General features: G+C 39.5%; 1 protein-coding gene and 1 long non-coding RNA gene across 4 annotated transcripts; one reads left to right on the forward strand and one right to left on the reverse strand.

Moving 5' to 3' along the window:
• Positions 1-35,017: 35,017 nt before the first annotated feature.
• On the reverse strand, positions 35,018-69,708 carry LOC126087218 (uncharacterized). Its single transcript, XR_007519688.1, has 5 exons — positions 66,405-69,708; positions 44,702-44,875; positions 43,728-43,822; positions 43,390-43,478; positions 35,018-35,780 (listed from the first exon to the last, which is right to left on the reverse strand). It is a non-coding gene; the product is annotated as an uncharacterized LOC126087218 (long non-coding RNA).
• A 379-nt stretch (positions 69,709-70,087) lies between these two features.
• Positions 70,088-238,203, forward strand: SCAF8 (SR-related CTD associated factor 8). Of its 3 annotated transcripts, none has more exons than XM_049904397.1 (21): positions 70,088-70,247; positions 70,485-70,618; positions 100,215-100,298; positions 103,601-103,645; positions 111,862-112,023; positions 117,353-117,506; positions 118,378-118,508; positions 129,361-129,537; positions 130,613-130,692; positions 132,753-132,870; positions 138,194-138,325; positions 138,623-138,735; positions 139,708-139,901; positions 148,105-148,205; positions 151,962-152,075; positions 152,991-153,147; positions 153,848-153,984; positions 155,768-155,912; positions 158,294-158,362; positions 162,340-162,558; positions 163,598-173,464. In XM_049904397.1, the coding sequence occupies exons 1-21, from the start codon at positions 70,118-70,120 to the stop codon at positions 165,055-165,057; spliced, it is 4,056 nt and encodes a 1,351-aa protein (XP_049760354.1). In that variant the 5' UTR covers positions 70,088-70,117; the 3' UTR covers positions 165,058-173,464. The 3 variants fall into 3 exon arrangements, with proteins under 3 accessions (XP_049760354.1, XP_049760346.1, XP_049760348.1); XM_049904389.1 differs by lacking the exon at positions 70,088-70,247 and adding an exon at positions 237,113-238,203 and having other exon boundaries at positions 70,502-70,618; positions 163,598-165,071; XM_049904391.1 differs by lacking the exon at positions 70,088-70,247 and adding an exon at positions 76,746-76,809 and having other exon boundaries at positions 70,529-70,618; positions 163,598-165,064.
• Positions 238,204-246,182: the final 7,979 nt, after the last annotated feature.

Consider the following 246,182-nt stretch of genomic DNA (forward strand, 5'->3'; position numbering starts at 1 on the left):
ACAGCACATCTCAATTTGGACTAGATGAATTTCAAGTGTTCAATAGCCACCTGTGGTTACTGGCTATCATATTAGATAGAGAAGGTATGGATGCAAAATATACATATATGGAATATATATATGTACTCCAAATTTCTGGTCAAAGTGGGCTGATGAGTCCACGTACTAGCGTATGCCATCTAATCAAAACACACAACTATAATAAAATAGAAAATAAATGTGACTAGATGAATGCTTCCTCAACAAGACATTATGTCCAGTTCAACCCAAAAGTCAGCATCAACCATAACAGGAAAACACACACAAAAAAATTTCCATTATAAACAGGAAAAAGACCAGGATATCCTTTATCACCATTATTAGTTAACACAGTACTGGTAATACTAGACAGTACAATTAGACAAGAGGAAAACATAATAGCTGTAAAAATTAGAAAGGCAGATATAAAATAATCATTATTTTCAGATGACATGATTCTTGGCCCAGAAAAGCCAAGTGAATCAACTAAAAAGTTATTTAAAATATGAGAAGGCAATGGTTGTATCAAATTAGCGATTCCAAATCTCATCCCAGCGACTGAATGCATGACTGGTGAAGTCCCTGGGTAGGACTATTCCACGTGGCAGCCATATGCATCCAGTTGTGAGAGTTGGAAACAGTCCACTCATATAAGTCATCGGTCTACATGTATGAGCTAGGGCCACAGGAACATTCACTTCACCATGAGGTGCCGTTTGGAAGGAAGGGTGAAACTGTCCCCACACAAGCAGCAAATTGATGAAAACAGAGAGAGAGAGGAGGCAATCGGCTGACTATACATAAAAATTAATATGCAAAATTAAAGTTTCTCTATATACAGGTAAAAATCATTTAGAAGCTATAATCAAGAAATGATTCTGTATAAAACAACAAACAAAAAATACTTAGGAATTAAAGATGAAGAAAGTCTTAAAACACTACAAAAGACACACACACACACAAAAGATTGAAAACAGAAAGGCAAATGAGGTTTTTGATTAGGAAGATTCAGTATCACACACAAAAATTATAATTCTCTATTAGATTATTTAAAAATTTAAAGTAATCTTTTAAAAATCACCAAAGCCCACAGCTAACATCATACTCAATGGAGAAAGACTGAAAGTTGTTTCTCTTAGATCAGGAACAAGACAAGGATGTCTGCTATTCAACAGTGTACTGAAAGTTCTAGCCAGACCAATTAGTCAAGAAATAAATAAATAAATAAATGGCATTTAAATCAGAAAAATTATTTCTAATCTCAGACAACATGATCCTATATATAGAAAATCCCAAAGAACTCACACACACACACAAAAAAAAACTATTAGATCTAATAAATGAATTCAGCAAAGTTACAAGGCACAAGATTAACACACGAAAACCAGTTGTGTTTGTATACATAAGCAAGGGAAAAGCTGAAAAGGAAATTAAAACAACTCCATTTACAACAGCATCTAAATAATGAAATACCTAGGAATGAATTCAAACAGGCAGATAAAAGACTTGTACACTGAAAACTATAAAATTTTGCTGAAAGAAATTGAAGTTCTAAATAAGTGGAAACACATCTCATGTTCATGGATTGGAAGACTTAATATTGTTATTATGTCAATACTACCCAAAGGGATCAATAGATTCAACACAACCCCTATGAAAATTCCAACATCCTTTTTTAAAGAAATTGAAAGCAAATTTTCAAATTCATATGCAATTACAACGACTCCAAATAGCCAAAACAATCTTGAAAAAGAAGAACAAAGAAGGACTGAAACACTTACTGATGTCAAAACACAGTAGAAAGCTACTAGTATGCAAAACCAAACCTGTTGGTGTCGAGTTGAGACCAAGGGAATAGAACTAAGAATCCAGAAATAAGCTCAAACATCTATTAACCAATTTTCAACAAGAGTGCCAAGCCAATTCAATAGGGAAAGAATACTCTCTTCAACACTTGGTTCTGGGAAAACTGGATCTTCACATGCAAAATAATGAAGTTGGACCCATATCTTGCACCATATATGGAAATGAATTCAAAATTGATCAATGACCAAAATATAGAACTAAAACCATAAAGCTCTTAGAAGAAAGCATAGGGGTAAGGCTTCGAGACCTTCTTTTAGGCAATGTGAATTCTTAGATATGATACCAAAAGCACAAGCAACAAGAACAAAAAGAGATAAACTGGACTTTATCAAATTTAAAAACTTTTGTACATCAAAGGATTGTATCCAGAAAGTGAAGAGACAACCCACAGAGAGGAGAAAATATTTGATAACCATGTATCTGATAAGGGTTTAATATCCATAATATATAAAGAATTCCTATACCTTGACAACCAAAAGACAAACAATGCAATTTAAAAATGGACAATAGGCTTGAATAGACATTTCTCCATAGCAGATAAACAAATGGCCAATAAAAAAAGTACATAAAAAGATGCTCAACATCATTAGTTATCTGGGAGATGCAAATAAAAACCACTTCACAGACACTAGAATAGGTACTATTAAAAAACAGAAAATAGTAAGTATTGGAGAGGATGTAAAGAAATTGGTGCATTGGTGGTGGGGTGGTAAAATGGTGCGACTGGTCCTTTCTTTCTGAGGAACAGTTTGGTGCTTCCTCAAAAAGTTAAACATAGAATTACCATTTGACCAAGTGTTATGGATTGAATTGTGTCCTCCAAAAGTATCTGTCAACTTAGCTAGGCCATGAGTCTCAGTGTGGTGTGATTGTCCATCATTTTATGTGATTTCCCTATGTGTTGTAAATCCTATCACTATCATGAAATGAGATGGATTAGTGGCAGTTATATGATGAGATATACAAGACTGGATAGTGTCTTAAGCCAGTCTATGTGAGATACAGAAGAGAGAAGCAAGCAGAGAGACAGGGGAACTTCTTACCACCAAGAAAGCAGTGCCAGGAGCAGAGTGCGTCCTTTGGACCTGAGGCTCCTCAGCTGAAATGCTCCCAGACCAAGGGAAGATTGATGACAAGGACCTTCCTCCAGAGCCAACAGAGAGAAAAAACCTTTTCCTGGAGCCAGGACCCTGAATTCGGACTTCTAACCTACTGGACTCTGAAAGAATAAACTCCTCTTTGTTAAAGCCATCCACTTATGGCATTTCTGTTATAGCAGAACTAGATGACTAAGACACTTAGCAATCCCACTCCTAAGTATATACCAAAAGAATTGAAAGCAAGGACTGAAACAGATACCATATTTTTATGCAAATAACGTGCATGTTATTTATACTTTTCTTTGCCAACCTCGCCTTTCCCCATCCTGAGATATTTTCATAAGCACACTGTGCTAATTTTTTGCAGGTTGCTGTAAAAAATAATAAGCATAACTCACAAAAAATACCTCAAAGGGGGAGGGCGCATTTGGCAAAAAAAATATAACACGCACATCATTTGTGTAAAAATGCTGTACTTGCAGATCAGTGTCCATTGCAGCATTGTTCACAATAGCCCAAAGTGTCAGCCAAAAGCATAACTCACAAAAATATCTCAAAAGGGGAGGGCGCAGTCGGCAAAAAAATACAACATCCACATCATTTGTGTAAAAATACTGTACTTGGGCATTAGTGTTCATTGCAGCATTGTTCACGATAGCCAAAGCGTGGAAACAGCCCAAATGTCTATGAACGGATGAACGGATAAATAAAATAATATTCCGCTTACGTACAATGGAATATTATTCAGCCACAAGGAGAAATGAAGTTCAGACATATGCTATGACACGGATGAACCTCGAAGACATTACGCTGAGTGAAATAAGTCAGACACAAAAGGCCAAATACTGTATGATCCCACCTATATGACATATCTGTAATAGGCAAGTGAATAGAGACAGAAGTGTATTAGTGATTACCAGGGGCTGGAAAGAGAAGAACTGTGCTTCTGTCTGGGATGAAAAACTTCTGGACAGTGGTGGCGGTTGTACTAAATCATAAATATTCTTTAAAAAAAAAAAAACTACTGAATTGGAGACTTTAAAGTGGCTACAATGGTGAATTTTATGTTATGTAAATTCTATCTCAATTAAAAAATAAATTACCAAAGAATTTTTTTGCAACAAGAAAAGCTGATGCCAACATTCACATTAAAAAAAAAAAAAAAAAACTAATGAAATTCTGAAAAGAAAGATTGCGAGAAAGAGACAAAGAAACGGGGATGTACGAGCCCTACCAGGGATTTTAAATAAAGTATAAAGCTACAAACATTAAAGGAACGGCCAATTCAGCAACACTGGGAAGGCACAGTCACAGAGCAGTGCCTTATACTACAGCTTGTCAGACAAAATTAGATCAGAGCAAAATAAAGTATCACCTATAACAATTCTCCTGCAAGTGGTCCCACGAAAGATTGTCCTTAAAGATTGGGTCGTATTCGAGAGCAAGGACATGATTTTGGAAGTATTTGAGGTGACTCAAGGTTTGGAGTCCACATTTAAGAGAACAAGAATGGGAAAGCCAGGGGGAATCAGCTGCTCTCCTCCCTCTGGTGCCTGCAGGCCTCAGTCTGATGGAAGATGTGCAAAGTATGGGCCTTGACATTTATCTGGCTGCCTTTGTACGATAACATATGATCACAGAACATTTCCCAGGGTCTACCTCTGTTCCAGTAGTAAATCTATGTAAAGTGAAATTAATGTCAGGGGGAAAATGGAGTTGTGAAAGCTATTCTAACATTATCACTTACAAACTGTTGACTTTATGTTACTCACCTTACGTAGCTGGGTCTCAATTTCCTCATCTGTAAAACAAAGATAAATAATGCCTGCTACTTACTTCACAGAGTTGTTGTAAGAATCAAATTTGAAGTAAGGAGGTGCTTTGGAAATTTAAGACTATTTATTCCTATTTAGTTTATTGTCCAACAAGGCACTATCCATGCTTACTTTGTGTTTGAGTGTCAGTATTAATACAGCTCTAAGCCTGAAAGAGAGTCCCTCGGTGGTGAAAACATTTAACATGCTTGGCTGCTAACTGAAATGTTGGAGGTTTGAGTACACCCACAGGTGTCTTAAAAGAAAGCCCTGGTCATCTTCTTCCAAAAAGTCAGCAATTGAAACCCTTATGAAGTATACGGTTCTACTCTGACACACAGGGCATCTCTCAGGGCCAACTCCATGGCGTATGGGGTATGGGATATGGGGTATGGGGTGTGGTGTGGTGTGGTGTGGTGTGGTGTGGTGTGGTGTGGTGTGGTGTGGTGTGGTGTGGTGTGGTGTGGTGTGGTGTGGTGTGGTGTGGTGTGGTGTGGTGTGGTGTGGTGTGGTGTGGTGTGGTGTGGTGTGGTGTGCCCGAGATAAAGAAAATAAATATAACCATAGTCCTCAGTTTATTTCTTTAAAATGGAACGTCAAGGAATAGATCTTCTCTGGAGCAAACCATTCTCACATTCTTGAAGAATTGCCAGCTGTGGCTCTAAATGATTACCCAGGAAAAACCAGCTTCCATATTACTCTTTCTCTTCTATCGCCCTCTCATGGAAAATGCAGATTGTTTGTGTAAGAATGTATGTGAGATATCTTGAAACCATTCGTTTGTATAGACTACATATGTTTTTGACTCATCACCCAAAAGAGAGCTGCCTGACCAACATCAGAGTACAACATGAATGAGAGATAAACTTCTGTTCCATTAAGGTTCCCAGATTTCAGAATCTGATTTTACAACATAGACTATTCAGTTCTGCCTGATAGCTCTTCAATCGTATAAGTGGTGTCAGAGAGAGAAATTACAGAGTTCATGACCTTGGAGGCAGAGCAGTCCCATGTGATGGTCACGTGTAAAGTATGGCCACATCTACAGGTTGCTGATGTGGAGTGAGGATGAAGATAATTTTGATGACAAGCGATATATTGGCTTCCTGGGGCCATAACAAATTATCACAAACTGGGTAGCTTAAAATAACAGAAATTTATTCTCCCACAATTCTAGAGTCTAGAAGTTAAAATCAAGGTGTCAAAACGGCCATGCTCTCTCTGAAGACTCTAGGGGAGGATCCTTCCTTGTGTCTTCTAACTTCTGGTGGTTGCCAGCAGTCCTCAGTGTTCTTTGGCTTGTAAATATATCACTCCAATCTCTGCCTCCATCTTCACATGGCATCGTCTTTGGTGTGTCTGTGTCTTTACATAGTGTTCTCCTCTCTGTGTCAGTGTCCAAACGTCCCCCTTGTTATAAGAACAGCAGTCATTGGAATAGGGCCCACTCTAGTCTAATATGATCTCATTTTAACTTGATTACTTCTGTTGTTGTTGTTGCTAGGTGCCATTGAGTTGATTCTTACTCATAGCGACCCTATGCACAACAGGACGAAACACTTTCCAGGCTTGCACCATCCTTACAATTCTTGTTATGCTTGAGCCCACTGTCGTAGCCACTGGGTCAATTCATCTTGTTGTGGGGCTTCCTCTTTTTTACTGACCCTCTATTGTACCAAGAATGAGGTCCTTCTCCAGGGACTGGTCACTCCTGATAATATGTCCAAAGTATGTGAGACGTAGTCTTGCCATTCTTGCTTCTAAGGAGCATTCTGATTGTACTTCTTCCAAGACAGATTTGTTCATTCTTTTGGCAGTCCATGGTATATTCAATATTCTTGGCCAACACCACAACTCAAAGGCATCAACTCACTTTCTGTCTTCCTTATTCATCGTCCAGCTTTCACATGCGTATGAGGCAATTGAAAACACCATGGCTTGGGTCAGGTGCACCTTAGTCTTCAAGGTGACATCTTTGCTTTTTAACACTTTAAAGAGGTCTTTTGCAGCAGATTTACCCAATGCTGTGTGTCTTTTGGAAACCCTGGTGGTGTAGTGGTTAAGAGCTACGGCTGCTAACCAAATGGGTCAACAGTTCGAATCCCCCAGGCACTCCTTGGAAACTCTATGGGGCAGTTCTACTCTGACATATAGGGTCGCCGTGAGTTGGAATCAACCAAAGACAATGGGTTTGGTTTTGGCTTGAATGCGTCTTTTGATTTCTTGACTGCTGCTTCTGTGAGTATTGATTGTGGCTCCAAGTAAAATAAAATCCTTGACAACTTCAATCTCTTCTCCGTTTATCATGATTACTTCTACAAAGACCCTATTTCCAAATAAGATCATATTCTGAGGTTCCAGATGAGCGTGAGTTTGGGGGGAACACTATTCAACCCACTGCAGGGCGGAAGCTTTTTTCAATTGTATGTGAGACCTTTATTAAAGTTCTTTGGGAAAAAAAAAAAATTCTAGACAAATGATCATTATCACATAAGGAGTAGAGTTACATGTGGTAACTAGGGAGAAGGTAGAATTACAACGGGTAGATAAACACATTTGTGACTCAAGACATTTGGAAGGTTATCTATTTGTGATCCCTTACATTTTGGGAATGGTAGAACAATGAAAGTGCATTCAGCCCACATTTTCCACATGAAATATATTTAATATTGTGAGCTATCATCCCAAAGAGTGAATGAGACATACAGAAACGCACAGCCCCACTCACGTGGCTCAGAGGGACTGTCAGCAATAAATACATTAATTTATAATGAGGAACCATTGAAATATGAAAGGAAATGATGGTATGACAGGATTTCCTGTAAGGTGAATGAACAAAGTAATAAAACACAAGGTGCCTTTTAAATAACACTAGTAAATTTTACATAAATGCTTGACATGACCTTTTGTGCTTTTGAGCTATTTCAGTTGCAGTAACATCAGAAAAGGTGGCCAAAACCATTTACTATAAATTCAAAATGTTTTCCTATTAATGTTGTGGAAACTCTGGTAGTGTACTGGTTAGGAGCTACATCTGCTAACCAAAAGATCCACAGTTCAAATTCACCAGGAGCTTCTTGGAAACTCTATGGGGCAGTTCTACTCTGTCCTATAGGGTAGCTGTGAGTTGGAATCGACTCGACAGCAACGGATTTTATTAATGGGTTTCTCTCTCTAAAAATCAGTGCATACCTCATGTTCAGACACACTGAGAAATGCAATGTACGTACACAGAGGAAGACTATACCATCTATATGCCCCTGTTGGAAACCCTGGTGGCGTACTAGTTGAGTGCTACAGCTGTTAACCAAAACGTTGGCAGTTCGAATCCGCCAGGCACTCTTTGGAAACTCTGCAGAGCAGTTCTACTCTGTCCTATAGGGTCGCTATGAGTCGGAATCGACTCAACGGCAGTGAGTTTGTTTTTGGTATGCCCCTGTTATCTCACTTTCTTCATAAAATACAACATTAATAGACAACCAGCAATGACGTACAGTTTAGAGAAGAAAACGGCAGTCTTCATTAAACAATTATGAAATGTGATTCCCCAAATTAGCAGTGCTAAGTGATACAATTTGGAATGACTTCACCAAGATTTGTCCTAAGTAGTTAATGCCAAATACTTTTTCATTAACAGCTGAGAATTTTGCAATATTAAAGCATCATTCCATTATTTTACTATTAAAATCCATGGAGCCCTTAATTATATATATTTGAAATTTTACAAACCTAAATTATTTAACTGTTAGGAATAAGGACAAATAATATTATTCTATCGTGCAGTCTTAAAGGATTTTTTTTTGTTTCCTTTACATCACTTCAGTCACCTGATTGCTATCAAGGAAAGCAAGTTCCTTTAAAATTTTATTCTACTGAAAAATGCTCTCTTCCTGTACTTTACATAGAGGATGTACCATGATGAAGCATCAACCCAAATCTGTAAGTGACTGAAAGTGCGAGCATTTAGGAACTTGGGTCTTAATGAGGAACACACACCAGGATAACACAAAGAACTATTTTAAATACAGATGTCTGGGATCCATCCCCTGAGATTCTAATTCACCACAAATCTTATTGGTCATGTGCTTCTTTCAACAGTGGCTATCAGAACACTTGGGGCCCACTTCTATCAAGTGCATATGTTATGAATTGAATTGTGTCCCCCCAAAAGATATGCTGATGTCCTAACCCTTGGTACCTGTGAACATGACCTTGTTTGGAAATAGGGCTTTTGAAGGTGTTATAAGTTAAGTTAGCATGAGGTCATACTGTAGTAGGGTGGACCCTAATTTAATGACTGGAATCCTTATAAGAAGAAAAGAGATGTGCAGGGAAGGTGGCCATGAGAAGATGAAGGCAGAGACTGGAGTGATGCATCTCCAAGCCAAAGAAACATCAAGGGTTGCTAGAAACCACCAGAAGCTGGGAAAGGCAAGCAAGTATCCTCCCCTATATCCTTCAGAGACAGCATGGCCCTGCTAACACCTTGAATTCTAACCTCCAGAACCATGAAAGGACAAATCTCTGTGGTTTCAAGCTACTCAGTTTGTGGTACTGTTATACAAACCTAGAAAACTAATACAACACAGAAGCAGATGGTACAACGGGTGCCTCATACACTAACATCAGTCCTGGCTCCGTCTTTCTTTCCTTCCCACGTTTTCCATTTGCCTCATTTTTCTTACTTATTTTTAGCTTATCTTGCTAAATTTTGTCCATCGTTGTAATCCAAGTTAAATTCCTTTCACCATGTGGAGAATTTTAAGTGAGTGAGTGAATAATAATGGAACAAGGCAAATTCGTCAAGAGGAAATGTTACATTTTATATTACTGGTCTATCTGCTCTATGACCTTTCTCTCTCACTCCATAATCCCAGGACTCTGGTATTCTCTCCTCACCCCATCAGCCCCGTCCTCAGGAGAGTACCTGATATCCATCATTTAGACTCAGAGTAAACTTAACATGTTACCCTCTCAGAAGTATTTGCCTTATTTCAAATTGTAAAATAAGATGATTTATTCACTCTGAAATAAATGTCAGATATCAAGGAAATAGGAGAAGGTGAAGGAAGTAATCATGGGCAGTATCCTCCCAATACTGCTAAAATTATACAACCCACCCAGGAGTATTTCAGCTGAAGACATTCTAAAGGAAAATGTTATATTTACATAACAATTTTAATTTATCGGCTTTATTGTGACAGCCTTCTGTCAATCATGTGAGTAACCAAATTAGTACAGACACTGAAGAAAGAAGAAAAGAAATGATTGAGTGGAAAAAATTGTTTTGCATTTTTTATTGTAAAAATATATATAACACAGCATTTGCCAATTCAACATCTCTCAGGTGTAGAATTTAGTGATTCCAGTTACACTGGTCATGCTGTATAACCATCGCCCATGACTGTGTGATTGAAAGACGATCTGGAGGGAGGTAAATAGGCACAGCTCCGAAATAAGGAGATGGGGTGAAGAAGAGAGTCCTAAATATTAAGGAGTAAGGGTTAAATGAAAATATTTGGGTTGCTGTTGCTCAGGGATGAGAGTCTGAGGGTAGATTTGAAATCCTAGGCCATGACTACGAAGATGGCTATCAGGGCATTTACTGGTTGCTCTGCAGTTGAGAGAGAAGTTTGTTCTGCCCTCTTTGTTTGGACTCCCCTGTATGGACTCAGAATTTCAAGGTTGCTGTGATCTGTAGCTGTGGAAACAGATTTCACAGAGAATGTAAGAGCCAACTTAAAGCAGAAAGAGGTGTCTGTCTTCCCCCCAGAAAACCCAAAACCAAACCCACTGCTGTCGAGTTCAATTCCAACTCATAGCAACCCCATAGGATAGGTTTCCGAGGCTGCAATCTTTACGGAAGTAGACTACCACATCTTTCTTCCCTAGAGTGGCTGGTGGGTTTGAACCACCAATCTTTTGGTTAACGGCCGAGCTCTTAAATACTGCATCACCACAGTTCTTTGTCTTTCCGAGACGCCTCCAGAATTCAGCTGCCTCTGACAACAAGAGCACTCCCCAGACCAGTTCTCAGCCAGTCCAAGCACAGCTCCACTTCAACGGCATTTTCCATCTCAGCAGCCTCAGAGGAGGAGTCCAAATAAACCTAGAACTCTTCTGCCAGCTGTCAGTCACCATCAACTTTAAGTAAAAAGAAGAGCACAAAAATTCAGCTGTTGTTGGTATTGTTAGGTGCCGAGTCGGTTCCAACTCATAGCAACCCTATGCACAACAGAACGAAACACTGCCCAGTCCTGTACCATCCTCACAAGTGTTGCTATGCTTGAGGCCACTGTTGCAGCCGCTGTGTTAATCCATCTCATTAAGGGTCTTCCTCTTTTTCACTGACCCTCTACTTTACCCAGCATGATGTCCTTCTCCAGGGACTGATCCTTCTTGGTAACATGTCCAAAGTATGTCAGACGTAATCTTGCCATCCTTGCTTCTCAGAAGCATTCTGGTTGTACTTGTTCCAAGACAGATTTGTTTGTTCTTTTGGCAGTCCATAGTATATTCAATATTCTTCACCAGCACCACAATTCAAAGGAGTCAGTTCTTCTCTGGTTTTCCTTATTCATTGTCCAGCTTTCCCATGCATGGTGATTGAAAACACCATGTTTAGGTCAGGCGCACCCTAGCCCTCAAGGTGATGTCTTAGCTTTTTAACACCTTATACAGATCTTTTGCAGCCGATTTGCCCAGTGCAATGCGTCTTTTGATTCTTGACTGCTGCTTTCATGGGGGTTGATTGTGTGTCCAAGTAAAATGAAATCCTTGACAACCTCAATCTTTTCTCCGTTCATCATGAAGTTGCTCATTTGTCCAGTTGTGAGGATTTTTGTTTTCTTTATGTTGAGGTGTAATCCATACCGAAGGCTGTGGTCTTTGATCTTCATCAGCAAGTGTTTCAAGTTCTCTTCACTTTCAGCAAGCAAGGTTGTGTCATCTGCTTAACGCAGGTTGTTAATGGGTCTTCCTCCAATCCTGATGCCCCATTCTTCTTTATATAGTCCAGCTTCTTGGATTATCTGCTCAACATATAGATTGAATAGATATGGTGAAAGGATACAACCCTGACGCACACTTTTCCTGATTTTAAACCATGCAGTATCCCCTTGTATTGTCTGAACAACTGCCTCTTGATCCATGTACAGATTCCTCATGCGCACAATGTTATCCATAATTTGTTATGACCCACGCAGTCAAATGCCTTAGCATAGTCAATACAACACAGGTAAACATCTTTCTGTTATTCTCTGCTTTCAGCCAGGGTTCATCTGACATCAGCAATGATATCCCTGGTTCCACCATCCTCTTCTAAATCTGGCTTGAATTTCTGGCAGTTCCCTCTCGATATATTGCTTCAACTGCTTTTTAATGATTTTCAGCAAAATTTTACTTGCATGTGATATTAATGATATTGTTTGGTAATTTCCGTGTTCAGTTAGATCATCTTTCTTGGGAATAGGCATAAATATGGATCTCTTCCAGTTGGTTGGCAAGGTAGCTGTCTCCAAATTTCCTGGCATAAACGAATAAGCACTTAAAGCCTTAATTTTATTTATATAATGGAGCCCCGGTGGCACCGTGGTTAAGAGCTATGGCTGCTAACCAGAAGGTCGACAGTTGGAATCCACCAGCCACTCATTGGAAACCCTATGGGGCAGTTCTACTCTGTCCTATAGGTCTCTATAAGTCAGAATCAATTCAATGGCAACAGGTTTTTTGTTGTTGTTTGTTTGTTTATATGTTTATAGCTTTAATTTTCTTGTTTGCAAATCGTATAGCCCTGGTAATTTTTCAGTAACCAGTTACTATTGCTTCAACTTGAGCCATTCTACGTACCATGGAGGATATGAAAGAGAAAGAGAGAGATCAGTCCTTGCCCCCAAAGAAGGTACAATCTACCACACAGAAAAACTAACACATAGAGAAAGATTGAAGAACAATTCATGAGAAATGTTTAAGTAATCATTTTAAAGATATAAGGGCTTTCTGAGGACAGGAGAGTAAAATAAACTTTTCTGTAGACAAAGCTCCCTTTTTTACCAATTCAGATAATTTTCATATTAGCAAATAAGTTTAACTAAAACAACAAAAAAGAAATTAATTTTTCTGAACCTAATGACGAAATTGAATCTTAATTATGCATAACCATGTCTCTTTCTATACCCCCAATCCTTCCATCTTTTTATAAACTACCATTTGAGAAATTTCTGTCAATCACTATTCCAAGAAGTGTGAGGTAGTACTAGTTTTATCTCTGTTTTTCAGGTTAACTCACTTTCTCATCTCCATCCTACTAGTAAGAGACAGAGATGGTCCATGAGATTCTAAAGCCCATTCTCTTCCCCTAAGCTAAGCTGCTGCCTCCCTATTGCTCTGCTTGGCTGTAAATACAAACTCTTAACGTGACAGGATAGCGGTGGAAGGAAGTTATATGGAATCCATTGACGGAGGGTCCTGAAGAAACTGAATGAAATTCAGGGTAGACAAGGGATAAAGGATTCTAGACTGTGGGAAAAAAACTGAAAGGATGGGGAATGCGGGAGGTACATTTTAGAGGAGTGTCATGGATTGAATTGTGTCCCCCGCACCCAATATCTGTCAACTTTGCTAGGTCATGATTCCCTTGTATGATTGTGTGATTGTCTACCATTTTATCTTCTGGTGTGATTTCCCTATATATTGTAAATCCTGTCACTATGATGTAATAAGATGGATTAGTGACAGTCATATTGATAAGGCCTACAAGATTAGGTAGTGTCTTAAGCCAATCTCTTTTCAGATATGAAAGAGAGAAGTGAACAGAGACATGGGGACCTCATACCACCAAGAGTGCAGTGCTGGGAACAGAGTGCGTCCTTTGGACCTGAGGTTCCTGTGCTGAGATGCTCCCAGACCAAGGGGAGGCTGATGCATAACAAGGACCCTCCTCCAGAGCCAACAGAGAAAGAAGCCTTCCCCTGGAGCTCATTCCCTGAATTCGGACTTCTAGCCTACTGGATTGTGAGAGAATAAACTTCTCCTTGTTAAAGCCATGCACTTGTTGTATTTGTGTTATAGCAGCACTAGATGACCAAGACAGGGCGGAGAGTAGAGAGTGATAGGCCCACTGCACACATTTGTGCAGACTAAACATGCTCAACGGCAGGACAGCACCATTCACATTGTAGTCTATGTAAAAGGTGTCTTCTAGAGTTGTTCAGTGCACAACCCGTGCAGCAGTATGAGGCAGCTCTGGGAGTGATGCTGCCAATGTTGGAGTGAGACATCGTTGACAGTATTTAGAAGAAAAGGAGTGAGGTTCTTGTTTAAAAGAAAAGAACGGTGCTTAACAGAGATGGTGTCATACAAGGATGACTCAGTTGTGTACTTAGGTGTCTGACCTAAAACCAAAATTAGTAATATTTATGGAAGATGCCTATGTCCATGTTGTTGTTGGTTGCCGACGAGCTGATTCTGACTAATGGTGACCCCCTGTGTACAGAGTAGAACTGCGCCATAGAGTTCTCAAGGGTGTGATCTTTTGGGAGCAGATCACCAGTCCTGTTTTCTATGGTGCATCTGGATGGGTTCAAACTGCGAACCTTTTGGCCAGTAGTCAAGTGCTTAACCCATAAAATGTATATGAATTAATGACTTCAATACAATGAAACTGTTGTATAAATTTTTTTCCTTTAAAGTAACTTTTCCCCTTTGCAAATACTTCATTTTTTGGTTTATTCAAAAAATATTTTTCCTAAATAATAAAAATGAGAACTTTTGTAAGGAATGGAGGTAGAAGTGAAGATTTGGCCAAAGTCAATGAAAAAAGAGAGAGAGAGTGAACTTGCTAAGACACCTGCTTAAAAAGGGAATGAGATTTTGAAAAGATGCTGTGTGTGGTATAAAACCCAATTTTTTTTTTTAAATGAGGGTATTGTTCACAGGAATATTAAAGTGAAAATTTCATTATACTTCAAAGGGATTTATGGCCAAAAGAAACAGTGTGACTTTCACTTCAGCTTTAAAAAAAAAAAAAATCAAAAATAAGAGATACAGCAAACCTCAATTTCTGAAACAACGTATTGATGTCCTAAACTTGTTCTCAGACTCCTACACCCTTCAGTTATTTCCTGTGTGGGGGTGGGGGGTGGCATAAGCCTACCAGCTTTTTCCCCTGAAGATTTGGCATTTCGCAGACTAAATGGTTTATACTCCCAGAAGTTTTGAATTAAAGCATAATTCTAACCAAAAAAAAGGGGGTAAGATAGTGTAAGAGGAGATGGAGTGGGAGATATGGCAAATTAGAAGTTCTGGGAACATGACGACATTTCTGATTTTTTCAGAGAACAGGATGTTCTGGTAACATAAATGTCTACTATTGAGGCTTTAATCAGGATTCTGCAATAACGAATTGCTACTCAGGAGTCTGTGACCTAAGGTACTCACTAGGCAATCCTCCAACCTTTTTTGCCCTCCAGGTTTTCTAGGATGGGAATTAGACACCAGTCCACTCTGTCACCCAAACCCCAAGGGATACAAGCTGGACCCCACCATTTGGTCCAGGTAAAGCCCCTCATACTCCTTTTTGAGGTGATTAGTCAGGCAATCTCTGCCCAACCCCTTGGAATATGTGGGTGAGGTACACAGGAGAAGCAACCTTCTCTGAAAAAATCTTCCTAACAAAATGTTCTCTCCCTCTCCACTTAAATGAGATTATATTCTTGAAGTAGTAGTAGGTAGGGAGGAACTCAAGGATCCTTAAACCGGTTCTTGACTATTTCCTTTGTAATCTGCATGTGGAGCCAGGTCCACATCCTTTTGGTATATGTCTTATTGGTACCTCAGTCAAAATGAAGGCAAGAAGCACCCTATTTTCACATACTGTTACAAGTATGTTGCTTAAAGTCATAAAGATAAATAATCAGTGGTCACAGATGCAAATGCATACAATGGCAAAGCTGCTAAAGCAAATGAGTAAACAAGCCTGAGATGAGAAAGGTAGTGTGGCCCGCTTTGTCATTTTTAATTTTCCTAAGTTAGTATAAGAAACCCTGGTGGCGCAGTGGTTGAGAGCTACAGCTGCTAACCAAAAGGTCAGAGGTTTGAATCCACCAGGTGCTCCTTGGAAACCATATAGGACAGTTCTACTCTGTCCTCTAGGGTCACTGTGAGTTGGAGTCGACTGGATGGCAATGGGTAATGGTGGGTAATGTGAGTATGGGGAAATATTTTCTCAACTATAAGGAAAAAAGAAAAACAGAACATAGTGATAAATAGCAATTTTTTTTTAATAATTTTTACTGTGCTTTAAGTGAAAGTTTACAGATCAAGTTAGTCTTTCACACAAAAACCCATATACACCTTACTACACACTCCCAGTTACTCTCCCCCTAATGAGACAGCCTGCTCTCTCTCTCCACTCTATCTTTTCGTGTCCTTTTTGCCAGCTTCTAACCCCCTCCACCCTCTCATCTCCCCTCCAGGCAGGAGATGCCAACATAGTCTCAAGTGTCCACCGGATCCAAGAAGCTCACTCCTCACCAGCATCCCTCCCCAACCCATTGTCCAGTCCAATCCATGTCTGAAGAGGTGGCTTCGGGAATGGCTTCTGTCCTGGGCCAAAAGAAGGTCTGGGGGGCATGACCACCAGGGTCCTTCTAGTCTCAGATCATTAAGTCTGGTCTTATGAGAATTTGGGGTCTGCATCCCACTGCTCTGCTCCCTCAGGGATTCTCTGTTGTGTTCCCTGTCAGGGCAGTCATCGGTTGTAGCTGGGCACCATCTAGTTCTTCTGGTCTCAGGATGATGTAGTTTCTGGTTCATGTGGCCCTTTCTGTCTCTTGGGCTCGTAATCGCCTTGTGTCCTTGGTGCTCTTCATTCTCCTTTGATCCAGGTGGGTTGAGAACAATTAATGCATCTTAGATGGCTACTCGCTAGCGTTTAAGACCCCAGATGCCACTCTTCAAAGTGGGATGCAGAATGTTTTCTTAATAGATTTTATTATGCCAATTGACTTAGATGTCCCCTGAAACCATGGTCCCTAGACCCCTGCCCCTGCTACGCTGGCCTTCGAAGCATTCAGTTTATTCAGGAAACCTCTTTGCTTTTGGTTTAGTTCAATCGTGCTGACCTCCCCTGTATTGTGTGCTGTCTTTCCCTTCACCTAAAGTAGTTCTTATCTACTAATTAGTGAATGCCCCTTTCCCACCGTCCGTCCCTCCCCCGTCTTGTAACCACAAAAGAATGTTTTCTTCTCCATTTAAACTATTTCTCAAGTTCTTATAAAAGTGGTCTTATACAATATTTGTCCTTTTGCAACTGACTAATTTCACTCAGCATAATGCCTTCCAGGTTCCTCCATGTTATGAAATGTTTCACAGATTCCTCACTGTTCTTGATCGATGCGTAATATTCCATTGTGTGAATACATTCAGGGTAATTATGGATAGGTATGAATTTGGTGCTATCATTCTGATGTCTTTTTTGTGTGTGTTGACAGTTTCTTTTTCCCACTTGATTTTATGTGCTGAGTAGATTTTCTTTATATATTGTCCTTTCCTCATATTTGTTGTTGTTGATTTTGTTCCTGCTGAGTCTGTATTTTTCCCTTGTATTTTCTTTCTCTTTAGTTTATTTTGATGAGTAGGATAGTTTGTCTCCTTTGTGGTTACCTTATTATTTACCCCTATTTTTCTAAATTTAAACCTAACTTTTATTTCTTTGTATCACCGTTATCTTCCTCTCCATATGGAAGGGGTATGATTATATTTCTTAGTCCCTCTTTATTTTTTTAATGTTGTCTTCTTTTATATAATAACATCGGCATTACCCTGTGTTGGGCTTTTTTTTTTTTAAATCTTGCTTTTTTTTTTTTTTTTTTCCCCCTGTCTGGGTTGACTTCTGGTTGCTCTGCCCAGTGTTCTAGTCTTGGGTCGATACCTGATATTATTGATTTTCTAACCAAAGAACCCCCTTTAGTATTTCTTGTAGTTTTGGTTTGGTTTTTACAAATTCCCTCAACTTGTGTTTATCTGGAAATGTCTTAATTTCACCTTCATATTTAAGAGACAGTTTTGCTGGATATATGATTCTTGGCAGGCAATTTTTTTCCTTCAATGTTTTAAATATGTCATCCCATTGCCTTCTTGCCTGTATGGTTTCTGCTGAGTAGTCCGAGTTTATTCTTATTGGCTCTCCTTCGTAGGTGACTTTTCATTTATCCCTCACTGCTCTTATAATTCTCTCTTTATCTTTGGTGTTGGCAAGCTTGATTATGCCTTGGTGACTTTCTTTTAAGATCTACCTCATGTGGAGTTCGATGAGCATCTTGGATAGATATCTTCTCATCTTTCACGATATCAGGGAAGTTTTCTGCCAACAAATCTTCAACAATTTTCTCTGTATTTGCTGCTATCCCTCCCTGTTCTGGTACTCCAATCACTCGTAGGTTATTTCTCTTTATAGAGTCCCACATGATTCTTAAGGTTTCTTCATTTTTTTTAATTCTTTTATCTGATTTTTCTTCAAATATATTAGAGCCAAGTGATTTATCTTCATGTTCAGAAATTCTAGCTTCTACTTGCTCATTACTGCTCCTCTGACTTTCTATTATCTAATTCTGTAATTTTATTGTTAATCTTCTGAATTTCTGATTGCTGTATGTCTACGGATTTTTCAAGCTTATTAAACTTTTCATTATGTTCCTGAATAATCTTTTCTTCAGTTGCTTTATCTGTGTGTTCCTTGGCTTGTTCTGTGTATTGCCTCCTTTCCTTTCTGATGTCTTGAAGGGTTCTGTATATTAAACTTTTGTATTCTGCATCTGGTAATTCCAGGAATGCACTTTCATCTAGATCCCGGATTCTTTGTTTTGAGAACCTGTTGAGGTGATCATGGTCTGTTTCTTTATGAGACTTGATATTGACTGTTGTCTCTGAGCCATCTATAAGTTATCATATTAGTTTATGCTTGCTTACTGTGTCATAGCTGCTTGCTTTGTTTTGTTTTGGTATACCCCTATGGGTTGCTTGAGTGAGCTAGCTTGATTATTTTCACCTTTGGAGCTCTGGTGTCCTGTCCCCAGCTGGCTAGAGCTGTTATCAGGTATATCAGTCTAGGAGTCCATTCAGTTTTCTTGTATGAATTCGGCTCAGGTTTCCAGGTAGCTGATATCAAGTGTGTGGTACAGGCTCTGTCCTACAGTCTTAGAGGGACGGGGTGATTGGCATATATACCCATATCTGATTGCAGCAGGGGGTCATGCTCTGAACAAGGCAGGGGGCTGAGAACCGACCCCCAAATGTCTCTGAGGAAAATGGGTCTCTGTTCCCTAGAGCGTGCTGGTGGGTGGGCTCTGCAGAGGGACCATGGGTACCCAAAGATTTTGTTGTAAGGACTGGGAGGTACCAGTTATCCCTGGACCCCTGTCACGGGTGGCTGGGCAACCCAAGTGGAGCCACCAGTCCTTAGGTCCCTGATGTGGGTAGGTGAGGACCTTGTTTAAGAGGCAAAGCAATGTCAAATGTCAAACACCCACCTCTGCACCGCACAGCTGAAATGTTTGGAGTTTGCCAACAAGGGCCTATTCTCCCAAAATAGACCCACATAGGTCCATGCAGAAGGGAAAGATGCTCAAGGTCCACGGATGGTTTATGCCTGGACAGGAGCCGCTTCTGTCGTGAGCTCCCCAGTTAATGGAGTTAGCAAATTCTCTTTTCCCCCCAGTTGGAAATTTTTTTCTCCCCCAAGGCCAGGAGGATGGCTCCAGGTGCTCCCCAGGGTCTATCTCAGGCCCAGGGATTCCGCCGCTGAAGCCGGGTTGGGGGTGGGGGGGGCTCAGTAAAATATATGCTAGTACTTAGCTTTTGCCGAGAGCGCCCTTCTGCTCAGGTTCCGGAGGTGTGAGTGGGCTGTGTGGCTGCTTCTTCTCCCCGAGGAAACTGCGGCCGAATGCTAGTACCAGCCCGCTGCCACCGACGCCGCTCTGGGAATGGTGCCTGAGGGCTCGCCGCGATTCAGGTCCGGCAAATCCTCTCCGCTTCTGAATGGTCTCTTCCTTCCCCTGTCCCTCAGTTCATTGTCTAAGCTTGCCTTTGATGCTCAGGGCACCCAGCTTGTCACAAATATACTCATTTCGCTTGTTTTTTCGGGTCTTCATTGTAAAGAGGGCTCGCGGGAAACGTCTGTCTATTCCGCCATCTTGGCTCTGCCTCGATAAATAGCAATTTATACTCAGTCTCATCATGAAGTAATAAGGAGTGGTGAGGTCTGGGGAAAACTGGAAATCTGAATGACTGACCTAAACAGAGCAGTCACCACTCAGCTCAGGCCAACTGTTTCCATAGCGGAATACATACCTAGTTTTGAATATTTGATGATTTTTCAAGAGAAGCAGAAAAATCTGTATTTTTTCTGCTCATACTGCAGTCTTTATATTTGGCACAAGGCCAAAAATTTAGTAACTGGCAAAGACTAGATTTTAATCCCAGCTCTAACTCTAGAGCCTATGCTCTTAACTGCTAAGTTATATAGGTTTTCAGTATAAAATAACACATGAATGCAAAATCATAAAACTGTGAAATAGGCTGATGCTCAATATCAAATGCTTTTTCATCACGAAGGATACTCCATACTGAAAAGAGTTAAACGTCATTGACGAATTTTAATATTCTCAATATTTACACTCTTATCACCCCCCCCCCAAAAAAAAATTACCTAAATGCCATTCTTGGCTCTTATAAATTCAGTTGGAAAGAAAACACCTAAGGTTTGTTCGCTAGAGGTCACTCTCCTACCTAGTTTGTCTTGTTACAGCACATGATGGTAAAGTTTGCCAACAAAGCGGTGGGTGTGTTGATGTGTCCGGCAGATGGCACTAGACTCCCACGAATTACAAGGTTGCTGATCTCTAAACAAGCACATTTCACTTACAAAAGCATCTACGGAGGCAGGTTATGCTGAATTCATCATTTTAATAAATCTTAAAATAGAGCACAATTTGGCTGTCAAAATAGTCCACCCAAAAGAAGTTAAGTAGGTATCAATTTTATTATTACGTTCTTGGTATTCATCATAATTACTGTAATTGTTTTAAGTTTCAGGGCAATTAGGCTTATGTGTTACATTGATGTTGCTAAAAAGAGCTTTAACTTTTCATATATTCAAGCCACACCAGCTCAAGAAAGAGATTGTAGTAATAGTCAATTGCCCATTATTTTCGAGAAAGAAAGCACTCCAGTTATTAAAGGTAAAATTGTTGTTTTTATGTATTTTACAAAGGCAAAATGACCAATCTTATAAAAAAAAAAAAGTACAGGTACAAATTCTTAGAAAATACATTAAATTTCAACAACGATATTTTCTGGGTAACGGTATTGTGTATTCTTTCATTTTCTTATACTTATTAATGTATTTTCAGATTTTCTAGGAGAAGCACATATTTCTTATTAAAAAGAAAAAATTGCACGCATTTATAGGTTAAGACAGAGTGAGGTCATAGAGAAATCAGGGGACCTGTCTCCCCACAACTACCTTGTCCTCTAGGAAAACAAAATAAAATGTCTCCCTCAATGTAACAAAATAACCAAGGAAAAAATAAGAGATAATCACAGCAGGCAAAAGGTGGAAGCAGCCTAAAAGTCCATCAACAGATTAATGGATAAATAAAATGTGGTACATATACAGATGATGAAATGTTACGCCACGATAAAGAGAAAAAATCTTGATACATGCTACAGCATGGATGAACCCTGAAAATATTATGCCAAGTGGAGTCAATCACAAAGGGATAGATACTATATGAATCCACTTACGTGAAATGTATACAACAGAAAAGTGTCTAGAGACTAAAATTTATTGGTGGTTACCAGGAGCGGTGGGAGACGGGGAAAGGGGGACTCACAGCTTAGGGGACACTGAGCTTTTGTTAAGGATGATGGAAAAATTGGAAATCGATAATGAAGATGGTTGAACAATATGATGAACACAATGAATGTCACTAAGTTGTACACATAAAGAATATTTAAATGGCAAGAGATTTATTACATATATATTTACAGCAATAAAACATAGAGAAAGAGAGAGAGTCACGACAGAATGACAGCTCAGACTGGCTTTAAGATGGTTTTCTTTATGTTGTTGTTAGGTGCCATGGAGTCGGTTCCCACTCATAAAACTCATAGTGACCCCTATATACAAAAGAACGAAATACTGCCTGGTCCTGCACCATCCTCACAATCACTGTTATCCTTAAGCCCATTGTGGCACCACTGCGTAAGTCCATATCATCAAGGGTCTTCTTCCTTTTCACTGACCCTGTATTTTATCAAGTATGATGTCCTTCCCTGACAACATGTCCAAAGTATGTGAGACGTAGTCTCGCCACCCTTGCTTCTAAGGAGCACTCTGGTTGTACTTCTTCCAAGACAGATTTGTTCGTTCTTTTGGCAGTCCATGGTATATTTAATATTCTTGTCCAACACCACAATTCAAAGTTGTGAATTCTTCTTTGGTCTTCCTTATTTATCGTTCAGCTTACACATGCATAGGAAAACACCATGACTTGGGTCAGGTGCACCTTAGTCTTCAAGGAGATATCTTTGCTTTTCAAAACTTTAAAGAGATCTTTTGCAACACATTTGCCCAATCCAGTGCATCTTCCGCTTTCTTCACTGCTGCTTCCATGGGTCTTGAATGTGGATTCAAGTAAAATGAAATCCCTGACAATGTCAATCTTTTCTCCGATTATCATAATGTTGCTTATTGATCCAGTTGTGAGGATTTTTGTTTTCTTTATGTTGAGGTGTAATCCATACTGAAGGCTGTGGTCTTTGATCTTCCTCAGAAAGTGCTTCAAGTCCTCTTCACTTTCAGCAAGCAAGGTTGTATCATCTGCATAACGCAGGTTGTTAATGAGTCTTCCTCTAAACCTGATGCCCCGTTCTTCTTCATATAGTCCAGCTTCTCTGATTATTCGCTCAGTTTACGGATTGAATAGGTATGGTGAGAGGATACAACCCTGATACACACCTTTCCTGAATTTAAACCACGCAGTATCCCCTTATTCTGTCTGAACAACTGTCTCTTGATCTATGTAAAAGTTCCTCATGAGCACAATTAAGTGTTCTGGAATTCCCATTCTTTACAATGTTATCCATAATTTGTTATGATCCACACAGTCGAATGCCTTTGCATAGTCAATAAAACACAGGTAAACATCTTTCTGGTATTCTCTGCTTTCAGCCAGGATCCATCTGACATCAGCAATGATATCCCTGGTTCCATGTCCTCTTCCAAATCCAGTCTGAATTTCTGATAATTCCCTGTCGATATACTCCTTCAGCTGCGTTTCAATTATCTTCAGCAAAATTTTATTTGTACGTTCAATAAATTCCACATTCAGTGGGATCACCTTTCTTGGGAATAGGCATAAATACATATCTCTTCCAGTTGGCTAGCCAGTAGCTGTCTTCCAAATTTCTTGGCATAAATGAGTGAGTACTTCCAGCATTGCATCCATTTGTTGAAACATCTCAGTTGATATTCCGTGAACTCCTGGAGCCTTGTTTTTTGCTAGTGCCTTTAGTGCAGCTCGGACTTCTTCCTTCAGTACCATTGGTTCCTGCTCATATGGTTCCTCCTGAAACGGTTGAACGTTGACCAGTTCTTTCCGGTGTGGTGACTCAGTGCATTCCTTCCATCTTCTTTTGATGCTTCCTGAGTTATTTAATGTTTTTCCCTTAGAATCCTTCACTATAGCAACCTAAGGCTTGATTTTTTTCTTCAGTTCTTTCAGCTTCAGAAATGCAGAGCGTGTTCTTCCCTTTTGATTTTCCATCTCCAGGTCTTTGCACATTTCATTATAATACTTTGTCTTCTCGAGCCACCCTTTGAAATCCTCTGTTCAACTCTTTTATGTCATCATTGCTTCCTTTCATTTAGCTACCCGACATTCAAGAGCAAGTTTCAGAGTCTCTTTTGACATCCATTTTGGTCTTTCTTTTCTTTTTTGTCTTTTCAATGACCTCTTGCTTTCTTCACATATAATGTCCTTGATGTCATTCTACAACTCTTCTGGTCTTCAGTCATTAGTGTTCAAGGAGTCAAATCTATTCTTGAGACGGTCTCTAAATTCAAGTGAGATGGTCTCTAAATTCAAAGTACTCAAGGTTGTACTTTGGCTCTTGCGGACTTGCTCTGATTTTCTTCGGTTTCAACTTAAACTTGCATATGAGCATTTCCTGGTCTGTTCCACAGTTGGCCCCTGACCTTGTTCTGACTGATACTGAGCTTTTCCATCATCTCTTTCCACAGATGTAGTCAATCTGATTCCTGTGTATTCCATCTGGCAAGGTCCATGTGTATAGTTGCCATTTATGTTGGTGAAAAAAGGTATTTGCAATGAAGAAGTCGTTGGTCTTGCAAAATTCTATCATGCAATCTCCAGCACTGTTTCTATCACAAAGGCGATATTTTCCAACTACTGATCCTTCTTTGATTCCAATGTTCGCATTCCAATCGCCAGTAATTATCAATGCATCCTGATTGCATGTTCAATCAATTTGAGACTGCAGAAGTTGGTAAAAATCTTCAATTTCTTCATCTTTGGCCTTAGTGGTTGGTGCATAAATTTGAATAATAGCCGTATTAAGTGGTATTCCTTGTAGGCGTATGGATATTATCCTATGACTGACAGCACTGTACTTCAGGATAGATCTTGAAATGTTCTTTTTGAAGATAAACGCAACGCCATTCCTCTTCAAGTTGTCTTTCCCAGCATAGTAGACTACGTGATTGTCCAATTCAAAATGGCCAATACCAGTCCATTTCAGCTCACTAATGCCTAGGATATCAATTTTTATGCATTCTATTTCATTTTTGACAACTTCAAATTTTCCTAGATTCATGCTTTGTACATTCCAAGTTCTGATTATTAATGGATATCTGCAGCTGTTTCTTTTCATTTTGAGTCACGCCACAACAGCAAATGAAGGTTCAGAAAGCTTGACTCCATCCATGTCATTAAAGTTAACTCTACTTTGAGGAGGCAGCTCTTCCCCAGTCATCTTTTGAGTGCCTTCCAACCTGAGGGGCTCATCTTCCAGCACTATATCAGACAATGTTCTGCTGTTATTCATAAGGTTTTCACCAGGTAGTTCTTTTCAAAAGTAGACCACCGGGTCCTTCTTCCTAGTCTCTCTTAGTCTGGAAGCTCAGCCTAAACCCGTCCACCATGGGTGACCCTGCTGGTATCTGAATACCAGTGGCATAGCTTCCAACATCACAGTAACACACAAGTCCCCGCAGTATGACAAACTGACAGACACGTGGGGGGTTCTCTTCATAGTATTGACAAAAGACTACAGCTGCATCTAAAATCAGGGATACAAACAAGTGGACATGGCTTCCAATGCTTTTCAAGTCCTTCATACAGGTGCTTCCCAAGTTCAGTGGTAATATAGGTAGTCAACGCAGCCCAGGTAATACAGTCTGGAGAACCCAGAACACAGGTTCACAACTTTGCATACCATATTAGGCCTTAGAGGCCTTTCAGCTCCCAAGGATCAAACCCATTACCTTATAAGGAATTCATTGCTGCACCAGTTGCCTACTTCAGAGTTCTACTTCCTATGCTATCAGGATGTCTACAACAACCCGCACCTTACCTCAGGGACTTCACCTGATTTACCTGGGAAGCTGTCTCAATTTATCACTTCAGATGCAGACGCAATCTATATGAGACAGTCAAAGATGTTAATTGTCAACAACCCTCAGCCCATTGCCAATGAGTCAATTTCCACTCATAGCGAAACTATAGGGCAGGGTAGAACTGCCCCCACAGAGTTTCCAAGGCTGTAAAATTTCCAGAAGCAGACTGCCACATCTTTCTCCCACTGGGGGGGTTCAAACCGCCAACCTCTGGGTTAGCAGTTGAGCGCTTAGTCACTGTGCCACCAGGACTCCTTACAACTCTCAGAGCCTCATGTGTACTGTGCCATACTGCTGGTTTCATAAATAGGACATTCCAAGAGTAGAAGACTACCCTGTAACGATGAGTGTGAAGATAAACATCAATACTATCTTTAATTACTGTGACTCAGCTGAAATAATGAAAATTTATAGGACAAGTTATGAAGACACTATTTTGTCTCAAGTAGAACTTACCTATTTTATCAACACTATAGAAAGTGTCCCCCACTTGTCTGTCACTTTGTCATACCGTGGGGGCTTGCGTGTTGCTGTGATCCTGGAAGCTATGCCACCAGTATTCAGATAACAGCAGGGTCACCCACGGAGGACAGGTTTCAGCTGAGCTTCCAGACCAAGACAGACTAGGAAGAAGGACCTGGCAGTCTACTTCGGAAAACCATTAGCCAGTGAAAACCTTATGAATAGCAGCAGAACATTGTCTGATATAGTGCTGGAAGATGAGCCCCCCAGGTTGGAAGGCACTCAAAAGATGACTGGGGAAGAGCTGCCTCCTCAAAGTAGAGTTGACCTTTATGACTTGGATGGAGTAAAGCTTTCGGGACCTTCATTTGCTGATGTGGCATGACTCAAAATGAGAAGAAACAGCTGCAAACATCCATTAATAATTGGAACCTGGAATGTATGAAGTATGAATCTAGGAAAATTGGAAATCATCAAAAATGAAATAGAATGCATAAACATCGATATCCTAAGCATTAGAGAGCTGAAATGGACTGGTATTGGCCATTTTGAATTGGACAATCATATAGTCTACTATGCTGGGAATGACAACTCAAAGAGGAATGGTGTTGCATTCATCCTCAAAAAGAACTTTTCAAGATCTATCCTGAAGTACAGTGCTGTCAGTGATAGGATAATATCCATACGCCTACAGGGAAGACCAGTTAATATGACTATTATTCAAATTTACACACCAACCACTAGGGCCAAAGATGAAGAAATAGAAGATTTTTATCAGCTGCTACAGTCTGAAATTGATTGAACGTGCAATCAAGATGCATTGATAGTTACTGGCAATTGGAATGCGAAAGTTGGAAACAAAGAAGAAGGATCGGTAGTTGGAAAATATGGCCTTGGTGATAGAAACAATGCTGGAGATCGAATGATAGAATTTTGCAAAACCAACGACTTCTTCATTGCAAATAGCTTCTTTCACCAACATAAACAGCCACTATACACACGGACCTCGCCAGATGGAAGACACAGAAATCAAATTGATTACATCTGTGGGAAGAGACAATGGAAAAGCTCAATATCATCAGTCAGAACAAGGCCAGGGGCCGACTGTGGAACAGACCATCCAATTGCTCGTATGTAAGTTCAAGCTGAAACTGAAGAAAATCAGAGCAAGTCCACGAGAGCCAAAATATGACCTTGAATATATCCCACCTGAATTTAGAGAGCATCTCAAGGATAGATTTGACGCATTGAACACTAGTGAACGAAGACCAGACACGTTGTGGAATGACATCAAGGACATCATCCATGAAGAAAGCTAGAGGTCACTGAAAAGACAAGAAAGAAAGAAAAGACCAAGGTGGATGTCAGAGGAGACTCTGAAACTTGCTCTTGAGCTTCGAGCAGCTAAAGCAAAAGAAAGAATTGATGAAGTAAAAGAACTGAACAGAAGATTTCAAAGGGTGTCTCGAGAAGACAAAATAAAGTATTATAATGACATGTGCAAAGAGCTGGAGATGGAAAACCAAAAGGGAAGTACACGCTCCGCGTTTCTCAAGCTGAAAGAACTGAAGGAAAAATTCAAGCCTCGAGTTGCAATAGTGAAGGATTCCATGGGGAAAATATTAAATGACACAGGAAGCATCAAAAGAAGATGGAAGGAATACACTAAGTAATTACACCAAAAAGAATTAGTCAATATTCAACCATTTCAAGAGGTGGCATATGTTCAGGAACCGATGGTACTGAAGGAAGAAGTCCAAGCTGCTCTGAAGGCATTGGCGAAAAACAAGGCTCCAGGAATTGATGGAATAACAATTAAGATGTTTCAACAAACTGATGCAGCGCTGGAGGTGCTCACTCCTCTGTGCCAAGAAATATGAAAGACAGCTTCCTGGCCAACTAATTGGAAGAGATCCATATATATGCCTATTCCCAAGAAAGGTGATCCAACCGAATGTGGAAATTACAGAACGATATCATTAATATCACACACAAGCAAAATTTTGCTGAAGATCATTCAAAAACAGCTGCAGCAGTATATCGACAGGGAACTCCCAAAAATTCAGGCTGGTTTCCAAAGAGGACATGGAACCAGGGATATCATTGCTGATGTCAGATGGATCCTGGCTGAAAGCAGAGAATACCAGAAGGATGTTTATCTGTGTTTTATTGATTATGCAAAGGCATTTGACTGTGTGGATCATAACAAACTATAGATAACACTGCGAAGAATGGGAATTCCAGAACACTTAATTGTGCTCATGAGGAACCTTTACATAGATCAAGAGGCAGTTGTTCAGACAGAACAAGGGGATACTGATTGGTTTAAAGTCAGGAAAGGTGTGCAGCAGGGTTGTATTCTTTCACCATACCTATTTAATCTGTATGCTGAACAAATAACCCGAGAAGCTGGACTATGTGAAGAAGAACAGGGCATCAGGATTGGAGGAAGACTCATTAACAACCTGCGTTATGCAGATGACACAACCTTTCTTGCTGAAAGTGAAGAGGACTTGAAGCACTTACTAATGAAGATCAAAGACCACAGCCTTCAGCATGGATTACACCTCAACATAAAGAAAACAAAAATCCTCACAACTGGACCAATGAGCAACATCATGATAAATGGAGAAAAGATTGAAGTTGTCAAGGATTTCATTTTACTTGGATCCACAATCAACAGCCATGGAAGCAGCAGTCAAGGAATCAAAAGACGCATGGCATTGACAAATCTGCTGCAAAGGACTGCTTCAAAGTGTTGAAGAGCAAAGATGTCACCCTGAAGATTAAGGTGCGCCTGACCCAAGCCATGGTATTTTCAATCGCATCATATGCATGTGAAAGCTGGACAATGAATAAGGAAGACTGAAGAAGAGTTGACGCCTTTGAATTGTGGTGTTGGAGAAGAATATTGAATACACCATGGACTGCCAAAAGAACGAACAAATCTGTCTTGGAAGTACAACCAGAATGCTCCTTAGAAGCAAGGATGGCGAGACTGCATCTTACATACTTTGGACATGTTTTCAGGAGGGATCAGTCCCTGGAGAAGGACATCATGCTTGGCAGAGTACAGGGTCAGCGGAAAAGAGGAAGACCCTCGAGGAGGTGGATTGACACAGTGGGTGCAACAATGAGCTCAAGCATAACAACGATTGTAAGGATGTCACAGGACCAGGCAGTGTTTCGTTCTGTTGTGCATAGGGTCGCTATGAGTTGGAACCGACTCGATGGCACCTAACAACAACAACATAGAGAGTGTTGAGAAGACTTGCTTCCTTAGACAAGCCAAGCCATGGAGAACAACATCCACGTGCTTAAATGATAAAACGAAAGGGTGTTTCTACTTGTACTTTTACCAATTTTAGTTTAAAATATTAAGAGATATAAAAAAGCCCAAACCAAACCCATGGCCATCGAGTTGATTTCGACTCATAGTGACCCTATAGGGTTTCCAAGGCTGTAAATGTCTATGGAAGCAGACTGACACATGTTTCTCCCTTGGAGCTGCTGGTGGGTTTGAACTGCTGACCTTTTGGATAGCAGCTGACCTCTTTAAACACTGCACCACCAAGGCTCCTTATTAAGAGATATATTTATATCCTTATAACTTAAGATTTTAAAAAAGTCAGAGAGTTGAAAGCACTGAGGAAAGGTGTACTTTTTTAGACAGACTGGGATAGAGAATAGATCCTTTGTAGAGAAAAGGTTTAAAAGGACTGGAGAGCTCAATCAAGAGTCAGACACATTTCCAGCATGTGCCATGCACGTCTGTCGCAGTACCTTTGCACGGGACATTCCTTCTGTTTGAACTGCCCTCTCTGCCTCCATTCTGTCTATCAATCCTGCTCATCGTTTAATGTTAAGTACCAACAGTTCCTCCACTGCAAAATATCCTCCAACCTCCTCAACCACAGTCAGAATCAACAGCTCCTACCTCTCTCCCCTCAGCACTTTTTATGAACTGCCATTAAAGAGCTTATCATACTAAATGGAATCCCTGGTGGCGTAGTGGCTAAGTGCTACAGCTGCTAACCAAAAGGGTGGCAGTTTGAATCCACCAGGTGCTCCTTGGGAACTCAATGGGGCAGTTCTACTCTGTCCTATAGGGTCACTATGAGTCAGAGTCAACTCAAAGGCAACAGGTTTTATCACAGTAAATCATTGTCGGACACATAGCTTGAGGCAGTGTGTGCAGTGAATAGGAACATGGGCCCTAGCAGCAGACTCTGGCTTTGACTTTTGGCTCTCCCACATCCTACCTGTGGGGCCTTAGGTGTGCTATTAAACTTTAGCTTGCCTTATTTTCTCATCCATAAAATGGGGGTAACAATATATTCACCTCATCAGATTGTTGTAAGGATTAAGTAATACAGAATATGTAAAACATACAGAAGAATACCTGGCAGAAAGCCAACTAGTTGCCATCTAATTGACCCTGACTCGTGGCAATCCCACATGTGTCAGAGTAGAGCTGTGCTCCACAGGATTTTAATGGCTGATTTTTTCAGAAGCAGATCTAAAAAGCCAGGCCTTTCTTCCTAGGTGCTTCTAAAAAAAAATGAAATGCATTGCCATTGAGTCGATTCCAACTCACAGCAACTTTATAGGGCAAAGTAGAACTGCCCCACAGGGTATCCAAGGAGCGCCTGGTGGATTCAAACTGCCAACCTTTTGGTTAGCAGCTATAGCACTTAACCACTACGCCACCAGGGTTTCCTAGGTGTCTCTGGGTGGACTCAAACCTCCAACCTTTCAGTTAGCAGCTAATAGCATTAACTGTCTGTACTACCCAGGGTCTCTTTGGCATAAAGCAGCCCTCAATAAATGGTAGCTTTTATTAGCTCACCTGTTGTTCTTCACTGTATTTAGAACCACTTGGTGAGCTTTTAAAAAATACTGGTGCCCAGGTCCCCCACCCAAGTCCTGTTTTAAAAGATTCTGGAGGTGACGGCCCAGGTATTGGTATGTTCTAAGGCTTCCTAAGTAAGTCACCTGCTCTAGGGTTGGGGATCACCGCGTCAGATTATTACCTCTTTGACAGCAAGGATGACTCATCTTTGTAGCCCCTTGAGTTAATATCCCACACATGGAAGAATTCAACAAATGTTTGTTGAATTGAATTGATGATGTGAGAAAATCCAGGAAGAAGTAAAATCTCAGTATATCCTCAAAGGACCTCTTAAGAACTAGAGATGGTCTTATGCTATCTCCCAAGATTACACTCAGGTACTGAGAAAAAGGCTTATCATAGTAAACTAAGGACATTTGGGGAGTAAGGGGTGGGGGAAGAACATAGGCCAATTGCAAAATTTTTCATGGAGACTAAAAATTCCTATTAACAGAATGCCAATTATTGTAAGGTAAAATTAAACCCTCATTTCAAGGGATTGAGAAAATACTTGTGATATTTTGTTGAGGAAATATCTTCCACTTATTGAAGAGTACTGTGCAGTCTCAAAAAACTATTCCCCAGTCATTTCCTGATTTCCTGCAACAGAGCTGACATTGCTCTGAAGAAGTAAAATGCACTACACCATGATGCTTCTGTGGCTAAAACCTAACTAGCTTGAAAGGAAAATGCTGAACCACAAAAGATCAGTGAAGGATGAAGAACACGGTTTTTCAGAGTTGAAAACAAAGTAACCAGGAGTTTTCCCACAAGTATTTAGCGGCTGTTAGAACTCTGACAGATCATAGGAGAATTTTTACATTACTCCAGAGAGGCTAGGTGCTGTGCAAACTGAAACGATAAAGGTTTGGATTGCTGAAATTAGAAGCTATTCTTAGAGCCTCTTCTTTTTTTGTATGTCTGCTTTACAACGTTTATTTGCCAAAGATTTTACTTGCAATCAATCCAAAAGCATTTTTTAGGTACTCATATATTCAGAGTACTGTACTAGATTCTTTAGAGATTGGATTAGATACATGATACAAACTCTCAAGTGTTCTTAATTCCAATAATTGAACTACAAAATAGTTCAACTATTAACTCAGACCTTGAGTAGACTGAGGTAACGTTCATAGTGCTTTGTGCTTACGCAGCAATTCCTTTGGCTTAACACCAAGGGTATTTCAGTGTTTCTCAAATTAAATACCACTTATTGTTGTTGTTGTTGTTGGAAACCCTGGTGGCATAGTGGTTAAGTGCTACAGCTGCCAACCAAAAGGTTGGCAGTTTGAATCCACTAGGTGCTCCTTGGAAACTCTATGGGGCAGTTCTACTCTGTCCTATAGGGCCACTATAAGTTGGAATCAGCTTTACAGCAATGGGTTTGGTTTGGTTTTGGTATTGTTGTTAGGTGACATTAAGTCAAGTTTCAACTCATAGGGACCCTATGTGACAGAGGAGAACCATTCCATAAGGTTTTCTAGGCTGTAATCTTTATGGGAACAGATGACCAGGTCTTTCTCTTGCTGAGCTGCTAGGTGGGTTTAAACCACCATTTTAGTCAGCAGGTGAGTGCCTTAACCGTTGTACCACCAAGGCTCCATATACCACTTATTATAGGCCTAGAAATAGATTTTCAATAGGAACACAGAAGAGAGTGAAGATTTTTTCCTCTTACCTTAAAGCTCTACTAATAAAAACTGGCCATATATATGCCCACCAAATGATCTTAGTAAGCTAAATGAACTGTTTCAAAATGAATGAAGTAAAGAATTATCCCCAATAAACTGAAGTAGAACTGTCACATGATTATGGCTCTTGTCTGTAATGAAATAAAGGCCCAGGCTCTTCTACCGTCAACCCTAAGCCCTCTACCATCTCCCTACCCTATTACTATACATGTCTTGTTGCAAACTTCTACCATTCTTTTTACACAATCATTGACCAGAGGCAGAAGCTGAAACTTTCTTTTTTGAAAGTGAGAAGTATCAAGTGAAACTCTTGATGCTTTCACTCTTCAGTATCATGCCTGAGTGTAAGCTACTAGAATATATAAATCTAGAAAAGAGCCCACTCTTTTCTAGATAACATTTCTTCTTTCTTGTTTCCCCGCTCATTTTATGGTAACATACCCTTAAGTGTCTTCCCAAGAAATGGTGTACTGGAAGTAAATTTTTTTGCGTGTCAGAAAAAAGTCCTCATTCATCTCTCTTCCTTGACTAAAAGTTTAGGCTAGGATTAGAATTTTAAGTTAAAAATCATATAGCTAGTCTTTTCAACATGGAACAATTGCCATGCACAAAAAAAGATTAATTTTAGATCTTTATCTCACACTGGAAACCTTGGTGGCATAGTGGTTGAGTGCTATGGCTGCTAACCAAAACGCTGGCCGTTTGAATCCACCAGGCACTCCTTGGAAACTCTATGGGGAAGCTCTACTCTGTCCTACAGGGTTGCTAGGGGTCGGATTCGACTCAACAGCAATGGGTTTGGTTTTTTGGGGTATATCTCACATCATACACCAAAATTAACTCAAAGTGATCAAAAACCTAGATGTAAGAGCTATAATACCTCTAAAAGAACACACAAGAAAATCTTTATGATTTGGTTTAGGCAGAATTTTTAAATAAGGTAGCAAACAAAAGAAGACAATGATAAATTGGACTTCATTGCAATTGAAAACTTTTGTGCTTCAAAAGACATGATTAAGAAAATGAAAAAACAAGCCACCAACTAGGAGAACATATTTGTAAACCATCTGTCTGCTAAAAGACTAGTGATCATAATAAACACACACGCACACATAACTCAATAAGAAAAAAAAACTATTTTAAAAATGGACTAATTATTTGCTTAGACATTTTACCAAAGAGAATATATGAATGGCTAATAAACACATGAAAAAAAGCTCAACATCCTTGATGGCTGTTGTTGGGCACCATCAAGTATATTTCAACCCATAGTGACCCATTGTGATAGAGGAGAACTGCCCTATAGGGTTTTCTCAGCTTTAATCTTTATGGGAGCAGATCTGCAGGTCTTTCTCCCACAAAGCTACTGTGTTAGTTTGAACCATCTACCAAGTTAGCAGCCAAGGACTTAACCGTTGTGCCACCAGAGCCCCACTCTTAGTCATTAGGGAAATGCAGTTAAAACCACAAGGAGCTACTACTTCACATCCACTAGAATGACTATAACCAAAAAAGTACAATAATAAGTGTTAGTAGGGATGTAGAAAAACTAGAACTCCTATACATTGCTGGTAAGAATGTAAAATGGTAAAGCCACTTTGCAAAAGTTTGGCAATTTCTTAAAATATTAAACATAAACTTACTGTAAACCCAAAAAACCAAAACTATTGCCATCGAGTCAATTCTGACTCAGAGCGACCTGATAGAATAGAGTAGAACTGCCCCGTAGGGTTTCCAAGGAGCAGCTGGTGGATTCAAACTGCGAACCTTTGGTTAGCAGCTAAGCTCTTAACCACTGTGCCACCAAAGCTCTAAACTTACCATACAGCCCAGCAATTCCACTCTCGCTAAGTACCCAAGAGAAATGAAAACATACGTCCACGCAAAGACTGATTCCTGAATGTTCGCAGCAGCAGTATTCAACATAGCCAAAATTGGAAACAATCCAAATGTCTACCAACTGATGAATGGATAACAAAATACAATAAACTCATACAATGGAATACATTCCAGCAGTAAAAAGGACTGCTGCTGACACATGCTACAATATGGATAAACCTGAAACGTACTAAGGTAATACAAAAGACTACATATTGCGCACTTCCACTTCTGCGAAAGGTACAGAAAATGCAAACCTATGGAGAGAGAAGCAGATTAGTGGCTGCCTGGAGCTGGGGGTGGGAATAAGAATTGACTAGAAACGGTTATGAGGGATATTTTTGGGATGATAGAAATGTTCTAAAACTGGATTGTGGTGATAGCTTCGCAACTATGTAAATTTACTACAAATCATTAAATTGTTCACTTAACATTGGTGTGTTTTATGGTATGTAAATTGTACCAAAATAAAGCTGTTTTAAAAATCTTGTAGCCCCAGAATGTTTAATGTATCACTTAATGTTTTCCGGTGTTCAGTCTGATTCATATTCTTTCTGGGTAACTTGAATTGTTTGTTTTGTTTGATTTAATCTCTGGAATCTTTCCTCTACTTTTACTATAAAAAAATGTACAGTACTATTTTGTATTATTCAATATACTTATAAATGGTATCATCAAAATATATAACTTTGCAACCTACTTTTTTTGCTCCACATTGTGTTTTTGAGTTATCTGTGTGATATAGTAATTATAACCATCATACAATAATTTTTTATTTTTTTAATTATAAACCATGTTCCAAAGAATATTCTTGTTTGTGTTTCCTTAAGCAAGTGTAACAGTTTCTCCAAGGGACATGTCTATACGGATCTGCAACTTAACTAAATATTGACAGAATGTTCTCCAAACTCTTTGTTCCTGTTTACACTTCTATCAACAACGTATGATACTTCCCATTTCCTTATGCCCTACTTGCTATCTTTAGACTTTTCTATTTGGGAGGCAAAATACATTAGTGGAATGATATGAATGAAAATAATCCCTTTATCTTCAGGGTCCTGAAATTTTACAATGCCTTTAAATGCTGGCTTTTGCATTCGTTTTGTTGGGCCTTCAAGGGTCCCTTTAAACCTGTAGACGTGTCTTTCAATTCTGGGAAATTCTTTTCTAATGGCTCTTGACCATTTCCTCTTCTCTATTGTTTATAATCTCTCTCTCCAGGTCCATCTCGTATGGCTGTACAAGTTGTGAACAGCACAACCCACACAATCATAAATAGCTCACCTGCCTCTTGCTGGAATTCCTCTTAGATGAATATTGGATGCACTGAAATCGAACAGTTCATTGCATTGGGAAAATCTGCTGCAAAAAAAGTGTTAAAAAGCAAAGATGTCACTTTGAGGACACAGGTGTTTCTGACCCAAGCCATGATATTTTCAACTGCCTCAGATGCATGTGAAAGCCTGGCAACGAACAAAGAAGAATAAAGAATAATTGATACCTTTGAATTACGGTATTGGCGAAGAATATTGAATATACCATGGACTGCCAGAAGAACAAACAAATCTGTCTTGGAATAAATACAGCCAGAGTGCTCCCTAGAAGCCAGGATGGTGAGACTTCATTTCATGTACTTTGGACATGTTATCAGGAGGGACCAGACCCTGGAGAAGGACATTATGCTTGGTAGAGGTTCAGCAAAAAAAGAGGAAGAGCCTCAATGAGACGGATTGACACAGTGGCTGCAACAATGGGCTCAAACATAACGATTGTGAGGATGGTGCAGGACCTGGCAGTGTTTTGTTCTATTGTACACATTTCGGAACCAACTGAATGGCACCTAACGACAACAAGCTGGGAAGGGCTTTCAAACACATTTGAGAAAAACAGAGGGTCCAGAGCACAAGCTACATTTGGAAACTTACAAGTGGTTTAACGTTTCAGGAGCATGAAGTGTAACAAGATAATAATTCTAAGTTGGTCTCACAGCAGAATGCAAATTAGTGTGACATGGACCAGTACTGCCACAGAAGTTTTATAAACAAGGCTATAATCAAATGTGCAAAAGCACCTTGAAAATAGTACAGAAACCTAGGCATCTCCTTTTAAGTCAAACTCGCATTTCAGTTTCTTAAACTCTGGTTAGATCATCTCTCACCATCTTCAAACAAACTCCTTTGGTCAGGTCTCCTTCTTCTAGAAATGGAGTTTTCTCCTTCCCTTCTAAAATATGCTAAAACTAAAACCAACTTCTCATGTACCTACCTTTTTACCAGACATTCATGGGCATGTTTTTTTATAAAACTCTAAACAGCCATCTCTTTTACCATTTCCATCAGATCAATAGAATACAGAGTAGTTGAACAGATAACTTCATTCCATTGCAAGTTGAAAACTAGGAGTTATTCACACATTTCATCTTTGAATGCAAATTGAAGAGACATTTTAGTATTAAATCAGGGTCCCATCACTTAACTTAAAAAAAATCGGTTATGGAATTTAAGATTTTTTTGGCTCTAGTGTCATAGGCCTCATTTTTTTTTATTTCACGTTTCTGCCTTATTTACATATTCATGGAGGAATTTTTCTCCTGAATTTGTTCCAACATCATTGCTTAAATATAGAATCTCCTGGATGAGTAAGCACTTAACCAGGGTTTAACCTAAACAGCCCCACATGCCTTTTCACTTTTAACATTGAAGTTATGTAATTTATTATTCTATTTCCTTTCAAACCAAATAAAAAGGAGCACTTTAAACTAGAAAGTGTTTGTTTTTCATAAATACTTCTTATTAATAACCAGTGTTGTAATCATTTAAAAAAAAAAAGTCTTGCCTAGGCAAAATTTCTACCAGATAATCCATTTATTTAGCAGGAAAAAGCATCTGTTATCAGCATACTATTAGACATGGAGAAGCAAACAGAATAAGTATAGTCTCCATTCATCAAGAGCACATATTTTACTGAGGAGAAATACAGAGGCAACAGTCAAGTAACAATAGAAGGCTATCAATGATCAAATGCCAAAAGAGAATATGGTAAGTCAGTTTCCTCTACTTGCCTATCAAAAAAATCCCTGGAAGGGATTCCCAGACCCCCCCGCCGAGAGATTTATTGATTAGGTCTGGGGAGGAGCAATCTTAAGTCACAAGTGAGCCAGGTGGTGATTTTCATTAAGACAAAAGCAAAAGCCAATTGAGCTGGTGTGCTCAAGGACTGTGTCATGGAGAGAGTGAACAACTAGCTGAGTCTAATAGGAGAGAGAGGATTTAATTGGGTTGAGGAGGCTGAGAAGGTGGTGTGTATATTTGAAGAAAAGACTGCTAAATGATATGAACTAAAGCTTGGCATCAGGAGTACATTTTGAGTGTTTGGACTCAGTGGATGTTTGGCTGATGCAGGGGACCTCATTTTAGAAGCAGCAGGTGTTAAAAGGGAAATGAGACTTTATTCAGTTCATTTTTTTTTCTTTTTACTTTGTAAACAATGTCAAACCACAAGATGCAATGGTAATTGAGCTGAGGAAAGACAATGTGAAATCAGTTTTTTAGCAATACTAATCAACTGGTAGAATTTAGGATAGATAAATACACGGAGAAAGTCAGGAGACAAGCCCATTCCTTCATTCACTCACTTAGCAAGCGCTTACTGAGCACTCAAATGATGTTAAATGCCCCGGGCTAAGTAGGATGAATACAGAGCCGTAAGTACCAAAGGTCAGAAGATATGTAACACCAATTCTGTAAGTTGTATATGTCTCCTCTTTTTTGTTAGCTAACATTTCTTCTTGTGGCCTGACTTAATTTAGCACTCTTCTAATAGCTCTCAGTTCTGTATTTATGCTAATTTGCCTAGCTATTTGGAGTCACTTGGTTTGCAATTCAAATGTTCTATTAATTGTTAGAAAACTACTCTGTAAGTGAGATGAAAAACAATTTTTGTTGCATCTAAAATATACTTAAAAGATTCCGAGTGGAAAAAAAAAAAGATTAAAGCCGTATTGCAACTAGATTGACAGGTAGCCAGATCATAAAATAGAGAGTTCAGGCAGTTGGTTTAATGCTACAACAGAGAGGAATCAATCAGGATGCAAAACAGTGAATGTTGACAGAGATTTAAGCTTAGAGTATGGTGAATCACAACCTGATTGGAGCCTTGGTCCTTGACGTAGTGCTTGGTAGATGCCATACATTTCACTGCAGAGCTTTTGAACTCTGAGTAAGAGGATGTACACCCAGACGCGAAATTATTACTGGTGTTATTAGTTATAATGGGCATCGGTATCACACACTCCAACTGTAAGAACTAGAAAACTTCTCTATTTTCTTAAAATCAATTTAAATCTCTTTCTGAGAACCCCCTCCCACCAAATGATGAGAAATTCAATCTGAATTGTCATGAGTGCTTACATGTCAGAAAACAATAAAGTCATATATACAACAGAGGTTATAAACTGGTGTCTATCGGACTGGATTTAGCTCATTGATGTGTTTTATTGGCCCACAAAATATACATTATAAATAAATAGAATTTATTAACTACTAAAAAGTTTCTAGGTAGTTGCCAGAATTAATATGGGAGGCTTTCACGTTACACTTGTATTTTTGGCTTCTATTAAAAAATCAGATGGTCTGAGAATATTTGGTTTACATGAATTCTTGGTAACAATTGGCTGGAACCAAATAGCATCTGTCTTTTTTGGAAGGGATATTTTCTCCTAGCTTGCTGGAGTCCCCAACCTTGTTTCTGATCTTAAAATTAACTGCTTCAGTCATTTTGTTATTTTGTTTCAGTTTTGTGCCTGGCCCTTGTAGGCATTTGATTTTTGCCACCCTAGGTTGTGTGTGTGTGTGGTAAAATATGTACAACAACAATAACAAAATTACAATTTTAACCATTTTTAGTGTACAATTCAATTTCATTAATTACACTCATGTTGTACAATCATCACCACCAACTATTTACAAAACTTTTTCATTAGCTCAAACAGAAATTCAGTATTCATTGAGCAATAACCCTCCCCCCACCCCCGCTGCAGACCCTGGTAACCACTAATCGACCTGTGTCTCTATGCATTTTGCTATTCTAGCTATTTCATATAAGCGGGATCATGCAATATTTATTCTTTTGCAACTTACTTATTCCACTCAGCATGTTTTCAAGGTTCATCCATGTTGCAGCATGTACTAGGGCTTCATTTCTCTTTATGGTATAATATTCTATGGTGTATATCCCATATTTTGTTTATCTGCTCATCTGCTGATGGACAACTGGGTTGTTTTCAGCTTCTGGCTGCAGTGGACACTGGTGCTCAAGTATCTGTTTAGCTCACTGAGTGTTGACAGAACAATGTTGTGAAGAGTGCTAGATAACCCAATAGGCCAAGTAAGCATGTATTTAAGGTACTCTCAAAACAGATGCATCAAAACCTGGGAATTTTAAAATACGAGGATTTCTAACAATTTAGAGTTTTTTGTTTAACTAAATGGGGAGGGGTCACGCAGAGCACAACAATATTTTTTCAAAGCTAGGGTCTGTGAAGACCATTATTTGAGACTTGTCTTAGTTACCTAGTGCTGCTGTAACAGAAGTACCAATTCAGAGCACCAGCTCTAGGGGAAGGCTTTCTCTCTCTGTCAGATCTGGAGGAAGGGCCTTGTCTCTTCAGCTTCTATTTCCTGGTTCCTTGGCAATCTCCATGTGGCTTGGCATCCATTTTCCCCCATCTCTGGTTGCTCCCTTGCTTGTTTAATCTCTTTTATATCTCAAAAGAGATTGACTCAAGACACACCCTAGACTAATTCTATCTCATACATAACAAAGACAACCCATTCCCAAATGGGATTACAACCATAGGCATAGAGGTTAGAATTTACAACACATATTTTGGTGAGACACAATTCAATTCATAACAAGACTCAAGAAATCTTTTCCTACCCCAAATTATTAACTATGTCAAGATTCAGAAATTACAGTGTCTACAGTTGAAATTTTTTTTTTGTACAGTTGAAATTACTTGGAGTCCTTTGCCAGAGATCACAAATAAAATTAGTGAGTGAACTCACATTTTCTACGGTAAGAGTATAAAAATACTCAAGTGCTGATGAGGGAAGGGCTGTGCTTTTGTTGCTCCCAATTTTCCTTTTCATTAATTGGGGTCAAAGTGGAACGCATACGAAACACACAAGGCTACCCCAAATCCCTTTGATCTTAGTCCATTGTCATTATTTTTTCCTCATATTACAGTAAGACTTAGAGCTGATTTTATTTCATGGCTAGACAAGACAGACTCAAAGGCTCAATGAGTAGTGATAGGTGAAATAAGGTAAAATGCACAAAAACATAAAAATTAGAATTCATTATAAAACAAAGGAGATATTAAATTATTCTCAAAAGAAGATCAGATAATATTAAACAGTAATTTGAAAATTATCTGAATATCAGATTTATATTAGAATAAGAAGTCCCTCGGTGGCGCAAATGCTTAAGCACTCGACTAGTAGCCAAAAGATTGGTGGTTCAAACCTACCCAGAAGTACCTAGGGAGACAGATCCAGCAAACTGTTTCCAAAAGGTCACAGCCTTGAAAATCCTATTGAGCACAGTTTTACTCTGCACGCGTGGGGTCACCATGAGTCGGAATCAATTCTACAGCAACTAACAGCAACAAATATTAGAACGAGAAAACAATGGGGAAGGAAGGAGGGAAGCGAAAATAGCACATGTCCTAAAACTGTTTGCAAAAAATGAGAGGGATTAAAAAGATTTTGTTTCACTACTGATGCTGACCATTATAGAAGTATAGGATAAAGACTGCTTTTGAGAAAACAAATGGTCAACACAAATAAATTTCAAAACGTAGTTCAGTAATAGGAAAAAAAAAAAAAAAAAACCAAACCCAGTGCCGTCGAGTCGATTCCAACTCATAGCAACTCTATAGGACAGAGTAGAGCTACCCTACAGAGTTTCCAAGGAGCGCCTGGCGGATCTGAACTGCCGACCTGTTGGTTAGCAGCCGTAGCATTTAACCACTATGCCACCAAGGTTTCCAGTTCAATAACAGGTTCCAATAATAACTGTTACCAAAAATTGATTATGAGCCATTTGCCAAGCACTGTACAAAGCTCTTTACCAGCATTATCCCTTTTCAGCCCTTACGATTATTTTATGAAATAGGGAGTATCATTGTCCCATTTTTACAAATGAGGAAAATTCAGCTAAAAGAGTACGTGATGCATATCCAAGTTGATAACAACAAATCAGTTATAGAACAGGAATTAGAAACCAGACCTCCTTGATTCCAGAGCATGAAATGTTAATAATTATAGCCTCCCAAAACATTAGAGAAAGAGCAAAGAAAACACAGCTCCTACGTAAAATTGCAGGAAACAACAGGATGACAAAAGGAAGACAAATCATGTCTTTTAATCAATATCTTTGGGTAAAATTCCTGTGTTAAAAAAGATTGTTATATTAGACCCCGAGGCAAATTCTAACTGTATGATGATTATTAATAAAGACATGAAATGAAATGATGCAAAATGATTAAAACCAAAGGATAAGGAAAAAATGTTAGTCCAGTGCAAAGATAAGAGTTGGCATTATGTTAATACCTGACAACGTGCTCTCAAAGTAGAGGCATCAAAAAATGACAATAGAAATTAATCTAGTGTTAAATTATATTTATTTAATAAGTTACATTGTTAACTGTGGAGCCCTGGTGGCACAGTGGTTAAGAGCTCCAGCTGCTAACCAAAAGGTCAGCAGTTCGAATCCACCAGCCAATCCTTGGAAACTCTATGGGGCAGTTCTACCTTGTCTTATAGAGTTGCTATGAGTCAGGATCGGCTTGACGGCAATGGGTTTGGTTTGGTTTGGTATTATTAACTGTAGTCTTCAAATAAAAAAGAATTTTAAAAAATTTTACACCAATAAGGGCATATTTCATAAGAAATTAAACTTCCATGAACCTTTATGAATAGCACTGAACTAGAATATACACAGCAAAATGGTTAGAAATACCTGCAAAGACTGGCACATGCCACACATGGGGCAATTTAACAAATTCTCCCATCTCAACGTCTGACGGGTAAAAAACAACAAGGGTAAACCAAAGGAAAAAAAAACCACAGTTGTTGACTCTGACTCATGGCAACCTCATGTGTTAAAGGGGGTTTTAAAGAAGTATATAGATGAATTTAAAAGAGACAGTACTCTACAACACCTACTTTTAAACATCTTTGGATAACTTAAAAATCTTCTATATTAGGCCATAAAGAGACTCTCATTATATAGACCAGGCTTCCATTTCCAGAAAAGATGACAAACTAATGCAGGCCACTAGCTCATTTTCCCAAACCCAATCCAAAAGATGCCTGGGAAGGAAGAAGAATTATATGAATCTGAAAAACTAAAGGAAAAGTGTGAGGAATCCTTAGGGAGGAAGAAAGCAGTTGTGATACAGTTTGAGATAAAGCAGGCTGAGAGCCAGGGTCATGGAGGAGTGCAGAGAATAATTCCCGGGAGAGTTTGACTTGAACTCTTTTCTCTCTCTCCTCCCCATTGCCCTAGAACCTCACCTGCCCCATCATCACTTTTCAAGGCAAGGAAAGAGCAGAGGATGGCTGTACTGGCCAGGCAGGTTGGGTAAGATCACAGTGGGGTCCAGTAGCTGAGGGGAAAAGATCCAAAGCAGCGCTGGTCGACTTCTGGCCTTGAGCTTCCGCCTTTCCACCCTATCGGGAGCTAGTGCTCTCATACACTTATGGTGTACAGGATTATGATCCAGGGAGAAATGCCCTTGAAAAGCACAGTGTGCCTGGTTAGAGATTAAAGGAGAATTCCTGAGGACATGCTTTCATGAAGGTGAGAAGCGGAGGGAAGCGGGGCAGGAGGGGTAGTCAAGCATAGACTGTGGCACCAGGGACTCTCCAACCTGAGATATATTCACACACACACCCCTTAAACTTACCCAGAGGGACAGGAAGTAGCATTATGCTGCTTACTCATTACTTTGGACCACATTCGCAATCACAATTGCTGGTGTCCTCAGGACTGTATCTAAACACAAGGAGAGAGGAGCACAAGAACAATGAAAGAAAGATAACAACTACTTAGAGCAGAGTAAATAGAATATGTAGATCACTGTTTTAAAATAAGCCTATCTTCAAGAGAGAATGAAAGATTTTAGCAACGTGAAGCAAGAATAGTCTTAAAGAAGAACCAATTAGGAATATAGGATATGAAACATAACAGTTGAAATAAGGAACTTAACATGGAACATTGAGTCACAAAATGCTTTCCACTCACCTCACCTGGCCCAGGACTGAGGAGTTTCATGGGATGTAGGACTTTCAGGATGAAAAGAAGAAAGTCCTGGGCAAACTGGGACTTAGTCACCTTATCTAGAAGATAAGAAATCTTATTGAAGACACCAGGAAAAAATAAAAGTTAGAAACTTAAAAAAAAAAAAAATACCAGTTATGAAAGTTAGAAATAAAACTGTCAACACTCACGCACTCACGTAGTGGAGATCCAGAAGGAGGGAACATTTAGAGAAGTAATAACTGAGAAATTTTCCAGAATTAAAGAAAGTTAAAGATCTAAGATAGGAAGGGTTTTAAACTGTGAAACAGGATGACATGTTTATTTTAAGCACCAAAACAAAGAGAAAACTATAAAAGCATCCAGAATGAGAGCAAAACACCTACAAAGAATGACATCAGATTATTATCAAACTTCTCAAACTTTCCTTGGATACAGAAAAGATAATGGATAAATATTTTCAAAGTACTAAAAGACACACATTAATGAAGAATTTTGTATGCAATTAACTGCCATGGATATGTATGCAATAAAGATACACTCAGGTATACAAGGCCTCAGAAACTCTGTCACACAAAGATCTCTGAAAGCACTCTTGGAGGAAGTATTTCAGTAAATACAAGAGAAAAATACGAGACAATGCCATAAAATATATGGGAGGACTGTATTTTTACGCAAATTAGGTGTGCCTCCTGCCTTCATTTGCCAGCAGTGCCCTCCTCCCCCACCATTTCTCCACCCCAGAGGCCCCACCAAGTCAATCCTCTTCCACAAGTTGCTGTAAAAAAAAAAAAAAAAAAAAAATGAGCATAGCGCCATTAGAAAGTAGACAGTATGGCCAGCAAACAAACACAGAGGGCATGGGTTATTTGTGTAAAAATAAGTCACAAGTGAAAAATAACTTAGTAACAAAAATTCTGTGGCCTAAATGAGAGAGGAACAAAAAACTATATCCATACCAAAACCAAACCTTGTGCCGTTGAGTTGATTCCAGCTCATAACAACCCTACAGGAGAGAGAACTTCCACATAGTGTTTCCAAGGAGCTCCTGGCGGATTCGAACTGCCGACTCTTTGGTTAGCAGCCATAGCACTTAACCTCTACGCCATCAGGGTTTCCATATCCATGATAACCTAGAAGAAAATCAGAGCAAGTCCACGAGAGCCAAAATATGACCTTGATTATATCCCACCTGAATTTAGAGACCATCTGAAGAATAGATTTGACACACTGAATACTAGTGACCGAAGACCAGACGAGTTGTGGAATGACATCAAGGACATCATCCATAAAGAAAGCAAGAGGTCATTGAAAACACAAGAAAGAAAGAAAGAAAAGACCAAGATAGATGTCAGAGGAGACTCTGAAACTTGCTCTTGAAAGTCGAGCAGCTAAAGCAAAAGGAAGAATTGATGAAGTGAAAGAACTGAACAGAAGATTTCAAAGGGCGGCTCAAGAAGACAAAGTCAAGTATTATAATGACATGTGCAAAGAGCTGGAGGTGGAAAACCAAAAGGGAAGAACACGCTCAGCGTTTCTCAAGCTGAAAGAACTGAAGAAAAAATTCAAGCCCCGAGTTCCAATAGTGAAGGATTCCATGCGGGAAATATTAAATGACGCAGGAAGCATCAAAAGAAGATGGAAGGAATACACAGAATCATTATACCAAAAAGAATGTTGATATTCAACCATTTCAAGAGGTGGCATATGATCAGGAACCGATGGTACTGAAGGAAGAAGTCCAAGCTGCTCTGAAGGCATTGGCGAAAAACAAGGCTCCAGGAATTGATGGAATTTCAATTGAGGTGTTTCAACAAACAGATGAAGCGCTGGAGGTGCTCATTCGTCTATGCCAGAAAATATGGAAGACAGCTTCCTGGCCAACTGACTGGAAGACATCCATATTTATGCCCATTCCCAAGAAAGGTGATCCAACCGAATGCGGAAATTATAGAACAATATCATTAATAACACACGCAAGCAAAATTTTGCTGAAGATCATTCAAAAACGGCTGTAGCACTGTATCGACAGGGAACTCCCAGAAATTCAGGACGTGGAACCAGGAATATCATTGGTAATGTCAGATGGATCCTGGCTGAAGGCAGAGAATACCAGAAGGATATTTACCTGTGTTTTATTGACTATGCAAAGACATCTGACTGTGTAGATCATAACAAATTATGGATAACATTGTGAAGAATGGGAATTCCAGAACATTTAATTGTGTTCATGAGGAACCTTTACAGAGATCAAGAGGCAGTTGTTCAGACAGAACAAGGGGATGCTGATTGGTTTAAAGTCAGGAAAGGTGTGGGTCAGGATTGTATTCTTTCATCATACCTATTTAATCTGTACGATGAGCAAATAATACGAGGAGGTGGACTATACAAAGAAGAATGGAGCATCAGGATTGGAGGAAGACTCATTAATGAACTGTGTTATGAAGATGACACAACCTTGCTTGGTGAAAGTGAAAAGGACTTGAAGCACTTACTAATGAAGATCAAAGACCACAGCCTTCAGTATGGATTGCACCTCAACATAAAGAAAAGAAAAATCCTCACAACCGGACTAATGAGCAACATCATGATAAACGGAGAAAAGATTGAAATTGTCAAGGATTTCATTTTACTTGGATCCACAATCAACAGCCATGGAAGCAGCAGTCAAGAAATCAAAAGACGCATTGCATTGGGTAAATCTGCTGCAAAGGACCTCTTCAAAGTGCTGAAGAGCAAAGATGTCACCTTGAAGACTAAGGTGCGCCTGACCCAAGCCATGGTATTTGCAATCACATCATATGCATGTGAAAGCTGGACAATGAATAAGGAAGACCGAAGAAGAATTGATGCCTTTGAATTGTGGTGTTGGAGAATACTGAATATGCCAGGGACTGCCAAAAGAACGAACAGAGCTGTCTTGGAAGAAGTACAACCAGAATGCTCCTTAGAAGCAAGGATGGCAAGACTGCATCTTACATGTTGTCAGGAGGGATCAGGCCCTGGAGAAGGACTTCATGCTTGGCAGAGTACAGGGTCAGCGGAAAAGAGGAAGACCCTCGAGGAGGTGGATTGACACAGTGGCTGCAACAATGAGCTCAAGCATAACAATTGTAAGGATGGCTTAGGACTGGGCAGTGTTTCCTTCTGTTGTGCATAGGGTCGCTATGAGTCAGAACCAACTGGACGGCACCTAACAACAACAGTTCTAGATTATCAAAATAGTGACGGCAGGAGGTGGGGTGAGGTAGGAGGAATCGGGATGGTGAGAGAGATGAAAGCATGCCAGAGGACAGTGACGTTGGTAAGTTTAAAGAACTAATTAAGATAAATAAACAAGTATTGCTCTAAATAATTTAGTGGCATCCACTTGAAAAATAAAATTAGAATATCATAATATCTTTTGATCTGGCGTGCACACACACACACACAAACCAGATTGATTTACTGAAAGGCAGAAAAAGGAAATTAATAGAAAATATGAAATAAGATGGTAAAAGCCCTAATATGTTATTACATTTAATTAAATGCAAATGAGCCAAAAACACAAATTCAAAGATTCCTAAAGTTGGCTAAAAAAAGTAAAATACAACAAAGTGTCCACAAGAAAAAAGTATGCAGAAAATTTCAGAATAAAAGGATGGAAATAGATACATTAGACAATAATAAAATAAAATAAAGCCAGAAGACTAATTTCAATAAAACAAAATATATTTTCTCTTTGAATTCTATAGGAAAAGGGAGCATTAAGAGTAACAATATATGAAGTTACAATTTCTAATGCCTTCTAGAGGTATAAAGTGATAACTGGTAGAACTACAGAGATAAATGAATTGACAAATATAGTTGGAGATTTTAACAGACCCTCTCAGAAATTTATTAATAACCCATACAAAAAATAAAGATATAGATGGGTTTAAGTAACATGATTAATAAATTCAATTAAAAAGCTACATAATCAACAAACAAAATTACAGATTATTTTGAAGTCTACATGGAACTTGAATACAAATTTACCAGAAACATCCTCAGCATATTTTGCTTACATATCACTGCTCAGAACTTTGTCTAATAGCCACTCCTAGCTGCAAAAAGCTTGTAGACAAATATTTAGATTTACCAGCCTCTATTGGAACCCTGGTGGTACAATGGTTAAAGTCCACCAGCAGCTCCTTGGTAAATCCACCAGCAGCTCCTTGGTAAATCCTATGAGGTAGTTCTACTCTGTCCTGTGGGGTCTCTATGAGTCCAAATCCTCTTGATGGCAAGTTTTTCAGTTTTTGTTGGAGAGGCAGGCAAGGCAGAAGGACATTAGGATAGTCATGGTCAGCCAACCTTCAATGTCACCCACATCCTAGATATATCATTGTTCTCCCCTTATGCTTATGTCATAAAGAGTAACTGGATATAAAACTTCAAGTCTCAAATGTTCACACTCATACTTTTGAAGGCATTGCCTTTTAACATCCAATACATCTAAGAGAAGTTTTACACTAGTCTCTTACAAGTTCCTTTGTAGATGTCCAAATGTTTATTCTCTGGAAGGTTTTAGGATCTTATGTTTATACTTTTCTTCTGCAACTATATGTGAATGTGTCTGGGAGTAGATTGTTTTTACATTCATCCTACTCAGCGAGCCCTTTTGATCTGAAGATTTGAATCCTTTTTCAGGCCTAGAAATTTTTCTTCTATTATTTCTTTCACAATATTTTTTCATTTTCCCCATTTTCTCTCTGGGACTCTAATTAGTTGCATATGTTGGCTGTTCTGGTTAGTCTTTGTCTCCTGTTTTCTTTTTTTTTACAGTTTTGGGCTCTCTCTTTTTCTTCCATGTGTATGGCCTTTATACTCAAAATGTGTTCATGGACCAACAGCACTGACATCACCTGTGACTTTGTTAAAATGCATAACTTCAAGCTTCATCTGGAACCTAGTGAAGTAGAATCATTTTTCATCAAGATTCTTAGGTCATTCTCATACACATCAAGGTTTCGAGAGGTACTGTTAGATGTTTTTCAACTTTATCTTCCAGTACTACTGAAAATTTTTTGGTTGTGCCACTCATATTTTTAGTTCCTAGTAGCTCTTCCTTATAATTTTTGTTAAAAGTATTTTGTTTTATGTACATAATATTCTCTTGAGACTGTATTAGTTTTATTTTTCTTTAAACCTCTCTTCTGTTTCTTGAATTGTTTATTTCCTTGGATTATTTGTTTTTCTTGTATATTTTGCTTTAGTTCTTTCATGTTGCTAGTTTTTTTTATATACATACATTTGTTGATTCTTGATATTTCCTTCATATTTAAGAATAAAAGACTTGATGGATTATTTCATATGGCTAGTATAGGTTTCTCCTTCTACAACATAAGTATGGCTGCTTCCTGATAAGCGTCTATCCCTAAATGGGAAGTCTTTGTATCTTAGTAAGGAGTGCTGGTGGTACAGTGGTTAGACATCAGCTGTTAACCAGAAGGATGACAGTTTGAACCCACCGGCCGCACCACTGGAGAAAGATGTGGCCGTCTGCTCCCACAAAGATGATAGCCTTGGAAATGTATGGGGTAGTTCTACTCTGTCCTGTAGAGTCACTATGAGTTGGAGTGGACTCGAAGGCAACAGGTTTTATGGGTTGGAAGGGCCTGTTAACTGGTATGCTGTATTTTGTGATCAGCAATCAAGGAGCCAAACTCAGTATCCACATTAGAAATTCTGTGTCTTCAAACTGTTTATCTTCTTTCAGAATCAGCTTTTTTTATTCTTCCTTTTTCTTGATGCAGCCTCTCTTCCAGGTGAGGAAGGAGAGTCAGGAGTAGAGGAGCACAGCTGTTGTGTATTTTCAGCCCCACGTTTCACTCCCACTCTGTTTTGTTTGTATGCTCCGGCTGATCTCCCAAATATACTGCTACCCTATCGTTTTTTGTTTTTCTATCGTACTGATGGCTGATCTTCATCTCCCCCATCAGCACACTTCTGTGCAACTTTACCTTCTAGAATTTATTTTTGAAGTTTTATTGCATGCTGATAAATCCCTTATCTTCACTCCTACAGTGTTTATGTAACTTTGCACATTTCCATAACGCCATTTCAGTGAGGTCTCAGAACGGACGCAAGGCAAATGCATATGCTCAGTCCATTACACTGAACCAGAGGCATGTAAGGCATTTTTGCAGAGCAGTGGTTAAGCACTCAGCTGCTAACAGAAAAGTCAGCGGTCCGGACCCACCATCTGCTCTGTGGGAGGAATATGTGGCAGTCTGCTTGCCTAAAGATTACAGCCTTGGAAATCCTACGGGACAGCTCTACTCTGTCCTACAGGGTCCCTATGAGTTTTAATCAACTCCATGGCAATGAGTTTTTTGGGGGTTACATTTAAATTATAAAGGGGCGGTCTTTAAATACAGGCTTGATGCTATGACACCCACCATGGAGTCCGACTTAAAGGTGGTTTGTGAGAGAAATAGTATAGTATTTAGAAGAATGTATCAGCATTGTACGATGCTCTTATAGTCGAGATGATGTAATGTGAGTGAAGCTGTACTCAATGGGATAATCATGAAAGACTGAAACAGTGCTGTTTGATGTCAAGCTGGGTGAAGATTTCATAAGTGAACTACAGTCCTTAATTATTGTACTTTTTTGTAGCAACTGATACAACGACATTGAGAGCATGCTGATTAAATCCTTAGGTAAGGTGAAACTAGAAGGATAATATATTCGACAGAATTAGGATCAAAAAAGGTGGTAAGTTGGAAAAACGAGCTAAATTGAAGAAAAAAAGTGTTAAATATAGATAACCGTAAGGTCCCAAATGGATTGCGTTCACATGTTAACCTAAAGGTTGACAGTTCAAACCCACCCAGTGGTACTGCAAAAGAAAAGGCCTGGCAATCCGCTTTCGTTAAGATTACAGTCAAGAAAACCCTATGGAGCCGTTCTAATGCATGCGGTCACTATGAGTAGGAATTGACTGGACGGCAGAAAACAACAAAAAACAACAACAACCGAAACTGGCCCAAGAAACCACCAAACACAAGTACAGCATAAGAGCAGCAAATGTAGTATGACAGGGGTACTAAAATCAGCAAATGGGATTTTAAATTATCCAATCAGAAGTACAATAGAGGCCTTAATGGGCTTGGCCCTCGCTGAGTTAGTCAGACCTTTTCTGTAGGACTGTATTCAGTTCTGGGAGTCAACATTTAGGAAGAAAATTGCATTTGGAGCAGTGGATGAGAAGTTAAGCCAACACAGTGAGGCTCTGTAATACAGAACCCACAGAAATGGGTGAAATTTATACGGAAGCAAACTTTGGATCAGTTTGAGATAGAGTTTAATAGCAAACAGAGCTGAAATAAATTAGATTCCTTGAGATGTAGTGACTTCCCATCACAGATGCCACAAAAGCAGAAGCTGAACGATCACTTGCCAAAATTCACATAGCATGGCCTTATGCTTAGATTCTTCTCGGTTCTGATTTTATGAAATACGAGTAGAGGGAAAGAAAATACAGGTTTGATGCTTTATCAGGTTATAAGTCAAAAAGTATCACCTTAGTTTTTTTTGACAATTAATCAGTACTCTACAAATCATGGCCTCATTTTCAGCAATATTCTCTATGATATGTCCTGTAGCCTATCATTTTACTTCTGATGTCCCTTGCAGAGACAGAAAATAAAAAGATGACTAATTTTTGTTTTTTTTTTACAATAGTATTCAACAGCTGAAAGAAAAAAATTACTAGGGTTTATAATGTATGTAAAAGGGAAGTAGCTGAGAACAATAACACAAAGAACAAGAGGGCGGATAGAAGTGTACTATACTAGTGGTCTTACTTTATACATGAAATGATGTATTATTTGAAGGTAGACTATGACAAGTTGAAGAGGCATATTTTTCTTAATACACTTTATTTTTTAGAGCAGTTTTGGGTTTACAGATAAATTGCACAGAAAGTAGAGAGTTCCCACAGACCCTTTCTCCCCCTTATACACTGTTTCTGTTATTATTACCATCTCCCACTAGTGTGGTACATTTGTTACAATCGATGGACCAATAGTGATACATTATTATATAACTGAAGCCCATCATTTACATTAGGGTTCACTCTTTGTGTTATACAGTTTTGTGGGTTTTGACAAATATGTAATGCCATGTATTTATTACTACAGTATCATGCATACTAGTTTTACCAACCTTAAAATGTCCTGTACTTCACTTACTCATCCCTCCTCCCTTTCCTCTGAATTCTGGTAACCATTCATCTTCTTCTGTCTCTATAGTTTTGCCTTTTCCAGATTGTCATATGGTTGCAATCACATAGTTTGTAGCTTTTTCAGGCTGGCTTCTTTCACTGAGCAATATGCATTTAAGGTTCCTCATGTCTTCTTGTAACTTGATAGCTCATTTTTTAAAAATCTCTGAATAATATTCCACTGTATGGATGTATCACAGTTTGTTTATCCATTCCCTTACTGAAAGACATATTGGTTAGTTACAATTTTTGGCAGTTATGAATAAAGCTGCTATAAACATTTGTTTGCATGCTTTTGTAAGGGCAAGAAATCAAAGAGAGACATCATTACAGGTTCCGCAGCTATTAAAATGAAAAAATTATAGAACAATATCATTAATAGCACACACAAGCAAAATTCTGCTGAAGATCATTCAAAAATGGCTGCAGCAGTATATCAACAGGGAACTGCCAGAAATTCAGGCCGGTTTCAGATGAGGATGTGAACCAGGGATATCATTGCTGATGTCAGATGGATCCTGGCTGAAAGCAGAGAATACCAGAAGGATGTTTACCTGTGTTTTATTGACTATCCAAAGGCATTCGACTGTGTGGATCATAACAAACTATGGATAACACTGCGAAGAATGGGAATTCCAGAACACTTAATTGTGCTCATGAGGAACCTTTACATAGATCAAGAGGCAGTTGTTCAGACAGAACAAGGGGATACTGATTGGTTTAAAGTCAGGAAAGGTGTGGGTCAGGGTTGTATTCTTTCACCATACCTATTCAATCTGTATGCTGAGCAAATAATCCGAGAAGCTGGACTATATGAAGAAGAACTGGGCATCAGGATTGGAGGAAGACTCATTAGCAACCTGCATTATGCAGATGACACAACCTTGCTTGCTGAAAGTGAAGAGGGCTTGAAGCACTTCCTAACGAAGATCAAAGACCACAGCTTTCAGTATGGATTGCACCTCAACATAAAGAAAACAGAAATCCTCACAACTGGACCAATGAGCAATGTCATGATAAACAGAGAAAGGACTGAAGTTGACAAGCATTTCATTTTACTTGGATCCACAATCAACAGCCATGGAAGCAGCAGTCAAGAAATCAAAAGATGCATTGCGTTGGGTAAATCTGCTGCAAAGGACCTCTTTAAAGTGTTGAAGAGCAAAGATGTCACCTTGAAGACTAAGGTGCGCCTGACCCAAGCCATGGTATTTCCAATTGCATCATATGCATGTGAAAGCTGGACAGTGAATAAGGAAGACCGAAGAAGACTTGACACCTTTGAATTGTGGTGTTGGCAAAGAATATTGAATATACCAGGGACTGCCAGAAGAACGAACAGACCTGTCTTGGAAGAAGTATAACCAGAATACTCCTTAGAAGCAAGGATGGCGAGACTGCATCTTACATACTTTGGACATGTTGTCAGGAGGGATCAGTCCCTGGAGAAGGACATTATGCTTGGCAGAGTACAGGGTCAGCAGAAAAGAGGAAGGTCCTCAACGAGGTAGATTGACACAGTGACTGCAACAATGAGCTTAAGCATAACAACAATTTTAAGGATGGCTCAGGACCGGGCAGTGTTTCGTTCTGTTGTGCGTAGGGTTGCTATGATTTGGAACCGACTCGATGGCACCTAACAACAACAACAAGGGGATATTAAAACAAATTTGTGCCAGTAATTTTGACAATTTAGGTGAAACGTCAACTTCCTAGAAGAATCAAATTATAAAAACAGACACCAGAAACTTAAAAATCTGAACAGCCATATACATTAAAAGGAAATTGAATTTGTAATTAAAAACCTTCATACAAAAGTTGCTTTGCTGGTGAATTCTATGATATATTTAAGGAAGAAATAGTACCAATCTCACACAAGCTTTTTCAGAAAAGAGAGAAAGTTATATTTCCCAACTCATTTTAGGCCAACATTGCCTTGATGGGAAACCCTGGTGGCATGGTGGTGAAGTTCTATAGCTGCTAACCAAAAGGTCGCCAGTTTGATCCATCAGGCGTTCTTTGGAAACTCTATGGGGCCATTATACTTTCTGTCTTATAGGGTCCCTTTGAGTTGGAATTGACTCAAAGGCAATGGGTTTGGTTTTTTGATTATTGCCTTGATGTAAACCCAGCTGATGAAATTATAAGAAAACTATAGATCATTGTACCTCATGAAGATAGAAGCAAAATTTCTTTAAAAAAAAATTAGTAAACTAAATCTAGAAAAATATAAAAAGCGTAATACATGTGAACAAATGGGATTTATCCCAGGGGTGCAGAGTTGGCTTAACATTTGAAAACTAATCATTGTAATTAACTATGGTAACCACAAAAAGAAAAAAGACCCTCCATGTTGATTCTGACTCATAGTGACCCTATAGGACAGAGTAGAACTGCCCCACAAAGTTTCCAAGGAGCACCTGGTAGATGTGAACTGCTGATCTTTTCATTGGCAGCCATAGCACTTAACCACTATGCCAGCAGGGTTTCTACTATACTATACTAACAGAATGAAGGAAAGAAAAAAAAAAAAAAGATCACTTCAATAAATGCAGAATAAGCTTGTGACAAAACTTAACACCTATTCATGACAACAACTCAGTAAATTTTTAGTAGGCAGGAATCTCTTCAAGCTGGAAAAGGCTATCTAAGAACAGCTAACACCATACGAATAGTGTAACATCAAATATACTTAATGATGAAGTACTGAACACTTTTCCATAAGATTGAAAAAAAAAGTAAAAGATATCGGCTTTCTACTCAACATTGTAGTATAATTCTCAGCCAAGAGAGAAAAAGAAGTAGAAGGCATACAGATTTGAAAAGAACGATCTTATCTTACCCCCATATGTCATGATTGTGTACAAGAAAATTCTAAGAAACCTACAAAACAGCTCTAGAGATAAATGAATTTAGCATGATCACAGGATACAAGGTCAATATGCAAAAATAAACTACATTTCTCTACTTAGCAACAAACACTTAGAAAATTTAAAATACCATTTACAATAGCATCATAAACCATTAAGTAGTTAGAATTTAAGGATATTTGTTACTAGAAATTGACAGGCTGATTTCAAAGCTTTTATGAAAATAAAAAGAATCTGGAATACCGAGAACAATTTTAAACAAAATTTTGAGAACTTATACTACTTGAGGAACACTGGTGGCACAGTGGTTAAGAGCTATAGCTGCTAACCAAAAGGTTGGTGGTTCCAATACACCAGCCGCTCCTTGGAAACCTACGGGCAGTTCTTCTTTGTCCTATAGGGTCACTATGAGTCGGAATTGATTCGATGGCAATGGGTTTGTTGTTGTGTTTTCTTTTTCTTTTTTTAATACTTCCTGATTTCAAGAATTGTTATAAAGCTATAACAATCAGTCGGAATCAACTTGACGGCAGTGGGTCATAACAAGACAATACGGTATTGAAGTATGAATAGACCTATAGGTCGAGTTTGTTTGTTTGTTTTTAATAGATCAGTGGAGGAAACTATAAACCCAGAAATAAAGACAGACAGATAGGCAAATAGATATAGCTGCCATCGAATCGACTCTGACTCATGGTGACCTAAAGTACAACAGAACAAAATGTTGCCCAGTCCTGTGTCATCTTCACTATCACTGGCATGTTCAATTCCATCCTGTGACTATTGTGCCAATCCATCTCACCAAGGGTCTCCTTCGCCTTTGTTGGCCCTCTACTTCACCATACATGATGTCCTCCTCCAGGGATTGATCCCTTTGTCTTGCTTATCTAGCGCTGCTATAACAGAAATACCACAAGTGGATGGCTTTAACAAAGAGAAATTTATTCTCTCACAGTCTAGGAGGCTAGAAGTCTGAATTCAGGGTGCCAGGTCCAGGGGAAGGTTTTCTCTCTTTATCAGTTCTGGGGGACGGTCCTTGTCATCAATCCTCCCTGGTGGAGGAGCTTTCCAGTGCAGGAACCCCAGGTCCAAAAGATGCACACTCCTGGCTCTACTTTCTTGGTTGCAGAAGGTCCCCATAGCTCTCTGCTCGCTTCTCTCTTCTATATCTCAAAAGAAATTGGCTTAAAACAGAACCTAATATTGTAGATTGAGTCCTGCCTCATTAACAATAACTGCCTCTAATCCTACCTCATCAACATCATGGAGGTAGAATTTACAACACATAGAAAAACCACATCAGACTACAAAATGGTAGACAATCACACAATACTGGGAATCATGGACTACCTAAGTTGACAGATATTTTGGGGGGACACAGTTCAATCCATGACAGCTTCTTAATGACATGTCCAAAGCAAGCAGTCAGATAATGTTCTGGAGAGATCTGTAAGATTTTCACTGACTAGTTTTTGGAAGCAGATTCCCAGGCCTTTCTTCCTAACTTATTTAAGTCCGGAAGCTCCACTGAAACCTGTCCATTATGGGTAACCCTGCTGGTATTTGAAATACGGGTAGCATAGCGTCCAACATTAGTGGTTGCCAGGGATTAAGAGGGAGGGGAGGAGGGCTAAATAAGTGAAACTCAGGAAAGTTTTTAAATAAAAAAAAAGTCATTATTTATCCACATCCACTCTTTATTCCTTTGTGTTGTTGGTTGCTCATATTTTCTCTCATTTTCCTTCAGTTAAGAATTTCCTTGAACATTTCTTAAAGCTCAGATCTGCTGTGACATTCCCTCAGCCTTTGTTCATTTGAAAAAGCATTTATTTTGCCTTCATTTGTGAAAGATGTTTCTGATGAATTTATAATTCTATTTTGACAGTTTTTTCCTTTGGCACATTAAAAAATCCCATACTGTTTATTATCTTCTGGTTTGCATTGGTTCAGATGAGAGGTCAACAGTCATTACTGTCTTTGTTCCCCTGTAAGTAATGTGTCTTTCTTCCTTTGGCTGCTTTTAAAATTTTCTCTTCATCACTGGTTTTCAGCAATTTTATAATGTGCTTACTGAAATGTTTTTTCATTTATTCTGCTCGAAGCTCCTTGAACTTTTTTGTTGGTGCTTTTACCGTTTAACCAAATTTGGAAAAAATTTGAACATTATTTCTTCAAATATTTTCGGCTTCCCACCCCCAACTCCAATTACATGCATGTTAGAGAAAGCTTGATATTTTCCCACAGGTCACTGGAATTCTGTTTATTTTATTTTCATCTTTTTCTTTTCCCCTGTGCATAATTTCCACTGCTCGTCAAGTTCACTGATCTTTCCTTTAGCAGTGTCTAATCTTCTAGTCATGGAACCCTGGTAGCACAGTGGTTACGAGCTCAGGGTTTGGTTGGTTTTTTAATCTTCTAGTCACCACTTGTTTGTCAGTGGAGGCTTACGTGTTGCTCTGATGCTGAACAGGTCTCAGCAGAGCTTCCAGACTAACGCAGACTGGGAAAAAAGGCCTAGTGATCTGCTTCTGAAAATCAGCCAATGAAAACTCTATCGATCACAAAAGTCTGATCTCATCGTGCATGTGGTCGCCACGCGTCAGACCCAACAGCTAATAAGAACAACAATCTTCTAGTACACTGAAGTAGTATGTTTTAAAAAATCTTATTTTTAAGTAATTATTAATTAGCAGGAAATTGCAAAGATAGTACAGAGAGGTCCTGTGTACCCTTCACCCAGTTTCCCTAAGGTTACATCTTATAATTAGAGTTAAAAAAAAAAAAAACCATTGCCATCGAGTCAATTCCAACTCGTAGAGACTCTTTAGCACTAAGTAGAACTGCTCTGCAGAGTTTCCAAGGATCGCCTGGTGGATCCGAATTGCCGACCTTTTGGTTAGCAGCTGTAGCACTTAACCACTACATCACCAGGGTTTCCAAAATGTTACCAGATAGTTAGAGTTAGAGTATAATATCAAAATCAGGAGATCGGCATTGATACAATGTGTGGGTATAATTTTATGTCATCAGATCACATGTAACCACCACCACCACCTGTTCCCTTGATTTTTTATGTAAACTAGAATAGTTTTAGATTTACAGAAAAAATTGAGGATACAGAGTTCCTATATACCTTGTACCCAGTTTTCCCTATTATTACCATCTTACATTAGTGTTTTATATTTTTTACAATTGTTGAACCAATCTTAACACTGTATTATTAACTGAAGTCCATAGTTCATTCAGTTTTCCTTAGTCTTCACTTAATATCCTAGTTCTGTTCTAGGATTCCATCCAGGACACCAAATTACATTAAGTCATCATGTCTCCTTAGGTTTCTCTGGGCCATATCAGTTTCTCAGAGTTTCCTTGTTTTTGATGACCTTGATAGTTTTCAGGAGTACCTGGTCATGTATTTTTAATAGAACATTTCACTAATTGGGATTTGGCTGCTATTTTTCTCATGATTACATTGTTGTTGTTAGCTGCCATCAACTTACTTCTGACTCATAGCAACCCCACGTACAACAGAACAAAACACTGCCTGGTCTTGCACCTTGTTCACAATTATTGTTATGCTTGAGTTCATCGTTGCAGCCACTGTGTCAATCCATCTCGTTGAGTGTCTTCCTCTTTTTCACTGACCCTCTACTTGACCAAGGATGATATCCTTCTCCAGGGACAGATCCCTCCTGATAACGTTCCCAAAGTGCGTGAGACGAAGTCTCACCATCCTCACTTCCAAGGAGCACTCTCGCTGTATTTCTTCACAGACAGATTTGTTTGTTCTTTTGGCAGCCCATGGTATATTCAACATTCTTCGCCAACACCGTAATTCAAAGCCATCAAATCTTCCTCGGCCTTCCTTATTCAATTGTCCAGCCTTTGCATGCCCATGACTGAAAATATCATGGCCTGGGTCAGGCGCACCTTAGTCCTTAAAGCGACATCTTTGCTTTTTAACACTCTAAAGAGGTCTTTCACTGCAGATTTGCCCAACGAAATACGTCATTTGATTTCCTGACTGTTGGTTCTGTGGGCATTTATTATGGATCCAAGTGAAATGAAATCCTTGACAACATCAATCTTTTCTCCATTTAGCATAATGTTGCTTATTGGTCCAGTTGTGAGGACTTTTGTTTTATGTTGAGGTATAATCCACACTGAAGGCTGTAGTCTTTGATCTTTATCACTAAGTGCTTCAAGCCTTCTCCACTTTCAGGAAGCAAGGTTGTGTCATCTGCAATACCAGGTTGTCAATGAGTCTTCCACCAATTCTGATGCCACATTCTTCTTCATATAGTCCAGCTTCTTGGATTATCTGCAGAGTATACAGATTCAATAAATATGGTGAAAGGACGTAAAGCTGATGAACATCTTTCTTGATTTTAAACCACGTAGTATTCCCTTGATCTGTTTGAATAACTGCTCCTTGGTCTACGTACAGGTTCCACATGAGCACAATTAGGTGTTCTGGAATTTCCATTATTTGTGATTGTTATCTATAATTGGTTATGATCCACACAGTCAAATGCCTTCCCATAGTCAATCAAACACAGGTAAACATCTTTCTGGTATTCTCTGCTTTCAGCCAGGATCCATCTAATATCAGCAATGATATCCCTGGTTCCATGCCTTTTTCCGAATCCAGCTTGAATTTCTGGCAGTTCCTTGTCAATGTACAGCTACAACCACTTTTGAATGCTCTTCAGCAAAATTTTACTTGTGTGTGATATTAATGATATTGTTCAATAATTTCTTCATTCTGTTGGATCACCTTTCTTTGGGATGGGCACAAATATGGATCTCTTCCAATCAGTTGGCCAAGTATCTTCCCAATTTCTTGGTATAGACAAGTGGTCACCTCAGTGCTACATCCTTTTGTTGAAATATCTCAATTGGTATTTCGTCAATTTCTGTTTTTTTGCCAAGGCCTTCAATACAGCTCGGACTTCTTCCTTCAGTATCATTGGTTCTTGACTATATGCTACCTCCTAAAATGGTTGAAAGTCGACCAGTTCTTTTTGGTATAGTAAATCTGTGTATTACACTAGGGTTATGGATGTTCGGGATGAAGATCACAGAGATAAAGTGTCATTTTCATGATATCATATCAAGGGAATATATTATAAACATAGCTTATCTCTGTTGGTGTTAACTTTTGATTGCCTGGCAGATACAGTGTTTCTCAGGTTTTTCTACCATAAAGTTACTTTTTTCCCTCCTTTCCATACTGGACTCTTTGGAAGGAAGTCACTATCTGCAGGCCATACTTAACAAGTGAGGAGTTATGTTCCATTTCCTTCAGGGCAGAATATTTACATAAACTATTCCTAATTCTGCATGGGAGGTTTGTCTATCCTCCTCCAATTACTTATTCATTTGATACTTCATATCAGTACGGACTCATTTTATTGTATACTTCGGACTATAACGCAATACTATTTTATTTTCTTGCTCCAGTTGTTCCAGGTTTGGCCACCGGAAGCTCTTTCATTTGGCTCCTGTGTCCTTTTGACATAGTCTCATCACTGTGTAGGGGGAAAAAATGGAAGTGTTTAGCACGTCCTTACTTCTGACACTACGGGATACTCTGGGTTCATCTTACATATCCCATGCCCCAGACCTAGAACCAGCCATTTCTCCAAGGAGCTCTGGTTCCTTTTATTGGAAAATGGTATTAGGAACCAAGATCAAGGTGCTAAGTGTACTGGATGCCACTGAGGTGATATTCTATGTTTCTTTATCATACTGGTCAGGAGAATCTTAAAAGTTGGGGGAGATGGTGGGGTTATTTTTCTGCTTTGTTTTAACTGCATGTTCTTAACACATGACTGTGCTTAGCAGAATAATAGCCTCCTCCCCCCCAAAAAGAAGTCCATGTTCTAATTCCCAGAGCCTGTGAATATGTTATGTGGCAAAAGGGACTTTACAGATGTGATTAAGATAGGATCTTGAGATGTAAGCTTATACTGCCTTTCTGGGATTTGTTTCTTGAGAAGACAATGAATTATAATGAAATGTGCAAAGACTTGGAGTTAGAAAACCAAAAGGGAAAAACATGCTTGGCATTTCTCAAGCTGAAAGAACTGAAGAGAAAATCCAAGCCTCAAGCTGCAATATTAAAAGATTCTATGGGCACCGACTCGATGGCACTGGTACTGGGTATAGGCAAAAAAAAAAAAAAAAAAAAAAATGCATGTGAAAGCTGGACAATGAATAAGGAAGACCGAAGAAGAATTGATGCCTTTGAATTGTGGTGTTGGCGAAGAATATTGAATATACCATGGACTGCCAAAAGAACGAACAAATCTGTCTTGGAAGAAGTACAACCAGAATGCTCCTTAGAAGCAAGGATGGCGAGACTGCATCTTACATACTTTGGACATGTTATCAGGAGGGATCAGTCCCTGGAGGACATCATGCTTGGCAGAGTACAGGGACAGCAGAAAAGAGGAAGACCTTCAACAAGGTGGACTGACACATTGGCTGCAAAAATGAGTTCAACCATAACAACGATTGTAAGGATGTCTCAGGACCGGGCAGTGTTTCATTCTGTTGTGCATAGGGTCACTATGAGTCAGACCCCACTCGACAGCACCTAATAACAACAGCAACAACATGGGCAAAAATTGAATGATGCAGGAAACCTCAAAAGAAGATGGAAGGAACACACAGTCACTGGACCAAAAAGAAATAGTCAACGTTCAACCATTCAGGAGGTAGCATGTGGTCAAGAACCAATGGTATCGAATGAAGAAGTCCAAGCTTCACTGAAGGCATTGGAAAAAACAAGCCTCCAGGAATTGATGGAATACCAATTGAGATGTTTAACAAAGGGATGTAATGCTGGAAGTGCTCACTCATCTATGCCAAGCAATTGGGAAGACAGCTACCTGGCCAACAGACTGGAAGAGATCCATATTTGTGCCCATCCCAAAGAAAAGTGATCCAACAGAATGCAGAAATTATCGAACAATATTGTTAATATCACATACAAGTAAACTTTTGCTGAAGATCATTCAAAAGCAGTTGCAGCAGTACATCAACAGGGAACTGCCAGAAATTCAAGCCAGATTCAGAAGAGGATGTGGGATGAGGGCCATTACTGCTGATTTCAGATGGCTCCTGGCTGAAAGCAGAGAATACCAGAAAGATGTCTACCTGTGTTTTGTTGACTATGCAACGGTATTTGCCTGTGTGGATCATAACAAACTATGGATAACATTGCAAAGAACGGGAATTGAACAACACTTAATTGTACTTGTTGAGCTAGGGTCCACAATTGGCAACAAAAGAACATGCACCCATACTCTATCACTGCGTGGGAAACACTATTTCCACAGAGAAGGGACGCAGCGAAATCAGCTTCACTGGCGGGTACTGGTCTCCCATGGCCAGCAGGCTCATCAGGCATACGGCCAGTGCAGGACAGATGTTCTACATTCTCCCCTCTTGTGCTATAGTACGAGAGACCCCGTTCTCTCCACATTAGGAACAGAAATAGAAGTGGGATGGGCCAGTGCCACGTGGTGCCTGCACACATGCAGGAGACAGAGAAAATTACTGTGTGCCCAGAGCAGGGGAAAGCTTCTCTGATAAGAAGGAACTGGGAGAGAGAAGGCGACCCAATTCTCAGCCTCCTTATCAGAGAATGTTCTGGGCCTAAGGTCTTTACTTAATCAGCTTGCATGGGATGTACAGAGGCAGCCCATTCCCCCAACAGTGCTCATGCAGAACAGTCATTCGAACAGAACAAGGGGATACTATGTGGTTTAAAATTGGAAAAGGCATGTGTCAGGGTTGTATCCGATCTGTCTTGGAAGAAGTGAAGTCAGAATGCTCCTTAGAAGCAAGGATGGTGAGACTTTGTTTCACTTACTTTGGGCATGTTATCAGGAGGGACCAATCCCTGGAGAAGGGCATCACGCTTGATAAAGTAGAGGGTCAATGAAAATGAGGGAGACCCTCAACAAGATGAACTGACACAGTGGTTGCAACAATGGGCCCAAACATACCAACAATTGTGAGGATAGTGCAGGACTAGGCAGTGTTTTGCTCTGTTTTACGTAGCATCTCTGAGTCGGAACTAACCCCGTGACAGCTGTCAACAACCTCTGGGTGGGTCCAATGTGATTACAAGGGTCCTGGTAAGTGAAGGAGCAAGCAGCAGGTGTGATAACAAAGGTAGCATCTCAGTGATTTGATGAGAAGACTCAACCTGCCCTTGCTGGCTTTCAAATGGAAGAAGTGGGTCATGACTTAAGGAATGTGGACAGCCTAGACGCTGGAGAAAGACAAGAAAACATTCTCCCTTAAATCCTCCAACCAGATGAAATGCAGACCTGCCCACACCTTGATTTTAGAAAAGTGAGACCAATTTTGGACTCATAACCTCCAGAACTATAAGTTAATAAAATTTGTGTAGTTTTAAAACCACCGAGTGGGTGGTAATTTGTTACAGCAGTACTAGGAAACTAATACACTCATTTACCTTGAATTTTTATTCACAGGATTTCTTTAAGGCCTTAGATGAAGGTGCAGTTTTCCAAAGAGGATTTGTATTAATTCTCCTAGGGGACTGCCTATGGGGTGCTACATTACGGCTTTTAAGCCGCAAATCCACGTACAGGCTGGGTTGTGTTACATTTTCCTGCATTTTCCCCTTTATTACTCTGTTTAGACAAGGACAGTTTTCTCATAGTCTCCTGGGGTGGAGAGAGAGGAGTGTACTTTTGTTTTACTCCTACTCTGGGTTGTAACCAGGTGAGGTTTTAGCTTGATAAAGAGACTTTCTTATTAGGCTTCTCAACTTAGTGGACCCTAGGCTTTGACTAGGATCCCTGATGGCGCAGTGGTTAAAGTACTTGTCTGCTAACCAAAAGGTTGGTGGTTTGAACCCACCAGCCATGCCTCAGGAGAAAGATGGCAGTCTGCTTCTGTAAAGATTTACAGCCTTGGAAACCCTACGGGCAGTTCTATTCTGTCCTATAGGGTTGCCGTGAGGCAGAATGGACCCAATGGCAGTGGGTTTTGGCTTTGACTTCTGTCCTTTGTCCCAGTAGGCTGTCAAAGTCCAATTCTGTCTGGAGTGAAAAGTGCCCTTGAGGCAAAAAGTAACTTCAAGGCTCTGAGTACCTTTCTGGGTTCTGATTTTCTCTAGGTTTTGTCCTGCTTTCAAAACTTCAGATTTTTCTGTTTCTCTTTTAGTCTGCATTTGTAGCTGTTTTCAGGTACAGGGCTGATCTGAATAACCTAATCTACCATATCTCATACAACTTATTAAAATTATTGTATTCTAGGTTAATGGCAAGTTTTATGTAACGCATATCTTACCATCATAAAATTAAAAAGAAAACTTTGTATCCTGAATCTGTCAGTTCCAATACCTATACTTTTTTTTTGAGTTGTTTCAGTTTCTATTAAATAAGGTCAAGTGGCACAACACTGTCTTTTTAAAGTATTTTTTTCCGAGTATTGCATGAGTTTGTTCTTGTTGAAAAAAACCTGAGCTATACAGAAGTGTATATATAAATGAGAAGCTCCTCTTCAATACCCTCCCGCCCCCCAAATTTTTTAAAATTGTGCTTTAGGTGAAAGTTTACAGCTCAAGTTAATTTCTCATTCAAAAATTTATACGCATACTGCTTTGTGACATTAGTCGCAATCCCCACAATGTGACAGCACACTCCCCCTTTCCACCCCGGGTTCCCTGTGTCCATTTAGCCAGTTCCTGTCCCTCCCTGCCTTCTCATCTTACTTTTGAACAGGAGCTGCCCATTTGGTCTTGTGTATCTGATTGAACTAAGAAGCACACTCCTCACGTGTATTGTTTTTTTGTTTTATACTCCTGTCTAATCTTGGTCTGAAGAGTGGGCTTTAGGAATGGCTTCAGTTCTGGGCCAGTATCTATACTTTTTGCTAGTCTGATTCTCTTTTATTTCTGTTGGCTTCCACTCATGAAGTTTTGTTTGCCTGTTCATTTATTTGCCGGCTTAATTATATTTTCAATGGACCATTACCTGTGTCTGAAGGCTGGGTTTAAGTTGCTTCCCTCCCACTTACTTCCGTCTTCTGCCTGGAGGCCTGCCAAGCCAGCACCACTTTAAAATAATTTATTTGTTTGAGGTTTTTCTCATCACCCAGGTAGCATGAATTTGAACCACAAACTTAATATGAGGTCTGACTTGTGGTTACAAATTATCAGGGGAATTTTTTTCTCCCTCTTCAATTCAATCCCAATGTTGAAACAGGCTCATTTCCTTACTGTCCTGACTCCCCCTCTCCAACCTACAGACCAGTTTGGCCTTTTTTCCCCTTTTACACTTCAACCACTTCTATAATGCTGTTGTTCTTTGCTATTTTAGCTTTGTGCACAGGTGTCTTGTTAAGACTGTAACTTGGTCATCTCATGTCCCGTGTACGTATCTTGTGTGACTCTCAAAATCAAAGCTTAGTGGCACCAGGGACTGGCAGATGCTCCCAGAGTTTTGCCATTTTGGTACCTCCTTAGTTCTCTGGATTCCTGCTTCTACGGGTTTTGGACTGTGAGGACTGCTTTTACTTTGACAACTCAGAGATGTATTTAAAAATAAAATTAAAGTATTTTAACTAGTATTGTTAGTCATTACATAACTGGAGGAGTGTTTAGGGAATCTGGTTTATCTGCATTCTGCCAGAAATCCTATCATTTAAAAATATCAACTGTCATGATCCATCCTCAGAAAAACCTTCCCTGACCCTGCAGATAAGACTAGGTTCCAATCCACCATCATTTTCTGCTTCTGCGGCTGTTTCAACCTCTTTACTCAATTCTCTTTTATAATTCTTCTTGATTACAAATTCATTTCTTCCATACAAATGTTTTAGGTGAAATAAGTGAAAGCAACATGGCGAGGGTTCATGACTTTTTAAAAAATCTTTTGTACTGTTTTGTTAAAATCCATTGTTCTATCTTGCATACTAAATAGTTATTTTACTGTGACTTTTTTTTTGTTCAAAATATGGATTTTTAATACATAATACAAATGTTTCAGAAAAAGTTAACCACAAAACTTGGCATATATTTTAAAACTTTGGATAGGTCTCTAGTTTCTTCTTATTAAAAACAGAACAAAGCAATAAAATCCAGAGGTTTTTTAACTTTCTGGGTTCAAGGTACTCTTAGAATCACAGGAATTTTTTCATGGGTTGGTACCCTAGGCCAAAATAAATACCTAATAAAAACCAAACCAGTTGCCATCGAGTTGATTCTGACTCATAGCAACCCTATAGTACAGAGTAGGACAGAGTAGAACTGCCCCATAGAGTTTCCAAGGAGCTCCTGGTGGATTCAAACTGCTGACCCTTTGGTTGGCAGCCGTAGCACTTAACCACTACGCCACCAGGGTTTCCAAATACCTACTAGTTCCATTATTAAGTGGTTAGGTCCAAACTATGAGTATTTATGTCCTAATAAATTATTAAACATTTGAAAAAATAATACACATATATCAAAGAAAATAAATTTTTTTCCATTCCTAAATAACCACAATTACTTACCAGTAGGATGCGTGCATCTGTTGGGCACTGCACAACTTCTCAGACCTTGGAATCCAATCAGACAGCTCCGTCTTTATTTTCTGTTCCTCGTTGATTTTCACACAGTAATTCCGTTTTATTCCGACAACTGGCAGAAACACAGCTTCACAAAGATAGGACCTCGCTGAGAAGAATGCAGTGTGATCTGATGTTGAAACTGTGATTTCTCGAGCTAGTCGTTCTTGCAGTGGTCAGCATATCGGTATCGCTCTGTGGCACCCTCTGAGTTTACTGCTATGCCCCAGGATAGTTTGGTGCATAGTTTAGGAAACACAGCCATAACCTCTCATACCCTTTAACTACTATCTTATTCCTCTCTTTACAATAAACCTTTTGAAAAAGGTTGTTTTAACTCACTCCTCATACCACTGCAATGTGATTTGTGTCCCCACCACTCCGCTAAGGCTGTTCTCACCAGTCCCCAATGAAACCTATTTACTAAATCTAATGGAAACCCCTAGACCTTAAATCAGCCTATACATTTCAGTGACTGGCACCATCTTCCCCATCTCAGTCTTTCTTCAGAATCTGAGTTAGTGCTGGTAAGTTTCTTGGTGATGGCCACCAAATCCAAACGGGCTCAATCAATTTCCTTCCCATTGAACTGGGAAGGAGAGATTTCTAGTCAGGTCCTCTGGTGTCTAGAACTATAAAAGCAGGAGCGGTAGTCACATTCCACCACATAAAACAGAAAGGTGGATAAAGCAACATACAGAAAACTCAAGCAGGTGCAATGAGATTGCCTTTTAGGATTTCTACATTCTGGTTCAGGTCCCTTTCTTAGGCCCAGCAGCATTCCCAACCTTGGGTTACATGAGAAAAATCATATCTTGCTAGTGAATTCTTTTATGCTTAAATTAGCCCCAGTAGGTTTACTACACTGGGAATCAGAATCCTAACATACATAATAAACGTAAGGATCTGATGTTTTAATGTTGTGGAGGTATGTGTAGTCATACATTAACTTCGTACTTACACTGGCTTCCAGATTCCCCTTTTAGCATCCCTCTTTTTTTTTTACCCCTTCTTTGGAATTCCTGGGTGGCACAGATATGAATGTGGCTACTAACTGAAAGGTTGGCAGTTTGAATCCACTTAGAGGCACCTTGGAAGAAAAGCCTTGTGATCTATTTCCAAAAGATGACAGCTATTGACAACCCTGTGGAATACAGTCCTATTCTGCCACACATGGCATCACTATGTGTTGGAATTGATGATAACTGGCTTTCCCCCTCCTTTCCCCCAAATACCCTTTCTTTGCTTTTCCTGCTTCTCAGCTTGAGTATGCTTAGGCTGTCTTCTTTTTCTTCCATGATCAAAATATGTCCTTTGCTATCTTTCTGGCTGTGGAAGCTTTATTAAATCAAGTTATGTAACATGTTAACTGGTTTTACTCTTCAACTTGTATTGCATTTTAATCTCTCAGGCCTAAGTAATTCGGTCAACTTTCATCTAATGAGTGACTGAATAAATAATCTCTCACAGGCCTAAGCAGTGAATCTTGAATGTTGGAATCTGGCTTGAGTTGAACTGAATGGGGGATTTACTCAAGTCACAGCATGCCACTTTAGGGTGAGCAATTTGGAGAGGACTGAAGGATGATAACTCAGCTATGCAAAGGATGGGAGCAAGAGCACCCCAACTGAGGGAAGAGGCACATACAAAGATCCTCATGCTGGGAAACAGTGTTGTCAAAGAACAGAAAGGAGGCCAATGTGGTCAGACTAAAGTGAGGAAGGAGAAAAGTAGTGTTACCTAAGGTAGGCACAACCTTATAGACCTTGGTTGTTGTTGTTAAGTTACCCTTGAGTTGATTCTGACTCACGGTGCCCCATATGTAAGAGGTAATAACATCTGATAATTATAACATCTGAAGTGGAATAGCAAAGTATCAAAAAGGATTTACGCAAGAGAGGAAACCCTAGTGACTAGTGGTTAAGTGCTACAGCTGCTAACCAAAAGGCAGACAGTTTGAATCCACCAGGCGCTCTTTAGAAACTCTATGGGGCAGTTCTACCCTGTTCTATAGGGTCCCTTTTTGAATCCACCAGGCGCTCTTTAGAAACTCTACCGAGCAGTTCTACCCTGTTCTATAGGGTCCCTGTGAGTCGGAATTGACTCTACCACAACTCATTTGTTTGTCCATATTCAAGACAGTGATGTTATCTGATTCATGTCTATAAAATAATCCCTCTGGCTACCTTTAGAAAGACAAGCTATGGCACCAGTTAGGTGGCTACTATTGCAATAGTGTTGACAAGAGATAATAACGGCATCATAATGACGGGTGGCAATGGAGATGGAAAACTCCGTGATAGCAGCTGAGAGACTTTCAAGGTAGAAATTTAAGCTCTTACTAATGAAACAGTTATCCTTTTTACCTTCTAAGTCATCAGCTCTCACATTAAAAACTGTCCATGAAGTAAATTCCAAGACTCTAAACTGTTTACTTGGGTGGTACAAACAGTGAAGTGCTCGGCTACTACCCAAAAGGTCGGTAGTTTGAACCCACCTCAAGGTGCCTTGGAAGACAGGCTTGGTGATGTTTCTGAAAGGTCAGTCTTGAAAACCCCATGGAGCAGTTCTACCCTGCACACACGAGGTAGTGAGGATTCGGAATCCACTTGAAACCAACTAAGAAGTATGGTTCTGGCCTGGCTCTTACGGAAGCACCTTGACTCCATCAATCCCCCAGAGGAAAATTCTGACATAATTTTCCTCCCTCCCATCTGAGTGAACTTGGGATGCGTTATTGCTGAAAAACGAGTTTCAGCAAGTGGACAGCAGTGTCTGGGAGTCGATCTACCCCTACATTTTAATTTCAATAAACGTAGGCTCTTAAAATTGGTATTGTGAGTTCGCATTACAGAAGTGAGAGCAGGCGTTTTGCCAGTAGCCTCTCTTCTCACGTCTAGAAATGCTGTATCTGCCCTCTTACTCCATACAATCGAAATTCCTTTGGAATAAATCATTTTCCCTAAAAGAAGGCGTCCCTTTCCCTCACACAGCTCTCCTGCATCAGGGGACCCGTTCCCGCCCGCAGACACACGCCCTCATTGTCTGTGATCTCCCGGGGCGCTGCGCAGCGTTTCCTGCGCTCGAGCCGCTGCAGGCGCGCGGCCCTCGGCCCTGCCCCCACCGGATCCCGCGCTGTTGTTCCAACGTTTCCACCTTACACCACCTATTAAAACGTTTGGGCACACTGGTACGAAATTAAGTGGGTGACTAGAAACTTCTTTGGGCTAAGGTTTAGGCCACTGCCCTGTCACGTTCTGAAAAACACCGAAACCAAGCTCAAGCGAAGGAGCCAATCGACACGGAAACAACGGAGAGCAGGACCGGGTCGTTTCCTAAACTTCCCACGCTGTGGGACACTCAGTGTTTCCTCTGAGGCATTCCGGAGACGCCTCCTAGGACCAGACGAGGCGTTTCCGGCGCGTTCGCAGTTCGTCGGCCCGCAGCGCCGCGCACGGGCTCGCTTCCGCTGGCGCCGGAGGGCGCGCGACACCCACGGCCGGGGGAAGCGGGTTGTCGGGGCGCGACGCTCTGGCCCGCGTTCGCGTCGATGGTTTCCGCGCGGCCGCCGGGCCCGCGCGGTCCGGTCGCCAGGGGGCGCGCTGGCGGGCGCTGCCGAGCTCCGAGCTGCGCGGCCCGACTCGTGGCCGCCATATTGGATGCCGCAGCCGCTGCTGCCAGCTCTTCCTCCTGTGTCTTCGCCCTGCGCTGCTGGTTCCTGCGGCCCGAGTGGCGGGGAGGTGAAACAGGAGCCTGTTGGAGGAAGAGGAAGCAGGGGGTGGAGAGCGTAGGGACCGGGGTTAGAGGGTGGAGAACCGAGCCCGAGCAGGGAGGAGAAGAGAGGCGCCGCGGCCGAGCCCCTCCCCCGCCCGCCTGTCGCCGACCCGCCCCGGCAGCGCCTGTCCCCAGACCGGAGCTCTCCCCGCCCCAGCGGCCATGCCGGGCCCTCGCTGCCCCTGAGGGAGCCCTTCCCCGCCCGTCCCTCACTGCGTCCCCGGCCCGGGGTCGCAGCGCCCGCCCGTCGGCGCCCCTTCCCACGGCCACGCCGCCGCCCCCGCTGCGCTCTCCCCACCCAGTGTAGTGGCCGCCGCCTCTTCCGCCGCCGGGCTCGGGGCCTCCGCACCGACAACATGGAGGCCGTGAAGACCTTCAACAGCGAGGTTGGTATCGCAGGCGCCCGCTGCTGCCCACGCAGCCCCAGCTGGGAGCAGGCCAGCGCGAGGAGGGTGGGCGCGGGCGGCGGGCCTTCCCCAGGGTGGGGTGCTTGGCGGCCCCGGCGGCCGTGGGGGAGGGGTGCTGCTCTCCGGGGCCCTCCCCCGGGCCCGGGAGGAGGGGTGGGGAGGGCCGCCCGGCGCCCTATGGAGAGGCTGCGGCGGAGGGAGTGGAGGGAAGGCCCGGCCGGTCCTCCCCCGGAGACTCCCGCGGAGCTCCCCGGGCACGTCGCCCAGGCCCGGCCCGCCCACCTTTCCCTGGGCCCCCGAGATTTCAAGGGGACGCCCGGCTCGCTCGGCAGACCTTCCGGGGTCCTAAATGAGGCGGGCACGTACTGGGGACGGGGGTGGAGAAGAGGAGCTGCAGGGGTGGCGATCTGTGGCCACGTTACACGCAGTGTTTATGACTGAGATGGTGTTGGCCGGGGAACTTGCCAAGCAGGGACTAAGCGAGCTACGAGGATGCTGGTGGTAGGGAGGCGAGGTGGCTTCTTCTGAGATTTCTTCTCTGCCTGCTCCCCCCTCGTTCCATGCATCCCGGCGTAAAGACACATAGTAGGGAGAAGTCTGTGCCTCTCAGAAATCTAGAGAAAGGCGATGCTGGCGGGAATCATCTCCCACGGGCGCATTCGTACACGGATCAAATCCAAGCCTAGGTGTGGGGGAAACAAATCAGATGCCCAGTTTTCTGTAGTTGGATATACTAGTCTGAAGGAAGATGAGTTTCAAGAAACTCAATTTTTTTTTTAAAACTCCGACTTAAAGTGATCTTAATGCAAATATTAAGATGTAGTAAATAAGTACATGTTGCACAGCCAAAATGATTTACCCTTACCTGTAAGCCTGAGGTAAAAATTACTTAAATGCGGTATTAACTAAATTAGTAACAGTTTTATGAACTTTTGATGTGGACATGATACTTCATGCAAAGTAGGATGGTTAAGTCACATTGTAAATATTTACTTCCTGAAGTATCACACGGATTCCTATGATAATCCTAATAGAGGAATATTTTTTAAAGCCGTGTAAACAACTTTCTCTTATTTGTTTCTAATTTTTTTTTTTAAAACAATTAACACTTGGGAAGTTTAGCAAAGAGGCTAAAAGATAACATGTGCATTGGGTGCTCCATAATAGAGCAATGAGGACACAAGGTATAAAAACATGGCTTTGTAAAGGGTTATCTTTTTGAGCACTAAATTTTATTTGATTTTTTACAACTTCTTGATAAAAGATTAGAGCAGTAGATCTGGGAATCTTTCCATTTTACTCAGAAATTTATAGCTGATAATGTGGGGCAGTTATCTCTATTTATAAAATGTTTCCACTACACGGTACTGCAGTGCTTAAATTCGGGATACAAATGCTTTTAACTGCACTGTATTTTCCAATTGTTAATAGTTTCACAACTGTGCAGGAAGAAACAGCTTTGTGTTGCCTTTTTGTTTGTTATATACCAAGCACTAATATAAAATTATTGTTACAAGTTTTTAAGTTATTAAAAATATCCTTTTTCTGACTTCCATTGCATTTATTAGATTTAAGCCACACCCCTCCCCACTTTTTTTAATCAATGTGTCTTTGTCTAGGGGGTTCCCAGTATGTGTTCTCCCCCTCCCCCCACACCTTGGGCTGGTTTACAAACTGGAGCCCTCAGGCATTAGATGTAAACAGGTGGTTAGCACGCTATGGTTGGTGACCAGGCATAGTGGTAAAGAGTGTCACTCAGTTTTTCATTTTAGTACTGATAGTAACGATAAGGGCCTAATCTAATATTTACATGCCTAGCTAGGTGTTTCACCTCTGTTCTCATTTCATCTTCACAGAAACTTTACATTTGTGGTAATACTCCTTTTTTTAGTCTGTGCAGCACTCTCTCATTTGTCCCTAGGGATTTCAAAGAACTTTAAAATCTTTTAACTCTCTTGTTTATTAATGTGCTTTAACATCACCCATTTTAAAGTGGAGTTAGATTAAAATAGGAGTAGTAATGGTCACAGAATTGAGGAAGGGATATACATTTGATGAATATTCAAAAGAATATAAATTGTTTTTTGGTTTAAACACAAAACAGATAATCTTGTTAGGCTTTTTTGATTTTTGAACATAGTTTCTGTGACTTTGTAAAATACTTGATATTGTAAAAATTTTGTTGCAAGTAAGCATATAGTGGGAACTAGTTCACTGTGAATATTTTCATGTTAAGTTGTGTACTGCAAAGTGAAAAAGGAATCTGAGTTACAGGAGTAGGAGAAGACAATGTTTTAGAATGTTTACTTACAGTGAGTGACTTTTAAAGACATTTATCCTTGGGCTGAGCCCATCAGAACTCCTTTTAAAAAATTCAGAGTTATCTTTGAAGCATTGAAATGTCAAGAAGTTCTGTTGATTTGATTTATAAGGCATAAAAATTTCACTTTAAGCATTATCACTATATGATGTTTGTCAACAAGGTATTTTGATATTTCACATTGAAACATTTAAAATATAAATTGTTCAGCTTTCGTGGCTTGCTAATTCTTAGGTTTTTAAAAAGATTAGCCCCCCACTCCCATTTTTTAAAATTTAATAACGAACACTGGCTTGAAAAAGGAACATGCCAGAGATTTTTACGTTTAGAATATAGGTTCTTAAACTGGAAACCATGGGTGAGTTTTGGTCTGTGAAAATCTCCAACCCTGTGCAGGACATGAATGAGAGGTCATCCCCTTCCCCCAGTCCTGATTTCTCAAAGAAGTTCTGTGACCTTCCACTCCTAAGTTAAAAATTACTGTGTCAGAAGATCTTTTAGACGGTCAGGTATTGTGGTAAATTTCTCTTAAATCATCATGAATTAAATGAGATTGAGACTCAACTGATATTTAAATATGCCCACTATGCCAGTTTTCTGTGAAACTGTCAGTCTGATGAGTTAATCCCATGACCAGTATCTTCAGTCCTGAAATCATGAAGTTTTGTCCAGGTTGGAATATAAGACTCCCTAAGAATTTGCTTGAGCTGAGCAGTTAACTGTATAGAATTGTCTTTACAAAGTATTATCGTTGCTGGCGTTCAGCAGTTGAAGTGAGTTGCATCTCTATGCTCTGTACCTAAGAATGACCACTATATGGAGCTCATTCTGACAGATTTTTTTTTTTTTTTCCCCCTGTAAGAGTGAAAAAGGAGGATAGCAATGCATGACCCTTCCCTTAAGAAAAGTAAAGTTTGTAGAGAGGGCCTTGGTAATTCAGGAACTCCTAAAGTACTGTATGAAAAATATAAGAACCTGTTATGCATTATTTATGCTTAGACTATAAAGCAATTAGAGGATGTGAGCTTTACATGCATGTTAAATTCTTCTTCCTTGAATTTTTAAGGACTTTTTAGAAAACATAATCACTCTTTTCATACTTTAAAAAGTTAACAGTAAATCTTTAACATATTCAGATACCACTCAGTGATCAAAATTTTTAGATTCTTTGTGTAACTAGTTGCGTTACTGTAGGCCTCCCATTCCCAGCCTGGTCATTTCTCTGGTTGTTTTGAACAGGCCTAGTGGGAAGATGTAGGGCCAGTTATGTAGATATGAGATGTGTCAGAAAAATACTTTCAATTTAATTTTTTTGTTTACCTTGGTTTATAAATTCTGAGAGGATGGTAGTACCTTTAATCATCCTTAGGACACCTAAATCCTCACTGTTGTCTTTAGAACCCTTTGGTTAGTTAGATAGCTTACTCTTACCTGTACGAGGCTGCCGGCTTTCCTGAGTTAGGTTGATATCCAGTATATTTTCCTTGTTTTTCTTACCACAAGTGAAATCCCATTGCCCCCAATTCCAATTTTATATCCAGAGCGTGCATTTTGTCTAACTACAGGACGTATTATAATAAGCTTCCAAGCAATATCTTATGAGTAAGCAATATCTAGTAGTAAAGAGAAGAGAGGAAAGATAGAGTAGTAAAGGCATGTGACATTTGTTCTTAGTTTGATTGTTTTCTCTGTGTCTGTGGGTCAGGAAGGGAGTTTATGTAAAGCAGCTTTAAAGTGTCAGATTTTTCTTTCATTTTCATCCACCAGGGAATCTGCCTCTCTCTTTCTCTTCCTGTCTTCATTCTTCATTGGAGGTTCTGCCTAATTGTGTCAAACAGACAATCTTTTTTGTTTCTACCTTGTAAAAATCATTTAAAGATACAGTATGTTTAGAGTTACAAAGGAAGAAAGCCTTTGCCAGCCCCATGGTTTCAGTCAGAGGTTCTTAAGCTCAGTTGCTACTATCGATATTTCCGGCTGTGTAATCATTTGCTGCAGGAGTCTGTCCCGTGCATTGTAGAATGTTCAGCAGCATCCCTGGCCTCAACCCACTGGATGCCAGTAGCACCTTCCCCGATTGTGACAACCAAAAATGCCTCTGGATATTGCCACATGCCCCTGGGGGGGCATAGTTGACCCTGGTTGAGAACCACTGATTAGGTCCACTGTTAAACTGTCTTAAAACTCACTTTATTGTCTCTCCTAGTGATTACTACAATTTTAAGTAGTTAACAGTAGTATCTTCCACCAGACTATAAGCTCCATAAGGTTAAAAAAAACAAACCAAACCAAACACAGTGCCCTTGAGTAGATTCTGACTCGTAGCGACCCTATAAGGTTAAAAAAAAAAAAAGTTAGTGACCTTTAATTTTCATTGCTTCTTATCCTGGGTACATAGAAGAGTACCCTAACACATTAAAAAAAAAAGCAAAAACCCCAGACTAAACCCATTGTCTTTGAGTCGATTCTGACTCCTAGCAGCCCTATAGGACAGAGTAGAATTGCCCTGTAGGGTTTCCAAGGAGCGGCTGGTAGATGCAAATTGCAGACCTTTTGGTTAGCAAAATGAGCTCTTAACCACTTCACCACCAGGACTCCACCTTAACACATGGTATATGCTAAATAAAGATTTCTTGAAGGAATGAATGGATATACTAGGTAGCTGGATGACTTTGGCCTAGGTCATTAACATTTCTGTACATTTGGTTTTTCTTCTCTGTAAATGACTTAATCAGAATTATATTTTGGTTCCCTGGTAGTTGGAAGATTCTAGGACAAATTTTAATACAAAGTTAAATTTTAGAGGATTAAGTATGTATAAGTATTATCTTGAAGGCCAGTTTATGGCTCTCTAATAAAAAAAATTTTTTTTTAAGGGTATAGGAAATTAGATGGAAAGTTTTTAATCAAAACTGGTGTGTTTTTTATTTTTACTTCTGAGTGCGTGGGAGGCAGGTGGTGGGTTATTCCATTGAAGGCTCCAGTTAGGTTGAGTCCATTCTGAGTTTTATGTTGTATAGTTAACGCTCTCTGCTATTTTCAAATCCTTTTTTTTTTGCTTTATTGTTTTACAGTTTATAACTTATACAAGGATAACTGAGATTGATGATAATGATTTTTGGGACTCTGCAAGATTTGACAGTGTTTTAGTCTTAATCATTCAAGGTTAAATATATATATATAATTGGCAAGATTGAAATCCATGTGATATAACTTAACCATTTTATTCTAAACTGGCATTACATTTGTTATAGTAATTTTGATTTAAAATTTGGAGGACTTCTGTATTTATCCTCAGCCTCCCAAATAGTTATTTTTTTATGATCACTTGCTCCTTTTTTTAGAAAGGATAGAGTTGGCCCTGGTGGCACAATGGAAAAGCGCTCGGCTGCTAACCAAAAGAGCAGCAATTCTAACCCACCAGTGGCTTCTTGGGAGAAAAAGCCTGGCAGTCTGCTCCTGTGAAGATTACAGCCTAGGAAGCTCTATGGGACAGTTCTACTCTGTTCTATGTAGGGTCTCTGTCAGTTGGAATTGACTCGATGGCACACAACAACATAATTGGCTTAGAATTAGTAGCATTACTACTGTTTGTATGTGCAACTTCGGAAAATAATCTTTTTCTAGGGCCAGTTTTGCTGTTATTGGACAACTTCTAATTCCTAATGGTATGAGAGAATGTAATCAACCATGACCTTGAACACATGCTGAGCTCCTGAACTCATAAGTGAGCTCTCTTTATCTGGTTTTGTTTTCTCAACATCTTTCTCTACTCCTCTCTCTCAGGATTGTGCCTTCTACTCCTGCTTGTACAGACTGCTTTTCCAGCAGCATGGACACAAGAAGCATAGTAAGATGATTATAACCCACATAAGGCAGGCCTTTTGGAAAATGTTAGGTTAGAATTGGTACAGAAATGATGCATTGATGATATGTGCAGTGCGCGGGAAGCAGAATAGAGCTTGTCACTTGGAATGTATGAGTAATCTTAATGAGAACACGTAGGGAATAAGTTGAATTTCTTCACAAAAAATGGGTTAAGTGAAAAGGAAAGTTATTACATTTAACAGTAATGATAAACCATGTATATACTCTTGTTATATTTACTTGCTTTCTACGTTATATAATTGTATTTTTTATCAAAGAAATATAACTACCTATTTAATATGAGTTAATTGCAAACCTCTTAATGATGGTTGGAAATAAAATAATCTTATGTTTTGAGAAAGGTCTTCAAACTATTAAGATGACGAATTGTTGGCAAATGTGTAGGAATGGAGAAACAAAAGAAGACTAAATCAAAATGTTGATTTTCTAATTATAGAGGAGCTGATTGTGGTAGAGATACTGTTAGTTATGAGAACTAAATGGCGATGAAAAATGTTTCTATAGCCTGTAATTTCTTATCTGAATAAATTCTATCTCAAGTTTGATGGTAAAGTTAACTAATTTGCTCTTTCTGATTTTGGTTTTATTTATTTTGTCCAATTCTGTTTTATGTAAGAGTTTCTGACCCAACCGTGTTTTAAACTTAGAGAAGAGTATGTAAATATATTACCGTACCTACTCTGGGTCAGGAAGTATTTTAAGGACTTGGACATTACCACATCTGTCAGAATGAGAATAGATTTGTTCATGTTGTTTTAAAGAAGTTATGACTTTTAAGTTAACGTATGCCAGATTCATTTATAAAATGATGATGCAGCTTAATAGAATTTGTATAGGTTGATTTGATGGCATGGGATTTTATTCTTTTCATTCATTTAACCAGTACTTAATGAATGCTTATCATGTGCCAAGCAGTTTTCTGTCTGCTGGGATGTAGTGGTAAACCAGACGAGCAAAGAACGTATCTTCTCAGCGCTTATGTTCTTGTGATGCTTTTTCTTTTGCTACATCGGTTTTGTGTGTTGTGAACTTGCCACAGAGCCAGCAAGGCTAGGCAGGCATACCCGACTCTGGGTTGCTGCTTTGCAGGGACTGGGGTCATTGCACCACTTCTTCATAGGCTCAGCCCTGTCTGGCCAATTCTGAGCATTTTGCCTCAATGTCCAGATTGTTTGTCTGTTACTCAAAATAGAGACTGAGCAGATAGATTTATTAAACAAGAATATGATTGTATTTTTCCAACAACGGGAAAATAAGACTAGCTACATTAAGTTTTATATTGTACTAAATTGTCTATCACATTAAAAAAATCTGTTTGATATTTGAAATCATAACAATATTGTAAAATACAGTTTTAAGGAAGTTTTCTTTAGCTTATGAGGTATAATTAGTTTCTGCATGCAAATGATAAAAGACTTTTGTTGAGAGATGATGAAAGCTTTATGATTTTCGAAGAATTCATGTGTAATTTGAAATAAGTACTTCTGTTTTCAAAACATTTTCTTGATGTACATGAAAAAAATTGGTGTATCTCTTTCTTCTAACACTGATTTTCTGAGCTTATCGCTCATTTGAGTAGCTTTAGCATGAAGGATGGAACAGTTAGGTTCATATACTTTAGTGTGTGGAACTTGGGAAATGATGATATAAAGTAACTCCATATAGCAGTACTGGGTCATAGTTTCTCAGCAGTTGACCAAGTATTAGATAATGGTTTTCTTTAATATAGTAATGTTTTTGATACCATCCATAAAGTTTTATGGTTTAAAAAAACAAAACAAAACACATAGGTGTTTGAATTTATTGAGATATTTGAAGCATATGGATAAAATCCTGTGGAGTAAAGGAATTTTTTTTCTGAATATTTTCCCCTTCAGATGAACTGTTGAATAAATCAAAATTTTCACAAACCAGAATATCCAGGATAGCAAATATCTACTCTAGTTTCTATAGCAGCTGCTTCCTATGATGGAAAAATGCCTGGTTTATCTATGTTGGAAATAATTATATTTACCAAACATCTGTTAAAAGTGAGCCACTTTGTAGTAGTGTTTTATACGCTGTCCGTTTTTTCCCCAGCCAACGTACTGTTTCAGTTGATAGGTGCTTTCCCCATTTCACAAGTGAGGGCGTTGAGGCCGTTGAGTTGAGGGCGTTGAGGTGCACTGTTGTGATTTTCCCGAGGAAATGGAGCTTTTTAAGTATTCGAGCAGGGAGGGGCTATAAGGGCCTAGGCCTCTCGATCCCTGGTGCAGATGTTTTATTACCCTTCTCTCAAGTTTTCGTTATTGTTTTTTACTGTCATAATGCCCAAAGATAAATTTTTTTTTAATTCATTTCAACTTTTTAATTTTACAACTTCAGATTTACAGAAAAGTGTAAGAATAACAAAGAATTCTTGTGTATACTTCATCTGGACGCTACAGCCTCATGATAACCACATGTGCTTTCTTATTCTCACTCCACTACCCATACACACACAAACTTTTTGAGGGTGAGTTGTGATCATCCTGTCTGTTACCCCTGGCAAATTATGTGCGTTTTCTAAAACAAGGATATTTTCTAGCACATTTATAGTACAATTATCAAAATCAGAAAATTAACATTGATATCATATTGTTGCCTACAGACCTATTCAAATTTCACCCATCATACCAGTAATGTCCTTCATAGAAAGAGTAAATTCCACGTCACACCTTGTATTTCACTTTTCTGTTTAGTCTCCTTTAATCTAGAACAATTTGTTAGTCTTTCCATGTCCTTCGTGACCTTCGATGATGTTTGATGATAACAAGCCAGTTTTTAGAATTCCCTCAATATAGACGTGTCTGCCATCCTTCATGGTTAGGTTCAGGTTATGCATTTTTGACAGGAATATCCCAGAAGTGATGCACCTGACGTCCATTTAGCCCATTAATGGGGATATTAATTTTATTAACCCTTTATCTGCAGGGTTTCTCCACTGTAAAGTTACTCCACTGTAAATTTTTCCCTTTAATTAGCAGGTATCTTTGGGGGACATATTTTGAAACTGTAAATACTTTGTTCTCATCAAACTTTTACTTACTCATGTGTTCTAGCATCCATTGATGTTCTTGCCTGAATCAAATGATGATTTTCTAATTCTGTCATTTTTATCAGTTGGCATTCTGCCGTAAGAAAAAAACTTTTTTTCATATATATGTATATGTGTATGTATATGGAGGAAACCCAGGTGGCGTAGTGGTTAAGTGCTGCAGCTGCTAACCAAAGGGTCGGCAGTTTGAATCTGCCAGGCGCTCCTTGGAAACTCTATGGGGCAGTTCTATTCTGTCCTGCAGGGTCGCTGTGAGCTGGAATTGACTCGACAGCACTGGGTTTGGGTTTTTTTGGTTTTATGTATATGGATTCTTTTTTAATCATTGAGTTATTTTTATGCTCAGATTGTCTCAGCCTGGCTCCTGTGTTCTTTTGTTACATGTCCATCCTTTTTTGAGTGTTCCTTACTTTTTGGCATAATAAGGCATTCCCTTCCTAGCCCCGAATCGGCCATTTCTCCAAGGAGCCCTAGTTGCGTTTAGTGGACAGTGGTATTTAGAAACCAGCGTCTGGATGCTAGTTGTGTGTCTTGCTGCTTGGGGTGTCATTGCTTCTAAGCTGTCAGCAGAGCTAGAAAATACATGTATGTGTGATCATGCATGTGTATATGTCTGTCTACCCACCTAAAAAGCCAGGAACTCATTGTGATAGCTCCAATTCCAATCCAACACTGTAGGTTCATATTGGCCGTTCCATTTTCCAAATCTGTAGTTCTTTTCTCTGACAGCAAGAAAGTTGGCTTCTCTTATCGACAATATATTTCTTATTTGCTCAATCCTAAAATACACGGAAAGTAGTTTCAGAATTGCTAACCGTGTTTGAAAAACAAACCTGCTCACTAGAGTTTAGTATTTGTTTTTAGCTTTGTTTAGTCTGAATACATAAAAAATACCGTGTTCATATATTACTTGGTTAGTTTTTTCCCCCTTTGCTTAGTTTTTCTCACCCTTAATGTGGTTATAAGGAGCCCTGGTGGTGTAGTGGTTAAGCACTTGGCTGCCACCTGAAAGGTTGGTGGTTTGATCCCGCCAGTGGCTCTGCATGAGAAGAGACCTGGTAATCTGCTCCATAGAGAATACAGCTTAGAAAACCCTATGGAGCAGTTCTGCTCTTGTATAGGGTCGCCATGAGTTGGAATTGAGTCAGTGGTACACAACAATAACAATGTGGTTGTGCTATTTATTTGAAATAAAATTTGGATTCACTTTCTTTTATTTACATTCCATTTTTGGGTTCCCCCCCATTCTTGTTTTTTTTTTTTTCTTTCTTTCTTTTTAGTATGTAAACATTAAAGGATAATTCACCGTAATCCTCCTTTACTTAGGTTCAGGGTCATAACATTACACTTATGCTCTGATTAAAAAATATATATTTACTTATGTTCTTCAGCTCAAATAACATTCCAAAATTCAGAGGCTTAGATGTGGAGAAGGTCTTACGGTGAAAGATCTATTTCCAATAAACACCACAGGTTCAGTTCATAGTTGAGAGAAAGTATGTATTCAGGAAACGAACTTTCTCTTGTGAGTGGACTCTCCAGAGCAGGATCCTCAAACTTTTTCTGTAGAGAGCCCAACGGCAAATATTTTTGGCTTTGTGGGCCATTTAAGCTCTCTCACATATTCTTTGTCTTTTAAAATATAAAAACCATCCTTAGTTTGAGGATCCGTGTAAAGACAGGTGATGGGCCATAGTTCGCTGATTCTTGCTGCAAACTCTGAAACCTGTCAGTTTGAATGGGAGCATTCTACTTGTAAATCATAGTTATAACTGAGCAGAAGAATAGACTATATAGAAACACTATAAAGCTTGTTTTAACATAAGAAAAGAAAATGTAAAACAACCTGAAATGCTTCCCAGTGAAAACACTCAAAAAATTTTGAGCACCTACCTTGTACAGGCATTATTTTAGGCTCTAGAGAGTCGACGGCGTACAAAACAGACCTCTTTTCCACTCCCCACACCCCCCCCCCAAAAGTCTCTTCTCTCATGGAATTTACATTAGTTTTGTGTGGTGGTGTGTTTTGGTTGCATATTTCTTATTTTTCTTGACTTAGTGACATTTTATCTAGTCAAAGCTGTTTTCGTATTAATTGCAGAGTGCATTCCTGCTGGAAAACTTGATTAAAAAAATGCAGTGAAAGGGACCACATTTTTAAAAGTTTGGCCAATTCCTTCCCATTTCTCTTTTTAATGACATGATTATTTTAATTTGAAAATCATTTGCGATCATGTTTTCAATTCTGGATTAAAATACTGATGTGTAACTACACCAGCTCACTAAATGAAAACAATAAAATAAAACCTTGCTAATTAGGACAAAGAACCAAGACTTACTATAGTGATAAGTACGTATGTATTAGAGAATCTTTTTTAAAAAATTACTAAAGTTAGTAATTCAGTTAACCTTTTTTTTTTTTTAAGGCTTTAATGAATAAGTGAGAGTGAGATGACCTTTTGTAAGCAGTATTTAAAGTTGAGGAACACTACAAAAGTAGTTGCTTAAATGGTTTTCTTGAAGCAGTGAGAAAGGCTCCTGAAAGTGCTGATATTCCTTTACTTAGTAAAAGCCCCAGCCCGTCACCATTGAGTTTACTCCGACTCAGAGCAACCCTGTAGGACGGACGAGAGCTGCCCTGTAGCGTCTCCGAGGCTGTAATATGCATGGGAGCAGACTGCCGCGTCTTTCCTTGCTCAGAGCGGCTGATGGGTTTGAACTGTCAGCCTTTCAGTCAGCAGTGGAGCACTTAGGCAGCGCACCACCAGGGCTCAGTTAAAAGCCCAGGAGCTGTTAGTTGGCAAGTTATCCATCTTGCCCCGGGGTTGATACCAACACCTATGAATAGCAATAGACAAAATGACTTCTGCTATGATACGCGGCTGTTGCCTAAGTGACTTCTACCTTAGTAGTTTTTCTGTGTGTGTTTAATAAATCAGTAACTGGTTTCGTAAGGATTATTAACAACTTTGGTTTTTTTTTTTTTTTAAGCACAAAAATAGTTTTTATAGCAATTCCTCTTAATGGTCAGAATTTTCCAAAATCAAGTTTCCATTCCAAAAGATAACACAGAACCTCTGTTGTAGGGCTATTTCTGTCTTGGTGGCAATTATAAAAGTGAGATGTGACCAACTGAGTTGGATGGTAGGTGATGTCCTTCCTAAAGGGTTGGCCAGAGGCTGCAATAGCATGACTTGTACAAAATTTCTCAATTAGTACTTTGATTCATTTGCTTCTTAAGCTATAGCAATTAGTGATTCCAAATAATCCTGAGTACTCCCCTTTATTTTCTAATCCTTCAAAATTGTCAGTTTTTTCATGGTTTTAATTACCATGCAGTTTGAAAATTGCAAGAATATGATAATAGATTGTGAAAGTTTTAATGTAGTAATAGCACCTAGTAGTTGGAAAGAATGCAAAAAATTATTAGTTTGAACTTTGTTATTTATGCTTATTTGCGTTTTATCAGGCATCCTCTGGAGAGTAGCAGCCTTAATTAGATACCTGCATCTCTCAGAGGATTTCTATTCTAATGCATGGAGGGGTGGGGGGTGAATTACTATAAACACTGAAAAGGTAATGTGATGAGTATTATGATACGAAGAGTGTTGATGTACACAGTGTGTACACTATACAGTGTACACTGTAAGGTATACCAGATGAGAGGAGGATACATTGTATGCAAAGGGTAAGGAGCATTTTCAAGGCGATAGCATCTTTGGGTAGTGGTTGGGGTTGGGAGGAGTGATTGGCAAATTAGCCAAGGGTCTTCTGATGAAGGGCCTTTGTATAACATCCACTGGCTCTCGTTTTTAATCAAAGGGAAATGGAGATTCCGAAGGGTTTTAAATAAAAGCCCAAGTTAGAAATTTGTGCTTTAAAAAAATGATTAGCATCTTCCTGAGGCATGGCAGGATGAAATGAAGGGAGGACATTGGGGGAAGGAGGGTTAAAGTAGTGTAGAGAAGATGAGGGGCTCAGTTAGAGTAATAATAATAGAAGAGGAAGAGATGAACGCGAGAGCAGTTTATAGTAATAAGGAGCTAGATAAGAGGAAGAAGGTGGGGCTAGGGTTTTGGCTTGAGTGACTAGGTGGATAATGGTATGGTACCAGTCACCCAGATGGGCAAATCAGGAGGAGCAAGAAGCTTGAGAGGAAATATAATTTTAGGGGTTCAGTTGAGTGAGGGAATAATTTTTTCACCCAGAATAAAAGTAACATCCTCACTGTGGAAGGAGAATCAAAATCCCACATAGTTCAATGACCCAAACACGATTTTTGCTACTGTTGTGTTTAATGCAGTAGTTTTTAGTTTTGGACATCTTGAATGTCAGTTATTTTTATTTGAATATTTGGTGGAATATCAAGGTAGAGATACCCAGCTGGATATATGGGTCAGGCACTTGGAGAGGCTAGGCTAGAAATAAGGATTTAGGTAGGAGTGGTTACAATTGTCTAGAGGTTCCTGGGTGGTACAGACTGTTAACACTCTTGGCTGCCAACCAAAAGGTCGAAGGTTCAAGTCCATCTGGAGGTGCCTTGGAAGAAAGACCTGGCAGTCTGCTTCTGAGAAATACAGCCACTGAAAACCCTATGGGGCACAGTTCTACCCTGACACACATGGGGTTGCCAGGAGTGAGAATCATTTGGATGTTAGGTGGTACTGGTGCAGTTGTCTAGGGAGGTGATGGTGAGAGAGCAGAGAAGCAGGCTTAGAGCAAAATTTTGCAGGATGTTTTATCTTCCTCTTTTTTTTTTTTCCTTTTACAAATCAAGCTTTGTCTTCTTCCTGTTGCATTGTATTTGTGAGTATAAGGACACTTCAAAGCAACTTTGCAAGGAGAATGCTTGGTTTTAAATTCTGCTTATATACCTAGATGTTGTTTATTTGATTAAAACTTAAGTAGTAAATTGAATGATCTGTGAATGAAATTAAGGATTTGAATTTTAATATATTTGTGATGTGCATATATTTGTATATACACATATATAGAAACATTTTTTACATGTACAATTCAGTGACATTGTGTTCGTCATGTGAACCATCACTAGTATCCATTTAACAACATTTTATGAGAATTTCTTAACATTAAGCCCACTCATATACACAACAGTTTATTTACTCTCTTAGCCACATAGTTCTTTACCATAGTCCTGTGTATAATAACCAATTTATTGTGAACATGGAATTGTGAATCTAGGGACTGTATCATTAGAAATAGAACTCATTTATTTGAAAAACTCCGGGTAATACTGTTTGTACAGATTCGTTAGGAAGCAGCTTTATAAAGGCATTTTCTTCTTCTCATTTTGGGTGTTCTGTTACTGGTACTTCTAAAATTAAGAGGAGGTGAAATTCATATCTTTTTGTTTTGTGTACAAAAGACATGAGAAAGAACTGAAGTTAAAGGAAGGTAGCTTGTTTGGGAAAATTGAAACTAAAGGAGTTACTTTTATATTTGCGTGTATATGTGTTTATATCTTTCTTCCATCGAGCATCATGTCTTTTCTTTGATTTTAGGAAAGGGTAGCTGAAGACCATTAAAATCAGGCTATGCATTTTTAACTATAGGCATAACTAAAGTTTATTAATTTATTATTGGGTTCCTTGTTTACTTCCATATTTAAGCTTGATTTTCAAAAATTAGATATTTTAGTCCTGAAAGACTTGTGCTAGCTACGTTATTCAATAGGCTCATTTTATAAATGAGGACTTAAGACCCAAAGATGATGAAACCTGACCAGAATCACAGCTTTTTAGAGGTGCATAGTGGCACAGTTAGAACAAATGTGTATTCCTGTGACTCAGCTCATTGTTGTTCTTACTTTCTTCATTATGGATTTTCGGAGTGAGATTTTGGTAGTGTTTATGTGTGTTGGAGGTGGGGAAGGAGTAGAAATCGGTGATTCTTAATAGATTATTACCATTTTCATACTAAGCCTGGGCCAGAATAAGGACCACAGTACTGTGCTGCTAATCACCTGCTTGTAGAAAAGGGCGCCACAGAAAAAGTGTTCCTTGGTGAGGGAGTATTGTCCAGAGCACCTACTTAGCTAGCAGGTAGTGTTCTGGCAACTTAGTCCTCTTTAGAAAGTGACCCGAGTCGCTTTATAGCCTTTGTAGGAGAGTTCAGTTGTTGTGTCTTGCATGCTTCTCATTTTTACATGTGACTGATTTTAATAAGGATGGTAACTTTGTTAGTTATTTTAGCTTGCAAAAGTTCAGTTGTTATTAGGTGTCCTCAAGTAGGTTCTGACTCATAGCCACCCCACATGCCACTGAAACAAAATACTCCCTGATCCTGCACCATTCTCAACAGTCATTGTTGTGCTTGAGCCCATTGTTGCAGCCACTGTGTCAGTCGATCTTGTTGAGAATCTTCCTCTGATCCTGTCCTTTACCAAGCATGATGTCCTTCTCCAGGGTCTGATCCCTCTTGATAATGTGTCCAAAGTACATAGGATAAAGTCTCGGAATCCTCGCTTCTGAAGAGCGTTCTGGTTGTACTTCTTCCAAGACGTACTTGTTCGTTCGTCTCACAGTCCATGGTATATACGATATTCTTTGCCAACACCATAATTCAAAAAATTCTGGAAGTAGCTCAGCAGCCTTTAAGCAGTGGTTGTTTCTGAGGAGAGTCATAAATGGATAGGGCACAGTGAATGAGTGCTTTCAGTAGGTTGAACTTTTCACAGTGAGTACTTATTGCCATATTACTTTTGTAATGGCATCCTGGTGTTGCGGTTGTTAAGCACTCAGCTGCTAACCAAAAGGGTCAGTGGTTCAAACCCACCAGCTGCTCCATGGGAGAAGGATGTTGCAGCCTACTTCTGTGAAGATTTGCAGCCTTGGAAACCTTATGGGGCAGTTCTCCTCTGTTCGGTAGGGTCAGTATGAGTCAGAATTTACTTGATGGCAACGGGTTTGGTTTGGTTTTTGGTTTACTTTTGCAATATTTTCCCTAAACCAAAAATATTATGTGTCTTAGCTTTTTGGGGGAAAGGTTCAGTTGGTCTGTTTTAGTATTGTTTTTGTAAGGTGCTGTTGAGTCAGTTTGCTCCTGGTGACAGAATAGAACTGCTTCGTAGGGTGTTCTAGGTTGTAATCTTTATGGGAGCAGATCACTAGGTCTTTCTCAAACTGCTGACCTTTTGATTAGCAGCTTAGTGCTTAACCGTTGCACTACCAGGGCTGCTTGTTTAAATATTATTCGAATTAAACTTTTTAGAGGAAGGAAGCTTATTATGAATTTGATGACCCTCAAGCCTTATTGAAGATTGCTTAAAATTCATATTTAAATGCAGTTTCTTTAGATGTTATTTGATCAGTAGACTGAAAAGCTTTGTCATCTGTTGTGTTTTGCCTGAAATCTTGATATTAGACTGTTGCTATTAACTGGTACCTCTTCATAATCACCCTCCATCTTATTCGCCGACTTGCGTGTGTGTGTTTAATTGGTTGCTGGTTGGTGGGATTTTTTAATTTTGTTTTTGGAAACCCAGTCGTATCTATGAGTATATGGGTTTGTGACGAGGTTCTGTAATTTACTACCGTTTTGAATTTAGATAAGTCACTTACCCTACATTTATAAAACGAGAATAATAATTGCCAATCTCATTGGACCATTATGAAGACAAAAGTGACACAACAGTTGTGACAGTGAATAATTGACTAAGTCCCATAGAGATGAGAAGTAATGCTTTCTCCTTTATCATGCAGCTGCCTGTCTCTTTTTTTAGCTCCTGTATTTGTTGCTCTCCTCTGTCAAATGATTTTACCCTGTGCCAAGTAGGTTCTTGTTCTGCATATTCTTTCTGATGTTTAGTCTTTGAATATCTCTTCTATTATTTTATTTCTTTTATCTCTTCAACTACTGTCTCTTCAGGAATGACCTGTATCTTTGCTTTTCTTTTCTGGACTCAGTCCTGTATGTTCTAGATGTTTTGTATACATGGATGCTTGGAATCATACAGCTATCACTCAAAATCTAAACTTAACTTTCCTTCATAAACCTCTTGCTTGTAGACTTCCCTCTTTAAATCCACAGTATCATCATGTTCCCAAATAACTCAGACTTGAAAACTTGGAATTATCCTACATGCCTCTTTCTTCCACATCTTGTCAGTCATGAAATCCAGTGAATAATTTTTCAAAATATGTTTTATATCCCTCTTTTCCTTTGTTTTCTCAATACTTCATTCCACGTCTACAACACTTTCTCCTTGGCCTGTTATAATCGGTTTTTAATTGGCTTCTCACTCTTCTCTTTGCCCCTGTAGTTCATGTTGTTTGTTAAGTGCCGTCAAGTCAGTTCCGACTCATAGCGACCCTGTATAGAACGGAACAAAACACTGCCCAGTCCTGTGCAGTCCTCACATCGTTATGCTTGAGCCCGTTGTTGGAGCCATTGTGTCAATCCATTTCCTTGAGGGTCTTCCTCTTTTTCACAGATCTTCTACTTTACCAAGCGTGATATCCTTCTCCAGGGACTGGCACTTCCTGATAATATGTCCAAAGTATGTGAGATGAAGTCTCGCCATCCTCACTTCTGATGAGCATTCTGGCTCTACTTCTTCCAAAACAGATTTGTTCGTTCTTTTGGCAGTCCATGGTATATTCAGTATTCTTTGCCGACCCTATAGTTCAGATGCATCAATTCATCTTTTGTATTCCTTATTCATTATCCAGCCTTCACATGTTTGTGAGACTACTGAAAATAATGACCTCTTTTCTTTTTACCACGCCAAAGAGGCTTTTTGCAGCAGATTTGCTCAGTGTGATGTGTTGTTTGATTTCTTGGCTGCTGCTTCCATGGATGTTGATTGTGGATCCAAGTAAAATGAAATCCTTGACAACTTCCACATTCTTATCGTGCTGTTGCTTATTGGTCCAGTTGAGGATTTTTTTTGAGTTCATACTCCTGCTTTTTACTATGTTAATCTCTTCAAACAATTGTTTTGCTTGAATCACTTTCTACTTTCAAAAACTTGTCAAATTCGCTTGCCTTCGATGGATTTAGGCACTGATTTTTTAGCTATGGATTTAATATTTTTTTGTAAGTCTGTATATATATATATATTTTTTATAAATAAGCCTTTTGTACAATGCATCTACATGGCACTACAAAATGGGAAGATTTACTTACACAAAGCTGTACATTTCATATTCCCATCTATGTGTTTAGTTTTAAAACTCAGTGATCCTTGAGTAGGAAAGCACAGGCTTCTGTTGAAATTCTAATGCATTCCTGTTAGGAAATACCCACTTCTCACATCTTTCTGCAAAGTCGCTATGTGTAAAGAGAGAGTTATTGAGTAAAGAGAGAGTTATTGACGAGTGTGTTATAAATGTAAATGGTGTGGGGGCAGAATGACAACTGTAACAGGAATGTGCTCTTCTCCCAGTCAGCCTGTCACCTGCGTTTTCTTATTAAGCCTTTTCTCTGCTGTTCCCAACTGGGTGGATATTTCATTTGTCTGAATGAATACCTTTTCCACTAGCGCTTTCTATTTTGGCACCAAATTATGCCATGTGCTCTTGTTTTCATGAGGCAAAGTCCGAGGTCCTCATGAATCCACGGATTTTTAAATACTACTTTAGTATATTGGAAACCCTGGTGACGTAGTGTTGCAGAGCTACGGCTGATAACCAGAAGGTCAGCACTTCGAACTACCAGGTGCTACTTGCAAACTTTATGGAGCAGTTCTCCTCTGTCTCTTAGGGTCACTATGAGTCAGAACTGACTCAACAGCAATGGGTTTGGTTTGGTTTTAGTATATTATTCCATTAAAATACATGAGAGTGTGAGGAGAGAATAGCAATTTCCTAATAGTTAAATTGTTTTCCCAGACACCAGCCTTTTAGTGTACACACTGCAAATTAGTGTTTCTGCAAAATTGCCAGTGATTACATTTTAGAGACCTTTGGGATAATTAGTTGTCAAAGCTGACAAATCTCAGAATGCTGAGAATCTGCTGTATTATAATAATTGTATTTTTATGACCTGACCCTCTCTGCCTTAGTAGATAGTAGATATTCGAAGTGAGAGTCTTTGCATTGGTTTTTGTTTCCCGAAGGGCTTAGTGTTGTGCCTCTGTGTAGTACCTAGTCAATGAATATTGACCCAATTTGGCCTAAGTAACCTTTGTTTTCAACTGTTAATCCGTTGAATTTTGTATTTCCCAATTCTTTGTTTTTAGTTCATTTTACCTCCATGATAAAACTTTTATTTATTTGATAAGAATATTGTGAATGTTTGTGACTGACTCTCAAAGTAAATTTGAAAATAATATGTAAGGATGATGATTTTATTATACTTTATCCTTTGGGATATTGGGGAATACTTCAGAGTGAAACACTCTGCTGCATTGAAATATATTCTTTATTTCCATGCGTACTGGCATAGGATTATAGATACAAGTTTACAAAACTTATTTAAAATGAAGTTCTGGGGGAAAAAAATGAAGAGAAGTTTATGTGCTTAACTATGGCTTTGGCATTTCACTTTGCACAAAATACATCTGCATTCAAGTGAATTTAGGTATGAAGAAGGTGGATAAATTTGTTTGGCTAGCTTGCATTTGGTTTCTTACGTAACTTTTATTTTTTACTTAATTGCTTTTTGCACCCAGCAATGTACTTTATCAAAGTAAAATCATCATATATTTGAATACCTAATATGTGCAAGGAACTATTTTAGGGATCGGGGGTGTGGAAAAAAGTTACTGAAATTGGTTACTATTTATTGAGGGTTTACAGTATGCTATTCAGTATTTTCTAAAATGGAAGGAGATATATATATATACACACACCCACTCCTCACTTATGGACATGGTTGCATTCCAAAGACCAGGTTGTTATGCAAAAATTGGCATTACGCGAAAATGAAGGATGGCCACGTGAGATCAGAAAATGGAGGACGACTACATCATTTTACATAACTGCCAGATTACATCATTACATAACTACTAAACCACCAAGAATCATGGCACAGCCAAGTTGGCACATAACCTTAAGCATCACAGCCAGCATTATAGTAATGGCATTCATTACTGCCATATGTACATCGTTAATGTGCAAAATAGATAGATTTTCACTATTGTAAATGTGTAATGTCGGGTAACGAGGTGCTGAATAAGTGAGGAGTAGGTGTATATTATTACTGTTGTTGTTAGATGCTGTCCAGTCAATTTTGATTCATAATGACTTCATGTGACAGGGTAGAACTGCCACATAGGGTTTTCTAGGCAATAATCTTTATGGAAGCAGATTGCCGTGTCTTTTTTTCTGTGGAGCTGCTGGGTAGGTTCACACCACCCACTTTTTGCTTAGCAGCTGAACGCTTTAACCATTGCGCCACCAGGGCACCTATCCACATATCCACATATATACACATTTGCCACTGGTGGCAGGATATGATTTGAGGTGTGAAAATTAGTTCCTTTTTCTATTCTGATTACAACTAGGAGAACAATCTCAGTTTCATGATACTGTGTCTTTTGCATCTCTAAGTATTTGCTAACTTCTTTAAAAAAAAAAAAGGAGCAAAACATTACACTTTAGACTCAGCCTTTGGCAAGCAGTGTTCCCTAGAAGGAATTTAATGTTTTCTTCTCCCTTTAAGTAATTTTAACATAGCCTTCTGTTTATGAATATAGGCTAGAGCAATGTTTTCCAAAAAATTTTTACTATAGCCCACAGTAAGAAATATAATTTGTATCACGATCCAGTGGTCACATACATAAATATAATAGGAACAAAAGTTTCACCCAAGATTGGTCAGCGAACTTCATTATTTTCCATTTTGTTCTGTTTTAACTGGGCTGGAACTACCTTGGGAAAGTTTTCATCTAGTGGGTTGGATAGATCACGGTTTGAAAAAAATAAAAGACCATTCTAGGTGGAATAGGAAAATAGATATATAGTAGGGCATATTTTCCATTTGATTTTAAGAAAATTATCTCTGGCTGATGTGTTATATGGTTGCCATAACAGATATTTTCCTGAACATTGTTTCTGATCTTGTTTTGCACTGAATTCTTATATTTATAAAATTGTGATTATTGCAAATATTTTATATTTGTTATTTAACATATTACACATTTTGATATTTTTACATTAATATCTGTATCATGTTAACTTATCTCTTACTATAGAGTAACTTATTAAATCTCTTGCTGGACATCTAGGTTTTTATATATATATGGTAAAATGTGCGTATTTTTCAACTCCTGTAGATAATGTTGAAGGAAAAATAATGAGTATGACCTTTTGCTTTTTTTTAAAATATATAAAGTCACAAGTGTACTAAAAATATTTGGCTCTTATATTTAGCCACCATACTATTTTTTTCTTTTCCGTGTTGTATTTTTCAGTTGTAAAGTTTTCATTTGCTTTTTTTTATAGCTTTTCTTTCTCTGCTGAAAACTTCTGTCTTTGCATTTATTGCAAAAGTGTTCTTCATCTCGTAGAGAATGCTTATAACTTTTTAAGTCGGATAATTTCAACATCTGTAATCTTAGACCTGGTGGCATAGTGGTTAAGTGCTGCGGCTGCTAACCAAAAGGTCGGCAGTTGAAATCCACCAGGCACTACTTGGAAACCCTATGGGGCAGTTCTACTCTGTCCTATAGGGTCGCTATGAGATGGAACCAACTCAACGGCAGTGTGTTTGGGTCATCGTAGAGTTGGCTTGTGTTTTTTTTTTCCATTCAGCTGTGGGCGGATTTTTCTGGTGTGTGTGTGTGTGTGTGTGTGAGAGAGAGAGAGAATGTGTATTTTGGTGTATAGAGTAGGTTTGATTTGTATTCTGGACATTCTGAATATTATGTTGTAAGACTCCATTAAAATCCTCTGAGAAATGTTGAGGGGATTTTTGTATCAGCAGGCAGCAAACCTGGTTAGGTGCAGTATGCAAGTTTCTTTGCACCTTCTGTTTGTGGTGGTTCCAGTGTGCAGTTTTCAAAGAATTTGCTGTGTGCTGCTTGGGTGTGCCCATTGCATATGCCACTTAGGAGTGGGGTAGTGGTTGACATGGCTTTTAGTTTTCAGAGCCTTTGCTGTGCTCTTTTGGATCTGTTTCACACAGCACAGTTCCAGGATGAGCCCAGGAGTTTAGTTTATGGTACAGGGTCAGGCGACCCTCTTCTGCAGCTGTAGCTGGGATTCCCACCCACTCTCTAGATCCCAGTGTCCCTCTTCTCTCTGCCAAAAAAGTCCGGCTTCTTTCCAAGTTGAGCCTTCTGAGTGAAGAGGGAAGAGTGAGAGAAAAAATGGGAACCCTCCACCCACCCCAACCCATCCCACACCACACATTATTTGGACAATAGAGACCCTTTTGCAGTTCCTCTGGCCAGCCATAGGTCTTCCCTTGAGGTTTTAGGTGCTGGTGTGACAGTGAGGATTACCCTTGAGCCTTTATCAGGGCTAGGAGAGGAAAGGGAGTAGGGAGGGCACGGGGACTTTCCCTCACACTGTACAGCATAGAGGGGTCCTTCCCCTGGTTCTCTGACTAGGCGTAGGGCATTTCTTCTTGTGGTTTTGCTTTTAGCACAGCTGCACAGATCTGTGATTGTGCTAGCTCTTGGATTAAACCAGGGGATGATGGAAGAAAGCACTGTGAAACTTCAGCTCTTGCAGGCAGCCTCTTCCCTGCTTTTACTGGTCATTATTCAAGTTTTGGTGTTCCTGAGTGGTGCAGACTTTTAAGTGCTCTGCTACTAGTCGAAAGGTTGACGGCTCAAGTGTACCCAGAGGTGCCTCAGAAGAAAGGCCTGGCATCTACTTCAAAAAAACTACAGCTGTTGAAAACCCTATGGAGCGCAGTTCTACTCTGAAACACATGGGGTTGCCATGAGTCAGAGTCAACTCAGCAGCCCTTGGTTTGGCTTTTTTGTTCAGGTTTTGGCTCCAGTCTCCAGTCAGCCTGCTGTGTTGCTTTTCAGAGTCCTCAGGTAGTTGCTTTTTTGTATTTAGTCTGGAGCTTTAGTTGTTGTCAGTTGGTGAGATAGGCTGTAGTTGGCTTACTCCACCTTGGCTGGCACTATAACTCCAGTGCTACTTTAACTGTTTTATAGTATGTAGAGTCTTTTTTTTTTTTTTTTTTTGGAGTCTTTGGTGCAGCAGAGGTTAAGGGCTGGGCTGCTAACCAAAAGGTTGGCAGTTCGAATCCACCAGCCGCTCCTTGGACACCCTATGGGGCAGTTCTGCTGTGTTCCGTGGGGTCGCTATGAGTTGGAATCAACTCAACAGCAACAGGTGGAGTCTTTTCAAACCCCCTTTATTTCAGGGATTTGGAAAAAAGTATTGAATTAAAGGCCCTCTGCAAATAAGTTTTTGTGGCCTAAGTTGAATTCTTTAAAGGTAATAGTGTTTAGAGAGAGTTGATTACATTTGTTTTTAGTCACAAAGGCATTTTAAAACTATAAATTCTAAAATGCATAGCTTTTTAACAATATTCAAACTGTAATGTTAACCTTAGAGAACTGCTATGCTTGAGAAGTGGGATCTTTATCTGCTTAATAATTGTTGTTAGGTTCCGTTGAATCAGTTCCAACTCATAGCCGCCCTGTGCACAAAGAATGAAACACTGCCCAGTTCTGTGCCATCCTCACAGTTGCTATGCTTGAGCCCTTTTTTGTAGCCACTGTGTCAGCCATCTTGTTGAGGGCCTTACTCTTTTTCACTGACCCTCTACCAAGCATGATGGCCTTCTCCAGGGACTGGTCCCTCCTCATGTCCAAAGTACATGTAGCTTTAGGTATTTGCCTGATTAAGATAGGGTACTTGTAGGGATTATCCTGAGAGATGTACCGTGGAGGGTCAGTGTTGGCAAAAGTGGGTATATAGAGAGAGTATGATTGTATTGAAAAATAATTACTATATTTTTCAAAGTAACATATGCGTGTACTTTTTATAAAGATACAGAAGAGCTTTTAATGAATTCTCTTCCTTCCCATCTTAATCCTATGCCTGCTGTTCAAAGAGAACAGCGGTTTGGCTGTTAACACTTTAGCTCTTCTGGTGATCACTTTCACATTACTAAATATTTTTAAACTACTGTTTCTAAAATGTTCAACTTTAGACTTTTTGAGCCTTGCAACAATAGATGAGGCATTGGCTTACTGGTACAACTTCTGCCTGCTGTAATACCTTGAATTTGAGTGGTGAAACTCGAATTCTGCAGGATAAATTGGTTCCCTCCTTGACTGAATCCTCTTTTCTGCGTACCGTGGCTTGTGGTTTCTTGTCAGTCACAGTCCTCTGACTGCATTCTGGAAATTTGTGACATCCCTTTGTCTATTGATTCCTCCCACCTTCCCGTTCTATTTTTTTTGTGTGTGAGTTCTTATACCTTATTTAATTAATTGACTTGATGGCAATGGGTTATTCTCCTAACATGGGGAAGGAAAGGAAAATGTCAGTGGTCAGCATGCTGTCTTGAGGTGAAAGTATTTTATCAAGATTGTGTTAGTCTGGGAACTTGTAAGGTTTCTGATTTCTTTGGAGATTTGAGGAGTTCTAATCAGGATCTCAGGAAAACCTGGTGGTGCAGTGGTTAAGAGCTATGGTTGCTAACCAAAAGGTGGGCAGTTGGAATCTACCAGGTACTCCTTGGAAACTCTATGGGGCAGTTCTACCCTGTCCTATAGGGTCACTGTCAGTCGGAATCGACAGCAATAGGTTTGGTTTTGATTAGGTTTAATCAGTATCTCAAGGACCATTTTTGAGAAAGATGAACTAGGTCAACCCCTGTTTTACTTATTCTAGATTCACACTTAAGATTAATTTGATCGATCATAGAACCAACCTTGAAGGCTTAAGACCCAAAAAACCCAGTGCCCTGTAAATCAGCAGAGATGTTCCACAGATTTCATGGTTCTCTGGAGTATATCAGATAATAAGCTTCTTGGGGGCCCTTTCTGAGATCATAGTAGAATTCTGTTAACATTGCTAAAATTGAGAAAGATACTAAAGTTTTTGAGGTGAAGAATTTGCCTGAAATAGCAAGTGTGAAATATAACATTTTGTTAAATTTTGGGTAATGGACCTCACTCACTGTGTTGAGGAGGGAGGGAGGGCATGAATATATATTCCCCTGAGACATGAGATTGCAGTGTTTATCCAAAAGATACATTATAAAAAAAATATATATATAGGATTGAGAAATAAGGTCCAAATTTAGGGGTGCGGGGGTTGACCTGTTTTATGGTAATATTATTGAAACATGACTGTGCCCATTTGTGTACATATTGTCTGTGTCTGCTTTTGTACTACAGAGGCAGAGTTCAGTAGTTGTGGCAGAGAGAGTACAAAAACCCAGTGCCGTTGAGTCGATTCCGACTCAGACCGACCCTATGGGACAACCCGCAGAACCTAAAATAGTTACTGTCTGATCCTTGACAGAAAAAGCTTGCTGACTCCTGGTCTAATCAATAATGAGCAATATTAAAATATTTTATTAGAGATAATTTGTGGTAGAGTAGCCCACAGCAACTAAGATATCTCAGTTTAGGGAAAAGATTCTTCAAACCTTAATTAAGGTACCTTATTTGATTGAAGAAATTGTTTTCAGATCTAAAAATAGGCGTTTGATGTGGTGCCTACAAGTGATAATATAACCCAAACCCACTGCCATCAAGTTGATTCCGACTCATGGCAACCCTATAGGACAGACAAGAACTGCCCCATAGGGTTTCCAAGACTATAATTTTTATGGATACTGCCACACCTTTCAGCTGTGGAGTGGCTGGTGATTTCGAACTGTTGCCTTTGGGTTAGCAGCCGAGCACTTAACCCAGGGCTCCTTACAAGTGTCAGTATAAAAACTCACTGCCCTTGAGTCAATTCTGACTCATAGCAACCCTGTAAGACGGAGTAGAACTGGAGCGGCTAGTGGATTCAAACTGCTCCCTTTTGGTTAGCAGCCAAGCTTTTAACCCCTGTGCCCTCAGGGCTCCAAGTGATAGTATAGAAATGTAAAATTTTAGAGGTTTAAAAAGCAGTCTTCATTGCTTATGAGGGTAGGTGAAACATAAAGAATGAATTAATTAGGCTAAAAAGCTGGACAGTGGTTTAATATCTTCCATTGAAATGAGGTCTTGAGTGGTCAAAGGAAGGGCAGGTCAGGATTGGGACCTCCTTTCAGTTACTGAGGTCAGGTAGGTATAGAAAGTTTGTATAAGGAAAGGCTGTCACCTGAGATCCTATAATGTTAAATCACGGCCTGTGAGAGGAAGAAGTTTAGGTTTGAGACAGAGTTCATTGTCTGAATGATTAGCAAGCGCAGCAGGGATCAGTTAGGTGCCATCAAGTCGATCTCTAACTCATAGTGACCCCATGCACCAAATAATGAAATGGTGCCCAGTCCTGTGCCATCCTCACAACCCCATTGTTGCAGCCACTGTTGTCAGTCCATCTCCCTGAGAAACTTCCTTTTTTTGCTGACCTTCTGCTTTACCAAGCATGATGTCTCTTCTCCAGGGACTCGTCCCTCCTGATAATGTTTCCAAAGTACATGAGACGAAGTCTCACCATCCTTGCTTCTAAGGAGCATTCTGGCTGTACTTCTTCCAAGGCAGATTTGTTTGTTCTTCTGGCAGTTCATGATATAGTCAATATTCTTCACCAATGTCATAATTCAAAGGTGTCAATTCTTCTTCTGTTTTCCTTGTTCATTGTCCAGCTTTCACATGCATATGAGGCTATTGAAAATACCATGGCTTGAGTCAGTCATAGCCTAGCCCTCGAGGTGACTGATACCTTTGCTTTTTAACACTTTAAAGAGTCTTTTACAGCAGATTTGCAGCAGATTCGTCCAGTACAATACCTCATTTTATTTCTTGACTGCTGCTTCCCTGGGCGTTGATTGTGGATCCAAGTAAAATGAAATACTTGACAACTTCAGCGTTTTCTCCATTTATCATGATGTTGCTGATTGATGCAGTTGTGAGAATTTTTGTTTTCTTAATGGTGAGGTGTAATCCTACTGAAGGTTGTAGTCTTTGATCTTTATCAATAAGTGCTTCAAGCTGTTTTTGCTTTCAGCAAGCAAGGTGGCATGTTGAAAGATGTTAATGAGTCTTCCTCCAATCCTGATACCTTGTTCTTCATATAGTCCAGCTTTTCAGATTGTTTGCTAAACATGTTGTTTTGTTCTTAGGTCCTTTTGAGTTAGTTCCGAGTCATAGTGACCCTATAGGACAGAATAGAACTGCCCCATAGGGTTTCCAAGGAGCAGCTGGTGTATTTGAACTACCGACCTTTTGGTTAGCAGCCGAGCTCTTAATCACTGCACCACCAGGGCTCCTCCTGATCTTAAACCACACAGTAACCCCTTGTTCTGTTCCAACAACTGCCTCTTGGTCTATGTACAGGTTCTGCATGAGTAGAATTAAGTGTTCTGGAATTCCCCTCCAATAAACTTATACTGCATTAAAGGAACTTGTTTCTTTGTCTCTTGGTGTCAGCCACCATCACCCTATGATAGTCCTTTTTAAAATCAATTATTGGTTAAATAAAGAAATGCAAAATTGCTATGAGGAATGCTTCCAAGGTGAATGATAGTACAATGAGAGCATAAAAGGGGGTATCGATCTGGTGGGAAGGCAGGAAAGGCTTTCCTTATTAAGTGATGCATTAATTAGTGGGAAGACCCTAGTGGAGAATACTCCAAATAGAGGGAAGGAGCCTCATGTAAAGGCCCTGTTGCAGGGGAACTAAAAAAAAGACCAGAGGGATGGGAGCATGTTGTGAGGTGAAGCCTGAGAGGTAGGCAGGAGTTAGATCAGGCAGGGTTTTCTGTATGCAAATTTTTGTGTTTTTCCAAAAGTGGGAAGTCATTGACTATTTAAAATGAGGAAAGAAGGGTATTAGCTTTTGATCAGATTATTTGCAGATTAGTCTTTGAAAAGGTGTCTGTGAACCTGGTATGGAGAACACACCAAATCCATGTAGTTGTTAAGTAATTTGGACTATAGTGTCTGGTGGTGGAGGAGGAAGAAGAGACAGAAATGGGGAAGATTAGGCAGATTCCAGAGATACTAAGAGGTAAAAATCAAGAGTTCACTCATGGGTAGGTTATAAGGAGTGTTGGAGTAGAAACTGTGGAGGGACTCCCAAAATTTTTAGTTGATTAACCACAAATGCCATTTGAGTTACTTTTAAAGTCCATTCAAGTTGTTTTTGCAGTGTTCCACTAGCCAAAGCTTTGTTTTCTGACTTGTAACTAATATAGCTTTATAGCTAAAATATTAGCATCCCTGAGTATAGTAGAAGTTTTAATCAGTATTTATTTAAACTTAGTTATTTGTCTGTTTCCTAGTTATTCTACCTTGTCTTTACCTTTTTTCTCTAAATGGTACCATTATCTTTTGTTTATATGAGAATTTCAAAATAAATTTCTTTTGGGGAAGGAAAATTACTGCTTAACATTAAATGCCGTGAATTTTAAAAACTTTTATTGAGATATAATTCAGATACTATACAAATAACCAATTGAAAATATACAGTTCAATGGATTTTACATGTCCAGCCATCACTACAATCAATTTTAGAGTCTTTTCTTCACACCCAAAAGAAATGCCATACCTAATAGCAGTCACTCTCCATTTTCCGCAAATCCCTGAACCCTTTTGGGACATTTCATGTATATGGAATCATATAATCTGTGTTTTTTTTTTTTTTTTCATCTTCTTGCACTTAGCATCTTGTTATCAAGGTTCATCCACGTTGTGGCATGTATCAGTATTTCAAACTGGTATTTCATTGAATGGCTAGAACACGTTTTGTTTATCCATTCATCTCTTGATAGACGTTTGGGTTGTTTCCACTTTTTGACTGTTGTGAGTAATGCTGCGGTGAACATTTGTGGACAAGTTTTTCTATGAACATAAGTTTTCAGATCTCTTGGATGTGTACCAAGGAGTGGAATGGCTAGGTCATATAGTAACTGTGATTAACTTTTTCAGGAACTGCCAAACTATTTTTCCAAAGCAGCTGCACCGTTTTACAGTCCCACCAACAATATATGAAGGTTCCCCTTTCTCCGCATCCTTGTTAGACTTGTTATTATCTGTTTTTGGTTTTAACCATATTAGTAAAGGTGAAGATGTTTCACTGTGGTTTTGATTTATGTTTCCCTGGTAGCCGATGATGTTGAGTTTGATGTTTAAAAGAAAAGAAGCACTTTGATTTCATGGAGAATATAAAAATGGAAAGATTTGGTAATTTTATGTAATTGCTTGGCCAGAATTAGTTTTGATGTGTTTAAACTTCGTTCTTTTTCATCAGTTATATTCCCTGAATGACTACAAACCACCCATTTCTAAAGCGAAAATGACCCAGATTACTAAGGCAGCCATCAAAGCTATTAAGGTGAGTAATAGATTTTAATACTGTGTTTTCAAAAGAAAATGCTACACTTATATTTTGGAGAGGGGATGATTGTTTTGGATTATATACTCTCTTCCTTTTTATAGAGTTAATACATGTTAATTTGGAAAAAAACAAAACAAACTGTCACCTGCAAACTTTTCCACCTAGAGATAAACACTTAACATTTTGATAAATATTCTTCCAAAAACTTTGAAGCAACCTTTTTTCTTACCTTTCTTAGACTGGTAAGGTTTTGGGTATATTCATATCATGGAGAATGTGTTTATCTCTATTGTTTGTCACACTGACTTTGCAAAATCTTGAAATACAAGTTGATGAATCATTTCTAAATAAACAACTTATTGATCTCATTTTTTCTTATTGATTATAGATTTGAAAATGGGTCATTATGTAAATTAATTGGGTCTCATTGTACATAGAACATTTGAAGTGTGGGAAAAGGCCACGGATGTTGATACAGATCTGCTCTGGTGACAGAAGCTTTGAACTTGTTGACTCATGGATGCTTTTGCAAATCTCAGGGAAGGATGGGATCCTCTTTAGAGAAATACAGATATGCACAAAATTTTGCATACAATTCTGTGGCTTTAAGAACCCTCTGAAGTTCAGTTATAGATATCTCTGCAAGAGGTTCGTGTCCCCAAGGCTAGGAATTAATAGAGCTGTTAAAATTGCGAATCAGTGAGTGCTTATTACTAATGGAGGTGGGTATTAACCTGTGGACATTTGGTGGTGTGTTTTCCTACTGTGAATTAGAACATCATCCATAACCATAGAAGCGATAATTTAAATAATAGCCTTTGAATAACAACATTATATATTAGATTTAACAAATTTTTGTTTACTGGGAATCTCTCCTAGGAGAAAATTCAGATAATTAGTTGTGTTTGTGGTGTTCAAATGGACGAAGCTTAGTTTTCAGACTTGTAGTCAATATCTTAGAGAATTATTGCTAAAGTCCCTGTGCTTATGTGCAGAAAATGAAAGAGGGAGTAAGGGCAGTTGCAAATAAGCACATTTAAGCCAGAAAAATTTTCAAAGTGATCTTTGAGGGAATCTGTTAGGTTCAATATAGGATAAGTCTTACTCTTTATACTGCCCTACAGTACGATCTGCTTGTTGTGATCATGGTCTTGAACATGTGCAAACATGTATGTTGTTACTGTTTTTTGTGAAAATTACTGAACAGTGCATTTTACATAACTTTGTTGTTGAACAAATTACTTATTTAATTAAAAGACTCCATGACGTATATAGGTGCTTAAGATTTCCATTTTTCAGACGTGGAAGGTTAAGTCATTTGCAATAGAGTAGACAGGGCTAGAATTCGAACCCAGGTTTCTCCAGATCAGGGTTCTAAACCCTTTATTATGATGTTTGATATGATTTTGTTTTATTGTAACTGTTTATAATTACATTTTTTAATATTGAAAAAAAAAAAAAGTCACAAGAATGTTGAGCACCACATATTCTTCCCTCAGATTCACCTGTTGTTAACATTTTGCCACATTTATTTTTATTCCTACAAATACACACACACACACACAGTCACGCACGCATGCACTCTTCCTTTTTGGCCTGAATCATTTGAGAGTTAGTCGTACACTTCATTTTCGATACCACTTAATCCCTGAATGCTTGAATTTGAACGTCCTAAGAACATTTTCCTAACTATAATATAATATAGTGATCATATGTAAGAATTTTCACTTTGCTCCAATATTGTTATCTAATACATAGTCCATATCCATATTCATCAGTTGTTTTAGTATTGTCTTCAGCAGCAGTCCATGGTTTTTTAGGAACTTGTCAAGGATCATGCATTACATTTATTTGTCATGTCACCCACCTGTTTTGTTTTTTATAATGTTCACATTTGTGAAAAGTCTAGACCAGTTGTTTGGCAGCACTGTATTATTTTAAGCTGTACTTAGTACACATATGAACGGAGATTTTAACTGTATTTTAAATCAGATTTAAATGCTAACTGTTGCATAATAAAGTAAGGCATTGATTTTTATCAGTGTTTAGAGAAATGATTCTCTTAACGGGTGCTTTTTAACATTGTACCCTGACAGCAAAATTTCATGGATAACCTGCTGTGGAAGAAGCCCTCCATGAATTAGTAAACTTTGAATTAAAGTGTAGTAAGCGGTTTTACTCTGAATTATAGTAACTAGAAGTAAGCACTGCCAAATTATTTCCGAGAAGAGTTATTATTTAGTAAATCATTCATTGTATAATTATTTAATATTTTGTTCATTGATGGTAACCGTTGAAGTGTCTATAAAGTACCTAATAACTTTAAGTAGTTTTAGTTTTTTCAAGTGACTTAAACTGTTGAGTAAACCATGACTATTGCAAGATAAATACTCACCAAGATCAAGCTTATTGTAGATTTTGATATGGTGAGATACATACAGATAATGAGGCTTTCCTTATTTTTGATTTCATAAATGTTGGATTTCATGCTGCAGTTCAGTGAATGCTCTTGTGTCTTTTCAGCCTAAGGGGACCTTTCTTAAGTAAGCATAATTCGTGAGGTTAGAAGCACAGAAACATGCTGTGATTAACCTATTGCCGTTGAAGTATTTTTGTTAAATGTGTAATTTCCCTTTTGCTCACAGTGTTTTATGAAACTTAAATCCACGTTTTGTCATAATTGATTTAGGCAGAAAGAATGGGTCAAATATTTGGCATAGTAGGCCATTGCTAATTTTTTATCCATGTGTTTACTTCATTCTGTTGATGGATTTTGCCTGAACTATTAGGACATTGTTTATCTATACATCTTATTGTATATAAAATGGCCTGCAGCTCCATTCTCCAGCAGAAGCTGAGGGAGACACATGAAATTGATAACTCTCTTACATACAGTAACTAATGCTAACTGATTTTCTGTTACTATCCTTAGTTAGCTTATGTAGGAAATCTGTGCTTTTCCTTCCATGAAAGTAAGAATATACATCTGTCAGTGAGCTTACCACGATTACTTTGCGATCAGTACAAGTATTTGTCAAATTATGCTTTCATAAAGAGTTGGATAGAATTCTTTTGTATCTGTGTCGAGGTAACACAACTGACCTTATAACCTACATCAGAGCATCTCTGACTAATCAGATCCCACAGCCGGTTCCTGAGGATGGTGAGCGATGTGAATGTCTCAGAATTCTCGATTAGAATTTATTGTTTTGATAGACCTGTGAAGCTATTTTAAAGCATATGGCTGGGAGGAGATCAGACAGATTTTAAAACCATACTTTATTTTTTTTCCTTTTTAGTTCTATAAACATGTGGTACAGAGTGTGGAAAAATTCATTCAGAAAGTAAGTATATAATTTTTCATAACTATGCTAAATATATTATAATTGTAAATTAATACCTTGTGCATGTCTCCTTTAAATCAAATGCTTGAGTTTAAATTATTTTGATAGACTGTTAAAAAGTAATTACAGTTATTTTCTAACTGAGAAATAAAATGAAAATGCTTTTTGGATAATTGTGAAAACAGTTGATTTCAGGTAGATATTTTTGCTAAATTTGTACTGTCATGATGAGCATCTTGTCATTTTTATAGGGTCAAATGAGTGATTTTTAATGAAATTGACTTTTTAATGAAATTATTAAAGTCATTGCTTATAGCCTTTAATGAAATTTTAACTTTCCATTTCAAGCTGTATGACTAGGTAGCACCTCTCTTTTTAAATAAGGTGTGGATAAAGTATTGCCTGTAAACCACTTCTGTTTCATCCATTGCATTATTCATCTCTACATGTTACATAGACCTGCAGTTCCATTTTCCAGGTGAAGAAGAGGAGAGGAAGTTGAAAACAACTGCCTTATGTATATTTGTTTAATGCTATTTGTAAACTGGATCCAAAGTGGCTAGATTGTAGTTCTTTGTTACCTTCTTCGTGATCAGAACCCTCTTGTACCATAGTTTTTGGCAATACTACAGAAGACTTACCTTCTCTTACTGTAATGAATTTAGGTTTTATACTCTGTCCGTGTTCATGTACTTAGATGTGAGATAGCTGTTTTGCGAATTGTGAGTGTATGACGTTAAGGATTCAGCAAGTTGCAGTGTCTTTGTTGAACAAATACAGTCAGTTGACTGGGAGAAGGATGTTAGAATGAGATTCCTGTGGCACTGAACCAGCTAGGTAATCTGCAATAAACCAGCTAACTTTTGTGTCCTCAGCTTTTTTTCTTCCTCTTGAGTGTGTTGTTTTCTCAGTACTTAAAGTTCTATAAAACTATTTTGGATTTAGCTAGTTCAGGTGATTTGAGGCTAAGGCAGAAGTAAAATAACAGGTATGCTGACTTTCAGATAAATCAGTTTGTGAAATGAAAATGTTGGTGATTGGAAAACTTCATTGTTCTAAAGCATTCAGACGTCTTTTTTTTAAAGGTTCTCATGTCTCACTATGAGTCGGAGTTGACTCTAGGGCAGTGGGTTAATGTCTGAAGCAGAGCCCTGGTGGTGCTGTGGTTAAGAGCTTGGCTGCTAATCAAAAGATCAGCAGTTCGAATCCGCTAGCCGCTCCTTGGAAACCCTATGAGGCAGTTCGCCTCTATGGTATTGAGTTACTGTGAGTTGGAATCAACTCAGTGGCAGAGGATTTGGTTTAATGTCTGAAGCAAAGGAACCCTGGTGGCAAAATGGTTAAGTGCTTGGCTGCTAACTGAAAAGTTGGCGATTCGTACCCATTCCTCCGAGGGAGAAAAGACCGGCGATAAGCTCCCATAAGATTACAGCCTTGGGAAACTCTATGGGGCAGTTCTGCTCTGTCTTGTAGGGTAGCTCCGAGTCAGAATTGACTCGGTGACACATAACAACAACGATACAGTGCTTCTTAGATCTTATTGTGCGTAGGAATTACCCTAGCTGTCTTGTTAAAATGCAAACTCTGATTCACTGAGTCTGGGGTGGGGGAGATGCTGAGATTCTACATTTCTAGTAATTCCTAGATGATGCCTTTGCTTTAGCTAAGAGGCCACACTTTGAGTAGTAGGGGGTCTAAAGAATAAATATGAATTTATGGATAAGTGGGGTTTTTTTAGTATCATTTTGGGCAGGGGTGTTTTTAAGGAGATACTGCATAATGGCAGGAAGACCTGGGGTGAGCCAAGTTCCACTGTGAGATAATTATAAAGTTAGCCTGATAAAGCAAGTCAGTGTTTGGGGAAAAATTTAAATACTTTGTTGTTGTTGGGTGCCACCAAGTGGATTTTCTACTCATTCCACCCCATGTGAAGAGTAGAACTGCCGCATAGGGTTCTCTTGGCAGTAATCTCTACAGGAGCAGATAACCAGGTCTTCTCTCCTGAGGATCCCTGTTTAAATTAGAGGTTTGGCAGTGGGTTAGTGTAGTGGTTAAATTGTATGCATACATTTTTAGTTAAACTTTATTTTGAGATAGTTGTGGATTCACATGTAGTTGAATTTGTAATAATAGATTGTAATGATAGAGATCCTATATATTCTTTACCCTGTTTCCCCTGGCGTTACTCAGATTTCACAGGTTTTACATGCGTTTTTGTGTGTGTATTTAGTTCTGTGTAATTTTATCACATGTATGGATTAGTATAACCACCACCATACTTAACAGTTCCATCACCATAAGAATGTATCGTGTTACCCTTTTATATAGCCACACTAAACTCTTCCCACTCCATCAGTCCTAACACCTGACAATCACTAGTTTTTTCATTTCCAGAACGTTATGTGAAAGGAGTCATACAGTCTGAACCTTTTGTGATTAGCCTGTTTTGCTCAGCATAATTCCCTTGAGATCCATCCAAATTGTTGTATGTATCAGTAGTTCCTTTATATTGCTGAGTAGTGTTCCATGGTGTGGGTGGACCCCACAGTGTGTTAAGCCATTCAGTCAGTGAAGGGCATCTAAGTCGTTCCCAGTTTTTGACTGTCATGAAGAAAGCTGCAGGGAACATACGTACAGGTTTGCGTGCGAATATAAGTTTTCATTTCCCTGGGATAAATGCCCAGGAGTGCAATTGCTAGCTTGCATGGTAAGTACACATTTTGCTTTATAAGAGCTGCTGTCTGTCCCACGTTATATTCCTACCAACAATGAATGATTGATCAGTTTCTTTGAATCCTTGTCAGCATTTGGTGTTACCGCTATTTTTTATTTTTGCCATTATGGTAGGTATGTAGCGATATCTCCTTGTGGTTTTAATCTGTTTCCTTTATATAATTTAGATAAAAGTCATTTTTTCCCCAGACTATAACTTTGTTTTTTCGTTCTCACATGCAATGTCTTTTTGCAGAATAAGGATTTTTTATTTTGATGAGGTTCAAGTTTGTGTATTTTTGTGATACCCACAGATACCTTTAATTTTTTTCCTTCCCATTCTGTCAGAACTTTAGTATGGGGGGAAGGTGATAAAAATAACTGAAAGTAAGGTGGTAGTGGTGGTGGGAGGAAGCTGAAGCCCCCCTCTCCCTGCTTGTTTTCTCCTCCATAGCCTTTGAGATACTTCCACAGACACAGTCTCAAAGAACCCAGTCTGTAAAACTACTGGATTAGAGTATTCTTTATAGTAAGGAATATAAACAAATTTATAGGAAATTTCATTCATTATGCACATTACAGTGGAACCTGTGAGAACCAAAACTTGAGGGAACTACCTTGTTTTTCTGGGTCTTTGTAAGTTTTCTGGCATTGACAGGGTACAGTCTTACCAGTTTTGTGTCGCTCATTTCGGTGGAAAATATTTGAGATTTCCTTCTCTGGCAGGATCACTTTACACAGGTCCAGCTTTTGCAGGTTCATTATATAGATTTTCAATCTTATGCATTAAATATGCAAATTTTAATAGTACTTATGACTGGAATTCTGTTATCCTACAAGAAATCTAAGAATAATTTGAAGTATTATTTAATGGTAATAAACTTGTAGTTTTTGCTATTATCTACCTCTAGAACAGTAAAACTTAGTTTCTGTGTACTTTCCTTCACACATCATAAACTAATGTAAGTGCAGTGTGGCTGTTATTTGATAATGTGTTACCTGTGATTTCATGTTTCAGCCATGAAACATTTATCGATAGGGTACTCAGTGATGGCGAGAAATGAAAAGCTAAATTAACAGTAAAGATAACTTTCTGTAGACCTGAAAACTTTTGGAAAGAATACTCTGGCATTTGTTGTCCTAGTTAATTTTGTCACGCATAAATCATGCTGTTCATGCCTTACCTTTATGAGACAGAGGCAAAGACCAAAGATACAAACATTAGGGTATTTTATAATAATCAAATTTCAGAACTTATCTGTTTGGATCAGCTCTGACTCACACTCCTTATATTTGCATTATACCTAACTTATTGCAGGCATCCTTCATCATAAAGATGAGAAGTTTTACTCGAAGTCAGAGACCTCATGATTTGCATACTTTTCTACCATCTGTAGCTGACCTGTTGTTACTTGGTACTCGTCAGCTCCATTCTAAAAATATGTGGTTTACTGAACTTCTTTTGTTTGTATGAAATTGTTTACCTTTTACATGAGTATTGCAAACAAATATGTTCAGTAGAACTAGAATAAGATCGAATATTATCATTTAGAACCATTTGTTTTGGCACAGTATGGTTGCTCCATTTTAGTCAAATACATTGTTTACTCTCTTAGATAGCATAAGGTCGGCAAAATGTTTTATCTCTACAGGCTTTGATAATGGCCTGTAGATGAGCTATTGCAGTAATTTATGAGCTTTTGGCTATGATTACCCCCTTCAAATTTCCTACTGCATTGTTATATCAGAGAGAGCAGAGAACATGTCTTATTTATCATTTCAAGTAACATACACTTACCCAGTGCATAATACATGAAAAATGGTGTTAACATTCTAAGGGTTGCCGTGATGAAAGCTTTCGGTTTTCCAGAAACTAATCTGTAGTTTTATGCACAGCGTGAGAGCTCGATATTTCACAGAGGGTATATATTTTTTAATGAAGCCAAAACAAATGGTCATCCTCTTCTTTAAGGCCAGTACATTTATGTTTCTGGCCTTTGATATTTCCCCCAGAAGAAGCCTGGAATATATACTTTAAGATGTGTGTGCGTGTACACACACACAAATGCCTTCATGTGGCCTCAGTATTCTGTAAGAGCAGACCTTTATCGTGGATGCACATAGCCTTTGTGGTGGAGTACGCAAAGATTTTCTAAAGGCCATTTGAGCGCAGATAGTTTTAAAAGAATAAATTTCTGAATTCACATTTGCCATACGTATTTTTTACTAAAATTCCTCTGCCTGGGATAGTTTAGGTTAATTCTTTGTCCTCACACTTCTTAAATTTGCCTCTCGCCTCTTGTGATTTATTAACAAGTTGTTGTTGTTAGGTTGTTAGGTGCCGTAAAGTTGGTTCTGACTAATAGCGACCTGTGCAGAACAGAACGAAACACTGCCTGGTCCTGTGCCATCCTCACAATTTTTGCTATGCTTGAGCCCATTATTGCAGCCACTGTGTCAATCCTATTAAGAAGTTACATATGTTTATATAAAGATTCCTTCTTGTTATGAAATTTATATATACACATATACAGAAAAGTATATTCAGCTTAATTATAAAGGGAAGACCTATGTAACTACCAGGCACCACTAAATGTTGGTGGCTCTTAGGCCAAGTTTATCAATCCACAAGGAAAAGAAAAATTACTCCTGTGGCGTCAGCCATGACAGTATCCTGGGACAGCCTTCTCTCTTACAGGCCTCCTCTTTATCACTCAAGGCTTTGCAGGTACAGCCACATACTCCTGTTTTCAACCCTTTTAGCTTTGTTTTCCTTAAATTTAAATGTAAATATCAGCATTCAGTAGTGGGAGGTGACAGCACAAATTCTAATAATAGATTCTAATAATAGAATCATTATATAAAATGTGTTTGTATATTAAAGAGTATGTGGTTCGACTCACCTAGAGAATTCGTTGTCAGAAAGCCCTAGGATGACAACTTGAGTGACAGTAGGATCAAAACCATGCAGATATATTTAAAAGTGCATCCTCCCATCTGTTCTTACCTTCCTTGCAAAAAAGACTTTCTCTGCAGCATAAGAAATTAGAAATTACTAGAATATAGTTTCAAGATGGTGTAAGTATAAAAATTTAACAATATAGGTCTCTTTTATTACTCAAGAGTAAAAAATTCCCCTTGCCATTGGAGAATGTTAGAAATTCTTAATGTTTTTTCAGTACTGGTGGAACTTGGAGAGGAAATTGATAAAGCATTTCAGATTTGTCTTGATTCTTCTCTCAAGTTTCTTAGCCAAGTTTACCAAGTATGAAGTTATTTAAAAGTTGTAAAATATACTTTTCCTGTTTTACTTTATTTTACTATTTATTTAGGCCATTTTATGTGGCAAAAATGCCTCATCTACTAGTGAAGAAAATTCCGTTCCACAGCATGTTAGTATGTAATATATGTCTACAGATACTAGGGAAGAAATGTTTTCTCCTTAGGCCTTAGAAATGACTGCTAAAACTGCTAATACATTTTTAAAGTTGTGGAATCTTCACAGTAGGCCAGAAAAGGGAAAATTATTTTAGTGTACACTCAGGTTTCCTCTGCAGTGCTGTGTTTGTAATTAGAGCTTTTATTATAAAAGGATGTATTTGTTTTCAAAGAACACTGCATAAATTGTTTGCATTACTTACCTCTTAGTATTTTTAAAGCTCTTACTAGAAGTTTTATTCAGCCTTACTGTCAAGACGATAAATTATGTAATTTATATAAATTTATATAAAACAATGCATAATGTATCAGTTTTTTTCTGTCTGTGAAAATTAAGGTGTCAATAAGTTAGTAAATGATTATTGAGCATTTATCTGATTTTGAGGCACTGGGGAATATATGTTTTTAACAAAGTAGTTTTTTGAATGCAAGTTTGGTTGAGTGCCATGTATGATTTTCAGGAAATTACCTTGGGTGACTGTTTACCTAACTGGAGTCCTGGTGTTGCCGTGGTTAAGAGCTTCGGATGCTAACCAAAGGGTCGGCAGTTCAAATACACCAGCAGCTCCTTGGAAATGCATGGGGCAGTTCTACAGTGTCCTATAGGGTCACTGCGAATTAGAATTGACTCGATGGCAGTGGGTTTTATTTACATAATTATATCCAAAAAGTAGGACGTTCTTTGCAGCTGTAGTTCCACTTTCACTAACATATGTTTGGGAAGCAGATTTTGTTATGCTTCTGGGCATACAAGCAAAGTAGGAACAATAAGCTTGATAGTAAAAGGATTCGTCATTGTTCTCGTATAACTGCATAGGCTAGCAAAACCTATGGCAAGGAGGTAGTTGGCATAGTGGTTAAGCACTCGGCTGCTAACTGCAGGGTCAGTGGTTCGAACCCACCAGCCACTCCGTGGGAGAAAGATGCAGCAGTCTGTTACTGTAAAGATGACAACCTTGGAAACCATACAGGGCAATTCTGCTCTGTCTTGTAGGGTCACTATGAGTCTAAATCAACTTGATGACAGTGGATTTGGTTTGGTTTTTGGGTTTATGTTCCTCAAATTGGAAAATGGATCAGAAACACTGATCCAGTGGAGTAGCTGAAAAATAATTTCATAGGATAGATACCCAGAATGGGGATTATGTGGGAAAATGAATATCAATGCCATCCCCCCCTTTTTTAAAGGGCTCTTGATATTTTCAGATGGTATTACCAGAAGAGTCTAGTTATTCTTAAAATTCGCTTTTGCCACCTTTAAATATTGTAATTTTTAAAAATCTTAGCTAATTTGGCAGGTATTTCGTTTTAATCTTTGCTTTATTGGAATTGGTCATTTTTCATATATATGAAAGCCTTTACAACTTTGAGAGCAATGTGGTTTAATAAATGAACTTAGAAGAGAGACCTCAGTTTTTATGTTGGCTCAAACACCTTTTGACCTTGGGCTAGGTACCTAATATCCTTTTGTTTTAGTTTTTTCACGTAACTAAAACCAATTTGAAAAGATTAAATTTAACAAAGTATATAAAGCTCTAAAATTGCTTGATGCGTGGGGCACAGGATTGTAATGATAGTGTCTTATCTCTCTTATGATAGTTGAGAAAAGTTTTGAAAGTGTGTATACAACATCATAATTTACTGTTTGGTATTCCTTCGTAAGTACAGAAGCCCTTTTGTTACGTGTTTCAGATGATGTCTAATGCACATTGGCAGTGCTTTTTCTAGAACCTTTTTTGAATTTGCTTCTTCCATGTATCTTAAAAATCGTTATACAGATTTTTAAAATTACAACAGCATTGTGTTTCTCTTTTGTCTGTTTGTCTGTTCTGGGGGTGGTACTGCTTTGGAACTCAGGTAACTGGCAGTCGAATAGTAGCATATGCAGAGGAGCCAAAGTAGATTCTTTAAATTGCTCTTGCCCTTCCGATGGTATGGAATCATCAGTGTCTGAATATTCGTTATCCCAACACGAGGGGTTCTTTTGTATTCGTATAGGATTTATGTTGATTTTTGTCTACCCAGAATGTTACCTTTCCACTTCCCACTCTTCTTTTTTTCCTCAGTGTAAACCAGAATACAAGGTACCTGGGCTTTATGTTATTGACTCCATTGTACGACAGTCCCGACATCAGTTTGGTCAAGAAAAGGATGTGTTTGCACCCAGATTTAGTAATAACATCATTAGCACTTTCCAGAATTTGTATCGTTGTCCTGGGGATGACAAGGTATGCTGCTGTTTTCTTTTTAAGGCCACACATTACCCTCATGGTCTTAATCAGAGTCTGTAGATTATATTAATATATGACTTTAAATTATGTAATCATTTAGTTATTCTGAATTTGAACACTTGGTTATTACACTATCCATGTTTCTTTTTATTCTTAGAATCATTTTAAAGAGTGGAAAGATGTGGTTGATACTGCTATTTTTAATTTATTGAAGCAATTGGTATACATGCAGCTGTTTCAGAATTGTTATTATTTTACTTGAGCTGATATTTACCTTTTCAGTGTCTGCAAAAGGATTTGTCAAATCATAGAAAATCACTAACTGCATATCAGAGTTCGTTTGCCATGATAGAATTTTGTTGATTAGTGCTCGAAATCATAGTACTAGGTCTGTGAGAACAGAATGCACACTCTGTAATCAACAAGTAAAAAGAAAGCTTTGGTCTCTGTAGGAGAATATCCATACCACCTTCCTCATACTTTCCCTAAGATGTTAGAAGGTTGCTTATTTTGGAGGCTGATTTGGAAATTACTGTGTGCTCTTTTGGGAGCCCTGGTGGTGAGTGGTTAAGAGCTTGGCTGTTAACCAAAAGGTGGGCAGTTTGAATCTACCAGCTGCTCCTTGGAAACCCTGTGGGGCAGTTCTCCTCTGTCCTATATGGTCACTGTGAGTTGGAATCGACTTGAAGGCCGTGGGTTTTGGTCTTTGGTTTCTAATGGGTGATGGCAATGTTGATCAAGTAGGAAGAGGGAAGAATAGATGAAAACTAAAAGTTACTTTAAGGAACCACAAAACCTAAAAGCTCACCACAAATCTTACCTCATCCTAAATATAACAAGATTAGGAAATTTTTGTTTTTAGTAAGTATTATGTAGTTATGAATCAGAAAAATATGTTATAGTAAATACAGATAGAGATAAAGTCATTAGAACATCATTCTTTGTGAATTATTCTTGAATATGCCTCTGAGGCAAAGTTTTTTTTTTTATTTTATTACTTTGGTAAATCTGTGCAGGCAAAAGAATGCTTTTAATTTTAAGCGACTTAATTGATTCTTAAAATATAGGTTCCTTAGAATCCCACCTAAAAGAAGTTACTAATTTGAAATTTTATGTAAACCTTTTAAAAAAATAACTTTGATTCAGAAATTTCAGTAGCTTGGACTTGTGTTCTGTCAGTTACAATTAACAACTTAGCCTTATAGTTAAAGATTTCAGTGCTGAGGCTGCCTTTGATTTAAGATGGAGGTTAGGGTGTAAGGATTCCTTTTATAGACTTAGTTGGCAAGATTCCATTTCTACTGTAATCACAATCATAAATGACATTATCAGTTTGTATGTAAATAGTTACAAAATATGATAGTTTTCAGGTACTGGCAAAGTTTGAAGTACGTGAGTGTCTTGGGAACTGGAAAATTTTGTATAAGCAAAAGAATATAAGGCACTTTTTAAGTGCCCAAGTTTTAGAAACAAGCCAGATCAGAAGGTGTATGAAGCGTTCTTTTTGTAACTTTCATATGCTTGATATGAAATACAAAATGTGCATGCTGTGTAATTTGAACAGCGTTTAGAGATAAATCATTATAATATTACGAAGACTTTAAAGGTGAACTAGGGCTTTATTCTGAAAAAGTGCTACTTAACTTGCAAAATATACACATTTAACAGAATGCTCTTTTTTATAATTTCAGTCTCTCTAGAGAATTTTCTTAAATGAAATTATTTTTGTCACATATTAATGATTTTATATATTTTTCTAATTTACTATTTTTGCTTTCAGTGGTCCTTAAACCTGTCATTTCAGGGAGCCCTGGTGGCACAGTGGTTAAAGCTCTCGGCTGCTAACTGAAAGGTCAGCAGTTTGAAACTACCAGCGGCTTTGCAGGAGAAAATATGTGGCAGCCTGTTTCTGTAAAGATTTACAGCCTTGGAAACCCTGTGGGGTCACTATGAGTCAGAATTGACGGCAGTGGGTTTTTATTTGGGGGGGGGGGCTATTATTTAATTTTTTTTCTTAATGGAAGAAGCAGCGTTACAATAGTCAATTAGTACTTAGCGCTTGTTTACAGAAGTATTATATGCTAAGTGGTTGTGAATCACATTTTTCAGTGCCCAAGTCAAGAAAATACTTACATAATCATCCTGTTTTTACTAGTCATAGTGTCAATCTAGGATACTGTTACTTAAGTGTATAGTCTTGGTGAAATGCTTTTATTTCAAGAAGCAAAGCTTAATAGAATGACCTATTGATGTTTCTCATGGAAGACTGTAGAGCATCTTGAGACATTCCTCTTTATTGAGCATATTGTCTGCCTATAAGCCTGGTGCTTCCAAAACTTTCACGCAACCAAGGGAGCCATTTAAATAAAACTTTCACACAACCAAGGGAGCCATTTAAATAAAACTTTCACACAACCAAGGGAGCCATTTAAATGAAATTTTACCAGTTATCAAGCACTCTCTAGATGTTGCTAATTATGTTGTTATATCTTAGAATTACAAGAAAGGGAAGTCGATAGTACCCAATCTTTTCAGGTTTATAATACAAATTATAACAGAAGGGACAGGCAACAATATAAATAAATACAATTTCAAAACTAAATAGAATTTCATACGAAGTCTCTTTTGGAACAAGATTAATGTATATGTTAGAGTATGAATGGTTAAATTGCTTGTCTGTTAACTGAAAGATTCGAGGTTCAAGTGCACACAGAGGCACCTTAGAGGAAAGATCTGGCAGTCTACTTCCAACCAATCAGTCATTGAAAACTCGGTGGACCACAGTTATACTCTGACACAAGTGGGTTGTCACAAGTCAGAACTGATTTGATGGCAACTGGTTTTGGTTTTTAATTAAATATAAGTATTTTATAGTACCACTCTAAGGAGAGCTGCAACTGATATATAAGACATTGCCCCAACATGCTCAAAATTTGGGACTGGTGAAAACATTCAAAATACTAGACAGTCAAAACGCAGTTTGATAAAGTTTAAAATTGAGAAAAGGGACCTGAGAAGCCTTCTGGTATACTTTCTCAGCTTATAAATGGAGAAACTGAGGTTTGTTTATTTATTGGCAAAGTTTGCCTAAGACCAAGATTAGTCAAGAAAGGTTTTTTAGGCAGTAGATGTTTCATGAAGTTTTGTAGCTGCTGCGTAAATGCTGTATGGCTGAGTGGGCCCTTACCAGAAATGCTGCTGAGTACTTTGGACACTCAGTAATCTAAAAAGGGGTAGACATTAAAAACAAACAAAAACTTGATGTAAGTGGTGGTGAACTGATTGGAGTGGGGTTGAGGTGGAAAATGTTGAGACTCATTATGGAAGAGAGTGAGTTGAGCTTGACGCTGCACTCAGAGAGTCTATCAGAAGAGAAAAAGACTGAGGTGGTTCAGCGATGTCAGGTCTCAGCTTGCCAGTAGCAAATAGATTTTGTTTTGTTGTTTCTTTACAGAATAGAAAAGGACACAAGTTATGGTAAAACATTAGATAATATGGTTTAGAGCAGGGTTTATCAGTGTGACAGCCAGATTAAGTAATGCTAGTATGCCATTGACAGTTTACAACAGGGGAAGAGTGAGTAGGAAAAGATAATGAAATGAGAGAACTGATTTCAGATTCTGTCAGTACAGAATTTTGTCTGTCTCTGATTTAAAATGTCAACAGGTAATTAGCATTTATGACAAGATACAGAAAGGAAGTAATTTGGTTAAATTCTTACATGAGGAAACCTCTTCTCCAGTTCTTAGATCATTTTTAAAATGAATTTTTAAAAGTCACGTAAGACTATGGTGAGTGGCGTCTTTGGTCTTAAAAGCTAGCAAGCTGCCATCTAAGGTGTGTCAGTTGGTCCTAACCCACCTGGAGCAAAGGAGAATGAAGAATACCAAAGACAAAAGGAAAATATTAGCCTAGGAGACAAAAAGGGCCATATAAACTGGAGACTCCATCAGCCTGAGACCGGAAGAACTAGATGGTGCCTGGCTACCACCAATGACCACCCCAACAGGTAACACAACAGAGAGATCCTGAAGGAGCAGGAGAAAAGTGGGGTGCAGAACTCAAATTCCAGTAAAAAGGCCAGACTTCATGGTCTGACTGAGACTAGAGGAACCCTAGAAGACATGGCCTCCGGACTCTGTTAACCCACAACTAGAACTGTTGCTGAAGCCAACTCCTCAGACAAAGATTAGACTGGACTATAAGACATAAAATGATACTCGTGTGAAGAGTGTGCTTCTTATTCTTAGTTCAAGTAGATACACAAGAGTAAATGAACAGCTCCCAGTAAATGAGCGCCTCCATCTGGAGGCGAGAGAAGAAGGCAAAACAAGACAGGAGCTGGTTGAATGGACATGGGCAATCCCAGGTGGAAAGGAGGGGCAGTGTGCTATAGCAACTAGGGTCACGTAACAGTGTGTATAAATTTTTGTATGAGAGACTAGCTTGAGCTGTAAACTTTCACCTAAAGCACAATTAAAAGAAAAAAAAGTCATATAAGGACTTTTTCCTGTAGTTACTTATTTGTTCAAACTATATGTATGAGACAAAGTTACAATCAACTGTAAATATAACTTTAGTACTGAGATAAATTCTGACTCTGTCTCAGAATCCTCAACACAGTTCTCCAGACAGGTGTGACTATCTCTCTTATTAGTGTTGACATATAAGATAGGTGAAGCCTAGGCGTCATCCTTGGCTTCAGCTAAATACTGCCTTAATTTACCTTTTGTGTCTGTCAAAATTAACATGTTTTTTCAAGTTAGCAGGTGCAAAATTATGTGACATAAATTTCATGAGTGGAAAGTAGCATAGAAATATTTTAGTTCATCCTTCCATTCAGTGCCTGAATACTACTACTACCCATTGCCATCAAGCTGAATCCCGACTCATAGTGACCCTGTAGGACAGAGTAGAACTGCCCCATAGGGTTTCTAAGGCTTTAACCTTTACAAAAGCAGACTGTGTGTCTTTCTCCCGTGGAGCGGCTGGTGGTTTCCAACACTGATCTTTCAGTTAGCAGACAAGCACCTAACCACTTGTGCCACCAGGGCTCCAGTGCCTGAATAAACAAACAAACAAAAAACCTGTTGCTGTTCAATTGATTTCGACTCATAGCGATTGTATAGGCCAGTGTATAGAACTTCCCCATAGGGTTTCCAAGGAGCAGCTCGTGGATTTGAACTGTGCCAGCCTTTTGGTTAGCAGCCATAGCACTTAACCACTACGCCACCAGGGTTTCCAGTGCCTGAATAGCCTCTATGATATGAGTAGAGTAAGGTTTTGAAAGCAGAAATTCAAAATGTTATTTTTCTTTTATTTCTAGAGTAAGATAGTGAGAGTATTAAACTTGTGGCAGAAGAATAATGTATTTAAGAGTGAGATTATTCAACCTCTTTTGGATATGGCAGCAGGGATTCCTCCTCCAGTTGTCACCCCTGTTTTGGCCAGTACTACTGCTGCTATGAGCAATACCCCAGGTATGTGGTGTTCATACAGATTTGTTTTATAAATATTCCAGTTACACTTATCCTTGTCACGTGATAGCAGGAGAAATTGCCTGGCATTAGGTAATCAAAAGGAACTATTTTGAAGAGAGAAATAAAAGCAGAAATTATCTTTGCTAGTGATACTTTCTAAAATTTAGAAAGCTGTTCCCCTCCTCCGCCCCCCCCGCCAAAATGCCCAGAAACAGAAGCACATAAATGTAATGAACTTTGGAAAATTGATATGTCAGTAAGGTTTTCCCCTAATGTAGACTGTCTGTAATCTCTTCAACTTGCTTACAAATCAACTGATAGTGGCCAGTATGCCAGGCAAACTTCATGTTTATAAGGAACCCTGAAAAAATTATTTAACGAAGCCAAAAAATGCCTTAATAATCTCAAAATCATGTTTTGTTGAAGTATTTAATTGGCATTTAAAATTTTTTATTATAGTCCAAGAATTACAGGTGGTAGCCTTTTGGCATATGTTAGTTTTTTCTGCCTATATATAAAAACAAATTTTGGAATAAAAATGATTTTATATTATACAAACTTTTATACTAATTTTTAAATTGAACATTGTATTTTGAATAGTCCCTCACATCATTGAATTTTCTTTGGTAGTGAGGTTTTTAATGACTTAGTATTGTAGGATTCGTTAGAGTAGTAGCTTAGTTAATTGAGAAAGAATATTAACTTACCAAAATCTGTAAAGGATTTACAAAATGAAGATAAAATAAAAAACTTATATGAATTTGTATATAACTTTATCAGAGTGATACAACAAATCTCTCTCCCTTTTCAAGCTTCGTTTACTTACTTACATACTGATTTTGTAATTTTGTGGGGGTGTTTTTGTTGAAAGGAACTCCTGTGACACCTGTTACTCCAGCCAATGTGGTCCAAGGTTTACCTGATCCCTGGGTGTCTCAGATAACAAATACAGACACACTTGCAGCAGTGGCTCAGATCTTACAAAGTCCTCAAGGTCAACAGGTGAGCAGCTTTTTTGTTACATCCAGAATGATTTAGAATTTATTACATGAAGAATTGTTTCGTAATACATTGTTTCATAACATACCACCTAGAAAGTATATATTTTTTCATTTTAGAAAAATGGAATTATACTATATGTTATTTTATACTTACTTTTTTAATCTAGTTAATCATCATGAACACATTTGTTATTAAATACTGTTTTATAAAAAACAATTTAGTCTACACCAAAATAATTGATTTTGCACATAGTTGGTGCCAAACACTGTTAGGTGCTATTGTTACCCCAGCAGCAAGATACGGATATCCCTTGTCTTGGAGAAGACCTTCTTCTATCTTAGAGGAGACAGACAGTGAACAATTGAACAGATAAACAATACAACATTTCAGGTGGTGGTATGTGGCTTCAGATAGAGTAAATCTATAAAGTGACTAGGTTTGTGGGAGGGAGTCTGGAGAGGGTAGCCAAGAGAAGGTGTCTTTGAGAAAGTGGCATTTGAATTTGAATTGAGACCTGATGAAGTGTTAGTTACTGTTTTTATAGATCAGTCTGTTATTTGGCTGAAAGATGCCCCCTGGCGTAGCTTCAGTTCCAGGTTAAAAGGGCATCTTGTGGGCAATAGTCTTGGGGGCTCCTCCAGGCCTTTATCAGTCCAGTAAGCCTGGTCTTTTTTATGAATTTGAGTTTTGTTCTGCATTTTTCTCCCATTCTAACTGGGAAACACTTCTTTAGTGTCCCTGGTCAGAGCGTGGTTAGTGGTAGCTGGGCACCATCTAGTTCTTGTGATCTCTGGCTAAGGGACTTGAATTGATTTTTGTAGCCAATCTCAGACTAATTTCTCTTAGTTTTTAATTGATTTTTTTGTTGTTCTCCTGTTAAAGCATATCTGCAACTAATGGTCATTCTGTATCTGTAGTTTAAGTACTTAGAACCTATATGTTTTCCTTATTATATTGCATTGGCCATAAGTTCAGCAGAGGCTTTAACAAAAGCAGTGGTAGCAGTCTTTTCATTTCTCAGACTGAAGTAGAAGTGCTTCTTTTGTTGTTTCTCGGGATGATGTTGGCTTTGTTTCGGTAGATGTGTTCTTTATTACAGACATATTTTGCTCTCCGTAGATAATAGTATTTTTATCAGTTTTGAATTTGAAGTCATCAGCGGAGATAATAGTATGGTTTTTCTTTGTTAACTGATGGATATAATGAATCATATTAATAGAATTGTGCATAATGGTTCAGCATTGCAACCCCACGTATGTACTTCTTGGACACGATGTGTTTAATACGCTGTGATTTTTTTTGTTGTTGTTTCACTTTTAAATGTGATTTTTGGCAACTGTTTTCTATTTGCAACTATTTTCACCTATTTAGAAGCCCAACTTAGTGATATGGATCGCTAGTTTTTGTTTGTCATTTAGTCTCAGTTTTTTAAATACCAGGGTTGTTAACTTGCTTCGTGAGATCAATTCAGAAGCTTTTACCTTTTTCTGTGTTCCACACAGTACAGCATGTGTGCTCCCTGCCTCCGAAAGATTTAGATGAACTTAATCAAGAAACTGCCAGGACTTGGTGTGTTCTGGGAAGGGTATTCTTTAATAACTTGTTCAGTTTCTGTCTTGGTTATTGTTACTCTCTGTCTTTCATAGTTGTACTTTTTTTTTTTCCCCCTTAAATCTTACTGACTTTGGCATCCTCATGTGCTGTTATATGTTGTGCTTTCTCTCTTTTTTAAAATTATGCTTGCTGGAGTTCTTGCTTTTGTGTGTGTGTGTACATATATAAAAGACTATGTATTTATTGACTGATACAGCAGTTAATCTCGTTGTGAAATTAAGGCCAACATTGTTCCTTTTCTAGTTTCCTTTATGTTTCTTGTTTTCACCCTTAAACATTGATTATTCACCCGATTCTCACTGTTAGGAGTAACGCTGTTGCCTTCGAGTACATCAGGTGTTTCTGTAAAACTTTTCCCTTCATGTTCTCTGTAAAGGGGCAGGGGTAAGCACAGATAAACTTAGTCTCATGAGCAGTGACGTTTAATTACGGTTGAAGCACACTCTAGTAGCTGTTCTTAGAGCCGTGCATGTGGTTTCCTTTTGAGACCTCATTTAGCCTGTAGTTCTTGGTTACCTTTCTTTGGCAGTGTGCAGTCTATTTTTCGTGTATATTTGATTTCATGCTCTTAACCACCGTAATCCTCCTTCAGTTTTGGACTGTTGATGTAGTTTTCTAAATAGCTTTTGGTCTCTGCCTCCTGTCTTACCTTTTTGATGCATTATTTTATTTCCATGCAAGATTAATCTTTAAAGATGGTCCTATACATCTTAAACATACACTCAAAAACATTCAGAATTTGCTTATTATACATAGACTAAAATCCAGCTTTATTATCTTAAAAATCCATATTATCTTCTTAGTATTTAAAATTATTCTCAATATGACCTGTTACTCCTTTCCAACATTTTTTATTACTATGTTTTTAAGTTTCTCTGAATTAATAGTAAGTATTCTCTTCACTCATGTTGCTCCCTCTTTTGTATTATCATCTGTTTCTTTGCTTGTCTGATACCTTACTTTCCCTTTACTATTAAAGACAGACTAAACTTTTTCAGAGGTTACTCAGTGTCTGAAGTCCGGTGGCATTGTATCATTTTATTGGTGCTTATTTTTTTCATTCGTTCAACCTTCAGGTACTTACTGGGACCTGCAGCGTTCAGGGGAAATCCTCATGGTGTAGTGGTTAAGAGCTACGGCTGCTAACCAAAAGGTCAGCAGTTTGAATCCACCAGGCTCTCCTTGGAAACCCTACGGGGCAGTTCTGCTCTGTCCTCTGGGGTTGTTATGCGTTGGAATCGACTCAACAGTAATGTGTTTTGTTTTGTTTTGTTTGCAGTGTTCAGGGCATATCCAGCCACTTTCTTTTCCTAAAAACAGATTTTTAATTGCAATTTGGTCCATAGTCAATATTTCACATTATCTCATGGTCCCAGGGCTCCTAGTGAGGGCTGGTCCCCAGGAGAGTCTTTGCGTGGAGGACCCTTTGTGCCTGGCCTCTGGAACCCGAAAGTCCAGTAGGCCAGGTACAGTTGGAGTGCATAAAAGTAATTTAAATTAGAAATTAATAAGAATCATGAGAGGAGTAAAATGAAAGGGCTTTGGAAATTGAGAATTAGGGAAAATACATTTGGCAGAAACAGTTTGTTCAGGGGAAGTTTTACTGTGCAGATCACAATTATTTTGATTTTAACAAGCTAGGTGAGAAAGCATGCTATTAAGAAATGGGTTGTGCAATCAGACTACTGAAAGTAACAGAGGCATTCCCCATCTTTCAGGCCAAAATGTGCCCCACTTGGGTCTGTCTTCATCTTGGTGGAAATACTGTCCTTCCAGTTGCTGAGACTCAAAACCTTAGAGCTATCTTTGAGACCTCTTTCTTTCACTCTTCACATCCGATCTGTTATAAATCCTGAATCCGATCACTTCTCACCACACCACCACTAGTTCAAGGCAAGATCCTTTCTCACTTGTTATATTGCAAAACAAAAAAAAAAACCAAACCTACTGCCGTCGAGTCGATTCCGACTCATAGCGACCCTGTTGGACAGAGTAGAACTGCCCTATAGAGTTTACAAGGAGTGCCTGGCGGATTCGAACTGCCGACCTTTTAGTTGGCAGCCATAGCACTTAACCAACACGCCACCAGGGTTTCCGTTATATTGCAGGAGCCTCTTAATTGGGCTTCCACCCTTGTTCCACTACAGTCTGTTCTCAATACCTCTGGCAGTGACTCTTTTAAAACAGAAGAGATCACGTGACTCCTCTGCGTGGGCTCTTCCAATAGCTCCCCATTTTACTCAGAGGAAAAGGCGCCCACGTCCTTACAGTCGCTTCACAAGGCCCTGTGTCATCTCCGTTTGAACCATTGCTCTCTTACCATGTGTTTATTTTTTATTTTTGTTGCTCTTCCTTTTGTATTATCATCTGCTTTCCGTCATCACCTCTTCTCCCCTGTGGCTCATTTACCCCAGCTACACTGACCTTTTTCTGTTCCTTAGGTACACCCATTCCTCCCTTTCCGACATGATTAGATTCCAGAGACCAGGTTGTTAGGCGAAAGTCAGCCTTCTGTGAAAACTATTTTTTTCCCCCATGTTTTCAGACCATTTATTTGTCTGATTTTTTATTTAGAAGATACGATCATAGAAATGATAACAGCTAAGATTTACTGATGTGCTCATCACTGTGATGAGTCCAGCTATGGATTATTCCTCTGCAGAGAAGAAGGCTTGGAGAAGATAAAGCTGGGCTGTGTGACTGGAGGGCCCACAGCTTAACCATTTCACAGGCCTAACCACGTCACCATCCTCCTCCTGTCCAGGGTCAGAGCTTCCCTCCACGTGCTGCCTTCAGGGCTCCACTCCCACCCTTGCATACTTTGCATTCAGGATCCCGGGAGCCTACTTTGCCCTGTAGTCCTGCCTTGGGAAGGTCACCAAGACTTGGCTTCCTTCGAGAGCACTGGGAGCCTGGCTAAGTACCTGCCCTGCTGAGGCAGAGGGTTCATGCCTGATTCGGCTCACTTTGGGATGTCATTAAACTCTCATGCATTTCTTCCAAACACCCTCTCCAGTGCTTCTTTCCTTCCTCCCTTCCCACCCCACAGCAATTTTAAGCTGCAGGGCCTCAGGCTGCGTAGGAGCAGGGGAACCCAGAATAGGCACTTCTTGGCTTGGTGCTGCGTGCATGTCCGGTGCCACCTGCATGTCCGTTGGGAGGTCTTGGCCACGAAGGTAGCCAGCTCGGTGTGACAGTTGGATGCTGTAGGGCAGGAGGGACGGAGGGCGTGGGGCTGAGTGACCCAGCTTCCAGGAGGCCACCCGCAGACTCTCCTTGAGGGAGGGTGGAGGGTACACTCTGCAGCCATTACCGCTGTGTGCCCACTACCTCGTTAAGGTGCAGAATAGTCAGATAGTAGATTTTTATTACTGTCGTAAATGTGAAACGTTGGAAAATGAGGTAGTCGATAAAGTGAGAAGTAGATGTGTACTACTTAAAACCGTTGTACTTGCTGTTTCCTGTATATGCGAAATACTCTCTTTTCCCATATATTCATACAGTTTCAGCCTCCTGTAAATCTTTGTGTGTTACCTCCGTAAGGCTTTCAGTGACTGTGTTGTTTAAAATTGTAAACTCTGCTCCTCATACCTGCACTTTCTTCCCCTCTCACCTGCCTTACTTCCTTCGTTAGCACTTATTACCTTCCATTATGTTACATCATCTACTTGTTTATTATGTTTATTATCTGTCTCTTCCCACTGGAATGTTAGCTACATGGGCCAAGGAATTTTGTCTGCTTTGTTCACTGCTGTATCTCCAGTGTTGAGGTTATAGTAGGTGTTTGGTATAGTTTTGTGGAATGAATGAATAAAGTATTAAAAAAACCCAGTGCCATCGAGTCGATTCCGACTCATAGAGACCCAACAGGATAGAGTAGAACTGCCCCATAGAGTTTGCCAGGAGCGCCTGGTGGATTCGAACTGCTGACCCTTTGGTTAGCAGCCGTAGCACTTAACCACTACGCCATCAGGGTTTCTGAATAATGTATAGAGGGTATAATAAAAGGTATTTTATACTCAAGTTGCGTGAAGGATAAGGTGGTCTGTGCAAGTAAGTCATTAGGGACAAAGTTGAAATGGTAGACCTAAGTATGGGACTTGGGCTTGGAAGCCTGTATATGCTGGACTGAGGAATAAAAGATTCATTTGCTGAGAAGTAAGGAATTGCCAGAGATTTTTCTCTTGGAGGCACATGACCTGAACTGTGCTTTTGGGAAGAGAAATTTGGTAGCAATATAAGATGGATTGGCGAGGAGAGAAGTCTAAAAATGGAATGTCTTTCTTTTGCTAGCAGTGATGATGGAAAGGAGGTGATGAATATGTGAAAAATGATAGAATCATGGACTATCAAAAAAGTCTGTTGTTGGCAGGTGCCAATGATTTGGTTCTGACTCATAGCGACCCTATGCAGAACAGAACGAAACACTGCCTGGTCTTGCACCATCCTTACATTCGTTGTTACGTTTGAGCCCATTGTTGCAGCCACCATGTCAGTCCACCTCCTTGAGGGGCCTCCTCTTTTCCACTGACCCTGTACATTACGAAGCACGATTTCCTTCTCCAGGGACTGATCCTTCCTGACAACACGTCTGAAGTATGTAAGACGCAGTCTCCCCATCCTTGCTTCTAAGGAGCATTCTGGTTGTACTTCTGCCAAGACAGATTTGTTTGTTCTTTTGACAGTCCGTGGTATATTCTATATCCTTCACCAACACCACAATTCAAAGGCATCAGTTCTTCTTCGGTCTTCTTTATTCACTGTCCAGCTTTCACGTGCATATGATGCAATTGAAAATACCATGGCTTGGGGCAGGCGCACCTTAGTCTTCAAGGTGACATCTTTGCTTTTCAACACTTCAAAGAGGTCCTTTACAGCAGATTTGCCCAGTGCGAAATATGTCTTTTGATTTCTTGAATGCTGCTTCCATGGGTGTTGATTGTGGATCCAAGTAAAATGAAGTCCTTGACAACTTCGGTCTTTTCTCCATTTATCATGATGTTGCTCATTGGTCCAGTTGTGAGGATTTTTGTTTTCTTTATGTTGAAGTGCAATCCATACTGAAGGCTGTGGTCTTTGATCTTCATTAGTAAGTGCTTCAAGTCCTCTTCACTTTCAGCAAGTAAGGTTGTGTCATCTGCATAACGCAGGTTGTTAATGAGTCTTCCTCCAATCCTGATGCCCTGTTCTTCTTCATATAGTCCAGTTTCTTGAATTATTTGCCCAGCATACAGATTGAATAGGTATGGTGAAAGTATACAACCCTGACATACACCTTTCCTGACTTTAAACTACTCAGTATCCCCTCGTTCTGTCTGAACAACTGCCTCTTGATCTATGTACAGGTTCCTCATGAGCACAATTAAGTGTACTGGAATTCCATTCTTCGCAGTGTTATCCATAATGTTATGATCCACACAGTCAGATGCCTTTGCATAGTCAGTAAAACACAGGTAAACATCCTTGTAGTATTCTTTGCTTTCAGCCAGGACCTGTGAGACATCAGCAATGATATTCCTGGTTCCTTGTCCTCTGCTGAAACTGGCCTGAATTTCTGGTAGTTCCTTGTCGATATACTGCTGCAGCCGTTTTTGAATGATCTTTAGCAAAATTTTGCTTGAGTGTAATATTAATGATATTGTTCTATCGTTTCCACAGTTGGTTAGATCAGCTTTCTTGAGAATAGGTATAAATATGGATCTTTTCCAGTCAATTGGCCAGGAAGCCGTCTTCCATATTTCTTGGCATAGACAGTTGAGCACTTCCAGCACTGCATCCATTTGTTGAAACATCTCAATTGATATTCCATCACTTCCTGGAATCTTATTTTTCGCCAGTACCTTCAGTGCAGCTTGGACTTCTGCCTTCAATACCATCCATTTCTGATCATATGCCACTTCTTGAAATGGTTGAACGTCGACTAATTCTTTTTGGTATAATGATTCTGTGTATTCCTTCCATCTTCTTTTGATGCTTCCTGTGTCGTTTAATATTTTCCTCACAGAATCCTTCACTATCGCAACTCGAGGCTTGAATTTTTTCTTCAGTTCTTTCAGCTTGAGAAATGCTAAGCGTGTTCTTGCCTTTTGGTTTTCCATCTCCAGCTCTTTGCACATGTCATTATAATACTTTACTTTGTTTTCTCAGGCCACCCTTTGAAATCCTGTTTGGTTCTTTTACTTCATCATTTCTTCCTTTTGGTTTAGTTGCTTGACGTTCGAGAGCAAGTTTGAGTCTTCGCTGACGTCCATCTTAGTCTTTTCTTTCTTTCCTGTCTTTTCAGTGAACCTTTTGCTTTCTGCACATATGATGTCCTTGATGTCATTCCGTAGCTCGTCTGGTCTTCAGTCATTAGTGTTCAATGCGTCAAATCTATTCTTGAGATGGTCTTTAAATTCTGGTGGGATATGCTTAAAGTTCTATTTTGGCTCTCGTGGACTTGCTCTGATTTTCCACAGTTTCAGCTTGAACTTGCATAGAGCAATTGATGGTCTGTTCCACAGTCAGCCCCTGGCCTTAACCTGACTGATGATACTGAGTTTTTCCATCGTCTTTTTCCACAGACGTAGTTGATTTGATTCCTGTGTGTTCCATCTGGTGAGGTCCGTGTGTATAGTTGCCGTTGATGTTGGTGGAAAAGGTATTTGAAATGAAGAAGTCATTGGTTTTGCAAAATTTTGTCATTCGATATTCTGCACTGTTCCTGTCACCAAGGCCATATTTTCCAACTACAGATCCTTCTTTGTTTCCGACTTTTGCATTCCAATCACCAGTAATTATCAATGCATCCTGATTGCATGTTCGATCAATTCCAGGCTGCAGAAGCTGAAAAAAATCTTCATTTTCTTCATCTTTGGCCTTAGTGGTTGGTGCGTAAGTTTGAATAATAGTTGTATTTATTAACTGGTCTTCCTTGTAGGTGTATGGATGTTATCCTGTCACTGACAGCGTTGTACTTCAGGATAGATCTTGAAATGTTCTTTTTGATGATGAATGCAACACCATTCATCTTCAAGTTGTCATTTCCAGCATAGTAGACTATCCACAACCCACTGCCGTTGAGTCGATTCCGACTCATAGCGACCCTGTAGGACAGAGTAGAACTGCCCCATAGAGTTTCCAAGGGGCGCCTGGCGGATTTGAACTACTGACCTCTTGGTTAGCAGCTGTAGCACTTAATCACTATGCCACCAGGGTTTCCAAAACAGAACACAAAAACGTCAATATCCTAGGCATTACTGAGCTGAAATGGACAGGTATTGGCCATTCTGAATTGGATACTCATATGGTACACCGTATGAGTATACCTGTCCATTGCAGCTCAGTAATGCCTGGGATATTGACGTTTATGTGTTCTGTTTCCCTTTTTATGATCTCCATTCTCCCTAGATTCATACTTCGTGCATTCCAGATTCTGATTATTAATGGATGTTTGTAGCTGTTTCTTCTCATTTTGAGTCGTGCCGCATCAGCAAATGATGATCCCAAAAGCTTGACTCCATCCACGTCATTAAGGTCAACTCTACTTTGAGGAGACAACTCTTCCCCAGTTGTCATTTGAGTGCCTTCCAACCTGGGCGCTCATCTTCCAGAGCTTTGTCATTGTTCAGCTGCTATTCATAAAGTTTTCACTGGATAATTCTTTTCAGAAGTAGGCTGCCGGGTTCTTCTTCCTAGTCTGTCTTAGTCTGCAAGGTCAGCTGAAATCTGACCACAGCGAGTGACCCTGCTGGCATCTGAATACCAGTGGCGTAGCTTCAAGCATCACTGCAACACACAAACCCCCACAGTACGACAAACTGACAGACATGTGGCGGGCCACTGCAATTTGAGCTTCTTTATTTCCGAAAATATTCGCTACAAGTCATGACTTTCTAATAGTTGCTTAGTTCACATCATCAGAAATCACAGCAAGAATGCAACGAAATGTCTAGACTTTTAAAAATGTAAAAACCAGTTCAGTGTATATAGTCTTAGGTTGGATCCAGTTTGCTAATTTTCTGAACAGTTTGGAAACTGACTGTAAACCGGGTATTAGGTGACATTATGGAATTATCTTATGGTAATGATATCTAAAGTAATTCATAAAGAAAATGTTCTCATTTTAAAAGGTACCTATTAAAATATTTCTGTCAGGAGGAGAGATTTTCCAGAGGGAAAAAAAAAAGAGAGTAGAAAAAGGGTCAGTAAGAAATAGTAATTGCTTGAATATGAAATCAGACACTATGGAGGTTTTGAACTGGGTGAAGGAGTAATGGTGCTATTGGGAAAAATGGAGATAGCAAAAAGAACACTTAAAATATGAAATAAGACGTTTTGTTTTTTAGCCATGGTGATTTAGAAGATTCATATCTTATATTTGTTGACCTTACTAGTTTTGTAGCTTCTTGAGTACAATAACTTAACTCTCATATATTTTTGTGTTTTCTTTGCTGTCACGTTAATAGTTTTGTAGCAAGTATTTATTTGATAAATGACCCTAGTTTGTTTCCTTATCTTACTATGTTATGTAGGCATGAAATTATTTTACTGCTGTTACCCTGCTTACCAGTAGCTTTGCTATTTTTATTTCTCTGTCTAAACCGATATTTTTCAGATTCAGCTCAGGTTTATGTCTGGATTAGGAAATTATCAGTTATTTTTCTGGGGTGGTTGTAGGGCTTATGTACCTACGACTTATCAAGATCTTACTGTTGTGTCTGTTTTTTTAAGAAGGATGGGTGAATAGTAGGAACCGGGGTTGTTTTCAGCTCATGTTGACATCATTCACCTTTAATAATGAATTTTCTTAACCTCAGTCTTTGTTTCAAGAACATCTTTTAAAACAAATTTCTTTATTCCTGCTTTCAGGAAATGTATTATATGGTATATTTGAAAGATGGCAAAAGCTGTTTGTTGTTATTTACAGAGGTTAAGGATTAATTGAAGGAGTGAAGAGTGTAGCAAAAATAAGGGGCCACCTGTGATGAGTTCTTTTTCTGGTTGTCATGAGAGGACCACTTTATTTTGTTTGAAGTCCCGTGACTTTCCAGAAGCAAGATACTCCCATTAAGGAGTGTGTTGTATGGCAAAAAAAAAAAATCTTTTGTAAAAAAACTTTTCAGTTGACAGATATTTTTCCTTGCTGTCCAAAGAATGTAGGATGATTGATTTTATTGACTAGTAAGGTTTAAATGGGCAAGCCTATAGACAAGACCCAAAGCCTGTTTTGTAATAATTTTCCTTTTTTCCCCTCCAGCTTCAGCAGTTAATACAGACTTTACAGCTACAACAGCAGAAGCCCCAGCCTTCCATTCTGCAAGCCCTGGACGCTGGTCTTGTAGTTCAGCTGCAGGCGCTCACAGCACAACTTACGGCTGCAGCTGCAGCGGCCAACACCCTGAATCCCCTAGAACAGGGAGTGTCTTTTAACAAGGTAGAACTTTTCAGATAATCAGACCTGTTCTATGTGACGTAAAGAAGTTAAATATTTTATACACTGTCACATGTGCATTCTAATTCCATATATTACATTTTACCATAGAACTGTTTTAATATCCACTGTGCTGCCTAAGACATTCAAAATTTTTAAAAAGGCTTCTGAAAGAGATTAAGTAGTTCCACTTGAAACTTTTTAAATGTTTTATTTTGACTGAAAGGTAACTTGTCAGCAAAATTACGTATTCACCACTGGGGCAAATGATTATATTCTAAACTTTCTAATGGTGTTTTAATAGATGCTACAAATATGTTAATTATGGTAATTATGCTCAAATGAAAATGGTTTAATATGTAACATCTTAAAGAGAAATTAAAATACCATGATAAATTGAGATTAACTTTAAAAGTTAGTGTTTTTTAAAACGAAAATCTTTTCGTGTGTAATTTACTGTGTGATATCCTAAGTAATCTTGGTTAATTATGGTAATACTACAGTGTTTCCCAGAAGTGTCATCCATATTTTCTCATTTCCACTGCTGTTATTTTCATAGGGAAATAAATATTGATTTATTGGATTATTATTTAGACTTTTTTGCTTTCAGCTTGAAAGTCTAAATTAGCATGACTCTAAATAGCTTGACTACATAAAAAGTCTTTGAGCATTCAGAAGATAACGTAGCATTCTTAGCAGAGAGCTATACTAGGATGACATCTGTTGCTCATGTATGTAGGTGTTTTTAACAAGCTGTGTGACCTGGAAAAGCTATCTGTAATTATGTTCCTCTCTGGTCTTCTATAAAATTGGAGTGTTAGAGTTTATCCTGCTAATTCCATGATTTGTTTTATTAGATAAAGCCGTGTATGTCAAAGTGCATTAAAGAAAAGTAAAGATTCACTCAGATAAAATGTTTTATTCTATCCTAGTATAATATTAAATGATATAAAATATTTATATAAAAAGTGATAGAGATAAATTAATGGGATATCAGTGACATTCATATTAACATTTGTAACTTTCATTTGTGTAACATGCTTTTTAATTTGTCTCTTTTTTTTTTTTTCCCTCTTAGAAGCTGATGGATAGGTTTGATTTTGGAGAAGATTCTGAGCATAGTGAAGAACCCAAAAAGGAAATTCCAGCTTCTCAGCTGTAAGAATTGTATTTTTCTTTATAATCTTATTTTTTCTTTTTTTTAACACTGCATAGGACTTTGCCATCTGAATTGCTAATCTTACTTTGAATAAGTTCGGGGTTGTTATTTTCAGGCTGTTGAGTTCTAACGTTCCAGAAAGGTGAGAGTTGCTATTTTGTTGCCTTAATGTATTTTTTTTTTTTTTTTTTGTGACTCTTCTCAGATCTTTGCAATCAGTTAGGATATATCAAAGTTCTCTATAGGAAAATTGATTAATATTGATAAGTTTAGTTATTTTCTCTGTATCAGGCATTAAGATACATAACTGAATTGTAAGAACATTGGAAATACTAAGAAAGAACGTTGCTTCAATTACCAAAGGCCACTTCTAGGATGTAGGAGAAATTCTAGGACACACCAGACTCATCAGAACTAAGGATTGAGATTGTAGTTTTTTTCTTTTGATAAAATGGATTGTATGTTTTTCTTTAGATGAGTGATTTTTTCCTCTGACAATTCTACAGAACCTTAGATTCTTTGAGGAGGGTCTGTAAAAGGACCAGGGGGGGAGTAGGGTTTTGGAGAATAGGTGGGTGGAAGGTGGAAGAATGAAAGAGGGGTGATGAAGGGAGAGGAGCCTCTGGGATACTTGTTTCTAGCAGATATTATTGGTTTTATTTATTGGGATAATGTGAGATGGTTTTTGATAATGGCATTCCGTTTAATAGAATGAAAAACTAGTATTTTAGGTTATAAATTTTAAAGTTAGTAAGAACTATTTGAGATCATTTAGATAAATTTCCTGAACAGTGTAACAATCTGTTAACAGTCCTGATGTGGTTATTTATCCTGTGTTTTAATGCCTTCTATGACAAGAAGTTAAATAATTGTCATTTTGTATGTTCTTTTTGTTGAACTGAATCCTGTTTCCTTAACTTACTGGTCTAAGTTTTGCTTTCTAAAGCAAGGCAACAGATTAGCTCCTTTTTTTTTTTTTTTTTTTAAGAGGTATGGCCTTTCAGAATTTGAAGCTAGGTATTGTTCTTCCTCTTAGGTTTATTTGGTCCAGATGAAGCATACTCCCCCCTCCCCGCCCCAACTGTTTCAAGACTTCTCACCATCCTGATGGCCGCTTTTGGGATGCCCTCCTTTTTGTTCATGTCTTACCTAAAGTAGACAGCCATAGACATTATCAGGTATGCTAACAAAAATAGTGTTTAGATAGGAAGCCATAATCTAACTATACTGTGGGAAATTGACACCTGGAACTCTCGGTGTCAAGATAAGATATGAACAAAAAAGAGGGCATCTCAAAAGGGGCCGTCAGTATGGTGAGAGGTCTTGAAAAACAGTTGGATAAAAGAAGTGTTCTCTACAAACACATAAACCTAAGAGGAAGAGAGCATATTACTTTATATAATTTTTCTGGCCAGTTACAATAGTAGATTTCATCTGTACTGATTGATAGACCATTTCTCCTACTCTCTAATGGTTAGAGAGGTCCCTGGGTGCTGCAAATGGTTTGTGCTGGACTACTAACCTAAAGGTTGGTGGTTTGAACCCACCCAGCTGCATCACACAAGAAAAGCCTGACATCTGCTTCTGTGAAGAAGATAACAGCCCTGAAAACCCTGGGGAGCAGTTCTACTCTGCAATAAATGTAAAATGTAACAAATATAAAATGTAAGAAATACTCTGTAACAAATGAGGTCTTCAGGCAACGGGTTTAATGATTAGAGAAGGAGTTAAAGTGACAGTATTTAAATACTTCTGTTTTTTGTGTTTGAGATTTTCTTAAAACACTCTAATGTAATAAGCACTAACTTATCTGCTTTTAGTAGCATGAAACAATAATATCAGATCTTCAGCAGAGCACCTCTTAACATGTTTTCTGTATTGGAACACTGTTGAAGAATGTATTTCTATTTTAATTTATTAATCAATGTCCTGAAGTATTCCATTTTTGATGCTAATATATTGAAAAACATTGTAACAGAATATATGTTTTATTGAATTGAAAATTTTTTTCATTGATTAGTGGATTTTAAGATATGTTTTCACCTTTTTTTCTTTTTAGTCCTCATGTTTCAGAGTCTGTGAACAATTCCATTTTTCATCAGTTAGCAGAACAACTTCAGCAGCAAAACCTCGAACATCTTCGACAGCAGCTCCTGGAGCAGCAACAGCCTCAAAAGGTTTCTCACCCCATCTTGTGGTCTTTAGAGTTACTGCTTCTTACAGTCTGTAAATGGGTGTTTTGGTTTTTGTCTTAATAGTGTATTTTCTAATCTGCTTAGTTTTTATCAGCCACTTTATTTAGTGATAGGTCTTCAACCATGTATTATTAGGTAGATCAGTCTTTCCAGAACTTTATAATTTTTTTCTGTCACCAAAACTTGTTCTGGCAACTTTTACAAATTGAGAGCATGGTAGGAATTAATTGCAGCATACTGGGAGTGTGGAACAGAAATCAGAGATGGTATTTCAGAATTTCTACTGAAAACTTCATGTGCTTTGCTCCTTACTCAGTTCCCTATCAAGCAGGGCAATGGTGATTTTGCTGTCGATGATAAACAGACGGCTGCCTTTAATTAAACCACTGCCTTGTGGCAGAAACTTTATTAGGCACATACGGTCTTTATCAGGTAAGTATACGATTCCCATTTTACAGCAGAGAAAATTGAAGCTTTTAGTGAGATTAAATACCTAATAGCTAAAGTATATAGCTAATACCATAATATCATCAGTCTTAAGACACAACATTATTTTATGTATAGCCAAGAATTTAAAAACACTTCCAAGTGAGGTATAACATGCGACTGATGTGTAAGAATCTTACAGATTTCAGGAATGATAAAATGTGAAAAAGTATTGCCCCTTTGAATCAATAAAATATAGTAAATTACAGAGGTAGAATTAAATCTATTATAAAACCTATTTTTTCTCCATATGTGAAGTGCAGGTATAGACTGCTCAGAATAAGAGGGTTAGGAAACCACCTCCCTACATACCCTCCCACTTCTTTCTAATATTCAAAAATTTTGACATTAAAAATTTTTTTAACCCAGTACCACAGACTTTTTTTTTTTTACGCATGAGCACTGTGTTGTTAGCAAATGCTACGTACAAAGATGACTGGAAAAGTATCTGGCCTCCAGTAGCCTCTTCTCTAATGGAGCACATATATTTGTATGAGCTCACTTCAGAATACAGTGATTTCTGTAGTCGAGGTGTGTGTGAAAGACTGAGGGAATACGGAGGACGCGACAGTTCCTTTATATTGAAGGGACAGCAAACTTTAGACACTGATGCGATCACAACTTGTCCTTCTAATGCAGATAGTAAATGTGAAGTGGCTACTAATGATATTTGCTGGCCTGGAACTCATGCCTGGGATTTTGGAAAAGGAATTCCATCGTTTGTTCTGAAGAAATAATTCTGATTGGAGTCAGGATGGGGCCATATTTTATGTCCAGCAAATATATCTGCCTGAGAATTCAGGAACTTGAAGATAATTTTAATAAGTGGCATTAAAAGTTGTAATTCAAAAGAAACATGTTGTCAGTGATAGAGTAATACAAATCACAGAGCCGTTACAGAGGCAAGAGGTAGTAGTGATGTGAGACTTTATCCAAACAACAGATTTGTTCAGCTGTAAGAGACATTTGAATTGTCTTAGTCACAGATTCATTGCAGAAGGTGTAGCAGAAGCAGTAAAATCAAGGTAGTACTTTTGGCGAGGTTCTGATGAACACCGAAGTTATCAAAGTGAAAGTTACTATAAACTTGAGAGGGAGTGATACTGTCTCCAGAATCTCACCTATCAAAAAAAGAGCAGCTTGGGCTTAATTAGTCTATATATTAGTTGCAGAATTTCAGAGCATATAGTAATATCCTTTTGAAAGGTGTAGAAATTTTTTAAAGCGTTGCTTATTAAAAAATAAGTCTGAGGAAGAAAAGGGAGTAGTGAAGAAAACAACAGTTTTCTAATATGTAGTTCACATAGTGAATAAAACCTGTGATAAAGCGGAATGAGAAAGTATATCATCAGAGTGACAGTTCAATTTAATAATCATGTAATTAGCTCTGCCAAACCACCTGTCTTAGTGTATTTAAGGTAGGGTGGAGTATGCAGAAAAATCAGGCATTTCAGCGTGGCTGCTTAGAAGTTGTTGCAGTGTCTTAGATTACAGAGTAGGATTGATAGTGCCACTCTACTCATTGCAGCTCTGACCACACCTGGAGTACCTGTTGAGGTCTAGTCTCCATAATGCTAGAGAACCATTGAAAAACTGGAGCCCTTTGAGAGAAGAATGGCCAGAATTGTGAAGGGACTAGAAATCATGTCATAAGGGGAATGATTTCTATTGTCTTGAGTAAGTTGGAGTTGATGATTTTGATAATTGTTATATCAGAATATTCAGAAGGTGTCAGGAGAGCTATATAGCTCAGAATGACATGCCAATGGTGAAAATGGTAAAACTGGTAAGAAAGGCTTTTAAAAGAACGTTAGGAATAGAGATGTAAAGAAGATTCAGCCACTTAATGGTAAGGAGCTATCAGTGGAATATAAAAAATATATACCTTATTTTACTTCTGAAAGTTTATATACAGGAAAATATAGAAAGAATAGAATTAAACATGATGAGGCTTAAGATGGAGGATTTATTAAGAGTCCTGCATTACTGTAAATGGGTTGATGTCTCAAGTAAATTGTAAGGGTCCTATGACTGTGGGCTTTTAAGACTTTTAAATCAGGGATATTCTGTAGGCATAGCATATGTGGATTTCAATAAGGCATTTGACAAAGCCTTTGCTGTCACTTATACAACCAGAAATAGAGTAGATTTATAGCTGATCAAAGTGTGACAGTTGAGTGATAACTCCAGTCTTGGAAGAAGTCTGCCAGTCGCTGTTGTCTTTGTCTTCTATTTTATTCAGTATTTTTATTCATGCTTTGTATAAAGACGTTGAAAAACTAGGGATGTATTCCAGGATGTAGTCTAGGGTGTATATTAGTGCACCAGGAAAAACAGTTATTTACCACCGGGGTCCCATGGGCCCTCTTAATTTTTTTCTATTTTTAAGTCAACTTACGAATAACTTACAGAGGTGAGACTAAAGGGATGGATAGGCTTTATTAGAAATTTAAATTGAATTTAAGTGTAGCTAACCATTTTGTTATCAGTTAAACTTTGGTGCATAAATTCCAACAGGAGTGCCACTCGGATCATTATCCAGATGTCACCCATTCTTTTAGCAAAACAGAACAGCCCAGGTTCTTCGTGTGGTATACTTTTAGATGAAGTCCTCCTTGTTGAATGCCTATTTGGATGAAAATAACGTACTTCCTGTTTTGTCACACAGTTTTTCACTCATCAGTTCTTGAGCTTGAGAAGCGTATCCAGGGCAGGGCGTGGCCGTCTGAAGCCTCGGCCTGCAGTTTCACTTCCGTGATAGATTTTGTTCCCTGGAGTCTGGAATACAGTTATCTGTTTCTTTACGTTCGTCTTCTGATTTGTCTGATAATGCCTGTGTCCGTTTTCTTTGCTATTATGGGCAAAGATAAAAATCTGAATATTCAGTCTCATTCAGGGAGAACTAAAAACAGACTTAAGAGATGGTGTCTCCAGTCTTTTTTGTACCTTCCTGAAATAGGATGCAGTATTTCTGGCAGTGTAATAAAACTGAGTCACAATGATTTATTTCACTATTGAATCATCCTTCTCAACTATTTAATTGTTTTAGTCTTTTATTTTTTTTTACATAATTGAGAATAGTTGATAAATAATTGAGTAATAATGAAAGAATTTATAGCTTGATGAAATACCGAATTTTCAAGATAGAGGAAAATAAACCTGTATGTCCTGTAACTTAGATTTATTAAAGGGTCCAGTGGATCTAATGCTAATTGCAAGAGAGAATAAGCTTTATCTTATTAAAGTAAATGGTTGGTCTGTTCTTCATAAGAACTCTAAGAAGGAATCCTTTCATGTAGGTAAAATTATTCAAAAAAGAAACTCAAAAATTAAAGTTGGTTGCAGTGGACCCTGATGGTTATACCAAGGGTTAACTCATTAAATGGATAGTTAAAGATGAGAAACAAACAGAATTGGGGTAGATATGAGGCTTAAAGTGAGTGATGAAGTAAGCAATAAATGTATAATGAATATGCGACTACTGAATTATGGCCAAACAATAAAGGCTGAGAGTGAGGTTGAAACTTAGCTTGTTGTATTGCTAAGAATTCTCTTGTACCATTTTAAAGGCTTAAGGCGGTTTAAAATATATTTGTTTGGTGTGCTCTGGAAGACTAAGGTTATTTACTAATTTTTTGACCAGTGTTGTATAAAACCAAACCAAACTCATTGCCACAGAGTTGATTCTGACTGATAGAATAGGCGTTTAACTAATAGCCTGCAGTCGGTCTGATGTTAACTTTAGCTTTAATTTGTTTCCTAAACTTTGCACGTTTTACTTGTCCTTGGGGGACATGTTTCCTCATTAACAAGTTAAGGTACTTGGAACTGTTCTTTAATGCTCTTTTTGCTCCTAATTTTTACGCTGTTGTCATTTTTTCCCCAGTTTTAATGTAGTTAGAGTAATAGTTTTAAATTCCCTTGTGAACATTTCACTGTCCCAATTAGTTAGATGCATTCAAACATGAAAGAAGTCCTGGTCTTGCATTGAAGTTGTTTTATTATGGAGATACATAAAATATTCAATTTTAATACATGTTTAATGATCTTGTTGCAGAAGAACACCCGGCATAAAGCAGCGACTGTATACTGCCGTGTTGGTTATTCTCATAGAATGTAAAGGGAAAGAAGTGATAGATACCAGATCAAAGCAGCGACTATGTACTGCCCTGTTGGTTATTCTCATAGAACATAAAGTGAAAGAAATAATAGATATCACATTGTAGCTAGGCTAATTTTACCTTCATAAAGAGGACATCTCTTAGTTGAAACAAACTATTAAGAAAGTTGAGAACTGTTCTGCTAGAACAGTGAGCTTTGTTTTGCTTCTATATGTGTAATATGTGACTTTAATTTTTTAATATAAAATACTTAATTGAACTTTCATTTATAGCATTTATAACATTTTTATTAATGCTAATTGCCAATGCAATTCTAGATTCCTTTAACCGAGTGCTATTTTATATCATTCATGATACAATCTTTTTATTAATTCTTGAGATGTATTTTCCACAGTTAAAATTTTTTTGAAGATCTGCTGATTCTTACACTTCTGCTTCAGTATTCCAGCGCCCACTCCTTTTTATGCAGGCATTCTGTGCTTTTAAGTAAACATGAATTTATACAAAAGTGTGATTTTAGATTGATTACCTCATCAAAGACTTAACATGGGATTTCTTTATGGATTGGGCTTTTTAAAAAATTTAATCGTGATGTTTGCTGGGTCACAATTGAACAAACAAGAGCTGTGTTTAAATTTTAATTTGTGATAAGATTAACCATTTCCTCATGTTTGTGTGTTTGCATCTTCTCTCAATAGGCAACCCCTCAGGATAGTCAGGAGGGAACATTTGGGTCAGAGCATTCAGCGTCTCCGTCACAAGGGAGCAGCCAACAGCATTTTCTTGAACCTGAGGCAAATTTGGATGATTCCATAGATATCCAGCAACAGGTAAAAGAAAATGCTTTTCTGGGTCATAAATTGCTAAAATTAAGTAGAGAAAACATTTTAAAATACTGTGTAATGATAATGATAGCGTCCTAAATACTTTTTTCCACATTTAAGTGTCTTTTCTTTGACCATTATACCTATTAGTCATTAATGTTTGGTGGATATTTTTTAAGAGTTATTGTCAATAATACTGAATCTCAATTAGGAGTGGATATTTTTTAAGAGTTATTGTCAATAATACTGAATCTCAATTAGGCTTTTTGTTTGCTTTTTTTTTTTTTTTTTTTGCCTTTTAAGGATATGGATATAGATGAAGGGCAAGATGTGGTAGAAGAAGAGATCTTTGAGCAAGAAGCAAAGAAAGTGGCCGTTCGCTCGAGATCAAGAACACGTTCACGATCTCGTTCAAGGTTCTATAATAATGTTTAATAATAGCTGTGTGTGTGAATCTTTAAAATGTCAAGTTTGTTTCTTTGCATCAGGAGTAAGGGAAATACTATTTTTCTTAGGATAACTCCTTTTCTTTTTACATTCTTAGAAGGAAATAACTCACTGTTTAAAAACAAAACCACCTTAGTTTGAATACATCTATGGCTGTTTATTTCAAGAATATACAAAGAACAGCATTCATATCATGAGACTGGGATTTTATATTCTTCCTGATTTTAGTGAATGATAAAAAAAAAAAAATTTTTTTTTTTTTTAAATGATGATACGGAGCTTAGGATATTATTGCCGCCAGAACACTAGTTATCAATCAACCTGTAGAGGGACACTGTTAGAAATTCAGGTTGTCCTTCTCATATTTCATTTCATTTCATAGTAATAACAGAAATAGGCAAAGGAGAAACAGCATTTCTGTATCCTCTTACATTGTGAAGCCAAACACCTTAAAATTTTACAAGTTAGAAACTACTGAGTGAATTTGTATAGCGAGTGCCCTAGTACTCTGTGGAAATATTCTGTTTTCTAATTTTAATAAGTGGCATCTTTTTCACCTATAGAGTCTCTTCATTTTCTTCAGTCTTTCGTTCTTGTTCTTTTTGACTCTCTGAAAAAAGTTGGAAGACACTAAGAGAAAGTGGGGCCCTTTCAAGTATCTCATTCTCCCCTTCTTTCTTTTGGTTGTGAATAATCACCCAGATTCAGTAAGAGTTACTGCACGCAGTCATTTATGACTCATGTCGACCTAGGCAGTACATAGATTTGAGAAAATGCATGTTTGATACTTGAGAATACTTCAGATTTTTTTTGTAGAGGTATCTGAATTTAAGACAACCATTTTTTTGTTTTTTTTTTTTTTTCCTCTCAGCTAGGAGTGAGAAACTTGACAGAAGGATAACATTCTCAGTAGAAGTAAAATAATATATTTTTTTTGGTAGATCACCAAGAAAACGGAGGTCTAGGTCACGGTCTGGTTCTCGAAAACGCAAACACAGAAAGCGATCACGCTCCCGCTCAAGAGAGAGAAAGAGGAAATCATCACGTTCATATTCAAGTGAAAGGAGAGCTAGAGAAAGGGAGAAAGAACGACAGAAGAAGGGCTTACCTCCAATTAGATCTAAAACATTAAGTGGTAAGTAATATACTTTTACAGATCTCTATGATTTAAACAAATAGAAAATGTTTTTTCTGCTGCAGATGCCCTCAACCTCATTTTCAGATTAAGAAGCTGAATAGTGGTTTGATACATGAATAATTTTATCCTTGGTGTTTATACTGTGATGGAGGAAAGAAGAAAAAGGAAGAGTATTCTAATATATAGATTTTATTCAAATACTGAAGTTACTGAGAATTGATTTTTTTTTTTTTTTTTTAAGGCAAGTTAGGAAGCATTAAGACTTAACTAAAGGTTTAAAGTGGACCAAGCTAAGGCCCACACAATGGCAGCAGTGACTCCTGTCTATAACCACCAGGTCTATAAGTGTAATTATTATACAAAGCATATACTTTTTTTTTTATAACATCTGAAGCAAATTACAAACCTATTGGGTCAGTAGTACTGGAGGAGAAATTCCTATTGTACAAACTTTTTTCCCTTTATATGTGTTACAGATTGAGTTGTGTCACCCAAAAATGTCTGTCAGCTTGGCTAGACCATGATCCCCAGTATTATGTGATTGTCCACCATTTTGTCATCTGATGTGCTTTTTCTACATGTTGTAAATCCTGCCTGTGTGATGTTAACGGATACAGTGCTGGGTATGTTCACTTGTCTATGCCAAGAAATTTGGAAGACAGCTTCCCGGCCAACTGACTGGAAGAGGTCCATATTTATGCCTATTCCCAAGAATGGTGATCCAACTGAATGTGGAAATTATCAAAAAATATCATTAATACCACACACAAGCAAAATTTTGCTGAAGATCATTCAAAAGTGGCTGCAGCAGTATAGCAACAAGGAACTGCCAGAAATTCAGACCGGATTCAGAAGAGGATTTGGAACCAGTGATATCATTGCTGATGTCAGATGGATCTTGGCTGAAATCAGGGAATACCAGAAGGGTGTTCACATATGTTTTATTGACTGTGCAAAGGCATTCGACTGTGTGGATCATAACAAATTACGGATAACGTTGGAAGAATGGGAATTCCAGACCACTTAATTGTGCTCATGAGGGACCTGTACGTAGATCAAGAGGCAGTTGTTCAGACAGAACAAGGGAATACTGATTGGTTTAAAGTCAGGAAAGGTGTGTGTCAGGGTTGTATCCTTTCACCATACCTATTCATTCTGTATGCTGAGCAAATAATCCGAGAAGGTGGACTATATGAAGTAGAACGGCATCAGGATTGGAGGAAGACTCATTAACAGCCTCTGCTGTGCAGATGACACAGCCTTGCTTGCTGAAAGTGAAGAGGACTTGAAGCATTTACTGATGAAGATCAAAGACCACAACCTTCAGTGTGGATTACACCTCAACGTAAACAAAAATTTTCACAGCTGGACCAATAAGCAACATCATGATAAACAGAAAAGATTGAAGTTGTCAAGGACTTCGTTTTACTTGGATCCACAATCAACAGCCATGGAAGCAGCAGTCAAGAAATCAAAAGATGCTTTGCATTGGGCAAATCTGCTGCAAAAAACCTCTTTAAAGTGTTGAAAAGCAAAGATGTCACCTTGAAGCCTAGGGTGAGCCTGACCCAAGCCATGGTATTTTCAGTCGCATCACATGCATGTGAAAGCTGGACGGTGAATAAGGAAGACTGAAGAAGAATTGACACCTTTGAATCGTGGCGCTGGCGAAGAATATTGAATATATGATGGACTGCCTAAAGAATGCTCAAGTCTGTCTCGGAGGAAGTATAACGAGAATGCTGCTTGGAAGCAGGGGTGGCGAGACTGCATCTTACATCCTTTGGACATATTGTCAGGAGGGATCAGTCCCTGGAGAAGGACAGCACGCTTGGTAAAGTAGAGAGTCAGAGGAAAAGAGGAAGACCCTGAATGAAATGAATTGACACAGCGGCTGCAACAGCGGGCTCAAGCATAACAATGATTGTAAGGATGGTGTGGGACCGGGCAGTGTTTTGTTCTTTTGTGCGTAGGGTTGCTGTGAGTTGGATTCAACTCGATGGTGCCCAACAAAAAAAACATGATGTTAAAGAGGCAGGATTAGAGGCAGCCGTGTTAATGAGGCAGGCCTCAATTTACCAGATTAGGTTGTGTCTTAAATCAATCTCTTGAGATATAAAAGAGAGAAGTGAGCAGAGGAACATTGGGACCTCATACAACCAAGAAATAAGAGCCAGAAGAATAGCGTGTCCTTTGGACCTAGGGTTCCTGTGCTGAGAAGCTCCTGGACCAGGGAAGATCGATGACAAGGACCTTCCCCCAGAGCCAACGGAGAGAGAAAGCCTTCCCTTGCAGCTGGCACCCTGAATTTGGACTTCTAGCCTACTAGACTATGAGAGAATAGATTTTTCTTTGTTAAAGCCATCCGCTTGTCATATTTTTGTTATAGCAGCACTAGTTTACTAAGACAATTTAGTACCAAGAGAGCAGGGTGCTGCTCTAACAGATACTTAAAATGTGGAAGTGGTTTTGAAATTGTGAATGAATAGAGGCTGGAAGAGTTTGAAAGTGCCTAATAGTAGAAGCCTGGATTGCCTTGAAAAGACTGTTAGTGGAATTCTGGGCATCAAAGACAACTCTGATGAGGACCCAGAAGGAAGTGAGAAGAGCTGTCACACTACAGATGGTGCAGACGGCAAGAGGCAGCAGCAGAGAAGCGGAAGCAACAGAATCAGGAAACTGGTGCGAGATAGCGCTGGAGCCAACCCACGGAGCAAGAGAGCTGAATGTTTCTGCACAGGAGCCTTCCTGGCGGAGTGGTGTGCCTCCAAGCACTCATCCGTGGAGCTAGGCTTGCCAACCCACAGAGCAAGAGAGCTTAGTGCCTTCTGGTGGAAGTTTACTGGTGGAGTGGGGTGCCTCCAGGCACTTAGAGCTTTGGAATAGTTGCCCCAGCAGGGTAGGCGCAGGTGGAGAGGCCTGAAGGGCCAATAGTCCTGAGGGGCCAAGAGGCCAAAGAAGCAGGAGGCAGAAGCTGAAGAGATAAGGAATACAGGACACAGAGTTGTCTCAATCTCAAAGGGTGAAGTCACCACTCAGATGGACTTGGAGAATAAGGCTGCCTTAAGTCCAAGGGAACAGAGTTGTGATTCCAGTGGGCCTGGAAGTTGAGCTGAAACCCAGGGTTGAGGGGCCTCCACTTGGAATCTGGAGAGTGTGACCATTACCTAGCATCTGGAGGGCAGAGCCATTATCTAAATGGTCTCAGAGAACAGATGATTATTTTCAAGCCTTGAAGGGCTAATGTAGTGTGTTCCGCTGACTTGCTTGGTGCCTGTTATCCCTTCTTTCCCTCCAATTTCTAACATTTATAATGGATATGTCTAGCTTGTGCCTGTCCCACCATTGTACTTTGATAGCAGATAATTTGTATTCTCAATTTCACAGATGAAGAGAAATTTTTGGATTTTGGACTTGATTTTAAGACTCTTGGCTATGATGTGACGAGGTGAATATATTTTATGTGTTGCAAGGACATGAATTTTGGGGGGACTAAAGGGTGGAATGTTATGGATTGTCAAATTGCTAAGCCGTGATTCCTGGTATTGCTTGATTGTCCACTACTTTGTCACCTGATGTGATTTTCCTATGTGTTGTAAATTCTTACCTCTATGATGTTAATGAGGCAGGATTAGAGGCAGTTAATGTTAATGAGGCAGGATTAGGTTGTGTCTTTAGTCAGTCTCTTTTGAGATATAAAAAAAAGAAGCAGAGACATGAGGACCTCATACCACCAAGAAACAAGAGTCAGGAGAGTAGCATGTCCTTTGGCCCCTGGGGTCCATGCACTGAAAAGCTCCTTGACTGGGAAGGTTGATGACAAGGACCTTCCCCCACAGCCAACAGAGAGAGAAGGCCTTCCCCTGGAACTAGCACCCTGAATTCGGACTTCTAGTCTACTGGACTGTGAGAGAATAAACTTTTCATAGTTAAAGCGATCCACTTGTGGTATTTCTGCTGTAGCAGCCCTAGATTACTAAGGCAATATGTCAATTTCTAATGTATGATTAGAAACAAATTTGGTACTGGTAGGGATTTGTGTTGGTAGGAGGAATCTTTTGATAGGAATGGGAGGTACTGTGAAATGAGTTATAATTAGAGGATCCTTGGTGGGCTGTGACTTTAAAGGGAACTAACAGACTACAAATGGAAAAGAAACACATAAAATGGAGCAAGTTATGATTTTTTCTTAATAGCTCAGTATTGATCACGTTATCTGATATCTGAAGGTCTCCTAATCAATTCTTTCTGCCAGGGAGGTGTATAAAAAAGGTATAACTTCTCCTCAAATTTTCTGAGAAGCCAGGCCTACAATCAACAGGGTCACCCATCTTTTTACTAGGTCCTGGCAATTTAAGGAGGCTGTGGTTATCTTGCCAGAACCTTCTCTGATTACGGGATTCAGCTTTAATAATACTGATATTCCTAGCTCTAGAAGTTTCTGTTTGTCAATTAGGGTAGGGACCAGATACATACATTTTAGTGGCTAGTTGAGATAGAAATAACGTCAAAGGTCTTGAGGTGGATTAATTACTTTTGTGTGTGGCCTTTCTAGCCATGGTTTTTAACTCGCACCGGTGATTGTGTGATAGGGTAATTGTGGCCTACGAAGGGGATTGGCTAGTTTTGCCTTAAAAGAGAGCCAATTCTGGGAGGGAGGCCCCCCCCACACCATCAATTAGGGAGAGACCTGGCAGCAAGAGATGGTAGGGAGGGCTTCCTGGCCCACGGGGAAAGAAAGCCGAGTGCCTTTGGACAGAGACTGAGGGCCAGGGAGAGCCATGCCTGTGAGCACAGCTGGGGAGAGGTTGTCCTGATTAAAGAACTGCATTCTGCGTGTTCTTGAGCCTGAATTGTAACTGTTCCTTTCCTAGTAAACCCCACAATTGTGAGGATGATCTGTGAGTTTTCTGTGGCCATTGCGATGAGTTATTGAACCCAGCAGAGAAGTAGAGAGTGCTGTGGGAGAGATAGTTGGAGTCAGAGTTGGTAAAGATGGAGAGAGGAGAGGGATGTCTGACCCCTGCCTGGTAGGAATCAGCCTTGGGCTGTTGATCTTGGTTTTCCTTCCCCCTTGTGGGGTTGGAGGAGGTCAGACACTGACCCCCTAGCCATTTTTACAGATCTGACCATAAAATGACTAGTATGCCCCCTCCCATGAGTACCATTAGGACTTGGAGAATCACGAATTCATTCACCAATTTTAGGATAGGGTTTTTACATGAAATTTCTCTCCTTGGATTCCTCACCTAACTTGTCATTGCTGCCACCATTTACATGGTTATTGACCATGGAGTTTACTTTCTATTACTGTTTTATTTGTATGGGTAATGCAGTAAAAAAGAAAATTTAGAGAGTACATAAGAAAGTACAGTGAAAAGTATGCCTCAGTTTCTAACTCAAAACTCTGTACGCTTACTTAGAAGCAATACCAATTTTATATGCTCAGTATTTCCTCCCAGCCCTCCACTCCTTTTAAACAAGTATAGTTGTGCTTCCTACCATTGGTCCTTAGCATGGGTTTTAGGACATATAAGTATTCATGAATAGTCCAGTGGATATGAAACAGCAGTAGCATTCTAGGAATCAAGTATCCTCTCCCGATGGAATGGGCAAGAACCAGTCTTGCTTTTGGGGGTGGGGAGGAATTAAAGTGTTCCTGGGGAAAATTTGTAAAGTGTCAGCATTGATGAGTACTTAGTTATGTTTAGAGCAGGGTGAAAGAAAGCTGCAGGGATAGGATACCTGGAGGTTAAAAAGGTTTACAAGTGTGTGGTCTCCTTAGTGCTGGCATTCCAATAGTCAGCCGGAAGTCTGCTGGTTTGAAAGCAGATTGTTAGACAAAATTAAGGAAGAATGGACAGAAAACTCAAACTCAGTTATCTTTTAAACAGCCAGTTAAAAAAAGAGATACAAAAAATAATATAGAGTAGATTTCCAGCCATGATGGAGTAACTGGTATTGGATTTTCTCTCCCACTGTGAACAATTAGAAAATAATACAAAACATATGGGAAAAACTCTTTCCGGACACTGGACAGCTAGGCAGTGCAATTTGCTGTCCCCTATTTTTTTTTTTTTTAAGTGAAGGGATTAAAAAAAAAAAAAGCACTCTTATCCCTGGGTGGCGCACATAGTTAAGTGCTCAAATACTAGATAAAAGGCTGGCAGTCAAACCCATCCAGAGGTGCCTTGGAAGACAGGCCTCGGGACCTGTTTCCGAAAGGTCATAGCCTTGAAATCCTGTGGAGCAGTTTACTCTGCCCACATGGCGTCACCATGAGTCGGAATCAACTCCTCAGCAGCAAACAACGACAAATTATCACCCTTGGTGTTTTGTTTGGAGGTTCTTTCTGCACCACGGTTTGGAATGATAGCCCACATGGATCATGGGGACGGCACTCAGTGAGACTGAGGCAACTGCAGCATGTGGGGCAGAGTGATGAAAAAGGAGGAGCCTATTCAGTCAGAGAGCTCCAGAAATCTGCTTTGGTCCCATGAAAGTACCCATGTTCGAATTACTGGAACCTATAAATATGTTCCATTACATGGTAAAAGGGACTTTGCAGATGTGATTAAAGCTCTTGAGATGGGGAGATTGTTCAGGAGGGCCCAAGGACAAGGGTCCTTATTATAATAAGAGGAAGGCAAGAGAGTCAGAAAAGGTGATGTGACAGTGAAACCAGAGAGATTGGAGAATGTTACGCTAGGGCTTTGAAAATTGAGGATTGTGTCACAGCCAGTAAACGTAGGTGGCTTTTGGAAGCTTGAAAAGCTAGGGAAACGAATTCTTCCTGGAGCCTCCAGAAGGAAATGCAGCCGTGCTGACCTATTTTATTTTAGGCCTCTGGGACTGCAAAAGAATAAACTGGTATTGTTTTAAGCGACTAATTTTGTGGTAACTTACTACAGCAGGAATTGGAAACTAATGCAGGACTCCCTTGAGACTTTGGCTAAATATTAAGCTATGGATGCAGAGTGAGACTCCAGGAGGCAGGGAAGGAACAATTACTAGGGATCTATAAGCTAGATGAAAAATTCCTAAAACTTGGCACAGCTCTGGGAGTTGGTCAAGTTGTGAGCAACTGGAGTGGAGGGAGTTGGTTGAAAACCCTGGGCATTTAGTAGAGACTTTGGAATGGTCACCATAAAAAAATAGTAGGGGATAAATTCCTCCTAGAGTAAAAGCTGCTTTAAAGAAAAAAAAAAAAAAACCCGTTGCTGTCAGGTCAATTCGGACTCATAGCAACCCAGTAGGATGGAGTAGAACTGCCCCATAGGATTTCCAAGGCTGTGAATCTTGATGGAAGCAGACTGCCACATCTTTCTCCCGTGGAGAGACTGATAGATTCAGATTTGCTGACCTTTCGGTTAGTAGCCTAGCACTTTAACCACTGTGGCACCAGGGCTTTAGACCCGCCCTATTATAGATAAAAAGTAGTTAAAGAGCTGGAAGCTTATTTTTTTCCCTTAAATAACATTAGTGTAAATCCAAATATAACATTACATCTCTCCAAATATATTCAGCTGTAAATATTTTTAAAGTAAGTGTCCTCAGAAAAAGGAGACGTTCCTGGCGCCATGAGCAGTATAGTTAAAAGTAGGCAAGATGTCTCACGTGTAACATGTGCTTTATTATAGGGAAGTGCTTTTCTACAGTTAGGTGTCTCTAGAGGAGGTCTTTCCTGATAGCAGGTTAAGGGGTTCCCCCTTTGTATCTCCATGCACAGTCCTATTTCCTTAAGGATAATCCTGTTTTCACATGTTACTGTGGATTAGGGAGTCACCCACTTAATCATTCCAGGACAGAAAGACGCTTAAAAGGTACACAGATAGAATTGCAGTGAAACGTCGTTTTGAAACTTTGTTGTACGTTTGGAATTATCTAACGAATCTTTTAAAATCCCAATTCCTGGTCTGTCCTACCCCATACAACCTTCACCTCTTAGAAAGACCCAGGCATCTGCAGGTGATTCAGGTGTGCAGCCAAGTTTAACAGGTGACACGTATGAGGTTGACTTGACATAGATGTGACCGTGTACCTGAGATTTTAGCTGATTTTAAATGTAGCAGATATGAGTGTCTGTTGACAAGTGTTTTAAATTAGTTTCTTTTTGTTATTAGTGGTTTTTTCCTCAGCTAATTGAGAGAAGTAACTGTGTCCATATGATTTAGGTTATTTATTTTTTGTGTCTTGACAGTCTGTAGTACTACTCTCTGGGTTGGTCAGGTGGACAAGAAAGCGACACAGCAGGATTTAACCAACCTGTTTGAAGAGTTTGGACAAATAGAGTCCATCAATGTAAGTATCAACTGTTCACAAGTTAAAAAGGAACTTTGGTTTCCGCCCTGATTAGCCCGGTGTCTGACTGAAATCATGCATGTCTTTATAAGGAGTGTTTTACTCGGAGCATTTCTCTGATTGTTTTGATGCTGCTCTTTACTTGCCTAAAGAATTTTTGTTTACAGATGGAATTCTAACAAAATATCCTTGGGTGTTTCATAGCAGTGTAGCACTTGATGCCTAAAAATGTAGACTGTCAAACTGTCGAAGTTAACGGGAACCCTAGGTGTGATCTAGTTCAATCCTCCCTCCTCTTTTTTTAAATACAAATGAGGAAACTGAGTCCGACAGAGTTGCAGTCACCTCTGTATGAGCAAGTAGGTAGTGGTAGAGACACAGCTGGACTTGAGACCTTAGTCTCTTTTGCTAGTATTTTTATTGTTGTTGTTATTGGTGGTGGTGTTCTGAATCAAACAAATCAAACTTTAGGCACAAAAGGTAAACCAGGGAATCTCTGGTAACTTGAGCATAACTCTTTCCCTCCTCAGCATAATTCTTTCAATGACTTTGTCCCACCCAGTTGCCTTCTTTGAGTATTTTCTTCTTTCTCAAGACCTTTTTCTTGGGAATCAGATCAAAATATCCTTAATTAGCCATTTTAATTGTTCTCATCCATACAAATCATCTGCTTTCCCTCTCTCTCCCTCATCCCCCCATTGTGGAAATTCTAAGTAGTAAAGTAAAAGTTCTGAGTCATTAAACATTTTAGTCCTTTGTTTGAGGAGACTTATAATTCATTACAGCTCTGATTTTATTTAGTGTTATACTTTTATGTTTTTTAGACTTTTTTTCATTATTTTACCAAAGAATTAATCTGGTTTCCTGTTTAGTGTTATGTCCCAGCATTCCTTTTAGGGCCAAATTTGACTTTTAATAATAACTCTTGATTTGAGTTGAGTTTAACATTTTCGGTTTACTTTTGAGTGTGTATGATTTCAGTGGCGCCTCACAAGAAGCTGATTAATTGAAATGTCATTTCACCAATGACAGAGCTAAGTGATTTGTCTGATTTACCAAGATAATAGGTGATTGATTTACTGTTCTAACTTCAAACCAAAAACCCATTGCTGTTGAGTCGATTCCAACTCCTAGCGACCCTGTAGAATGGAGTAGAACTGCCCCATAATGTTTCCAAGGCTATAAATCTTCATGGAAGCAGACTGCAGATCTTTCTTCCTAGGAGCAGCTGTTGGGTTCGAACTGCCAACCCTATCGGTTAGCAGCCGAGCCCTTAACCAGTCTGCCCCCAGGGCTCCTTAAGCCTTGATAGTGGTGTTTAGTTATCTCTTGTGCATCTAGGCAGACATGTCCCAGTGTGGGCATCACCAAACAAATATTAGCGTCTTTCTTAGTTTCCTAAAAAACAGACCGCACCCACTGCTGTCCAGTCAATTCTGATTTACAGCAACGCTATAGGATCCTGTAGGACAGAGTAGAACTACCCCGTGGGGTTCCCTAGGCTGTCATCTTTATGAGAGCAGATGGATTGCCAGTTTTTTTTTATCCCTCAGAGCAGTGGGTACAAATTGCCAACTTTTCAATTAGCAGCCAAGTGCTTAACCGTTTTTCTGCCAGGTCTATTCCGACCCATAGCGACCCTATAGAACAGAGTAGAACTCCCCTGTAGGGTTTCCAAGGAGCGGCTGGTGGGTTTGAACTGTCGACTTTCTTTTTAGCAGCTGAACTCTTTACCGCTGCTGGGCCACCAGGGCTCTGACAGGTATTTCAGATTCTTCTCTACATTGTGGGAGTGCTGTAGGATTCTCTTACTCTTCTCTTTTTAAATTTCTCCTTTCAAAGGCTTTGAAATTTTTTTCTGATCTTCTCCTATGCTTAAACTGGCGGTTCTCAGCCCTGCTGGAAATCAGAAATATGTTTTGACGTTTAAAACAAATAGGGATAGCCTGGCTCAGTACCATTAAATTCTGATCAGAGTGCCTCAGCTACTCAGGTGATTTCTGAGGAACAGCCAAGAATCACCGCTCAGAGGAGACCCTGCATTCAAGCAGCATTTTGGATTTGCATGTTGCTTACAACCTTAATTTTTTTTACCTTTGTGATCTTTCTTATATCATGGTAATTTGGGCATCTGTTTGCCTTCTCTCTCTCTCCTCTACTCCATTACCTCTTGAGAGCACAGTGCTTTCAGATAACAGGCACTAAGTTATTTTATGAATGGAATGGCTGGTGGTAAGTTCCAGCATTTGAAAAACTGGTGGGAGATTTGTAGACCTTTCACTTGGTTTGAGGACTGAGAAACGTCCATTAGATTTGGCGTTCAGTAGGTCGTTGGTGAGCTTGAGGAAAGTACTTTTCATTGTGTTGGTAAGGAGCTGGAGCTACATTGCAAGAGTAGTATATAAGGCATTAGACTTCTCCTTTGAGAAGATAGGTACTAAAGTGAAAACAGTAACTTGAAGTTTCAGCAAGGCTGAGAGGTTTTTATTTTGACAAATAGTGCTTATTAGCCATTGAGTAAATATATTTTGAGTTCTTCAGAGAGACAAACCGAAATGCTGTGCACTGAATACTGAATTAGTACATCAAAGATTATGTTGCCGTCTGATAGTATACAGGATAGTTAAATGCCCTCTGTAAAGAAAATGTTCTGTCTGATCCTTACACTGAGGCTTTTTCCTGTTCACGTTAAAAGCTTTTTCCAGAAGCACAAATATGTTGGCTGTACAATATTACTTCACTTTCATTTGGTAGTATTGACTGTATGTGGTCATATATACTTTAACTGTTTATTTATTGTTATTGATGGGCGCCATCGAGTCAATTTTTGACTCAGAGCCACCCCAGGTGGCAGAGTAGAACTGCCCCATAGGGTTTTCTTGGCTTTAATCTTTACGGAAGCAGATCTCCAGGTCTTTCTCTTGTGGAGCAGCTGAGGGCTTAACTGTTGTGCCAACAGGGCTCCTTATTTTTATTAATTGACACACAATATTACAGGATTTCAAAGGTATCATGGCTTAGCATGAGACCAACTTAGGTTTTAAGTTTTGGGATTTTTAAACTAAGTGATTGTACATGTGGTATAAACATACAGCAAATATGTAAATGAAGTTTTGGAAATACTTTAAGAAAATAAGTAGCACGGTAGTTCTTGATTTCTCAAACTAAAGCCTGAAAAGTGTAAAATGCTTCTTAGACCTACATATTTCTGCCTTGCTTTATGAACCCTAACTGCTGCTGTGTAACAGAGTCTGGGAAAAATCAATACTCTGTACTTGTCCGTGTTAGTAAAACCTGAGTCTACCAGTATTTTGCAGTTACTGCAGCCATTACAGAGTCTACGTGAAATACTAAAGAGAAAAAAAGTTAGATTTAAAAAAATCTATTCTAGTGCTTTTAAGTCACGAGTTGTACTAATAATAATAAACAGGAGGAGGAAGAAAGGGGATAACAACTGTGTAACTAATCTGTTCTATCAAAACTGAATTGGAGTATTAGGGAGAAAGACCTGGCTGGCGATCTCCGTCCATCTGTGAAGACTTAAAAAAAAAAAAAGGAAATCCTATGGTGCAGTACACTCTGTCACCTGGGATCGCTGTGATTTGGGATCGACTCAATGGCAGACAGCAACTATGACACCATTAGTCATTAGTTAATGTTCCATTTTATTAAAACTGTAAAGTGCCAGGACTAATTGTGCTTCTTATACCCTTTCTAAAAAAGCAGTTAAAAATTAAAAAAAAATTTTTTTCATAGATGATTCCTCCCAGGGGCTGTGCTTATGTCTGTATGGTTCACCGACAAGACGCATTTCGGGCTCTTCAGAAACTTAGTTCTGGATCGTATAAAATTGGGTCCAAAGTCATCAAGGTGAGACTGTGTGGAGGTGGGGTTGCAGGGCAACATTTTAATGTATGTTAAAGCTTTAAGTTCTTCATACAGAAGAATCATATTACTTGTTCATTTGGATTATTAGAATGTCCCTGTATTCAATTAATTTTTTTTAACATCACTGGCAAGACTAGTCAGAAACATTATTTTAGTATTGTGTTGAGGGTTTGGTTTTTGGTTTGAGGTATTAAATTAGATATAGCTAAAAATAACTGTCATAACTAAAATTTTAGTCAAACAGATCTTTGAAGTCACACATGCACAATTCTCTGAGTCAGCCAGGCACCACTTTCTGAACAGAGCTTTTGCAGTTTGACAAGCTTACATGTTATATCAGGAGGGATCAGTCCCTGGAGAGGGACTTCGTGCTTGGTAAAGTAGATGGTCAGTGAAGGAGAGGAAGACCCTCAATGAGATGAAATGACACAGTGGCTGCAACACTGGGCTCAAGCACAGCAACGATTATAAGGATGGCGCAGGACTGGGCAGCGTTTCCTTCAGTTGTACACAAGGTCGCTGTGAGTTGGAACCAACTTGACTGCATAACAACAAGAACATTATAGTTGCTAACATAGATTCACATTAAATAGCAAAAAGTAGACTTGGATTGTCTCTGGAAGTATGTCATTTTAAGTTACAGTAAGAAGTGGAAATACATCCCGTATTATGAACCCCATCTCCATCTAATGTTTTATTTTAAAAACACAAATATAGAAGATACATGAAAAAAGGATTTTTTGTCCTCTAGTCTTCCAACAGTGGTGTTTTTACCGTCTCAACTGGTTTTTAAAAATAATTTTATTTGCATCTTCATTGTTCAAGTATGATTTTGAACATTTTCCTTTGTTTTTAATATATGTGTATTTCTTTCTTCCTTCTTCTCAATCCCAATAGATCGCCTGGGCTTTAAACAAAGGTGTAAAAACAGAATACAAACAATTCTGGGACGTGGATCTTGGCGTTACGTATATTCCATGGGAAAAAGTTAAAGTGGATGACTTGGAAGGTTTTGCAGAAGGAGGCATGATTGACCAGGAAACTGTAAATACTGGTAAGAACCCCAAGGGCTCAGATGGAAATAGCCTTATCAAGAGGTTAATATTTGAGCAAAAGCCTGAAGGAAATGACAGGGTAAGATACGCAGCTATCTGGGAAAAAGAACATTCCATACAGGGGGGAGAGTAGGTACAAAGCCTGTATTCAAAAATAATGAGACCAGTAGAGCATGAGCAAATGAGTGGGGAAGGAGTAGCAGAATATGAAGTCAGAGAGGTACAAAGGGGTAAAATCATGTAGAGTCTCCTAAGTCATTATAATGACTTTGATCATTACTCTGAGTAAAATGGAGAGCCACTGGAAGACATCTTTGTTACATTTTTGCATGGTCATATTTTCAGAACGATTATACTGTATTGGGTTCATACTTGTTGGTATTCCCCAGTTGTATGTTATGACAAAATGTAGAATGAGGTTAATCCTTCTTATAACAGACAACTTTTTGGATACATATCATACCACTTCTGAGTGTTTATTTGAGACCAAATCTTTTAGTGTCCTTCATTTATGTCTCACATGTCAAGCTTTAGGACTCCTCATTTATCTGGGCAATTGTGGACACATCCTAAAGATGTGACTTTACTGATTACCAAAGTAGATGAAGAGTGAGTTAGATGTGAAATAACTGTACACGTGGAAAGAAAGTGAAGAGTCGCACCTATCCAAAGGAAATCAATTTCAAATATTTTGTTTAGAGTGGGAAACAGTGAAAAGTGCTGAACCTGTTAAAGAGACAGTCAAGACAACTCAGAGTCCACCACCTCCAGTTGAAAAGGAGACAGTTGTCACAACCCAGGCAGAGGTTTTCCCTCCACCTGTTGCTATGTTGCAGGTTAGTGCTGGGTTGTTTTGTGTCTGTGTTGTGTTTACATTTGTGTTTTATGCATGTGTTTATAAACAAAGCTTGGAGAAAATTGTCCATATTAGAACAGATATTATTCAGGAATGTTAGGAAAAAGAATTTTTCTTTAAAATTTCTTTTTAAAGTTTTGCTGATGCTGTGCTTATCATTGTGGTTATTGTTGTGCTACTCACATTAAATTTAAAACAAAGTAGGTAAATATGAAAGTATTGCTCCCGAGAACTTGTGTGATTGTTTTTCTTTCTTCAGATTCGTGTTTTTCTGATGAGTCTCAGATTGATAGAACAATAAGTTATTTTGATGAATTTAGTTAAACAGTTTTAGAATAAAAATTATTTTCAGAAATGGTATCATTCATATTTAAATGCTTACTTTTTTAACAAATACTTATTGAGGGACTGCTCTGCTCTGTGACATTCACTGTTCTAGGCACCCAAGCTAGGGGGTACACAGTAAAAAAAAGAAACAGAAATCCCTCCCTTTGTGAAACTTACATTCTCAATGGGGTGGACAGAAAATATGTAATAAATAAGGTGATGAGATCCCATGGAAGGAAAAAGGTAGGGTAGTGACGATCAGAGATGCCTGGATAGGTGCTTACAATTTTCAACAGAGTGGTCAAGGTAGGTGTAATTAAGAATGTGACATTTGAACAATGACTTCAAGAAGCCGAAAGAAGGAACCACATGGGTATCTGGGGGACGAGCATCCCAGGCAGAAGACAGTTGGTGCTTTAAAGGCTCTGTGCCAGGAACATGCCTGGGGTGTTCCAGGAATAGCAAGTAGGCCAGAGTGAAGTGAGTGGCGGGGGGAGCCGTTGGAGGATTTTGAGCGAAGGAGTGACTTGGTCGGATTTAGAGTTTAAAGAGTGGCTACTATTTTGAGAATAGGTTGCAGTGGGCATTGATAAAAGCAGGGAGACCAGTTATAAGATGATTGTGATCAGGTGAGAGGTGATGTGGCTCAGGCTGAACTGGTAGTCATGGTGACGAGATGTGGTCAGATATTAGACATATTTAAAGGTAGCCCCATGGGACTTTCTGTCGTGATTGGAGGTGGACTTGGGAGAAAGAGCAGAGGCAAAGCTTTTGATCTGAGAACTTGGGAAGATAGAGTTATCACTATCTGAGAATGGGAAAGACTGTGGGAAGAGTCATTTTGGGAAGGACAATTAGGAGTTCAGTTTTGCACATTAAATTTGACATGTTTTTGAGATAATCAAGTTGAGATGTTGAAAAGACCGTTGGTATTGTGTAAATTCAGGAGAGGTCCAGGATGCAGATAAGTATTTGGGACTTACTATATTTTTTTTATATATAGGATGAGTAAAAGATTGTTATGTTGGGATTAGAAAATAAATGTATGGGAAACTCACGCCATTCTAAAGCTGTTACTGACATTCTTTGTAATGGTGGTTAGATTGCATAGCATAGCTAGGTGTTACTAAACTTGGTGGGAGGTGGCAATTTAAAATTGAGTGTGATATTCAGTATTCAAGTAGATGACCATTAAATCATTTGAATGTAACATAGATTTCACAGTCTCCAAGTAAACTGTCAAATAAAATTGTGTTGCCTTTGTCCTAAGGAGGTTTACTCACAACACAGGTATACAATAGGAAAAAAATGACTGTAATGGTATTTGTTACCTACCTAAATAAGATATTGAAATAATTTACCTTTATTTGCTCCAAAATGTAATCATACAGGTAGATAAAATGATGCATGGACTTTCTGTTTTTTACCCACAAAAGATTCCAGTAGCGCCAGCCGTGCCTACGGTTAGTTTAGTCCCACCAGCCTTTCCTGTGTCGATGCCGGTTCCTCCTCCTGGGTTCAGTCCACTGCCTCCACCTCCTTTTCTACGAGCAAGTTTTAATCCTTCACAGCCACCTCCTGGTAAGGAATTCTGGTGACACCTTGCCCTTCAGAGATCCTGTTCAGAGTATTATTGGAGCTGTTCTTCTTCCAGACTTGAGTGCCGTAGAGCAGTGGGTCTCAACACTAGCATGCATCAGAATCATGTGGAGGACGTCTTCAGAAGCACAGATGGGGAGGTTGGGCGGCATCCCCAGGGTTGCTGCTTAATTAGGTCTGTGGTGGGTCCTGAGCATTTGCAGTTCTAACGGGTTCTCAGGTGATGCAGATTTCTGGGAGACCACACTTACAGAAGCAGTGACAGAGAAAGGCAGACCTTCAGAAGTGTTCAGGTTCGAACCTCTGCTGAGAACTTCCAACAAGTTCCCGGGCAATGCTAATGCTACTGGTTAGGGACCAATTCTGAGGACCAGTAGTCGAGCAGAGCAGTGGTGCTCATAATTTATTATACATAAGAATCACCTGGGGATCTAGTTAGACTGTAGATGCTAATTCAGTATATCTGCCGTGCAAAGGCATATTCTCAGCAGGGCTTCATACTGGAACGAACTGGTTCGAAGTCCTGGAGAAAGGAAGTTGAAATCTTTTCAAATCATTGAACTACTGTTTTAAAAGTTTAAAATTCTTACTGAAGTTTTTATGTGAAAGTTCTCTATAATTATCACCCATTCATCAGAAAGTTTCCATTAACTTCTATAGATAATCCCACCTAAAAATCATTAAATTCCATTTTTGACACTAGAAATGATACCCTAAAGTGCTTTGAAATGTTTATGGAATTTAGAGTACTTTTTAACTTAGTACATTTTTGATAAACAAAAGTTCCGCGAATCAGTGTTTTTAGGTAAAAACAATGAATCATGTAACATGTATTTTAGAATTAATTACGTACATAGCTTAGAGGTGAGCTGTTAGTATTATGCCATAGGAGGTTAGAAGAATAAGGGAGAGATACAGAAAGGCTCAAGCTATTTTTATTTTTCTTTGAACATGAAGAATTTTTTACGTGTGATAAGAGATATTTTGATTTCTGCAATTTAAGTTCTTTAGTCATTGGATGGACTTCCTAGAAACTGCCAGTAAAACTAAAAAGTGATTCATTGAGAACCGTTGTAATTTCTCATATAACATAAAATTAAAAAATTGTGGTATGATAGATAATTTGAAATTGGCTTTAATAAGAATTTTGGAAACCCCAGTGGCTTAGTGGTTAAGTGCTATGGCTGCTAACCAAAAGGTCAGCAGTTCAAATCCACCAGGTGCTTCTTGGAAACTCTGTGGGGCAGTCTATTCTGTCCTACAGAATTTTATCTTTTTTATATTTTAAATATTGAAAAATTAACACTTGTCAAATACTTTTTGTGTTTGTGAGTTACAAACTCAGTTTTGTTCAGGATGTTTTATAAATGATTATTTGAAAAACCATACCACATAAATCTTACAAAGTCATTGCCTATCATCGTTTGCTGAAAAATCACATATCTTTATTCTTCCCTTATTTTTAGCTATTTTCTCATGGAGTTTATTAGTGGTTCTGTATTTTAAAAAATGTTAGGAAGCAGATTTCTAGTTTGGTCATTTGGTATTTAAAGTCGTAAAAAAGCCAATAATAAATTAAAAATTTATTCCAGTGCACAAAACATAATATCATAGTATCATTCAAAGTCAATGAAAATATTCTGAGTTAGTGGCTAAATAGTATATATATTAAAGAAACAACAGCACCGTATTTGACAGATGACAGTATTGCATATAAAGTGACCAGCAACTTGAAAAACAGTGATTACCTACCCATGGTGTCACTATGTTAGCACTTAAACAAATTACCTGGTTTGTATTCATCTTTGATTTTACAGCCTTAGAGAGTGCTACAGGACTTAGATGAATAAATAAATGGAATGCTCAGGATAAGAATCTCTTTTCTTTACCTAGCTTGGGCATTGGTGACTCAGTGGTAGAATCCTGACCTTCCGTGTGGGAGACCTAAGTTCGATTCTCAGCCAGTGCACTTAATGGGCAGCCACTGCCTGTGTCACTGGAGACGTGTGCACTGCCATGATGTGGAACAGGTTTCAGCAGAGCTTCCAGACTAAGACAGGCTAGGAAGAAAGGCCGGGTGATCGACTTTCCAAAGAATCAGCTAGTAGAGACCCCGTGGATCACAGTGGTCTCATCTATAACCAGCAGCTTGTCATTCTCTGTTGTGCGTGGAGTTGCCCCGAGCCAGGGGCCAACTCAGCGGCTGCTTACAACAACAATCTATAAAAGTGATTTTTAAATAGAAAATTAGTACACAAACAAAGTTGTAGTAGTGAAAGACTACTTTGTCGTAGGTATTAAAATCTTTGGTTTAAGAAAATAATTTTTCCTGTACTATTTTTTGGTCTTTTTTTTCCGTGTAGGTTTCATGCCACCTCCAGTTCCACCACCTGTTGTACCACCACCTGCTATCCCACCGGTAGTACCAACATGTGAGTTTTAGAACTTTAGGATTTTCTTTATTTGTGGTAGTAGTAATGTGTTTGCATTCTTGTGAATTAGTTTTGATTTTTTTATTATGTAACATTTTTGTTACATGATTTCTAAAAAATTAAATGTCACGATAACTAGTCCATATTTAAATTTGTCCAATTATCTCAAAAATGGCTGTTTATGATTAATTTCAGTCAAAATTCAAAGGTTCCCATGTTATGACTTGTTTTGTTTTCATTTATTAAATTTCTTAATCCAGAGCAATCCTGCCTAGGCCCCTCCTTCTTTTTTAATCTTTCATGTCTACATACTATATCCCATGTAAGAGATTTGTTTTTTGTTTCTTTGTATTGTGGTGTTGAATTTGTTCCTTCATCTTATATTTCCTATAAAATGGAAGTTAGCATCAAAGGCTTGATTAGATTCTGGTTCAACTTTTTTGGCAAGAATACTTCACGGGTGGGTGCTGTATAGATTTGCCACTGTATGACATTAGAAGCCACGCAGTACCTTCTTGTCCAGCCTTAATGGTGTTAACATGGATGGCAGCGTTCAGGTAGTGGAACCTGGTCTTTAGAGGTTTCCCTTCAAGTTTTCATCTGATGGTTTTACTGATTGATCATTGTTGTTTGGATCTACGATTCATTAGTTTGCAAAGTGGTGATTTTTCTATTTCTTTAATTCCTTTCATGTTTATTAGCTAGACTATTTCTATAAAGAAAATTTTTTTCTTACCAACTAGTGGTATTTAGTTACCTTGACAAGAAAGGTGGGATAAATGCTAAGTTTTTCCTTTAATTGCCATTTCAGAGTAATGAGTTGTTTTTTTTTGCTCTTTTTTCTCCCTAACGTCTCTTAGTTCTTCTACTCACGTTGTTGTTGTTAGTTGCTGTCAAGTTGATTCTGACTCATGGCGACCCCATGTGTGCAGAGTAGAACTGCTCCATAGGGTTTTCAAGGCTGTGATCTTTTGGAAGCAGATTGCTAAGGCCTGACTTCCAAGGTGCCACAGGGTGGATTTGAACAGCTAACCTTTCTGCTAGTACTCTAGTGCTTAGCCATTTGCTCCACCCAGGGACTCCTCAGAGTAATATGTTGTGATTGTTTCCAAAGATATCCAGTGATCAGAGGGAGGAAAGGATTTCTCTTTTGTTTCTCCTTCTCCACCTTTTCCTCTCCCTCCCCTCTCCACTTCTCTTCTTCTTTTTTTTTTTTTATACTTGTGAATTACTGGATTTTTACTTTCATTTTTCTTCTTAGGTTCAGAATGTTCCATCTTTGGACAACAACAGGAGACCTTTGATGTTACTTTTCTGTTGTTTTGACATGACCACATTAGTTTTTGAGACCTTCTTCACTTTTTGTCCAAATTTATTCTCAGACTAATCTTGTGTATTTTCTGCTTCATTGTAAGACTCAGCAGTTTTTCTAAGTGGGGCATAGTATGTTAGATGACCACCTGGATACTAGAGTCTCATTTTGGTCTTCTTGAGTTTTCACTGAGTCTAGGAATTTTTCTTATTTGGAAAATTAAAAAAAAAAAAAAAATGAATAGACAACATATCCAAAACAAATTTAACATAGGATTTTTTAGTTAGCTACTTTTGATTTTTTATGCTTGTCTCTGTTCTCATCACTGAAAACATTAATATGATTACTTATTTGCATTATCCTACAATATATACACAGTATTTTGAGAGTAGAAGAACCAATACTACTACCAGCAGTTAAGACTACTTGCTGGAACTAAGATTTCTCTGCTACTTTCTTTGTCCTCAGAATATACATTCACTAAGGATGTATACCCAAATTGCTGTTTTCCAAGGTCACCTGAAATAATAATTTTCTCTATGTGGTTGTGGCACCAACTTCGTATATGTGAATTATTTTTGTTTTACATTTTCGTGGAATACGCACACCAGCTTGTCTGGTTCTGACGTCTGTACTTTGTTTACTAGAATAGATACTTCAGAAGGACTGTAAATCCATCCTCAAAGTAAATATTTGCAGACATTTATTCACTTTTTTAAATTAATATTTCCTTTTACTATTGGGACATTTCAGAAATATTAAACACTCTCTTTTATTAGTTTTTCCCCGTCTATTTAATCTTTTTTTCTACAGTGAACACATCTTCAGTAATTTAGGCGGGCCTGCCTCCAAAGTTAGAGCTCTAGAGCTACAAGGACCTAATAGTAAGGAAAGTGTTTATGATAATTACAGAGCTTAACTTCTGAGCTCATCCATCTTCTTTATAAAACTCCTTCCTCTCCATATTTAGATGACATTGGGATTTCTTCTTTGTTTTTGTTAGTTAATGGGGAAGAATTGTTTGTTTTTTCTGAAAATTAAAGTGTTCGGACCCCATTTCTGAATTCATTTTTCAAAGAAGCTCATCAATTACCTTCCAGTTATTTATTCCCAGTTTATTGATTTCAGAAAATCAAAGATTAATTAATGGAGAAAGAGAAATTCACTGTGTGCCAAGGGCTGTCATGGTTACTTACACTGTCACACTTCATTCTCATAACTCCCATGCGTGGTCACAGGTGGTTTTATCACTATTTTACAGCTCAGTTATATGTTTAACGGTTTATGCAGGTTGTAATCTAGAGTTAAATGTGAGGCTATAAACATTCCAAAAATGCCTGAGTAAGTGACTTGAGTGTTCTAAGTGACATAAATTGAACTAAGAATTATAACCGTATAATTGTGATTTTTATACTTCTCATTAGTTCTGCTTATTAACATATAAATGACATAATACCTTTAGGGAGTTTTCTACCCATCTTGAAAATGGAATGTTTATAGCATTATATTTGTAGTACACTTTACCTGCTGAGTTTCTAAACTCCTCACAAAAGGTAGTGAACGTAAGGATGCTATCAGTACCAGCTGCCACTGAGTCAACCCTGACTTGTGGTGCCCCCCTGTGTGTCAGTAGAACTGTGCTCTGTAGGGTTTCCAATGGCTGATTTTTCCAAAGCAGATCACCTCGACTTTCTTCCAAGGTGCCTCTGGGTGGACTCAAACCTCCAGCCTTTCGGTTAGTAGCCAAGCCTGTTAGCCAAGCCTGTTAACCGTTTGCACCACCCAGGGGTTCATAAGGACCCTAGCTTACTGTACTTTCAGAGTAATTTAAGCAGATTTTCATACTTGTCAGTCTGCCCAAATCATTTTGGTATGTTTAGACATTCGCTCATCTGGCATCCTTGGAAAACAATGATTTTTCTGATTACTGGAATTTACTTCTTAAGTGCTGATGCTTGCGTTATTAAATGTTTTTTGATGACAAAATTTTTAATTGTGGTTTTAGAGAAAATTTACTAGCAAATTAAGTTCTTATTTAAAAATTTCTGTGCATATTATTCAGTGACATTGGTTACACTTTTCATAATGTGTCAGCATTCACATTATTTCTATTCTGGTTGTTCTGTTTCCATTAATCTAGCTTCCTTGTTCTGCCTTACCTTCTGATAATTGATCTAGGGTAAATGTTACCGTTAGGTCTTGTTTAGATTGTTGAGAGGAGTATAGTACTCACGGATGATATTATTTATTTTATGAGCTACTCTGTCTTTTGGCTGATAGGTGACCTTTGATGAAAATATTTTTAAAGTGTCTTCTCCCTATTTTTAAACAGTAGCGCTTTCTAATGTAATTTAGGCTCCCCATGGTTATTTTGTCATTTTGAGTATTCGTTATTTTATAACGTGCCCTTAGTACAGAGATGCCACTAAATGGAGCACTAAGCCTGCCAGAAGTTAGTTTTCATTACGAGGAACAGAGAAGGTCCGGAAGAGAATTCTAACATCTCATGTTAGCTGAGCAGTTTTATTAAACAGTTGAGGAAAGGACAGGAAGAACACTTACAAGTTTGACTATGCCAGTGTGTTGATCATAGTTACTATTTTAACTTAGCACATGGATTGATTAATTAATGAAATCTGAAATATATTTTCCCCTCTTTAAACAGCTTTAGTGCAGCCGCCATTATCCATGACGCCAGAAACTGTGAAAGATGTTGGTTTTGGTAGCCTTGTTTTGCCAGGTGGTTCTGTTGCCAGCAGCCTTGCTACTTCTACACTGCCAGCTGGAAATGTTTTTAATCCTCCAACTAAGCAAGCAGAGCCTGAAGAAAAAGGACCTCATTTTACAGACCACCAGATTTCTTCTGGTGAAAACCCCAGAGCAGGTAAAAAAGAAAATAAAAACACCCAGAACTACATAAAAAAACAACAACCAAACACATAGTTAAGTCATGAGCACTACTTCTCTGTATTGGTGTTTAATTCTGAAGTGATACATGTTTGTAACTAATTGGGTGCATAAATGTTAGAAGTTTTTTTTTTTTAAGAGATCACAATCTTCTAAAATATATATTTTTTTCTTTTTTGGCATTCTGTTCAGCATAGTTTGGGTTTGACACCTTTCCATTAAGACCCCTTGTTTTGCCAGGTGGTACTATTGTTCGTTTATTTTGCCTATTAGGACTCCTTCAATGTATTGTCCGGTAACGTTGCACAAAATTTGTATACCTATTAAAAAAAAAAAGAAACCATTGCCGTTGAGTCAATTCTGACCCCTAACATCCCTATAGGACAGAGTAGAGCTGTCCCATATGGTTTCCGAGGAGTACCTGGTGGATTCGAGTCGTTGCGTTCTGGTTAGCAGCTGTAGCTCTTAACTACTATGCCACCAGAGTTTCCTGTATACTTATAGGAAGATAAAAACCAACAAGTTTTAGGTGTCAATAACTTCTACCAGGAACTTAATTCTACCAGGTTTTATCCAGCTAGGTCAGGAAGATAGATGAGGTGTTTGAAAGCATTAAGTCCCTTTTTTAAGGCATCCTGTTTTTTTTTTTGGTTAGTGTATCACAAATTGTATGTGCTTTAGGAAGGCTTTGTTAAAGTTGGAGAATTAGTATACAACCTGACGTTTTGGTTAAAGATTTCGTGGAAAGATTACAGCCCAACTTAAATTTTAATATTTAAATAGCACTCTAAAAAAAAAAAAAAACTCTAGATAGTATTAATAATTTTAGCTTAAATTTTTATTTAGTGTCTAGCATACCATGATTTTTGGGTCATAAAAGTTGCTGATTGAGCTAACTACTAGAAATTATAGCGTTAATAATTACAAATACTGTTTTTCTTTTCATGCCAAAATGACCATAATTTTGTGAATATTTACAAGTTTTTTTCCGTTTTTTTTTTTTTTTTTTTTTTCAGTGATTCCAAATGATATTTCAAGTAGCCCTGTGATTTTAGGGGGACCGCCATCAAATGTGACCAACAACTCTGGAATTCTTGGAGTCCAAAGATCAAATGTATCAAGTAATTCTGAAATTCTTGGAGTACGGCCATCTAATGTTTCCAGTGGTTCTGTGATTATTGGAGCCCAGCCACCAAATATTCTAAATAACTCTGGAATTTTGGGAATACAGCCTCCAAGTATGTCGAATAGTTCTGGAATTTTGGGAGTGCTACCCCCAAATATGCCTAATAGTGCTGGACTCGTAGGAATACAGCCACCAAATGTTCCCAATACATCTGGACTTTTGGGAACACAGCCACCAGTTGGGCCTCAAAACTTACCCCCTTTAAGTATCACTAGTCAAAGGATGCCTGCAATGCCCATGTTAGACATTCGCCCAGGACTGATACCACAGGCTCCTGGACCAAGATTCCCTTTAATGCAGCCTGGAATTCCACCCCATCGGGGACTTCCTCCCCCATCAGTACTTGATTCAGCTCTTCACCCACCACCCCGTGGTCCTTTTCCTCCAGGAGATATTTTTAGTCATCCTGAAAGACCTTTTCTAGCTCCTGGAAGGCAAGGAATAGACAATGTTCCTAATCCTGAAAAAAGGCTTCCACTTGGAAATGATAACATTCAGCAAGAAGGCGATAGAGATTACCGGTTTCCTCCCATAGAAACCAGGGAAAGCATTAGTATGCCTCCCCCGGTGGACGTTAGGGATGTGGTTGGGCGACCTGTAGATCCAAGAGAAGGTCCTGGAAGGCCTCCTCCATTAGATGGTAGGGATCATTTTGGAAGACCTCCTGTAGATATGAGAGAGAACCTTGTGAGGCCAGGTTTAGATCATCTTGGTCGAAGAGACCATTTTGGCTTTAATCCAGATAAGCACTGGGGGCATAGAGGAGATTTTGATGAGAGAGAGCATCGGGTTCTGCCTGTCTTCGGTGGTCCAAAAGGCTTACATGAAGAAAGAGGTAGATTTCGGCCTGGAAACTATAGATTTGATCCTAGGAGTGGTCCTTGGAACAGAGGATTTGGACAAGAAGTTCACAGGGATTTTGATGACCGAAGAAGACCCTGGGAGAGGCAAAGGGATAGGGATGACAGAGATTTTGATTTCTGCAGAGAAATTAATGGAAATCGCCTTGGACGAGATAGAATTCCGAACACTTGGGTCCCACCTCCTCACGCTCGGGTTTTTGATTATTTTGAAGGGCCCACTTCCCAACGAAAAGGTGATAATGTGCCTCAGGTTAATGGTGAAAATACAGAGAGACATGCTCAACCACCACCTTTGCAAGTACAGAGCGATCCTGAACTTTATGAGAAACTGGCATCCTCAAGTGAGATAAACAAGGAGAAGAGTGGCACAGTTGCTGATATAGAGAGTGAACCAGTGGTAGAAAGCACAGAAACTGAGGGGACATAATCATCACTCAGTAGGTAAAAGATACCTTTTGTAAAGTTGTCATCTCTCTGTAATAGATTAATGGCTGACTGGACCATAGTTGTTCACTTTTGTCTGCCAGAATTAAGTTAATCTGATGTTCATGTTCACCTTTCTCTTAAAATAATTGTACAACTGACTTGTATAGACATTGCTCTTAATATGAACATGGTAGGTAAACATTTTTTTATTTTTCTGGTAAAATATAAATGTTGCCCCCAGATTCTTTTAACTTCAAGGAAATGAATAACAGCTTGTCGGAGACTTCCTATGGAAGAAAGAATTTTTTAGATACTACCATTAGGTTGGATATGGTGATAGATATATTTCAAAATAGCAAGCAGTGGTATATCTTACCCATATCTTTAGGCTGCTGCAAAATTTTAAGGTAATAGACAAAGCTGTGATATTTTATGCGAAGACTGGCTCTAGATATTTGAGGAGCACAATACAGAGATTTAAAAACGTGGTTTTGTAAAATCAGCACTATGGTCTCTGTTTCTCCAAAGTAAGTGTTTGTGATTTGTTCCTCATACTGCAGTGAGTGAAAAAGAAAACAACATAAATATTAAAGTACGTTTCAATGTTGGGTGAATTTTGTTTTTAGATGCCAATAAAACTTACTTGTTTGATAACAGTGTTCTAGGAATTGTATTTTTTTAACCTACAAATTCTTAAAACTTCGCATCGTAAGCAGCATGTGCTTAGTTGTTGCAGAAGTTTTATAATATTGCTCTTAACAACAATGAAGAACTGTGGGGTGGAAAAAGCATGGACTTTGATATAAAAATCATGCAGTCTTGTTAGTATGTATGTAATACCTGTGCATATTTATTGTGTAAGTCATATGTCGATTTTTCTCTTTGTGTGTTTATCTTCATGCACATACAGAGAAAAATAGAAAGTTGAAGAAGTTTAGATAATAAAATAGTCTTTAAAACCTAATAGGAAATTACAGGAATCTAGGTGATTAATACTGCTCATAGTTATAGCTCCTACTCTTTATGAGGGTAGAGTAGGAAGTATTGTAAAGAAATACATTGGAAGTTTGGCAATTCTTTTATAATATGGTTAAGCATGAAGCCAGATTTAGCATGAAGCCAAATTTCACACCAGTGCCTGCATTGTTTTGTTTTATACTATATTTGCTATCCTCTATAGGTAGTGCTAGCACTAATGTACGTACTGGTTAGTTGTCTGAAGTGAATTTCTGAAGTGTGGAATTAATTGCACAACATGTACAGTGGCATTGGTGGATTTAAAAATACTTGTATCCCAGGAACAAAGTGTCCATCATGTGCTTTGTAGGCTCTGTGTGACACTGTTTGGAGTAGCCTCTGAGGTAAACTGAGTAGCAGAAAAATTGGGGGTTGATTTCCTGTTTGTATCTGCTTTACAATTTTCATTTATTTGCCGTTTGTTTCTTCTTTTGGTTTTACATATACACACATACATATATGTAAAACCATTGGTTTTTAGTTTCTAATGGAAGGTTTTCATTTGGTTTTATGAATAGACATTTTGTTTTCTATGCATTTCCAACAATTCGTCATTTGCTCTGTTTATCTCAAATTCCTAAGCTATGTTTGTCAAGCCTCCAAAAAATGATAGAGCATGCCAGCCATTTAAAATGAAAGTGTTTTAATGACTAGAGAACTGTAAGAGCTGGAAGGTTCCTGGTCGAAAATAAAGTATTTTCTTTTTTACAAGTTCTGACTAGAGATAGTATATCATTTATTGTTTGGAGTAGTAGGTGAGAGTAGAAGTTTGATGTTTATCTCTAATGTAACTCAGTACAGTTAATAATTTGAATTGGTTTTGATTTTTTCCTAGTTTAACGAGAAAAACACATTGGCATAAAATTTTAATATTCAGAAAAGATTAGCTTCTCCTTAAGGAAATTACATTGACTGGAATTTCAGACTTTAGTTGCATTTATCATTAAATCACATTCACTTGGGTTAAGTAGCAATAAAAAATCTGAGACTTTTCAGTAATTCTTGATCCGAAGCTTTTATATCACTGTTGGGCCTTCATGTGCAAACTTGAAATCAGAATATGTTCAAGTGTTGAACTGATTTGAAGATTCTAGTGGGGAAAGTTACCTGCAGTTGTGATGATACTCTTTTTCAAACAAGCTGAAAAAATCACTGAGCCCTTGTGTTCATTTTGTCCTTGTTTTGTTGAATAATATTTAAACGAAAGGACATTATTCTTCCTCATACTGAATTTCAACCACGGAAGCTAGCATTCACCTTTTTTTTTTTTTTTTTTAAGCACTGGAGAGAAAAGTTAATTGTCTTACTTTGTAAGTTTAACATAGGACTTGTTCCATTTTTGGTGCTTTTGATCACAGTTCTGTTACTACAACAGTATCAATTGAAAATATGCAAGGAGTGACCTAGCTACTTTAATAAAATGTTTTGAAGTGCTGCAGGCAGTAACTAGTTAGACACCAAATCACATAGCATTTTATTTTGTCATATGTTAGGAAGAGGTAGTTTTCACTTTCTGCAGCGTGTAGTAGTGGACTTAACCATTAATTTTTAAGTGCTTTTTGTATGTCTGCAAACATTTCATGAAATATTAGCTTCTGTTTTAGCATAGATGTATGCAAGCTTATGTTACCGCAAAGCATAGATTTTAGCAAGTTCTACTCTGTCCTATAGGGTCGCTATGAGTTGGAATCGACTCGACGGCAATGGGTAGTGGGTATGTTAAAAAATGTTTAGCTTCATTCAGTAGATAGAATACTTTTGTATTCCTATTTTATTTCCATGTATAGGACTCGCAGTGGTTTTTGGGGCGAACAAATACTTTTAAAGATTCATAATGAAGGATGAAAATAGTATAAAATTATTTCATCAAAACTCTGGAAATGACTTCGTATAATACATAATTGATACAATGTGTTCATTATTTAAGCTATTACATTCTTACCAGAGCAGTTTCTTTTGTCCTCAAGATTTTTAGTTGCTTCATTAAATTTGTTTACCATATTTCACTTATACAAAAGATGATAGTTTATGGAACCACACATTTAGGGTTTTGGGAAGGTGGAAGTAACCTCTTAATTTGAAAAAGCTATTTTTTTTTTTTTTAATAAACACATTTCATCAGATTTAAGGGGGCAGTTTTACTCTGTCACATGAGTTGGAATAGGCTGACGACATGCAACACCAAGGTGCCATTGAGTTTAAGAAGCATCACTCAGAGAAAATGATTCGAAAATGACATGCCAGTGAGTTTAAGATGCATCCCTAATTCAGAGATGTTACAGGGTGAGAAGTGTCTTAGAATCAAAGAAATGCAATCTTGAAATTGACGTTCAGTTCAACGAGAATGTTTGCATTTTACTCTTGTAAATTTCGTATCCATCTCAACTTACTTATTGAGTGGTTAGAGAACCTCCCGATCTTTTTCTCACTGTGTATTTTTTTTAATGGGCACAAACTTTAATAGACAAGAAAATTTTAATTTAGTCAATTAAAAAAATTTTGTTATACCTTATGTGCCTTCATCACTATTACTTATTGGGTGCTAGATTTTTATAAAAACATTTAAACGACTTTTAACGCTTTCAAAGAAACAACACGTTAACATTTTTTCTCTTTAAAAATGAATATTTTACTTGCATAATATAAGAGGAAAGATCAAGTATCTATATTCATTTTTAAGATAGGCAAAATAAAAACTAAATTATTGCGTGTAAACAGATACTCAAGAGCTACAGTACTGCATGCAGTTTGGCAGAGAATTACAAGTGCTTCCTTAATTGTGCATATTGTGATTTTATAGTGCAGCTTAAGTGAATTGTAGACACTAAAAATTTCTTTTTCCACTTCTAAAGGAAAATTAAAAAAAAAAAAGGTTACTACTTTTTTGACAGGACGTTTAAAAATAAGATCCCCTCGATCCAGCAGAATTTTCTGCACTAGAATTTAAAAATAACGGCCCCAGGTTAATTTCTTTTGGGATAAAGGCCATACCTTAAAGTGGAACACACGTATTTGGAAATAGATTGAAATACACTAACTTCTGTGGTTCTCAACCAGAAAACGTATGACAGAATCACCAGTGGAGCTCTTTGAAGTATTTGGAGTATGATCACCACAGACGTGCTAATGCAGAATCTTATAGCTTAATAAAAAAATAGCGTAATACATACATATAAATTACACACACACATCTCCCTGGATGTGTGTTTTATAAAATCTCTGCATGGTACCACTTTAGATGTACTAAGGTATGTAAATATTTAATACACCGTACACTTGAGATTATTTTAGTGATATAAACTTATTTTTAGTGTCTCAACAAAGTATGCACTTAACCGTGGAATTAGGTGTTGGAAGATAAGTAGAAAGTAGTGAAGTCCATCATCACAAATGGTTTACGTTCAAGTATTAATTTAAAAATGAAAGGAATTAAAAGAAAGGAATGGAAGGAAGCATGTGTTGAGGGGGGTTTGTGGGAAGTATTTTTCACTCAAGTCAGACTTTCATAGAATGTCTCAAAGAAAAACACTTGATACCATATAATTATAGAAAGCCTTTTTGGGACAAAATACATCAGGGACAAGCAGTGATGTAACTATAGATATTTTTCTTCCCCTCTACTTAATTCACTGCTTTTTCAACAGACTATTCATCCAGTATGTACACTTAGAATTATTCTGCCTTGTTGTCTAAAGATTACTTAAGATATAGAATAAATAAGTAATTTGTAAAATATATAAAATACATTAAGGGATAGAATTGTGCTAATGGGTCAACTTCATATTGTATGAGAGGTTAGATGACCTACAGTGAAGGAAACTGAAAGCGTGCTTATGCACAGAGATCAGTAGATGCTAGAGAGAAATTTGAACTTGGGAGCTTGAACCAGGAGCTCTTTGCTTAACTTAATGTGCGTATAACAGTTGACTGGCGGGGCGGATGTGTAGGACTTAGTTTTTCTGTGCTTTGTCTCCTCCTCTCTCCCTCCCCCATGGGCAACTATCAAGGTTTTATTTTTCTGCCTTTCTCATAATGAACCTCAGAATCTTCTTCATTGCACTCCAGGCTCCTTTTTTACATATCATTCCAAGCAAGGACTGTCAATTGCATTTATTGTTTGGATCTTAAACAGTTTGCTGCCCTTGGCTAAGTGATTTCTAAGGTCATTTTCAGCATTTAAATACCTTGAGCTGATGAATTAAGATTTCTGCTCTGTGAATGACCAGTTGAGGAAGAGAAACTGAGCATAGTGGAACTCTTTCTAAAAGAGCACAGATTTTTATTGCTTTGGTGTTCAAAACTGGCTTCAACAATTGCTAGATGTATGGTTTTAGACAAGTTACTGAGCCCCTAAGTATCATTTCTTAATAGCTAACCTGCAGGGATACATAATTATTATTAAAATTGATGGTAATATTAGCTAACATCACCAACGGGCACGTACCACGTGATAGTAAATGGCATAATTGTATTACCTGCATAGTATAATTCTCATGGCAGTCTTGTGAGGTGGTTAGTGTTTTAACATCGATTTTGTTAAGTTAGAAATTCGAGTTAACTTCCCAAGGTCTTATCCATTGTAAATATTTGAGTGCAGGTTCAAACCCTGGCCTATCAGATTAAACATTCACTGTGTACTGCCTGATAACATGCCTGCACACAAATAACATGCCTGACAGTTAGCAGGGGCTCACCAACTATGAATTGTTTCTCTTTTTAGAAAATAAAAGGCAAATGTGTGCAGAAAAGCATAAATTTGAACAACAATCCACCCAGGCTTTTTATCCGTGTTGGGTATGACTACAGTTCAGTCCTAAACTTAGATTGTGTTTTCATTGTTACAAGTATACATGACGCTCTCTCCTTTAGCTATAGCTAAATAATCACTTCAACTTCATTTTTTTAGATTCTGTCTTCAGGATTTAGTTTATCTCTAAATGAGGCGCCTTGGAAAGCAGGCCTGGCAATCTGTTTCTCAAAGGCCACACGCGGCCTTGTAAACCCCATGGTGCAGTTTTATTCTACATACGTGGGGTTACCATGAGTCAGAATTGACTTGACGACAGCTGGTCAACGGGTTAGGTACTATTCTAGGTACTTTATATACTGGCACCCTGGTGGTGTAGTGACTAAGAGCTGCGGCTGCTGACCAGAAGCTACAGCAGTTTGAATCCACCAGGTGCTCCTTGGAAACCCTATGGGGCAATTCTCCTCTGTCCTGTAGGGTTGCTATGAGTAGGAATCGACTCGACAGCAATGGGTTTGGCATACATTAATTCAGTTATTCCCTACCATGACTGTATGAGGCAAATATTTTTTATCAAACCCATTTTACAGATGAGAAAACTGAAGTGCAGAGAGCGTAACTTGTAAGATAATCTCAGAACTAGTGAGGGGTAGAGCCAGGATTCAGATCGAGACAATCTCCCTCCAGTTCCCCTGTTGTTAACCTCTGCAAATACTCACCAACTACTGAGGATTAGAACTGAGAGTTGAACGGGCCTGTGAAAGCGTCCAGCATAACAACAGCAACACAATGGAATAATAATTTTAATTTTCTCAGTAACTAGCTATTTTGAGGCAGGCTTGTGTAGCATTGATGTTTGAAATAAGGTTTCTTTTTGAAAACGTTTACCCACGAATGAAATGAAATCCCACAACCCTTTTATCCTTTTGGATGCTTTGGTGCATGCCAAGCAGACAGAGCCAGTGACTTCTTGCAAATTTATTTGTTAGAATGTGGTTTTGGCAGCTCCTTTCTAATAGTTGGCATTTATGCACTGAATGTATTACCAAAACCTTGTACTCAGCTTTCTTGTCTATAAAATCAGTGTATCTCCTTATTTTAGGCATATCCCGTGCCTTGAATTAAGTGAAATGTGTGGTTACCTTTACACATAGTAAACATGAACTGTTGAGTGGTTATTCACCCCTTGAGTTCATCTCAGAAGCTAGACATTGTTCTTGGTGGCAGTGGACAAGTTACTTTCTTAGACTGTGCGAGGTGATTCTAGGTTTTCTTTCTCTTCAAATCTCCTATTCGAATCACTGAAGTTAAATTCATATAAGGCTTAATCCTCAACACTTCATGGTGCTGGCTGGCCTTTGGTAGGCTTTCCAGAGTCCTTGGAAAGATGACTCTAAACGTGTGGCCGTCACGGGACATGTTTACCAAGTTTGTGAATTATTCTATTTCTACAGTCTTGGCAAAGGTAATTAGTGTCTTGCTTATGTTTCTATGATTTCACGAAATAAAATGTTCTTGGATTTGAACAAGCATTTTTTTAATAACGGGGTCTTGTGTTTATTTCTGAACTAGAGTCAGTTTATACTTAAGTAAGGGCATTAATAAAATCAGACGTGTTAAATCTTTGGAAATATGAAGGATAACAGCTCTTTAAGAATTGATCTTTCCTTGTGTGGTGATAGTCATTACTTTGAGCTTTTCAGAGAGCAGAGGGTAACATTTAGCTTCTAAGAAAGTTCTGAAAAAACATGACATATCACTTGAGGTCATACCCAAAGTAAAGATGTAAGACTTCCTTGCTGACCCTAAGTGGCAAAACTGTCAAGGGCTCCATAAGGACAGTGTTTCTTATAAAATTATTTAATGGTATTTTAACTACAGCCCTCTGTTTTCAGCCTGTATTACTTTCTGAATTGCTGCCAGATAGTCTTTGACCACAGACTGACATGCATTCTCATTACAGGGAGAGAAGAAGGGCTTATGGGTGGAGAGACTAAAATTTTTTTAACCTCTTGGCTGGCATTCTACATAATTTATTATCAAAAATACTCTGCTAGGAAGGTTTTGTTATCTCTTCTTTACAAGTGAAACACAATATCAAGTAGAAACTCAAGTTGTCTGTGGTCACACAGATTTCTCACTTGCATAATTGTGTGAACCTGGATTTTGCTGACTTCAAAGCTGTGTTTCACTTTAAAAGATGCTCTTTTAGAAAGGTGGATTTTAATATCTGGTCTCTAAATTCTCTAAGGTCATAGTAAATTGACCTTGATTGTTTTAAAGTATCTCGTGTGTACTCCTGTGTGCATGCTCACACACACATAGCACCATGAAGAAAGTAGACACATTTTAGAGTGACAAAACATACATTTTTATAGAATTGCATTTTAAAATAATGTTCAGTGTTTTAACAGTTAAATTTAAATCTCTAATACATGTACTGGAAACCATTAACGGGGATAGTTAGCACAGTCTGTCTTTTTAGATGAGTTTGTAACACCCATACTTGAATTAAAGGAATTTGCAAAGAAAATCCAGTAATACTAGTTATTATGTAGTGAAGAATCTAGTTACTATGAATTATTCTTGCATTAAAAAATTAACACTGACTTTTAAAGGCGGAAGTTTTTTAAAACTTCATTAAACATAGCTACCTTGAAAATGCAGTGTTATGTCTTTCCATTGCACTTCTATAGTTAGTATTTTTTTTTTTTTACTGACAATGTTAACATTTCCTATTTTGTCTACTCGTTAAAATTTCCTGTCTAGTAAGTTATCTATCATCTTGCCATTTCAGTGGCTTATTAGAAATAGGTTTTTAAATTTCCAATTTATCCAGTGTCTTAAACCTTAATATATTTTTTTCATAGAATTAACTAGCAGAGTCTTTATTAGATCACATGAAGAATAGCTTTGTGTGTAACGATCTGCTACATGGGTGCTTACTAGGTAGAGATCTTTAACAAGGGCCCCTGGAAGTCTTATTTGAAGAGCTCCAGAGCATTTAGAACACTGCCTAGCACTAACGTGTCTTCACTGTTACTATAATTGTCGGTGATGACTAATAGAAACCTTTGGGACTTAACAAGTCGATGTTCTTTACTGATTGCAAATAATAAAGGTATTATTTATTCAGATGTAAATATTACAACTTCAAGTCAGGGGAAGAGGGAGCTTTATGGTTCTTGGACCTTTATAGGTCTTTTAAAGCACTTTCTACCTCCAGAGCCTCAAATCTTAGAGCTGTATGTGTGTTTTTGTTTCTCAGTACCACCCTTTAAGCACAGCTGTCTAAAGGAAACCCTGGTGGCGCAGTGGTGAAGCGCTACAGCTGCTGACCAAAAAGGCTGGCAGTTCAAATCTGCCAGGCATTCCTTAGAAACTCTACGGGGCAGTTATACTCTGTCCTATAGGGCCGCAATGAGTCGGAATCGACTCGACGGCAGTGGGTTTGGTTTTTTGGTTTGGGTCTAATGGATGAGACTAGTGGCAAGCTTCCTGCTGGCCCAAGTGGCTTGCGGGTTTTGGAGAGATGGCTGTGATCTAATTTCAGGAAGAATTAGAAAGTTTCCTTCCTTTTGTTAATTGTCTTAAATGTGTTCGGATGGTAACAATTTTGTGGTTAAAAATAGTATTGCTGGTTTTCTTATTCAGTGAAGTAGGAAATCAAGTTTTAAGAGATTTTTTTTTTCCATGAGACTTGAAAAAGGTTTATTTCATTTGAAATGAAACAAGATTTATACTTTTCCCTTGAATATATTCGTGCTGAGATTGTTGCTAACCACTGGACTGAACTAACCACTTCTTTAAATTGTGTCTGAATCAAAATTCATTGTATGGGAAACCACATTTAGAGAAATAATTTAAAAACAATTATTAGCTCTCTTTATATGATACTGATACTTTAAAAAGCATGTTTAGAGCCATTTTATCCCAAAGTATGTGAAGTAATATCAGGACCTCAAAAGAGAGATCTATTTGGTGAGACAAGTTACTTAAGTAGTGCCGATAGCAAACTGTGCAGTACAGAATGTAGGAATTGTAGGTACTCATTGGTTCTGAAACCTCTAGTCACCGTAGACATTTTAGGAAGACATAGTAGAGATCTCGGTTCCACCGAAAGTCACAAATTGCCACAAGAACAAGTTACCTATATTTTTAAATTTAAAGCAGTCATTTAATTTCTTATCAGAGCTTTAAAAAAGTAACAGATTCTTTAGGGGGGAGAATGCTAAATTTAATTGTTGCTGGCATATAGAAGGTTGAATTTGAAGTGGAGAGATCCCGTAAGTTGGTTAAAGCTGTAATCTTTCTGTCAGTTTTCAAAGGTCAGAAACAAAAAATCTTCCCTTTCTCTGCAAAGCAATTCTGTTTAACTGACAGTAAAAATAGGGAATGTGGGAATGTTCATGGATAAAGGAAAAATTTTGGTGGAGAGGATTTACCTGGCAGTCAATGGAAATAAAAGCCTCTGGCTCTGTGGATATTTAAGATATTCAAGGGTTGTGCACAAGGTTATGGCCTTTTTTTTTTTTCTTAGCCACTAAATAACCAGATGGAAATAATTTTAAGAGGATATAGGAATAGTATATCCAGATCTTGAAAATAGTCACCTAGTTTCAGAGAACTGAATGAGGTTGATACTTTGTGATTAGTCATTATGTCCTTTCTTTGTGTTTTTCTTGAGTTTTCCAAAGGATCACTTTTCTGCTTTCCTCATTGTTCTTAGCAGTTTAAACAGCCCTCTATTCCTTTTTGTAACTAGCTCAAAGTGGGTGGTGGTCTGGTGGAGAAACTGATTGTAGAGCACCACCTTTTGTTAGGTTGGTTGTCAAACACGCACTCAGGAACCTTACAAGGCACCTGTTCTGGCTGGGAGTGGTTGAACCAGGTTGATTTTTTTTATGGTAAATATTTTTTTCAGTTGCTCAGTGAGGAGACTGACTTCACCTTTATTTTTTTCTGGGCTGTTCTTTGTGCGCGCACAGAGTCCCTAGGTGGTGTGAATGGTTAACACACTCAGCTGCTAACTGAAAGATGGCAGATTTGAGTCCACCCAGAGATGCCTCAGAAGAAAGGCATGGTGATCTGCTTCCAAAAAATCAGCCGTTTAAAATCCTGTGGAACGTGGTTCTACTCTGACACACCTGGGGTTGCCACGAGCTGGAATCGACTCGGTGGCAACTGGTGGTAATACACACAGACACACACGTGTGAGATACCTCAGAGAACCTTCAGCAAAGTCTTGTGCATTTTCTTTTGACCTTTTTATGATGGTACCTTGAATATTCTGTTAGAAATCAGATGACTTAAAACCAGCGTCTCTTCCTTTTCTGCTTGAGTTTCACACCTGTTTACCAAGCTTACATTTCTTAGGAATTCTGTCTTTGAATCCTGGTGTTTTTCCCATCAGGGCCAACTTAATCTTCATGAGAAAAATGACTCCTTCCCAATGCTCCAATTACCAGAAATTAATACTAAGTATATATTCAGCGTAAAGAATGAGAATGAGCAAGAGAGCTGCCTGTAATTTTCAAAGCAGTTTCTGATAGCTGCCTAAAAAAATGCTCACTTCAAATCATTTTTGAGTCATTGAATCACCTTCTGATTTATTAGAGCCTTTTTTTTTTTTTTTTAACAGTACTCTGAAATTGCTACCCAGTGCTCTGAATAGTGTCAGTACTATGGTTCATTTTGTGAATTTGCTTCGGCTTCTTTCTTTAACCTCCCAGCCAGGTCCAAAGCTGCCAAGAAGTAATTGAAGCTGAAAGAGGCTTTGGAAAGAAGACCGAGGCAGAGATGGTGGGGACACTGCAGCATGGGCAGGCCTGTGCATGTTACTGGCCTTTGACTATTTTTATATTTTGTGTTCAAGCAAGAAGAAACTTTATTTTCTTCATTTTTGTGGCAGTTTTTCTTAAACATATTTTATGGGCATACTTTTGGCTGTTCTAATTTGAGAACCACTACTCTAAACTCCAAGGAGACCTGGTGGCGCAGTGGTTACGTACTCGGCTGCTAACCAAAAGGTCGCCAGTTCAGACACACCACCTGCTCCACAGGAGAAAAGATGTCACAGCCTGCATCTGTAATGATTACAGCCTTGGAAACCCTGTGGGGCAGTTCTGTTCTGTCCTGTAGGGTTTCTACAAGTCAGAATCGACATAATACCGGGTTTTAGGCTGTAATCTTTACAGGAGCAGATCGCCAGGTTCTTTCTCCCACGGAGCAGCTGGGTGGGTTTGAACGGCCAACCTTTTGGTTAGTAGCCAAGCATTTAAAGAAGTGTAGCGCCACTGTTTCTACACCCCAGTGCTCTCTACAAAAAAAAAAAACCCAGTGCTCTCTAGGTACTGCGTAATCTGAAATTTCCCTCTAACAACTGCTGAGACACTGGCGCCCTTGCTTTCCCCATCCCTCTGATCTATAGTTTACTTCTCTAGGAATCTTTGAAGCCCAGGGAGGGACTCAAATACATTCGGGTGCCTTTTCCCCTGTTTTGCACAATAGAAAGAGCCCCTGAACCTGGGGAAAGTTAGCGCTGTGGTATTCATCAGTGGAATTTGTCATGTTCTTACCCTACAACACACTAGTTTTTATCGAGAAAAAAAAAAAAAAAAGAGCAAGGGTAAAAAACGCGGAAGGTGTGCCAGCGTTTCCCTCCCTCCCTCCCTCCCTCCCTTAAGACAGACGTACGTCATCCCCACAGCCACGACAGGTGCTGGTCATCTATCCTAGGACTCCTTCCGGCTAAGCCCAGGCAGCCACCACTAATCACGGTTGTTGCTTTAGATAGGAAATATGTTCTTCCTCATCCCCAGTCCAGGAATATACACAGACACATACATGTGTGGGATACCTCAGATACCTTTTCCTCAAAGAACCTTCAGCAAAGTCTCGTGCATTTTCTTTTGACCTTTTTGTGATGGTACCTTGAATATTCTGTTAGAAATCAGACAACTTAAAACCAGCATCTTTTCACTCTTTAAAATTGTATGCATCTCATGAACAGTTGTCAAGTTTGCACTCTGCAGTTTTTCTGATCACTCAGGTGATGTTACCTGAATTGTTCTGTGCTGCTTTTCCTGAGGTAACACTACATGGAGATTATCGCTCTTTGCCTTCTCTTGTCTTGAGATTCAGAATCACTTCATGCATAATTTAATCGATTAAGTTTTCATGTTCCTCAACTCTTTATTTTTAAGCAAAAATATCAATATAGATAACATTATTAGCTCTTAGTTTTATAGATGTAATAATGCCCTAAGTATACTGGGATCTTATTTTCAGCTCTTTATAAGGAAAGGAATACTCGATGGATATGTTCAATGGAATAATTACACTTTCTGCCGTTTCTTTTAGATTGACCTTAGCCTTGTCCATAAAATTGTTTTAAATGATTACTAGAGACCTTTGTTAAAGTAAAACTATATTTAAAGCCATGTTAAAAAGGCAATTCTTTTTTTTAATTGAAGCACATTAAAGGAAAAAATTTTATAAGGGAACAGAATTGAAAAAAACTCAGAAAAAGAGAATGGAATTAGGACTAGTATACTTGTATTATTTCCCAAAGGGCAATATAAAGATTGTTTTAAGAAAAGAGCAAGCGTTGTTTAGCACCTAAATGTGTCCAGATTTCCTTTTGAAATGAAAAGGGAAAAAAAGCTTTCCATCAAGTTTTCATGTTTGTGAAATAATGGGTGCAGAGATGAGCCTCTGATGTCCAGGTGTGTTAGGGTGACATACTGTTCGTGAAGGATCGTGGAAACTAATGCATAGGGCCTTGCTTGCATACTTTTCAGTACTGAGCACCCTCAGAGATTGGATCCAGTTTAGTTCATGTGAAGAAAAGTAAAAACAACCTCGGAAGTTTGTCCACTTTGGAATTTGCCTGAAACTGATGCCTTGAAGTGACAGTAAAATCTGATTTACTTAATGTTGGCTCTGAGGTAATCTGATTTAGTAATTTGCAACAATAAGTAGATACATACAGAGTTGTTTTTCTATTAGTAGCTTAAAACTCCAGCCAGGTATTAAAATCCTTAGGTCTGTTAGCTATAATTGAATTACTTATGTCTAGACTGCTCCTTAACTCTACTGAGATTCACTTTCTCAATTTTTATACCTTTCCTGTTTTCAAATCATGTACAGTTTTTGTTTCTTTTTGGGAATAGAAACATAACCTAACAGCTATAGCGATAACCCTGATGACACGTTTGTTTTACTCACTTGGACGCAGGCCTGGGTTTTGTAGTCCGGTTTTAGATTTTCCTAAAATGCCCGTTATCATAGACCATCAGATCAGAGACCTCAAGCATGCAGGTCAAGCTGCAGTTAGCCGTGCATTTGGATGAAGTCTTTGTTCAGGTCACTCTGTAGAATATAGAAGTTCAGCTTAATTTTTTGTCCTTTGATCAGGACATACAGCATATCTGAAAGTGAGTCCACCTTCAGTTTTCTTTATTTGGAGGAAAATTGTTAACATATCCAAAGAGTTTACGTTTCAATACTCTGATCAACTTCCAGTGGTTGCAGAGCTTAGCCGTTTTGAGACTGTCCATGACCAGTAGTGTGGCTTTTTTTGTAGCGGAGAAAAGCATACTCTTGAATATATGCTTATTCGGTGATTTGTGTAACACAGATGAGAATCTTTGCCTGCAATAGCTAGGATTGTTGTTCTAGCGTATTTGTGTGACAGATCCTTGTGTTGAGATGCATTTGATCTCGACAGAAAGGTGTTGCGAAATGCAGATCCAGTTCTGTTAGTGACACGCGAAGTCAGTAGGTTGATGAATCCAGGAAAAAGACAAATTCGGGGGGCAGAGCTTCAGTTTTTCTTTTTTAATATATTTTTGGAAGATTTCTTTTAACTTTTGTATTGTGGATAAATATATATATATATATATAAAACAAAATTTGCCATTTTAACTATTTTTTAAGCATATGCTTCTGGCATTAGTTACATTTACAATGTTGTGCAGCCATCATCAGTCTGGTCTCTCCCCTTGTATGAGCACTGTGAGTGCTACTGCCTAAACTACTGTGAGCAACTACAGTTTCGGTCTTTTCAGAAAAGTATAACACTGTTAAAAAGTAACCAGATTTTCAAGTTGTAAAGAATTTATTTTATAGTTAACAGAGTCGTAAGACCAGTCACTTCTGACAGGGTATAGTAATTAGGCTTTCAGGACTCGGGTATAAATACTATTTTTTCCCCTATACTGAGCTCAGATATTCATGTGGACTAATACCCAGCCATGCATGGAAGTTAATATGACAGTGTCTCAAAGGTGATATCTAATTGAAAATACCAGATTATTTTACTTTTGTGTCTTAAATAAAAAGTCTTGATTGTAATGGATAGAATTTGGGACAAATAAAATATAGAAGCTTTCTTGAAGATTTTGTAGTTATAATAAAATTATATATGATTCAGGAAAAAATGATAGATTCAATTTTTACTCCCGAATCTCTCTTCTGGTGAACAAAAAGACGATTCTTCTAAAAGGCAGAAATCTTTGCAGGATGATGTAATTCCCTAATTGTTGGAAAGAAGGGTATTTTGATAAAGGTCTTTCAGTGCATTCTTCAAGGTCATACTCAGACTTTTCCGCTCACCAGCAAACACGCCCTCCTTCCCCTCCCAGCACAGGACCTTGCCTCTCCTTCTTACGGTGTGGCTACCCTGTGGAAACCTCTGTTTCAGCAGCCCTGCCAAGCTTCTTCCAAGTCATCTGGTTTCTGCCTGGAGACCAGGGCTTAACAAGGGGCGATTTCATGTAACCCCCACCACCCCATTCCTACATCTAGCAATGCCTGCAGACATTTGTGGTTGTCACATCCTGGAGGGGATAGGTGAGTAATAGAGGCCAGGAACGCTGCTAAGCATCCTGCAATGCACAGGGCAGCCCCCAACAACAAATAATTATTTGGCCCAAAATGTCAAGAGCTGAGGCTGGAAACCCTTGTCTAGTCTGAGGAAGAAGTGTTACTCCTTAGATCCAGAGCTAGTTTCTCTGTATCCTGTCCATCCTGTTTGACTCGGGACACTGCTACATTAACTATTTTTCCTGTACTTTTAATCTTTCCCTCTTCACTGGCCCCAGATTCTCCTATTAATGCACTCAAGTCTGTCTCAGCAATAAAAAAATAAAAGCTTTCTATAAAAAAGAAAACCTTTCCTTTGACTTTTTGTCTTTTCCTAGTTATCAATCTGTTTATTCCTTTATTCTGAGATCTTTGGAAAGAGTGTTTTCATTTGTCTCAATTTCTTCATCTTTTATTCTTCAGTCCACTGTAGTCCACTTTAAAAAAATTTTACGGTTTTTTTGTGGTAAAATACATATGACAAAAATTTTGCCATTGCACCCATTTTTTACATGTACTTTTTAGTGACTTTGGAAACCCTGGTGGCGTAGTGGTTAAGTGCTGTGGCTGCTAACCAAAGGGTTGGCAGTTCACATCTGCCAGGTGCTCCTTGGGAACTCTACAGGGCAGTTACCTCTGTCCTATAGGGTTACAATGAGTCGGAACAGACTCGACGGCAGCGGGGTTTTTTTTTTTAGTGACTTAAGTTACGCATCACCACTGTCTATTTCTGTAAGTTTTTCATGACCCCAAAACAGAACCTCAGTACCCCTTACGCCATAACTCTCCATTGCCCCCTCCCGCAGCCCCTGAGCCTGCTTTTGACTTTACCAATCTACTGGAATTATTCTTGCTGAAGTTACCAGTGATCTGGTAGCTATTTTTGTGGCTTATCTTACTTGATAGCACAGCAGCATTTAATGATAGCAATTGATTTCTTCTTTGAAACTTTTGACTCCTTTGGCTTTGCAGACTCCACTTTCCTATGTAAGTCATTGGCTTTAGGGGGTGCCCCCCCTTTGAATTCCACAACTCTCTGTGTGGTTTCATCCATGCCAAATGACTTCGCTTAGGACCAACATACCAGTGATTACACCATTGATACCTAACCTGCCTGGCTCTCTCAAAAGGTTTCTATCTAGATATCCCATAGGCATTTTAATATCTGTATTTTCTCTTCCAAATTCCACCTAAAAATATTCTTTTCCGTGATCACTGCTTGGCACTCCCATTCTTCCCGTCTCCCAGGCTAGAAACTAGGAAATCAGATTTCTGTTCTATACCCACTGCATCCCTCAGTGACCAAGTTCTTAGGATTTTTACCCATTAAACATCACTGAAATTCTCGTTTCCATTGCCCTTAATTCTCTTTCGTCGGCTCTTCCACAGTATCACAATCGTTTCCCAGACTGAGCACCTGTGAGTGCATCCTCTGCTGCGCTGCCAGAGAGGTTTTCTGTAATTTTCCTTCGTGGGGAGTACCCTCTGGAGCCGCATGGCCTTCTGAGCAAGCCATTTTACTTCTCAGTGCCTCAGTGTCCTCAAGGGGAATGAACAGGATAGCGCCAATTTTGAAAAGTGGGTGTGAGGATTAGTGTTTAAATACATGTAAAGCACTTGGGGGAGCCCTGGTGACACAGTAGTTAAGAGCTTGGTTGCTAATCAAAAAGTTGGCAGTTCAAATTCACCCGCCACTCCTTGGAAACCCTATGGGGGAGTCCTGTTCTGTTCTGTAGGGTCCCTATGAGTCAGAATCGACAGCAGTGGGTTTAAAGCACTTGGAACAATTCCTGACACATAAATACACAAATGATAGCTGCTACTGTGTAGTAATATCATTAATGTTGTAACATAAATGTCAGCACACTTAGCTTCTAAAGGCCTACCAGGTGAAACCCACACTACTTAGCGTGACAGCTTTATGATCTAACTCTTCACGATTAACTGCTTACCTTACTGCTAGAACCTTATCAGATCTGTCCCATAAATACCTGTGTTTCAACAATTCCATATTATTTGCAGTACCTCCAGGGTGCGTTGCTTCCTCTTGGTATTTATTCTGCCTGAAATGCTGTCCCCATCTTCCACGCTATGCAAAAAACCAGAACAAACCTGTTGCCATCGAGTCGATTCTGACTCATAACGACCCTGTAGGACAGAGTAAAACTGCCCCGTAGGGTTTCTAAGGAGCGGCTGGTGGATTCCAACTGCTGACCTTTTGGTAATCAGCCATAACTCTTAACCACTAAGCCACCAGGGTTTCCCCCCACTATGGAGACCTCTGTTTATCTTCAAGGCAGTGCAAGATGGAGTCTTCAGCCTTTTCTTTTTTCCCATAGAAAATTAGCCTTTCTCTTCTCATGCGTAGCTTTCTTATGTTACTCTGCAGTTCTGGTCTAATTATACTTGTTACATGTGTACCTTTTTTTTTTTTTTAAACCCATGAGCACATTGAGGAAAGATCAGATCATATTTATGCTCGTAGTAAAGTGTCTGTTTTATAGTATACGTTTAGTTAAAATATGTTGAAAACATAAATGAATGCTAAGAAATTAGAAGAGTCAGATCACACTGAGATCTGGAAAAATTCTTAGTTCCTTGATACACAAAGCCTTGGGATAGGACCGTCAGCATCCCTAGGACGTTAGAAACTGAATTGCCATCTCCATCCCAGACCTACTGAATCAAAATCCACATTTTAAAAAGATCCCTAGTCAATTCATAGGCATGATAAAATTGGAGAAGTGGTACTCCAGTTTATTTTGGTTTTCCTCATGTGGATTTGCATATGTTCGAATGGAGAGCTGTATATACACGTCTGTATACACGTAAGTATAATTTTTCATGTTTGTAAAGATTAGAGAAATAGGTAGTTTTGTAAATAGGCTTAAAAGCAAGAAGAAACAAAGTAAAACAAATTTAAAGGTACGGGACAATTCAATAGTGTGTTAAATTTTTATTCTACTCCTCCAAAGATAGGAGCCCTGGTGGCACAATGGTTCAGAGCTACAGCTGCAAACCAAAAAGTCAGCAGTTCGAGTCTACCAGCTGCTCCTTGGAAACCCGACGGGGCAGTTCTCCTCAATGACAGTGGGTTTCTGCAAAGATAATTGCAGAAGCTCTGTGTGACACTTGTTTCTGACAAGGAAGGGAGACCGTTTTAACTAGAAAGTGCTACTTGGTATAGTTAAGAGTTTGATTTGATAGCACCTATGATAATCTTTGTAACAAGAACCTTGAGTCATTTGCACGGAAATATTTTTCATAGAGTTTGAATTTCGCTAAATCTTGGGGCAGGGGCTGTGGATTTGGATTGAGGTGATATGTTCTTAGACTTCTTTGTCCCTTTCTGATTTGAGGGGGGATTCTCAAAGATTATCCTAGACCTCACGTTTTCTACTAGATACTAGCAATGTCCCCTTAAAAAGTGAATATAATTTAACAAAGTGTGGAAGGTTAAAAAAAAAAAGTTTCTTGGATGAGACGAACGGAGCCCTAGTGGCCCGGTGGTTAAGAGCTTGACTGCTGACCAAAAGGCCGGCAGTTGGAATCTGCCAGGTGCTCCTTGGAAGCTCTGTGGGGCAGTCCTACTCTGTCGTATAGGGTCCCTGTGAGTTGGAGTCAACTCAACACCAACAGGTTCAGTTTTTGGTTTTTGATGAGGTGGAAAGCTTGGAAACAACCAGATTGGAAACGATCAAGGTTTTATCATTTAAGTAATATGACTCAAGCGCATTAAGAGATGCACCTTCTGTGCTTTAAGGCTGAATGCTGTTAAAAATGGCACAATTTTTGTGTAACAAACGTAGGATTTTAGTTGTAGTTAGTGTTAGGCTTAAAATTTCTATTACAGAATTTCCGAAAACATGGGGTATCTGATATTTTATTTGTTTAATGGGTCTGAAAAAAAAGACGATTCAAAGTTAAATATTTTGATCAGACATTTAGGGTTCCAAGTTTCTTGCTAGATTCTTTGAAACAGTTTACAAATCTTTATTTTAAATTCTGAATTTCAAAGTTGATTCTAAAACTCAAATATAGATGCTTGAGTAGTGAGAGAGAAGGCATGCACCACGTATGTTTATTACTGGAATGTAGAAACAAACTCATAGTAAATTCAGCAAATCCTTATTGAAGAATATACATATTCCAAGTTCCTTGATAAGTAACGGTGGTGGTAGTCGGTGATTGACAAAGATAGGCAATTAACAAAACAGTGCCTTTGCCTTCAAGGAGCTAACATTTCAGTGGGTAAGACAGCCAGTAAACTACATTTCAGTATGTGTTAATTGCTGTAACAGAAGGATAGATACAGGATTCAGCTGGAAGACAGAGGGGGAGCAGGAGTTGCTGGATTTCTGTTAGAAGATGCAGTTTTATTTCGGCAAATTAACTCCTTTAGTCCCCATCCTCATTTATAAAGTGGAGAAAGTAAGTATATCTACCTGGAGGCATGTCCTCAGGATTAAATAAAAATGCATGTACAGTGCTGAGTACAGCACCTAAGACATGCTGACTGCTTGGTTAAGTTTTGGCCACTAGTATTGTTAATTAAAAAATAAGTGGCAGTTACTTTGTAATTATACAGAATCAATCTTTCTGTTTTCTGTCTCCTTTCCTCTTTTTTTTTTTTTTAATGGCCTCAGTGCAAGGATTTGAAGGAAGCGTCTCTAAAACCTTGGAAGTCGATTTTAAGTTTCTTTGGAAGCTTATTTTCCCTTTTTTGTCTGCCCCCTCCTCCAACATGAATAACCTCAGGCTCCTCTTGCTTTTTAAAGTTTCCAGAACTTTCTATGCTCCTTTTACAGCATGGCGTCTCACTGTTCAGTCTCAGATCTGTACTGTTTAACATAGTAGCCACTAGTCACATGTGAGGGAGCCCTGGTGGTGCAACGGTTAAGAGCTCAGGTCGCTAAGGGAAAGGTTGGCGGTTCAAACCCACCCTGCACTCTGCAGGAGAAAGGCCTGCCAATCTGCTCACGTAAAGATTACAGCCTAGTACTGCCCTGCACACGTGAGGCCACTAAGTGTCGGAATCCACTTGACAGCACCCAGCAACAGATACATGTGATTATTTAAATTAATGAAAAATTCACTTAGTTGCACCAGCCACGTTTCAGATGCTCAGTAGCCACATGTGGCCAGTGGCTACTACATTGGACAGCACAGTTATAAAACATTTCCAGAAAGTTCTATTTTTTAGTGCTGATCTAGAACAGGAAATGCTGAGAGCATAGAGCCCGGAAAGTGAGCCATTTACCTTACAGTTTTACTACTCAAAATCCTCTCTCCCCCATTATATTATTATTATTTTTAAGTGTATCGCCTTTGGTTATTTTCCACTAAAGAGTTAACGATGTTTGAACAATTTTGATTCTATTTTTATAAGAGTGCAAACTCTGAATTGGTAATTCTCATTTTGGACTTCTATTAAAATATCATAGGGTCGCTATGAGTTGGAATCGACTCAATGGCAGTGGGTTTTTAATTAAAATGTGAGGTTTTTCTTCAAATTAGGTAAAGTTTTAAAACAACATTTTTAGACAGAAGTCTTTAAAATGTTATTTCTGATTGAAGATAACAGACTGATTGGGTTAATGCATATATTCAACAGAATGCTTTAACCCCTTCTTTCATACCAGTCTTTTATATATTTGCCTTTTTTTTTCTGAGTGAGCACGATTTTTGCAAATACAAACAGTGTTGAGTTAGGGTGTCTCCACTGCACCTGCCGCTTACGTCTGCAGTGTTACTTAGCGCAGAGGTACAACACGCTGACAAGTTATTGTGAATAAATCAGCCCCACCCTTAAAAATCACCACCACTGCCCAGCAAGGTTCTCTCCTCTGCTGCTGGCAAGCTTTCCGTGACTGGAACTGTTCTGGTTCGCATACGGTCCTGTCAGCTTCCCAAGACCCGTCCATAATTGGTCCCAGAAGTGTCCTCATGAGTGTCTGTCAGGATTTTCTCAGAGAGACTTAAAAAAAAAAACCTAGACCCATGAAAAGAAGTTTTCTTAATTTCCAATTTGTTGTGATAAACATGATCCAGATTTACAAATACGTAAGATTAACAAATACTGAGTTTCTTTTCATACTAGGAAATTTGTTACTACCATTTTACCCCGTTCCATTTAGAAATTTTTGTATACTTTATGAAACCTTATTCTCTACATTATAGAGAAATATCAGTGATCGTTAATAATTGTTCTGAAAAGTTGAACATCAGATCAGAGTTCACAGTAAAGTGAATAATCTTTTATTTAATATTTTTAAGAGCAGCTGGATTTTAGAGTTTGAAAGCACCACGGAAATAACCGGCTAACACTGTTTTTACACAAGACAAAACTTAAGTTGTGACTTTTGTTCATGGTTACAGACCTTTAGTTAGCAGGAGTTTTTCAAATATACTTGCCATGAAATAAGTTTATGTATAATACACGTTTGTAGTTTATACGTTGCCGTAGAAATGAACTGACCAAATTTGAGTTCAGAGAGACTCAAAGAAGGGAAGTTATTTCCTCTCAGCGTCTCCACTTTTTTATGTAAATGGGGCCAATTACTGAATTTATGACAGCTCAAGTGGTTGTTCTGAGGACTTTTTAAAAAGTAATGCAAGGTACTACTGCATGCTACCACATGACAACCTTGGGAACAGTTTGCGAAGTCAAGGAGCCAGACACACAGGACCACGTGGTGTATGGTTCCATTTATATGAGATGTCCAGAATAGGAAGATCCATGGAGACAGAAAGTGGATTATTAGTTGCCATGGGCCGGAGGCAGGGAGCAATGGGGGGTGATTGCAGGAGGTTTTGGGGGTGGTAAAAATGTTATGGAACTAGAGGTGATGGTTGCACAGCTTTCTGAATGTACTAACCGTTGAGCTGTACACTTGAAAAAGGTGTATTTGATGGTACGTGAATTCTATTCCAATTAAAAAAAAAAAAAAAAAGCAGTAATGCATATACAGCACTTCACAGGTGCCTGACACATAACCACTTGTCTGTAAAGATTAACAGCTGCTGTTCTTATGAATTTTAAGGAAATAATGCAGAAAAACCGGGAAGTGTAATATTTAATATTTTATTTCACTATCTAAAATACTTGGAAGTGACGTAACCATTAATAGCATATTTTGATTCATTATTTTTGTCAGCACTGGTTTCCAAATTCAGATGTTAGCTTCATAGCATCTTTTGGGCTGGAAAGGATCCTGTGTTTTGGTCAATATGACAGTATTATGTCAACAATATTTTCTAATTATAGAAAAGTAAAAACCAATCCTAATGAGAGTCGTTCACCCTCAGGTGGCCTCTAGTTGCCATGTTGATAGTTCTGTCCTTTTTATGAGTTCGGAAAAAGAGAAGCATGGAGATAGAAATTTTGAATGGTGTCAGATTATGTGTGTCTTCAGTTTGGGACTTTTAAAGTCAAAATGATTACAGCTAATATCTAATGTTTATATCTACTAAGTACTGAATAGGGCACACAAGAAATAAACTCTATACCTTAAATTAATCCCAAGATGGTAGTGTAATAAAGTAGACAATTCAGTGCTCTGATCTGGGGGTAAAAGTGATGTCTTAGCTTCTCCTCTCAGCTGTAATATCAATGCTAGTCACTTAAACATGTAGCAGATTTTCTGATTAACTTTCAAAATCTATAATAACAAGGTACTAGTAAAGAAAAAAATTTGCCATCAAGTTGATTCTGACTCATGGCAACCCTATAGGACAGAGTAGAACTGCCTATAAGGTTTCCAAGGCTGTAATCTTTTTTTTTTTTTTTTAATTTTTATTGTGCTTTAAGTGAAAGTTTACAAATCAAGTCAGACTCTCATACAAAATCTTATATACACCTAGCTATATACTCCTGGAAACCCTGGTGGCGTAGTGGTTAAGTGCTACAGCTGCTAACCAAAGGGTCAGTGGTTCGAATCTGCGAGGCGCTCCTTGGAAACTCTATGGGGCAGTTCTGCTCTGTCCTGTAGGGTTGCTATGAGTTGGAATCGACTTGACAGCACTGGGTTTATATACCCCTAGCTGCTCTCCCCTAATGAGACAGCACACTCCCCCTCTCCACCCTGTTTTTCCGTGTCCATTCAGCCAGCTTCTGTCCCCTTTGGCCTTCACATGTCCCCTTCCCTCCAGCTGCCCAGATAGTCTCATATGTCTACTTGATCCAAGAAGCCCACTCCTCACCAGTATCATTTTCTGTCTTGTAGTCCAGTCCAACCCCTGGACTGTCTTGGGCTAACAGAAGGTCTGGGGACCATGACCTCCAGGATCCCTCTGGTCTCAGACCATTAAGTTTGGTCTTTTTACTAGAATTTGGGGTCTATATCCCACTACTCTCCTGCTCCTTCAGGGATTCTCTGTTGTGCTCCCTGTCGTGGCAGTCATCGGTTGTAGCTGGGCACCATCTAGTTCTTCTAGTTTCAAGCTGAGGTATTCTTTGATTTATGTGGCCCATTCTGACTCTTGGGCTCATACTTACCTTGTGTCTTTGGTGTTCTTCATTCTCCTTTGCTCCAGGTGGGTTGAGACCAATTGTTGCATCTTAGATGGCCGCTTGCTAACATTTAAGACCCCAGAGGCCACTCTCCAACATGGGATTGAGAATGTTTCCTTAATGGTTTTTATTATGCCAATTGACCTAGATGTCCCCTGAAACCATGGTCCCCAAACCCCCACCACTGCTACTCTGGCCTTCGAAGCGTTTGGTTTATTCAGGAAACTTCTTTGCTTTTGGTATAGTCCAGTTGTGCTGACCTCTCCTGTATCGTGCATGTCCATCCCTTCACCTAAATTAGTTCTTGTCTACCATCTAATTAGTGAATCCCCCTCTCCCTCCCATCTCTTGTAATCATCAAAGAGTATTATCTTCTTTGTTTAGACTATTTGAGTTCTTATAATAGTGGTCTCATGCAATATTTGTCCTTTTGCAACAGACTAATTTCACTCGGCATAATGCCTTCTAGTTTCCTCCATGTTATGAAGTGCTTCACAGATTCATCATTGTTCTTTATTAATGCGTAGTATTCCATTGTGTGAATATACCATAATTTATTTATCCATTCATCTGTTGATGGGCACCTTGTTTGCTTCCATCTTTTTGCTATTGTAAACAGTGCTGCAGTGAACACAGGTGTGCATTTATCTGTTCATATGATGGCTCTTACTTCTCTAGGATATATTCCAAGGAGTGGGATTGCTGGATCATACGGTAGTTCTATTTCTGGCTTTTTGAGGAAGCGCCAAATCAACTTCCAAAGTGGTTGTACCATTTTTACATTCCCACCAGCAGTGTATAAGTGTTCCAGTCTCTCTAAAACCTCTTCCACATATATTCTGTGTTTTCGGGATTAATGCCGGCCTTGTTGGTGTGAGATGGAATGTCGTTGTGGTTTTGATTTGCATTTCTGTAACGGCTAATGATTGTGAGCATTTCCTCTTGTATCTGTTAGCTGCGTGAATGTCTTCTTCAGCGAAGTGCCTGCTCATATCCTTTGCCCGTTTTTTAATTGGTTTGTCTTTTTGTAGTTGAGTTTTTGCAGTATCATGTAGATTTTAAGAGATCAGCTGCTGATTGGAGATGTCATACCTAAAAGCTTTTTCCCAATCTGTAGGTAATCTTTTTACACTTTCGGTGAAGTCTCTGGATACACGTAGGTGTTTAACTTTTAGGAGCTCCTGGTTGTCTAATTTCTCTTTTGCTGTTTTTGCAGTTCTAGTAATGTTTTATATACTATTTATTCCATGTACTAGGGCTCCTAGTGTTTTTCCTATTTTTTCTTCCATGAGGTTTATCGTTTTAGATTTTATATTTAGGTCTTTGATCCATTTTGAGTTGGTTTTTGTGCATGGTGTGAGGTATGGGTCTTGTTTCTTTTTTTTTTTTTTTTTTTGCAGATGGATATCCAGTTATGCCAGCACCATTTGTTAAAAAGACTGCCTTTTCCCCATTTAACCAATGGTATAATCTTTACAGAAGCAGATTGTCACGTCTTTCTCCAGAAGAGTGGCTGGCGGGTTCAAACTGCAGACCTTTTGGTTAGTAGACAAATGCTTAACCACGGTGCAACCAGGGCTCCTTTGAGCCTCATAATGCTGGTAACAGCAAAAAAAATTGACGGTTTTGTTTTAAGGGCTTACAAGTTAGATAGTTGAAGACACAGACAATTAAATGTAGCCCAAGACCAGACAAAGCCCATTGCTGTCGAGTTGACTCATAGCGACCCTATAGGACAGACTAGAACTGCCCCATAGAATTTCCAAAGCTGTAGCCTTTATGGAACCAGACTGCCACATCTTTCTCCCACAGAGCTGCTTGTGGGTTCTAACCGCCATTCTTCCAGTTAACAGCCAAGAACTTAACCACTGCTCCACCAGGGCTCCTAATGTAGCCCCAGTGCCTAAGAATAGGGCTTGATGTATAATGATTACTTGGATATTTGTTGAATATGTTCATTAGTAGGCGTATTCATTGGGATACAATTTGATGAAAAATAAATTCGTGAATCGTGATAGTCATTTATCAGGCCAATTCTATATGCCTAGCATTTTGCTGAAAAGGGAGAGAGCATGGGGTCAGACATACCAAGAAATTCTGTAAATGTTACTGCCTTCAACGAACTTGGAAATTTGTGTGTCAGGGTGGAGAGTGTGATGGGGTGAGAGACAGATACTGCAAACGTGATGAAATACTAGGTGGAATATAGTCGAGTGCTTCAGTACTTGATGAAGATGTGAAGTGCTGTGGATGATCAGAAAAGGGCTGAGGTGGTGACTGACGTTATGGTGACATGGGGTGTGGGGTAGGCCTTCAAGGACTGATAGCTGGAGAAAGGGGTGGAAAATACGCCAGGCAGGGATAATGACCGATTAGAGACCAATTAGGGCAAAGGTGTAAGTTTGAGTCAACCCTTCAAAGGTTGGTGAGATGTGACCTGTCTGACTGGAGCTGGAAGTTCAGTTTGGGAGTAAAGGGCCATTGGTTAGATGAGCCTGGGTTACACAGAATCCCAGGCATCAGGAGCTGAAGAGCTAGCTCGTATTTCATCAGATGGGAGCCCATTTCTCAAACTGAAAAATGACTTGATGAATTGGTGCTTAGGAGAGATTGAGTAGGTACTTTTGTTTAGGACAAGAGAATGGGGGTGGGGAGACAATGAGTTTGCTCCAGAATGCCCTTGTACGGGTCCAGACGGAAACCAAACCCATTGCTGTCAAGTCGATTCCAACTCATAGCGAACCTTAAGGACAGAGTAGAAGTGCCCCGTAGGGTTTCCAGAGAGTGGCTGGTGGATCCAAACTACTGACCTTTTGGTTAGCCACTCCGCCACTAGGGCTCCATTGTATGGGTGGTTGTTAGGTGCTGTTGAGTCGGTTCCAACTTGTAGACCCTATGTATGACAGAATGGTCCTGCACCATCCACACATTGTTATGCTTGAGCCCATTGTTGCAGCCATTGTGTTAAGCCACCTCCTTGTGGGTCTTCCACTTTTTCACTGACTTTCTACTTTACCAACCATGATGTCCTTTTGCAGGGACTGTTCCCTCCTGATAACATGTCCAAAGTACATGAGACAAGTCTCACCATCCTTACTTCCAAGGAGCACTCTGGCTGTCTTCCAAGACAGACTTGTTTGTTCTTCTGACAGTCCATAGTATATTCAGTATTCTTCGCCAACACCATAATTCAAATGTATCAATTCTTCTTCGATCTTCCTTATTCATTGTCACGCTTTTGCATGCATATGAGGTGATTGAAAATACCATGGCTTGGGTCAGGCCCATCTTAGTCTTTAGTGTGACGTCTTTGCTTTTGAACACTTTACAGAGGCCTTTTGCAGCAGATTTGCCCAATGCAATACATCATTTTGATTTCTTGACTGCTGCTTCCATGAGTGTTGATTATGGATCCACATAAAATGAAATCCTTGACAATGTCAGTCTTTTCTCCATTTATCATGACATTGCTTGTTGGTCCAGTTGTATGGACGAATTGTATGGGTAGTGGATGTATTTGTGTGACCTCTAACAGGTTGTTTCCTTCCTCTTGCCTTTTTTTCCACTGTTTTTCCTCTGATGCCTCTTTCCAGTGCCACCATTCTGATAAACCAATGCTAGACTGTTCACTGTTACTCAGTAAATTAATAAGCTTAGGGATAATCTCTTAAAAAGTAAAAAAAATCTCACTTTAATAAGTTTGTTATAAACCAAGAACTTTACTGGTCAGAGCTTCAAATAGGCTGATGATAAAATGGCAACTATTTCACACTTTGGGACAGGGCACGCTACCCCGTGGGGTCACGTGATGAAAGAGGCTACCTGTAAGGATAGCTTGCAAACTGTGCCACCCAGGGACCTACAGGCACAGATTTTCATATAACTTCTAAGGTACTCCCCCTACACACACACGCCACGCACGTGCACAGTGTAAAATCCACTGTCAGGCCCTGGTGATCCTATACAATAAGTGAAGTTTGTATTTTCCTAACTTTTCTGCTTTCTTCTATGGGTTTTTTTAATTAACCCACCTTGTCATTGCTCAAGAAATTAAAAAAAAAAAATTCTCCTCCCCTCCCTCCCTGAGCGCCCTCATGCACTTCCACATCCATGTTTTTACACAGAGCGAAATCATGCTTTGCTGAAATAAATGAATAATACACGAATAAGACCAGGAGTTCACACATCCAAACTGGAGATTTGATCTTGCATCCTAGACTGTCTCCACTCTGAGTCTTCCCGTTGTCCATCCTCAGGCAGGCGAGCGCTCTGTAGTTCCCAGCCACGGCCCCAGCCCCGGCCCCAGCCCCGGCCCCAGCCTGGCTTTGTCCTCCCCCATGGCTCTATTCCAGTTACTCTCTACCATAGTAACCCCCTAGTTGAAAATTCACATTGCAGAATCTCATGCTGGTTAACGTGGTGGCGGTTGGTTTTGGTTTTAGTTTTTGTACAACACTTTAAAAATTAAAGGAGAAAACAATCTCTTAATTATAAAGTTTTGGAGCTCTAAAATTCGGTCTGCGTATGAAAGCAATGTGATGTGTTTCTGATTGTGGTTATTCACCAAAGCTGTTTTTAGTGCCTTCCTAGTCCCCCTAACACAAAACTTGTCAACCAAGCGTCCTGAGGATTTGTTCAGATCCTTCATCCTGTGATAGCACGTTCTTTATGCTGTTTTCTGCCTTGACAAGCGTTTGAAATTTCCGAAACAAAAGCTTCCACCGTAGCACTTAACCACTACGCTACCAGGGTTTCCAAGGAGAATGTAGTTTTGCTCAAAGCTAACTCTCCAAGTGTTAACATTCAAGTAAGTGCATAGAACAAAGCCAACAAACAAAAAATGTGTGAGGATAACTGGAAATAGAAAATAATTTCTAAAACATTACCTATAAAACACTCCCAAACTGAGTGACTCATGTAAAAGGTTTATTTCCTCTTAGAAATACTGGCACTTTACCCAGTTTAGTCACTTTTTTTATTTTTTCAAATTGGCATTGGTTTCTTTTGCCAAATGAATTGATCATATTGATTCATTTGACCCTCCCTCAAAAAAAAAAGTACTCTATCCTGCTTTTTTTTTTAATGTTGTGTTTTAGATGACAGTTCATCCCGTTTGTTCTTTTGTTGTGAAAAATATCCTGTACTGACCCCATAATGCCCCTGTATTCTTTGTCTTCTCCACAGTATGGTTTTTTGGTCATTTTATTATTATATCATGGCGTTTTTCTTTCTGCTTTATTTTTAAGATAATACATGTTCATTATAAAAATTCAACCAGTACGAAAAGGTATAAAGTGAAAAATTTAATATTAGCCCGCAAGCCAAATCCTGCTTCTACGGAATCAAGCACTGTTATCTGTTCCCTGTGCGTCTTTCTAGATAACTTCCAGTGCATGTAAGCGTGTCGTTCTTTTTAATGCTTGTGTAATATACCACTCCTTGGTTAACTGTAACTCAGTTAACAGTCATCTACTGAGGAACATTTCGGTCGCTTCCTGTCTGCCTCTTTATTATACCCAGCCTCAGCAGAGCCTCAAACCATGCTCCAGTCTGGTCCTGAGGAACAGTTCAGTTGCTTCCTGTTTTTCTGTCTACTACACCCAACCTCAGCAGAGTTTTAAATGATGTTATGGGTTTTTTTTTTTTTTTTGGTTGTTGTTGTTCTATTAGTTAAAAAAAGAAATTTCTTTTTGGTTGTTTGAATTTCTTTTGTATGTAATTTGTGACTGCGTCTTTGGACATTTTATTTTAGAGTACGGTCAAGGTTTCAGGATTTACATAAAAGTACTTGACTTATGGTGTATAGCTTGTTTTTTCCTAACAACATTTACTTGTGTCACCAAACATGTCTTGGTTTTTATCATACTGACATTACGTAGGCTTTATGGGTTTTTTTTTCCTGTTGTTTTATTGCAGTAAAAATAATATAACAAAGCATTTGCCATTTCAACCATTTTTATGCGTACAATTCACTGAAGAGTTTAGAGTTTCAAAAACCATGAATTCTTTCAGGAAATTAAATTAACTTTTAAGGAAATGCTTTGGCAGTGAGTGAAGCCTTGTCCTCTAGGCTGAGAGCTGAGACAATGGGACACGAGGCAAAACTGGTGAACTCACAGTGCCTTTTCACCGTGCCACGTCGTCTTCCCCTGCTGAAAGCTAAGTCATGTTATAGTCCGTTCAGCGTGTGATTCCAGGGTATGTTTTAGTGATCACGTTGGTTGAGGAGGAGAGTCATGTGATCATCACCACTTTAACAACCGTTAATGTGGATAGCTCTGGTGCCAGAAGGGCCATGTCCCTAACAAAGAGGAGAGAGAAGCTAGGTACAGATCTGCAAAGCAGCCTCCCCTCAGGGCCCGGCAGATGGTTACAGGTAGGGTTGTGTAGGGTAGGGATAGGGAGTTGTACAAAAACTTAGCTTTTTAGGAAGATGCCATATTTAAGGATAAATTATTTAACATATGCCCTAATGAACTATTTGCGTCCTCATCTTCTTTTGCTACGAGCTGTTAGTTCCTCAGGGATGGTGTCTCATCCACCCTTGTGTCCCCTAAAGTGCCTAGCAAGTAGTACAACAAATACTGACTGAGAACAGAGATGATGAAAAGGAACCTTGTTACAGAAATGTGTAAAGCCTAGTTATCCAAGTTAAATCAAAATGCCTTCATTTTTCTTGATCTATTACTCTTTACATATTGAAGCAAGAAATACGGTGCTTAAAATTAACTTAACGTTTAATCTGTGCGTATATTCCATGCAAAAGCCAGCTAACTCACCAATTCTTAACTATTTGGCTAAAAAGAACGGAAATAGCAAAATTAGAGAAACTGTTTCCCCACTGGTGGAATGAAAGTGGGTTTGAGTACCATAACTGAAAATTATCACTTTGAATTTTTTCCTACTTCCTTTTCTGCACTGCCAAGTTATGGAAGTGTAGTTTCAAGGAAAATATTTCAACATTTTTAGTTGGGTCTCTGAAAATTCACTTATGGGGAAATTGCATGTTTACGCCAGCAGAGGTCACTGTGCATCTATGAAAGGAAACCCAGTGCTGCCTTCTGGTGATGATGTGGTTACCCTAGAGCCAGTATTCCTCACCAGAACTTAACTGGTTAAGTTCCCAGAACCTAACCACATTCCTTTTCTGTTTTCCTCTCTTAAAAATCAAAGCCACTTGTCTCTCATCATCTAAAGATAGCCATTAGTTGTTTGTCCACATAATGAGAGCATATCCTGATGAGATTTCAAGGGGTCCTGGCACTCCTTCCCGCAGTAGACTAATGTGAATCAGCTAAAGCACCAGGAATTAGAATTTCACAAAAACTCTCAGAATCTCAGAGTCTGAAGGGAACTTAACACTCATCAAATTCAACACTTGGGGTGACGTAGAGAGACATCCCAAATGCTGAATTTGATCTGTGTTAAACTCCCTTCAAACTCTGAGATAGGGTGGCATAGAGAGACATTTGGAAACCTTGGTGGTATAGTGGTTAAGAGCTTTGGCTGCTAACCAAAAGGTCTACGGTTCGAATCCACCAGGCGCTCCTGGGAAACAGTTCTACTCCTTTAGGGTCGCTATGTGTCGGAATCGACTCAACAGCAACAGGTTTGGTTTTTGATTTAGACAGAATTTTCATCTATTATTTTAACATATAATTTTTATCTAATCCAAAATTGTTGTTGTTAGTTACTGTTCAGTCAATTCTGACTGATATTCTCAATGGAATTGTTTCTAGTACAGTCATCTGATGATACGGGATTTTACTTTGAAGCTCTTAAGACCTTTAATATATGTTCATGTTACATATGGCTCCATTCAAGAGCAAACAAAGTGCTGGTTTTCTATACAACTGTAATGGCACCGTCACCAGATAGTCAAGGCAAACCTGTTAATCTCAAACTAGCGTTGTACAATGATCCAAGTTACTTTTCAGGTGGTTTGAAGAGGTGATGAGAAATGCTGCGAAAGGGGCAAGCACCTGGGAGCCAAGGAGTCCTATAGCCAGTGTGATTGGGCCTCTGTTTCTAGAACGAGAGCATTAATGCTAGATGCCTTCAGCTCTGAGTTCTAATCCTCACTGGTGGGGTTCCTAGTGCAGTGCTTAACAACAGGGGACCTGGAGGGGTGTTGCCTGGATTTGAATCTTGGTTCTACCCCTTACTGGTTCTTAGGTTACCTTGCAGGTTACCCTGTCTGCACTTCAGTGTCTCATCTGTCAAATGGGTTTGGTAATAATACTTCCTCACAGTATTATCTTTCTCCCGAGGAGCTGCTGGTTGGGTTCAAACCATCAGCATTTTGATCTGCAGCTGAGTGCTTAGTCACTCATGCCACCAGGGCTCCTTCAGACCTATTCTGCATGTAAAATTTGAGGGTTGCAGTAGGAAATAATTGAGTTAATATATGTAAAGTACCTAGAATAGTACCTAGAACATAGAAAATACTCAGGCTGCTGTTAGTACACACCTTCCTTTTTTCTAATTAGAACCCACGCTGGGATATGATAGCTGAATTCTTAGACCTTGTTTCATCTTGACTGTTCTTAAGGATCAGACAGAATTTATTGTGTTGTCTTCACCTTTATGACATCTATATCAAGGAAGCAGCATCTGTGTATATAATCTTTAATGGTTTAAACTTTCCCCATTTCATTTTTTTAAGCTTTTCCCATATTAATAATATTTCCTCCTATTGATTCAATATTTTGCTCTCTGGAATTTTTCCTTTGGGGTATATAATCACATTTTGGTAATTTTCAGTGACTATAATGATGCTTTTTTTTTTTTTCACTTAAATATCCTTGTTCCAATGAAAATTACAAGACACGAAGAATTTTTTTTTTTTTTTAAACAGGCTTTCTCTATGACATTCAAACTTATTACAGCATTTCATATTAGAAACCTGTTATGTCATTTATAAGGCATTTGTGTTCAGTCGATCCAATTAAAATTTTTAAAATGGTAATCTGGCCACTTATATAAAGGGTCTTTCCATTAACTTTCGATTCTGTATAATCAAAATTTATTACTCACATGCCAGTTCTGAGGGCGGCAAACCAGTATTTGGTACGTAAATATATAGATGAAATTTTGTAGATATCTTGGATTTGGTCTTAATAGGGGATACCAGTGATAGTTGAAATTTTTATCTTCAGTGTATGGTTTTAAACTCCACACTGCTAAGCGATGCTTCTCGTAGTCATTGCGTCTTGGTAGCTGGAATGAACTAGCTATAGTGAGGCGTCGTGCTTCCTAGTTGCCACAGTCTAGTATAGTATATGAACTGGGGGGGATTATTACCCAAATATTTTGTCTAATAAATGTCTTGCATTTGTATCATATCCCAGCGTGGGTTCTAATTAGAAAAAAGGAAGGTGTGTACTAACAGCAGCCTGAGTATTTTCTATGTTCTAGGTACTATTCTAGGTACTTTACATATATTAACTCAATTATTTCCTACTGCAACCCTCAAATTTTACATGCAGAATAGGTCTGAAGGAGCCCTGATGGCATGAGTGACTAAGCACTCACCTGCAGATCAAAATGCTGATGGTTTGAACCCAACCAGCAGCTCCTCGGGAGAAAGATAATACTGTGAATGCCTTCTCCATTAATTTAAAGGCCATATATTTCTTAGGTAAAGGGTATGAAAAATAATAATGACCTACATATTCCCTGAAAGAATACATCATGCTAGCACCAAATATCTGGACTCAGATTTTTAAATTAGTCCCATAAGTGGATATTCCCCCTTGTCCCACCCTCACACACCCAAGGGTGAGACATCCTGGCATGGAACATAGCGCAGTGTGATACTGGCTCTTGCACCTACCGGTATTTTAAGTCATGTAAATCAGCTGTCCTTTTCGTATGCTTCTCCCAGTCGTCCTAGCATCTGTTATGTGTGATCAGCTCAGAATGTTGAATTAAGTCAGTTTATCCCGATGGCTTAATGGCTAGGAAATGGAGAACTTTTACTGGAATGTGTTAGGATCTAGTTCGCAAGTCTAAAGTGTAGGTGTTTGTTTTTATTTTTAAAAGAGTAAAAATCACTTTTCAGTGTTTTCCATGCATCCTCTATATTTGATAAAAAATTGGAGAGAAAACATCAGTTTCCTAACTTACTTTAGTTTTCCAGAGTGAAGTTTGGTCAAGGTATGTTTGTCAGTAGTTCTTTTATGGAGGCTCAGGAAAGAGCCCGAGATACCATTTAGATCACTTTTCAGCTGTTCCCCCCCACCCAATATAATCTCCTCTTGTGACTTATATAATATTAACATTTACTCAATTTTTTCTTTCTTCTAAGATAATTAGTCATACAATAATTTTATTCTATATTAGTATCAATATGTACATAAGAAAATTAATTCCTTTAAAATGTATGCACTTAGATGACTGTCTTCTGGGCATATGGAGGTTATGAGCTTGGGAAAATACTCTGTATAATTTTCAATTCCCTAAACTTTCTACCTGATTAGTACTTGAATTGAATGCATCATCCCTTTATTGAATACATTCATTCATTCGTTCAGCAAACACTCCCTCTCCCCTTGAGGAGTCCACAGTTCGGCTAGGAAGGCACACGTGGCACCAGCTAAGTTAAGGTGCCAAGTGCTTGGTGCTGTGATGCAGGTGTGAGCCGTGTGCTGTGCAAGTGCTTCGGTGGGACAGTCAGCAGTGGGAACACGATAAACACTGGGCCAGGGGCTTGGAACTTGCTGGAGATGAAGTGTGTTGGACAAGGTTCCCTGAAGGCAGGAAAGGAAAGGGTGTGAGGTGAAGGGAGAGCAGTGAGAAGCTCTGCCCCTCTGACTGTGCAGGCCCCGAGCAGCCCAGCTAAGGAGTTTGCATTGTATCTTGTAGGCAGGAGACGTCTGCCAGCAGGAACATTGCATGATCTGATTCAGATCACAGATAGAGCTTCACCTTAATGTAATTGTGGTAAACAGACATGATCCCAGGAAATATTGCTGAAAAAGCCAGAAATTGTCTTTGGAGTCCCCTCTATTTGGGGTCCCAGCACTCATTCCTGCTCTCATTTGCTGCATCATCTCCCTAACTGTCCCTGACTCCCTAACCCCAGCTGCTGGGACTTGTAACTACCATTCCTTACTCCACCTCCCCAGCCTTGAGCAGAAAGGACCATCCTGGTGGATAACAAGGAAGAAATAATTGTATGACCTTACCTCTACCTTGTATACTCCGACCTTCGTCCTTCTCCCCAACCTATTCTGTTGTTGTTTTTGGGTGCCATGAGTATATTTCCACTCACAGTGACCCCACGTGTGCAAAGTCAAGCTGCCCCATAGGGTTGCCTAGGCCGTAGTCTTTACAGAAGCAGATCGCCAGGTCTTTCTCCCGAGGAGATGCTGGTTGGGTTTAAATCACCAGCATTTGGATTAGCAGCCGAGCATTTAGCCATTTGTGCCACCAGGGCTCCTTCAGACCTATTCTGCATGTAAAATTTTAGCTAAACAATATTAATTTAGACCATCATGACAGTGTATGAATAAAGAATGTAATTTTGGAGCCCAGCTTCTCCATCTTACACTGGTTGCGTGATGGGCAAATTACTCAGTTGTTGTGTTTCAGTTTCTTTATCTGTAAAGGATGATAGTGCACATAGGACAGTTGGCATAGGTCTAGCAATGGCAAACACTTAGTCCGTGATAGTTATCGCTCTTATCTAAAATCTGTTGTTGTTGTTGTTAGGTGCCGTCGAGTCGGTTCCAACTCAGCAACCCCCTGTGTACAACAGAATGAAACACTGCGTGGTCCTGCTGTGTTATGTTTAAGCCCATTGTTGCAGCCAGTGTGCCCATCCATCTCATTGAGGGTCTTCCTCTCTTCTACTTTTCCAAGCATGATGTCCTTCTCCAGGAACTGATCCCTGCTGATAACATGTATGTGAGATGTAGTCTCATCATCCTTGCTTCTTAGGATCATTCTGGTTGTACTTCTTCCAAAACAGATTTGTTCGTTCTTTTGGCAGTCCATGATATACTCAGTATTCTCCAGTACCACAATTCAAAGGCATCAGTTCTTCTTCAGTCTTCCTTTTTCATCATCCAGCATTCACATGCATATGAGACAGTTGAAAATACTATAGGTTGGGTCAGGTGCACCTTAGTCTTCGAGGTGACATCTTTGTTTTTCAACACCTTAGGTCTGTTGCAGCAGATTTGCCCAGTGCAATGCATTGTTTGATTCCTTGACTGCTGCTTTCATGGGCGTTGATTGTGGATCCAAGTAAAATGAAATACTTGACAACTTCAGTCTTTTCCCCATTTATCGTGATGTTGCTTATGGGTCCAGTTGTATTTTTGTTTTCTTTATGTTGAGGTGTAGTCCATACTGAAGGCTGTGGTTTTTGATCTTCATCAGTAAGTGCTTCAAGTCCTCTTCACTTTCAGCAGGCAAGGTCGTTTCATCTGCATAATGCAGGTTGTTAATCACAGCAATACGCAAGCCCCTGCAGTACAACAAACTGACAGACGCATAAGGGATCTAAATTCTAGAGGAAAGCATTTGACTACAGACAGACATTAGGAGTACCAGGCCCTACTTGTTAATATTCATTCTTAAGAGGAAGTATCCTGGCAAATATATGGAAGCGGAACGGAGAGGAGCAATCTTTAGATGTAAATTCTCCTCTTTCTAGCAGTATTTAACTTTCAAGAAAGCATACATTTTACACTGTATGTATACGGTAATGTACTAGATATGGGATAAAGCCAGTAAAATCTACAACCTCTGCTATCTTGTATTTATTCAAAAGCGTATTACTGTGCAAACTTAGGCAGAAATGTAGAACAAAGGCAGCCATTCAAGAAATAACCAATGCACAGACTGGACGGGCCTATCAGTAAGAATACTCTCTGAGGGTGTTACTACTCATAGTTCATATGCTCATTTTACTCTGCCAGGGAAGACAGAAAAGGGACAAGTCTCTGGTGGGGGAAAAGGAAGGCACTTTCGTGCAGAGGGAAGGCAAAATGGCCCTCAGAGAACTGGCTGCGGGAAGTAGGTGAGTCGGAAAGCGAATGAGCTGAACCTGGTTTCTTCCACCCCAGATAACGTTGAGCCTGGTGCTGAATGCGTTAAATATGGCCGGTGACAGTAGCCTGGCTGCAGTGACAGGCTGAGGATGATGAGTACAAGCCAGAGGCAGTCAGGACAAGCTCTGTGGCACCTCCCCATTCTCCTAGGGCAGTAGATTGGCTTGGCACGATGAAGCGGAAGGAGTCGCAGGCTGTGAGGTGGAGGCAGGAGGCATGAATTCCATTGGAGATTCTGGAACTAACTGGCCTTTAGCAACTTCGTGGGTGAGAGATCAAAGAAAAATAGAGCTGAAAGGCTTCTGAGAGATTATCTAGTCCGTGATTAAGAACATGGGTATGTCCAACTGGGGAGAAGAGGAGGAAATTGGAAAGCATGTTTAACATACTCTGTTTCATGATACAAAATAAAATAAAGCTTCTTCAGGTTCCCTTGGCTGAGGGAAAGTATGTGGAATCTGATGATGTGGTAAAGGCTTTGTAGGAGGTTTAGGTTAACAACATCAGTTGTGAAATGATACCAGCTATTTAGAGTGAACATCATGTGACGTCAGAGTGTAAAAAGTTATTGGAAATTTGGGGGAAACTTAAAAAAATAAGAATAATCTTTTATAAGTGAATGTAGCTGTTTGTTGTGTTGCTAGAAACCACATTCTCAGTCTCTGGGAGTTGAAGATAAAACAATTCCCACAAGCACTCTGTAAGCGAATTAGCAAGGGAAAGAGGCATTGAGATTGCCAGGACATCCAGTTACATCTGAATTTCAGATAAACAACAAATACATTTTAGTGAAAGTATGTCTGAAACTCAAACATAGCAGGGCATCCTGCATTTTATCTGGTGACCCTAGTTAGAAACCTTTAATCACCATGAAGCCAGGACTGTGAGAGACGGCCTGGTGTTGTAGAATGTGTGCGGTTTCCTCAGTGGCCTTGGCCTGCCTGGACTTTTCTAGATCCCAAGCAGTGATGGCTCACCCTCTTTCCACTTTCTCCTTCCTTCTCACCCTCAGGATTGTGGCATTTTGGTACAAGCATTTTGACAGTCTTTTTGATTGTTGCAATATTGTTGGCATTGTGGTAGAATAATAACTGCTATTAGTGTCTACTAGATCTGTTATTATGTAATTATTTTATCCTCATAACAACCAGGTGAGAATAGGCATTATTATTTTCACCTTATACATGAGGAAACAACTTAGCCAAAGTTACACAGCTAATTTGGGCAGAAGCTGGGTTCTAACCCAGGTGAATCTAATGCTAAATCATGTATTTTTATCATCCATTCTGTGTGGTTTGGATCAAGACGGTTTATAGCTGGCTCCATGACAGGACATTATTGCAGGCCTGTCTTCTTTTTCTTCACTATGTATGCTGTGAACTTCCCCTCAAAACCAGGCACTGTGTGGTCAGATGCCATGCTCTCGTTTTAGATTTAAAGAAGGTGGTTCAGTTTATTTCCCTCAAATAGTATTTTATCTTGCTAATTAAAATAATGCACAATGCACTTTGATTCCTTCAGAAATTTTAAGGTTCCTTTCCCAAATCTGTGGAGTTCAGCATGAGATAAGTGAGTTATGTTAAGACATGTAACTACCCAGGAAAAGGCATACAGGGGCCTACAGAATTATGTGTTGAGCTGTACTCAGCATTTATCTATGGATTATACAAGATTTAAAAAAAAAAAAAAAACTATATATTTTTAAAACAAGTTAAAGTATGGAAATCGATGGTTGAAGAATATTTTATCAATCAAATTATGTTTAAAGTTATTTGTATTTTGACTCTGACACACAACTATCTTCACCATCTGATTTCACTTCTGCTATGTTCTTAGCTAAAAGATTTTAGAAAGATGACAGTTGGCAGACTCTAAAATGTAGAATCTATTTTTATTCAACATAATCAATTTCAGTTTGATACACTAGAGGAGTGAAATGTTCTACTCATTTATAGGACCAGCACCTATCCAGTGAGTTGGTTTAGAAAGTTTTCAGCTTTCCCAATGATTATAGCTTAGGTTTAGGCTTCATGGAAATTGTACAGAGATTTAGTTACAGGAATGTGAAACTCCTGTGTGGTCTGACCAGCTTTCACCATGTGGCTCACTTCTCCCCAGGAGATGCTGTCTCCTCAGCCCAGTTAAAAGCCCCTGAGAGCTTTGATTGCCACCTCTTGTGTGTGCTCTGGGTCCTCCTCAAGACCATCTTTCTCATTTTTCTTAAGCTAGATGACAGCTGAATGAGACATTTGGGAAACTGCTTTCAATGTCTGGCATTTGGGTTTCAGCAGCCAACTGAACTACATGAGAAAACCACATCTTTTTAAATTTTAGGTTGAAAGCATTTATACTCAGCATCCTTTAAATAAAGAATAAAGCGAAGGCGCAATGACAGAAGGGCTCCATTTTGTGATGTTAAGTATCTTTTGATGACATTTTGGTCTGAGGGGGATGGAAAATGCTCAGCTGCAATTCAGTGTTAACCCAGAATATAACCACAAATAGCTGTAAATTCGAATTAGCTAAATTTTGAATTTTTTGAAATCTACTTAAGAAACAAATTATTTTGGTTCAACAAAGCATGCAAGACCAAATGGGCAACACCTGCCCAAAAGCAAAGATAAAAAGGCAGGAAGGGACAGGAAAAATGGATGGATGGAAACAGGGACCCTGGGGTGGAAAGGGAAACGGGGAGAGTGCTGACACAATCCAGGGATTTCGCAAAACAATTTGTGTATAAATTTTTGAATGAAAAACTAATTTGTGCTGTAAACTTTCACCTAAAACACAATAAAAGTAAAAAAAAAAAAAAAAAAGAAACTAAGTTAAGGTACATACTTGGTATCACTTTTACAGAACTCATTTGTCTGTGGGTTCTTAGATAGGATTACGTTAAGTAATAAGAATAGTAAATCACTCATGACAGGAACGATCAGGACAGTTGTAACCGATGGCAACAGAGTAAGTGTGGGTATTGATTGCCGAGAATTCTGCCCCCCCATGTAAATAATGTTTAGTCTTAGTGTTTGAAACTATTGTCACAGTCAGAGGTTTTAGCTCTTAATTGCTTTGCTAGATGATTTCTATCCAGTAATTATTGTAGACTTCCCTATCAGTTTGTGAAACAAAGGGGCCAGCCTATTCCAGCTTGGTTGTGGACGTCTGTGAGCTAGTTTTCAGATTCGCTGGTATCTCAGGTGTTTAGCAAAATGCCTGACCCATCCTGTTGTTGTTAGTTGCTGTCGAGTCAGCCCCCGGCACTTGGGGAACCCATGCACAACAGGAATGGACTGTTGTGATCCATGTTGTTGTTGTTAGGTGCCGTTGAGTCAGTTCTGACTCACAGCGACCCCGTGTACCGCAGAACAAAACATTGCTCGGTCCTGCGCCATCCCCACAATCGTTATGCTTGAGCCCACTGTGTCAGTCCATCTCATTGAGAGTCTTCCTCTTTTCCACTGACCCTCTAGTTTACCAAGCATGATGTCCTTCTCCAGGGACTGATCCCCCCTGACAACATACCAACGTATGTAAGACGCAGTCTCACTATCCTTGCTTCAAAGGAGCATTCTGGTTGTATCTCTCCCAAGACAGATTTATTCGTTCTTTTGGCATAATATTCAATATTCTTCACCAACACCACAATTCAAGGGTGTCAGTTCTTCGTCGGTCTTCCTTATTCATTGTCCAGCTTTTGCATGCATATGATACAATTGAAAATACCATGGCTTGGGTCAGGTACACCTTAGTCCTCAAGGTGACACCTTTGCTTTTCAACCCTTTAAAGAGGTTTTTTGCAGTAGATTTGCCCAATGCACCGCATCTTTTGATTTCTTGACTGCTGCTTCCATGGCTGTTGATTGTGGATCCAAGTAAAATGAAATCCTTGACAACTTCAATCTTTGCTCCATTTATCATGATGTTGCTCGTTGGTCCAGTTGTGAGGATTTTGTTTTCTTTATATTGAGGTCTAATCCATACTGAAGGCTGTGGTCTTTGATCTTCACCAGTAAGTGCTTCAAGTCCTCTTCACTTTCAGCAAGCAAGGTTGTATCATCTGCATAACGCAGGTTGTTAATGAGTCTTCCTCTAATCCTGATGCCTCGTTCTTCTTCATATAGCCTAGGTTCTCAAATTATTTGCTCAGCATACATATTGAATAAGTATGGTGAAAGGATACAACTCTGAAGCACACCTTTCCTGACTTTAAACCATGCAGTATCGCCTTGTTCTGTCCGAACAACTGCCTCTTGATCTATGTAAAGGTGTCTCATGAGCACAATTAAGCGTTCTGTAATTCTTATTCTACGCAATGTTATCCATAATTTATTACGATCCACACAGTCAGATGCCTTTGCCTAGTCAATAAAACATAGGTAAACATCCTTCTGGTACTCTCTGCTTTCAGCCAAGATCCCTCTGACATTAGCAGTGATATCCCTGGTTCCACATCCTCTTCTGAATCCATCCTGAATTCCTGGCAGTTCCCTGTCGATATACTGTTGTAGCTGCTTTTGAATGATCGTCGGCAAAATTTTGCTTGCGTGTGATACTAATGATACTGTTCAATAATTTCTGCATTCAGCTGGATCACCTTTCTTGCGAATAGGAGTAAATACGAATCTTCCAGTTGGTTGGCCAGGTAGCTGGCTTCCAAATTTCTTGGCAAAGAGGAGTGAGCACTTCCAGCGCTGCATCCATTTGTTAAAACATCTCAGTTGATACTTCTGTCAGTTCCTGGAGCCTTGTTTTCCACCAGTGCCTTCAGTTCAGCTTGCACTTCTTCTTCAGTACCATTGGTTCCTGATGCTGTGCTGCCTCTTGAAATGGTTGAATGTTGACCAGTTCTTTTTGGTGTGGTGACGCTGTGTATTCCTTCCACCTTTTGATGCTTTCTGCATCGTTTAATATTTTCCCCATAGAATCCTTCACTATTGCAACCTGAGGTTGACTTTTTTCTTCAGCTCTTTCAGCTTGAGAAATGTCGAGCGTGTTCTTCCCTTTTGGTTTTCTATCTCCATCTCTTTGCGTGTGTCACACTGTGATTCATAGGGCTGATTTTTCGGTAGTGGATTGCCAGGCCTTTCTTCCTAGTCTGTCGTAGTCTGGAAGCTCCACTGAAACCTGGTCAGCATCACAGCAACACACAAGCCTCCACTGACAGACAAGCGGTGGCAGCGTTTGAAGTGCCTCGGCCAGGAATCGAACTCCGTGGAAGGCGAGAATCCTACTACTGAACCAGCACTGACCCATGCCCAACTCTCAGTAAATATTTGTTGAATGGAAGTTAAGTGGTCCATTTGGAGTGTCCATACTCATTATATTTAAAAGGCCATCTCTGCATTTCACTTTACACGTTCCCTTATTGTTAAGAAAAGTGTGTATAGAAAATGTGAGGTTCTAAAATATTTCAGATAACGTATTTACAGATATTAATAAAACCTATTGTAAATAGTAAATGTATTTATCTCTTCATACATACACATCTATAAAAATGAGAAAATGATGCAAGGTAAAATGTATGTGTAGATATATTTTTATTCTCAAAATATGTATGTGTATATATTTTCTTATCAGTGCCTTTTATATCATTTACTCATTTTTTCCCAAATGTTCTATTTTTCTAAAACAAGTAAGGTAGAATTCTTTAGGTAGCCTTGTACAGTATAATATTTTCCCCATAAGCCAGAATGTCCTGTCAGTAAAAATTTGCCCCTAAAAGCAAGAATCACAGAATAACATTAACCTTGTATTTAAACTTTCTTTCAGGCAACGTTAGTGGATGCCACACGGTTAACACCTCTGTTCTGGGGCACAGGGGCTGAATCCTGTGTCCAGTGATGTAACCATAAAACGTGACAGTAACAGTACAATTCTGTTCATTCAATTAAATAGTGGGTACAAATCAGCCTGGCAAAGTCATCTTGCTCCACTATGTTTTTCCAATTGAGGAAATTCCTCTTCTATAATTGAAATGAGTAGTAAAAAATAAAAAGTTTATAATGGACTTCGGAAGAATTTATTTCATTAAGTGAGAGTTACCCCTACAGAGCAAAGTGCCTGAAAGAATAAACAGAGTATGAATAGGAAAGGATTTTGGAAAATGTGTTTCTACTCAAAAATTTTATATAATAACCAATAATGTTGAGCCCAGCTCTCTTGGCTTTTTATTTTCCTGTTAGTTTGACTTCGTCGAGGATACTGTATTGTACAGGGAAGTGAAGTTTTTCACTAAAAGAGTCTGGCCCAGGAATCTTGCCTGGTTACTGAGAAAAGTATAAAGTTATACGGCAAAAAAAAAAATCTTATTATTTAATTCGCTAACAAATATATTTCCAATCAGTATAAGTTGTTTTATCTGTAAGTAATGGTAGTGGTACCCTTTGAACCTGCCAGTCTTCCTACCTTTAGCATTTGTGCCTCTGATGGTACAACCTGAACTAGAACAGGGCCACCACTGGGCCTTTGTCACATTTAACGTTTCCTCAAAATTCTTACATTCCTCCAGTCTTATTTATTTTAGGGTTCAGATACGTAGTTGAAATTTATTCTGGTTAAGCAGTGATTCCCTATCATGTTACTTCAAATTAGCATGACCGTTATGTCCCAGCTTGCCCTAGAAAACTCCAGTTTATGCCTGTTGTCCCAGCATAATTATTAATAGTGCCTCCTTTCCCTCTCAAAAGCGTTCTGCCGTGGACACTCATGTATATGGTCGTCATACTTTTAGCAAACGAGAGGAGAGGAACACAATACAGTAGTCATTAGTTGTACATCACGTGAAATTTGAATGCTTTAGAAAGGAGAATGGGAGTAATCAAAATCTGACAGAAATGTTTACCTGTGAAAACAGGTGTGATGTGGTTAATCTACCAGCTCTGAAAGAAGGGCAGATATAGCAGTGTTCTGGTTTATTTCAGGAGGATAGATGGCAGCTGATGCCCAGAGTGGCTTTTTACCTTGAATTAGGTGTTTATTTCCATAAATGTTTGTTGAGTGCCTACCGTATACCAGGTGTCATGGGGAGCAATGGGGACACAACAGGGAACAGGAGGGCCATGGCCCTGCCCGCAGGGAGCTGACAGGAATTACGCATTTTGGCTCTTGTTCCAATTTACAGAAACAGGTCATCCTAACACCTTCCCTTTACTTCATAAACTGGAGACCAGGCCATGGGCTGTATGTCTGTAATCTGCAGACTTAAGTTATAGTCTCTCCAGCTCCAGAGCCTTTCTCAGGTCATAAATTCCGTGTGGCTTTGATATCTGAGGAAACAGCTGGGAGGAGTTGGCACTCGCTACATCAGTTACATACGTACAGTGCCTGACACCGTCCTTGCTGTGCTCAAATCATAGCGGTTCCCTCAGAGAGACTCTGAGAATGTCAGAAAAACGTAAATGAAGGATTTGGTTCCAGAACCATTCAAATAATCAGGTACTTATGAAGAATCCTGATTTATTTGAGGTTATTTATCGAGGACCTTCCATAACCCCCGAACATAGCTGGTAAAAATAGGAAGTCAGCACCAGAGGCTCCTTAGGAGCCAAAATTGTTGTGACCAGATCTGTTTTGGAGGTGCGAACAGGACCGGAAGGGCTAGGCCAACTACCTCAGGCTTAGGCAGGCCAAGAGCTCATGGCAGGGGAGTCGGCCAAGATCACTGAGATACTGACAGTATGTTCCGATAGGAGGCAGAGGCTGCTTGTGCCAGGCCCTGTGGGGGTGTGTGTGAGTGGGCAAGAGCTCCCAAGACCACTGAGATACTGACAGTATGTTCTAATAGGAGGCAAAGGCTGCTTGTGCCAGGCCCTGTTGGTGTGTGTGAGTGGGCAAGAGCCCCCGTGTGTATATATACTATAAGCAGATTGTAGGACAGGGCCTGCAGGTCCAGCTTGCTCCTGGTTAGCAGAAGAGCAGAGAGGTTTCTTAACAAAGGCCAGGTGTGAAACCCTGTGCAATGGATGCAGGCTTTAATCATATCTTAGACACTGTGCAAGTGTATGGAGTCCCTGGGTGGTGCAAACAGTTAAATGCTCAACTACTAGCTGAGAGTTTGGCAGTTTGAACCCCCCCAGAGGTACCTTGAAAGAACGGCCTGATGATGTGCTTCGGAAAACCCTACAGCATCATTCTGCTATGCAAGGCACCCACTCACCGTGAGTCGGCATCCACTCAGTGGCAGCCAGCTAGCTAAAGTGTTTAGTGATTTTCTAGCCCAGATAATTAGAGAGATGAGGCAGGAAAGGTGTCCTGGTAAATGGACTAGAAAATCTAACGTTTGGTCCAGCAACTAGACCAGCGTCTCACTGATAGCAGCAAGCAGTGTCATCTGGTACTTTACACCAAGAGAGAGAAGGCAGAGAACTAACGAGAACAAGAAAAAGCCACAGGTCTTGTGTCTTACTGTGTCCAAATATGCCACTGCAGACTGAGCTGGATTTACATTCCAGGGCCAGTTGTAGTACCTGAAAAATTATCTCCGGTGGAATATCCCATTTCTCAGCATTGTAGATAATAGGCATTACTGGATTTAATGCCTGTTGTAGGTATCAAGTCATCTGTTCTCTTTCCAAGTTAGTTTTCATACGTAAACACAACCAGAAACTCACATTTAACTTGGAAATCTGATTTTTTTTTTTTCCTGGTTGATTTTCAAGAGACCAGCTTTCCTTTTTTAATTTTAGAATTATGAGAGATATGGCCATGGCCTTGAGTTTCTGTTGCATAAGTAGAACAGCGAGTCCCACAAAACAGTTCTTTTTCCTTTCAACACCAAATGGCTTTCTGCGTGTGTACTGCTTAATTGCCTTTTCATTTGGAAACACTTTGAAATTCTTCCAGTGTAAGTAAGAAAGTTTATTTTTGTTGAATAAAAACAGTAGCAAGTCTGTTTTACTGGAAACTAAGTGCAAAGATTGTTTCATATAAAACAGGTAGAATTATGTAATGTTGAAAGCATGGGCCTTTGAGGTGGGTCCCACTCGAACCCGGTTTCTGCCACATAATAGCTTGGAGAGGTCAGGGAAGTGACTTCCATTGTCTAAGTCTGAATTCCCCCTTGGCAAATGAGGATGCCAATTAACAGTATGTTCCTCCTAACCCTGGTGGTATAGTGGTTAAGAGTTATGGCTGCCAACCAAAACGTCAGCAGTTCAAATCCACCAGGTGCTCCTTGGAAACCCTATGGGGCAGTTCTACCCTGTCCTATAGGGTCGCTATGAGTCCGAATTGACATGATGGCAATAGGTTTGTTTGTTTGTTTAGCGTTGTTGCTACATTCCTCCTAGGGCTGCAAGAGATAATGCGTGCAAAGTCCTAGCACAGGGCCTGCTGTGAAGCGAGTGCTTGTTATTACTAGTATTCTATTGAGAGGTTTGTTTCTAAGGATCCCGTGTGCTGCAGACTTAGTACTCTCTTTCAATAGCTTTTCGTACATCCCTCTTCCCTCCCTCCCTCCAGGCCCCTGCCCAGTGCGAGCCTGCAGCAATCCTAGCTGTTGGAAGCCGCAAGTTAGGCCTGACCTGAGGGAGGACAAGAAGAGGAGGATTACTGTGATGTCCTGACATGTGGGAGCTGACTTCACAGAAGAGCCACGGAATATTCCAGAGAGGTTGATGGATGATAGGGAAAAAAGTACCTTAGACATTATCTTTTAAAGGAAAAGGGCTTGGTTTTTACTTTAAAAGATGAAAAACACCATAGCAAGTTTTACTTTTCCCTCAAAGATTACTGGTGACCTTTAGGAACCCTATCTGGAAGCAATCATTTTTTTCCTTAGGTTTTACATAGCCTGGGACTATAATTATTTGGGTGGACATTTCAATTTTTATTTTATATCGGCCCCATAGGGTGTATATATATGTTGTATATATTGTTCTCTGAGGAGCAAACAGAGGCATCTTGTATATCTTGGATTTATTTGATGGTTCTTCAAGAATCTAAGTGGGAAATGGGTGTGGCTGTACTCTGGCTTGTTTCCAAAGTCTCCATATCTCTGTCAGCCAAGCAGGCTATTAGTTAGCACCACGGTTCTCCAGTGCACCTGGGGCGGCATTCCTTTAGCAGCGAAAACATTTGGCAGCAAGCAGTTTCTAAGAGACTCTGTTTTTGAAAGCTCTGGACATTCCTTATATTCCCCCAGGGAGAGTCTATTTAAAATTACCACCCTTCATTTTACTTTGCTGAAAATATTCAGCACACATCCTCATAAGCGCTCAATTAAGTTGAATATTTATGTACATTAAAACTTCGGCTTAGGTATGTTTATGTGAGGTAAGGAGGCACTTCATAAACATACTCCTCCCTGTACAAGAAAAACCACTATGTAAAGGAAAATACTGCTGTGACTGTGTGTTTGTGTTTGGGGTGGGGGGAATCCTTCCCTTCCCTTCCTTCCCCTTCTATTTCCTTTCCTTTTTTTTTTTTTTTTTCCATTTCATCCCTCTCCAGTCTCCTCCACTCCTCTCGCCCTCTCCCCTCCTTATGGAGTTGTGTCTTCCTTGTAGAATGGAGAAACCAGGGTGCATGGTACTGGATGGAGCTGCAATAGATAGTGAGTGTGATAAAACAGAGGGCAGGGATGGCAAGCAGGGCCAGGAATGTGTAACAGGAAAGACTTCTTGCAGGACTTCTTTTCTTTATTTGTGCTTTCAGTGAAAGTTTACAGCTCAAGTTAATTTCTCATACAAAAATTTATACACACATTGTTATGTGACCCTAGTGTTCTCTCTATAATGTGACAGCACACTCCCTGCTTTCCACCTGGGATGTCCTATGTCCATTGAACCAGCCCCTGTCCCTTTTTGCCTTCTCATCTCACCTCTGGACGGGAGCTGCCCTTTTTGTTTAGTCTCATGAATCCACTTGAACTAAGAAGCACACTCTTCACCAGTATCATTTTATGTCTTATAGTCCAGTCTAATCTTTGTCTGAAGAGTTGGCTTTGGGAATGGCTTTAGTTCTAGATTAACAGAGAGTCCAGGGGCCATGTCTTCTGGAGTTCCTCCAGTCTCAGGCAGACCATTAAGTCTGATCTTTTTACTAGAATTTGAGTTGTGCACCCGACTTTTCTCCTTGCAGGACTTCTTGACTCAAGGTCACTACTAGTCCACCCTCAGAGGAAAGGTGAGAGCCTGAGAATGGATGAGGCAAGGTCTGAAGAAAATGGATTTGTAGACTAGGAGGTCATTGGGAATGCTGACTGGTGGAGTATGACCATAGATTAGAATAAGGGCTTGGTAATCAGGCCTTGAAGAGTGAGTGGGTACAGGCTCTGGATTTGTTTCATGTAGGGCCTCGGATTTGTATGTGGAGTATTTTCTTTATAACCTTCTAGAAGGAAAGAACCATTCGGGGGAGGGAGGGAGGTGGTTAACTGACTGGGAATTCTCATTACTCTGCCTGCTTTCCAAATAACAGTATTTTAGCCATAATTCCTCTAGTTTGGGCAAGGAGGTAGTATATAATTGTAATGAAATAGTTTTCTAACAAGGATGGAAAAGTAGTGTTCTTCTGTAACAGATGTTATACCCAGATGCTGGACCTTCAAAGGTAGCTGATACGGAGTGAAGAGAACATTGGAAAATTGAGTTCAAATCCTGACTTTGGCACAGAACATACCTTAGACTGTTGTCACCTGAACCTATTTCTCAGATGTGAGGCTACCTTAATGCCTGTCTTGCAGACACGTGAGGATTAAAGGAGACACTTTCCTGAGACAGCCCTGGCATAGCTCTGTAAATGTTGGATCTGTAGCATCACCTACGATGAGACCACCGCCTCTGTCTTAGTTACTTAGTACTGCTGTAACAGAAACACCACAAGGGGGTGGCTTTAATGAACAGAAATTTATTTTCTCACAGTTTAGGAGATAGAAGTCTGAATTCAGGGCGCCAGTTCAAGGGGAAAGTTTTCTCTCTGTCGGTTCTGGGGGAAGGTCCTTGTCTCTTCTGAAATTCTGTTCCTCGGTTCTTTGGTGATCTTCACGTGGCGTCAGTCTTTTCCATTCATGCTTGCTGGCTTCTGTGCCTCAGCTGCTCCTTTTGTATCTCAGAAGTGACTGACTTAAGACACACCCTACACTGATACAGTTTCATTAACCTAACACAGAAACCCTATTCCCACATGTATAGGGGTTGGGATTTACAATACATATTTTGAGGGGGACACAATTCAATCCGTAAGAATCATTGAGATTTTGAAATATCACCAGCTTGTCAGTACTAAGCCTGTGCTTTGTATAATCAGTGTTACAAGGTCAAGCATCTTTGCCAGCAAGATGCAAAAATAATTCCATCATGGCCACCAGAAGTAGTCCTCGTAGTGTGCCGTGCAGTCGATCCTGGCTCATAGCGACCCCATGTGACAGAGCAGAACTGCCCCGTAGGGTTTCCTAGGCTGTAATCTTTACTGGAGCAGATTGCCAGGTCTTTTCTCCTATGGAGCTACTGGTAGGCTCAAACCACTGACCTTTTGGTTAGCTTGGTTAGCAGCTGAGCACTTTAGCCATTGTGCCACCAGGGCTTCTTATTTATTTATTGAGTACTTGTTAAAAACTAGTGTTAATATTAAGAACTTAATGAGAAAACCATTTATTCATTCATTTACCCATTCATTCATTCAGCAAATAGGTATTGAGTGTCCACCACATATTTCAGGTGGTTCAGCAGAGATACTGGTTCTACTGTGAAGTAGCAGAAATACACATCCCAGTTTGGAGTTCAGAAAAAAAGCTGACATGATGCCCATTTTGAACTGATAGGGATGGTGTTAGACAACAACTTTAACGGCAGCAAATTGACAAAAATGTTTCCAGGTTTTAACGGCCTATATTTGACTTCACACAGTCATAATTTAACACCCTGAGAGTTAGGAACGTCTGACTGATGACTGTCCCAGAGACCAAAAAACCAAAAACCAAACTCTGTTGCTGATGAGTCTGACTTGTCGCGACCTTATAGGACACAGTAGAACTGCCCCATAGGGTTTCCAAGGAGTGGCTGGTGAATTCAAACTGCCAACCTTTTAGTTAGCAGCTGTATCTCTTAACCACTAGGCCACCAGAACTCCTAGAGACCAAAGGACCTACTAAAAAGCTACCATGCTGTCCCATGGTGGCCTATGTAGGGACCTGCCTAGATCAGCATGTTAAAAAAAGATGCTTCACTTCCTATCTCTTCTTCCCAAGAGATTAATGCACACACCATGCTCCTCGTTTCCTCTGTATTTCACGGCTTGTACTTGCTAGTTCTAATAACACAGACTCTTATGTGTAAACATATTCTCTTTAACTATATGCCTCTTCTTTCTCTCCCACCCAGGGAGGGTAAGGAAGAGACTGCCCAGCTTTCTAGGCATTCCTCAAATAGTTATGGAGTGTGTGTACATGACACTCTTCTGGCTTTGTAGTTGGTGGAGGTTGAATAAGATATTACTCACATATCCATAATGCCAGTGGTCTCATGAGGCGACGATTTATAAACCAAAAGCTATAAGAGGAGGTAGGAAGTGTCACAGTAAAAAAAAAAAAAAAAAAAAAAAGCGTTAATGTAGATTTTCAGATTTTATGCATAATTTTTTGACATGGTATAGAGAGAGGAAAAGTGGAAACTCTAAAGGATGAGCACATATCAGCCATCAACTTGGCTTTAGGCTTCATTCATTTATTTGTCCAAATAATTGAGTGGCCATGCACTGTGTTGGGTGCCAGGGAGACAAAGAAGAAGACCTGACCCTAGTCCATTTAGAGGCTTCCAGGGAGGTGTGTAGCGTGTGATTCCAGGGGATCTATGGCTGGCAGCTCTGAGGAATTCATCTGAAAAGCTTCATAAGGAAGGTTAGTCGCATGATCTTTAAAGACTCTAGGAGGTGTGGTTTTAGAGGAAAAAATGTATGTAGGGGATGGGGAAGCAAGCCTAAGAAAACCAACCAAGCCCCTTTAGGAGGGGGACAGTTTGTAAAGTCTTTGATTCTAGGTGTGCTAAACGCAAAAGATGAGGGAAATGGCATGATTTAGAGAAAGGGAATGCTGTAAATACAATACGATGGTGATTTTAGATGTTTTTATGGCATTATATAAGATATCTCTAGGCTGGGAAAGATAGAAGACAGGTCATCTATTAAAGTCTCTTAGTTAAGCTGTTTTAGAAAGTCAAACAAAACATTTTCCAAGACATAACTGCTTATTAATCCTAGACATGAAAGATTCATAAAATGAAAAAAATACAATGAGGCTTCACGTAACTGAATCCCAGGAAATCTTGGATCTCCTTCTAAAAATCTTAAACCCCTTTCTGGAACACGGATCCGAAGACAGCTTGCTATCACTCAGCTGTTAGTCTGAAGAAAAAACTCAAATCTGTTAGCAGGTGCACTCTACAGATTTTTAAAACATGGAAGGGTTTTAGCCAGCTGCTAAGCCATTGATCTGTATAACCTGAAAAAACTATGAAATATGCATAGAAATCTACATAACTGTTCAACTGACGAAAAACGTTCCTCTTTGTGCTGCTACGGGCTGTCAGCATCCGATCTCTAAACCAAGACTCACCTTGACTAGAGTTAAGCTACTTGAGTTAACTCAGGAGTTTGTCTAAAAACAATTAAAATTCAGTTAAAAAAAAAAAAATAGAGTCTAGGTTTTAGTCCTAACTCGGTTGCTAAGTAACCATGTAACCTTGGGCAGGTCTCCTCTGGTGCCTAAGAATCTTCAGGTTCCTTCATGGTCATGTTTCTGGTTGGTGTATTTGAGACTTGTCCAATACACATGGAATCAACATATATGTTGTTAGGTTATATTTAGGGGAAGAGATTCTCCAATATTCACGTTAGTTAGGTGGTGAGCATGTGGGCCCAGTTCCACTCTCTGCCGGTGCACGTTTGTCAGAGTTCCTCCCATGTGGGACTTGAGCAGGGCCAGTAAACAGATGCCCTTATGAACCAGACTCCAATCCTGGACACCTCTGCCAGTCAAGGTAAAAGCTGCTCCCCTCTGGGAATTTGTTAAAGTGGGAGCAGAAAGGGGAGTGGTAGTTAGCATAAACCTTCTGGATGGCAGCAGTAGGGGCCAGGGACCTAAGTTTAGGCAGACCTGCCCACACCTCCCCCTCAGTCTGCAAGACTAGTTGCCTCTTTCACAGATAGTTCACTCCATATTTCTCATGTTTTTATTAGAAAATTCCATTCACGGAGCTTCTCAATTTTACAAACCTTCCCTTTTCTAATTTTTCTAAACTTTTGCTGAATGTTGTTAAAGACGAGCCTTTATCTGTCCCATTGTACAGCTAGGATATCTTCATTTAGGTAGAATATGCATATTCTACTTCTGTAGATTTAAAAAGTCATACAAGTAATACATACTGTAAAAAATATGTAAAATATGGGTAAGTATGAAAAAAATAAAATCACCCGTAATCCTGAATCTGGCCATCTTCTTCTTTTATTCCCAAAAATCTATCAGAGGAAGGAGAATTCTGTTCACCATAGAGAATAAAACGCTGCAAAAAGAAACACTTTTTAAAGAGTACAAGGCAGTGTAGCATAGAGGAAGCCTCCTGGGTTCTGGAGTCACCCAGAGCTGTGCTTAAATCTTGGGTTTGCCACTTAGTCTACTCATTGCTAGGGTCACAGATTCAATCTCTCTGAGCCTTACTTTCTCTATCTGCAGAAATGGGCATAATAGTGCTGAGCCGGCCAGGGTGCTGATGGGAGTTCATGGCAGAGGGCTAGTGAAAAACAGATGGGAGCTGGTGTGGATGTGTATGTTGTTGTTAGGTGCTGTGGAGTTGGTTCCGACTCATAGCAACCTTGTGTACAACAGAATAAAATACTGCCCAGTCCTGCGCCATCCTCGCAGTTCATGTTATGCTTGAGTCCATTGTTGCAGCCACTGTGTCAGTCCGTCTTGTTGAGGGCCTTCCTCTTTTTCATTGACCCTCTACTCTATCTACCAAGCATGATGTCCTTCTCCAGGGACTGGTCCTGCCTGGTGACATGTCCAAAGTATGTGAGACGAATTCTCATCATCCTCGCTTCCTAGGAGCATTCTGGCTGTACTTCTTCCACCACAGATTTGTTCATTCTTCTGACAGTCCATGGTATAGTCAGTATTCTTTGCCAACCATAATTCAAATGCATCAATTCTTCTATCTTCCTTATTCATTGTCTAGCTTTCACGTGTGTATAAAGCGATTGAAAACACCATGGATTGGGTCAGGCGCACCTTAGTCCTTAAAGTGACATTTTGCTTTTTAACACTTTAAAGAGATCTTTTGCAGCAGATTTGCCCAATGCAATGCATTGATTTCTTGACTGCTGCCGTGGGTGTTGATTGTGGAACCAAGTAAAATGAAATCCTTTACAACTTCGATATTTTCTCCGTTTATCATGACGTTGCTCATTGGCCCAGTTGTAAGGATGTATATGGATGTGCATATTATGTGACGTTGATCATGTCTGATGAAAGTACTGCTCTTGCTATAACATTTTTTGGAAGACAGACTCGGACTAATAAAGAGATAAATTCAATAGACAGAGTATCTAATAGGGAAGGTTACAGTATAACCCTGGGAATATAGATAAAGTAACACATAATCCTGATGGAAAATCAAGAGGCCCTTGTGCCCAAAATGAAGGGGCGTATGCGGAAGAGGCAAAGTCGTCATCCAAGATGACTGTGGAAGAGTAGTGTAAAACTGTAGACAGTGAGTCTGCAGCTAAAAATCAGGTCGAGATGAGATTTACATAAAATATGGAAGACAACAAAGTGTCTTTCTAGTATGGCTCAAAGGGACAAGGACATGGGGCCTGTGGCATTAGATTAATAGATGACAAAGCAAAAATGTTACATATCCTTTGCTGATATAAGGCTAGAGGAGGTAGAACTAACCCTGGTAAGAGGGAATTAAAGCCTAAGACAGGGAGAAGCTTATGAGAGGGCCCCTAGTTCTAAAAATTGTTGTGGCCTTGAAAAATCACATCCCAGGGAACTCAAAGAATTTACAGATTGATTCAAAATTGCTGCAAACCCAGGAATTGTGGAGAGCAGGAGAGGGTTCAGGTGCTTGGAAATAGGCAGTGAACTTGTCATCATTCCATGCATGATGCTGCAAAGAATTAAAGATGTCAGCTGTTAAAAAAGGGTTCTCTAATCCAGTTAACTCAAGTGGGTTCACTGAGAACAATTCCCACCAGAAAAATGATTGCTGCTTTTCAGTAGGGTTATTTGACTCATGAATGAGAAATATGTTGTCGAGGCTGTCTCTCAGGATTTCAGTGAGGTATTTCAGAAAGTCACTGAATTTCTTTGTGAAAAGGTTGGAGAAATAGGGTCTGGATGGCAGAGCACTCACGGCCCTAGTCAAAGTCCTGATGAATGGGCCAGCATCAGCCCATAGTGATGGCACCAGAAGGGTGCCCCTCAGTATCCTCATGGTGGACACAGGCGACAGCCGTTACCTAGCCATTGCTTGAGAGTAGTGGGGCAGAGGTCTGAAGCCATGGCCGAGGTCAGAGGGAGGAAAACAAGCCCAAGTGGATGAAGAAGGAGCATGGAAAGACACAAAGTCAAAATGGGGGGAGCAAGGGGCGAGGAGCGCTGAGAGCAAGGAGGAACAGGGCTGCCACATGGGGCAATAGAAGGCGTCATTGCTTTTTTTCATTCTCAGTATACTCTTGCCACATATCACAGGCCCATTTAAAGGGACTGGAATGAGACAAAGATTCCTAACCTCAGACCTGCCCTCTCCAACTTATTTCTGACTGACTTGAAAGAGGAAATGGATATTACGCACGCTAATTAAGTCTATAACAACATGAAGGTAGAAGAAGGAACTAAAAATAATGGGTGACTTCTCTACCTGGGTCCCCAAAAACCAATTGTTCTAAGAGTGGGATGAGCCGATGCTTGTTAATCATAGCCCCTGGGGAAGAAGGAGAGGTTTTAGAGATGGTACAGACTAGCACAGCCCTCCAGGGACTTGTTAGTGGAAGAATATGGTCCAAGCTGAGACGGGTGACCACCCTTGACAATTTTATTCTGCTCCACACAAGTCAGACCACATCTGAAGTTTTCAGGCAGTTTCAGTTTCCATGCATTGGGGACAGATTTTGAGTGTGTCCGTTGGAGAATGACCTAGAGTTTTAGGGAATGTGTATGTCAAATAAGAAATGAATGTGCTTACCCTGGAGTACACTTGAGGACTTTTATGATCACTGTCATCTAAAATAGGAGCCCCTAGGTGATACAAATGGTTAATACCCTCGGCTGCCAACTGAAAGATTCGAGTCCCCCCAGAAGCACCTCAGAAGAAAGGTCATTGAAAACCCTGTGGAGTACAGTTCTACTCTGACCCACATGGGGTCGCCATGAGTTGAAATTGACCCAACGGTAGCTGGTTTTTCTGGTTTTGTCTTAAAATAAGTGCAGTGAAATTGAAGGCTCGGGGTCTATGGCATTAGATTAATATCCTTTATAACTCCGGAGGGCATGGATTCAGGCTTCCTAGTAATTGGAACTGAAATTGGGAGCAAGGCCCTGGCACTGGAGAGACTGGTTGGATGAAGGCGCCTTTCAGAGAAGTCACAAAGATGACTCGGGGATCCAAGGTCTAGATGGACCTGAGATTCTGTGGGCTAATCCTATCTTCTATACTTTCATGTCGAAGTTGTTACCCAGGGCATCAGAGGCGACTTCAGAATTGTTGCTGTAAAAAATGTGTGATTTGGGATTATTTCCTGCTTGTTAGGGGTATGATTCAAAATGGAAAAGTTTAGACTATCTTGGTTGAATAGGGCATCACCAATTTCAGCCTGGTTTATTCCGTGAGACAGGTCCCTGGGTGGCACAAGCAGTTCGCAATCAGCTGCTAACAGAAAGGCTGGCGGTTCAAACCACCCAGTGGCACCATGGAAGAAAGGCCTGGCAATCTGCTTCTGTAAAGACTGCAGCCAAGAAAACCCTGTGGAGCAGTTCTACTTTGTAATACATGGAGTGGCCATGAATTGGCATAGACTTGATGGCAGTGGATTTGGCTTTTGGATTTTATTCCATGAGACCCATTATTGTCCTTCAGGAAGGAACTTGGTTGCAGTGAAGGCCCCCCCTGAGAGAGAGGCTCAGTGAACCAGCAAGGCCTAAAGTGCGTCTGTGTTCTGGGCGCCAAAGAGCAGAGCACATTCTTAGAGGTTAAAGTGAGCTGGGTTTTCTTAAATCTTAAAAAAAAAAAAAAATTGTTTCAGATACGCAGGTGGTCAAAGGCAGACATTTTTAACATATTTTGAAGTTTTTGTAAAACTCATTTATTTTTGTAAATTTAAAAGGGAAGCCCTTCCTGAGAACTCTAGGTGCAAGCCCAAGGCCGCATCCCTACCTGTGGGTGATAAACAACGGCAGGGTGCCTGGTTCTGATCAGGACTGCATGTCCATAACCTGAGGGCAGGTATTGTCCTTGTGAACAGAGGAAGGGTTACAAGAGCCATGGCAACTTGGTTTTTGGCACATCCCCAGGTAGAGACCACAGTCCACTAGGGGCTCTGATGGGAAGTATTGATTGTCGGTGTTCCCACTTCCTCCTCCCCCTGGGCCAGGAGATGACCCACAATGGAAGTGCTGAGGGAGTTCTCCAGATCACAGGTTTACCCTCTTAACCCAGTACGTGAGCAGTGGTACTGTTGACTCTAAAATCCACTGTAGATGCTCAGGCTTTCTTAAACGGAGGAGGCTGTCCTCATTGCCTGGGGTGCTCGTTCCATGTGCTACAGGGTTGGCCTGGAGGCTCTTTGTTTTCTGCACCAAATGGCTCCTGAGTGCTTTGTTTTCTGGATGTCTGGTGCTCTCTCTCTGCATGTCTCTCTTCGCCTCCCTCTCTCTCTCTCTCTCACTCACTCACTCTCTCTCACACACACTCACTCTCTCATTCGCAGTGTTTCTCACAAATACCCTCTTGCTTTTTTCCACTCTCCATGCTCTCACACTTTCTCTGTCTTAATTTAGAGACGGTCTTAAAAAGCACCCTGTCTAGAGCAGTGCCCATCCCAAGCCCCATCCCTGTCTTCCACCCTACTGTGTTTCTCCTTATTGCCTACTTCTGTCATTTGTTTACAGGTAGCTCCCACTTATGACAGGGCTCCGTTCCCATGACTCTGTCCTAAGTTAGTTCTAATGTAAGTCAAATACCTCTTTTTTTTTTTTTAACTGTCATTATTATTGCTTTTTATTACCAGTATCTTTGTAAATCCAATCTTTACTGTCTTTGGGGGTTGGCATGAGATGATAACATCAGCAAATTACACACTGCAACATTCGTATGTAATGCATATTACTAACAATAAGATGTCCAAAAAAAAAAAAAAAAGGTGGTCGTAAGTGTGGTTCCTTGTAACGTGAATATGTCGTGAGGACTACGTGTATTTAGTTCTGTCCCTCTCTGTCCCACAGGGCAGAGGCTAGGTTTTGTTCCCCTCTCTGTCTCCAGCTCCCAGAATAATCCCAGGCATGTGGTAAGCTTTCAATAATTATCTGAGAGAAAAAAGGAGAGAACTCTTAAGGGGAGTATTTTTACAGTGGAGGTTAAGAGGTGAGGGATAACTGAAGAATATCTTCAGCTCTGGAGTACCTTCTTGCTCTGGAAATGAACATAACCTGTTATTATACTAGCTGGGTATCCCTGAGGTACCCACTCACTCAACCCCTAGTTGGGTTGCCAGGTCAAATAAAAGGACACCCAATTAAAACTGAATTGAGGATACACAACAAATTTTTAGTATTAGTATGCTCCCTGCAATATTTGAGACCTATTTATACTGAATTATTATTTGTATGTTTTTATTGGCAAAATCTGGCAACTGTACCCCATCACTCCTCAATATACATTAATTTGCCATATGTTAGACGTTTCTATGTTCTCTGCAGTTTTCCTAAAATAAACATGAGCTCCAGTGCCAGCCTGGCCTCTGCTCTGTAGCCTCTGCTTAGAGCCCTGGTTTGTTCAGAACCTTCTTCCACTGCAGCGCCCAAGAAGAATGGTGCTCAGGTGTGCAGTGCATCCCCCCAGCTCCTCCCCTATTCCTCCCCCTCCAGAAAACATGTTGAACATAAGTTAGAAGGACTGTGAAGAGGATGGCCTTGAGTCCTTTCTAGTTTATAATTTAAAACAAATCATTTGCAGATGTGGACTTTATTCTTGTAACCACTTCACAAATGACTTGAGACATCCCTCTCAGCCGACTGGTATATCGGTACAGTGCAGACTGACTTCAAGTTAGGAATGAGTGGGTTAGAACATCCAGCTGAAAAATGGGGATTGTGAATTTTATTTCACTAAGAGATGTGTTACTTTCTTTGCAAGAGAAAAAATATCTCGACCCCCAAGGAAGACCTTTCTAGAAGGATATAGATGGCTCAGTAAAAGCTCATGTCGCTACTTAGAAAGACAACTCAAACCATATATATTGCTGACAGTGGCTAGACAGGGTCATTTTTGCATGCAGTGAGACAGAACTGGAACCTATCTGATTCCCCTGACAAAAAAAAAAAAAAAAAGCCATCTAAATAGCTTTGAAAAGACAAAAGACCTCTAGTTTATGTTCACCGCCAAATTTTTAGATGTTATTTAGCTGTAATTGCAGAGGCCGTCAGAGAGATATTAGCAGCCTCAGCCATGGTGGAAGTAAACTCAAAATAAAGAATATACTATAATATCCACTGAGGTAACTTTTAAAATATTACTTTGAAGTATAATTGAGGACAGTTATAAAATTTTTAAAAAGACAAACCCTAACATGCTACCACATCTAAATTGTAGCTTCAGATTCACTTCTTTTTCTTAAAATAAGAAATAAATGAATAGATACAAATATTTATTTCAGGCCTTTGGTTGCATTTGAGTATTTGTTGTCAACACTTTCGAGATTCCTGAAGCAGGGTCATGCATTAGCTTGAGTATAATGCAAACCAAGTAGAGGTATGTGAATGCCTGTCTTCCTGTCGGCTGGGACCCCCTAGTTTGTCTTTATTACTGCTGATGCTGACAGCAGATGGCCTTGTTCCCTGTGTCACTCCTCTGTGCTCTGTGACCTTATTTGTTCTGTGGTGCTTGGTGTGGGTAGAGCTACTACTATGTAAACTTTGTACACATTTTCCAAAGTGACACTCTCTTAAGTATTCTGGGAGATGTTCCAAAAAGTAAGTGATAGAAAGTGAGGAATATATGGCTTGTCGTAATTTCAGAGAGAAAGAGAGTTACAAGCTCTCACAAAATTTTTGGCAACTAGGCCTTTTTTTTTTTTCAGGCCCACTCAAGACACTTTCCTTCCATAGCTCTACTAGCAGCTCAAACCCAACAGTGAGTCATGGATGTAGGAGAGGACTTTGGCAGGATGAGTTCATCTTACACCCTCCAAGATGTTTCCTCCCCCTCGACGTGCACCAATTAATTAATCAGCAGCCACACTGGGATGGAGACCCCTGTTGAAGGTGGAATGCAGTCTTCTGCTGAGGAAACATCACCATAAAAGAGCGTAGACTTCGGGTTCAAATGTTGGCTGCACTTTGTGCTGCCGTTGTTGGCTGCTGCAGAGCCGGCCCCGACTCGTGGTAACCCATACACGACAGAACCAAGTGCTGTCCGGTCCTGTGCTTATCCGCGTGATCGGTTGCGGATAGGATTGTTGTGGTCGTCGGGTTCTCACTGGCTGATTTTTGGAAGTAGATCACCAGGCCTTTCTTCCTAGTCTGTCTTAGTCTGTTCAGCATTATAGCAACACACAAGCCCCCACTGACAGACTGGTGGTGGCTCTGCATGAGGTTCATTGGCTGGGAAACGAACCCGGGTCTCCTGCATGGAAAGTAAGAATTAGACCACTGAACCACCCGCCACTGTCCCCATCCACCTCCCACTAGCAGTATGAATTAAAGAGATTACTTCAATGAGCCCATGTCCTGGTTTGTAAAATGAGGTTAATAATCACTGCTGGAAGGTTGGGAGGTTGCCAGCGGCAGAGCCCGGCCTCGTGCCTCCCACGTGGGTGAGGCAAAGCCATCGTTAGTCTCCATTGCTCCTCCTTGCCATGATATTCTTACAGTCAGATTTTGGTTCCCTTGCACACGACTGACAAAGGCTCACCAATTCAAGGTGCAATTTAAGGAAAAACTTCAATAGTTAAGAGTAAAATTGTCCAAATAGCCAGAAATATTTTCTTTGACACTGCAGAGAGGTCACAGGCTTTTGGCTCTGTGTAATGGTAGGTGGTTGGAAAACTTAGTAGCAGTTTTTTTTCGAGGATGTAAAAAGGCAGCTGAATTGAATGCTTTTGCAAGTTGGCTGTGTCTCACAGTGGACATCATTTTTTTGTGTGATATTCTCTTTTAAGTAATTGCAGTCAGGGCTGTACTCACATTGTCCTGGGACAATGTTGGAATGTGTTTTCATCTTAGTTCTTCTATCTTCCAGCGAAGCCACTTAAGCCACGAGCACCTAGCCCTGGCCTTACCTGTGATTTACCCTTGCTTCCTGGCCCTCTGTGTGGCCCTGGCCAGGCAGCATGCTGGGTGGGACGCAGTCCTTACACTGGCCGCAAGGGAGCTCGTTTACGTATCAATCGTATATGAATGTACTTACAACTTGGGGTATTTTGTGGCCTTTTTCTCCCTGCATGGGTGATGGAGGAAGAGAGGGGGAGATTGAAAGAGAGAAAGGTTATTTAGAATCGACTTGTGTTCCTGACATTTTTACAACACCTAACCCGGAATAGAAGGGGGATCTCATCTTGAATTATTGTTTGTAAACTGGATCGAGTTTTCCTACAGTAAGGAACATTTATCATTTCAGGGAAGGACTTCAGGTTCCCAAAATGTGACACTTGATGTTGATAAGGATCTGGTTTCTAAAAGGCAGGAAGAAGCCTTGCAGGCCGTTAGACTTCAAGGAAGGAGAAGTCCCCTGAGTTCACAAGAATGTGGTTTCATCTTAGGGAATCCCAGGGGTAGGCTGCATTTGTAAAAAAACAAAACAAACCAGTTGTCATCGAGTTGATTCCGACTCATGGTGACCCCCTGTGTGTCAGAACAGAACTGTGCTTCATAGGGCTTTCAGTGGCTGATTTTTCAGAAGTAGATTGCCAGGCCTTTCTTCTGAGGTACCTGTGGGTGAACGCGGACTTACAACCTTTTGGTTAGCAGCCAAGCATGTTATTTGCAGTAGCCCCGAATTTGAATGAATTTGTTGACTGTACTTAAAATCATTTTAGAAATGGAGGGAAACACAGAAGTTGTAATGTTAGATCGGGGACCTACAAACCCCATCTCAGAAGCTGTAGGGCAGGTGCATATGGGGGGACCAGCTGACCTAGCTCCTTCCCTGGATGCTCTGCATTCATATGTTAAAGTATCAGACTCTAATATCTGAAAACTAACGTTGAGTTTCTTGACATTCCTGGTTCTAACACATGTGAGTTCAGCTCTCCCAAAACAATTCATGGTGTGTCATAGTCTGAAGTTTTGCTAAAGGCACAAATTTGAATAGCCCTGACTGCAGGGGGTCGGGGGGCACATGTCACTTTGTTGGTAAGTCAGTCCAGTTGGTTGCCTGTCATCCATGTCTCCACTTGTCCCTGCGTACCTGTCTCAAGGAGGAACTTATATCCTATAATGGAATCTGTAATGAGAGGTTCACTGACATCTGAAAAGTGTCCCTCACGTAGGTCTAAGGTTTTCTGCCAAAGGCGCGGGGCTCTGGACAGCTGGGTGAGATGCAGGCACCATGCCCAAGGGAATCTGAGATGTGTTCCTGGAATGATCCTGCTCCCTGCCCTCTTGAGCATGTGGGGCGATCGGGTTCGGGGGACAGATGCAGCACACATCAGCTCTCAAATGACTGTGCAAGTGAAGAGGTTTTCTTATCCTAAGCCTGGCCAAGGCTTCTGAGAAATACAGTTATGGAAAGCCACCCATTAAAAAATCAGGCTCCATTCCGTGCCTTTGGATCTCCCCAAGACCAATGTCCCTGAGGTGGTGCTGTATTGTAGAAAAAGAATATCTGTTAGTGGTTCTTTAATTTGGATCATGCTTGAAGATCTCTGTGAGTTTGTTAAAATAAGACACGACACGGTGCCTTCCTGAAAACACGCAATTCAAGTACAGTGTTTCTCCCTGACAATAATAACTGATGAACCGAGGAGACCTTGACTAACCCGCAGGCTGGATGATGGTCGGGTTACAGATGGCAGGAGCCTCAAGGGAATCCTTCCTGTTCTGTGCTTTTAAGTGAAACCAGTACCGATTGCAATCCACTACCAGTTGCCGTTAAGTCAACTCCGACTCATGGTGATCCCAGGTGCTCACAGGAATTTCAATAGCTGATTTTTGGGAAGCAGATTGCCAAGCCTTTCTTCCGAGGTGCCTCTGGGTGAACTTGAACCTTTCAGTTGACAGCTGAGAGAGCATGAACCATTTGGACCACCCAGGGACTCCTAAATCTAAGATAACCCTAATTATTGCGTTTACTAATACTAAATTGTGTCACCTTTGTGAATGTCAGGCCCTAGTTCTTGTCTAGTCATTTTATGGGCACGTGAGAGAAAGACCATGTCAAATGAAAACGCACACGGCTCAGCTAGCTTAGCTAAACAGGCACGAAAGCATTTACCAGTCATGCTTCTTCCTGCAGACTTACCTGCGTGAGGAGTAGTCTCTTTTTTCTTTGAATTTTACTCCCTTATCTTCTGGTAGCTCTCTTAATCAACCAGTTCCCATTTCAATACTCATTCAGCCCTGGTGGTGTAGTGGTTAAGAGCTTGGCTGCTAACCAAAGGGTCGGCAGTTTGAATCCACCAGGTGCTCCTTGGAAACCCTATGGGGCATTTCTACTCTACGGCTACGGGTTTGGTTTTGGGTTTTAGGTAAGGAGGTGGAGCATGCTGACAGACTAACCATCTGAGGGCTGCCTAACCCAGTCCCCACAGGGGCAGCAGCCTATAGCTCAACCCGTCGGGTCTGTGAGGAGCATTTCCTGGCTGCCTGTCCCCTCCAGCCTAGGGCCTGGCCGGGCCTCACGGAGCTGTGACTGAGTGTCCCTGTCCTGGGAGCTCCAGCAGTCACCCTCCTCTCAGGCTGTGCTTTCTGGCGTTAAAGAGGAGTAAATGGCCTGTCATTTCCCTGACTAAATCACGTCTGTTCTCTGCCACTGATTCAGTTGGCAAAGTAGTTCTTGCAGCTATTAGAGGAAAAACAAAAAAAACAGCATCTGCTCAACTGGGCGGCCATATAGTCTCTCCAGTTCAATTGTGACAACAGCTGAGAACACCAGATTGCATTGCTTTACGCAAACTGGATACATGAAAATGGAAATTTTTCAAAAATGAATGATTGTTCATTTTTCAAAAGGTTCTCCTGCCTACAAAAAGGTGAACAATAGGATTTCTTTAAACACCAACTTCTTCCAGTACATTAAAAAAAAAAAAAAAAAAAAGGATTTAGTTAATGTACTATGTTTCTGGAAACCGTGGTGGTGTAGTGGTTAAGAGCTATGGCAGCAAGCCAAAAGGTCAGCAGTTCAAATCCACCAGGTTCTCCTTGGAAGCCCTGTGGGGCAGTTTACTCTGTCCTATAGGGTTACTATGAGTTGGAATTGACTCCGTGGCAACGAGTTTGGTTTTTGGTTTACTATGTTTCTGGCACATACTTTATGCGTAAAGATGGCGCCTCCGTAAGAAATATTAAAAGTCTTTTAAAGCAAACTTACAAATTATTAAAATTGTTTATCTGGTGGGTTCATGTCTACTAAAGGAAATATCGATAGCTTTCTCTCGAGCCTGGGGGAGGGGCAGTATCCATCCTGCTAACTGACATTTGAACATGACCAATTTAACGATGAGTGTGATCCATCATGTGACCTGCCACTTACTAATCTTAACGTATCTGTCTTGGAGACCCAAAGTCAACCCTTTTAACCTTTAAACTAGAAGGAGAGCTGTCTAAAGCAAGTTCTCATGTAAAATTCATTAGCACTTCGCATCAGCTTTGAGCCTAAAGGCCCCAAAGCACTCAAGACCAACTGCCTGAACATCATAGGGCTGTTCTCTACAAGTGGTCTAAAATGAGGAAGGATTTAGCTCGTAGACTTTTAGCCTTTCAGGATGGCTACTTACTGCTATTTCTCTTTCATTCAGTCAGCCCTTCTTTCAACCTTGACCTTCCATTAAGAAGTGCCCTGCCAGGAGCAAGGATCTCACACCATGAAGACAGACTTTGACTTTGCTCTATTGGAGCCTGCAGTCTAGTTTCCCATCCATGTCAACATGGCAGTCTGCTGGATAACCCATTCTTTTCCTCTTTCTCTTTCTGTTTTCTTTTCTTACCACTCAGCCTAAGTTCAGGGGCCCTTGCAGAATTGTCAAGTCGTTTGTAGTTTGTAGCCAGAACTAATTTTCACAGTGTGACATAGCAGGGGTATGGCTTCCTATGAGTCGTTAACAGAAATGCTTTTTTTTTCTTCTTGTACCCCATCAAGGGCATGAGTTTTGACTCTAAAATATAGGTGTCCTGATTCCTGGTTGCTTGTGGTGATTATTCTCTTCTCCGAGTAGGACTGGCTAAGAGAGAGAGTGCTGGGAGATGGAGCAGGAAGGAGGTTTGCTTGGTAATCAGGGACAAGGGGGAGCATGGAGAAGACAAGTCTGCTCACTGTCTGACGGCTAGGTGGCCTAGAGTATGTGGTGAGTAGAATCACTGACACCGTGGTCCATGTGGAAGGTGAGGGTTGAAGCCTCTTCTATTCATTTTTTTTTCGATTAGTCCCAGAGGCACTCATAGTAAAGGAAAGGACAGAAACGATAGTGATATGAACAGGGCTGTCCCAGAGGTGAGGCCCAAGGGAGGCTGGGACGAGGCAGCCGCGCCACTGGGAAGGCCATACAGAGAAGCAGCCATTTAGTGGAATGTTTTGATGGCTGACGAAGCACAGAGGCAGAGGGGAGACAAGAGTGTTCCAGGCAGAGGAAACAGCAGACCTCAGCATTTCTTCTAGAGCTGCAAGCATTGACAGGTGTCTCTACTCCTCCCTTCCGTCCCCAGGACTGCCTGAGGACATGGAGGCAGAAGGAAGAATTGCTACCTTCCTGCCAGCTCCGTGACAGGCACTTCCCATACAGCCTCTCATTTAATCCCCACAGTTATCCTTGGGGTGGGTACTGATCTCCACTGTAGCATTGAAGGCACAGCTCAGGATGGCTAAGTAACTTGTCCAAGGTATGCACACCTAATAAACAGCAAAACCAGAGATGCAACCCCAGGGCAGCTGATTCCCGAGTCCACACTAGTATTCCGAGTGCTGCACTGCCTCTTACAATGAGCTTGCTGGGCGGGTAGGGGGGTTCCGTCAGCTCTGAGACCCTGTGATCCAGGATCCAGAGGGACACCCCCTCCTACCAGCTAACCAAAAAAAAACCAAACCAAACCCAGTGCTGTCAAGTCAATTCCGACTCATAGCGACGCTATATGACAGGGTAGAACTGCCCTCATAGAGTTTCCAAGGAGCGCCCGGAAGATTCAAACTGCTGGCCCTTTAGTTAGCAGCCTTAGCACTTAACCACTATGCCACCAGGGTTTCCTACCAGCTCACAGCTAGGGAAATAGCTCAGTCTGTTACGGCCCCAAAGCCTGTATTATGTCTGGACCATTCGTGTCAACTGGCCTATTTTCGCAGGATATAATATCTGAGATATTTGAATTAAATGAATAAGGGACATCGCAGGACCAAGCTTCAGAGCATCTCGATTCTAAGTCTTTGTGTGACTGTGGGCAAGTGCTAAACCTCTCGGCTTCAGATTTCTAATGTTTAAAATGGATTTTGTACCCTGCAATTCCTAAGGCTGTTTAGTTCTACTACAACCCCTCTTTCTCTCATGTTGGAATGAAGTAGCGTCTTTGAGGAGTCTCAGAGACTGTACACGCTAACCATGTATGTATAAAACATATGATGCAGGAAATGTGGTCTCAGCTTCAGAGAGGAGCCCTAGCTATCCCCCATCATAGAGATAAACTTCCGTAATAGGAAATGATTGTCTTTATTTTAGTTTAATTATTCTTACACTCGGCGCTTGGAAAGACGTGACTTCATATTGCTCTAATCTAATGGGACTTAGCTCCGCACATTTTAAGTAGGTTTTTAACCACAGAACAATCAAACATTGAGCAAATTATGTTAGAATGAATCTGCACACACTGATGCTTTCCGGTCTGTGCCAGTCATCCCACTCCATATGGGCTGACCACACGGGCTGGCTGGGCCCACAGACCGGAACCTGGCATCCGTGAGCAACATTGGCACCTTCCTTCCCATGTGGCAGGGCAGGCTGTCTGAGGCTCGGGTGATCTGAGAGTCTTTTGAGAGGACCATGTCCATACTCGTTTCTTAGGCACTGCTCCAGCACTTTCCTTATTTAGCTCACAGGTTCACTGGTTGTTAATCCAGTGTCCTTAGTGCTAGAACAAATCACATCGTTTGTAGATTTTCTGGCCCCTGGCTTCCTTACCCCGTGCCTTCTCCTTTTCTAGAGAATGGGGAGGTGAGGAAGTCAGAATTCCAGTCAGGCAGCTTTGCTGGCTTCTGCAGCTCTGGTAGAAGTTTTGCAGGGGGAAAAGGGGGCAAACGATGTAGATTAATTAAAAAGGGATCAGAGCCTCTTGGCAGATTCTGCCCCCTTGTTGCTCTCCCTGCCCTCTCTTTTTAACCTGTAATTTAGAAATGGCACCATGGACTGTGCACACTTTGTTGTTGTTGTACAGTTTGCTGCCTGCTAATTTAATAGGTTATTCGCAAACCAAAACACATTTACTTAAGGGGAAACAATGCCAGATAGACCATAGAAGCCTTTGTCTGTAGCATTGTAACAGAAGCTAACTTCACTTGTGTTTCTCCATGCAGCTGACCCACCTGTGGCCATTCCTCTGAGGAGGCCTCTCTGTCTCTTCCTTACCCCATTCCTCTTCGGCGACCCCATATCATTGACTTGGAACCTGGCTGCTCCTTATGTAGCTCGGTTTCTACTGGTAAGAAAGGAGTAGCTCTCTGCAAGCACTGGGACCTCTCCTGTAATCATGGCCCCTGGCCTCATCAAGAAGCAGCACTGGGGGACCCTGCTATGGGATGGTGACTCAGATGTCTGCTTCTTCAGGTGTCCAGAGGGAAGCAGCCTGGAGTGGAAAGGCACACAATTTGGGGTCAGGAACCAAAAAACCAAACCTGTTGCAGTCGAGTCGATTCTGATTCATGTTGTTGTTGTTGCTGGGTGCCGCCGAGTTGGTTCCAACTCATAGCAACAGAATGAAACACTGCCCGGTCCTGTGCCATCCTCGCAATTGGTGTTATGCCTGAGCCCATTGTTGCAGCCACTGTGGCAATCCATCTTGTTGAGGTTCTTTTTCACTGGCCCTCTACTTTACCAAGCATGATTCATGGCGACCCAATATGTTGCAGAGTAGAGCTGCTCCATATGGTCTTCTTGGCTGTAATCTTTACAGAAGCGGGTTGCTAGGCTGGGTGGTTTCGAACTGCCGACCTTTTGGTTAGCATCCAAGAACAAACTGTTTGCAACAAGGACCAGGCACATTTGGCTGGACGTTCAGTCTCTGCCACTTAATAGCTAGCTGTGTGATCTTGGCTACATTGTTTAACCTCTTTGAACTTCAGTTTTCTCATCTGTAGTGTGGAGTTAATGAATTCATCTACATTGTGGAGCTGTGAGTGTCGGTTAAGTGAGGCATGTATGGAAATACTGGGACGTAGGAGACTCCCCACAGGCGCAACTGTAGAAGGAGCACCTTCTTGTTGATTTGCCAGAATTGTGCCCATTTTATCAAAGAATAACTATCACTGTGTATTTCAAAATTAAGGATAGTTGCAGCACGTACATCATTTATGGCAACTTGCGCTGCAGAAAACACCTTCAGTACTTTCTCAGTTACTGTTGAAGTGTTACTTCCGCTTCTAGGCATTGCTGCTTCTCAGATTTATTTTTTTTTAAAGTCCCATCCTTTGTACCATGTTCTCACTGAAAAGTGGGATTTTTGGCCTCGTAATCTGCATTTAGGTCCCTCGGTGGTGCAAAGAGTTTGCACTCGACTACTTAGCAAAAGGTTGGTGGTTCAAACCCACTCAGCGGTACCGCAGAAGAAAGGCTGGCCATCTGCTTCGTAAATATTACAGCCAAGAAGACCCTGTGGGGCAGTTCTGTTCCGTAGTGCATGGAATTGCCATGAGTCAGAATTGACTTGATGGCAACAGGTTTGGTTTTTGGTTTGGTTTAATCTACATTTAGTGAAATTACTGCCAATATTATGGGGGATTATGAGGCACACTGGGAACTGCCAAAAAAGTGTGGTCCCCAATTTAGGGAGACTGTGTTCCTCACAACCACACTCCAGCGTCAGTGGAGATTTTGAATAAGCCTACCTGTCTACCATTTCCCGTCTGTACAGGTCCCTGGAGCAGCCGGGGGTCTTTGCTTATGATGAGGCTTTAGAGGCAAAAGGTCATGTTGGGTTTGATGCCTAAAGGCGGGGCTCCATACCATCTGTAGAAGCAGCTTCTCCTTAGTGGTCCAGCTTACACCAAAACAGTGCACACAATGGAAAGAATAGGCACTTTGAATTTAAAGCTAATAATTCCAGCTGTGCTGTTTGCCATGTGACACTGGGCAAGCTACTTCTCCAAAATTCGGTTTCTTTCTTTGTGCAGACATATATGTCTGTATTGCAGGGTTGTGAGAACTGGAGGTACTCTTTATCAGGCACTTAATATATGAGGACTAATAGTAACAAAACTGTGTGGGACAGATGAATAATAACCAATCAATAATGAATTAATCAATCAATACTCAATGTTGCCAGCAAGAAACAGCAGGTAGAGAAGACAACAAACTGGCTTAGGAGTTGGAAGACCTGGTTCTAGTTCACACTCTATGACTTGCTTTCCTGTGTAATGCCAGGCAGATTGTCACTTCAACCCCCAAATCTTGTCTGCTCAGGCATCGGTGAAGTCTACTAAAATCATTAGAGAGCTCTTAAATGTGAGAGGACTTTGTAAGCTCAATCAGTAAACCAGTCGCTGTGGCGTTGATCCTGACTCATGGTGACCCCATGTGTGTCAGACTAGGACTGTGCTTCGTACGGTTTTCAATAGCTGATTTTTCACTGGAAATAGATCACCAGGCCATTCTTATGAGCACCTCTCTTTGGGTAAACTTGAGCCTGCAGCCTTTCAGTTAGCAGCCAAGCATGTTAACTGCTTGTACCACCCAGGGAACTAATGCACTCTTCCGGTGTAAGCTGTCGTGAGCTATATCTCCATGTCTCTGTATTGTTACTTGTGGGAGTATTTGATAATTACTGTATCTCCATGTCTCTGTATTGTTACTTGTGGGAGTATTTGATAATTACTGTATCTCCATGTCTCTGTATTGTTACTTGTGGGAGTATGTGATAATTACTTTTTAATATGCCTTTGACAGGGATGGATACTTTTACCTGCACTTATAGCCATTTTGCCAGGCACTTACTATATACACTAAATTATTCTGGGAACCAGAACACCAATTCCAACTCATAGTGACCCTACAGGGCAGAGTAGAACTAACCCCATGGGCTTCAAGGAGCGGCTGGTGGATTTGAACTGCCGACTTCTCGGGTAGCAGCACAATTCTTAACCACGATGCCACCAGGGCTCCCTATGTCCCAGAAAGTTACAGCCATAACAATACTTAATTCCATTTTTTAATTTTACTTTTTGTTTGTTTTAAGTTCATTTGTCAAGACAGAAACATGTATTTCTCTTACTTGGCAACCAGGAAGCACACGGATTTAGTCTGTGTTAGTTTGTGTGCACATGTGTACAGCTCTTCCTTGCCTGTCCCCACTCCATAATTTGAGTGAATCTGTGTCTTTTTTCTTCTTTTTTCTCCCATTGTGGTCTCTCTGCCTTTCCACAAACCCCTGCTGATTTGCCATGGACAACAGCCCTATTCTGTTACAGTCTGGCCAATCTTATTTTAGATTAAGACAATGACTCTAACTTTAGTGTTGTAGCTCTCCAGAGGCACATGACTGAGCTTATCTTCATTGTCTTTTTGTTTCTTGGGTAGTTTTTAAGTCAACATTTGAAGGATAAATTCATTAGCCAAAATGCTTAGAACAATCCGAAGTAATGATATCTTGGTGCCCGTTTTATGTGGCTCATTCATATACTCTGCAAAGGTTGTATCTACCTTTACGACAAAATCACAGTGGAAAGATGGAAAACATTGATCAGCCATTTTTCTTGTCACCCGTGACAGCCAGGATGCCTTAAAAATATATAGTATAATGTAACATACGTAGTATAGCAGAGCAGAATATAGCATAACATAAACTTATTATATATAAATGGTTATTTTGGTATCACCATCTAAGTTTTACCAGCCACATAGGCATAAAGCTTAAAGCCAAGTTGCTAAATCCAGTCTATCGAGTACTGAAGCTTATTTTATTGAGGAGCCCTGGTGGCGCAGTGGTTAAGGGCTCGGCTGCTAACCCAAGGCTTGGCAGTTCAATCCCACCACTTGCTTCACGGAAGAAAGATGTGGGAGTCTGCTTCTGGAAAGATCACAGCCTTGGAAATCCTATGGGGCAATTCTCTGTGCTACAGGGTCGCTATGAGTTGGAATCAACTCGATGGCAGTGGGTTTTGTTTTTGTTTTTTTTTTGTTGTTGTTGAGTTTTTTATTATTTTATTACTAATGGGAACTAATTGACCAGAATTTCCGAAAATTTAACTTAATTCTTGGTTGTACCTTCAGCAGCTGTGCAAGTTGCATTAATTTTCCAGTCTTCATACGTTGTCATTTTAGGAAGGCACAGTAGGGAGTTTAGCCTAGTGGTTAAAAGCATCAGTTTTGGAGTCAGACTTCCTATGTCTAGATCCAATCTGTGCATACCAGATGTGTATCATGGGCAAGTTATTTGACATAGTTACTTAAACTAGTTCAACTAGTTGAATTATATAAGTAGGTGGGTAGTAAGTAGGTCCTTATAGAATGCTTCCGTGTTATTGTGCTTATTTGTGTATTTTTTCAGCTTTTATGTAATTATTTCTTAATTTGAAAAAACCTACAAGTACCAAAAAATGATGCTTCTTAGATATGAAATCAGTGAAACATATGGAAACTTGTGGAAATGTGTTTTCAGAATTTTATACCCAGATAGCTTAATCACATTGTCATTTAAGAAGAGATTTTAATTGTCCTCAGATGCTAATAAATGTTTTAAGGCTTCTTTGGAAGTTCACCTGGTTCTCACCTCCAAGCTGAACTAGGATGTAGGCACCCAAGGTGCAAGTATTTTAGGAAGCTAATCTTTGCCACAGGTGGATAGGGTTATGCCTGGTTTTATACTTCTGTAAGAAGCTATGAGAGCGGGACCACATGAACCCATAGTTCATATTAGTGTTGGAAGGCTGCCTTTTTAGACATCATCTATTGAAGTCCTCTTAGTTTAAATGTGAAGGAACCTAGCAAGGCTAGGTGACTGCGTTAATTACTGATGGAATCACATCTGGAGCCTGGGTCTGCTGACTTCCAGGACAGGGCTCTCTCCTGAACCATTTCGGCCTTAGGAGAGAAGTGAACACCGCATACTCTAGTTGTTCCTGCTCTACTGGGAGAAGACCTGGCATTTTAGAGGACAGAAATTCATCGAACATTGAAACACTTGCTGTTGTATTGACACCATCTCTTCATTAGGAATTATCTTGGAAAAAAAAAAAAAAACTAGCAAAAGTTATTCCGTTGACCAGTGATGACCAGTTATTGTTCCTTTTGTCAACAGGCAAGATGATGAATGAAGTTCTGGCAGCTTCCTGTGTCCCAGGCCTTGTAGAAATAAGTGAGACGCGCTTCAAAGTTCTAATGTGCATCACATCGGATCTTGGTTAAGGAAGCGTTAAAAGGAACCCGCCGTTACCTACTGAGAAGGCTCTGTGCTTTCAGACATTGTTTCTGATCGAATCCAGAGGTTGCAGGCATGCCTCCCTGTATTACCTGTTGGAGCAGGTTTAATTTTATAAATTTTAAACACAAACTCTATGAGTTTCTAGTTCATACGTGTTCTTTTTGAGGATCCACTCAGATGAACAGTATTGCATCTGTAAGAGATACGCACTTCACAGGACCAGAATCGACTGGAATCTCAGTGACAACAAACTCCCTCTGAAATATCATCCAGTACCAGTAACGGGAAGGACTAATTGCAAAGAAACCCTTCAGGAGAAAAAAAGTCATCTTTTGTTGAAACTACCGATCATGAGAACCAAGGCTTTTTTCTTGAACACACCATGCTTAGATTGTGTAGTTCTTGACCGGTGGCTTTAATCCATCATTATTAGTTATCTTCTTGGACGCTCTCAGACACTGAAAGTCTTAAGCTTTCATTAAAAAAATAATAATGATAAAGCTTTGAGAAAATCCAGGGTTCCATATAGTCTTCCGGTTTTTCACTCCAGTCTTCATGTCCTGTTACTACAAGCAGCAACTTACCCAGGTGGTGGAGGACAGGCCTAGTGGGAGAGGAAGGAAGTAACACGGACGGGCAAATTACACTGCATCCTAAACATACTTTATAAGTACATTTATTATTAGCTTCTTCATCAGACAGAGATTACAAGTGTTCACAGCAGGTATCCAGACCAAGATTTGTGTTTTGGAGATAATCAGTGTTCACAATGCCTGTAGGGAAAAGAAATACAGAAACTTAAATATGAGCGCTCTTCATACCCTAAAAGAATATTTTTTTATCATTCTCATTTGTTTTTGCTCTGTCAAAAATTAAAGTGCTTGGAACGCTGTAGTCTGTGATCTCTTGAAATTTAATCAGTGAGAACCTAAAATGTTCACAGTATGCTGTCACTTTGGACATTCATAATAAAAATTGAAACTCTCATCTTGGTTGTTAGTCATTTATGTTGCTTTGTAGCTTCGCACATCTCCCGTGGTTCATCTTTGTCTAGTAACTAAGCAATTTGTATTGCCATATGTATCGTTAGTTGCTGCCAAATCAGCTCCAATCATGGTAACCCCATGCGCAACCGAACAAAACGCTGCCTGGTCCTGCACCGTCCCCGTGATCAGTTGCAGATTGGACTCTTGTGATCCACAGGGTTTTTCACTGGTTGATTTTGGGAAGTAGATCTCAGGCCCTTCTTCCTAGTCTGTCTTAGTATGGAAGCTCAGCTGAAAGCTGTTCAGCATCCTAGCACCATGCAAGCTTCCAACGACCGACGGGTCACATGTAGTGCATTGGCTGGGAATTGAACCTGGTCTCCTGTATAGAAAGCAAAAATCCTACCGCTGAACGCCAGTGTCCTCTGCCGTGTATATAGATAAATACATAGTTCAGGCCTTTCAGTCTCTTTATTTGAATTACTGCTGTTTTCTATATTTGTCATTTGTTGAAAGGCTGAGATATTTTTTAATGCAAGGTCTTTCTGAATGTGCATTCTGATTAATGATAATTCCTGAGGATTGTACTGGAGTTCTCTTGAGTTTCTGAGAATCTCAATTATATTTCCTACATTATAACATATTTGCTATATATTTATATAGAGAAAATTTATATAATATTTAGATCTAATATGTAAAAATACGTTCTATAAATATATATAATATTATATAAAAATGCATTTTCTATATGCTCTTGTTGTGGTTAGGTGCCATTGAGTTGGTTCTGATTCATAGGAACCCTGTGTACAACAGAATGAAACACTGCCCAGTCCTGCGCCATCCTCACAATCGTTGTTATGCCGGAGCCCTTTGTGGCAGCCACTGTGTCAATTCATCTCATTTAGAGTCTTCTTCTTTTTCACTGACTCTCTACCAAGCAGGATGTCCTCCTCCAGGGACTGGTTTAGATATTCTATTCTATATAATAAATAGAATTATATATTCTAATCTATATAATAAGTAGAAGATTGTATCTACAGCCATAGGCCTTTCATTTGCATCTTTTTGTTTGGCTTTCTGCCCAGTGTGTTGGTATATACAGTAAAACTTGCAAAGACCAGAACCTGTGTAAGGACGAAACCTGTCAGAGAAGGAGAACTAAAGTATTTTCCACTAAAACGAGTGATGGAAAAATGGTAAGACTGCATCCTGTCAAAGGTGGAAACTTGCAAGACCCGAAAAAACAAGGCAGTCCCATTGAGTTCCAGCTCTCACAGGTTTCACTATAATTTTATACTTTTAAACATCCCACCATATTGTAGTCAGGAAAAAAAAAAAAAAAAACTGGAAACACCTGAGCCTATACAGAAAACCTAGACCTTGCTTGGCACTTTTACCAAGTTTGATATGGGCATAAGAAAAGATCCTTTTCCTTCTATCTTCTTGTAAGTCTGTAATTGACAGGTGTGCCAACCCATCTAGCTCCCACCCCACCCCCCAAAAATAAACAGCATAGATTTGACGTTGTTGTTGTTAGGTGCCATCGAGTTGGGTCCAACTCATAGCAACCCTATGCACAACAGAACAAAATACTGCCGGATTCTGAGCCATCTTTACCATCGTTGTTATCCTTGAGCTCATTGTTGCAGCCACTGTGTCAACCCACCTCGTTGAGGGTCTTCCTCTTTTCCGCTGACCCTGTACTCTGCCAAGCATGAGGTCCTTCTCCAGGCACTGATTCCTACTGACTACATGTCCAAAGTACGTAAGACACAGACTCACCATTCTTGCTTCTAAGGAGCATTCTGGTTATACCTCTTCCAAGACAGATGCAGTCCATGGAATATTCAATATTCTTCACCAACACCACAATTCAAAGGCGTCAATTCATCTTTGTTCTTCGTTATTCACTGTCCAGCTTTCACATGCATATGATGCAATTGAAAATACCATGGCTTGGGGCAGGCGCCTTAGTCTTCAAGGTGACATCTTTGCTCTTCAACGCTTTAAAGAGATCCTTTGCAGCAGATTTACCCAATGCAATGTGTCTTTTGATTTCTTGACTGCTGCTTCCATGGCTGTTGATTGCAGATCCAAGTAAAATGAAATCCTTGGCAACTTCAATCTTTTCTCTGTTTATCATGATGTTGCTCGTTGGTCTAGTTGTGAGGATTTTTGTTTTCTTTATGTTGAGGTGCAATCCACACTGACGGCTGTGGTCTTTGATCTTCATCAGTAAGTGCTTCAAGTCCTCTTCACTTTCAGCAAGCAAGGTTGTGTCATCTGCGTAACGCAGGTTGTTAATGAGTCTTCCTCCAATCCTGATGCCCCGTCCTTCTTCATATAGTCCAGCTCCTCGTATTATTCGCTCAGCATACAGATTCAATAGGTATGGTGAAAGGATACAACCCTGACACACACCTTTCCTGACTTTAAACCGATCGGTATCCCCTGGTTCTGTACGAACAACTGCCTCTTGATCTATGTAAAGGTTCCTCATGAGCACAATTAAGTGTTCTGGAATTCCTATTCTTCACAATGTTATCCATAATCTGTTATGATCCACACAGTCAGATGCCTTTGCATAATCAATAAAACACAGGTAAACATCCCTCTGGTATTCTCTGCCTTCAGCCAGAATCCACGTGACTTGAGCAATGATATCCCTGGTTCCACGTCCTCTTCTGAAACCGGCCTGAATTTCTGGCAGTTCCCTGTTGATACACTGCTCCAGCCGTTTGTGAATGATCTTCAGCAAAATTTTGCTTGCATGGGATATTAATAATATTGTTCGATAATTTCCACATTCGGTTGGATCACCTTTCTTGGGAATAGGCATAAATATGGATCTCTTCCAGTCAGTTGGCCAGGAAGCTGTCTTCCATATTTCTTGGCATAGACAAGTGAGCACCTCCATCACTGCATCTGTTTGTTGAAACATCTCAATTGATATTCCATCAATTCCTGGAGCCTTGTTTTTCACCAATGCCTTCAGAGCAGCTTGGACTTCTTCCTTTAGTACCATCGGTTCCTGATCATATGCCACCTCTTGAAATGGTTGAATATCGACTAATTCTTTTTGGTGTAATGACCCTGTGTATTCCTTCCATCTTCTTTTGATGCTTCCTGCATCGTTTAATATTTTCCCCATAGAATCCTTCACTATTGCAACTCAAGGCTTGAATTTTTTCTTCAGTTCTTTCAACTTGAGAAATGCCAAGTGTGTTCTTCCCTTTTGGTTTTCCATCTCCAGCCCTTTGCACATGTCATTATAATACTTTGTCTTCTCGAGAGGCCCTTTGAAATCTTCTGTTCAGTTCTTGTACTGCATCAACTTTTGCTTTAGCTGCTCGGCTTTCGAGAGCAAGTTTCAGAGTCTCCTCTGACATCCATCTTGGTCTTTTCTTTCTTTGCTGTCTTTTCAGTGACCTCTTGCTTTCTTCATGCATGATGTCCCTGATGTCCTTCCACAACTCGTCTGGTCTTCGGTCACTAGTGTTCAGTGCATCAAATCTATTCTTCAGATGGTCTCTAAATTCAGGTGGGATATACTCAAGGTCATATTTTGGCTCTCGTGGACTTGCTCTGATTTTCTTCAGTTTCAACTTGAACTTGCATATGAGCAATTGATGGTCTGTTCCACAGTCAGCCCCCGGCCTCGTTCTGACTAATGATATTGAGCTTTTCTGTCTTCTCTTTCCACAGATGTAGTCAATTTTCTTTCTATGTGTTCCATCTGGCAAGGTCCACATGTATAGTCGCTGTTTATGTTGGTGAAAGAAGGTATTTGCGATGAAGAAGTCATTGGTCTAGCAAAATTCTGTCATTCGATCTCCCCCATTGTTTCTATCACCAGGGCCATATTTTCCAACTACCAATCCTTCTTCTTTGTTTCCAACTTTCGCATTCCAGTCACCAGTAATTATCAATGCATCTTGATTGCATGTTCGATCAATTTTAGACTGCGACAGCTGATAAAAGTCTTCTATTTCTTCATCTTTGGCCCTAGTGGTTGGTGCGTAAATTTGAATAATAGTCGTATTAACTGGTCTTCCTTGTAGGCGTATGGGTATTATCCTATCACTGACTGCGTTGGATACATCTGATTCAGGATACATCTTGAAACGTTCTTTTTGACGATGAACGCAACACCATTCCTCTTCAAGCTGTCATTCCCAACATAGTAGACTATGTGAATGTCCGATTCAAAATGGCCAATACCAGTCCATTTCAGCTAACTAATGCCTAGGATATCAATATTTATGCATTCCATTTCACTTTTGATGATTTCCAATTTTTCAAGATTCATACTTCATACATTCCAGGTTCCAATTATTAATGGATGTTTGCAGCTGTTTCTTCTCATTTTGAGTCATGCCACATCAGCAAATGAAGGTCCTGAAAGCTTTACTCCATCCACATCATTAATGTCGACTCTACTTTGAGGAGGCAGCTCTTCGCCAGTCATCTTTTGAGTGCCTTTGAACCTGGGGGGCTCATCTTCCAACAGTATATCAGACAGTGTTCCACTGCTATTCATAAGGTTTTCACTGGCTAATGCTTTTCAGAAGTAGACTGCCGCGTCCTTCTTCCTAGTCTGTCTTAGTCTGGAAGCTCAGCTAAAACCTGTCCTCCACGGGTGACCCTGCTGGTATCTGAATACCACGTGTCTGTCAGTTTGTCATACTGTGGGGGCTTGTGTGTTGCTGCGATGCTGGAAGCTATGCCACCGGTATTCAGGTACCAGCAGGGCCACCCAGATTTGACATTAGCACAGACATTCTAGTGCACAAAGGAGCAAATGATTGTGAAATTCTTTAGCTGGGAAAGAGAAGCTACGTAGGAGCTCCTGCAGTTCTTCTTCCGCGGATGAAGTGGGAAAAGAGAGTCAAATCGTGAACAAACTTAAAAATAGGATCAGCCCTTCAGAAGTAAGTGTGCATACAGTCTCAGCACTTAGTGGAAGGTACGTTCCAAATGAGCAGGTGTACAGTGGAGGGCCCATGTGTTGGAAGAGTCATCTTTTCAGAATGCCTAGGTGCCACCCTAAGGGCAGAGGGTGAAGCTTTTGTTCCCCGGTCGAATTCCCTTTTCAGAAGCCCGTGCTTCCCTGGGCCTGAGCACCTGGACGAGTTTCGAGTTTTGCAGTGCCAATAAACATGAATATTGAACAGTCCATTTTGCACACCTTCGAGTCTGTGGCAAAGGACAGCTTTCCGAAGTCATTGTTCTCTGGGGACTTAAAACATTCCAAGCAAGTTTTAAAAGCACTATTAGTTGACTTTGACAAACGGAATCTCTTCTTTGGTGTTTACAGAATTAGAAAGGAGGCTTGATGTGGGCTGTTGGGTCTTGTCAGTAAATGCTGGCCTAGCCCTGGAATTCCAGTGCAGAGATCACATTCAAATGAGATGGGTGGCCTTTGGCCCTTTCTTTGTGGTTGATAACATTCTTCAGAGAGGAAAGAGAAAAAATTTTTAAACCACCTGTTTGAGAATGACCTCGCATTGGGCTTACACATAGATGATCACTTTCGTCCAAAGTAATTTGTGTTCTCAACGATTTAAGGGTACACATAGTTCAGAAAGCAGTCAAGTTTGACCCTTTAGAAGAAAGCCCCTTTCCATTCATTAGTAGTGATTTGCCCAAATCCGCTATTTCTGTGTCCGTTTATTAAAGCTTGGGAACAGTCCACATGATACTGGCTGGCATCAGATCAAATCGTTATTGAAACCGGGCTCTCTTAGAGGACTGCTTAAACATTACAGAGAGAGGGAGCCTGGCTCGGTTACTGGTCTGTAGATATTTACTGCACCTTTTAGTATCTGTGAGAAAGGTTATATCTAATCCTCTTGTTTTTCTGAGCTGCGCCTTTCTTTCAAAACTTTTTCGAAAACATAGAAAAAGACTTGCCCCAGCCACAAATAAAATGAAGTTCACTCTCACACATTCTTCTGTTACTGCAAAAATAAACTTTCTAAATCCAATCAGATACAAACGGATCAATGACTATTCTTGTAGACAATTTAGGAAAGAAGATCGTAAACTAGAGAAAAAACTACACGTGTATTTTATTATCAACTTTTTCTACACATGCTCAAGTACTATACTTAGATATATTTTCTAAAAAGACTTGGTTCATAAAGTTGATACAAATTTTAAGGCCCACTAAAGGTCGAGAGTACTAAATGTGGTTTCAGATGCTTGAGACTATCAGCTTCCACAATTGGGGAAGACCCTGAATGTACTTTTTACAATTTTCCCTAGGTGATCATGGGTGAGGACAAAAACACTGAGTAGAAACAATTGCTGTTCAAAAGAGTTTTGAAAACTTTTATGAAGACCAAGCCACATCCTTACCTTATAGGATTTTACAGGACCCTTTTTCATGGAGTGTTCCATTAATATTTAACAGCTCCCACACGCAGTGTTCCCACCAGGCAAAGAAAGGCCGCAGTGATCAGACATATGGTGCCCGCCCACCCACCCACCCATAGCATTATTTGTAGCCTTGCATTATGGATGGGGAAGAAGCTAATGAGGAAAAGGAAGTAATTTTTTTTCCCAGAAATGTCCATGTGATCAAGTGTTTGCTTTTGCCTGTGTAGATGTGACACACGCATGCACACACTTCGGGGAACTAGTGGCCATAAGCAGAGTGACCAGAATCCATTTGGGTTACAGAGAAGTCAAGCTGCCAAAGATGAGGCCTGGCTGGGGACTTCCAGGGACCGTAGAGAAGGAGAGGCCAGCCTGGGGCTGCTTCCCAAGAAAGTGTCCCCCAGCCCCCAAGGTTGAGGTTGGAGGCAGGAAGACAAACAGGGCCTCACCCTGTGTGCCCTCGGCCTGGCCGGTCTATCTGACTCCGGGTCACATGTCTGCCTTTTTATTGGAATATTGAAAATCTGTCTCCAAATAGAAATATTCCTGCATTCATTCAACACATATTTACTTCCTGTTGCCTTTGAGTTGATTCTGACTAATAGCAACCCTATAGGACAGAGCAGGACTGCTCCCATAGGGTTTCCAAGGCCGTGATCTTTACGGAAGCAGACTTCCACATCTTTCTCCCACAGGGTGGGTGATGGCATGAACTGCTGACCTTTTGGTTAGCAGCCGAGTGCTTAACCACTGTACCACCAGGGCTCCTTAGTATTAAACTAGGTGCATGGAAAACCGTATTAGTAGTTCAAGGTGTCAGAGGACTATTTGTTGTTGTTGTTGTTGGGTGCCATTGAGTCAATTTTATCTCATAGTGACCCCACGTGACAGAGTAGAACTGCCTCACAGGGTTTTCTAGGCTATAATCTTTATGGGAGCAGATCACCAGGCCTTTCTCCTGCAGAGCTGGTGGGTGAATTCAAACCACCAACCTTTCAGTTAGCAGTGAGTGATTTAACCATTGCACCTCCAGGGCTCCTTCATATTTCCTTAGTGCTTACTATATGCTGGGTACTGTAATGGAACAATCAGTTATGCCTGTGCACATATTAAAAAGGAGTACAGGTGTGCATTGCATTTTAAACAGAATATGAATGCAAAGGAGACTCATATAGGTAGCTACAAACCTATAGCTTCCTTAAAAATGACTTGTTCTGTCATAGCTCAACTTCTACTCTAGTAAAAAGAGAACAGTTCGTACCATTTATTTATCCCTTTGCTATCTTCTAACCAGTAGGGTCGCTATGAGTCGGAATCGACTCGACGGCAGTTTTAGTTTATTGTTTTATTTAATTATGAGAATCTTGAGATTATATTTACTTATAATAGCGAACTATTCCCATTTGAAAGTGTAGCATTTCTGGGGGTTTTTCATCCTGAAACTCCTGTGAATCTCAAACCCAGTGCAACTGTGGTTTGTGATTTCAGGGACTAGCAACGACGATCCCTGAAGCAAGATTTCACAAATATCTTCCCCAGTTGGACATTCCTCACAATGGATCCTAAACAGGACCCCCTTT

The sequence above is a fragment of the Elephas maximus genome, chromosome 1 (assembly GCF_024166365.1).
Source record: "Elephas maximus indicus isolate mEleMax1 chromosome 1, mEleMax1 primary haplotype, whole genome shotgun sequence".
Lineage (NCBI taxonomy): Eukaryota > Metazoa > Chordata > Mammalia > Proboscidea > Elephantidae > Elephas > Elephas maximus.

Coding starts and splice junctions, on each gene's coding strand:
- SCAF8 (XM_049904397.1), top strand. CDS start 70,118: ATGCCGCAGCCGCTGCTGCCAGCTCTTCCTCCTGTGTCTTCGCCCTGC. Junction 100,299..103,600: donor CAGCCATCAAAGCTATTAAG/GTGAGTAATAGA, acceptor TTTCCTTTTTAG/TTCTATAAACATGTGGTACA. Junction 117,507..118,377: donor TGCTATGAGCAATACCCCAG/GTATGTGGTGTT, acceptor TTTTGTTGAAAG/GAACTCCTGTGACACCTGTT.